General features: G+C 42.0%; 2 protein-coding genes across 7 annotated transcripts; both read left to right on the plus strand.

Annotated features, from left to right (window-relative positions):
* Positions 1-9,126: 9,126 nt before the first annotated feature.
* MBNL2 (muscleblind like splicing regulator 2) lies at positions 9,127-163,522 on the plus strand. Of its 6 annotated transcripts, none has more exons than XM_074962739.1 (11): positions 9,127-9,513; positions 67,252-68,059; positions 112,928-113,092; positions 118,971-119,171; positions 119,844-120,107; positions 134,780-134,833; positions 135,471-135,624; positions 139,221-139,256; positions 140,791-140,885; positions 152,678-152,762; positions 160,639-163,522. In XM_074962739.1, exons 2-11 carry the CDS (start codon positions 67,886-67,888, stop codon positions 160,764-160,766), a joined length of 1,356 nt encoding a protein of 451 aa, XP_074818840.1. In that variant the 5' UTR covers positions 9,127-9,513; positions 67,252-67,885; the 3' UTR covers positions 160,767-163,522. The 6 variants fall into 6 exon arrangements, with proteins under 6 accessions (XP_074818840.1, XP_074818865.1, XP_074818876.1 ...); XM_074962732.1 differs by lacking the exon at positions 9,127-9,513 and adding an exon at positions 28,412-28,642; XM_074962748.1 differs by lacking the exons at positions 9,127-9,513; positions 134,780-134,833 and adding an exon at positions 28,412-28,642.
* Positions 163,523-190,422: 26,900 nt separating this feature from the next.
* RAP2A (RAP2A, member of RAS oncogene family) lies at positions 190,423-225,920 on the plus strand. The gene is made up of 2 exons (XM_074962825.1): positions 190,423-190,736; positions 221,806-225,920. Exons 1-2 carry the CDS (start codon positions 190,423-190,425, stop codon positions 222,041-222,043), a joined length of 552 nt encoding a protein of 183 aa, XP_074818926.1. The 3' UTR covers positions 222,044-225,920.
* Positions 225,921-288,358: the final 62,438 nt, after the last annotated feature.

Genomic DNA, 288,358 nt, shown 5'->3' on the forward strand with positions numbered 1-288,358 from the left:
CACATTGCTTTCATCATTTGGGGTGAAGACATAAATCTAATAGATCACCAGTCAAGTGAGTATAAAAGGAGGGGAAGAACACTAGAACCCATATAAGTTATGTTCTTTAGCAATATCCTAATCCAAAGTGCTTAGAAGCAACAGTTGGTCCCTTATGCAAATTAACTGGTGACTGCAAAGGTCTTTTAAGATTACTACAGTGACTAAAAGAATGACCTAAATATACCTTTTTAAAGGATTTTAAACATGAGTAATGTTGTGTATATAGTATTAAATAATCATTAACTGCTCTAGCCATGTCAAATACACCAGGAAACAATTCAAAGAATGCCCTGGTAAAAGACTTTCAGCTTCCTGTTTCTCTTGAGGAATTTCCATATTTTAAAAGTGACGTGTCCTAATTTATTGTCCCAGGGTGCTTCTACAGCTACCTAGTGTGCCTCACTATCTAGTCTGTTTCTATGGTGGATTCTCCATCAGTGGCAATTTTAGTAAGATATCCAGTCTTGATTTAAAAAGATACAATCTAGGATTTTTGGGGGGAAACTCTATGGTCTGTTAGACAAGTGGTCAGACTAGATGATCTTAAGGGTCCCTTCTGGCTTTGGAATCTATGCTCTGATGGTCCCCTCTGGCCTTAATTCTATGACTGACTATGAATCTATGAAAACGTCTCCAAAAACAGCACCCTCATAAGAGACCAAAAAGCTGCTAAAGAGGAAGGAGGGAGTGTGAGACGTGTATGCCCACTGTTTCCAATGCCAGTGAGCAATAACTTGCCAAAAATTTGGTGGAGAAAATATTCAATCGAAGAAGAAATTACTGTTCATCTTCTACAGGCCACCATTGACCACCAAAGAAAACATAACCGTCTAGTTGCCCTGCTACCTGAATAGCAAATATAGCAAAACACTTATCAGAAGTTCCTGAAGAACTATATAGAAAACAGCTTTATGATCTAGAAAGTAGAAAAGAAGACATCCATGATCTACTTCTTGCTAAGAGGGAAGAAATGATTGAGACTATATGAAAGCTTGGAGCCAGTGACCATGAACTGCTTGAAGTCAGCATGGTAAGGAATGCGTTCACAAAAATGTAGCAGATTTTGGAAAAGCAAATGTTGGATAATTCAGAAATCTACCAAGTAAGGTACTGTCACAGTTACAGGGCTGATTGCACCTCTGTCCCCTTTCTGGTCTCTGAGAGCACCCTTCAGGTGTTTGAGCTTGTTCCCTTATCTGTCTTGGTGTGGAATCTCTCAGTTCTCGCACTCTTAGACCAGGATCTGGGCACAACACCCCTTCTGTGTTGACCCCTATTTCTGTGCAGGTTTAACTGGACACCTGCCTCTCTTCCCTTTAGAAGCCTGAGACTAATGCTATACAGTGATGAACATTTTTCTTAAAATGAGTATATTAGCAAATCAGAAAAAGCATTAGAGAAAATGATTTCAAAACAAGCAGCCCACGTGCACGTTACATCTTATTTAGTTTTATGCTTCACTACAAGATAAGTTAGATGGGCTTCCCTCATGAGTTACAGGAACAGAACAGGCCCACTGTATGTCCTTTTAGGAAGCCAAAAAGCAATTAGGACCCAGTCTTTTCTGTCTTCCTTCCACAGAGGGTGTCCCCCATACTCCTCTTGCTTTTCAGGGAAGCTAGTTATTCTCAATCCCATCTTTCCCTCCACTTTCCCTGTGCTCTCTGGCCTCAATTGCTTTAGTGCTCAGTCATCTTTGTTACAGGACCTAGGTGTGAAGTCTTCATTTCTTCTAGACAGCCATCGAAGAGAGAGTCCCTGGGAAGGTTGCTCCATTGTTTGGAATTTCTATTCAATCAGCATTAGTCTTATGTCTGTAGGGATGTGTGCTGTCATAAATATAAAGGGAAGGGTAAACCCCTTTAAAATCCCTCCTGGCCAGAGGAAATCTCCTCTCACCTGTAAAGGGTTAAGAAGCTAAAGGTAACCTTGCTGGCACCTGACCAAAATGACCAATGAGGAGACAAGATACTTTCAAAAGCTGGGAGGAGGGAGAGAAACAAAGGGTATGTGTGTCTGTCTATATTTTGTCTTTGCCGGGGATAGACCAGGAATGAAGCCTTAGAACTTTTAGTAAGTAATCTAGCTAGGTACATGTTAGATTATGATTTCTTTAAATGGCTGAGAAAAGAATTGTGCTGAATAGAATAACTATTTCTGTCTGTGTATCTTTTTTGTAACTTAAGGTTTTTGCCTAGAAGGGTTCTCTATGTTTTGAATCTAATTACCCTGTAAGGTATCTACCATCCTGATTTTATAGGGGGGATTTTTTTTTACTTCTATTTCTATTAAAAGTCTTTTTGTAAGAAAACTGAATGCTTTTTCATTGTTCTCAGATCCAAGGGTTTGGGTCTGTGGTCACCTATGCAAATTGGTGAGGCTTTTTATCCAACATTTCCCTGGAAAGGGGGGGGGGTGCAAGTGTTGGGAGGATTGTTCATTGTTCTTAAGATCCAAGGGTCTGGGTCTGTAGTCACCTAGGCAAATTGGTGAGGCTTTTTACCAAACCTTGTCCAGGAAGTGGGGTGCAAGGTTTTGGGAAGTATTTTGGGGGGAAAGACGTGTCCAAACAGCTCTTCCCCAGTAACCAGTATTTGTTTGGTGGTGGTAGCGGCCAATCCAAGGACAAAAAGGGTGGAATATTTTGTACCTTGGGGAAGTTTTGACCTAAGCTGGTAAAGATAAGCTTAGGAGGTTTTTCATGCAGGTCCCCACATCCGTACCCTAGAGTTCAGAGTGGGGGAGGAACCTTGACATGTGCTGAAACTGTTTTTTTTTTCCCTTGACATTCCAATCTGCCATCTCAGGAATCCTATACATGTTTTGAGGTACAGATCAATATTCACCAGTGAGCTCCCCTACATTTGTCATAGCTACCTTAAAAAAATATTAAAATTTACCAGTAAAAGCAAGGCTAGGGAATCTAAAAGACACCAGTATTAAGGGACAAAAAAACTATAAAGCTGTGACTGATTGGCATTATTTGGTTAAGAAGAAATAAGGAAGGATTCATATTTTCCTCATAATAAGAGGTACAGTGAGCTAGACTTACATTGCTACTTTGTGATGGGGGGGGGGTGCACAAACCCCATGCTGGATGTCAGCCAGGAAGAGGTTAATGGAGAGAAGAAGACTTCAGGGTGGGGGTGGTAGGACCTGTAGGGGTAGGCTGAGAACAAAGCTTAGACTATTTTAATTTAAGAGGTCAATAATGCAAAGTAAGGAAATCCATAGTTATGTAATTTTTAACTTGATAGCATCCCTTTATCCTTAATCTATTAAATATTGCTCAAACATATTGAATTCTTAGCACTCATGTAGCACTCTGCATCTTTGAAGTGCTGTGAAGTATTGAATAAACAGCAAAGAGCTGTTGTTGAATATTTAAAGAGACTTGTGGTAGTACATGGGTTTTGTCGGAGGCAGACGTTTGTCAGTTTTTCACTTGTTTTTGGTAGTGAGAAACTGAAACCCAAAACTAAGACACCAATAAGTTCCATTACTCAGTCTAATCATTTGTCAATTTATTATAAAAATTCATTGGCGGAAATAGTTCTGCTATCCCTCCTCCTGCCTTATACACAATACATTTTCTTCATTACTCAGTGTTTCTGTAAACTCTCTGCATGAATCATCCTTTACACCTTACCATGCCTATTTTGTAATAATCTGTTGTATTCAACATAAAATGAGACCTCACCTGGCTAGCATTAAATATACTATTGCTAGTTTAATGGTAAGGGCATAATAAGAGATCGAGGGCCAAATCCTAAAGACCTTTGTCCTAACTTATAAATTAGCTTCATTGGGAGTTTGCCTGAGTAAGAACTGCAGATTTGGGCTAAAGAAATAACAGGAAACACATACATTCTTTAGAGACTTGTTCAAATGGTTTAGCAGATTGTGCAGATATACCTAAAAAGGGTTTGTGTTCTCAATCGACTGCAGTGTGCCAAAGCAGATTTGAAAGAACCAAATACTGACGCTTACAAACTCATTGTGGTGATGCATGGTAGTCACAGAAATGTGATAGTTTATAATGTTTTGTTAAATAACAGAACTATGTAATACTATACATTCATGTGACAACATAATGGTCCAGGGACTTTCCAGGTGCAACTCCCACTGAAATTACACCTGGGATGAATTTGACCCAATTCATCAGATACAGCAATTTTCTTTACATTTCTTATTTCCATAGCTTTGTGGATGAGACTTGTGATTTGATTTTACGACAAGAAAGGTAAATCAGAGAGAAGCATATGTATTTTCTTTCATGGGTGATAACGTTCGTTAAGTCAGGAGATGCTCTTTGTGCAGCTGGAAGGAAATGTCCTTTATAACAACCTTCTTAAGACAGTCTTCATCTAGCTGAAAATTTCTAGCTCAATAAATTTTCCCTTAGCAAAAATGTGTTGCCACAGTTCTCTCAACTTCAGTTACTGTATGTCAGTCTGATGCAGTCAGGGTCACTTTCATAATCGCAATTTGCTAGTCAGCCTCAGGACAAGATTTAATTAGGTAAGTCTCTTCTCCCTTTCTGCAAATGTTGAAAATTGAATTCTTGGGGACTTGATTTCCCACCACCCTCATTATTACAGTTTGAAAGAGGCACCATTTCCAAGCACACCCTCATCCATCCACTTTTGCAATGACTTATTCAGTTTGAAAGGAGTCAGAATTCAAACAATGTTAATGTTATAAATCATAAGTTTAAATCCATTAACACCAGCAGTGAACATAATTCATCCCTGATCTTCCCATTGGCCATTTTTATATAAGAATGATCCACATGCATAGAAAATCTTGTAAAGTGATGTCAAGAATTTTAGATCCAGATAATAATATACTAACTCCCATTTTTTAGTCATCACTTAGATCCACAAAACTCCCCCTCAGCTGTTGCGTAACCCTGTAGGGACCTAGATTTACTTGGGATTTACACTTTTGTCTCTGGGCATGTGCAATGCAGCCTCACTTTAGGGGTTTGGGTGCACATCTCCTGCCTAAGCCCCAAAGTGAATCTCTAACAGGGAAAGATAGGCACCCAAACACCTAAATCACATGTGGGTGCCTGACCCAGTAAGTATGCTCAGAGGCTGCTACCCAGATCAGGCCCCTCAGCTGAGTTCAATCCAAACAGCTGGGATTGTATGGGGGAAGAAGACCTCCCTTATAACCTTCAGCCTACTGGTTAGGGTACTCGCCCACCATATGAAAACTCACTGGTTCTAGTCCCCTCTCCTACTGAATGGGAAAAAGGATTTGAACAGGGATTGGCTACCTCTCAGGTTATTGCTCTACCCACTGAACCATGCATGGGATTATCTGATGAGGGGTTTCTTCAGTCTCTCCTGAAGAGAGACTTCAGTTGTTCCACTTTAATTTAATAATTAATTGGGCCACTGAAAGAGAGAGAATGACTATAGGTTAGGGCATTCACCTGAAAAGGGAGTCCCCTTTCAAATTCCTTCTCATCAGGCAAGGGAGGGACTTGAAGTGGGGATGAGTACGGTAGCCACTAGACTAACAATTACAAAGGAGGTTCTTCCTTCCCAACCCCAGTTGTTTTGTGGAGTTAGGAATGCTTAAAGGCCATCTACCTGAATCCTCTCCTCCCTCCCCCGCATGAAACTGAGGCAGCTGAATGCCTATCTTCTCTCAGTTTGTGGATCACATGCAGAGAGATCAGTGTCTACCTGCAGTTCAGACTTAGGCGCTTATCTCCATGCAAGGAGGAGGCTTAGCACACATTCCCTCTGGTTGGCATCCGTCTCCTATTGGCTAGCTTAGAGCTCCCTGCCTAGTGTACTGACTTTATGTAAGTGTGGTCACAAATTAAAAGTTAGAGAAACAGGAAAATGACAGCTGTCTTTCCAGATCAGGTTTAAAACCAGCATAAACAAAAACACATCTGAATTCTAAACAATGCCCAGGTTTTTTTATGTCATAGTAAAGTAAATGGCCCAGTCTACAAATTAAAAAAATATATACAAAATCCCCAAACTGAAGTAAATTTCAAAATTCCAAACCCCTAGAAACTAGCATTACGCAGTGTACAAAGAGGCCTGGAGAATCCTAAAAGACATTTGGCCCTTGGTACTATTAGTTAGGTAAATGGATATTATCATAAAGTGTACAGAGAGGCATATTATTGTACATGCCACTTTATAATAATCCATAATCTTTAGAAAAACTTATAGTGAAAGCCATGGTTGGAAGCTGATGCTAGACAAATTCCGATTAGAACTATGATGTAAATTAAGTGTTAGTAATTAACCATTGGATCAAATTACCTAGAGAAATAGTGGATTCTTCAATACTTGAAGTCTTCAAATCAAAACTGGATCTTTCTAAAATATATCCTATGGCTCAATCAGACATAATGGGATTGATGTTTCATGGGTGAGGTCCTTTTGCCTTTAAAATCAGATTTATCTATTAATCAAAATGCAAGAAACAGATTTCTCTATTTGTTAAATGATGAATGTCAAATCTAGTTTTGTTATGAAAAATGCTTATACCAAAATTCAAGAATTCAGTCACTCCCAATAATTTTTTTCAAATATATTTCTAGAATTTATTGCCAGAAATGCATGTAGAACAGATGGGTTGGACCTCACCCTCCTACGTTTGGCTTGTAAGCAAGTTTAATGCTTCATGCATATAACTTATGAAAAATGGCATCTCAGAAACATGGACAAAAGGAGCGTGCAGTCTTGTTTCCTAGTTCTGTGATCTTCCACAGAATTATCAGCAGTTGACAGTTTGCTAAGCTTTTATTCTTCCAGCCTTATATTCAGTTCCACGTGGGTTTTTTTCCTGAAGAAAGAAATTAGTAAAATTATTAATAGTACTTGCTGGTCATGAAAACTAAATGGAGTCCAATATAATCTTCTGTGTGCAGAGGCTCATAAATTTCTGGAAGAATCTCATTCTGAGCTGAAGCTTTCCATGCTTGCTTTAAGAAAAATCCCTTCAATCAAGTTATCTGATAGCCTGGTCAACCCTAGTATGTTGAAAATGGCAGTTACACCTCAACTGTGTAAATCTGCATGGCTCCTCTGACTTCAGTGGGTCTGTGCTGACTTATAGCAACTTGCCTCTAGCATGTAAATAAATAGCTCTTAATGAGGAAGGTTCACTTTATTTCTTTTGGGGGAGTAAGAGATTGCATGCCTGCACTAACATAGACCTTGTTGTGACCTGGGATATGATGCTGAGGAGACTGCAAGGGCTGTGGCAGCTGGCCTTCTGCCAACATCTTTTTGTGGTGAAGGTGTGATCTACTGGTCTAGGTACATCTTATGCCCAAGTTACTAAAATCAGTACAACCCTCTTATATGGAACACGTAAAGTTATTTTTAAGAGTGTCCACACAAGAGGATTTGGTTGCATGGTGCACAAACTGTGGAGGAACTGTGGATGCATAGTGCATCCGATGAAGTGAGCTGTAGCTCACGAAAGCTCATGCTCAAATAAACTGGTTAGTCTCTAAGGTGCCACAAGTACTCCTTTTCTTTTTTCTTTTTTCTTCTTCTTTTTACGAATACAGACTAACACGGCTGTTACGCTGAAAACTGTGGAGGATATCAGTATGGTGTCTCATACAAATCCTTCAAAACTGGTGCCTTCAAAACAGCTTTCTACCACTAGGTAAAATATTGACACTAGTAGCAGTCCCCATTCTAAGTACCTGGTCTTAGTGGTAGCAATCTGATTAAACAAATAAAGAGTAAAAGTATTTCATATTTGCCCTGTTTTCTCAAATTTACTATGTACAATTTTTCAGTGGAAGAATATTTTGCACAAAACTGCTTTAAAGAAAGTTGTGTTATTTTAAGAAAGCAAGAGGCAAAATTAATGAGCCATTCTCTAGTAGCAATAAGTCTTATGACAATGTGCATTAACAGCCTATTGGCGCATTTCAGAGGCGGCAGAACCTGCATGCCAAAACCTTACTGACCTATACCCTGTAGCGGCTTATTGCTATTTTAACCGTAAATTGCTTTTTGCAGTGACTTCACTTCCCCCCCCCCCCCTTTTAGAGAAGAATAAAAGGGTGTCCTTGGGTGGATTTTACAGTCTTGCTTGGTCTCAATCCTGGTAAAAAGAAAAGGAGTCCTTGTGGCACCTTAGCTTTCCTGAGCTACAAATACATTTGTTAGTCTCTAAGGTGCCATAAGCCCTCCTTTTCTTTTTGCGGATACAGACTAACGACAGCTCCTCTCAATCCTGGTACTTACTACCTACCGGGGAGTACTTCCCACTTCCTGCTCATCTTGGCCCCCATACTGCCACCGCTCCCGGTTTCAGTGGGACTACTCAGGATAGTGAAGGTAAGCACGTGTGTGTTCCCAGGCCCAGGGCCCAAGTGGGGACGGGTGTGCTTGGGTGCTGTCGGCACAGGATGGGGGGGGGGGCGAGGGAGGTGGGGACAACAGCCCCAGGGAAGAGCGCAGGTGAGAAACAGTCGAAGGGGGCTGTGTGGGGTGGTCCTACTCCCCCCCCCCCCCGGCCCAGGTTTGGGTCAGGTTGGGTGGGCGCTCGACACCAGGGGATGCAGGGGCGGTGGCAGGGCGCTGGGCAGCGCCCCCTGGGGGCGGGGTGGGGGTGAGGGGGAAGCACGTCCTGGGGCGGCGGCGCCAGGGCAGGGCGCGGGGCGGTGGCTGGATGCAGCCTGGGGGGCCGGTTTGCAGGCGGTAACGCCGGGGCTGCTTGAGGGGTGCAGGGCAGGAGCTGCGGTGTCGCCCGGGGGGGGGCGGAGTCAGCGGGGAAGCTGCCCCCCCGCGCACGGGGCGGGGTGGCCAGGCCCGGCCCGGCCCAGCCTGGAGGCGCGTCGCTGGCGTGTGTGGAGCCGCCCCCGCCCGTGCAGCGAGCCGCGGCGGGAGGGAGGCGACAGCTCGCTCCGCGGTCGCCGGGCGGACACAGCCCGGGCCCCGCCGGCCGCTGAGGGGCCGGCGCCAGCAGGTCAGAGGCGGGCGGGCGGGCTGCATTCGCGGGGCATGGCCAGGGGGTGCCGTGCGCGGGGGCTGCGCGGCGCCCAGGGGCGGGGGCACCGGCAGACGGGCTTGCAGCGCGCCGCGGGGCTGCACTGGCCCCTGGGTGCCGGGGGCGGCTTTCTGTGCGCTTCGTGTCGGTGCCTGCGCTTGTTTGTCGCTCTGGCTCTGACGAGGCGCTGGGGCTGAGGGAGCGCTGCGAGAGCCCACCCGCGCCAGCCTGCGCTTTGCCGGCTGCGGCTCCCCCGCTCCAGACAGGGAGACGTTATCGGGCTTGTGAATGACAAGCGGGTGTCAGCTCTGCACCTGTGCAGGAAACTCGTGTCGGGAGGGAAGTTGACCCAGGGCCCTTCTCCAGCTCTTCCGCACGCCAGGAAGGAGTTGCGGCTGAAGAGCGCTGCGTCGCCCTGCTTTGTTGACATGGCCAAGTAATTTATCGTTGACCTGGACAAGTATTTATCCTTAAACTTTGGTGTGTTCCCCGCTTCTGTTCTAAGAACTTGGGCTGCCCCGGGGTGGTGACCATTGAGACTGGAAGTTCTGTTTTAGTTGGGCAGGAGCTTCATGCTCTTCCTCTGAATGTGGAGAACTCTGCTTACTCCCTATTAGATGTGGTTCAGTGGCAATTGATAATTTTGTTAACTCAGCATTTGGCACACTGGGCTTGGTAGAAAGTAGCAGTGAGCAGAACTAATGTTTTTGTTACTTCTGGAAGAGAAGAATCTCTGATTAAGGCCTTGTTTACATTAGCATTTCTCTTCAAATTTCTCACCATTGCAGTTCTGCTGCTGGCAGTAGTGGCTAGGTGGGCTTATGCAGATATTTTTCCAGAAGCCACTGGTGCTGCTTAACTCATCTAGACTTGCTGTAATTAGTAGGGTGACCAGATGTCCTGATTTTATAGGGAAGGTCCTGACATTTGGGGCTTTGTCTTATATAGGTGCCAGTTACCCCACCCCCCACCCCATCCCGATTTTTCACCCTTGCTATCTGGTCACCCTAGTAATTAGGGTTAGACAATACTGTGGCTAAAACATCAGTGGCCTGTCTGCACCAGCTCTTCCTTTACGGCTACCTCTCGTAGAACTGTGGTGGTGGGAGTGTAACAGTGGGAAGTTTGAATAAAAATGCTAGTTTGTAGACACACCCTAAGAAACAGTGGGGAAAACATTTAAGTACCCCCCTCTTTTGCCAATTACATGCAGAGAGCCTGTAGATAGGTAATGTTTATTAGAAGGTGCCTTTTCATTTTTTAAAAAAATTCTTTATTTCAGTCAGTTTCTGTTTTGAGATGTTTTAGACCTGTTCTATTCCTGACCACAAGTACAAATAAGATCAATACTAATGCATATATATTTGAAACAGCATGACCTACCTTGAGATATACTTTGTTTAACTGTAGTGTGAAACCATGCAGGGATAATATAACTAGTGAGAATGTTTATGGTACTGTGGTTGTTTCAAATTGCTGTATTTTGAAAGTAATACAGAATTATAATTAGGAGCAGAATGTAGTTTTTTTTTCTTAAATATATGACTCAGCTTGTAACTTTAAAACACTGTTCATAACCTGGTGTGTGGATTAAAAATCCTTTTGATCCTCATTACCCACGGTTCTTGCATTAGGTTTTCTGACACTCAGTGTGTATTTGAACACTAAAGTGTCATCTAGGGGATACTACCCTTGAAGAATGGTCTCTAGCATTGCTGTGCCAGGCTGGTAGAAAACTTCTTTTACACTTGCTCTTAAAATGTGTTGACACTGGAGAGAAAAAAAAGTTCAGTATCAACACTGCCAGTTTTGGAAACTATAGTGTAGACTGGGCATCCGGCACGGTGGTAAAAATATCTGCACACAGTCTGCAGTTCAGTTCGCACGTGCTGGCACTGGTGCTTGAAAAACTCGGTTTTTCTTAGTATTGTTCAGTGCCAGGTTGGCATGTGTTTGAAGGATAAGAGAGCACCTAGTGGGACAAGAACCATTCTCTTCCTCTCCGACAATAAGGCTTTTTGAACACGGATTGTCACCTTGTTCCCCTTTGCATGCTGCTCTTCTCCCAGATTACCATGAATGCCTTGGTTTGCTTCTACTATTCCAGGCTACTGGTATACAAGACTATTGTGCGTCAGCCACTGGCACTCACTACTTCTTATGTAGACCCTGATCCTGTATGTAGCTATAGGTGGCCTGACCCCTTGATTTCAGTGCGGCTCTGCAAAGGTGCACGGGTCTGCCTGTGTTGAGCAGCTTGCAGCTTCAGGGCCACAGAATGGTGTGTTTGCTCTGGCAGCCTGCTTGGTTTGCTATATTAGCATTGGTCTCCTTATGAGTGGAATGATTGCCATCTGCAGACACACAGGTTGTATGTTTGTAAGCCAAGCTGTGCTATTATATGTGTAGTCTCATAGTTTTCCTTCTGAAGTTTAATTCCTCTCTTCGTCATCACAGCCTTTCCTTCGTGAAGAAAGGGCCTATTTTTAAAGTCAAGCAGACAATTGGAACAATCTGTCACAATCTCAAATCTTTGGAAATAGTATTTTTGGGATTAAGGTGCTAGAAGCTGCAGATGATTTATTACCTTCTTAACGTTTGGCTTTTATAGAATGAAGCCTGTAATGCTGAGATGGTTTAAAAAATAGTCTACTCACTGGTAAATCTTAGACAAAATTCTTGTCTACAATTACATCCACCCTTTTTCTACAGCTTTTTTTTACTTCTCTGCTGATTGGATAGTCTCTAGAATGGAGTTGTGTGGGCTGTAAGTAGATAAGAATCCTTATATTACACATAATATAAACTATTAGCCTTCCTCTTTCTCAGGGTAGAGGCTGAACAGGAGGAGTATAAAGAAATTCCCACTAACAACGTACGGAGGTAAGGAATGTCAGGTAAATAAAGTAGGCTGGGATTTTCAAAGTTGTCTGGAGGACATGGATGCCCAATTCCTATTAATTCCAGGTTGTCCAGGCAGCTTTGGAAAGCTCAGCCATAGTGCATAATTACCATATTACATATACTTACTCTAGGCTGCGAAGTATAGATGACAAGCTGTCCTACAGTGACTCAAGAGCATGAATACCAGCCTGTTTGGAAACAGGGCAAAAACTCCAAATTGATTGTGAGATCTATTTAGATTTCACCAACCAGTAATCAAGTGTGAACTCCTCAGGCACTGTAACAGCCTTAACATGGAGTCACAGGCCGTCCTCTTGGGTATTCTGATCTGTCTTGCCACTCAGGTAAGGTTATCTTTGTGATAGATGGTCCCTTACACCAAGGGTCACAGCAATATTCAGGTTTCTTCCAGTCTCAAAGGACCTGTCACTTACTCCAGGTCAGTCACAAGGACGGAGGGTCCCAGGCTCCAGCATGAGCCCAAACATCTACAACCTCAATAAAACAGCTCCATAGCCTGAGCCCTGTGAGCTCGCATCAGCCGATAGGGACCAGCTATGGGTGTTTAATTGCAGTATAGAGATTCCCCTGTACTTCCTTTAGGGCTAACCCTGGCTAAGCATTGGGGATCTTTTGATTATGCCTAGTAATCCTTGCCTCCCAGAGTTCAAGCAGCATAACGATACAGTTCCTCCTTGTTAGGGGTTTTTAAGCCTCCTTCGGGGTGGATTTGATTTAAATCATGATTTAAATCAATAGTCAGGCAGACTCGATTTAATCATGGATTTCTACATAAAAGTGCATTCTTGTTGGTTGTTATAACCTTAATACGTATTCTTCACAACTCAGAGATAGATGTAGGTTTCATTTTTAGAAGGTACATATTATACATTTTTAAAGTGATTTATTCTGAAAACTTTTCAGATTAGTTTTACAGCTCTATCAGAAAATGAATGGTTGTTTGGTTATTTCATTTACCAAAGGTAATTGAAGCAGATAGTTCAGAATGACTTCATAAATATCTCCAATTCAACAGGTTAATCATTAATATTTGGAGGATTTTCTTGCCATGCTGTATTAGGAGGAGAATGTCACCAGACAGACATTTAAATGGTTTTATTTATCTAAAACAACGTTATGTATTCTGGATTTTTTTCTTCAGCAGCAAACATATTATAATTTAACAAAACAAGCATATGCATTTTTGAATTTAGTTAAACTTTCAAGTTTTTTAAAATCAGGTTTGTTTTTGTTAAAATTGTTTTTAACTAAAATAGTTAAATGAAATATTTAAAAAAAACAACAAAAATTAAATCGACTGGGTCAGCCAGGTCAACAAGAGAAACTTAAAATATTGGCTTCTGCAGCTAACTCAGTCGTCTTCACCTTCATTTTCCTGTTTGTTCATAACATGGAAAAGAAAAACAAGCTTTCCTGCTTTTTCAGGTCCCAAACCATTTCTCAACTTGGAATGAATTAGTTCAAAGGAAGACAATATTCTTTCTACACCGGCAGAAGAAGGTACTGCTGTTTAAAAGTGAGATTATCACTTCAACAGTCTCTGAATTCAAGAGCTTAAGTGACTTTCACCAGTTCACTTGTGTGACTTTCTTTAAAACATCATCAGCAAATGTATATTTCTTGAATGGTTCATCCTTAGTTCTGAAGTTTATATTCCACCCCCAACACTCTTCTATTCACTGAACTTTCTGAAACTTTGCACTTTTAGAGAGAAGTAAGGGATTGACTGTGTGTACACAGATTTGCAGAGGGACAATAGGGCTGTCTTATTTCTCACCTCTACACATTTATTTATTTATTTATTTATTTATTTGAAAACATTTTTGCTGTTAAGCAAGTTATCGCTGGAGACACAAATCCACAGTTTGAGAACTGCAAAACTAAGCATCTCTGATGGTATCTTCTAGACTGAGCACTGAGTCCCATTGGGTAGATAGAATGATTAACCTAAATAATCTATACAGAAGCTCCTGGAACCCTATAAGATTGGGTCCCTAATCCATGAACTATTGGAACTCCTTTACAAAACTTCTCTTAAACATTATATGACTATATCGTCTCATACTATAGAATTAGAATTTATAATCCCTATTCCTTGATAGTTTTAATTAAGATACATTATAGCTCAAAGCTATCTTTAGGTAGGTTTTTTCCTCTCAAAAAGCATTTTATCAAAGTCTGATTTAAATAAAAAAAAAACTGATTTTTTTTTTTTAAATAATTGATTTGAATCCACCTGAGCCTCCCTGTCCACTTTCTGCTTAGTGCTGCACTCTCAGCTGATGGGAGGAATTCATTTCTAAGACTCACCTTCTTTGGAGGGGGAGAGTAAACAACAAAGTGTATTGTCTTCTTTCATGTTCCACTCTAGTACATCTGGTGTCAATGCCCCTTCCTGGTGGGGCAGCACATAACACCTTCTGTTGGAGATCAGCATTTCACAATAGTTAATGTCTCTTTCCTGCCTGGTGATTTATAGTTACTGGGGCTCACAATGCAAACGCTCAAATATTACCTTATAATATGGGATACAGACGTTAGAAGTGAGATTAATGCATGCAGCAATTTACAAGCATTCCATAAAGTCTAAGCATTAAATGCATTCTTATAGTTAAAATAGGCATTAGAATTATACCAAGACACAGATAAGGCAGATTGGTTCCAACTACATATTTGTCAGTGTTCAGTGGAGACACGAGGACCTTGGCATGAGCTGTCATGTGGTCTGCCAGCATCACATGTACAGTGTAATTTTATTTTAGGTTTGACATGTTCCCTCATTAACTGTCACCATGGCCTCATGCATTATTACCTAGATTGTGTATATTAACTATTTCTAAGCCAGACCTCTCTGCTCACTGAGGAAAGTCTCTCGGTGCCTGTTAGAAGACTGCTAGAGTGTTTCAGAATCAAGAGACCTTGCAGCAGAATTTGGGTCCAAACTAACCTGCTTAGAAAAACTCAGAGCCTTGCACATAGGTACTAAATCTGTAAGGTATCTTATCAGAATAGAACCCCACTTAAATCTTTCTTCAAATGATTCCTATAACCCCATAATAATTTTTAATGCTCTTCTCTGAATTGTTTCCAGTTCGTTGATAGCTTTTTGATGCTGAAGTGCTCAGAAGATGTCAATGCAGTAGTCAATAACAGAGATTAAAATAGCTTAGAAGCTGTTTTTTCAACACTGGTAGACCCCCAACTAGGCCTACTCCCCCCTGCCCCCGATATCTGTTTAAACTGTGCTTGTGCATATATTTTTTTCTAGAGTATATAAAAATAGAGCTTTTGCACTCTTCTTGTTAGCTACTTTTACAATAGCTTTTTCACAAGAGCATCATGTAGTATCTTAGTGAAACCATTTAGATAAGTGTGTAATTTTTACATGCTTCCAGTTGTAAGTCAGAGGTCTGATTCTGGTCTGTTGATGTTAGATATTGTGAAGTGCACCCTAGAAACACCTAAGCATCACATACATGTGATCAAGATAAAGCTGTGAACTTTGTCTCTCCCAACTTTAGCAGCTTTTTGTTTGCTATGGTTCTTTGGTGTATGTGCGCATGTAATCCTTCATCTTTCCTTATTGGAGAAAAGCTTTTGCAAAATGGAGAGTCTTGTAGTGTACTCTGAAAACTGTCATGCTTAGACTCTGCCTTATTCACTTCAGTAGATTTTCCATGGTTGAGTGTTCCTGACCCAGCATGTCTTATTTGTGTCCTTCAAGAGCTTTCCCTGTGGCAGCAGGATTGTCCCAGAGGAGTACAGCTCAGTAGATAGGTGGTTTCTCATGTAAACTGGTCCCAGCATATTGACTGTTGTAAACATTAAGACAGGCTGGTACTAGAAGTGATTTAGGAGTTGGTTAAGAGTGCACAGCATCAGTGTGATATGTTCTTTAGAGCTTTTCAGCTAAGGAGGTGGGTGGTTGCATTCTAAACAAGTTAGATTTCCTGTGTAGCCTTCACTTTCATCCCAATACATTGGGTTACAATAGTTAGTGTCTTGATTAGCTTCTTGGTGTTGCTCTTCTCACTAGCAACACTTAATATTTGTTTTCAAGTTGAGCTAACAACTCTTTCTTGAGAGGTTTTCTCTGGTAAGCACTCTAATAACCTTGTGACTTTTCTGCTGAGACGATACAAAGGTTAGTATTTTCAGAATGTTCTTGTCAATGGCGTCTGTTGCATCTCAGCTTTACTGTTCTGTATCACTATCTTCTTGTATCACACTCATCACCATAGTATCTGAATGCCTTCCACTAGTGCATTAAACAACATGACTAACATCCGCCACATGTTTCTTCTCTCCTCCTCTTCCTAGGGGAGAAGTGTGTGCAGTGGAGTGTCTTGTTTTGGTAGGTATTTAAGAAAATAATAAAAACATGTATATGTTGCTGTGTATTTATATTAGAGAAGGCAAGGTCAAGAAAATGCACCTTGCACTTGGAGCAGAAGCTGGTGTGGTTTGTGATGGTCCTTAATTCCTGGGGTAGTCCTAGGCAGGGGGCTGTAATGAGGTAATGGTCTGTCAGTGTCCAAGGGAGGGGGTGGGTTTTAGTGTTCTCAGTATTGACATCTACACTGAAGATCTGGTCCAGGGTATGACCTGTTAAAGTCCCTGTATCTTATAACTATCAAAGTGCTTTTTTCTCAGAGGTAGCTATCAGGTTGCTAGAAGGGGATATCCAAATTAGTGGCCCCGGCCATTGATGAGGAATTCTATTTAATTAATTAAATTTATTTTTAGGGAGAGTGGAAGAAGCAGAAAATATAAAGGAGGTAGAGCACATGATGTAGGGAAGAAAAGGGTTAGGAAATAGAGCCCATCCATTTGGAGAACTCCGTTGATGGGGATAAATCTCTCTTTTGTAATCCTAACATGGAATGAATGAATGAATGAAGTATTGTATGAACTTTGACTCTAAGATATAATTTTTCATAATATACATTTGGTAGTGTGGAATTAAATCTTAGGCCACATCTACACTGCTACTTATGAAAAAAAACACCTCCCTCAGCGACATAAGTTTCACTGGCATGAGTGGTAGTGTGCACAGTGCTATGTCAGCGGGACATAGCTACTGCCGCTTGTTGGAGGGGTGGTCTCTTTCCTGTTGGCATAGAGTGGCTACACGAGAGCCCTTACAGCGGGACCCCTGCATTGGTACAGTTATCTCACTGTAGGGTCTCTAGTATAGACATAGCCTTAGTGTAAACTATGTATACTGTCACCACAGATTAGACTCTGGGGTGTAGCTGTCCCAGGTCTGCTGCTTGTACTGCTGACATATTATATACTTCCTTGGTCTTTGTAGCTTTTACTTTACTACTTTGGTGCAAAACGTTCCTGTTATTTATGCAGAGTCATCTCTTATCTATTGGTAGGCCTGCGCTTATGACAGTGTAGAATACCAGTGTTGCAAACCCAGCCAGCATGGGTATAAATAGCAGCATAGACGGTGAGGCGCTGCTTAGCTTAATAGTGCCCTAAATGCCAGAACCCTGGGGTGTACCCCCTACTCTGCTCTCTACATGCCCAGGCAGTTCTGCTCAGGTCTACACTGCTATTTTTAGCAATGTCCTGCTGCTGAAGCCCTTCCCTGCTGCAGTGAAAGGCTCTGGTGGGGGGAGCTGCCAGAGCCTTTCCTCACTGCCTCCCTCCCATAAAAGCCTTTCATTGCCACAGGTAGCTACACACTACAGTAAGGGGGGATGCAGCCTGCCTTTTGCTAAGGTGTGTTACTAACGTACCCAACATGCCACTGCAAGTGTAGACAAGGTATATATTTCCATCGACCTAAGGTGGTAACAGGAACAGATGAAGGTAGATGATTGTGCATGTGGCTGTTACTCTGTAGAGTAATTACGCAAGAGATCATAGGTAATTTAATATATGAAAGACGCTATACAAAGTACTCTGGTACTTCACAGCAGTCAGTCAAGCAAGCTAAATCAAAAGGGCATTTTTTGAGATGAGAATTAGTTTGGTGCAAAACCAAACAATAGTGATTTATTTAAATGCATATAAAACTAGCATGACAGAAAAATTTGCTTAAGTGTACCCAAACTGGTAAACTGCCCTGAGCAGCCTGTTAACCAGATGTCTCTTTGCTGGTTAGAAGTCCTAGCTTTCTCCTACCCTCACCTCTGAAAAAGAAAGAAAACTTTGTATTTAAATATCCTATGCCTGACCTCCCTGCTAAGATAACCTGTTAATCACCTTGGGTTCTCCCATCTCGTAAGTACAGGCTGCCAGTCACTGTAAAGGCCCAGGAGTCCACCCCTCCATATCTCACTTTCAAAAAAACAAAACTAGCCAGTTGACTCTCATTTTCTGTTGCGTGATAGCTGTTCCCTCTGCTGACAGAACAAACTGGGGAGGCTGCTGGCTCTGTCCAGTGTACATCCCTGAGCAGCTAACCTGGGTGCAACACAGCAGGCCCAGACTGATATGTTCAGTGGCAGTTTATAAGAACATAGTGCCTACCTGCAGAAATGACACACGCCGATATGTATCTGTATAAATTTTATATTTTAAATCTACATCCCAAGAGTGCATGAAAACAATAGTTTTTAAAATGAGTTGAATCAGTTTGCTAAAGTGAGTCAATATTTTTCTTACTAAATGAAGGAGGAAGTTTTAAAATATGGTTGGTTAGGTGTCATCTTTTTTCTTTTTGGATTTGGAGCTGAATAAATACTTAGAACTTGCTTTTAGATTTAATGGGTTATTCGATAATCGTCCACTAGACCTCTAGCCTAAGATTCATGCTGACTATTGACATTGCTTAAAGTTCATGCTGAATTTGCAGTGGATAAGAGGTGGACAGCTGAAGCCTCACAGAAGATACAAGCACATCTTTTGAAGGTAAAACTAAGTAATGGAAACACTTCAGAATTAACATCCAGTTTAGTAAAATGAAGGTAATTCATAACCTCGATTGCAGGCAAATCCTGCTCTCACTGCATAGCCTTGGGGGCCATCGTGTGGAATCAACACGATTTTTGCTTCCCAAGATCTGGAGCTGGAATTGGGGAGCACATGCAGCAGGAGCACATGCTCTGAAAACTAAAGCGATCTTATTGTGTACAGCTAAGGGGATTTTAGGGGTGGGAGCCAGCAGATCCTCCTATTAGATGGATTCATCAGATTTTTTTCTTCTTGTATCTGGTTTGAACAGAAGCAGAGAGCTGAGGCGAAGGTGATCTTTCAGGAAGAACCTCTCACTATACATCTCTGTTGTTCAGTAGGGTAAAGATCCGGAATATGGACAGTTCACCCCTTTGTGTTGTTTCCAGTTGTCCGTCTGTCGACCTGTTGTGGAACAGGGTAACACTCACAATAAGCTCAGATTCAGCTGAGGCAACATCAGGCTTATTCCGAGAACACAACACAGCACCTAATGGGTAAGGAGCAGCCTTTGTGTTGAGCAGACACTGAGTGGCACTAGCTGAGTTCTTACATAGCAGGTATGGAATGGCCTCTGGTGGGCAACACCCAATATGGGGTGAGCTATACCAGTTCAATTACAAACCCTGCACTGGCTGTGTGAGTTCCCTACAGGACCCATAGGAACACTATGGGCTTCTCTATACGGAGGATTTAGTTTGCACTGAGTTGGGGCACAGTAGTTGGTACACAATATGTAGGCATGCTAAAAGGGTGTACACAGGAAAGCTGTACTCTCTTTCAGTTTGCATCATTGTGTACACACAGTAGGGGTTTGGTCTACACTAAGCATGCAGCATTTCAGGAGGGTATCCCCAAAATGCTTTACTTTGCCACTGAGCTATGTGCATTCTGGGTTTTTTCTCACTGCGTGTTGTGGGATAATGTAGTGGAGGCCAATGGATCTCTGGGATTTGGGGTCAAACTCCAAAAAATCCACTTTCTGTCCCATACTTCCTGCCTTTTTGGGTGGGCTAGTGCCATTTTTGAATTGCTGTCATGGAGAAATAGATGACTTGGGCTGTTGTCATGCAGGTGTGTGCTGCCATGCAGAAGGTACTGTTTCACTGGATTATGAAGTTTGGTAATGCACATGAGATTTACTGCTTTTCATGGATGGAGTTCCCAAATTGTATTGGGGCAATTGATGAGACACGTGTGTGCCTATCATTTGCCCCCACATTCGGCTTCGAAGTTTAGAACCTGAAAGAGGTATTTCTCCATGGTGCTCCAAGGTCTGGCTGACCACTGCGGCAGGTTTACAAACCTAAATGTAGGGTAGTTTGCGAAGGTCCACGATGCTAGGATCTTTCAGAACCCATGCTTGTTTACCTTAATGCATAATGGATAGTTTGCTCCCAGGATCACTATGGATATTAATGGTGTGGAGATTGCTCTGGTTATCTGGGGAGACCAATTTATCCTCTGCTTTTGTAGCTAATGAAGTAATGTACAGACCACATGGACAGACAGCAATAACGACTGCGTGCATAGTTGCAGAATGACAGTAGAGTGGGCATTTGGCCATCTGAAAGCAAGGCAGTGCTGTCTTATGGCTAGACATAAATTTATGGCAGAACAAAGTTTTCCTAGGGTTATATCTCTGTGTTGTATTTTTGCACAGTATTTGTGAGAGGAAGGAGGAGAGTCTTAACAATGGGTGGGAGGCTGAGGTGCGGAGACTTGATTGGCAGTATGAGCAGCCATCAAGGTTTCCGCCAGAAAGCATAAACCACTAGACCAATTCTGTTAGGGGTGCCTTGTTCTTTCTTTTTCAGGCCCCAGGCTCAAATGTGGAAATGTATGTCCAGCACTTATCCCAGTTGGGGGGGGGGGGGTGGTGCTGCGAGCAGTGTTGGATTGTGAGCATTGGAGTTGCTTTCATGGGTCGCAGAAGTAGCATGTTGTTGCACTGTGTGTCTTGTGTCTGTGCTTTTGTACTTCTGTAAAAACGTATGAGTTTCGAACATTTGTTTCTTGTTTCATGCCCTGCAGAGTCTTTGTGACTTTTTAATGTTTTTATTGCACAAGTTATGCCAGTACATAACAGCCAAAATAATACTTGGAAAATGTTACAAATTTTGCTCATAGTGATTGTAACAACATGAAACACAGCTTTAACATGAAGTCTGAAATTGAAATCAGAATGGTGGAGGGGGGCAGCACACAACAATGGGTGGGAGGCACACTCCTTTTCTCAGGTGAGTAAGCGTCTTTCTTTTGCTGCTGCTTGTTTTTCTGGAGTTGAGAGTTGGGACTCAGAGTGCCAAGTACAGCTGTGGGGCTACAGCAGGGAACATCTTCTGGTGTTCCCAATACCCTGTATTATCCAGGGGCTTCAGAACATGGCTCAGTCCTTGTTGAGGGCACTGCATTGACTGAGGGCCTAAGAGCAGCATGTGTTCTAGCAGAACAGTGAGCCTGTGCATTGCCTCCGGTAATTACTTTTTTTATGCCCGTCTTTCTACATGATATTTCCGGTTATGGCAGCGCTGTCCCAAGCCACTTAATTTCCGTCTCTGGATAGTTGCCCGTCTTTCTCCCACTCAGATTTCAAAAACGCCATCCAGCTCTCTGTAGTTCTGTGTTTTTTCTTTCTTTCTTTTTTTGTGAGCCTGTAAGGAGGGCTCCAAACATCTCACTCTTCGACTTCTATTTCTTCCCCTTCAGGTTGGACAGCTGCTGATAAAGGCCCTGTCCTGGAGGGTGTTGCTGCTGGAGGTGCTGGGGGAGTAGAGAAAAAAACAAGCAGTTATTATTCATATTACAACTATATTCATAGACGTAATCCTAGCATTTTTTTAGTGCTCTGTTTCTGAATTCCATTCCCTTAGTTCATCCCGGACTTGGGAAACCTCAGACGGTACGTGACGTGTGCATGAGGGCAAAATTGAGATGTTCCTGGTTAGGGTCTCCAGTTACTATATGGGGTCTGAGAGGTTAGTGGGGGCAGGATAGTAGTCCCCTCTGTATCTCTGTTAGGCTGTCCTGACTCCTGATGACAGAGAGGCAGGTGACTAAGAGGCAGAGAATGGTCTTATTCAGAAAGGTAAAAAGGGCAGACCAGTGAGAGATGCTGTGAAGTTACCTAGATGGTTCCCCTGTAAAGCTGCAGGAGCAGGAGGAGTTGTGAGCTATGTCAAGGACGGTGCAGCTGTCCCACAGAATGTCTGGATTAAAGTCGAGCAATTTCTCAGTCTTATATTCTGTTTAATGTCCCCTGCAGACATGCAGAAAGTGCAGAGAAAATAGCCTGGGGTCTGTACTGATTATTTGAAACCTTTACTGCTCCCAGTCCTCCCCCCCGCCCCCATGAAATGTGTAACCTGATGAAAAGCCATTAAGAGCTACCTGGGTATGTTACTCCTAACCTCAATGTCTTTTCTTATACAAATCCGTGAAACAGGTTGTTTGTGCCTGAGCAGGGAGCAGTAGCCCGAATGCCCACGCCTAGGTATACCTCATGTAAGCTGTGAATACTTACTAAACTTTTTTTCCTGTAACAGCTGTCTCAATAAACATTTGAATTTCTCACAACTAAATAGTATCATTATTGAATGTTCTGTGGGAAGGCAGTGGCACGGAAGTAGAGGTTGTCTGTGCCTGCACCTTGCAAGTTTCGAGCATGTGAATGGAGTTAGGAGTGTGGGGATGGGATGCAGCATTTGCCAGGAAGGAGTGATGTGGAGAGGGAGAAAGAAAGTAATAGGTGGGAGTGGATGGGTTTGAAAACAGATAATGGACAGGGCTTCAGCACAAGATAGAAGCTGATTACCCGGCTGGTCCAGCCACCATTTTGAAATTGTGTTGCGGGAGGGGTTGGGGCAGTATGAAGGCGAACAGCGTTGGGGGAGGAAGGGGAATGGAGACTTGGGAAGGTTTCCAGCTCACATTTATCAGTTATGGCAGCGGCTGCGAGGCACCTGATACTGAAGTTAACACAGCAGTATAGCATAATAATAAATTGAAGATAGGTATGTGGATCTTCAATATTCACATACCTATATAGGATCTTCCTCCTGTGCCCTGGGCTGGTTTTGGGGCTGGGAATTTGGCAGCTGTGAGTTCCGAAGAGAGCTTGGCTGTTCGGGGAGATCTCTTCACTGTCCCACTCATTGTCTGCAGGGGCCCTAGTGTCCTCGGTGGTGGAAGTGGCGGAGTACCACTGTCCACAAGGGTCCAGGGTTCTGTTGAGGTGTTCCAGCAAAAACTCCTGCCCAATTGTCCATAACATGGACTGGACACAAGCAGGCCACTAGGCTTTTTTGTTATCCGTTATGGTTTTTTGGTCCGTTCACTCTTTATACTGCACTGATAGGCATCCTAGCTGTGACCCTTCTCAGGCATCAGCTTTGAGAACCCCACAAAATGTTTCTTATTGCGGCGGTTGGTCACAAGAGTTGCGTGCACAGTTGCTTGTTCTCAGATAGCGAGGAGATTCAGGATCTCACCATGGCTCCAGAAGACTGCTCGAGGCATGTTGTAAGACTGCTGGAGTAATATCACTATAAGCTGTTGTTCTGACATATTTGAATCCCAGAGCAAATGGGCCGATTCTGGTCCCATGCCAGTTTTTATACATCTGGTCAACTTGACCCTGGAGTAGTGGAGGCTACACAGATAAACAAGTCAGTCACGGACACCCACAAAAGCAGTGTAGGAAAGCAGTTGGAGTACTGCCAAAGTCGTGAGGAAGAAGCATTATGTGCACATGAAAAGTAAGTGTGCACTAACTCAATTCACATCAAATTTAGTATAGTTTGAAAGAAGACTCCAGAATTTACACCGAGTAGGGAGTTAGTGCACTTTAAGGGTTTGCATTGTGTGTATGCAGGCATTTTCAATCCGCACTAACTCAAATTAGTGTGGACTAAACTCTCTCTGTAGACAAGTGCTACATTGATTAATTTACATTCAGTTCACATTTGAAAGGTTTTCTTCACAACCTTACAGGCTACAAACATGGGGTTTTTTTTGTTTATTTTTAAGAAAGTTTTGGTTGTGCATTATTTGTCTTAAGATTAGCACTCATAATCCTCAACCAGATTGTTCCTCATTGTGCAGAGTACTATACAAACATTGGGATAATGTGCCAGCTAACGAGGGAACTTTTGTACTTACCATTGGTAAATGCATTTGTCAAGCCCTGGCTCACTGACTTACTGTTTACATGGCTGTCTTAAGTAGTATTTGTACTTTTGTGTGATTCATTGTGAGTCATAAAACTGTGTTGCTGCATAATGTGCAACAGCTGAAGCTAGCTAAGAATTTTTGTTTCACATTTAATTAGATGGCATGGCACTAAAGGAAACAGGACTATAGTTGGAAGGCTCTGTTCTGAAATGGATAAAGAAACACAATTCATGTTTGTTCTCAATTTTAATAACTCTTGAGGATTGATTTTCAGACTGATGTTTTATTGAATTATAAACAGCATTTTCAGTTGTCTCAAAGAAAACAAGAATTGTTCTCCAAATCACAGATCTCGTATAAATCTATTAATAGTCCCGACATTCGTTATTTTAAAGGGTTTGTTATATATTATCTATCTTACATTAACTGCTTCAATAAGAAATTAGTTGGCCTGCAAAAATTCTCCTTTTACAGTTAATTTTGTAGCAAACCAGAGAGTTGTTGAGCAGCTTGGAAGATAAGAGAGTGTGCGCAAATACAGTGACTAAGTTTTAGTCAGTTATGTTGAATATGCATTTCTATACTTAAAGGAACACTCACAGTTTAATAATCATGAGCAAGATTCTCAGCTGAAGTAAATGGACAAAAATCTATATTTCAAAAATATGGGGCCAGATCCCAACCTGGTATAAATTGATAGTAGAACTATACCAATTTACATCAGCTAAGAATCTAATCCCATATTTTAAAAATATAGGTGTTTTTATCAACATTATTATAATTTCAGTTATTAAGTGAAACTTCAGAACACAAGTTTGTTTTTCACTGTGATGTCTCTTCACATTTTGCATTATCTGTCAGCATGGAGAATCTCTCATAATGGAAATAAAGTAGTCTGTTTCACTGGCTCTCCTGCAGGAAAAATATTGCCATGTTTGGATGATAAACACTGTAGAGGAAATCTTTTGTTAACAAGGAGACTTCAGCTGGAATTAAGAAAAAAAGTTGTATAAAACCTAAGTTTTTGTCCAAGTAAGATGTGACAGTGTCTCTTCAATTAGATGGTCGTTCCCCCAGACCACTGTCTGACTTGGGACCTTATCTATATTAAAAAACTCTTCCTACATTTTTAAACTATTACTACTAGCAGTTCAGCTCCTCCGGTGTTACAGTTAGAGCTTACATAAACAAGGACCTGGTGGCCACTGTATTGTGCATACCTGCATAAAGTAAACTTAGGTAACACTGGGTTTAAAATGCCAGCAGCAGCCTGGAGTCCTGTCTATGTCCACACTCCCACCATTGCTTCCAAGGATGAGATGCTCCTTTAGTAGTAGCAGTGGGGAAATTTTAGAGGAAAAAGTCCCCTACTGACACAAAGTAGTCTTGGGCACTTAAAAGCCACTACAGAACATAGTAAAATGCATGGTCAGGTAGGCGTGCAATTGCCATAGTATATGCATGCAACATAGGTACCTAAAAACAAATGACTCTTAGCCCTAGATGATATTATATCAGGAGCTTTATAGTACCTTTAACAGAAGTGTTACCAGAGAATAAGAGTGCAAAACAATTCCGTATTTTATTCATGCGCCTGAGAGCTGTCAGAGGAACATATGTAACTCTTGATTTAAATTGAGGCCTGGTCTGCTTCTATAACTTAGATCAACTTAGCTACATCATTCAGGGATGTGAATTACACCTCACAGAGACACAGTCAAGTCAGCATGAGACCTGGTGTAAACACCACTAGATAGATGGAAGAATTCTTCCATTGACTTCCTTATTGCTCCTTGAAGGGGTGGATTTACTACAGTAAAGGAAAAGCCCCTCTCACTGCTGTAGCAAGTGTCTACACTACAAGAGCTACAGTGGCACAGAGCGCCCCGCCCCTGCAGGATCTCAGTTCTTCCCCTCCATCTTTCTTTTCCCAGTCCTCAGTCTCCCTCTCCCCCACCCTGCCCGTGGCTGCTTGGCCCACTTAACTCCTTCACTCCACCACATCTGCTTTGGCTCTTGTTCCCTCAGTATTCACAGGCACCTTCCTCCTTCACATTGCCTAGGCGCCAGCGGGAGAGTCAATGAGAATACAGAAGAGTCTCTTCACCCTAGCCCTGAAGAGCAATTGCAGGGAAAGTTCTGAGCACCTGTATCCCCAGACTGGAACATGCTGAATTGAGCTATGGAGATGGCATGTGTGCAGTACAGTCACATACAGGAGAAGGAGCATGCTCAGCATGGATGGAATCTTTGGAGATTTTAGCAGGGAAGCTCTGACCTGTGAAAACTGAATTTGTCCAAAGGTCTATAACTTGGCCAAATTTGGGCAGGTGTTCATTGGAACAGCAAAAGATACATCCTTGGTACAAAGACCAGTTGCCTGCCAAATTTAAAGGTCCTTGTCCAGAGTATAGGGGTGCTAGACCTCAAAAAAAAATGGCTATAAGGATTTTTTTAACATGGCAAAACATGTGTTCTCCTAAGCTTGTTCTTAGAAATAACTGACCCATTTTGGCTGAAACATTTCAAAAAACAAACAAAACCAAACAAATGAGGTGGAACCAACCCACTGCAACTTGAGGCAGATGCTCAGGATGGAGAAGTTCAACCCAACTGATTAAAGTTTGGCACTGTTACAAGAATCTGAAAACATGGTCATATAATAGGCGGTGCTGCTAGCTCCACCTATAACATAGGCTATCTCCAGTAACTCCACAAACTTGTTGGATTCAACTGGTTGCAGAGGTGGGTCTCAAGGAGGTACCTAGATGTGGAGAGAATATATGGCCTGTGAACCAGTTTGGGAAGGATGTGCTTGTTGCAGGGATTATTGTGAAAGAACATGGGGAGATGCATATGGGGAAAGAGAATAAATAGGACTTTAAAGCTTTCATCTTTGATAGAATGTAAGGGCTGTTTCAGAAAAGAGGCCAGGGTGGACAGATAGGAAAGGGAGCAGAGATATGCCAGAAGGCTGGGATAAGAAGTTTGGACTTGATGCACTTGTGGAGGGGAAGCCAGTGTAGGGATACAAAGGGAAGAAGGGGTGGAGTTGTGGTCAGATTGGTAGGCAAAGAAGATAGTCACAGCAGCTTTGATGGGCAAGGGTAGGGCAATTTGCATTTTATGGAAGGCAGAAAGGAGAAGATTGCAGTAATTAAGAGGAGAGGTGATGAGGCCTGAAGAAAGTTTTAACTGTAGGGATAGAAGAAGAATGGATTTTAGAAATGCTTCATTTCAGATATGCAAAACAGTCAATAATAAACAAAGGGGCCTTGGGTTGCAACTTTTAAATGAACGAGAGCTTTGTTTTTTGCCTAGTCTATTCGTATATTTAGTCTTTTTATACAGTTTTATATATATTTGGCTTAATGTATTTTTCTAAAATGGATACACTTTTGTCTATAGTGCAGCACTACTGTAGAGTTCTTATATTTTCACGTTTAGCTTTTAATTGAGTTGAAAATTCATGTTCCTTATTTTAAAACAGAACCCTTCATTCACTGTCCTCTTTTGCTGCTGTTTTCTGTTTCAGTATAACGTAATGGCATTCTAGCAGCATTTGTGTTTCAAAGTGAGGAAGCTGGTACATGATTTAGCACCTCTATTGCTTCATGTAGAAGGTCCAGCAATCAAAGTATTAAAATTTTGACTTAAGATGATTGCTATAAGAGTCTTTATAAATGACATGCTTGAACCTCACTACAAATGGACAGCACTTGCATTCTAATCAAACTGAACATAGTTCGGGGACTGCTGACCTTGACCTTATGCCTGCCAAGTATATTAAAATGATAATATATTATTGATTGCATTTTTATTGTAAGTGTTCCATAACTGTACACAAAAGTCTGATATCTTGTGAAAGATACCATATATATATCACAAACACAAACAGTAAAGTTATACAGTATTGAGATGTAAACATATTTATGTTTCAGCACAGATGTTTTTTGGTTGTATTTTTAAAAAAAAAACTTGAAGGCTAAATTATTTGGAATACAGTGCATGAATAAATCTCAGTAACAAAACAGATGAATCATTGCTTCATTTATACAATTCTGTTTATTTTCTATAATACATTTTCGTGTTAATACAAGCTTTTTCAAACCATACCATAGCAAATGTTGATTGCAGGTATGGTGGTGGTGGTGGTTTGTTTCATATAGGTGTCACTTTATCTCCTTGGTAACACTGCTTTCCTGTGAGAGGGAAATTTCTTGTTCATCAGTATGGATGCATTTGTTTTTACACTTTAGAAGTGCTGTGTTGCCTTGTCAATCATCCTGTTACAACCAGTTTAAGACCAGTAGAACTGACGAACTTGTGTGTGATTGGGTACCATATGCTGGGAGGGATTTGCTAGAAGGAAGGGCTGCAGTCTTTCAGCAACAGAGTTCAGGCTGTGTCTTTGCTTCATCATCTGAGAGAAAATTCCCAGATAAGGCATAAGGCTTTCAGAGTACAAAAAAATAGGGTGATAATTATTTTACATGAAAACTACTCATCAGCATAGTGCAATGGAAAAGATGTGGCCATTTGATCATATCACATATGTTTCCGTTCACATTGTAAATGTGTCGAATAGACAGAGCTAAACAAGGTAAGAGGATCATTGTCTTTTATTGAATGTTTAAAGAGTTTGCTGCAGTATGCTGCATACCATATGTGTTGCTTGGGGGAGTCAAGGAAACAAGGTTTCTCCAGGCATATATAGTCCTTGGAGGTGAAATGTGAATTTTATATGATCTTGTATGAGTGAATTAAATTTTAAAATGTAAATTGTTCTCTTGAGAAATAGAACACAAGTATATGTATGTTTCATTCAAAATAACACCATTTGAAAAAGGAAATGGGTTGGTATGTTTCAAAAAATACTGTTAGCCTAATTGGATTCTTAGCTGGGTTTTCATCTGTTAGTGGTTGCTTGTTCTGATAAAAGCAATTGGTTAACCTAAAAATCAATAAAGTTTACAATACATATGTTTGAAGATTCAGATGGAATTGGAACATGTCTCTTCTAAGCAACTGCCAGTATAAGGTCTGAACTGAAAATACGATTGTCTGTAAGATTGGAAACAGCTTTACAATGAGATTGATACTTCATTCCACTATGACTTGTATGAAGGACTATAAGTATTTTTTCAATACACAGTGATTCCCTGTGTTCTTAAGGCAAGCTTCTAAAGAGTTTTAGATGTTGTTGTTTAGTTGAACATTTTCCCTGCCATTTCCAGGTCTTTGTTTTAGGTTTAAAAGTAGAACCTTGATCTAAAACAGGAAAATCAAGGTTAACAATACTTACTGCAATTATCTGATCTTTATACATTTTTAATGAGGACACACAGCCAGCAGAATAATTTAATGAGCAGACTGGCTTTTAAAGCAGTGCTTTCACTATGCTGAACAATATCAACTTTCTTGCTGAGAACTAGCAGGAGGAAGCAATGGAGAAGATTTATGTTAAATGTTCTTGACAATGAGAAGGAAAGGAGGTATTTGGGACAGAAGTCTATTACGTTTTACATGGAACGCGGAGTTTGTACCATATTGTTAGACCATGAAAGCAAGAGTTTATCGTAAATTTTACTAGAACATTGCAAGAAAGGTATGCACATATAGGGTCTGCTCCTGTGAGGTGCAAAGCCTCTTTGACTTCAGTGGGTGCTGATGTTACTCAATACCTCCCATGATCAAACCCATAGATAGTAACAGGAATTAAAACTCGATCTTCAATAACATAGCAGTACTGCAGCATTTACTGTGTATACAAATGTAGTATAATTTTAAAAGAACAAGCAAAAAATAATTTTAATGACTTTAGGTAAAGCAGTGAGAATTTCTCTTATTTTTATGCCTGTTATTGTATTATCTAAGCATTACTACTCAAAGCACTGTTACCCACAGATGTGGAATAATTAAGACTGAGTTGATGAACAGTAAATATCAATGTGTTTAAAGAAGAAAACTAATTTAAAAACATTCTTACTGCCTATAAACATTAGCAATAGTGTAATTTTCAGAAGAGGTTTTGAATAATTGCACTAGTAATAGTTTAAACTATTTTTAAAGGGCAACATTATATAGATTCTTATAGACCTACCATTTGTACCTTAAAGGAGAAGTACATGACACTAGCTCAAAACTTCTGATGTCCTCTCCCAATTCTTCATGATCCACTTATACTTTTTTTTTTTTTTGGTGGGCCAGAGTTGGTTCATGTCGGAAAATACCCGACTAAATGCTGGGTAAAGCAGTTGACACTAGTTTTGGATTGTATTACGTTCTAAACTTGTAACTTTTATATGCTTAACGCATCTGAGTTAATGTAACAGTGTTTTGTTAAATAATTTTAACAACTGTATTATTAAATATAAAAGGATAGAGAGTCATTAAGACATCTGCTAATGTCACTGATTGGCATTATGTCAACAATATTTCCAATTGCTGCCTAAATTTTAAATGTAGTATTTTTGTGTACATACATGGAGTATGCATCAAGCAACCTAGAGGAAAACTATCTATGAAAAATTAAATAAATAGTTCCATCTCTTCTAAACTACAAAATATAATTTAAGCTTCACGAACAGGATTTTTCTTCACATAAAGAGTTTGCTTTTGTGTGTGTTTAAAAAAACAAACAATTCTCCTCAAGGATACATGCACGAACCTTCCCTTTTAGGTCCTTCCCACACAAAACGGACCTGTTATACTTTTAGGTGGGCTTTTAGTATTATGGTATAGCCGGGAGAAAAAATGTGAAATTATTTGTAATGAACATGTAAATACTTGATATTAAATTTATTTGGGGCTAGATTCTAATAGCCTTTCTCGTGTTTAGTAGCACATTTCTCCATGAGTAGCCCCATGGATTTTAGTGGGACTACTTGTGGAGTAACTTATTACTTGGTATGGGTAAGGATGGCAAAATCTGGCCCTTAGAAATAGTATGTAGTCACTTTTTTATTTACCATTGCTATGGTGAAACCAAGTTTAGTCAAGTTTTTTTCAGTAAGGTAAAGTTGTATTTACTTATGGATGTCTACTCTTGTGTGAGCTTATGCAGTGTTTGTTTTGATTGAAAATCAAATTATTAATTTTTAGGGAACTTAGTTTTAGGATACATATAGTATATATGCTTCTTGTTAATAAGAGTATCTCACAATAAAAGTAGCAGATAATGTTGTATGCACTGTTAGATATACAAGCCTGATTAGTCCATCATATCTCCAACTGAATGTTCTGGTGTGTAGCTCCTAAGTATTTCAGGAATAATCTGAGCTGAGTTCCAGGTCATTTGTGAAAAGCTCTGCTTCTAACCACAATTTTTTTTACAGTATTCACAGACTTAAGTAGGGCTCTTAAAGGTGAAATGTATTCCTGATGAATAAATACAAAAATAGTTTTAATTTCCTAAATCCATTATCTAAATATATACGTAAACTCAAATGATACATTTTTGAAGTCATTTGCTCTTACTTTCCAGGGTCTGTGCTTAGGATTCTTGAATTATCCTGCAAAGAAGAAGAAGCCCCATGTTTTGGAAGGGTTTCCTTGTGACTCAAAACCCCAGAATTAATTGCAAAATTTGTGCAGAATCCATTCCTTGCCACAGGATTTGGCTGTACAATATAAGTTTTCATTTAAAAATATAATTTCTAGTCCTTATGGTTGTGAAACTAACCTTCCAAGTGTGAACCAATGCAGTGCTGACTTGTCTGCAAACAGTGTGAAATAATAGCCTTAGAGAAATAAATTGCTGCCATTCACCTTAAAGGGAAGTACCAACCCTGAAACCTAATTTAAAAAATCTGCCCAGTTAATTATTTAACTGCTGATCATTTTAGTAGAAACATTAATCTGAAAAAACACAAGAACAACAAAAGTTTTAACGACGAAAAGCTTGATTCAGTGCTTCATTGGCGGAAGCCATGTTCCCACTGATGAAGCTACCGCCCCTCATGCGGGGTGGTTTTATTTTGTCAGAAGACTCTCTACTGGCGATAAAGAGCGGCTACACAGCACCCTTTACAATGGCGCAGCTGCAATGGCACATTGTAAGGTGCGTGGTGTAGACATAATGAGGGCTACCTCAAATCCAACTGTCACAACCTCCAACTCTCCCTTTGACAGCATGTCCCTACAATGCAGTTCCATGCTTGTGCTGTCAGTGCACAATTTCATGGCACACTAAAAAATGAAAACTTTAGGGCAGTGTAAAATTGAAATAAAATCCCAAAATTAGATTACATTTAAAATCAAAATAACCAACACAAGGAATACTGTGCCCACATTATTTTTCATATTCAATTCAATAAAATGCTGTGTTTTATATTTAATTAAAGCTTCTGTAGAAATTTCAGCATGCTGCAGCAATAGCATAGTGCTGTGCAGAAATCAGGTGTGCTTCCTGTACATGTGGATCCATCTTTTCCCAGATTACACAGGGCCTGGTATGTTTGTGATATCATCAACTGTTAGAGGAGAAAAACAGCTGAGCTCCAGTCCTAGAGATAAAAGGAAAACAATCAGATAGTTTTGTTTTTAAATGTATCTCTCTTTATTCTTATTATTTTGAAATACAAAGCTGGCAATTAATTTCAGATATACCCTCTACTTTCTACTGTTTCTTCTGTAACAAGAAAGTAGATATGCATGACACTGCAAAATTCAAATGAGGTAATACTTCCAGAAGTACATCTCAGTCTTTACTTACCTACATCCTGGAACAATAAATTAAGCATCCAAAAAAGAAACAGCATTCAGCAAGGAAGTAGGAAGTAAGGGAATAGTCTGTCCACTGTTTGAATGAGTAATTGTAAATAAGTGAGGGGAAGCAAGATGTGTTTATGTCAGATAGGAAAGAAGACAGAAAAGTTATAACAGTGTAGTTCCTACACAGAAAGCAGAGTAGGATATAGGGACAGATGGTTCCTCATCAGATTCTGTGTTAGTTTCCTTTTTTCATCCATAATTTTTAGACATATCTGTGTGGAAGACACATCCTGAAAGAGAAAGGGCTTGTTATATATTACGTTGCTCATAAATGGAGACAAGATAGATGCAGAGGTCTATATGTTAATTAAACTTTCTATACTGTCAAGGTTCCGTCCCCACTCGGTACTCTAGGGTACAGATGTGGGGACCTGCATGAAAAACCCCCCTAAGCTTATTTTTACCAGCTTAGGTTAAAACTTCCCCAAGGTACAAACTATTTTACCTTTTGTCCCTGGACTTTTTTGCTGCCACCACCAAGCGTCTAACAAATATAACAGGGAGAGAGCCCGCTTGGAAACGTCTTTCCCGCCAACTATCCCCCCAAGCCCTACACCCCCTTTCCTGGGGAAGGCTTGATAAAAATCCTCAGCAATTTGCATAGGTGAACACAGACCCAAACCCTTGGATCTTAAGAACAATGAAAAAGCAATCAGGTTCTTAGAAGAAGAATTTTAATTAAAAAAAAAAAAAAAAAAGGTAAAAGAATCACCTCTGTAAAATCAGGATGGTAAATACCTTACAGGGTAATCAGATTCAAAACATAGAGAATCCCTCTAGGCTAAACCTTAAGTTACAAAAAGACACAAAAACAGGAATGTACATTCCATTCAGCACAACTTATTTTATCAGCCATTTAAACAAAACAGAATCTAACGCATATCTAACTAGATTGCTTACTGACTTTTTACAGGAGTTCTGACCTGCATTCCTGCTCTGGTCCCGGCAAAAAAAAACACAGACAGAGAGAACCCTTTGTTTCCCCCTTCCAGCTTTGAAAGTATCTTGTCTCCTCATTTGTCATTTTGGTCAGGTGCCAGCAAGGTTATCTTAGCTTCTTAACCCTTTACAGGTGAAAGGATTTTTCCTCTGGCCAGGAGGGATTTAAAGGTGTTTACCCTTCCCTTTATATTTATGAGATATACTGTAGTCAGTATTTCTGTTACAGGAACGATATCTGGAAAAAATTAAAGAGTTTACTCTCTTTAAAAAGTTTTACAGGATGCAGCTAGGCTTCTCTCCATCTTTCAGGATTCAGTGAGAATGACAATTACAGAACTTTGGGTAGCAAATTTATTTTTATTTTTTGTAGATTCTGATTACTACTATTAACAGACAGTATACAAGATCATCCTGAATATCTAGACCCAGCAAAGAATGGATTTTATTTTCTCCAGTGTTTCTTCCTAGGTGTGCAAAATATTTCCCTCTGGGATTCTGAGGGTTTTGAGATTTTTCAGGTACTTGCTTCATGAGTTATTGTATATGCCGAGGGGCCCACAGTCTTTTTTTCACAAGTGTCTAATTTTCTGAGTCTCTGTTATTTTGTCTCTCTTTTTTTGTACTTGTCGAATACAGTTTTCTGGGCTCTGCAGTTTGTCAGCTGTCGAGAGCTTAAGTGATGGCTTCCTGGTGGCTTCCACTTTATTATCAGAATTTGCTTTCCAAAGTGGAGTTCATTTTATTTGTTTTCTGGTTTAAACTTTCCAGCAGATCTCTATTAGAGAGCTCTCCTGATGCTGAGGTGGGGACGATATGGCAGATCTGGAGGTAGCTGCTCTGTGAAGAGTCAGTGGGACACACAAGCTTAGTTTTTAATGCTTTGTGATAGTCATATAACTTAAATAGTTTACAGCATTATTATTAGCTGTTTATAACAAATATATAAATATTTAACACTAAGTGCCATAGTTCGTAAACAAACGGCTTGTAACTCTGCATTTCTGGATTCTCTGAGTGTCAGTCCTTGCCCCCTTTTGTAACTTAAGTGTATACGTGTGTTCTGTTAATGATTTAGGATTTCAACACTAGTTTGTATTTTATTTATGTGAAAGGTTGAAAGAGTTATCCTGGGATTTCTTTGACAGCAGCACTCATTGCTAGCTTTCACAGTGTTCAGTAAGGCCTGTGAGGATGGTGATCCTATTGCTTCTATCCTAGCCAGCCTACTTGTCCATAGCCCTCTTCCCATGAATGAGGTTGGGGACATCCCCCAGTCTCCAGTCATCAGGGCAAGACCTGCATGCTGTGCCTCAAATGTGTGTGTCTGTGGGTTAGGTTTACGGTGGCCAGACAGCAAGTGTGAAAAATCGGGGCGGGATGGGGGGTAATAGGTGCCTATATAAGAAAACCTCCCAAATATCGGGACTGTCCCTATAAAATAGGGACATCTGGTCATCCTAGTTAGGTTGGGGTGACATCCACACCCCATTTCCTCAAATAAAATAGAAAACAAGTTATTTGCTGGATTAGCAGGGTACAGAACTGCAGTATCAACTAGTGTGGTCGCAACCACAGCACTATTGGGCAGACTCAAGAGGTCTTTACATGAAAAGGCAGGAAATGTGCATGCAAGGGAGTAAGGAGGTGGTTTTGTGTGGATTGGCTGTGCTGCAGTACTGCTTTTCTAATGGATGCGCTGAGCACGCATGGAGTTTTGTTCTAGAAGCAATGTGTGCTACTGTCTCCCAGGGCTGTATGCTACTTCAAATTAAAAAGGTATTTCAGTTCACATTTAATTTTTCCAGTTCTTTTTGTGTTTTTAAGGTCCCTGTGCTGCTACTTGGCACTTTCTGAACCCAGACTGTTCTTTGCAGAACACTTTCATTGCCATGGTGGCTCCGTTCTGTGCCGGCAGTGGGAAGCCTCTGAAAGGGCTGTGTCTATGCTGCAGAATCTGGGTAGCCAGCATTTAAAAAAACAAACCAAAAACCTAATATAATGCTCACTACTCTGACTGTGCAGTGAGTGTCCACAGTAGCCCCAATTTGAAGTGGCAACAGCACCATCAAGTCAAGCAGGCAGCTTAATATTGGGCATAATCAATCCTAAAGAGGCAAGGAGCAACAGCATACATCTTAAAGGGTATGTCAACACTGCAGTGTATACCCATGTCCTGGCTCATGTGCATGCAGGCATATGCTTGCCAACCACAACTCTGAATGTCTATAGTGCCAGCCTCACACTATCCTTACCTGTTTACCAAGGCCATGCAGGTTCTGCAGTTACATGGGTTTGGGGATAGGATTCTGGCGTCATATCCTAGGGTTGCTGGAGCCACTCTAGGAATTGTTTTACAGTGGTGTTGGAGGAGAACTTGTTGGGCCTCTGCATGGAAAGTGGTTTTAGCCCACTAACAAATTTATTTGTTAGTGATTTAACAAATCTTGCATCCGACGAAGTGGGTGTTTACCCACGAAAGCTCATGCTCCAATACGTCTGTTAGTCTACAAGGTGCCACAAAACTCTCTGCCACTTTAACAAATTTAGGCTCTTCGTGCTCCATCTTGGGCCTTGGCATGAATCCAGCACTATTGGATGAGCTGTTCCTGCTTGTGACTGAACTGTTTGAGGCACGGTAGATTTTCTACAAGACAGTGGCTGACATTTCAGCAGCAGTTTTTGACTCTTGGAAGACAGCAGTGGGTCTCAGAGGGGAAGTATATTCATGACAGCCTACACACAACTCTAGCTGCCTTTGCTGTGGATTCCCTGTGTGCAGACTTACATTTCTGGTGCAAAATAACTAGAACAACATGGTGGGAATAAGTTGTCATGGAGACCTGGGATGAACAGCAATGGTCCAGAACTTCTGCATGATGAAGTAGACCTTCATGGAGTTCTGTGAGGAATTCACCCCTCTCCGTCTGATCCTCTGGCCCCAGGACACACAAAATAGGGATAACATGTAAGAACAAATCATGCCAAACCAACCTAATTTTCATCTTTGACAGGGTTACTGGCCTATTGGTTGAGAGGAAGGTGTAGATGTGATATATCTTGATTTTAGTAAGGCTTTCGATAGTCTCACTTGACATTCTCATAAGCAAACTAGGGAAATGTGGTCTAGATGAAATTACTATCAAGTGAGTGCACAACTGGTTGAAAGGCCATACTCAAAGAGTAGTTATCAGCAGTTTGCTGTAAAATTGGAGGGGGTGGAATATCCTGCCAGGGGTCAGTCCTGGGTCTGATGATATTCACTATTTTCATTTATGACTTGGATAACGGAGTGGAGAGCATGGTTATAACATTTGCAGATGACACCAAGATGGGAGGAGTTGCAAGCACTTTGAAGGATAGTGTTAGAATTCAAAATGACCTTGACAAATTGGAGAATTGGTCTGAATTCAACAAGATGAAATTCAATAAAGACAAGTGCAAAATACTTCACTTAGAAAGGAAAAATCAAACTCACAGCTACAAAATGGGGGATAACTGGCTAGGTGGTATTACTGCTGTAAAGGATCTGAGGTTGATAGTGGATCAGCAACTGAATGAGTCAACAGTGTGATGCAGATGTGAGAAATGCTGATATCATTCTGGGATATATTAATAGGAGTGTCATATGTAAGAGATGGGAGGTAATTATTCCACTCTACTTGATACATGTGAGGTCCAGCCTCTTGACAAACTGGAGAGAGAGCCCAGAGGAAAGCACCACAAATGATAAAAGGTTTAGAAAACCTGCCCTCTGAGGAAAGTTAAAAAAACAAACTGGGCATGTTTATTCATGAGAAATGAAAACTGAGGGGGGACCTGATAACAGTCTCCAAATGTGTTGAGGGATGCTATAAAGAGTGCTCTGGTTAATTGTTCTCTCTGTCCACTGAAGGTAGCACAAGAAGTAATGGGCTTAATCTGCAGCAAGGGAGATTTAGAACTCCAGGGGAGGTTGTGGAATCCCCGTCACTGAAGGCTTTAAAAAACCTATTTAGACAAACACTTGTCAGGGATGGTTTAGGTTTACTTGGACCTGCCACCGCACAGGTAGCTGGACTTGAAGACTTCTTAAGGTCCCTTCCTGCTCTCCATTTCTATGGTTCTATACCAGTGCCAAAGTAGGTTGCTGTTGCTATCTGGAAGCTGGCTACCACTGACTATTACAGGTCTGTCACAAACCAGTTTGGTGTTGGCAAGTCTGCTCCCAGTACTATAGTGGTGGTGGCCTATCCATAGGTGATGGACACAGCCAATGTGCCTGAAATAATAGCTGGCTTTGAGAGAAGCTGAACTGGGGCTATTGATGGCACTCTCATGTTCGTGCTTTGGCCTGCCTCAAGGAGGAGAGGAATACATCAGCTGCAAAAAGCACTTGTCAGTTGTTCTGTAGGCATTGGTCAACTACAGACAGGTTCATAAACACCAACATGGGATGGACTGGCAAGATGCATGATGGCAGAGTGCTGAGAAGATGTGATATTTACATGCGTGGACAAGCAGGGACTGTATTACCGCTACATGGTATGGCTATCAGTGTGTCTGTACTCACTGTTGTTTTAGGGGTCCCTATCTACCCTCTACTGCTGTGGGTCATGAAACTGTACCCAGATCTCAGAGCATCTGGCAGAAAGTTTAATTACACACTGAGTCGTTGTGGAGTGCACATTTGATTGGCTGAAGACAAAATGGCACTATATGCCAACTCATTTGGATGCCAGTGTGGCCAGTGCTGTACGGTATGCTGTGTCCTGTACAATGTCTGTGAGGCTAATTGTGAGAGTTCTTATGTGGAGTGGGCTCAAAACACTGCTGGTTTGCAGTCCTGATACAGGCCACCAGTAAGTGCATCTGTCATTGTTGGGACTGGGTCCAGGAGAGCAAGGGAAATAAGGGATGCCTTGTGCACCCACATCCTTGTATTGCCAGGTGCAGTGGATATGGAAATGCGATGCTGTCATGGGGGACTGTAATGCTGTGTATTAAGTATATATATCAATATGTTTGGTAACTTCTGAGTTGTTGGTTTTATGTGATTATAAGAGTTTTAAACTTGTATTAAAAGCTTTGAATACAATTTCCTGATTTTTCCCTTCTTTTTCCAAGCACTCATGCACCAAAGTATTGTACAACCAGACTAATTTATTAACAAAACCAAAGGTATTAAAATATCCAGAAAACCATTGCAGGCATACCAGCTGCCTGTCCACAATAACTATTTACAAGTGTGCCAAGTGAAATAAAGTATAACTGTGTTCAAAACATTGCCAGTTAACTGAAGGCCAAGCTCCACAGTCTCGCTGGTAGTGGACTGGATGTCAGAACTGTGCCACCTGTTCTTCCTCCTCCTGGTTGAATGTGTTGACTTTTGTATGCTATTTTACAGGGCTGTAGTGCACAGGGTATATCAGATCGTTCCAGTTCACTGACTTGTTAATAGCCCACCCAGCCCCTGAGTTTTTAGTGACTGCATTGGCTGTAGGATATGGTAACATGGAAGAGAATCCCATGGTCACTGGAGTTGGTACAGGGACGTGGTGGCTGTCGGAGAGATCAGCTGCTTTAACAGTGCCCCAGCCTGATCCCTGTTCCTTTGGTCATGTTTGAGGAAATTGGCAACCATTCTGTCCTCTCCCTTCCTATCCTGCTCCTCCCCTCCTTCCTGGTACTCCAGGTGTTTGAGACTTGTATGCCATGTCATATAACCTGTCATCTCTGGGCCTCTCTTCCCCATACTGGTTCAGGGTCCTGCCTCCAAGATTCCAGAGTGGCTGTGTTGGTGCAGCTGAGGGAGAAATCTTTTCCAAGATCATGAATGTATTTTTTTCATGGCAAGGAAAGAGAGTTTTCGACTTTACATTCTGCATCTGGACAAGGCAACAGATTGATACTTTTGTCAAAGTGATGTGTTTTCATTCTGTATTTATACCTTGGCCTATTCAGAAGCTATGTCTAGCAACATACCTTGACCAAAGAGACACCATAGTAAGAATTTCAGATTGAATTTTTTTTTAAAAGTGTGTGTGGAGGGGAGAGTTGGTAGAACTCTCATGGGGGGCTAGGGCAATCCAGTTAGAGTCCTGTTGTCAGTTTCAAATGGTATAGGTATTCCTGTTCTACAAATCCCAGAGTGGGAGAAGGAGTAGCTTTTTCCAGGCTACTGGTGAAATCCCATCTATCTGTGAAAAGGACATTTGCTTTTTTGTTTTGTTTTTGGTTTATTTTTGTCACCTGATGACAGAACAGCTTATATAAGAATGGAGAGGCCTGGAAAGCTATCGAGGTAGCTGTTGGAAATTTTCCATACTGAGGAATCTCACAGACCATATCGTGTTTCTCTAAAGCATCACCGGCTACCATTCTAAAGCATCACCTGTTAGGACTGGAGGAAAATTGAACTTTAACAGGATGCTGAACTAGGGTGCAAAGGCTTGCCAACGGCTGAGCAAATACCCACCCACCAACCCAGACAACATGTCATGAACAGGCAAAACCAGAGAACCGAGCACTGTGGTCCACAAAGGACTTTTCCACTGAATACAGCTATTGAGATGTGTAATCCATACTGTCTAGGACAATGGTTTAATGCTAGCAACAGTATAAGTCTGTCATTCTACTGGTGTGACAGAGCTATGAAGACAGCACTATACACAGACACGTGCTCATGCTTGCTAAGCCTGTAATCCTGAATCATTTTTTAATAGTAAGTGCAAAGATAAAAAATGAACCACCAGTTGCACACTTAAAAGGTTTTTTCCCTACTTGGAATCCATATTGGATTGCACATGATGGAGGGGGGAGGAAGAAGAGAGAGGAAAGGGGATGGGTTAGGGAAATGTATGGCTTCTACCCTCAACTGAAGCTAAACCCCATTCCCATTGCACTGTATATCCTCCAAAACAATAATTCTTCAAGTAGTGTCCCTATGGCTGTTCTATCACCAGGGAGGCTTGCCTTCCTTGTAAGGACATGCTCGTCTCACTGGGGTTCAAACATTGCCTCACTTGTCCTAATTGGAATGGCCACTCAAAGTGAGTTTGCTGCCTTAGAGAGTCACACATCCCCCAGAAGTGTAACATTTGTCTAGCCCTTAAATCCAGTGTGAAGAAGAACCGGGAGATTAAGTTGCATTCCCTTTGCCCTGCTTCTGAGCCAATTCAGGAGAAACTCCCCCCATATACCAGTCTCTAGGCAGATCCAGTGCCCCTTTGACCTTGGCTTAGCTCTATCCTAGAAAGAGGAAGATTCCAGAGATGTCCTCAAAGGGTCCCAGGAAGAGGAGCTCTGACCAGGGTGGATAAAAATCAATGATTTAAAAAAAAAATCAGATTTTTTTATTTAAATTGGATTTTATTGATAAAATGCTTTTTGAGGAAAAAACCTATCTAAAGATAATCATAATTAAGATACATTATAGCTCAAAGATATCTTATCCTGGAATAGGGATTATAAATTTTAATTCTATAGTATGAAACAATATCTCCATGTAATGGTTAAGAAAAGTTTTGTAAATGAGTTCCAATAGTTCATGGATTGGGGACCCAATCTTATGGGGTTTCAGGGGCTTTTGTGTAGATTATTTAGGTAATCTTTCTATCTACCCAGTGGGACTCAGTGCTCAGTCTAGAAGATACCATCAGAGATGCTTAGTTTTGCAGTTCTCAAACTGTGGATTTGTGTCTCCAGAGACAACATGCATGTTAACAGCAAAAATGTTTTAAAACAAATACATAATATATAGAGGTGACAAATAACAGACCTCAATCCTATTGTCCCTCTGCAAATTTGTGTACACAGAGTCAATCCCTTACTTCTCTCTAAAAGTGCAAAGTTTCAAAAAGTTCAATGAATAGAAGATTATTGGGGGTGGAATAGATCTGGACGAGGAGAAGAAGTCTGGAGATAAATGTGAGAAGGGAGGGACAGGCAGTAGAAACAAAAGTGAAACTGTTGGAGCAGCATATTCCAGAAGACTTGAGGTCTTTCTAAGTGTAGTCTTCATTGATTTGAGATCTACCATACCATCCTCTCACTAGAAGGGAAAGCCTGTAACAGCAGCAGGCCATAAAAGAGACTAGGGTGACCAGACAGCAAGTGTGAAAAATCGGGATGGGGTTTGGGGGTAATAGGCTCCTATATAAGACAAAGCCCCAAATATCAGGGCTGTCCCTATAAAATCGGGACATCTGGTTACCTTAAAAGTTACCCTGTTTGGGAATAAGAGCCATTCAAGAAATATATGTTTGCTGATGGTGTTTTAAAGAAAGTCACACCAGTGAACTAGTGGAAGTCGCTTTAGCACTTGAATTCAGAGACTGTTGAAGTGATAATCTCACTTTGAACAGCAGTAGCTTCTTCTGCCGGTGTAGAAAGAATATTTTCTTCCTCTGGACTAATTCATTCCAAACTGAGAAATCGTTTGGGACCTGAAAAAGCAGGAAAGCCCCCCCCCCCCTTTTTTCCTTTCAGGTTATGAACAAACAGGAAAATGAGGGTGACAATGACTGAGTTAGCTGCAGAAGCCAATATTTTAAGTTTCCCATGTTGACCTGGCTGACACAGTCGATTTATTTTTTGTTTCTTTTAAAAAAAAATCATTTAACTATTTTAGTTAAAAACAATTTTAATAAAAACCTGATTTTAAAAAACTTGAATGTTTAAATTCAAAAATTCATATGCGTGTTTTGTTAAAATATCATGTTTGCTGTTGAAGAAAAAAATCCAGAATACATAACGTTGTTTTAGTTAAATAAAACAGTTCAAATGTCTGTCTGGTGATGTTCTCCTCCTAATCTAGCATGGCAAGAAAATCCTCCAAATACTAATGATTAACCTGTTGAATTGGAGATAGTTCACCTCCCAATGACTTCATAAATATCTGCTTCACTTACCTTTGGTAAATGAAATAACCAAACAATCATTCATTTTCTGATAGAGCTGTAAAACTAATCTGAAAAGTTTTCAAAATAAATCACTTTAAAAATGTGTAGTGTGTACCTTCTAAAAATGAAACCCACATCTATCTCTGAGCTGTGAAGAATATGTATTAAGGTTATAACAACCAACAAGAATGCACTTTTATGTAGAAATCCATGATTAAATAGAGTCTTCCTGACTAGTGGTTTAAATCATAATTTAAATCAATTTGATTTAAATCAAATCCACCCGGGCTTTGACTCCCTTCCTAAATAACCTGTCTCCCAGTTAGTTGACTGTCTCAGAATGACCTCTTGGCTCCGTACCAGAGAGGCTAAGGACTCCTGCAGTGCTGGTAGAGCTAGAAAGTCGCAGAGCTTTTCCAAGAGCAAACATAGCTCCTACCGAGCTTTGGTACTGTCCAGATGTGACAAAGAGGGCAAAGAGAAACATTGTTCCAGGCCGATACTGTCAGATGCAGCTTTACCACTGGTACTTCCCCTGTTTGGTTTCTCTGTACTGTGCAAGCCTAAGTGTCTGACTCTGTTGGCCCCCAACTTTTCAGAGTAGAATGACTTTTTAGAGTAGCCTGGATAAGCAGTTATGTCCCGTTGCCCTCAACTGGTACCATCTTTACTGCTGTCTGAAGCCTTGAGCAGATGGATTACTTGATGAATATAAAGGCTTTTAAATGAGTCTTTGGGATTTCTAGAAACTGCTCATCATGGTGGTGAGGGTAATAAAGTAGGTTTTTCTGTTAGAACCAAATATTGTAAACATGGGCATAATTTGGCCTGCAGAAACTTTAATCCTGGGAATGATGTGTGAAGTGGAAAGAACCCAGGTTGACTGAGATAGCTTTGTGTGTGTGGGGTGGGGGGCTGGCAGATAGAAAAGATATAATCTTTTTACTTGCAAACTAAGCAAATTTTATATGTAAATCAGTGAGACACAATTAATACAAAAACCCACAATACCATTTTAACTAAGTCACTTTTCAGGGTAGAACCATACTTAAGCATAATCACAGCAGTCACATCTCTTCGCTTTCTGATATTTAAAAATTGACAGAACATATTATCCCTGATTGACTTTTTTAGTATTCATTTTTAGACATGAATTTTACCATACAATGCATCTGCCTGAAAGAAATAAGACCTTGAAGCACAAAACCTGTTTGAAGGAAAGAAGTGCTCGGAACAGCTTAATACTTTGCCTTAAAAATAGTGTGTGGTGCGTCACGGTGAGATTTGTGCGTGGTCAAATTTATTTTTTAGATTAGAGTTTAGTACAGGAATTAGGAGAGGTAAATAAGAATTGTCCAATATAAATTTTAATATAATATAGATTAGGGACCTATGTAGGACTAAAGCAGTAAGCAAGTTTAGTTTTTCTTTGAATAAACAACACAACTGTAAGTATTCTCCTATTTTTTTAAATTCTGATTTTTTATTAAAATATGACTGGCAACTCTGCTTGCCCAAAGCCATCTTTTGATTTGCTAGTTCAGCATTTTTGGTGTCGGACTCATGCATAAACTCCTAAAGGGGCCCAGCTGTGCCCTTATCTGCAGAAGCAGAGTTGAATCTCTATGATCATTATTAGAGTTGGTCAAAAATTTGTTGCTGGAAAATCGAAACATTTTACAGGAATGTATCAGTTTTGTCAAAACTTTTGCCAAAAACTCATTGGAGTACTTTGTTTTGATAAGATTGAAGTGGTTCATTTTGACATTTATAATTTATGATATAGAAGTCCTATTTATATTATAATATATAAGTCAAAACAAACTGAATCAATAAGGAAGTTTTGATATGTCCAAAATAAAATGCTTCTGAGATTTCAAAATTGACTCTTCATTCTGATTCAGGATGAAAGGAAATTTCAAAATGTCGATACTTCCTGAGGAACAGATGGCCTTGAGTTTTGACCAGCTCTAGTCACTATGTGAAAAGGGTAATGAAAAAAGCTAGAGAGGAACAGTTTTGTACTCATTGTCTCCATTCACTATGGTTTAACTCAGTGGATGTCAGATGGGAGGGATTTCTATTTATTTAAAACGTTACGTGACTTGAAAGCCTGTTGACTTGAAGGAGCATCACACCTGATTTAAGAGCTTGTAAAATATTTAAAAATTCCATGACCAAAATAGTCTTAATGTACTTCATTTCAGTTTTTTTGTTTTCTGAGTCTATTCTCTCTCAATATTTTACTCTAACAAAAATAAAATTGAAGATTTAGTACATTAATCACTTTTACAGTATCATTTTTGTTTTGAAATCTAAAAGGGCAATATCTTGCCTGTTTTTAATTTTGTTTCTGCAAGTCCTCTTCTACCATCGGAGGCTATGTCTACACTTCGAGCTGGTAGTGTAATTCTGTGGTCGTAGATCTGTGCTAGCTCTGTTGGAGTTAGCATGTTAAAAATAGATGGTAGCCGTGACAGCATGAGTGGAGGGACGGACTAGCAGCCCTGAATACATGCCTAGGATCTTGCAAATGGGGACAGAAAATAAAATCTGTGCTATTTTGACATCGTTACTATAAACTGAATAAATTGTTAGGGTTTAATTGTGCAAACTACTAAGTGTCCTCTGCTCCCATTGTGATAAATGACACTGTCAGAAGTACAAAAAATTACTTTTCTGAAAAGAAAAAGGGGATTGAAACAGAATTTCCATACAGCCCCAACTCCTCCAACACAACAAAACAAAGGTGACCTATCTAGACTGGCACAGATGTATTTGAAAAATCAAATGAACAAGTAAGAAATGAGCCATCTCCTGTGCCACCTTGTATCAGTTCAAACATGCGGGAAGTTCAGTAGTGGTGTTCCACATCACGATAAAAGGTTCATTACCTAAAAATCTGAGAGAACTAAATGTGCACTAAATGACTTTAGAAGTTATCATCTGCAGGGACTGCAGTAGCACATTTATAACTTGGCCAAAATCTCTGTCTTGCATAGTTGTTGAAGGGAAGCATTTTCTCTCTGAGCTTCAGATAGATGGCTATCTGTGAAATGGGATTTGACTAAATGCTACCAGATTACTGTGGTGGAATCCAAACCTCTGGATCTCAAGGTCTCAGTGGGCTGTAGCATTTTTTTCCTCTATTGGTATCTCTGGCACATTTCCTGGGCATCAACTGTCAGTCTGCTGCTCTTTCACAGAAATGGAGCCCCAGAGCCTACCTGCCTTTGGCCTCCAGGACCAGTGCTGACCCTCCCAGCCACCCAGTAGCTTAAACACACCTTCTCAGAGAACATCCCCCGAAGGTGTGAGCCATCGGGTTAACTCTTCAAGGGACCAAGTGATAAGTGTAGCATGTAACTTTATTTAACTCCGTATTCTAGCACATTATTGCTCTTTACTTAATCATGTGAGACTTACAGAGATTTGTACAAACATAGTAAACGCTACACACATTTCCCTTACCCTAGTTCACCCTTTCCTTGGGGGGGATCATCTGTGTTCAGGTAGGCAGGGTCTCCACTCCCCTGCCTCTTTTGCCTCATCTGGCTCTAGCAGCAGCTTCCCTCTTAAACTGGTGCAAAATGGTCAGAGGGAAAGCAAACAGAGAAGCTTCTGCCCTTTGTGACCGTCCAGACCCTCTGTTGGATAACTCCCTGTTTCACCTGAACAGGTGACCACAGAGTCCTACCCGGTGACTTTGTTGCTAGGTGACCTCTCCCCTGACAGACCAGTTCTCCGGGCTGGGAGCCAGTCTTTTGTCTAGACTGATTACCTTTCAGTAGTCAGGTGCTTAAGTCAATAACCCTGTTTTGCCACTCACTTTTCCAATTCTGGTCCAACATGGTAACAGGACAATAAAGAAGATCGAGAACCACACAGTCAAAAAAGAGGCTGCAGTCTGGTAAAGAGAGATACAGAGTTCATAAACACAGAACATGGACAGAATTCACCAACTGTACAGACAAATTCCCCAAATTATCGGAGTGACAGCATCTGTTCCCAGGGTTAACAGGTCCTGGAACCTGAAGTAAGAAAATCTACTTCTATCTTTGCCTGGGGGGTCATCTGTAGTGATCTGAGGGGGAGAGCATGGGACTTGTGTTACACATCTGTGATAACTCACCAAGAAAGTTGTGAACCATGGTGTTATGCCAACTTTATTGTGTGACGGTGAAATGTGCGCATTGAGAGAGGCTGAAGAGTGGAGGATTCAGTTTTTGTGGTCACCATCAACTGTTCCTTATTAAGTGCACGACAAGATCAGAAATGAGCAGTTTTGGGCACCACACTTTAAGAAAGATGTGAACAAATTGGAGCAAGTCCAGAGGACAGCAACAAAAATTACAAGTGATTTAGAAAACATGATATACGAGGAAAGATGGAAAGAACTGGACACATTAAATTTAGAAAAGAGATGGCAGAGGGGGAATATAGGTTTTCAAATATGTAAAAGATTATTTTAAAGATGTTATCAATTTTTTTTCTACATCTACCAATGGTAGGGCAAGAAGTAATCAGTTTAGTTTACAGTCAAGGAGCTTTAGTTGAATATTATGAAAAGCTTAACTGTAAGGATGGTTAAGCACTGGAACATGTTACCAAGGGATGTTGTGGAATCCCTGTTGTTGAAGGTTTTTAAGAACAGCTTAGACAGACACCTGTCAGAGATAGTCTAGATGTACTGATGCCTGCCTAAGCACAGGGGGATGGACTGGATGACCTCTTGAGACCCCTGGCAGCCCTACATTTTTAAGATCCAGTATTTTGTGGCTGAACCCAGCAACCATCTCCATTGTGCTGGTTTTGTTTTGACAGCTTTCTTGGTACAGATGTATTATTAGGATGGAAGACTAGCGAATTACAAGCCATGTTTACTAGGGAGTTGGTCAGTGATCAGTTGGTTGCCAAAAGCTTCAGTGATGTGATTGCCAGTGAAGGACATAGGTAGATCATCCAGCTAGGATAAAGATCTGGGTGGAGCTTGATATAAATGGAAGCTATATCCCTCTAGGATTTGCCTTGAAATCATGATGATGAATAGGAAGATGGACTGGTATAGATCCCATTTTGGGGTTTGAATCAACACCAGCTCATCTGTTCTGCATCCGTGTGAATGGACAAAGTGGAGAGTTGCATGTGTGCTCTATATGGTCTTGCAAAGAGGCAGGGTGAGGGGCTGGGGAATCTATTGATTAGTTTTTTCTAATTAAAACAAAAATTATTCCTCATAACCAAAAGCAAGAAGGGGATGATATAACTTGGCCCAGTCCGCCTTCCAGAAGGTCACCAGTCCATGTTGTAAGTGGACCCAGCTGCTGGATCCCATGTGCTTCTAAATCAGCAGGGTCTGGACTGAATCTAGTCCCTGTTGCTAACTCTAGGTCTCCAGACTCCAAGGTTCAGACCTCTTGTCTGAGCCCTTCCTCAGGATTTAGGACTCTGAAATCCAGCCTCCTCAGACCCACCATCCCCTATTGCTTACACACAGGCCTTCAGGGTTCCATCTAGCTGTGGGTGCTCCAACTTCTAGTCTGACACCTTTTGGGACAACATGAGAGGCAAGCAGGAAACACAGGCTTAGTAAAGAAATTAACCACAGTAATTTTACTCTTAAAAAGTACTAGAGAGTTATGTAACTTTGCAAAAGAACAAAAGTCCTGAGATGCACCCTCTGCTAACTTAATCTCATCCCTTATGTACGTCTCAGGTCTTGTTAGTGTTTCAGGCTAGGCAGAGGCCATTCTGCCATCTCTCTCTCCAGCCCGGTCTTCTTGTATGTGGTGGTGAATGGCCCCCTTCACAGAGAAGCAACTCATTGTTAAATATAGTCTGTCCCTTTTTGCTATGTGCTCCACTGATATGCTGGTCTCTTCCTCCTGCCCCAGGCTCTGGGGAGAGAGTCCATTGTTCCATGGGATGGGCCAGTAGTTGATTGACAGAGTCAGTGGCCCTAGATTGTTGGCTTGATGGCTTCTCTGGGATCATCTTTCAGTGAAGTATCTATCACCTTTCCTGGGTAGGTGAGCCTGCTGGAATACATCATAATAACCTTGCATTGGCTAAGATTAGACATGAGTTCAGCACATTACACAAAATGAATGTCATAAACTAAAAATGGATGTTACCATACAAAATGGAATTCACAGTTTACCCCACTCTCTCTTAGGGAGGTGACATCATTTGGCATACAAATCTATTGGACTAGATTCTCCATTGTTCCAGTCCTACACTCAGCATAGAATTGGAGCAGGAGGCAGGTCCTTGATGAAACTTAGAGCCATCTAAGGACTGTTCTACATTGTACCATCTTGTAACAGCTCCCTAGGGGACATTATTCTGAGTAAGAATAGCTAGAGAGCAATGCATTCTAGTTATACCTCAACCCTCCCTAGAGAACCCACTATAGTGAGGGCTGAACTGGGGAGGCAGCATAGAGCTGTTGCAGCAGTTCCATTCTTGCCCAGGGAAAATGCTTTTGTTGGGGTCATCTTGGGGCTGCTTTCACCTCTGCTGTAGGTCATCTATGCTAGGCTGGTGGTATAAAAGGGTCAGAGCATATTCCAGAATCTGGCTGATCAGGAACACTTCTCTAGAAATGTTTGTACGTTCCTGAAAAATATAAAGTATGTTGTTAGTATAGCAGAATGACCAACTTCTGTAATTTGACATGCGTGGGCCCTCCTAACATACCTTCCTTTGGGAATTTGATTTTATAAATACCTGTTACTCAAGGCAGTCTGCCAAAAGCAAAGCATTGGTGTCCAAGAGAGGTCCAAGGATAAGTTATCTCTGGCAAGGATGATTAACCATTGTCCACAACTCTTCTGCTGGATTTTACAGATGAAATCTCCACATAATGACTGAAAAGTCAGGTTTCCTTTAACTTACAAAAAAAAAAATGGTGAAGTGATAAAGAGGAATGATACAAAATCAGAAACGGGGTAAAAGATATAGTGGTGTATGAGGGAAATTGCTGTAAATATAAAAAATATTTGAAGGAAACAGTAAAGACAATTGTCTGGTGTTGCATTGAATTGTAGCTAAAATGGAACAAGTATGAGTCCATTTCAGCAACAATACTTGTAAAGACATCAGTGCTGCAAAATATCTTTGTGGCTCCAAGTCAGCTGTGCAGACTCTTGAAATGTTTTCTGAAGCTTAGTTACACATAGTCCTTTAGCAAAGAAATACAATGAAGTGCTTGAAAATTTGTGCGTACATTCATCTGAATGATGCCAATGTATTATCATAAGCCTAGTTATTTCACAGTTGGTGGGATACGTTCTTTCCTCTTTCCCGAAAGGGCATCGGGCATCAATGTTGTTATACTGTAAAGCCAGCTTTAAAGTATAAACCCAATAGATTTTCTTAATAAGCTCATTGCTCTCCTGTAAATAGCTTGGGGCATAGTAAAAAACCTGAACCTTAATTATAGTAGCAAAAGGGTCAACATATCAGATTAGTAATCTTGGCAAGGAAGATATGACTCATTTAAGGAAACTGATATTTGTAGGTTACATTGATAAATACAAGTGTGAACCATTCAACCCAGGGACTTTATTCTAGTGAAATTAAAATAAAGATTTAACTTTTTAAAAATTTCTTATTTTAGTGGTAATTTATATAATAATGAACGTCTTCAGGTTGAATAACAGACATTAAACTAATTTTATAATGCCTTTCTAGGAGAGGTACTGTAAATAATAATTATTACCATTTTGCAGATGAGGAAACTGATAGAGGGGTTAAGTGATTTGACTAAGGCATAAGGCAAGGCAAATTAGCAAAAGAACTGGGATTAGATTTAAGGAATTTATGGCTCCCAGCCATTTACTCATACCACTGTACTACCCCTCTTACAGGTGGATTATCATTTTCTTTCTCTTTGAACAGCTCACTCAGATTTATTCAGGCACAATCTCAAGGCTGATTATATGCTAACAAAACTAGCTGAAAGAAGAAATAGATTTTAGTTTTAATTTGTGGAAGAAAGTAATCTGTGATTGTTTTCTATTATTTATATTTGATGTATTTCTAAAAATATTGCAGTGGCAGTCGAGCAGTATTCCATTCTTATTTTCCATCAAATAGCTGGTGGGACTTTATGAAAGGCTTTGTTGTTGTTTTTTTTTAAACAGTTCAGCTGCATTTTTTTATGTCTCATACGTTTTTAGCAAGATCAATCACAGTAGCATAAGGTGTTTTTACGTTTTTCTTTTCTTTCACAGTTCATCTGCCCATTAGTACTTATTCCACACCTGAAGTCATTATTTTTATAATTGCATAATGACTTAAACAGCAATCCGTTATAATGCCACCTAGTCTAGTTTTTAATTGTCCAGTCATACAAAAATGTTTATATTAACCTACTATACATTATCTCTTTTACAAATACCAGAAAGTGTGGGATACATCCCATAGATGTTAGAGATTGGTTCTATAGGAAGACACAAAATCAACATTTCATTTGTTTGGCTTTGTTAGGACAATACCCCAGGTTCATAGACTCATAGACTTTTGAGGCCAGAACGGACCATCATGATCATGTAGTCTGACCTCCTGCACTTTGCAGGCCACAGAACCTCACCCATCCACTCCTGTAACAGACCCCTAACCTCTGACCGAGTTACTGAACCTCACATTATGATTTAAAGACTTCAAGTTACAGGGAATCCACCATTTACACTGACCCACAGAATTCATTGTTTAGTTTTCTGATCTTCATGTTCTAACACAATGTTAAGGTGTTCGAGTTGTTTAACTCAAGCGAAACACTGTTCTTCGATGTTTTATATTTGTAAAAAGCATAATACAACGAAACAGGTAACTAACAAGTGTTCCAATGACCATGATTATTTATTTTTATAATCTGTTCATGTATTTTGGGCTGCAAATTTCTGAGACAGGGACACTGTTTTAATGCAAAGAGCCTTGCACAATGGGGCCTATCACAGGGTGGGCTGACCTTTTATAGGGGCTTGAGGGTCAGCTGCACATAGTCCTAGGACCTAGGCTCAGGCCACCTGCTCAGGTGAAGGGAATAAGTCCTGGGATCACAGGGTATAAAGGTGAGATTCTGAACCAGGCCCGCTGGGATAGAAAGAACAGCCTGAGTTCAGGGAAAGGAACAGGGAGATTCTTTCTTCTTAGCTCCTGAGCAGAGTTCCTGGGAAGGGAGCTCCATAAAGAGTAGGGGAGGACCTGGTTTGTATGTGGAGCTTATGTTGAATTGTTTTATGTTTTGAGAAATGAAACTCAACCCTGCAGGAAAAAGAATGAATCTTGATGTCATAGGGAGGGTGGTGGGTATTTATTTTTTATGCACTGGTTTAGAGAGCCCCATTCTGGTTAGTCCTGCGAATGTTACCATAATGTAAATGATAAAGAATAATGAAGTTTTAAACATAAAATTCAGGAAAGCAGTTTAGATTTTGTTAAACTTCAAAGACAAACCAAACAACAAAACAAAACTACACTACCTTTTGGGTCTAAGCTACCCAATAGTATTCCTTTACCCCTAGTGATATCCTGAAGGGTTTGAAATGAAAATTAGCCATGCCGCTACAAACAAAAATCTAATGATCACCAAGAAAAAGTGTCCTTTTAAGTTTCCTTTAAAAATTAAATCCATTGTTGTATAGGCTCTACTTATTTGTGAGAGGTCACACCCAATAGTTTTGTTTCTCTGTTCAGATTTACTTCAGGGATTCCAGCTAGGCATATCAGATTTATTTAGGGAATCTGTCTGGCAAGTTACAACTGTAAATATAGCAAACAATCCCTCTGTCATATTCTGCCTGTTGTGTACACAAGCAAGCATAAGAACGGCCATACTAGATGAGACCAATGGTCCATCTGGCCCTAGTATCCTGTCTTCCAGCAGTGGTCACTGCCAGTTGCTTCAGAGGGAGTGAACAGAACAGTGATTTTGCAATGATCCATCCCATGTTGTCCAATCCCAGCTTCTGGCAGTTGAAGGTTTAGAGACGCTTGGAGCATGGGCTTACGTCTGTGACCATCTTGGCTAACAGCTAGTGATTGATCCTCCATGAATTTATCTAATTCTTTTTTGAACCCTTCACAACAAGTTCCACAGGTTAACTGTGCATTATGTGAAGAAGTATTTCTTTGTTTTAAACCTACATGCAAATCCATCTAGATGTCTTCCAGTTCAGCCACTCCGGTCTCAAGAGCCTGTACTGTCTCTCTGAGGGTAATGGGCTGCTTGCACTGTATGCACACATACACTACCTGCCACAAGGATTCAATGAAATAAGCTGGATAGTCTCCACTCTGTTGCTGGACTTCTGCCTGCATTATTTTTACTCTGTTTTTTATTTTGTTTTGGGTGGGAGTGTGGGGATGGGAGGCTTTTAGCCTAAGTTTGGAGTATGTTGATTAGAGAGGAAGTGCAAGAGGCAGATATGCCTAAACTCCATTGTAAAAATCCCCTGTTCGCTAGCTCCTCTCATTGCTTAGGAGCTGGCTTTTTAAACCCCTATTCTCCCTGAGTTAGCTTCTGCTCCTTCTCCAGGGATCCTAAAGGGATTGTGGATCGAAGGATAGCAGGCTAGAGCCTCATTAGTAAGCTCTCAGCCTAGCCTAGCAGGCTGCTTGGCTCAGCATGCAGCCCCCACAACCTAGAGCTTCTATCTCAGAGGTGAGCAAACTACAGCCCGTAGACCACATCTGGCCCATCCTGCCCGGCCCTTGAGCTCCTGGCAGGGGAGGCTAGCCCCTGGCCCCTACCCTGCTATTCCCCTCCCGTGCAGCCTCAGGACTGGGCGGCAGCGTGGCTGCGAGAGCCGCCAGCCTGCCCTGATGCTCTAGACTGCATGGCTGGCTCTGGCCAGGCGGTGTGGCTGCCAACCCTGGTGCTCTGAGTGGCATGGTAAGGGGGCAGGGAGCAGGGGGATTGGATAAGGGGCAGAGGGTCCCGGGGGGCAGTCAGGGGACAGGGAGTGGGGGGATTGGATAGGGGGTGGGGTCCTGGGGGGGTGGTTAGGGGCAGGGAGTCCCAGGAGGAGGCGGTCAGGGGACAAGGAGCAGGGGGGGTTGGATAGGTTGGGGGTTCTGAGGTGGGCAGGAAGTGGGAGTGGGCGGATAGGGGGTGGGGGCCAGGCTGTTTGGGGAGGCACAGCCTTCCCTAACCAGCCCTCCATACAGTTTTGGAACCCCGATGTGGCCCTCAGGCCAAAAAGTTTGCCCACCCCTGTTCTCTCTTCTTATTTTATTAGTGCTTTTATTATATGACATTAGCGCTTCTGTTATAGATGTAAGTGTTGTTTTACAGAGTAATCGTAAACAGGATACCTCTCGTAATAGAAGCATGTTGGAAAAAGTGTACAGCCCGTGTGTATTCTGAAACATTACTGTGTTGCTGCTATATGTGTTTTAGCCATAATAGTGGCTTTGGACGGATCACGGTATCAAACCTTTTATTTCTGTACTAGCTTTTCATCATCCCCACTAATCCTTTTTCTGCACACATCCTTACCAATCTACCTCTCTCGAAACAACCTACTACACCACCAAATGGCCACAACTACTTGTGGCGAGGGGAAAACTATTTGGTAAAAGTGTGCGTGCAGAAGTGTGAAAGGGGTGCAGAGTTATGCTTGCAGTGCCTGGTTTGTACTGTGCAGGGGTTATGGTAAAGTGTTGCTTGTGAGTGGAGGAGTAGAGGGCATGTACTATTAAGGGGCTTAACTTTTCATGTTTTGTTTTTTTGGGTCGGATATATTTATAGGTAACATCCCTAGCTGTTTCACAACTGAGGTTTTTGTGTGTGTGTTAATATGTAACTGATAATATACCACCAGTGATTCAAGGTAAAAGCCTCCACTTTATTTTCCTAAAAGAGTTGAGCTTGGGATCTCTTACTTGAAACAGGGTGTGCAGAATTAGAGGCTGAATGAAACAAGATTCCTCCCTAAAGACCAAATCCCAGTAGTAATGCTGTGAAAAAGGGTTCAGGAAGGACCATGCAACATAAAATTTCCCAATATTTAGACTACTGTTCAGTGGTCTGGGGAGGCACCTGTAGGAATTAGCTAGAGACTCAACATGTCGGAGTCTCTAGGGTTATCCTGGGACTTCTGAGAGAGATTGTATTCCTTCTCATGCTGCCTATATTTGTCCTGTTATCTCTAGCAGGAGCCGCTGCTTCAGCAAATTACTCTTAACCGTAGATTGAAGGGAATGTCAAATTTAAGAGTAATGTACCTTTCCCTAAGCAAGCCCCTAGAGCTCAGTGAACATCGAGGCTCACAACAACCTGGGATCTTAAGTTTTCATCTGTTTGTTTGTTCTGGTTGTAAGCTGTTCAGGGCAGGGGTGCTGTCGTGTTGTCAGATTTGTAGGCAGTGCTATTAGGTGATGCCTATAGTTAGGGTTGCCTAAAACTTTCTATTATAAGACCTTGTTTTCAGTTATAGCTTTGATAAACTTTAAACTATTTGGTCTAAAACTTTCCATTAAAAGTTCCAGTAAAAATGGTTTCTAGCACCTTCAAGTTTGAAATTTGGCAAGAGGGACACCCTGGCGTCAGATGCATGCTTTTTGTTGTCCCCGTGAAAATCCACCTACATTTGGTAGATGTTATTAGCCTCTGAAAATCACCTTTCAGAATTTGCTGAGGTTTGTTAGTTTGACAGCTAAGTTCTCCAAAGATGCTGCCTGCATTGGGTATGCTGCTGCCCAGGGCTGCAAGTTCTGAGTAGGACTTTCCCTGCAATCGCTGCTCCTTGATGCTAGGGATTGATGTGGCACCAACACAGGAACTGTGAGTGGGAATAGTCTCTCCTTTGCTCTTACTGCTCCGACTGATGTTGCCCAGGCAACAGGGAAGAGTAAGAAGTTATCTTCCCTGATGCAGAGGGGTATAGAAGCTGGCCGAGGGATGGGAAGATATGCTAGGAGAAGAAAGGTTTTTAACAATAATGCACACTCACCTCCAGATCCTCAATTCCTGAGATCCAGAAGGATGATTAGATCATTATTCTGACCTCTTGTGTATCACAGGCTATTAAATTTCATCCAGTCTAGTAAATGGCAGGGAAACCCTTTGCCAAAGTTTGCATCTCCTCCCCCTCTAATGACTAGTACACTTAGAGAGTAACTATTACTACCAGTTAGTCTGTTAATTCAAGTTGCAGAGGTCTGTGCTGTGGGTCTATAGGTTCCAACCCTGCAAATGACCCATGCAGGGATCAGTACTATTCCATATGATAGAATTTGCTTTTTCAGTTTGCTTTTTTAAAAACGGAGGAAATTACATACAAAAAAACTACATTAAAAGAACTTAATGATCGCAAAGTCAAAAGCACTCAAAAATAAGCAAATGTGGCAGGATCCCCATGGAAAAAATAATTTAACCATGTTGTTAAAATTGTATCATAATGTATATATTATGCACAAGGGGGCTGAATTAAGGTTGCTTGGGCAACCCTACTGTAGAGGCACATCCCTCTCTTGAGTGAGTGGATTTAAAAAACTCTTCCATCACTGTACTGTCTATATGACAATGCTACACATAGTATTTGTAGTGCAGGCATGCTTTTATAAGGTTGCATGGGCAACCTTAATTCTGGCATTTCCTAACATTTGAATACTTTACTTTGCAACCTAATGGTTTTTTAAATATTTTTTTGTGTATGTAATATGTTTGTAAAACACCTAGGACACTAAGATCTCAGTGCTGATGTGGGCCTTTGGGACTTCAATATAAATATTAAATAAATGAATCTGCGGTTGTTTAGAATGGGCATTTCTTTCTAGTGGAAAAGAACATGCAAGTGCAGACAGGAATGGTAAGGTTCTTGCTGGGCATGTATTTTGTAGCCATTCATTCATTCATTCATTCATTCATTCATTCATTCCAGTTGGAATTAGATTTAGGGCCTTTATCTCCCCTGCCTTTCACCTTGTGTAGTCATTTACATCTGTGCAAAATGGATGTAAAATGCTATCGTAGCACCACTTTGCTCAGTTGTAAATGACTACCAAGGTACAAGGTAGTTGTGAATCAAGCCCTGTTGTTGACATTTGGTATGGAACAGTTCAGGTATGGTTATAATACTTAGGGCTGGGTGGGATAGAACTACCTAATGCTTTTTTATTTCTTAGTGCTCTAAGTATAACTGGAAAATTGTTTTAATTTTGAAACCACTGTTTCCATTGATGTCCTGTGCTGGGACTATGGGATCCTCCTGTGCTGGGGGCTATTAATTGTGCATATCAGTTTGAAGGATCAGGTCCTTAGTTCATAACCAGGCCAGCAGAAAGTACTCATGACCACCGCCACTGAAGCACAAGCAAGGCATATCCATGAAACCTCAGCTTTTTCGTTACTCAGGGCTGTCACTGTGATACAGCAAAGCTGTTGGGCCAAAGAAGCTCATATTTTATATTTAGCTTGACAGTGTAAATAGAGAAGTGCTTTAAAAAGCCTGTACATTCCAGCTAGGAGCTCTACCAAGGCCTGTTAATCCACAAGTGTAAGGCTTGAGCCTGTGATGTGTTGAATGCCTGCAACTCATTGAGTTCAGTTGCTCAGCACTTCTCATAGTTAGAACTTTTGGGGGGTTACTAATTAAACGTCTCTGCTTTTTTTATTTAAAAAGTTTGTTTGTTTGTTTTAAAAGTTAAAGGGGAAATCCTAAATTAAATACATTATCAAAAAGGAATAATATGATACCTAACTTGAGGAGGGAGGGAAGGTCTTGAGGTTTAAAACATAGCACTGGGGAGTTAGGATATCTGGGATCTAGTCCAAGCTCTGCCACAGACTTCCTGTGTAATCTTGGGCAAGACATTTATCTCCTCTGTGCCTCAGTTTTTCCATCTGCCCAATGGGAATAACATTCCAAGGCTAAATTATTTAGAGTCTACAAATAAACTTGTATGGGTTTATTTCATTACACTGTGACAGCCTATGTTCATGGGCATATTTTGGTTGTATGGTTGTATCTTCAATCCCAGAAAACCCAAAGGCATGAGATGGACCCAAAATGAAGTAAACAACAATAAAAGCAGGATGAACCTTGAAATAATGTGGATTCCTTATCTTTATCATGTCTAAATTTTTCTACAACTTCACTGCCAAGATTTCATATTTTGAATGTCAATGAATGGGTATTATTGTTTGTTTAACTTTTATATTACGGGGTGTGTGTATGTGTTTGGTGTGTTACAAGTAGAGGATACAGTAATTTTAATAGAAATTGCAGGCAGTGAAGTAATTTTGCCCACAAAGTTGGGAAGAAACAAAGACCCTCCCCAACAAAACCACAGTATCCCAGCCCCATGGGGTTCTCTATTGGTGATGGTTGTACTACTTTGGTTAGCTTCCTTCCTGTGTCTGGCTACTCAAGGTCACCTGTGAGCATTGCAACTGGGGAATAGCCAGTGTGCAGGAGTGCCCCAGCCATGTACCTTCTGCCACCCTCAACACACTAATAATAGTCCCCGAACTGGGAGTTCTTCTGGGGGTTTCAGAGGCCACACTTCACCTGTTGGGAGAACCCCTTCACAGGGGGTATAGTCTGAGGAAGAAACTTGTGGCTGTAGCTCACCTGTGAATTCTCCAATCTGTCATCTTTATCCCATTCCATACATCCTTTGTTTCTTTCCCCTCACTCACTTCTGCCTCTCCACTAAACCCCCTGGATTTCCCTACCTCTCCCACAGTCTTTTCACTCTGTCCTCCCTTCCTGCCAAAATTCTCTCTCTCTCTCAGTTCTCCCCATATGCTCACTTCTCTCCTATCTTTCCTCCAAATCCTCTCCTTCTCCCTTCCTTTCCTTTAAGTCTCCTTTGTTCTTCCTCCACAATCTCTCCTCTCATTCCCTATCCAATTCCTGCCTCCCAAAGCTGTCTGACTTTCTTCCCTTCCCTCAAATACCCCAGGCTCCGTTTACACAGGTCGATGTAATGTTGCTTATGTTAACCAAATTATATCAGTGCACACACTACAGCCTTGTCCCGCCTATGTAAGTGCCCTACGACACCGACATAATAACTCCACCTCCACAAGAGGCATAGGGCTTATGTCAGTATAGTGCATGTCTGTGCACAAATGTCAGTATAGTTAGTAGATACTGTGTAGGCAATGCAGTGTCTGTGTAGGTACTGTGTTACTTATATTGGCTGTTAGCTCTCTTGTGAATTACACAGTTCCCCAGGACAAGAAAGCTAGACATCTAGGGCCCAGCTGCTCCCTGCTCCTCTGAAGAGCTGGGTGGTTGGACCCCGCTCCCAACTGGGAGCCAAGGCAAGAAGCCTGGGTGGCTGGTCCCGGTTCCCAGCTGGCACTTGGAGTGAGAAGCCCAGGCAGCTGTATCCTGCTCCCCACTGGGAGCCCGGGAGAGAAGCCCGGGTGGCTGGACTATGCTCCTGGTGGGGAACAGGAAGGCAAGAAGCCCTGGGTGGCTTCCCTCCCGCTCCTGGAAGGGAACGGGGAGATGGGGCAGGGAAAGCCCGTCGGGAACCTCTGGGGCAGCTGGGCTTCCAGCAGGGAGCTGCCAGCAGAGCTGAGAGACCAGGCTCTCAGCTCCCCTCACTCCCCTCTTAGGTGGGTGGAAGCACTCTTGGTGAGGACGCATGCCATCAACCTGAGGAGGGTAATGTGGACGTACACCACCGCAGTAATTACTGTGGTGACTGTAAGTCAACCTAATATAGGTCGACTTAAGTTTTTAGTGTAGACATACGCCCAGTCTGGCCTACCTCTCCCAAACTACTTAAACTCTTCTCTTCCTCAAGTCTTTAATTGCCTATACACCAATGATAGGAGCCTGGGTTACAAACGAGGATTTGGAATTGCGAATTTATAAGCATAAATTTAATCTAGTTGATATTACTGAAACCTGGTGGGATGATTCCCATGATTTGAATTTTAAAATCAGTGCTTATAACCTATTACGGAAGGATTGAATGGGCAAAAGAGGAGGGGGAATGGCACTGTATGTCAAAAATGGCATTACCTGTTTCTGAGTCACTGATAACTCAGAAGAAAAGGAGGACTTGTGGCACCTTGGAGACTAACATTTATTTGAGCATAAGCTTTCGTGAGCTACAGCTCACTTCATCGGTCAGAAGTACTCCTTTTCGCGAATACTGACTAACACGGCTGCTACTCTGAAACCTGTCAGAAGAAAATGATTCTGAATGTTTATGGATCAATGTCCTAACAGATAAAGCACAAGATGGGATACTAGTTGATGTCTGCTAGAGACCATCAAATCTCATTGGACCTATTTATAATGTATAGGGGAAAAAGCTGTGTGATCTTGGACAGTGTGACAGTGACATATACTGGAGGTCTCATGCTGCCAGGACTAAAACATCCTTGGAATTTCAAAAATTATAGATGACTATTTCCTACCTGCATCGAACCCCGGAGAATTCTATGTTAGTCTTAATAGAATCCTAGAATCGTAGGACTGGACGGGATCTCGAGAGTTCATCTAGTTCAATCCCCTGCACTCCTGGCAGGACTAAGGATTATCTAGATTCTAGACCATCCCTCACAGGTGTTTGTCTAATCTGCTGTTAAAAATCTCTAATGATGGAGTTCCGCAACCTGTCTGGGCAATTTATTTCAGTACTTAACCACCCTGACAGTTAGGAAGTTTTTCTTAATGTCCAACCTAAACTGCCCTTGCTGCAATTTAAGCCCATTGCTTCTTGTATCCTCAAAGGTTAAGGAGAATAATTTTTCTCCCTCCTCCTTATAACAACCTTTTATGTACTTGAAAACTGTTATCATGTCCCCTCTCAGTCTTCTCTTCTCCAGACTAAACAAACCCAGTTTTTTTTCAATCTTCCCTCATAGGACATGTTTTCTAGACCTTTAATTTTTGTTGTTGTTGCTCTTTTCTGGACTTACTCCGATTTGTCCACATAAGACTCCAGTTGAGGCCTAATCAGCACAGAGTAGAGTGGAAGAATTACTTCTCATGTCTTGCTTACAACACTCCTGCTAATACGTCCCAGAATGATGATGATGTTTTTTGCAACAGTATTACACTGTTGACCCATATTTAGCTTGTGATCCACTATGACCCCCAGATCCCTTTCTGCAGAACTTCTTCCTAGGCAGTCATTTCCCATTTTATATGTGTGCAACTGATTGTTCCTTCCTAAGTGGAGTACTTTGCATTTGTCCTTACTGAATTTCATTCTGGTTACTTCAGAGCATTTCTCCAGTTTGTTCAGATCATTTTGAATTTTAATCCTACCCTCCAAAGCACTTGTAACTCCTCCCAGCTTGGTATTGTCCTCAAACTTTGTAAGTGTACTCTGTATGCCATTATCTAAATCACTGATGAAGATGTTGAATAGAACTAGACCCAGAACTGATCCTTGCAGGACTCCACTCTATATGCCCTTCCAGCTTGACTGTGAACCACTGATGGGAACAGTTTTCCAACCAGTTATGCACCCACCTTGTAGTAGCTCCATCTAGGTTGTATTTCCCTAGTTTGTTTATGAGAAGATCATGTGAGACAGTATCAAAAGCCTTACTAAAGTCAAGATATATCACATCTACTTCTCCCCCCCCCCCATCTACATCTTTACCCTGTCAAAGAAAGCTATATTAGGTTGGTTTGACACGATTTGTTCTTGACAAATCCAAATCTGATTGTTACTTATCACCTTATTATCGTCTCTGTGTTTGCAAATTGATTGCTTAATTATTTGCTCCATTATCTTTTCGGGTACTAAAGTTAAGCTGACTGGTCTGTAATTCACCGGATGTCCTTATTTCCCTTTTTACAGAGGGGCACTGTATTTGCCCTTTTCCAGTCCTCTGGAATCTCTCCCTTCTTCCAGAACTTTTCTGATAATTGCTAATGGCTCAGATATCTCCTCAATCAGCTCCTTGAGTATTCTAGGATGTACTTCATCAGGCCCTGGTGACTTGAAGACATCTATCGTTTCTAAGTAATTTTTAACTTATTCTTTCTCTATTTTAGCCTCTGATCCTACCTTATTTTCACTGGCATTCACTATGTTACAATCCAATTGCTAACCTTTTTGGTGAAAAACTAAAACAAAAAAATTATTTAAACACTTCTACCATTTCCACATCTTCTGTTAGTTATTGTTTCATCTTGACAGGAACTGATCATAGAAGTAAAAGGAACTGATCATAGAAGTAAAAATTAATGGTAACTTAGGTACACATCATGACTTGATTACATTTATAGTGTGCAAATTGAATAAAATCCAGATCAGTGATATATATACTTAATGCTTTAAAAGGGCTATTTTCAAAAAGCTGAAAACAATCTTGATCCAGATCAGCTGTCAGGAAGAATTTAATCAGAAAAAATTGTGAATGATAGTTGGAAATTGTTTAAGAATACTTTATTAGAAACCCAAGGCCATACTGACTAAAAAAGTAACCTGATTTAGAGGGGAAGTGAAGGCAGCTGTTAAATAAATAAATATCTAACAAATGGAAGAATGGGAAGTTGAGAGTTATGAATATAAATCAGAATGTATGAATTATAGAAAATTGATAGGGGAAGCAAAGACACACAAGGAGAACTCTATGGCTAGCAGAATTAAGGAAAATAAGGAGGTTTTTAAAAGTATATTAGGAACAAAAAGAATCCTAACAATGGTGTTAGTTCATTACTATGTGGAAATGGTAGCATTATCAATAGTAATGCAGAAAAGGCAGAAGTGTTCAATAAATATTTTTGTTCTGTGTTTGGGGAAAAAAACAGATGACATAGTCATGTCATACATGATAACACTCTGTCCATTCCACCAGCATCTCAGGAGAATGTTAAAAAAGTAGCTACTAAAGTTAGGTATTTTCAAATCAGCAGGTTCTGATAACTTGTATCCAAGAGTTTTTAAAAGAGGTGGCTGAGGAGCTTGGTGGACCATTAAGGCTGATTTTTAATAAGTTTTGGAGCACTGGGAAATTTCCAGAAGACCATAAGAAAGTTAATGTTATGCCACTATTTTAAAAGGGTAAACCGGGTTACTGGTGCAATTATAGGCCTGTCAGACTGACATCGATCCCGGTCAAGATAATAGAAAGACTGAATTAAAGGAAGGTGATATAAGTAATGTCAATCAACCTGGGTTAATGGAAAATACATCCTGTCAAACTAACCTTATGTCTTTTTTTAAGTTGACAGGTTTGGTTGATGAAGCTAATAGTGTTGATGAAATATACTTAGACTTCTGTAAGGCATTTTACTTGATAACACATGACAGTTTGATTAAAAATCTAGAATGATATAATGTTAACATGGCACACATTAAATGGATTAAAAGCTGGCTAACTGATAGGTCTTCAAATGTAATTATAAATGAGGAATAATCATCAAGTGGGTATGTTTTCTGTGGAGTTCCATGGGGATTGGTTCTTGGCCCTATGCTTTTTAAAATTTTTATCAGTGACCCGAAAGAAAATATAAAATCATCACTGATAAAGTTTGCAGATGACCCAAAAATTGGGGAAGTGGTAAATAATGAAGAATACAGATCACTGATTCACAGAGATCTGGATCGCTTGGTAAACTGAGCACAAGCAAACAGTAAGCATTTTAATATGGCTAAGTGTAAATGTATACATCTGGGAACAAAGAATGTAGGCCACACTTACAGAATGGGGAACTCTCTTCTGAGAAGCAGTGACTCTGAAAGAGATTTGGCAGTTGTGGTGATTAATCAGCTGAAAGTGAGCTCCCAATGTGATGCTGTGGCCAAAAGAGCTACTGTGATCCTAGGTTTCAGAGTAGCAGCCGTGTTAGTCTATATCCGCAAAAAGAAAAGGAGTACTTGTGGCACCTTAGAGACTAACAGATTTATTTGAGCATAAGCTTTCGTGAGCTACAGCTCACTTCATCGGATGTATACAGTGGAAATACTATATGCATCCGATGAAGTGAGCTGTAGCTCATGAAAGCTTATGCTCAAATAAATTTACTGTATGCATCCGATGAAGTGATTTGTAGCTCACGAAAGCTTATGCTCAAATAAATTTGTTAGTCTCTAAGGTGCCACAAGTACTTCTTTTCTTCTTACTGTGATCCTAGGATGCGTAAAATAAATTAATCTTGAGTAGGAATAGAGAGATTATTTTACCTCTGTATGTGGTGCTGGTGTGACTGGTGCTCGTGTGACCGCTGTTGGAATACGATTTCTAGTTCTGGTGCCACAGTTCAAGAAGAAAGTTGATATATTGCAGAGGGTTCAGAGAAGAGCCACAACAAAATGGTTAAAGGATTAGAAAACCTGCCTTATAGTGATAGACTCAAACAGCTCGTTCTGTTTAGCTTAACAAAGAGAAAATTAAAGGATGACTTGATTACATGAGGAACAGATATGTAATAATGGGCTTTTCAATCTAGCAGAGAAAGGTATAACAGGATCTAATGGCTGGAATTTGAAGCTAGACAAATTTAGACTGGAAATATGGTGTAATTTTTCGACAGTGAGGGTAATTAACCATTGGAACAATTTACCAAGGGTTATGGTACATTCTCCATCACTGGCTATTTTTAAATCAAGATGAGATGTTTTTCTAAAAGATCTGCTCTAGGAATATTTGGGGGAAGTTCTATGGCCTGTGTTATATAGGAAGTCAAACTGGATGATCACAATGGTGCCCTCTGGCCTTGGAATGTATCCGTTTATGAATCTTCCTCTGTTCTTCCTCTCTTTCACTCCCCCCACAGCTTCCAAAACAACTCTTCACCTGTCCTCCTTACAAAGGGCAGTTTCTCCTCTAAATACCCACTCACCAAGTTGTTTCACTTTCTAAGTCCCACCTGAGTCTGTGTCAGTGGGAGCTGCTTGGATGCTCCGTACTTCTGAAAATCAGGCCACTTACTTAATTGCCTAAATATGGTTTTGGAAGCCAAACTTTAGACATTTTTGAAAATTTTGGTCAGTATTGGTTAGGCACTCAAAGTCAGGAAATACCAAAGTTAAGTTTGCATGTGTAACCTTAACTGTGCCCCCTTGTACATAAGCACTGTAATGCTGTCTTTAATTACATTATAATATACACTATTAAATATTGTCATATAATACACAGGTTTCAGAGTGGTAGTCGTGTTAGTCTGTAGCAGCAAAAAAAAATGAGGAGTACTTGTGGCTTAGAGACTAAAAATGTATTTGGGCATAAGCTTTCATGGGCTAAAACCCACTTAATTGGATGCATGCAGTGGAAAATACAATTGGAAGATATATATATATACACACAGAGAACATGAAAAAATGGGTGTTGCCATACCAACTGTAACGAGACCAATTAATTAAGGTGGGCTATTATCAACAGGAGAATAAAAACCTTTTGTAGTGATAATCAGGATGGCCCATTTCAAACAGTTGACAAGAAGATGTGAGTAACAGTAGGGGGAAAACAATTGGCATGGGGAAATAGTTTTTACTTTGTGCAATGACCCATCCACTCCCAGTCTTTATTCAAGCCTAACTGAATGGTGTCCAGTATGCAAATTAATTCCAGTTCTGCAGTTTCTTGTTGGAGTCTGTTTTTGAAGTTTTTTTGTTGGAGAATTGCGACTTTTAGGTCTGAAATTGAGTGACCAGGGAGGTTGAAGTGTTCTCGGACTGGTTTTTGAATGTTATAATTCTTGATGGCTGATTTGTGTCCATTTATTCTTTTGCGTAGAGAGTGTCTGATTTGGCCAATGTACATGGCAGAGGGGCATTGCTGGCACATGATGGCACATGTCACATTAGTAGATGTGCAGGTGAACGAGCCTCTTATGGTGTGGCTGAATTGATTAGCTCCTATGATGGTGTCCCTTGAATAGATTTGTGGACAGAGTTGGCAACAGGCTTTGTTGCAAGGATAGGTTCCTGCATTAGTGTTTTTGTTGTATGGTATGTGGTTGCTGGTGAGTATTTGCTTCAGGTTGGGGGGCCGTCTGTAAGCGGGGACTGGCCTGTCTCCTAAGATCTGTGAGAGTGAGGGATCGTCTTTCAGGATAGGTTGTAGATCCTTGATGATGAGTTGGAGAGGTTTTAGTTGGGGGATGAAGGTGATGGCTAATGGCGTTCTGTTACTTTCTTTGTTGGGCCTGTCCTGGAATAGGTGACTTCTGGGTATTCTTCTGGCTATGTCAATCTGTCAATTCTCCAACAAAAAAACTTCAAAAACAGACTCCAATGAGAAACTGCAGAATTGGAATTAATTTGCAAACTGGACACCATTAAATTAAGCTTGAATAAAGACTGGGAGTGGATGGGTCATTGCACAAAGTAAAAACTATTTCCCCATGCCAATTGTTTTCCCCCTACAGTTACTCAAATCTTCTTGTCAACTGTTTGAAATGGGCCATCCTGATTATCACTACAAAAGGTTTTTATTCTCCTGCTGATAATAGCCCACCTTAATTAATTGGTCTCGTTACAGTTGGTATGGCAACACCCATTTTTTCATGTTCTCTGTGTATATATATCTTCCTACTGTATTTTCCACTGCATGCATCTGATGAAGTGGGTTTTAGCCCACGAAAGCTTATGCCCAAATAAATTTGTTAGTCTCCAAGGTGCCACAAGTACTCCTCATTTTTATATAATACACAGTTTTTCTAAAAGTATGGATGGAGCTTCTTATAGAACTATGTACTACAAAATATGATTTTTTTTCTTCTCAATGTATTTTTAATAGAAAATGACCTTGTGGATTCTACTTAGCATACAAAATAGCTTCATTATTCTAAAAAAGTAATCACTTCTTTGGTCTGGTAGAATCTGTATAAAACACTTAGTTATTCAACCAAGTTTGTATGTTTTTAAAGCAGAGTTAGAGCAGAAATCATGTCTACAGTCATCTTGTCTACAGATAAAGTTTATTTTTGTAGTAATGTATTGTTATTTACATTTGTCAAATGCATTGGCCTTCAATTATACTTTATTAAAAAAAAGAACCACGAATATCATTTTAATTAAGAAAAAATTTAGGTTCACAATAAAAGTAAATGCTGAAAGAACATTTAAACAATTAGAAGCTTACTGCAGCCTTACATGAAACCTTTTAGAAATGGTCTGTAGTTTTAAAAAATCCAATTAACATTCTTTCTGTTAGAAACAGGGCTTTTACCTGTTATAAAGACACCCCCCCTTTTTTTTCAAGAGACAAGAAGTTCATACAAAATTCTACCGTCTTCATTTTTTATAAACAGAACAAATAATAAGTAGTTGTTTACAACACTCAATAATGCAATCTAAAGGACTAACTGATAAATTAATTGGAAACTGTGGCTCTAATACATTATTTTGGAATTTAAGCACATGAGATTGAATTGTTTCTGAAGCAGCATGCCTAATTATTGTATCTTCTACATTCATCTGTTTAAGTCATTCCCAATTTTTCGATTGTTGCCTAGAATATTGCTGCAATACCTGTTTCAATTGTTTATTCCCTTGTCGTGAATAACTTCATGAAAGGGGCTGATTTTTAATATTTTGTTTAATTTAAGTATGCACTAGTTTACTGCAGTAACTGCACATTTTCAGTGTCCATGATAAAAAGGTGGTGATTGTTTTTCAAAATGTTGCTTTTTAAAAGGTTGAATATAAACTGATATTTTATTTGTTTTGTCAGGTCAATTATTAAAAAGTGCCTTTGTGAAGTCACTTTTACAAGAGAAGACTGCGACGCCTGAATGTGTTTTCAAAATATTATCTCTGCCAGCTAGACATCGCCCTGACCTTCTATGTCACAGAAGACACCTCAACTGTCTTGGTTTGCCAATTGCTTGATGTGAAACTAGCTTCCATATTAAAAAAGCTGAAGAAAGAATTACTGCCAGGACGTGAATAAGCTGACTACATTGCTTTTCTTGTGTAATCGATACCAGCAAGCAGCCTGCAAAGAATTAATATTATCTCAAGGAGTGCTATTGCACTGAAGTAACTTTATTTAAAACGGTTGCCAGCGATCCAATCAAGAGACTCAGATATTTTACAGCCAGAGATGCTACTGAGCATGATTTTTTTGCAGCCAAAAGTCTACAAGTGGGACATATTGATTGATGAGTGACTGCTTGCTGATAAATTGTCTTTCCTCATTCTGCTTGGTGTGTATTGGGCTCCATTAAGCAATTTATTACTTCATTGCCGATAGGAAAAAAAGCACAGAGCTTCTCTCTCTCAACTATAGCTTTTGGAATTGTTGTAGATTGGCTTGGCATAATTCACTTAATAGTCATTCACAAAACCTAAATCAGTTTTTCATCATGGCTTTGAATGTTGCTCCTGTAAGAGATACAAAATGGCTGACATTAGAAGTGTGTCGACAGTTTCAGAGAGGAACTTGTTCACGCTCTGATGAGGAATGCAAATTTGCACATCCCCCCAAAAGTTGCCAGATTGAAAATGGAAGAGTTATTGCCTGCTTTGATTCCCTAAAGGTAAGGAAGAAAGTTGCATGTGCTAATGCTAATGCTAAAATACAAATAATTTACAAATACTTTACATCAAAAATATAAACAATAATTTCATCTTAACGTTCATACATTCGAAACAATTTGTTCTAGGAGTACTGCATGTGTTGCAGATTTTGTTTGTCTTAAGTTTTGTTTATGCAAGCTTTAAAAGAATTTGTGTTTGAGTGTTTTCCTGTCAGATGTAAATGTCTGTTGTTTACACATCCAAACTGTATAAGACTATGGAATGCACGATTATTGACATTTAATTTGACCATTGTGTTCACATGAGTACCTTTCATGCTTTATCACTGTTCCATGTCAAATGTCTGGTTTAAAACGTAGGCCATTGTGCCATTGATAATAAAGCAAATTACAATAAATTAAAGGGTTATTTTAGATCCACAGAAGAACAGATATGTGGACAGAGTTGGCAACAGGCTTTGTTGCAAGGATAGGTTCCTGGGTTAGTGTTTTTGTTCAACTTTAACTCGCCCTATCATGCTTACTCTAGGTATTGGCAGGTCTAAGCTGAGTCCATAGCATTACTAGTCGTATGTACTGCTGTTTCAACTGTATAGACTATGGAGTAAGTTAAGAATAGAGTGGAAGCTTACAAGTACACTCTTATGAGTTAACATTGGTAGCCAATCATATTTCCTAACTTCTCATATCTTAAAACATTAGCCTTTTTAAACAAACAGACAAGGCATAAACTTACAGGACTTTTGAGACAAAAGCTTTTTATGTTTAAGTATATATGCATATTTTTAGCATGAGAAACAACAATCAGTTTGACAGGAGGGAGAAATACAACTTGAATGATAGGCATGTTCAGGGTACTCCTAAGGTGCCAGAAGCTGGTCCAGGTTTCTCTTTAATGACAGGTTGGTGCTGGAGAGGTGGCCTGTGAGGACATCTGAGGCTTTCTGGTGATGAAGACAACGGTCATTTAAAGAATAATGAAAGTGTAGAGTTTATCAAAAATGTGAGTTTGGATACAGGAAAAAATAAGTGAAATGTGGTGGGAAAGAACGTTGTGGTGAGCAGGCAATGGGGGTACTTACTGTTTTCTCTGTTTTTAGTTGGCTGAGATTTTGCCAGTTTTATCCATTAGCTACAGCATGAATTTACACCACTCAAAGACAGGGCTGGTGCAACACCCTGACCCATATCTGGCTGTAGTGGGAGTGAAAATGATTGAGGGAAAGAGGACAAACAATTGTTGCTGCTACCACCAAAGCAAGAGATCGGCTCACTGGGCTTGCCATGAGAGGGAGGCCTGTCTAGGTTTTGTGTGACCAGGTAATTGGCTTTGTTGAGCAAGGCTGTGCAGCGTTGGATTTTCCCCATCTGAAGTCAGTTATTGTGGACTTTGACTTCACTGCAGTGCTCAAGGAACTGGCTGCACCACTCGCATTCTCTGTTTTCCACTAGCTTGGGGTTACTAGTTATTTGGTGAGGTCAGCTGTTCTTCGGCAGGAGCAAGACACCTGGTTAATTTCATTTCAAACCTCTCTGCAAAAGAAGACAGCATTTCCTTGTCTGGGTCAAGCCTTCTGGGGAGGGATTTTCCCTGGCAATTTTGCGGAGATAGGTCTGAGGCTCCACGGGTCTTAAACCTGGGTGCACAGGTCTCTAAGAAACCCACATATCCTAGCCACTATCTAGCAGTTTGCTGGGCTGAGTGGCTCACGGAACCCTAGCCCCACCAGAGGCACCACCCACAGGAATCTTGATTGGAAGAGTGTTTGGACCCACCAATTGGTCTGGCTGTACTACTTAAGCCAGAAGGAGGCAACTGGGAGAGGCCCTGACTGGCTGCTACATTGCCTTCTTGCCTGAGTCGTGCTTTACTGCTTTGTTCGTGATCCCTGCCGCTGTCCTACGACACTGACTCTGACCATTGGTTGGAGTCACTGATTCTGATTCCAACTCTGACCTTTGGCCCTGGCATTCGGCCTCTGACTCTGATTCTGACCTTTGGCTCCGAATCTCAAGAAAGAGATCTTGGAGTCACTGTGGATAGTTCTCTGAAAACATCCATTCAATGTGCATTGGCAGTCAAAGAAGCAAATAGAATGTTGGGAATCATTAAGAAATGGATAGATAATAAAACAGAAAATATAATAATGTTTCTATATAAACCCACATCTTGAATACTGCATGTGGTCGCCCCATCTCAAAAAAGATATATTGGAATGGGAAGAGGTTCAGAAAATGGCAACAAAATGATTAGGGGTATGGAATGGCTGCCATATGAGGAGTGATTAATAAGACTGGGACTTTTCAGCTTGGAAAAGAGATGACTAAGGGGGGGATATGATAGAGGTCTATAAAATCATGACTGGTGTGAAGAAAGTAAATAAAGTGTTGTTTACTCCTTCTCATAACACAAGAACTAGGGGTCACCAAATGAAATTAATAGGCAACAGGTTTAAGAGAAACAAAAGGAAGTATTTCTTCACAAAACCTGTGGAACTTTTTACCAGAGGAAGTTGTGACGGGCAAGTCTATAACAGGGATCAAAAAAGAACTAAATAAGTTCATGGAGGATGGGTCCATCAGTGGCTATTACCCAGGATGGACAGGGATGGTGTCCCTAGCCTCTGTTTGCCAGAAGCTGGGAATGGGTGACAGGGGAAGGATCATTTGATGATTACCTGTTCTGTTCATTCCCTCTGGGACACCTGGCATTGGCCACTGTTTGAAGACAGGATACTGGGGTAGATGGACCTTTGGTCTGACCCAGTATGGCCATTCTCATCTGGCTTGACCCTTAGTTTTGGCATCTAGCCTCTGACTCTGGTTCTGACCTTTTGGCTCTGTTTTCTGGTACATGACTCGTGTTCTGACCACTAGGAATGACTGTCCATGTCCCAGTTCCTAAAACTAGCTGCCTCATGATCCTGGCAAGGGTGCTGACCAAAGAGATGATTGTTTGGGGTTTTTTTCTGAATGGAACCAATGTCAGTCCAAAATGCTATGGGTGGTGATTGGATGAAGGAAGGTGGTAGAGAACCTTTCCCTCCAACCCCCAGCTCAGACCCATTGGTTACAGGAGTTGGCCTTCCTCTGAAGGGCTGTCAAGATAGTGTGAGGACATAATATTTCATCCCTCATCTTCTATCAACTCAGGTTCATTTTCTCTAGGGCTGGATGGAACATGTCATTGGAAGTCCTGGCTCACTGAAGCTGTCTGTCCTTGGCTGGATGTTTTAGTGCCAAGGAACAGAAAGTACTATCCAAATCAAACTGACACTCTTCAGAGAGTAACTTTGCACATACCAATAGACTGCCACTTAACAGTCTGACTGTGTCCTTGATTGGGGTGAAGGGAGGTGGGAGTGACTTGAACCTTTTTTCTGGGTTTTGGGGAGTATGATAGCATCAGAAAGCGTAAAGTGCTTGGGGTTTAGCTGGGCCAGTTGGAGGAGGTGGATGGTAGTGCTGAAAAGTAAAAGTTAAACTGCATATGTGCTGAAGAAGACTTGGCTAAATAATGCTTTCTGGGTACTCTTTCATGGCGTGGCTACTTCGACCCGTCAAGACTCCTGCAGGCAGTGGTGCCCAACCTTATTACACAGGAGGGCCATATAAACCTAAGCACAACCTTGTGTGGGCCAAACAGATTCTACACATTTTAGTTAATTACTTTTACTGATTTATGTTTTATGTTCAGCTTGTTTTGTATGTATTTAGATAGGTTATTTCTAAGTATAGTACTGTCTGTTTGCACACTTGTGTAAACTAAAATGATGTAAACATGATGACAAAACGCTAATGAATCGGCTGTTACTATATTATGTTGAAGCAGGCCACAGGCCTTATGAAATGATCTGCTGGGTCGTAGGTTGGGCATCCCTGCCCTAAGCCAAATGCAGCCTCTTGTATTTTCATTTTCATTTCCCCCCATCGCTGCCCTGAGTATTCTCTCCAACCTCTGCTTAGTCAGCTTATTCTTATTTTTTTTTGGTGCAGAGTCCTCCATTTCTTTATTTTCCAGCCTCTCCCACAGAATAGACTGTCCCCAAAGAAGAAAGTTTCCTTTTCCATGGTAAGTGCCACCAACAAATATTTGGGCTTGTGTACATGCAGGATTGTGCCGATTTAACTAAAGGTGTGATTTAAAAAGGACTCAGTTAAAACTGGTGTGTGGACTCTCTTCAACCAATGTAAACCTGGTTTACTTTGACTTATCTTAAGTTGATTAGGAACAGGTGTAAACTAAATCAAAATAAGCTACCCTTAAACTGACGTGAGTGTGTCTAAACAGGGTTTTGCACTGGTTTAAGTAAATGTTTAAAAACTGGTTTAAGTTGAACTTATGCAATTTCAGTGTGTAGACAAAGCCTTGGTCTCTTTTGTGAACAATTTCTACCTGACTGGCTGCTGCAGCATTACCGCTGAGAGCATATGAGTCCACACTGTCTGCTGTTGGCACCCACTTCAAGTGCCAGAGAGCTGTCAGATTTTAAAACTTTGGGCACTGTGACAAAGTTCCTCCTCTACCTAGGTGGGTCTTGCACTTATTGGCGGATTTGCTCGCCTTGGAGCTTCACAGCAGCCCTCCGTTTGGCCATTTTTGTGAACGCACAGTCCAGGTCAACTCCTCCTGTGTCTGACCAGAAGTTGGGAGGTTTGGGGGAAACCCGGGCCCTCCCTCTACTCTGGGTTCTAGCCCAGGGCCCTGTGGAATGCAGCTGTCGAGAGTGCCTCCTGGAACAGCTGTGCGACAGCTACAACTCCCTGGGCTACTTCCCCATGGCCTCCTCCCAACAGCTTCTTTATCATCACCATAGGACCTTCCTCCTGGTGTCTGATAATGCTTGTACTCCTCAGTCCTCCAACAGTATGTGTTCTCACTCTCAGCTCCTAGCACCTCTTGCTCCCAGCTCCTCACATGCACCACAAACTGAAGTGAGCTCCTTTTTAAACCCAGGTGCCCTGATTAGCCTTCCTTAATTGATTCTAGCAGCTTCTTGATTGGCTGCAGGTGTTCTAATCAGCCTGTCTTAATTGTCTCCAGAAGGTTCCTGATTGTTCTGGAACCTTCCCTGTTATGTTACCCAGGGAAAAGGGACTTACTTAACCTGGGGCTAATATATCTGCCTTCAGTTACTCTCCTATAGCCATCTGGCCCAGCCCTGTCACAGCACCTTACTTTGACTTGGATGTTAATTATCCATTATGTGTGGTAATGTGACAAGCTGGTGATGTGCGAGCTATAGCCAAGATTGAAAGACATGACTGATGAATTTAGGTGCCCCCATTTTTGAGTGAGCAACCAGAGACACTTTGAAGGGGCCTTTATTTTTCAGAGGATAGGTTGTCAGCACTTTCTGAAAATTGCCTTAAAGAGGTCTCAAGTCAGACACTTGAAAATTGAGATGCACGGAATCAGCTGTTGCTTTTGAAAACCTTTAGCCAATCAGGCACTGATGTTGAGCAATCACCCTATCAGCAGAGTATATATAAGCAGACTGCCAAGTGTCACACATCTCGCATGGCAGTCATGAAATTGGCAGGCCTCTCAGACCTGCCTGCATCTCAGTTGTTCACCCTCACACATCTGGCTGAGACATCAGGCATTTGTCTGCAGTTCCCCCTTCTTGCTGCCAGAGTCTGCTGTGGAGACTGCTGAGCAAACACTCTGGCATGTCCTCCCTTGCTGCTCCCTCAGCTAAACTGGGGCTAGGAAGGAGCAGCCAAGAAGTGGCAGTGACTGGAGGGAAAGTAGGGTTGCCAACCCTCCAGGATTGGCCTGGAGTTTCCCGGAATTGGCATTGATCTCCTGGTGACTATTGAAAGTAATTGAGGATATTTTAAGAAAATGAAATTACGTCATACGGGTGGGGGACTCCCAGAATAGCTTCAGTAAGAGTTAGTAACCCTAAGGGGAAGGTGGTAGCGGGCCGTACATGGTGACGGGGGGAGGGATAGCTCAGTGGTTTGAGCATTGGCCTGCTAAACCCAGCGTTGTGAGTTCAATCCTTGAGGGGGCCATTTAGGGATCTGGGGCAAAAATTGGGGATTGGTCCTGCTTTGAGCAGGGGGTTGGACTAGATAACCTCCTGAGGTCCCTTCCAACCCTGGTATTCTATGACTTCTGTGACAGCAGTGCAAGGGGAGGAGCCCACTACCAGCCCCATGCTTCTTTCCCACCTCAGTCAACTACCAGGCTGTCCCCGGGAGCCCTAGCATCCTCTACCTCCCAGTAGATCCCTGAAATCCAGCACCTCCTGCCCCAGGAATCATCAGAAATGCTAGCACTGTAGGAACCCTGTACTTCCAGGAGCCTCAGCAGCCACCCACCCAGTTATTCCCAGCTTCCTCTCATACTCCCAACCCAGCAAGATTCCCAGATAACCTCAAGGACCTGTCTGCCCCAGCCAGAGTCAGCAAGGATTGTGCAACTCCATGTCCTACACCTGCTACTGCTGGGGACAGGGACTGTTACCATATGCTTCAGTTTATGGCTATATTAAAATTATTTGCAGATATGCAAAATACCTCATTACATTTGCATAAAAGGTCATACGAAGGAGCACAGAACTTGGCAGCTCTGCATCAGGTTACATGCATTGTGGGCCTCCTGCATGCCCAGTTCCTTAGCATTCCTTAGCATTTGTTGCTGCACCAGCCAGGGCTTCCTTAATTTTGCTACAACAAATATGTGGGAACAGTGTAGGCAAAAATCAATCAGATTCTCTGACTCATTTCACTACTAGCTTTTTGAACACCTGATCAATTGCCTGCTGCTCACTCCTCCCCCACACTCCCTGCCTCCTCAGGTCACTTATTGTTCCTACAGGCTCTCTCTCTCCATTTCTTCACTCCAGCCTTACTTTTCCAACAGGCACTCTCTCCCCCTTTCTCTTGGCCTGTGGGGGTGTGTGTCTGCCTGGGCTGTCAAGCAGCAGCCCTTCTACTTTAACTGCTACTAACAAAGCTATGTCTTTCAATGCAACAAAAAAAGCTATCCTGATGTAAAAGCTTAATGGAGACAAGACACAGGTTGTTCTTACCCAGGTAGTTAGTTGAGGTCATCCAGAGGTTGAGGGATATGGGATTGACTTTCCCTAGCTACAGCAAGGTAAAATCTATCTGTGCCTTGTCTCCACTAGGATATTTAGTGAATTAGTGATCTCAGTGTAAAAACCTAGCCCTTGTTTTTAAAGGAAGCAGTGTGTAGTGGAAAGCCATTCCAGAAAGAGGAAAAGGAGTTGTTAATTGGCTTGAAGGCTCTGGGATGCAGCACTGAAGACCCCAGGCTGTTAGGTGCCAGTAACAGAGCAGGAATTCAAGGAGAAGTACAGTTATATTTTACTTTTGGCTTCCATGTGTCTGCTGACCAGTGGTGTCCAGTGCCATACGGAATAGATTCATGCATGGTCACATGCAACAAGGGAAAAGCCCTCATCCTCTTTCCTTGTCCAGCTCTCAAAATGGGCATTGTTCCACAGTTAACCTAGGTTCAGCACGGCAAAGTGAGCAGAGTTAAAAAATGTTAGCAAACCCTCAAAAGGTAATTGGCCCCCATGCAACATTGTCTTAGGAGGCTTTCAGTCTGGCACATTGCTAAAGCAGTGTGGGATGAGGGGACAGAGAGGACAATAGGAAAAAAGTGGTGAACAGAAATGCTACAGAGAGGAGTGCACTGCAGGGATATATTTTAAAATTTCATTAATTCTAGCTCTGATCTTCCAGTCATTGGGAGTAAGACTAATTTCTCATACCCCTTTTTCTAGAGCACTGAAGAAGTTTGTAGGGGACCCCTGCCAGTTATATGGAACAGCCCCTCTCTAAATTTTAAATAATTTCTGCATGTAACATTTGCTTAAATCCAGGGCAAACTTCCCAGGTTACCTACTACAATAGTGCATAGCTGAATATGAGTGTCAGGAGAAATTTCTGCAGAGTTGTGGCTGGCAGTTGATTTGCATGGATGTTCTTGGCAGCTTTAGTATGGGGTGTGAGAAAGAAATTGTGTGAGGGCTGCCCTATGTTTCTCCATCGTCTTCCAAGAACCTCTTCCCAGCGAATGAATTAAGAACATCATCAAATATTGTGAGATTTATGGCAAAGCCTCTGCCCCTAAATTCACGTGATTACGTGAAAATCTCAGCTTTCATTAAAAAACAAAATTAGCTTCTGGCCCTCATGGTTGTGGAGAAAAGCTTGAAAATGTGAACCATTAAGATTAAAAAACCAGAAGGCAAATAAAAAGTCCCAGAATGTCTTTATTTTTAATCCAGTGAGATTTTAAATAAAATCTCATGATATTTGGAGGGCCTGACTCATTTAGTTTAAATGCTTGGGCTTGCCAATACTGCTTCGGTTACACTCTTTCCAGGAAACCTGGAAGGCAGAAAGCATGCATGATAGTGCACAACAACAAAACTGTACTCTATGATAAGCATGATGGGGCAGAGAGGCCTAGTATATAGCTCATCTGGGAGACAAATAAGTGTGTCCATAGTGAGGGGAATTTTTTTTTTTAAATTCCAGCCCAATGAAACTTATCTCCAAATCCATCCCTAACTTTGCAGTATTTTAGTTGCAAATTATTATTATTTGTTACAGTAGCACTGAGTCCCCCGTCAGAATCTGGGCCTTGCTGTCCTCTATACAAATCCATATTAGGGTGCTCACTGCCTCATAGAATGTACAATGTAAATTAATAACCAGCTTGTTAATAAGCGCTGCCTAGCAGCTTTGTTAAGGCTCCTGATTCTGTTGCAGAAGGACAAAAAGGAAGGTCGCACTAACAGACTCTGAGAGGACAGGTGAATGGATACCACACAGGAGCACTTTGGAAAATCCTTGTACTGTGCACACTGGAAAACCCCTAAGCAGTCAGCCTTTGCCTGCTCATCAAACTGGCTTTTCAAATGAGAGATGTGCCTGTTTTGTTTACTTATTACATCTACAGCTGTAAATGTGCATACATCTGGGCTGATAAAATCCGACTTAGGCTACCGCTTAGGAGGATTTGAAAATTCTGGTCACGTGTCTAAAATCAGGCATCCCAAATTAGAGGCCACCTTTGAAATTTTAGCCGTATATAATTTTCTCAGGGTCCTGCCAAAGATGTGCGATAAAGCCTAACAAAGCCCTCAAATCTCCTGGTCTATCCTTTAATCATAAGATTATCCTACAAAGAGTTGTGTACCGTAACTCAAGAAAATTCTTTTTTGATATAGTAATACCTAAAGGTCAAATAGAAGTTAGCCTGTGTCTTTGGGATTGAGTTACATGTAATAAGGGATGACCTGTCAAAGTTCAGTGATGACTCTAACATCATTAGAGGAAACAAGCTTATCCATTATACAAGCTACATATTGACATGGGGGCGGGGGGAGAGAAGAGGGAGGATTCTTTCCACAGAACATAATTCACATAGAATTTGTAGCAAAATTTTCCTACAGGTTCTGTCAGGCAGTTGTAGTTTAAACTTCCATTCTATTTGTTGTTCTTCTGAACAGTTTAATTCTGTGATGTGGCTTAATTCTGAAAACTGACTGTGTAAATCATCTCATATTACCCTTTGTATATTCAAAGTCAGATTGTCTCTCTGCAATGATAAAAAAAAAGATTTTACATTCTTTACTGCTAATAGCTGTGCTGCTTCTACAGAACTAAGAGTGGGTATATCTACACAGCAACCAGACACCTATGGCTGATGCATGCCAGCTGATGCCGGGTTGTGGGGCATGGGCTGTGGGGCTGTGTCATTGCTGTGTAGACTTCTGGGCACGGACTGGAGCCTGGGCTCTAGAACCCTGCAAGGTGGGAGGGTCCCAGAGCCTCTGCTACAGCCCGAGCCTGGAAGTCTACACAGCAATGAAACAGCCCCGCAACGTGAGCCCAAGTCAGCTGGCAGAGGCCAACTGTGGGTGTCTAGTTGCAGTGTAGACATACCTGCTATGTCTTAATTGAAGGGTTAACTTGAGTTATATCTGCACTTGAATTAACTCCTCTCAAGTTAGCCTAGCTTGAGTGAGAGCAACCATGCTGCGAAATAGGACACAACTGGCACAGAGTGCTTGTATTAGCAGCAGAGAGTGGTTGCGTTAGCTGAGGAATTGTGTTCACTCAAGCTGTAGCCTATACCTTCTGATGAGCCTGCCAACTTAAGTTAAAACCACCAACATGCTCAAATTAAGGGGTTTTGTGTGTGGATGAGATTTGCGTTAGCTCTGCAGTGAAGACAAACCTTGAGTAAAGGGTGCATATTCCTTCTTGTGCATCATCAAAAGAACTGCTTACTTAGTTCCAATCCGTGAAAGCTGTGAACACGTGGTTGGCAAGAGGAATTGCACAGGTACAGTTGAACTAATTTAACATGTGGAATCTTAATTACTGGTAAGGAGCATGAAGGAAAATCCAGTTTCTCTGTCAGAGATCACATTGAGTTTGAAAGACTGGCAGACAAATAACAGTCTTGAAAACCGAGTACAATTCATATGGAAATTATTGAGACACGGTAAACATGGAACTCCTTGATATTTTTACAATTACTTTTCGGAGCAGAACAGCACTTTAAAATAGACGCACATTATGTTTAATCTGATCTGACACTTCTCTCTGTGTGTGATGGGGTGTACAAACTCCATGCTGGGAAGGAGGAAGGTTAAAGAGTTGTTCTGGGCCCAGCCGCCCTGCCCCACTGCACCTGCAAAGTCTGCATGGGTTGGGAGAGGAGCTTAAAAAGGGAAGCAGCTAGCTCAGTGGCAGACCGACAGTGGAGATAAGCTGATCTGCACTCTGAACTCCTGGGGTGGAGCTCATGCTGCCTGAAGCCTGGCAATAGTGACCTGACCAAGACTATGAAGAAGGGACCTGTGAGTCTCTGAAGGTCAGAGACTTTATCTTTGTGTTTAGTTCTTTACCTTGGGGACTGGTAGGAAGTGATCCAGGGAGGCAACTGCACAAGCACCCCGGAGTGTAAGACTTAGCTGCCCACCATTGGGCCCTGTAGTGGAGACCAATGGGGATGGTGGGCCCCAGCTCCCCTACCAACTCCTAAAGAGGGACAACTACAGAGGCCTTATCACTGATCCGGGGAATCAAGTTGGGCAGTACAGACCCTGAAGATAGACGGGTCAGAGCTATGAGATATTGACCCAAGAAGGGGGAGTCCTGAGGTCTCCGACTTAATCCTGAAAGTTCTCCCTTTGTTGGACCTGCCTAGAGGGCAGAGTCACTGATAGGACAAACCACTGTATGGTGGAGTGCTAGTAAGGAAGTGGGACAGCTGAGAAGAAGACAACCTGCCACACCCCCACCCAACCACTCAGCAGCACTGATGGTGAGTGTCCCACTTCAGAGTGAGATGATACCATCCGTCGTCATAACTGGAGGTGTATAACTGTGATGCACCTCTCCTTAATTCTGGAAGAAGATGGAGAATATGTGTATTAATTGCCAAAGGTGATTGTCTGAGAGAAGATGTGGGTTACAGAATTAACCCTCAAGACGTTGCCATACTACAGCCTATGGGTTGCCTGGGCATAGAACAAGATGGCAACAGCAGTTTCAGTCTTGTCATTTTTTTATTTTATTTTTACTGTTCACTATTAACAATACCAACAGTGTGTGGTTGCTGGTGAGTATTTTCTTCAGGTTGGGGGGCTGTCTGTAAGCGAGGACTGGCCTGTCTCCCAAGATCTGTGAGAGTGATGGGTCATCCTTCAAGGTTGTAGATCCTTGATGATGAGTTGGAGAGGTTTTAGTTGGGGGCTGAAGGTGATGGCTAGTGGCGTTCTGTTCTTTTCTTTGTTGGGCCTGTCCTGTAGTAAGTGACTTCTGGGTACTCTTCTGGCTCTGTCAGTCTGTTTCTTCACTTCAGCAGGTGGGTATTGTAGTTGTAAGAAAGCTTGATAGAGATCTTGTTGGCGTTTGTCTCTGTCTGAAGGGCTGGAGCAAATGCGGTTGCATCGTAGAGCTTGGCTGTAGACAATGGATCGTGTGGTGTGGTCTGGATGAAAGCTGGAGGCATGTAGGTAAGTATAGCTGTCAGTAGGTTTCCGGTATAGGGTGGTGTTTACATGACCATCACTTATAAGCACTGTAGTGTCCAGGAAATGGATCTCTTGTGTGGACTGGTCCAGGCTGAGGTTGATGGTGGGATGGAAATTGTTGACATCATGGTGGAATTCCTTAAGGGCTTCTTTTCTGTGGGTCCAGATGATGAAGATGTCATCAATGTAGCGCAAGTAGAGTAGGGGCATTAGGGGACAAGAGCTGAGGAAGCGTTGTTCTAAGTCGGCCATAAAAATGTTGGCGTAAATGTGGGGCCATGCGGGTACCCATAGCAGTGCTGCTGATTTGAAGGTATACATTGTCCCTAAATGTGAAATAGTTATGGGTGAGGACAAAGTCACAAAGTTCAGCCACCAGGTTTGCCGTGACATTATCGGGGATACTGTTCCTGACGGCTTGTAGTCCATCTTTGTGTGGAATGTTGGTGGAGAGGGCTTCTACATCCGTAGTGGCCAGGATGGTGCTTTCAGAAAGATCACCTATGGATTGTAGTTAAATTAGGCTTGAATAAAGACTGGGAGTGGATGTGTCATTACACAAAGTAAAACTACTTTCCCATGTTTATTCCCCCCCCCCCCACTGTTCCTCACACGTTCTTGTCAACTGCTGGAAATGGGCCACCTTGATTATCGCTACAAAAGGTTTTTTTTCCTCTCCTCCTGGTAATAGCTCACCTTACCTGATCACTCTCGTTACAGTGTGTATGGTAACACCCATTGTTTCATGTTCTCTGTGTGTATAAAATCTCCCCACTGTATTTTCCACTGAATGCATCCGATGAAGTGAGCTGTAGCTCACAAAAGCTTATGCTCAAATAAATGTGTTAGTCTCTAACGTGCCACAAGTCCTCCTTTTCTTTTTGAAAGAAGTCTATAATTTTCAATGGACTACTGAATCATTTATCAGGAGGAGTGATTTTCCCCCATCCCTGCAGCACAGGTGGTGGTTGTGGTTTACTCTTGAGAATATAAAGACAAATTCAGTGGAGCATGACAGCTCATTTTAGTAATTACAGAAGTGTTTCAAATTGCAACCTTCTGCTGAGCACAGAGAGTCTGTAATCTTGTATTACAATGAAGTAAGTATGCAACTTGCAATAAATCTGGGTATTTTAGGAGAACTACAGAATATAAGTAATGTCACTCGGGGTTCAACAAGAATTGATTTTTTTTGTTTTTGTCTGTATTTATCAAATGGCTTACTGAACATTCAGATCAGCAAAACTTTACCAGTTTTCCTATAGCCCTTTATATGTATAGTTGGGATCAATGCCCAGGAAGTTTGGACAGATAGTGAAAAGGCCCAAGCACAATTTACACCCGTAACATTTTCACATGAGGTTTGCATCTGCAAGTCAAAATCAGACTATTTGTGCATTTACCTATCTAATTATGGACACAATACTCTTACCATTTTTCATGTACAAATCCTTTTCACTTTTTTTTTTGCAATTTAATTTTCCTACGTATTGTCGGTTCTTAAACCCTCCCTGTCTTTTTATAAACCATGGTATGGCAAGAAGGCAGGGCACTTTGAAAATTTCATCCTTAAATTAGGTCAAATATTTAAATATGACGTGTCTGGAACACTTGCGAATTTCAAGGTTTGTTTAAACAGTATAGCTACACCAGTGAAGCTTCACTGATATAAAAAGTGACTATAACATCTGCGTAACTATATTGGTGCCAAAATTCCCAGTGTGTACAAGCCCTTAGCAAAGTTTCTTTGAGGATTGTAGATTTGCATAGCAGCATTGTTAGGTATATTTCTTAAGTATCCGTCACCATAGCATCTGGCCACTTCTTAGTAGCTAAAGCTTATGATTGTTAATAATTCCACTTCAGCAGAGCGTGTGACCAAATTGTATGATCCTTTATCAAGCGGAACTTGCAAACAAGCAGAACTTGGCTCTATTAGTTGTGGAAATACAACCTCTTTTCCAACTGCCCCCGCCCTCTCCTAATTTCTGTGATTACGAAATCCCTCAGCTAGGAATTCATATCTGACAACTTGTCAGGCCTGAGACATCATAAATAAAATCAGACCTTGGTGCAAATTAAGGATCTGCACAAGTCCAGCTTCAGCATTTGGACATATATTAGGCCTTGTCTACTTGGAATTCAGGAGATATTTGGAACAGCTGAATATCCTTCCTAAATCCCTGTTAATTGTAGTACTTGCTGCTGATCCTTCTCCCCATGGAAGCTGGCAACTTTTTTGGCTTCACTGGGACCTGGGGGCCTTTATTGTATGTGAAAGCTTGATTGTATTTTTATTTCATCTTCAAACACAGAAAATTCCCATTTATTAGTATGCTGACTTGTGATTTTTCTTAATAGTAGGAGAGACCAGGAGAGTTAGGAATAATAGCATTGTTATCTCTCCTATTAAGGAACACAGGACCAAAGAATTGAGATGGTTTCAGTTTTGTGCATAAGTTCCCCAGTTATTTAATGTCCTGAAGATAGTCAGATGCTTAGGTGGAGGCAGTATAAGTGCCTATATACAGTAATAGATACTTCCCCCCAAGATCCTCATATTTGTTGTGGAGGTTTTTAGAATGTTGATAAAAAGTTGTAGACATTGGATTTCCTTCATCTCGGGATTATCCTCTCAGCTACTGTGAGAGAGTTGAAAACCATTTCAGAATACAGCAAAGGGCTAGCTTTTTTTTCTGGCATTCCTATCAAGCAGATCTGAAGTGTTAGAGAAATATTTTCGCTATTTGATAATGCTGTAGTAATATCAGAACAGATCTTTTCAAAGAATATCAGGTATGCTGGCAAATGGTTGATTGCATCTATATAGTTTCTCGGGCACTAGGTCATTTTAAATAGTCTATCTGGGGTCCAGCATGACTTATGTTGTATTCTGTTTTACTAAAACTTTAATCTTAAAGGCAAAGAATTAGTGTAATCCATTCCTGATTGTTCTCATTTAATTTGATAATAGCATATTGAATATTGGGGAATTCAGTAACTGAAATTGTTTAGTTTTACCCTGAAAATTGATCAATTCATCATCAATCCTAATATTCCTAGTCCCCTTCCTTTCCCATATATCAGTTTTAAACACATCTAGAAAAGAAAACCCTGCTAGGCATGGATCTCCATGTATTTATTTATTTTCTTTCTTTCTTCTTTCATTATGTGTTGACATACAGCATAGGGAAAACTGATAACGTGTGGCTTAGAATATGGCAGACAGCTGCACACTATAAAGGAGCTTCTACTGAAGTGCCTAAAATAGCTAAAAATTGCTAGTTTCTCCACTCCATGTGGAGTCGCATTTAAAACTAATTAGAAATTTTTCATCCACTGAAATATTGAGACCTGTGACTGATGTTAATATCAAGAAGTTTGATGAACACTGATTTACGGAAGGTAGTGTTGTCTAGTGGATAGAGCACTGGCCAGGGACTCGGGAGTCCTGGGTTCAGTTCCCTGCAGTGCCACTGGCCTGCGTGACCTTGAACAAGTCACCTCACCTTCTGTGCTTTAGTTCCTCCATTTGTTAAATGGGGATAATGATACAGACCTCTTTTGTACAGCGCTTTGAAATGTGCTGATGCAAGGTGCTATATAAGAGCCAGATATTATCAATTCATGAAGAACTGTGAAATCAACATTAGGTAGGAGTTCAAAATAATCTGGCTGCTTTATGATCATTGTATAATCAAACTCTGTTGGGATAGTTCTTGGTATGCCAAGAAATCAACTATAGTAATCATTGTGCACTAAATACTGATGAAAGCTATCGTGTGTGTGGTGTGTGGAATCTCAAATGGTCCATTAGTATTAAAATATAAAGAATTCTTTTCAATTAAAGAGGAATTGCACTACTGTTTGAATTCCCCACTGATGAGTAAAGGACTTGGTTAAACCCCACTCAAATGCTGGTTGGTGACAGTATATTATGAATGTTCCTTCTGATGAATGGTGCTCATCCATCACAATTTTCCTAAGGCACACTGATGCAAAATCTGCAAGAGGAAAAGACAGATTTGCCCACGTAAATAATTTTTTTAGAATAGCTGTAATTTCAAAAACATTATGAAAAATTATAGTCTTGAATATTTTAATGATTGACAGTTTAAACTACATTATATTTTTAACCTGAGTGCCCTTCAGATAAAATCACTTTTAAAGTATTGTGGTAATTCTAATCACTGATGATGTACATGTCAGACAAGTAGAAGATGGAAACAAATATTTCACACTTTGTTGTTCAAAGAGAACTACCCCTGTGAGGACTCTAATCATTAATTTTTTTTCTTCAACAAAACTTTCTCTTGCCTTCCAAACTTAGAATTTTTGGAGGGGTTTTCAGCCTACACTAGCACATAAAGAAAGTTTTCAGCTGAAGTTCTTTGTGATCTTTTAGTAGCTGCATAAATACTGTTTTCTTCTCTTCCCCAGCCTAAAAAAGGAAAAGTATAGAGGCAATATCATTCAAGCTCCACCTGTTAAGAAACTAGTCAGCAAAAAGTTCTTTCAATCACAGGTGATGTTATTAGCCCCTTCCATCAGATTGTGTTTTGTTTTTGTTTTTTGCCTCCTCTGCCTAAGTGGGAGCAATGGGGTCATCGCCTTAATCCTCTGCTTCCCCTTGCTTCTTAGCATCCAAAAGAAAAAGATAATGAGAAAATGAAAGAGAGGAAGGAATGAGGTGTGGGAGAGCTAAGAAGAGAACCTCAGAATAAGAAAAGTATGGCTGTTGATGTCACTGCTCAAATTCAGGTTAAGGTAGCAGTCTGTGCTCCTTATGCCATCTCTACCCCTCTTTCCATTCAAGGTAGTCAATGACTTCTATATACAGATGTATGAGAATGGAATTGGGTAATGGGTGCAGCTGCAGCACAGTACTCATCGGGCGTTCTTGGACCCGCTCTTCTGTTCTGGCACCGTAGGGTGCTTTTCTCCTTTCCCTAAGTGGCTTTCACCCTGTTTCTTCCATCACTAGTGGGGTTGCTTCACGCTGACAGGTTGCAGAAGGCACAGATCTCATGCCTGTGGGGAATTTTCATCTTGGGGCTGATGCACAAGTTTGTCCTGTGTCAGTGAAAACACCTTCACTCTTGGAAGAGTTCTTCCTTGCCCATGGCAATAAAACCATGACTTGGTGGTCCCATGACTCTGGTCTGCATTGTATTATTTTAGACACCTTAATAAATCTGTCATGTCTTCATACCCTCTAAGTCTCCATACCCTGGCACCAAGAGCTGTCAGCTTGTCACCACACGGATGCAGTTGTGCCTGTAGGCATGACCCCTTGTCTCCCACCTATCTAACTTAAGGGTAAAAACAGAGCTCAAGTGGATGAGATCAGCCACAGAGTGGTGTGAGGATTTTTGGAGATTTGTCTGTACAGTTTATGGATTCTGGCTGAATTTGTGAAGCTGTTGCTGTACAAATTGCTGTATCGTGAATGCCTCTCTGTATGGGTGTCCTCCATGGGCTACCGGGCTGTGTCAGTCTTCTCCAGAAGAGGGACAGTGGGTAATACTTGACTTTTAATGACCAGTCAATAGTTATGCTAGAGTAACTGCATCCTAGAGGAAACCAGTTTTACCTTATTCCTCTGAGGGAAGGGGAGAAATGGAGAGTAGAAAGTTACCAAACAGTGCAAATAAGCAGAGGTGTTGGTAGGGAAATATATGAACAGATTCACAGGGGAGCTTCCAGTGCAACACACAGGAAGTGTGTGCAGGATGAAAGAAGAGCACAGACCAAGATCAGAGGAGGTCAATTAGGAAAGAAGACTCCATGTTTTAGAGCCCAAACCATGCTTTGCAGCAGAAGGACCTGGAAAGCCCAAACAATGCTCTGGAGTGATAAAGAAATTGAGGGAGGGAAATGCATGTAGGATTTATTATTCTGTGTGGATCTGCATATTTTTCATGCTGTTAAAGAGCAATAATGTGTTACATGCACACTTTACTCAGAAATGTATAATATTCTACACTTACCACCTGCCTCCTGGGAGAGTTAAAAGTGTAACACAGAAGGCTCACATCTTCAGTGGGATTCTGGGATAGGGTGTATTTAAACTAAGGGGGTATCGTGGGTGTCAGCACTGGTCCTGAGGGCTTAAGGGAGGTGGGCTGAGGGGTTCCACTTCTGTGAAGTGGTATCACATGGAGGGTCAGTGCCCAGAAAATATGACAGAGAGGCCAAGGGAAGAAACAGTGCCGCAGCCTACTGAGACCCAGGGAAGCTTAAAACTTCCAGTGGCTGAGTTCCCTTACTGCATCTAATAAGTGGCCATGATGGGGCACTTGACTCTGTCCATGACAAGTAGCTTTCACAGGATAGTGGGAACTGGACCAAGAAGCTTTTCTGCAAATACGTCATCAGTGAGGGAGTCCTTCAAGGGACTGGCGAATTTCCAAGCTGATGGAAAAATTACTCAATTCTGCAGCAGTCCATTGACACCCTGGAACCAGGAACTGGTGTCTTTTCTACAGCTTTAGAGTTGGGGTACAAGTATTTATGCCTTGGCTTCCTCCTCATTTCCAAAATTCTGAACAAAACAGATCACACAGAGAAGAATCCGTTGTTAAGCGAGGTGATCCTGATTTACTGACTGCCTGAATCTATCAATCTTTAAATAGTAGTGCCTGTTAAACAGAGCAGGTGTGACCCATGTCCTCATGCCCCCCTCCCCTCCAGGCATCTATACACTGTCCCTAAGTTCCCTCTTACTGCCCATGGAAGCGAGGTGAAACCAGTAGTGTTTGCCTGCTACTACTTAGTGGGATTTACTTCTACTATAATGTTAGCCAGAGTTAAAATTCCCTTCATTCTTCGCTTCATGCTTCCCCATTATTATTTTTGCTTATTAGGTTGTACCTAAAAAATTAAAACAAAATTTATTTTCTCACTGGGCACCATCTGCACCAAAATGACAGATTCATTGTCCTTGGGCTTCAAACCCTGCCTGTCCTGCAACAGTGTAATTCCTCTCACTGGTGGCCACAGCAGCTATCTGTTCTGCCTTGGCAGGAGCAAAGTACCAGACTGATGCTCTGTGTGTCGGTCCTTCTCAGCAAGGACAAGGAAGTCCAGAGATGTTCATCTGAAAATGAACCTCCTTGAACAGCCCACGACAGTACCCATGCCTACAAATACTGCTAAGAAGCCAGCACTGGCTCTGGTAACAGCATGAACTTCAACACTGGTACTATCCATTCAATCAATAGAATCCCTGGCAGTGTCTGCTGATTCTTTGCTGGAGGAGACAGTCATGCCATCAGAACTGAGTCCACTATGGCACAGGTGCATATCCATGACATCTAAGTACTGAGAGACCCTCAAAGGTAACACCACCTCTCTGTGAGGTCTAGTCATCATTGCTGTCATAGAGGCACAATTTGTCCCCTAAATCTAGCAGGGAGCTTTCTCTCCTTAGATTTCATAGGCTGGGAGAAGAACCCACCCCTTTGAATGGTCAGCAGTGTCAGTTGTGGCCATGCACGGGCTCCCTAAGTGTCCTTGTGCCCTTCACTGACTGGCCACAACAGACAGCAGCAGCCTTTCCGTTTTTCTCACCACCTCCTGGCTTCGAGATGGAGCTTCTCTCTGTGCATTACTCAAATGAACTGCTGGCCCTTTTTTTTTTAAATTTATTTATTTATTGGTAAATTGTATGGTTAATAGTTGTATGGTTAGGGTTAATATATGTATGGTTAATATGGGTTTCATTTTTACCAGGAACCCATCTTTTTCCTTCCTGGAACTGGGATGGTTTCTTCTTAAATCTGGGGTACTTGGTATTTCTCCTCATTCAAAGGTGCTATGCCCATTAATGATGGGCACTTAACGTGTTTGGTTTTTTGTCTGGGAAAACTGCATATTCCCAGAAAATGGGTGATTTGCAAGTCCTTCACTTCTAGGGCTTACAAATCTATAAAATCCAGCTTTCAAATTTACTTGACAGACAAATCAATGAGGCTGGCTTTGGACCCTGGGCCACTTGACACCATCCACCCCTCTATGTGATCTGAAAGTCCCTAAGAGTGCTAGCACTGGATCTGGAGTTTCCTGAGCCCTGTCAGTAACATCTCCTGCTTGAAAATCTAGCAGGATGGGTAGGCAGCTGTCTACAAGAAAGGTGTAGGGACAAAGGACTGTAGAGACAGGTCTCTAAGGTCTCCTCAAAGAGAAAGTTGGCTTCCCCACACCGTTCTGTCTCTAGAGAGACTTTGCGGCCTGGCAGGATTACTGCTAAAGCTCATCCTCACCTCAGTCCCAAGGCCATAGCACTGAAGAGCTTGCTAAAGACCACCTCAGCCTTCCTCTGATCCTCATAGCTCAGTACCATCTACTTCTTGGTGAGCTGTGTTGATATTCTCTGCATCTCTGGTGCCAGCACCACAGCCTTTGGTCAGCGACCCCAGCTCCCCCTTGCATTGTATTGCACCGACTGCATACACAATACCCACAGATCTTAAGAATCTCCCAGGAGCTGGAATCACTCTTACCCTCTATATTGGAGACTCTGGAAGTAGCAGGTCCATCTCTCCCTGTGGTACATGGTACTTCTCCTATATCTACTGTCCTCCCAATGGCCTTAGAAGCCAATGAAGATGGAGAGGAACACTGATGACAGTGTGGAACACTCACATGTTCCCCAAATTATGTCTTCCTGTGTCATCTGCCTCACACGGAGAGTCCGGAGACAACTCCCAGGACATACTTTATGGAGACCATTGCTCTATGGAACCAGAGTGTGGTTCCCTATACCATGGCTGCCATGTTCTTACCTAACTATGTCCATGTGGCCTTTGTGGAGGCTGAGGGCCTCTTGTGGATGCAAGAGTTCTCCTGACAGGCCTCAGATCCATAAGGCTCCTTCTGTATGGCATCAGCTACCCAGGTTGTGCCTGAACAACTCACACAGCTGTCTTTTCAGCCTGAGGAGGTCCCAGCCCATTGCGTGGATTTGTTGAGTCCCTCAGTTGTTTCCCCATCCCTCCTTGAGGAGACCATGATCCCATCTAGTAAACCCCAACTGGATACTTTAAGGGGTTTCAAGACCTGCTTAAGAGAGTCTCGGTCTTTGTATATTTCCTTGGAAAAGTCCAGGATCCTACCCATGGTTTGACATCTTGCAAATGGCTGCATCTGGTAAAAAAGCTCTTTCTGCTAACGAGGCTGTTATGGACCCATGAAAGGGTTATTTGGCAAACCCTGGCCACAGTAGCCTGCACCTTCTGGAAGACCAACAAGAAATATCACCAAGGTTCTGTAAAAGGGAGCTGTTGGGTGAGAAACGAGATCCACTCCAATTTAGGTTTAAACAGGGACATAACCCTATGCTCTGGGTGTCCGTAAACCTCTGACTGCCAGAAGTTGGGACTGGATGACAGTGAATGGATCATTCAATAAATTGCCCTGTTCTGTTCATTCCCTCTGAAGCATCTGGCACCAGCCACTGTTGACAGACCTGATACTGGGCTAGATGGATCATTAGCCTGACCCAGTATCACCATTCTCATGTTAATAGAATCATAGAGTTTAAGGTCAGAAGGGACCATTACGATAGTCTAGTCTGACCTTCTGCACAACGCAGGCCACAGAGTCTCACCCACCCACTGCTGTAACAAACCCCTAACCTACGTCTGAGCTACTGAAGTCCTCAAATCGTGGTTTAAAGACTTCAAGGTGCAGAGAATCCTCCAGCAAGTGACCCATGCCCCACGCTGCAGAGGAAGGCGAAAAACCCCCAGGGCCTCTGCCAATCTGTCCTGGAGGAAAATTCCTTCACGACCCCAAATATGGCGATCAGCTAAACCCTGAGCATGTGGGCAAGACTCACTAGCCAGACACCCAGGAAAGAATTATCTGTAGTAACTCAGATCCCACCCCATCTAACATCCCATCACAGGCCATTGGGCATATCTACCGCTAATAGTTGAAGATCAATTAATTGCCAAAAGTCAGTTATCCCATCATATCATATCCCTTCCATAAACTTATCAAGCTTAGTCTTGAAGCCAGAACTTCACTTCTCTGATGGTTATAAACCTTTGTCTAATTTCAAGTCTCAGCTTCCTGGTGGCCAGTTTATATCCATTTGTTCTTGTGTCCACATTGGTATTGAGCTTAAATAATTCTTCTCCGTCCGTGGTATTTATCCCTCTAATATATTTATAGAGAGCAATCATATCTCCTCTCAGCCTTCTTTTGGTTAGGCTAAACAAGTCTAGCTAATGCAGTCTTGGGATGCATCAGGTGAGGTATTTCCAGTAGAGATAAGGAGGTGTTAGTACCGTTATACAAGGCACTGGTGAGACCTCATCTGGAATATTGTGTGCAGTTAGGCTAATCAAGCCAAGCTCATTGAGTCTCCTTTCATAAGACAGGTTTTCCATTCCTCGGATCATCCTAGTAGCCCTTCTCTGTACCTGTTCCAGTTTGAATTCATCTTTCTTAAACATGGGAGAACCAGAACTGCACACAATATTCCAGATGAGGTCTCACCAGTGCCTTGTATAACGGTACTAACACCTCCTTATCTGTTGGATCATATTAAAGAAGTTCTGTATTAAAATCACAAATGAGTTTGATTCCCCATAGTTTAAATTCCAGGGTATTACTAATTAAGAGGTCTCTTGGTTTTTGGTACTGTTTCTCTCCCTCTATGTGTGAAACTTGCAAGCTGCTAATTGTGTTAGTACATTCTAAGACAGAGTCTGTTCTCAAAGCAATTCACAGAGAGAGAGACTCAAAGCAATACTCTAACAACAGAAACAGCACCCAGAGACTCCTCGCCCTTTTGTTGTATTAACAATTGTGATTAAAATAGAGATAGAGGATGTATGTGGATGGATGCTTGGTGTGGATAATAACTGAATGATCAGGGAGGTGCCAGCCTAAGAATCCAGTGTCCATCGGCTGAAAAAGGCGTCAAGTGGAAATAACCAGAGGACCCCCGGGGGGCAGACTGGAATCCACCCAACAGCCTCAAGAATGGGAGAACCAAAGAACAAGATAACATCTAGCAGCACGGAGCTGTCAGGAATGTGCTATCTGCTGATTGATTCAGCAACAGCATGATGAAGCAATTCCCATAGGCTGGCATAGGAAGAAATTCCTATAAAAATAGACTCTAAAAAGTGAGAACTTTGGGGTCTGATTCTGCAAACCAACTTCCAGGAGCATCAGATGAGCATCTGACAAGGCCCTGCTCCCTCCTCATGTCCAGGCCACCTGGCCAGTGGCTTGGCATGAGCAACTCTAAGGCTGGTAACTATGATAACAACCTTGCAGAACCTGTGTGTGTGTGTTTGTATGAATGAATGTGTGAATAAATATGAGATTGAATGGAATGTTATAGCTATAACTAACTGCTTGCTATGATTCTTTCTGTATTCACAATAAATGTGGTATTTTGCCTTTTTCCCTTTAATAAGATGCTGCTGGTTTTTATTTTATTGGTATAACATCTCTACTGGAAATACCTTGCCTGATGCATCCCAAGACCGCATTAGCTTTTTTCACGGCCATATCACATTGGCGGCTCATAGTTATCCTGTGATCAACCAATACTCCAAGGTCCTTCTCCTCCTCTGTTACTTCCAAGTGATGCGTCCCCAGTTTATAACAAAAATTCTTGTTATTAATCCCTAAATGCATGATCTTGCACTTTTCACTATTAAATGTCATCCTATTACTATTACTCCAGTTTACAAGTCATCCAGATCTTCCTGTATGATATCCCGGTCCTTCTCTGTATTGGCAATACCTCCCAGCTTTGTGTCGTCCACAAACTTTATTAGCACACTCCCGCTTTTTATGCCAGGGTCAGTAATAAAAAGATTAAATAAGATTGGTCCCAAAACCGATCCCTGAGGAACTCCACTAGTAACCTCTTTCCAGCCTGACAGTTCAGCTTTCAGTGTGACCCATTGTAGTCTCCCCTTTAACCAGTTCCTTATCCACCTTTCAGTTTTCATATTGATCCCCATCTTTTCCAATTTAGCTAATAATTCCCCATGTGGAACCGTATCAAATCCCTTACTGAAATCGAGGTAAGTTAGATCCACTGTGTTTCCTTTGTCTAAAAAACATGTTACTTTCTCAAAGAAGGAGATCAGGTTGGTTTGACACGATCTACCTTTTGTAAAACCATGTTGTATTTTGTCCCAATTACCATTGACCTCAATGTCCTTAACTATTTTCTCCTTCAAAATTTTTTCCAAGACCTTGCACACTACAGATGTCAAACTAACAGGCCTGTAGTTACCCGGATCACTTTTCTTCCCTTTCTTAAAAATAGGAACTGTGTTAGCAATTCTCCAGTCATACGGTACAACCCCTGAGTTTATAGATTCATTAAAAAATTTTGCTAATGGGCTTGCAATTTCATGTGCCAATTCCTTTAATATTCTTGGATAAAGATTATCTGGGCCCCCCGATTTAGTTCCATTAAGCTGTTCGAGTTTGCTTTCTACCTCGGATGTGGTAATATCTACCTCCATATCCTCATTCCTATTTGTCGTCCTACCATTATCCCTAAACTCCTCATTAACCTCATTAAAGACTGAGGCAAAGTATTTGTTTAGATATTGGACCATGCCTAGATTATCCTTAACCTCCACCCCATCCTTAGTGTTTAGCGGTCCCACTTCTTTCTTCGTTATTTTCTTATTTATATGGCTATAGAACCTTTTACTATTGGTTTTAATTCCCTTTGCAAGGTCCAACTCTACATGGCTTTTGGCCTTTCTCACTTTATCCCTACATCTTCTGAACTCAATAAGGTAGCTTTCCTTGCTAATCCCTCCCATCTTCCACTCCTTGTAGGCTTTCTGCTTTTTCTTAATCACCTCTCTGAGATGCTTGCTCATCCAGCTTGGTCTACATCATCTGCCTATGAATTTTTTCCTCTTTCTTGGGATGCAGGCTTCTAATAATTTCTGCAACTTTGACTTGAAGTAATTCCAGGCCTCCTCCGCCTTTAGATCCATAAGTTCTTCAGTCCAATCCACTTCCCTAACTCATATCCTTAATTTTTTAAAGTTAGCCATTTCTAGACTGTGACAGGGTGACCTCTCTGCTCCTGCCTTTGCCTACACACACAACCCACTTGGAGACTCTCTTCCCTTGTAAACACTATGTGTGGGGGTTTATTTACAGTGTTCCCCAGTCACTTTTACAGTATTGTATAGCACCTTATCTACAATTCCTCGGCCCCTTAGACCAAATATAGGTGAGGGAGAAGATCTCACCTTCCAAGACCTCTCAAAGCCAGCTTCACCGTGACTCACTCTTCCCCAATGGTTCCCTTCTGTGCCTTTTCTATTTTCTGGGATAATTAGTTAATTACCGCTGTAGCTCTCTCTGTCTCATCCCCAGTCTATCAATTTGGCATAGCTATCATAGTCAGATTTATTCCCAGACAACTAATTGGAGTTGTAGTGATCAGAGAACTAGTTCTGCTGCTGTTGACAAACACTCTAGCAGGGCCGTTGTGATAGAAGCTTCAACACTATACCAGGAGATAATTCTTGTGACATCAGCTTGCACCCAAGCCTTGCATCTTTTGGAAAATGAAAGGGACTTCTTCATAGTGAAAGGTTTGGGTTTGTTACATCTGATTATAACTAGTAGTTTTCTGTGGGCTACCACTTGAATCCATGGGTACCATATCCCCAAAAGTGTTACTTCGGAAGCATTTAACGGTCTATAGGGTAGGGTAGTTGAGAGACGTAGTTGATAATATTCATTTGCTTAAAATTATTTTTGGACAGAATTATTTTTTGCCTTTACTTTTCATTTTTAAAAGCTTTTACTGAATATAATGTTTACCATCATTGTGTTTTTAACTTTGTTTATTCCTAAATCAATTAATTGAACACAGATAGTGATTCAATTTTGGTTGGGTATATTGACTATGTGGACTACAGATACAATGTATTCTTACAGACCGAGCTGGTAGGACCACCTGTATTTGAGGTTGCCCAACACTTTCCATTATAAAATCCAATGTTCAATTGCTTAAAACTTTGCTAAACTTTAACTGTTTATAAATGTTAAGTACTCTGGAAAATCATGCCCTAGGTGCCTCAAATTGGACAGTTAAAATTGGTGGATAGTTTTGACAGTTGTGGCCTTAATCTCTTTGTGACTCAGTTTCCCACCTGTAAAATTGGGATAATATCACCTACTCTCACAGGAGTTTTGAGAAGATAAATACATTAAGGCCTGTGAGTGTGAATTAAGGCCTCAGATGCTATGGTCAGAGCACCATAGAGAAAATACCCATGAGGAAATGAATAATGTGTTCGCTGCAGGATTTGGATGGTGTGTGTTAAAGGCCTGGGACCACACATTGAACAATAAAAAGAAATATTGAATAACTACCCATTCTCTGACTCAGGCAGGGGTGGTTTGGAAAAAATAGTATGTATTATAATGCATAGACACAATGGGGTCAAATTGAGGTTGCACAGGCAACCTGAACTCTGACATTTCTTAATTTTTTGAGTACTTGACTTTACAACCTTAAAATTCTTTTAACGTAGTTGTTATTATGGAATTTATTTGACAGCTTACTACTAGTAGTAATTATTTATAGAATGTTTGTGCAGTGCGTGTTATAGTAAATATGATAGTTATATGTCTTGAAAAACCTAATAGAATATTTTAAAATGAGGGAAGCTATAGAATTTTACTTTGTACTCACTGTGACAGCGTCAGGCCAGATGGCTATAGGAGAGTAATAGAAGGCAGATATATTAGCCCCAGGCTAAGTAGGTCCCTTTTTCCTGGGTAAGGTAACAAGGAAGGTTCCACAACAATCAGGAACCTTCTGGAGACAATTAAGACAGGCTGATTAGAACACCTGCAGTCAATCAAGAAGCTGCTAGAATTAATTAAGGCAGGCTAATCAGGGCACCTGGGTTTAAAAAGGAGCTCACTTCAGTTTGTGGTGTGCGTGTGAGGAGCTGGAATAAAGAGGCACTAGGAGCTGAGAGTGAGAACGCAGACTGTTGGAGGACTGAGGTGTACAAGCATTATCAGACACCAGGAGGAAGGTCCTATGGTGAGGATAAAGAAGCTGTTGGGAGGAGGCCATGGGGAAGTAGCCCAGGGAGTTGTAGCTGTCGCACAGCTGTTCTAGGAGGCACTCTAGACAGCTGCATTCCACAGGGCCCTGGGCTGGAACCCGGAGTAGAGGGCAGGCCCAGGTTCCCCCCAAATCCTCCCAACTCCTGGTCAGACACAGGAGGAGTTGACCTGGACTGTGAATTCAGAAAAACGGCCAAGCTGAGGGCTGCCATGAAGCTCCAAGGCAAGCAAATCCGCCAATAAGCGCAAGACCCACCAAGGTAGAGCAGGAACTTTGTCACATCACCAAGACGGTTAGAAAGAAAGGCCTACTAGCCTGCTCCTCTGACAGGCTTGAGAAGGACAGGAGAGCTTGCAGGAGCATAATCACATGCTATGTTAGTCTGGATCTGTCCTCTTTCTTGTAACCAAGCTTTTGCTGACCTGTTCTATGAGCTGCCACTTAAGATAAACATATCTCCTTTAAATTATACTGCTTGCTACTTCTGCCAGCTGTTCTAGAATTTTCCTATTGTAGGATGGAGAAAGATGTTCAACAAGAAAAAAGTTCCTAATAAATGAGTTTGTTATACTTCTTCCTTCCCTCCCCCCACCCCTGATTCCCATATCCAGCCCTTGTTTCCCTTAGATTTTCTTTTGTAGCTGAGGGTGGATTGGCTGATGGGTTCATTTATTCTGGGTAACCCTGAAGCAGTGCCCACCCTATTATCACTGTGTTTTGCTGACTTAGGGTATGTTTACACTGCAATACTAGGTGTGATTGCAGCTCAGGTAGACATACCTATGCTGGCATTGCTAAAAGTAACAGTGTAGATGTGCTGGCAGAACTGTGCAAGTAAGCTAGGGAGAGGAGTACCTACTTATGTTGCTGAAGCATCTGACTGTGATTTTTAAGCCATGCTAGAATGGATGTAGCTAGCACAGGTATGTCACACTTGGATTGCAGTGTAGACATACACCAGACCCTCGCTAGAATGCGGGATTTGGGATCCGTGCGCGGTACTGCGTTAACACAAGGTCCACATTAAAATGAATTGCAATTAAAGTAATTAAATTTGGGATCCATGGCCGCAACCGCGTTAAATGCGAATTCGTTCTATATAGACACGCGTTCTAGTGAGGGTACCTTCAGAGGATGGTGACTTGTTAATCCACTTGGACATAAAGGATTCTTTATTTGGGGACATGTTGGGATTCTTTCTCTGGGAACCAGGATCTAGTGTGTGGACGAGCAGACCTGAGGAAGGTACTCTAGGATTAGCCATGCCTGAACAGAAGATGTGAGCTGAACTTTATCAACTTGTTGATTTCTTTATTAACAAAGTCAAATCTTAGGAAGAGGGTGAGTTTGTATTCTACATAGCATCACAGAAGATTAGGGTTGGAAGAGACCTCAGGAAGTCATCTAGTCCAACTCCCTGCTCAAGGCAGGACCAACACCAACTAAATCATCCCAGCCAGGGCTGTGTCAAGCCTGACCTTAAAAACCTCTACGGATGGAGATTCCACCACCTCCCGATATAACCCATTCCAGTGCTTCACCACCCTCCTAGTGAAATAGTGTTTCCTAATATCCAACCTAGACCTCCCACACTGCAACTTGAGACCATTGCTCCTTGTTCTGTCATTTGCCACTACTGAGGACAGCCGAGCTCCATCCTCTTTGGAACCCTCCTTCAGGTAGTTGAAGGCTGCTATGTTATCCCCCCTGACTCTTCTCTTCTGCAGACTAAACAAGTCCAGTTCCCTCAGCCTCTCCTCGTAAGTCATGTGCCCCAGCTCCCTGATCATTTTTGTTGCCCTCCGCTGGACTGTCTCCAATTTGTCCACATCCTTTCTGTAGTGTGGGGCCCAAAACTGGACGCAGTACTCCAGATGTGGCCTCACCAGTGCCGAATAGAGGGGAATAATCACTTCCCTCGATCTGCTGGCAATGCTCCTACTAATACAGCCCAATATGCTGTTAGCCGTCTTGGCAACAAGGTCACACTGCTGACTCATACCCAGCTTCTCGTCCACTGTAATCCCCAGGGCTTTTTCTGCAGAACTGCTGCTTAGCCAGTTGGTCCCCAGCCTGTAGCGGTGCATGGGATTCTTCTGTCCTAAGTGCAGGACTCTGCACTTGTCCTTGTTGAACCTCATCAGATTTCTTTTGGCCCAATCCTCCAATTTGTCTAGGTCACTCTGGACCCTATCCTTACCCTCCAGTGTATCTACCTCTCCCCCCAGCTTAGTGTTATCTGCGAATTTGCTGAGGGTGCAATCCATCCCATCATCCAGATCATTAATAACATGTTAATAACATGTGAGCTGTGTTTGTAGGGCGGGTTGAGAAAGATCCCTGCTCGTGTTTACTTTTAATATAAGCTACATTAGTTGGAAAGTTATATCATTTGCTAAATTCACATTTTATGTTCTATATAGATGACATAATGGTATAACTGTCTATTGTTTTAATAGCCTTGTTCACTGTTGCTTGTGTAATTATGGAGAGTAAAAGAGACTCTATATATCAATCTTTTCTAGAGGTACAATTACATTTCTTTCGGCTATGTTTTCAGTCTCCACTTGATTAGTGTTTTATTACTGGTCTGACACATGTAAGTCCTTTAATACTTTAAGAAATTTCTATGCATTTTTCATCACCTTTCCAGCCCGAATTGGGAATTCATATCAGACTCCACTCGCACTGGCAAGCTCCCTGGGCTAAACCCATGATTTATTAATAACACAGCTGTAGCTTCAGCACTTTCATAAAGAACAGGTAAACACTCTTCATTTTGTAAGGAGACAAGATAATATACTTTTAACCTCTACAATTATGTAACTTCTCCTAGACTATCTATTAAAATATTGGACTAGGATATTGCTTTTTCCTTTTGTTAGTAGAGTAACCTTGTGCTTGGCTAATAAAGGATGAAAACTGCAAAGCCTTTGCATCTGTTATCATTTGTGTTATGATAGGGCATAAAGGCCCCAGCTGGCAGCCGTGTTCTAGTGCGCAAGACAGCGTACATACGCCTATAGTAAGAGACAGTCCCTGCTTCAGAGTTTACAGTTTAAACCCTGGTCTACACTGGTGGGGGGGATCGATCTAAGTTACGCAACTTCAGCTACGTGAATAACGTAGCTGAAGTCAACGTACTTAGATCTACTAGTGTCTTCACTACGGTGAGTCGACTGCTGCCACTCCCCCGTCGACTGTGCCTGCGCCTCTCACGGCAGTGGAGTACAGGATTCGACAGGAGAGCGCTCGGGGATCGATTTATCTCGTCTAGACTAGATGCAATAAATCGACCCCCGCTGGATCGATCGCTGCCCACCAATCTGGCAGGTAGTGTAGACGTACCCTAAGTAGACAAGACTGGCAAAGACAGGAGGGAAAACGGGCTCAGAGCTGGGATCGGTGACTTGCCGAAGGTTATACAGAACCATAGTGGCAGAGTCAGAAATAGAACCCAGGTCCCCTGACTACCAGTTCAGTCCACTGGCCTGCATTGCCCCTGCACTTTGATACATATAGCTGCTATGTAGCATGTTTTAGAATTTGATACTGTAAATATTTGTTCCATAGGCCTCCACATGATATATCATGAGTTTGTTGACATCCTCTGTAATACACTAGCATAGTCTATTGATATCTTGCAGATTTACCAAATCATATTCATAAGCTTTTCCTAAATGGAAGTATTTCTTTTTGATTAAACATTGGTCCCAATTTAAATGTAGTCTCAAGTTCACTTAAAGAGGGTAACATTTTCAATAAGACTTCGTTAATGTTAAAATTTACAGCATTTTCTTCCTTTTTTGTTTTGAACAAATCAAAGTCAGTCATCTCATTACCAAAATATATCTCCTAACCCTTTGATGTCATCTGATTAGTTTTATAGCTGTTTGTGAAATGGATTCCAGTTTCTGCTGCATTCTTGAGAGAATTCTCATTTGCTAGAGTGTCAACCAAGTTGTTTCCTCATTTATCCGGTCAGAATTTTTATAAAATGATTCTTTTCTGTTACGCTGTCTCGCTGTGTTTCTTTGCCAACCAATTTGCAATTGACAACTACAGCTGTCTTCACTGGCCTCCCTTCTTTCTGATTGATTTTTAGATAGGTAGAAAAGTTAAAGAAAACTCTGCCATTACCAAAATTTGTACCTCTTACTGTGTCTGACTGTATTTCAGTGCAGACTATAATAATCTTAGTGACTGAGTATATTGGTTGTCACTAAAAAATTAGCATATACCATGAGTTACCAATCAGTACTATCTGAGATGATCACAATTCTATCCTCTATTTAAAATAAATATTTTTGATAAGAGTTAATATTTACTTATAAGTAGCTTTGAATGTAAATTTCTGTAGTGCTCTCTGTTAGTGTTAGTGAAGTACTTTAAAGATACTTAGACCTGTTTGCTGTAGTGTATGCATGAATCTGCAAGTTATCTACTCCAAAAGAGAACAGAAAAAAGAAGTTGGAGACTAACCAGTTTTTTTTACAAACAGCACTCCATTCTGCCAGCCTTCATGTGTCACTTAGCATCTTAGATTTCAGGAAAGGGACCGTGTCTTTCTGTATGTTTGTACAGTGCCTAGCACAATGAGACTTTGCTTCTGATTAAGGCCACTAGATGCTATTGTGGTAGAAATAAAAAATTTTAGTAACTTGTTTTTTTCATGCCTCCCATCTTCTGACTTTGTCAGTTTTACAAAAGCTGGACTGCTAGTATACTTGAGGTGCTCCAGTGTGGTTGCCCTTGTGGTCCATGAAGTCCCATAAGTACCTTAGAGTGTAAAATTTAGTCCACTTTTTCCAGAGCTGTAAAAATTCCTGCCAAGGCTTTGCTGATGCTGGTAAGCAAACAAGGAGGTAAACTAAATAGAACTATTCTATTTTCTGGAAACATTAGAAATGAAGGGAATAAATTAATGTTGACCAGATGGAAAAAGATCAGATCATTAGGGAAAGACATGTTTATTTTTAAGGTTCTCAAACTATAATTGAGTCAATGATTATATAAGAAGCTGACGGTGTCATTTTAAACCGTTTTAATGATTATATAAGAAGCTGACTGTTTTTAGTTTGTTTAGTTTTTCTTTGCCTTCCGAGTATACACACTTATATCTGTGAAAGTAATCTCAAGGTTGTTCATCAGATTTATTTGCAATTTCATATGCATCTTTTTTGGAATCTGAAGTATTTACTACAGTTTTTTTCCTTCAGAGCAACCTTAGGCTTTGTCTGCACTGGAACCTGAACGACAAAATTTGGTCGTTCAGAGATGTGAAAAAAACACACACCCCTGAACAACAAAAGTTTTGCCGACAAAAAGCACCGGTGTGAACAGCGTTTTGTCGGCAGGAAACAAAGCTACCGCCGCTCATTGGGAGTGGAAGTTTTTTTGTCAGCGGGAGAGCTCTCTCCTGCCGACAAACAGGGGCTACACTGCGCGGCTTTTAGCACCATGGCTGTAGCAGCACAGCCATGTCGCTAAAAAGTGCATAGTGTAGACGTAGCCTTAATATCATGTATGCTTCCGTTGATATTAAGGCAAATTGTCAACCCATTCTCTGTACTCACTGTGAAACGCATCCCAATATTTTTGTTTGAAAAAGCATCTTGAGAGAGACAAAAGCTCCTTATCTGTATTACAAATGTATTCTTCAGTCAAACATTTTGTTTTTCTATTTCAATAAATAACTCCTGTTAGGTCTTTCATGTTAAATATCTTCTAACATTTAGACATGATAGTTTCCTTTTTATGGGATTTTCATTTTTCTTCATTATTCTATAGTTTTGTCTGTCACTATGTTCACAGAAAGCTCTCTTTCCCGGACTTTATGAATACATTAAACTATTTTTGTTATGCCAATTTTCAGTAATTTTAGCATATTATCCAAAATCAACAGACGAGTAGCTGATGGTTTTTCCTCCCTCTTTAGTAACTGAAACAATCTAGATTAATTTGAGCATTTTACCTTCATTTCCTTTTTCACCATAGAGTAAGAAGGTGGATATATGTCCTTGATGTTTTCTTGCAATGAAAATGTGAGAGCGAAGGCACATACACTCATATTAGTGGGTGAACTTGAGGAATTGTTATGGTCCTGTAGATAAGGAATTAATTTGTTTCCCCAATTTTCCAAGTTTTAATAGTAATTTATGTGTATTACATTTGAAATAGTTTAGTTGTTTAACGTGTTTTTTCCTTATGCTTTGTTTGTGCTAGTGGCAATCCACTGACAGGAACTGAATGCAAGCTGAGACAATCCAACTCTTTGAATCAAAGGATTAGCATCTGTCGTTTTAGTATAATCTTATTGGTCATTATTTAATTGAATTTAACCTCATGTAATTCTGGGGTCTCTCTTTCATTTTCTTTAAAGGCATTGAGTCCAATTCTGTTCTCAGATCAATATAAATCAGGCATAATTCTATTGAGATTAATCCAGTTATATTTTCACAAAGATAAACAAAGATACTCCAGACACACAAGCATATAAAATTCAGGTCTTCTTTTTATGACATAAAGAAGCAAAATATGGCACAAGTCAAATTTGTAAAAAATCTTTTGGAAGTCACCTTGAAGCTTGAAGTCCGGGAACATTTACACGTGTACTTAACTTCCAGAATAGTATTCAGAAGTAATTATAAGGTAATTTTTTTGGGGAGGGGTGAGAGGAGGCTGGGGAATTTAGGTCTTATTCATCTGGCTAGAATGGCTGTGGTTTTGTTTACTATCTTTGCTTGGAGAGCTGGGGATAGGCGAGCTTGCTAGAGGGTATGAGACAGACAGATCTGCACATAAAAATTAAACCCTCAAATTGTGATTTTGGGAGGAAAGATCTTTTTAGTTTGACCAACTTAAACTTTAACATTTCATCCAGATTTTGTTAATCAGAAATGCTGTTCCAAGTTCAGTTGCTGAATACCAAAATGTAAACGGGAGAAAGTGATAAGTATTTTTCTGCTTGGAAACAGTCCCTCTGTTTCCATAGCTGAATGAATGTATGATTTGTCCTTTCCTGTGATTTCAGTTCCAGCTTTCTGCCTCACAGGATCAAAAATCATGAATTGGACCCCCACCGCACCAAAAATGCTGAGGTTGTCCCAATAATCATGAGATTTTTTTTTTTAAATATTGTTCTGTGTTTTCAGTCTGTCTTTTGGTTATTGAACTATCGCTGCCCATTGTGTGTGTGCGCGTGTGTGCGTGTGTGCGAGCATGATAATTAGTGTTGCCTGTTCTCCCAAATAAACTGGGTAACATGATGGTGGCTCCTGCTGCAGGGGGTCTTATCCCCACATCTGCCCACCCCCTGCCCAGCAATTAATACTGTCCCCCATTTCCCCACTCAGTTTAGCTCCACCCCCCTCACTTTATTGCCACCCTCCCACCCCAGTTCAGTCCCCAGCCTCACCTCTGCTCCTCCTAAGGCTCCTCCCTTTCCCAGACCTGGAGAGCTGCAGCCAGGATCTCCTTACTCTCTTCCCAGGCTTGGGGGGAAGGCAGCGTCAGGGGCACTTGACCACCCTCCACCCTTTCCCAGGCTGAGTGCTGCGGTGAGGAGGGAAAGGAGCGGAGCAGATGTGCCATCCTGTCCTGTTTCTCACAGGAGGGGGAGGAGGAGGTAGTGGAGCTGCGCTGGGCTGCTGGGCCCTGTGCTTCCTCCTCCTATCTCCCTTGCTGTGAGAACAGCGAGCAGAGGGGAGGTACTCTGCCGGCTTCCGGCAGGGCTGAACTTCGGGGGGGGGATGGAGTTTCTTGCATCATTGCGAGACGAGCTCCAGAGCCCACCAAAATCTCGTTGCTTTTGAAAAAATTGTCAATACTGTGGTAGCACTGCATTTCTTAAGTTATTTTTGGGTTGAAACATTTTAGGATAATGGAGGTGTAATACCTGTGGACTGGCCTGGAAACCTCAGATGTCACAAAGCACCTAAGGACCTGTTGACTGACTGATTTGGGGATATTATTTTGATCCATGGATTTTCCTAGCTCAGAATTACTGGAAAGGAGAAGTTCTTCATTTGACAAAAGGTGGCCTAATCGGACCCCACTGGGTAATGCCAGAAGGCGAGTGCCCCATTCTGATTTACCTAGGAACTCTGGGGGGTTCAGTGTCAAGGGGGAGGAAACAGGCTACCAGCTTCAAAAACTGAAGGAAAGGCTTGTGGGCCTTCACTTCTAGCTTGTTAGCCTGTTTGGCTCATTTGCCTGCAAAGGCTGCTGTCATTGCTGCTACTGTGGCTGTTGGCCACTGGCCATGTGATGTCACCCACCGTTCTTGACAAAGAGGCCTCTATGCTTTCTCCACCGCGCTGACTGGCCAGTGAAGAATGGGAGTCCAACAACGTGCCATATCTAGGATTCAACATTTATAAGCAAGTAGCCTCTAATCAACCAGCAAGTCCATTGCCATTAAAATATCTGAGCTGATTAGGGTTGTCAACCCTCCAGGATTGGCCTGGAGTCTCCAGAAATTAAAGATTAATCTTTAATTAAAGATTGTCATGTGATGAAATCTCCAGGAATACATCCAACCAAAACTGGCAACCCTAGAGCTGATAAGAGCACGAGCTGAGCTTTTCAGTCCATGTACAGTAAAAGATTTTTTATCCGGCACGCTGTGGGAATGGGGTGTGCCAGTAAGTGAAAAATTCCAGTTAACTAAGAGGGAGGGAGTTTGGGTGCAGGAGGGGGTGTGGGGCTCGGGGCACGGGAGTGGGTGTGGGGCATGGATCTTGGGATGGAGTTTGGGTGCAGAAAGGGGATCGGCGCAGGGGATTGGGGCACAGGAGGGATTTGGGGGTGGTTAGGTGGCTCTGCGCACTGCCTCTGCCCACAGGCAGTGCCCCCACAGCTCTCATTGGCCGCGGTTCCCAGCCAGTGGGAGCTGTGGAGCCAGCACGTGGGGCAGGGGCTGCGCACAGAGCCGCCTAACCACACCTCCGCCAAGGAACAGCAGGGCCAGGTTGCCACTTTTGGGGAGCCACACAGAGCCAGGTATGGAGCCTGCCGTCCCCACATCAACCGAACTATAAACCGGACTTTCTATGAAGATTAGAAATGCCAGTCTATAGAGCCTTTTGGTTGGTACAGGGCCGGATAACACAGCTTCCTAAGTACCAGCTTCCTGAGGCTGAATGACGCCACAAGAGTCACAATCACCATCAACATTTTTTGTTTCTAGATGGATGCCTCTGCCCTGGCATTCTCAACTTGTTTTTAACTCCAGCAGGTAGCTGGTTGTGAACATGTGTGAATGGGGGGGGGTGTGACTAGACCCCACAGGAGGTATGGCACTGTTGAACAAGTCCTCAAATACCTAAAACACCGCTAGGTTAAACAGCCTTGCTGTCTGAAGGTATGTCTGCATTGCAGTTAGACACTTGCAGCTGGCCCGTACCAGGTGACTCTGGCTCTTGGGGCTTAGGCTAAGGGGCTGTTGAACTGCAGTATAGATGTTCGGGCTTGGGCTGCAACCTGAACTCTGGGACCCTCCCATCTCATAGGATCCTAGAGCCCAGGCTCCAGCCTGAGCCCGAATGTCTGCGGCCATAATGAAACAGGCCCTTCGCCTGAGTCCCATGAGATGGAGTCAGCTGGCATGGGCCAGCCATGGGTTTTTAATTGCAGTCTAGACATACCTGAAGAGATCTCACACACATCTCATAGGTTAGGAGTTGTATGTTTAATCCTGTGAAATAATATTTATTTTCACCTAAATTTGTCATTTGAGTGTTAAATATAACAAGCTGTTTCATATAGAATTGCACTGGAATATTTCATGTAATCCTGTGATTGGCGGGGAAGAGACTGGCTAATCACCCAGCCATCAATAATTTGAGGGAAACTACTTTAATTGGCATCAGAGCTGTGATCTCAACATTACCTTCAGCCATGGAGTGATTTGACCCTCCCTGTAGCAGCTCTTTGACTGGAACATAAATATATTGATGAGCAGTGTTAATTCCCTGTTACTTTGGAGACTTATAGTTAAACAAGATTGCTGCCTTCCCAAATTTTACGTAATGCAGGAATGCAAAAGAGTGCACATATGTGGATTTTAAATCTTACTGTACACAGCTATAGAATTTTTTTAATTTCTGCACTAGTTTCACTTAGAATTATTACTTTAAAATAGGTTAAGCATTTACATAGTACCCTACATTTAAAAAGCATTGTACAAACACTGGGCTGTCTTGTGCCATTGATTTTTAGGCAAACTACCAATTGTTCTTATTGTGGAAATCTGCTTAAAACCAGTGGCATGATATGGCTGAATAAGGGATCTATTGTGGTTGGTAAACCGCAGCCTACAGTAGGTGAAGTGTGGGAAGACACCACTCTGGTGACAGTTATCAAAAGCATTGTCTGGGAGTTCTGAGAGCCTTTCTTTGTCCAGGCGTTCCACTAACTACCAGTTCTGAAATTTCCTTTGAAATTTTCCTACTGGTGTCCTCATCTATCCTTTACAGTTAACTAGTTCAGTACTGCTGGGATTGCTGACAGCATGCATTTATTCCTTTAAACCTACAGTGCGCCCAGATATTATTTGATGACATCTCCAATACCTGTAGTAGCAGTAGTAGTAATAATTAGCTATTTATATAAAATTTTGTTTGGAAAGAATAAGGAATTTTAAACTCTTGGGACAGAATTTTCAAAGGGACACATTGACCTGGCTTCCATTTGAATGCATGCAGTTTTAGTGCACTAACGTTATCCTGTGTAAGTGATCAAATCTATACCTGCAGAACGCATTTGTGCTCAGATTTCAACTGAAGTTTGTGCATGTAAATTCTCTTCATGCACATGAGTGATAGGATGCAAAATTTGCATGGACCACATTTTAAAAAGGAGGCCTTTGCAGTACTGTTTGTGATCTGGAAAGGGAAAAGTAAATTAGGTAGTGTAATTTCTAAGACCATCATTTGAAGCCCTACACAGCTGTGTGTTACTCTCACCCTGCTTCAGAGGCACCTCATTCAAAAGCCTTTTATATTTCTATGATAGATTTGGTCAAGAAAGTTTTTTTTCTGGGAGGGAGAAGGGGTCAGTTTTTTCAAATCTGTAAGGAAATGTTCAGAACAATACTGTTTTATTTAAAGTACCCGAGACTTTTTAAAAATTTTGAAAGGGACTCTTGAGAGTGGAAGCTGAGACAGAAGTAAAGTCTATGAGTAAGGGACACAGTAAGCCGAGAATCAGTGTCTAGCCCAGGTAGGAGGAAGGCAGTAGTGTCTCAGAGCTTGAATAGCATGCAAAGGTCTAGTGTTAATACTGACTTTCCAAGATTCCACAAGTATCAAGGGTTTTAGAGAGAGGTAAGTGGCTAAAAATGTGTTCTTTCATGGGGATCTTAATGAGCTTATCTAGGCCCTGAAGGATATTCCTGTGGCTATTATTTATTCCCTGTGGTGATTTTTGATGGTGAACTCCACTAATGTTCCTTCTTTAACTCTGTATTTTTTAATGAATTTTTCCAGCCGTGTATGTCTCTGGGGAAGAATCATAAGGACCTTATAACTGAGCAATGGAAAGTTCTGTTTTTTTCCTAATTTCTCAATTTAAAAACTCATCTACAGGTAAAAACAAAGAGGAATCCTTGTGGCTCCTTAGAGATTAACACCTTTATTTGGGCATAAACTTCCGTGGGCTATAACCCACTTCATCAGATGCATGGAGTGGAAAATACAGTAGGCAGGTATAAATACACAGCACATGAAAAGATGGGCGTTGCCTTATTGAGTATGGGGTCAGTGCTAACAAGGCCAGTTCAGTTAGGGTGGATGTGGTGTAATAATCGTTCTGTTATGAGCTCGGTGAAATCTTATTCTGGGTTGAGTTAAAACCCCATTTAGAATGATAGGTGTAAACTCATCTCAGTTAACATAACTGTATGCGTAAGCCCCCACCTATTAACTATTATTAACAATTATTAACTATTGTTTTAGGTAGGTGTGTATGTATGGAGGGAAGGCAGAAGAGAGGAAAAAACTGAGGCCATGTCTATGCTACAAAATTAAGTCAACCTAACTTACATCAGCATACAGCCGCCTCAGTAATTACATCACTTGTGTGTGTCTACATTTTGCTCCTTGTGTCAGCGGGGCGTGTCCTCATCAGGAGCACTTGTATCAATTGTATTGTCAGTGTGAGGCATTGTGGGGTGGCTCCTGAAAGCCGGTAACAGTTGACATAAGCAACGCAGGGTCACCACTGACACTGCATCAACATAACTATATCGACCTTGACTCTATGCCCCTTGGGGAAGGTGGAGTTACAGAGGTGAAAGTAAGTCAGTACGCCCCTGGCAAGCAGCAGAGGCAAGTTATATGGGCTTGTGGCTCCGGCAATATTGAGGGCCCGGGGGCTCGGCTCCACCAATGTTCAGGGCTGGGTCTCCCCCCGGTCCCACCTCCTGCCCCCCCACGCCTACCCCAAGTGTCCCCTGCCCCTTCCCCCCCCTTGCTGCCCCCGCACGCCTCCCTGGGTCTCCCCTACAGCTCCATGCTGCCTCCCTGCATCAACTGCCGCAGCAGGGTCCCAGTGCCCCCCATCCACTACTGCCAGGGCAGGCTGCCCTTACTCTGCCCTTCCCTCTCAGACTCTTTCATTTTCCGACGGGACCCTCCACCAGTACAGCCACCCCCACTGCCTGCAGTCACTGCTCCTGCCCCACTCTGGGCAAGGGCAGCCTCATCCCCCACCCCCAGTGAGGCTACAGTGAGGGGCAGCAGCAGGGGACGAGATGTATATCTGATGGCAGACACCCCCCCGCCCGATGGCACCCACCACAGGGGAGGCGAGGGAGATTCCTGGACCTGAGAGGGGCCCCAGGAGCACATGCAGTGACAGTGGTGGGGGTGAGTGTGCTGCCGGGGGGGACGGGGGCCCCTACCGCAGAGCTCGCTGCTGCCGGTGGGGAGAGGTCTGGGGCGAGTCCTCCTCTCTGGCTCCAGTCCCAGGGCAGCCTACCTGCACCCCAAACTCATCCCCAGCCCTGCCCCACCCCAGAGCCCATACCCCCAGTCAGAGCCCTCATCCCCCCATACCCCAACCCTCTGCCCTAGCCGCAGGGCCGGTGCAAGGATATTTTGCGCCCTAGGCGAAACTTCCACCTTGCGCCCCCCTCCCCTCCCCCTGGAGCATCGCTTATTATAAACTTTCAAAAATGAATACTGCATAATGTGGCATTGCTCATTAGAATTAATACACGTTCGGCTTGAAAATTTATTAATTTCATTATTTAGTCTACATATTTAATGAAAATAAATGAATAACATGACAGTGTTGACATTGCTATTGTTTTCACTTTGCACAACATAGCATGGATCTTAAAATAAATCACATACATTATGCACAATACACTATCACAGAGTAACACGTTATAATTTAGAATTTATTTTTCCGCGCTGTCAGTTTAGCAAATTTAGAAACAAGTTCCTCCAAGTCAATGCTGCAAGCAATGTCACGTTCTGTTGACAAAGGAGATAGTCCAACAAGTCTTTGTTGCAACACTGATGTTCGCATGTATGTTTTTATCAACTTGAGCTTCGAGAAGCTTCGCTCACCACTGGCCACAGAAACTGGAAGAGTCAAGAGGATGCGAAGAGCAATAACTGTGTTGGGGGCACTATCTATCAGCTTATTTTTCCGTATTAAGTTCAATACATCTTGCGGTGATGCATTCTTTTGGGCTCGTCTTGCAATAGCTTGCAATTCATTGCACAAGTCAAAGGAATCAATATCTTTGGATTCACCATGTGCAAAGCTTGCTCCAGATTCAAGTAATGTTCCATAATTTGCTTCGGTATTGTATTTTGCAGACTGTAAACATCATATAGGAAGCCAAATACTAAACTAATATGCTGCATCAATGTGCATCTTTCTTCAACCGAATGTATTGCTGTGTCGATGGCTGCAAAGTAAAAGTTCACTTTGAATTTTTCTTTCGGATTATAAATAGGTTCGTCATCTGCTTCATATGTGAACTGCTTCCTCTTTTTTCTAATATGGATTGGATCTGGTTCAAAAAGTGTCGGTACATCCAACTCCCCCACAAGTTCACCTGCATCTACCAATGTTTTCTCAAAGTCTGCGTCACTTCTGCGGCCCACAAGAAACTTCTTGATTTCTCCAAGTTGATTAATGGCTTCACGTATGTCGAATTCTTTCTCCTGAAGTTGTTTGCTCATCATGTTGATCTCAAACAATATGTCATACCACACAACAAGAGAAACAAGAAACTTGAAACTAGAAATGGCTTTTGCAAGATCCTTTGCTTCAACTCGTGACGTATTGCCAGATGATCCTGTTAGAGTAGTGTCATCATAGATCCCTGTCAGAGCATCATAGATGTCACCAAGCTGATAGCAAAGAGGTTTCAAGGCATCAATTTGATTTTCCCATCTTGTTTCACTCCATGGTTTAACTGTGAGATTAGGTACGTGGTGTGCTAGAACTTCCCAGCCACATGTAGAAGCTAAGAAATACACATAAACATGTTGAACTAAATGAAAGAAGGCTGTTGCCTCCAAGCAACACTTTGCTACATCATTAACAACCAAATTCAGTGTGTCTGTATTCGGACTGTCAGTCTTGGCAAGACCATCCTGGGATGGATGGAGAGACTCAGCTAGGAAGTACTGCAGGTCCCTGCTTGCCCTACACTCCTCGCCCTCTCCAATACCGCATAGTTGGAGCCAATCAATCGCTATTTGCATTTGAAGCCATTAGTGCTGCTCTACATTTCCCTTTAGCCATGATCTCTCTTTGGGGCACAGTGTCTCTCTGGCTTTGTTCCTCTCTCCCCGCCTGAGTCCCGGTTTGCAGAAAGCCCCAGCCCAGGGCTCCGACTGTTCCCCCGCTGACAAAGGCTGGGGCAGGGGGAGGGGCACCGGGGCAGCTCAGCTCTGTGGGCTGCCGTCCTCTCCAGCTGCCCGCGCACTAGGGGAGTGTGGACCAGCAGGTGCCTGAGCTGTGGGGAAGCGCTTACCTTGGCCAACGCACCAGCGTCCTCTTCCTCCATCAGGTCCCTGCGCGAGGGTCTTTTGTTCTTGGGCGGCGGGTGGGGGGGTGAGTGAACGCGCTCTCCGTGCCCCCCGCTGCGGCTGAGCATGGAGGCTGAGCCAAGGCAGCCGCCCGTTTCCTTGCCAAGCCCCGCTGCTGCCTGGCTCGCTTTTTGGCAACCCCAAATCTTGGCACCCTAGGCAGCCGCCTAGTTCACCTAGTGGTTACACTGGCCCTGCCTAGCCCTGAGCCTCTCCAACACCCCAAACCCCCCATCTCCAGCCCCAGCCAGAGCCCTCATCCCCCCCCACATCGTAACCCACTGCCTCAGCCCTGAGCCTCCTCCCACCCCAAATCCCTCATCCCCAGCCACACCCCAAACCCCTCATCCCGAGCCTCACCCCACAGCTCTCACCCCTGCACCCCCTCCCTCCACACCCTTTCCCATCCCCAAACTCCCTCCCAGAGCCTGCACCCTGCACCCCTCTTGCACCCCAATCCCCTACCCCAGCCCAGGGCCTGCACCCCAGACCTCCTCCCCAACCCAAACTCCCTCCCAGAGCCTTGGGCAGGTGGGGGATGGAGTTTGGGGGGGGGCAGAGTTTGAGCAGGGGCACGTTCTGGGCACCACCAAATTTTTACAAACCTGCCACCCCTGCTGGCAAGAGCCAGTGTGCTGTACTGGGACGGACCAGCTTCTCCAGACTGTAATTTAAAGGGTCTGGGGCTCCCAGCAGTGGCTGGAGCCCCGGGCCCTTTAAATTGCCACCAGAGCCCCACTGCTGGAGCCCTGGGGTAGGGGCGGCAGGGCTCAGATGGCAGTTTAAAGGGCCCAGGCTCCTGTCGCTGCTACAGCTCCGGGCCCTTTAAATCACAGCTGTAGCCCCACTGCCACTACCCCAGGGCTCCGGGGCCGATTTAAAGGGCCTGGGGCAGTAGAGGCAGTGGGAGCCCCGGGCCCTTTAAATAGCCCCTGGAGCCTGCCGGAGTCCTGAGGTAGTGGCAGCAGGTCTCTGGCGGCTGTTTAAAGGGTCCAGGGCTCCCACTGCCTCTACCACCCCGGGCCCTTTAAATAGCCGCCAGAGCCCCAGGCTCCAGCAGCACCGCTTCGGGGACGATTTAAAGGGCTGTGGACGGTAGCGGCAGCCGGAGCCCTGGGCCCTGCTGCTGGACCCCCAGGGCTCCCAGCCACCTCTGCAGCTGAGAGCTCAGGGTGTGATTTAAAGGGCCCGGGGCTCCCAGCTGCTGCTACCACCCCTCTAGCTCCACGCCTTTAAATCCTGATTTAAAGGTCCTGGGGATTTAAAGGCCCCGCCCCTTCTGGTTGAGGCCCCACCCCCTCCTCAGGACTCCAGAGTCCTGGCAAGTCCTTTAAGTTACTTTCACCCCTGTGGAGTTAAGTCGGCGTAGCAGGGCAGTTACAATGGCAGGAGCGAAATTTAAGTGTAGACACTTCCATGGTTATGTCAACTTAAGCTGCTTTGCGTCAACCAGATCTGAGAGAGACAACCTGAAAGCACTGTGTTAGCTGGGTTAGCTGAAAGCACTGTGGCTGACACCGGAAAAAACCTGGGAAGAGGTTTTAGGGTTGGGTTTCAGGCTGAAAAGTGTGTTCTTGGTTCTGTGAGTAGGCTTGGCAGAATTTTTTTTTTTAAATAATTTTGAAGGATAATATCGGTTTAGTTTAAAGCATTTTTTTTTTACTTGATTTTAAATTTTCACAGTTGTACAAAGATATGGGGGAGTTGGACAATAATTATTTAATGACAGTCAGCATTGAGATTCAAAAAGTTAAAGCTTTAAAACCATTAAAACATGAATTATCAACATTACATGTCAAAATATACAAAATAAATATCCTGAAATCAAACTCTAATAAGGTCTCAAGCAGAATTTTTCTTTGACTATCTGTAAATTTCTATGATGATCTGTGGAAATATTTTTTTCATATTTGTATATGTATGGTGAAATTGATGTGTATTGACATTTACCTATAAAAATCTCATCATTCCCATCCTAATTGTGAAGAAAAAAAATCAGTTTCCTGATATTGTTTCCTCCTGTATTCAGAGACACAGGACTTTGTACATTCTTCGTAAAGAAATAAAACTGCATCAAAGTAATACATATCCCCAATTTCTACATCCAACTAGAACCCCCCCAGAACCCCCAAATTTGACAAGCTGTTCAAGTCGAAAAGGGGCAACAATACAGTGGAGTGGAAGCACAAAGAAAATTACTAATATTAATACTTGTAGTTCTGCAAACATACATTTAATATCCAGTGTTTAAAAGCTATATTTTGTTTCAAATTAAAATGTTAAATCTATTAATAATATTAATTATTAACATTTATATTGTGGTAACAACAGAGGCCATGATCAGGATATCTTGAGAGGAAATTCAAGCAGTCTGGCTAATATTCAGGGCATTAATTCTGTAGCAATGTCCTGTATTTACCAATTAACATACCATCAATCATTTTCTAAAATTAGCCTATTTTTAAAAAAATTTTCAGTTGAAAACATAAGTGACCAACTCGGGTTACTGGCCTGAGGCACAACCGTAAACTGTCATCTCTTCCTAGCTAGTCAATTCCAAGGAAATGCTTTGCAACTCAATTTTTGTTCCTTAATTGATGGTGTAATATTTTGCCTTGAGAAACCAAACCGCCATTAAAAGCTATAAAGTAACTGATGTAATTTTTTGCAGGGTCGTTGTACAAGAGAGAACTGCAAGTATCTTCATCCACCAACACATTTAAAAACTCAACTAGAAATTAATGGCAGGAACAACTTAATCCAACAGAAAACTGCAGCAGCAATGCTTGCCCAGCAGATGCAGTTCATGTTTCCAGGATCACCAATTCAGCCAATGGTAAGTATCCTTTTTCAAATGATGTGGTGGGTAACTAAAGCTCAGTTGTGAGATTGGGTTGACCTGAAAATGGCCTCTAAACACCTTACTACTTTCTTTGTCAATGAAAATAAATTGCTATTTAGAGGCTGTGTGAAGTACAGAAATGCTGGAAAACATGCACAAATTTAAATGTGTGTGCTGAGGTGTCATCATAGATGTGGCACATCCCCCATTCCCTATCTCAGCCTCTCCTCCCTCCCTCTCCCTCCTCCCCTCCCTTCCCCCCCCCCCCCACTTTCTCTCTCAGGTTTTGAGACCCAGCTACCTTGGGTTAGCTTTGCAAGGGCTTTGTGCAAGATCCCCGCTTGAGTGGAAAGAGTTAAAAGAACAATAACCATTTGAGTAGGATTGCAGTGTCTTCTTTCCCAGCTTCTATGAGCTGAATAATTTTTAATAAATCTTTCATCTCAGATTGTTTCTTTATTCCCTTCCAGAACGGAACAAGTGATCATGTGTTCATGGGTTGTGCTTGCTTCCGAGCTTGAAGTCTGAAGTGCCCCAGAATGACATAGACAAAGAGAAAAGATGATATGGGACTTCACAAGCTTCAAAAGTTCCATCTTTTGAAATCATACGTAAAACAGTTTGGGGCATTTCCTGCAAATCCAGATACAAAGCAAGCATCTTGCAGCCATGAACACCAGCTTGGTATAAATGATATGGGTATATGTATAATTGATCAGTCCTATTGTACTGTTCAAACAGGTCAGGGCCACCTTTGTAACAAACAATAAAGATTAGAAGTGAGTGGGCACTACTCCTTTATCTCAAGTGCATTGTGACCCAGTGGGAACACTTAGGGTCAAAGCCAGCTTTCATTGACTTCATATGGGAGTTGGATCAGACGTGTGTGTGTTTATGTATCATGCACGTGCGAGAGAGAAGACAATATGAGGGGAGCAGGGAAAGTGGACAGCAGGGAGGGTCACTGAGGGGACAGGGAAATGTAATAGGACAGGCAGAGAGATTTTGTGGTGCAAGAAAATGAAGCCTTGTTTATATTAGTATGTTTGGTTTTCCCAGTAGACCAGTCACTTATGTCCAGTCAGTTGCATCCTAGATCTCTCACCAAAGACAATGCTTGTAGCCAATCCTATAATAAACTGTCTAAGGATTTATTAGCTAGGAAAAAGAAATGAGTTATTTATAAGGTTAAAGCAGGTAAACGTGCACACACAAACTAGTTACAGTCTTATGTTCCGAAAGGGTAATAGAAGCTGCTGTAATATGCAAGGTGTATATATATATATGTACTTTAGGGCTAACCCAGGCCAAGGCCAGGGGAACTCTTGCTTATGCTTAGAAATCTTCGCCCCTTACAGTTCAAGCAGCTTAGAGGTGCAGTTCTTTCTTATCAGTGATTTTTATTCCCTTCCCCCCAGAGTTCAAGTTGATGGAACAAGTCCACCTGCACGTCTTCTCTACATGGGTGTTGGGAGGAGCAATCGACAGAGTTCTTGTTCTTCGATGTTTCACAATGGCTCATTTAGTTTCAGTGGGCCTTCTTGCTGGGCCAGACCTAACACCTTCTGTAGGAAGCCAGCATTTCTACATTAATTAATGTTCCTTTCCTGTTTGATGACTTACACAATTACAGAGGATTACCATGCAAACACCTACTATAACCTTGTACAGTAAAAGCTGTTTTATCTGGCATGTTGGAGAATGGGGGGTGCTGGTAAGTGAAAAATGCCGATTAACTAAGAGAGAGGGAGGTTGGGTGCGGGAGGGGGTTCGGGGCTGGGGCAAGGGAGGAGTTGCAGGGCGCAGGCTCTGGGATGGAGTTTGGGTGTGGGAGAGGGGTTGGGGCAGTGGGTTGGAGCGCGGGAGGGGGCTCGGGGTGCCGGATCCAGGGGCGTTCACCTCGGGCGGTTCCCTGCAAGTGGCAATCTGTCCTGGCTGCTCCTAGGCTGAGGCGTGGGTAGGCCACTCTGCGTGCTGCCTCCGCCCGCAGGTACTGCCCCCGCAGCTCCCATTGGCATCCCAAGCCCCTTCCCGTACCCAAACTCCCTCCCAGTGCCCACGCTCCGTACCCTCTCCCGTGCCCCAACCCCCTGCCAGACATGCGCCAACCGGACTATAAACTGGAATTTCAATGAAGATCAGAAATGCAGTTTGTAGAGCTTTCCAGTTGGTGAAGTGCCAGATAAAACAGCTTTTACTGTAACATGGGGTACAGATGTTAAAAGTGAGATGAATATACAAAGCATCCTACAAGTATTCCATCTAGTCTAAACACAATCTTATAAATCTAATACCTATTTTAACAATACTAACCCACAGATGAGCCAGTTTGGTTTCCAGCTATGCATTTGTCAGTGTTCAGTGAGTGCTAGGGATCTGGACGTGAGCTGGCACCTGCTCTGCCAGCATCACAGTAACAATATAAAAATGCTAAGTATTCTGAAAAATCAGGCCCTAAGTCTGTCAGGGTAGGCACCCAAAATTAGTTGATTCTTCTGCACATTATGGTTTTAATTTCTCCATGCTCAATCTGTAAAATGGGGATAATAATAATTTTCTGTCTCACAGAAGAGGTCTGAAGATATATTCATTAATATTAGTGGGGTGCCCAAATATTGCAAGAGATGAGCACCATTAAAAAGTCCATGAATCAATTAACAATTCTTTATTTCAGTGCATGGTTTGGACGGTGCGTAGTAAATAAGGCCTAGGGGCTACACACGGAGTGATGAGGAAATTTTGAACAGCTACCTCATTCCTGAGCACTGTCCATCCTGTGCCTTGAATGAGGCAGGGGTAATATGGTAGAAATAGTATGTGATTGTATAATTAAAGTATGTATCATACTGCATATGCACTAGGCAGAATAAACAATCTTAATTGACATTTCCTAACTGTTTTGTGTTTGACTTTGCAACTTTAATGTTCTTTTAAATTAGTGGGGATTTTGTATGTAATAGGATGATGGTTAAACTTGTCACTACTGTGAGCAAAGAAATCCCCTAAATTTCACATAGATGTTTCTTTCCTTTTCTCCACCCTATCAATACAATCATCATTCAAACTTTATTATTTCACCTACCAACAGGGAGTAAAAAGCAAGTTCTTTTTCTCTATCTCAAACTGCTAGTGGGCTGTGGTAGATTATCACTGACGTAGCAGAATAAAAAGTATAAAAGAAATACCTAAACATTCAATGAAGCTTGTAGGGTTCTTCTTGAAATTATATCTAGTGCAAAGATTTTATTTTTTCTATTAAACATTGCGCTGCAATAGCATGTTTATAATAGCTATTGTGTGAAAAAACTGAGCATAGACCTGTTATAGCAAGAATCCTTTTTTTTCCTTATAATTATTTCCTTATTTTGATTTACAGTTTATGGATAGTATTTAGCAAGGGTATGAGCACATTTTTTGATGGGCAGTGGAAAAAAAATTTTTTTAAGTGTTAACTCTTTGCATGAGTGATAACTAGATGATCTTTTCCTGCAGCTGGGTACACTGGTTGGTTCTGCTGCTGCTCTCAGCATCTTCTTGGGGACTACGCTGGACTCATTCTTGACGAGCAACTTTCTCCAAAACCCCTTTGAGTCCTACTCTTTCCCCTAAGGCTGTTTCATAAGTGTTGATGGCTAGCTTCCCCTTCTAATAGAGCCTATAGAGGCCAACATGAAGAGAAAGAGATGTCTGCCTCTTTACATTTTCTAAATGTCTCTTCAGAGCTCTGCTACATCTTGGCATTTTCTAGCTGCCAGCTTATTTTGGAGCTTTACTTTTAGTCCTACATAACAGACCCTGCATTTCTGACCTGGCAAGTGTTGCATAGCGTGGTTCAGGAACCTGACAGAGTCCAATAGTGAGTGCAGGTACAAACTATATCTCTGCAACTGCTCCAGTAGCATTAGTCCAGAGTCTACACTAGTCTGAGACGTGCTACATTTCCAGGCACATTCTTTTCACATTATAATTATAGTTTGCCTCTAGCAAACATCGACACTGCAGGCCTACAAAAGACCTTTCCAGTCCTGACCATGGGACTGCATTGACTCCCCACCCTATGGAATATGTGTTGGCAAATCTGCTATCCTGCTTCATCTGAACTGGATTTCTGCATCACAGAATTGCTTCTTCCTCTTGATACAGCTTCATTGCATTACATTGCTTTAAATGGTTGTGAAACATAATTTCAGACCCATATCATTCCCATCCCTCAAAGGATTTTGATTGGCTAAGCTTAGAGAGACCAATCTCTCTACCACAGCCTGAAAAGATCACGACCTAAATATTGGGCCCAATAATAAATGTTCCATTTGCCACAGGTGGCAGTTGAATATAACATAAACATTGCACAGGCCAGTTTTTACATGTCATAGGCATACAGGGGTGAAAGTGAGCCGGTACCGCATACCGGTAAGAACCCGCACCAGCCCATGCCCAGCCCACATTAAAGCGCTGCCATGGCAGCACTTTAATGTCCCTGCCCCTTTTGCCTCCCCTGTCAGCGGCCCTGCTGGTAGGGTTCGTACCAGCAGGGCCGCCGACAGGGTGGGGGGCGGTGGGGCAGCAACGTTAAAGTGCTGCTGCAGCAAAGGACCCTGCAGCACTTTAACGACTCTGCCCCTTTTGCCCGCCCTGGCTGCCGACAGGTGTGGGGGTGGGAGGGCGGCAAAGGGAGCAGCTGCCCTGGGGCCGGCGATTTAAAAGGGCCCGGGGCTCCAGATGCCGCTACCGCAGCAGCGGTGTCCGGAGCCCCGGGCCCTTTAAATCAACACGGGAGCCCCGGGCAGTGCAGGCCAGGTGGCATGGAAGGGCTGGCTGGGGGATGCTGACCCCCCAGCCCCGCCCCTTCTGCCAGAGGCCTCACCCCTTCCAGGGGCCGGAGCTGCCCCCATACTGGTACGTGTCCTCAGTTACTTTCACCCCTGTTGGCACAGTAACTTAAATTATATAGAAATACAAAATACGGCATGCAAGGTGGTAGATGTAACATGTGAAAGAGCTTATATAATGTATACTATTATTACAAAGATGGATTCAATATACTGAATAACATTTTACCTATAAAATTCAGTTTTACCAGGGAAGCAGATAGAAAGAGAAAGCAGTAGAAATAAGATGCACTTTATCTGAGATGTATAAATAAATTTGAAATGTAATATGAACTGTAATCTCGGTAGATATCCAGATTCAAATTATAGCTGACGTGTAGATGCACTGAGAACTCCTTTTCTCATAATATGGCTGCAAAATGCTGTTCCTATCCTTCACTGGAATGTATTACATCAGCGATTCTCAAACTTTAGCAACCCAAGAACCCCCATTTTGATTTTAAAAATTTTGCGGGCCCCCCCCAAATGGCTTCTAATTTTCCCCGGGGATGCTCAACCCCCACTCATCCTCAGGCCCTGCCCCCACTCCACCCCTTCCTCAAAGGCCCCGTTCCCACCCCACCTCTTCCCTCTCCAGCCCTGCCCCTCCTCTTCCCCACCTCTTTCTGCTCCCTCCCCTGAGCGTGCCCTGTCCTCGCTCCTCCCTCTCCCTCCCAGTGCCTCCTGCACGCCACCGAACAGCTGTTCCATGGTGTGCAGGAGGCACTGGGAGGGAGAGGGAGGAATTGATCAGTGGAGCCAGCAGCCCTGGACATGACTTGGGTCCGCAGACCCCAGTTCTAGAACCGCTGTATTCCATGTTTAAGAGAAGAAAATATGCAGTGTAATGTTGTCAACTCTTTTAAATTCTGATTAAGAAAATGAATCAAAACCAGGGAAAATGTACAAAAGACATCAAATAAGATCTGCGAACTTTTTAAAAAAATAGTTTCAATGTAAGGTTACCTATTTATTTTTCATCTCGCTATGTTTTCATTTTGCAGCCCACATTTCCAGTAGGTCCAACAATAGGAACGAACACAGCTATTAGCTTTGCTCCTTACTTAACACCTGTAACCCCTGGAGTTGGGTTAGTTCCTACTGAAATCCTACCCACACCGCCTGTCATTGTTCCTGGAAGTCCCCCTGTCACAGTTCCTGGTTCGACTGCTACTCAGAAACTCTTGAGGACTGATAAACTGGAGGTACTACAGACACCATTGTGACTAGAAATGTAATTTTCTGCTAATTTATACGTGAAAGCTTTGAAAAACTTTGTTGTCCTTAGAAGCGCTCTCTAATATAGCGTAATCTTTAGTTATTAAAATATAGATCTCATAAGTACTCTTGTAGGATTTACGCTTGTACTCGGTGGAAATGTTACCATTGTTTTAGTGTCGTCATTTTTTTTAATATGGTTTGGATAAAAATTCAGTGAATGTGTTCTAGAGTTGATTGCTCAAATTTAATATGCCTAATCAACATCAAAGGTAACAAAAGGGGTTGAGTTTTAAAATACAGCTCTGTCATTATGAGTTTCTTCATAGAGAAAGTAACTGGGGCCACAGGAGCATTTAATTGACAACACTGAGTAATATTCGTAAGGGTTTTATGTTGGTGAACAAGAATAGATTTTTTGAAATGACACAGTTCTATGTAAGTTCAACTTATTATCAAACAACACAGCTATACTAACTGCAACTTAATTAAGGGCAGGCAAACATATTTAACAAACATGTAAAGGACTGTTGCAAACACTTTGGGACAAGTCTAAAACACAATAAAGAATGAGCTGTGTATGTGGTTTTTTGTTTTGTTTTTCCCAGTTAAGATTGCTGTGGGTCCATCAGCTGTAATTAGTATTGTTTTGCACATAGGTATGCAGGGAGTTCCAGCGAGGAAACTGCGCGCGGGGAGAGACTGACTGCCGCTTTGCACATCCTGCAGATAGCACAATGATTGACACAAATGACAACACTGTAACCGTTTGTATGGATTACATAAAGGGGCGTTGCATGAGGGAGAAATGCAAATATTTTCACCCTCCTGCACATTTGCAGGCCAAAATCAAAGCTGCTCAACATCAAGCCAACCAGGCTGCAGTGGCAGCTCAAGCAGCTGCTGCAGCTGCTACAGTGATGGTAAGTGCAAGACTATATGGTTAAATTTTTCATAAACTTATCAACTATTGTTTTTCTCCAATTAGAAGTGTTGTTTAAATTGTTGATTTTCACACATTCATCATAAAAGCTAGGAATTCTAAAAAGTATTACTTTCTTTAGGGCAGTGGTTCCCAAACTTGTTCCTCCGCTTGTGCAGGGAAACCGGCTCGGCCCACCAGGGGCTTTCCCTGCAGAAGCAGGGGACAAGTTTGGGAACCACTGCTTTAGGGAAAAATACTTTCTCCCTCCCTCAGTTATTTCAGCATAATAGGTTCCTCTTCTGAATAGAGTGAAGCAGTTAGACACTTTGTACTGTCTTTGCTCTCTGCTCCATGATGATATACCAAATTTGCCTCCTAATATTTCTTGATGAGAAATAAAACTGGTAGAACTTAGTGGTCAATGGGAAGTATGTACACATATGCTATATTATTTCTTTGATGGCAGAAATATAATCTGAAAAATTAGGAAACAAGGAACAAAGGAAGAAGTGGTTTTGTTTCCAAGACACGGGGCACAGATGAGAGATCTGGTATTTCCCACTGACTTACAGTAATATCCTGAGCAGGCCATTTTTAATTGCCCTGTGACTCAGTTTCCCCATTAGTAAAATGGAAATAAGGCACTTAATTGTGAAGCTTAATTCATTAATGTTTTCAGACATTCAGCTTGTATATCTGTGAATGCCATAATAATGCCTATAAATAAAATTAATAAAAATGTATCTAGTAAGGTCAAACAAAAGAAGTTAAAGGATCTTATTTGTTTTCAGAAGTTTTATACTATTACTGAAATATATTTAGAGATGTCTTTCCCTCAGTGTCCTCTTGCAGAATGGTTAATACTGTTACTAGCAACAGTTCTACACCAGTATTGATAGAGTTGAACAAATAAAGCATGCAGGGTTTTATTCAGGGGACAGCAGTACAGTCAGCCCACAGATCAAAGCAGCATTGTCCTAATTCCTGGCACTGAAAGAATAATTATACAGATGTGACTTGTGGGTAGTGCATACAATAGATGTAGACAGTACAGTTACTCTTAGAGTAAGAAGCCTACCAGAAACACAATACAGTACAGTATATAACTATCACAGGGTATTGTATTTAGCAAATAAATAGAGACCAGACATTTAGGGGACAAAGAGTGAGTTTCTTTCAAATGTGGCAACCGTGAAATAATTTAAATATCTGAAAAGAACAGAGGAGAATTTCCCCTAATTCAGTATTTTCTCCTACAGTATTTCCAGTCTCTATTTAAAATATAGGAATTTTAGCTAAACCTTCTCTGTGCTCACAGAAACTGAGGACCGATCTGGAAATAAGAGTGAATATCTGAGATTTTTGCTGTAACAATTAGAGCAGGGCAGATGACTGATTTTTGGGGTGGTGGGGGGAATGCAGAATGCCCAGCAAACCGAAAAATCAGAAAAAATATTAGATTTGAGTCCAAAAAATTCAGTTCCCTCCTCTGAATCAGGCAGAGAGAAGATTTGCATCCATGTCTTTTATCTCCCAGGTAAGTGCCTTAATCACCGGACTATAGAGTCAAGTTCAGTATCTCACTTTGGCCCACTGAAAATGTAAGTATTTATACAAAGTGGAACAGCTTCAACAGGAGAGATTGAGAGCAACCCATCCACAATAGTCTAAAGCCCGGTGGTTAGAGAACTCACTTGGCAGGGGAGGAGACTTGTGTAGAAATCCCTGCTCCAGAATGGCAATTCAAATCTTGGTCTCCCACCTGCCTTGTGTAGAAATCCCTGCTCCAGAATGGCAATTCAAATCTTGGTCTCCCACCTGCCTTGCAAATGCCCTAAATTTGGATTAAATGGACTAAAGGTCGTGAGGGACACATGGACAAACACATGCACTCTTTCTGAAACTGGCCCTGTAATCTTTTTCACAGCCAAAATGAACCAGGTCAAATTCATGAATAGTTTCAGGTTGATCCAAACTGCATTTTTGGCTAATAAATTAAAATACATTTCATCCAGATGCAGTACCAGTCCTTCAGTCATGCAAAATTCATTACTTCTAGATATAAAAACGAGGCTTGTCAATTAAGAGCAGATATCTCACGCGATTAACTCAAAAAAATTAATCGTGATTAAAAAAAGTAATCGTGATTAATTGCAGTTTTAATCGCACTGTTAAAACAATAGAATACCAATAGAAATTTATTAAATATTTGGGATGTTTTCCTACATTTTCATATATTTTGTATTCTGTGTTGTAATTGAAATTAAAATGTGAATTATTTTTATTACAAATATTTGCACTGTAAAAATGATTTTAAAAAAATAGTATTTTTCAATTCACCTCATACAAGTTGTGTAGTGCAATCTCTTTGTCGTGAAAGTGCAGCTTACAAATTTAGGGTTTTTTTGTTACTTAACTGCACTCAAAACCAAAACAATGTAAAACTTCAGAGCCTATAAGTCCACTCAGTCCTACTTCTTGTTCAGTTTGTTTACATTTACAAGAAATAATCCTGCCCTCTTCTTATTTACAGTGTCACCAGATAGTGAGAACAGGTGTTCGCGTGGCACTTTTGTAGGTGGCATTGCAATGTATTTACATGCCAGATATGCTAAACATCCATATGCCCCTTCATGCTTCGGCCACCATTCCAGATGACATGCTTCCATGCTGATGACACTTGTTAAATTCAATTAACGCATTTTTTTTTTGTGATTGAATTCCTTGGGGGAGAATTGTATGTCCCCTGCTCTGTTTTACCTGCATTCTGCCATATAGTCCCGGATGATGACCCAGCACATGTTGTTCATTTTAAGAACGCTTTCACTGCAGATTTCACAGAACGCAAAGAAGGTACCAATGTGAGATTTCTAAAGATAGCTACAGCACTCAACCCAAGGTTTAAAAATCTGAAGTGCCTTCCAAAATCTGAGAGGGACGAGGTGTGGAGCATGCTTTCTGAAGTCTGAGAAGAGCTACACTCTGGTGAGGAAACTACAAAACCCAAACCACCAAAAAAGAAAATCAACCTTCTGCTGGTGGCATCTGACTCAGAAAATGAAAATGAACATGCGTCAGTCCGCACTGCTTTGGATTGTTATCGAGCAGAACCAGTCATCAGCATGGACCCATGTCCCCTGGAATGGTGACTGAAGCATGAAGGGATATGTTAATCTTTTGCACATCTGGCGCATAAATATCTTGCGACACCAGCTACAACAGTACCATGAGAAAGCCTGTTCTCACTTTCAGGTGACGACGTAAACGAGAAGCAGGTAGCATTATCTCCTGCAAATGTAAACAAAGTTGTTTGTCTGAGCAATTGGCTGAACAAGAAGTAGGACTGAGTGGACTTGCAGACTCTAAAACTTTACATTGTTTTATTTTTGAATGAAGGTTTTTTTGCACATAATTCTACATTTGTAAGTTCAGCTTTCATGATAAAGTGATTGCACTACAGTACTTGTATTAGGTGAATTGAAAAATACTATTTTGTTTTTTTACAGTGCAAATACTTGTAATAAAAAATAAATATAAAGTGAGCACTGTACAGTTTGTATTTTGTGTTGTAATTTAAATCAATATATTTGAAAATGTAGAAAACATCAAAAAAAATTAAATAAATGGTATTCTGTTATTGTTTAGCAGTGTGATTAATTGCAATTAATTTTTTAAATTGCTTGACAGCCCTAATAAAAAAATAAGCAAAGTATTTTTCTGAGCCAAACTAGTTCTAAGATATGCCTCCTTTTATTGAAATAAGCCACATTCAAGACAGAGACCAAGAGGAAGAGTCTTTTGAAATACAAGTTTGAATTACTAGCATTATACCACCAAAGGAGAAGAAGGCTGAAAGCCAGATGATGGTATATTATTCCTGTGGAAAATTTTATAGATGGCCTTTAATTGGATATTTAAACTCGGAAGAGTTATAATGTAGACAAAAGAAGCTTTTTTTCATCCCACTTATTTTTATTTAATACAAATCCAAAACAAAGGGAAACCAGGGGTCAAAATAAATAAATGGAGTCAATTCTCCATTGGGACAAATAATATGGGAGAGTATGGGGAAAAGTGGTTGCTGATACAATATATATATAGGCGAGGCCCCCCCAAAATGGTCAAGAATTATTCAGTCAAAATACTGTCTGACCTAAAAATAATAATAATTCTGGTGGATCTCCATTGGAAGGAACAATCAAGGATCCTTAACCAACAGTTCCTGCTTCCAGATGGGTCCTGAGTTGAAATTATGGTCTCACAGCAGACATACCCTAATACTTGTTGGGCAGGAATATGGATCAAAAGGCTTGAGTACTTAAAGCCTAGATTATGCAGGGTTCTATAGACTAATACTAAGAGAAGGGGTTAATTTACACACTTCATAAATGTTCGAACAGCACATATTTTTGCTGTAGAACATGTTAACATATATCTTCACCCATGTTGGAACTCTTTTACCTTTATAAAAACACTAATTAAACAGCCTTGAAGCAAAATTTACAACCATGTATAATAGCCAGTGCTACACGGTAGTCAACACAGAAGATAATTCCCCCATCAGTTAGTCAAAAATTCCAAAATCAACAGTTTCCTAACTGTACTCTGTAGGTCACTGATGGTGTGTGGAGCACTTTATTTTCCACTTTAAGTAATTGCCGTAGTTGCCCAGGGAAGTTGTGTGATAGTGAAGGTGAGGGGAGGTGTCATTATGAAAGGAAGGGAGATCGTCCATGGCACTAGTGAGATGTGGTCCACATTATGGCAAATGTGAGAACTCCATTCTTGAACCCTCTCAAAAAACATTATCAAAAAACAAGCAAAGATTCTTGGCTTGTGTGGGCTATTTAGCAGCATAAAAGTAGCTCTAGGGCAGTGGTCTCCAACCTTTTTATGCCTAAGATCACTTTTTGAATTTAAGGACAACCCAGGAAGTTCGGAAGTGGGTGCAGGCTCTGGGCTGGGGCTGAGGGGTTCGCAGTGTGGGAGGGAGCTCTGGGAGGAGCCTGGGGCAGGGGGTTGGGATACAGGAAGGGGTGAACGGTGCAAGCTCTGGGAGAAAATTTGGGTGCGGGGGGGGAGGAGGGCGCTCCGGCCTAAGGCAGAGTGTTGGGGTGCAGGAGCGGGTGCGGGATGCTGGCTCTCTGCGGGGGTCAGGTCTAGGGCAGGGGATTGGGGTCCACAAGAGGGTTTGGGGTGCTCACCCTGGGAGGAGGCTCAGGGCTGGGTATGGGGTCCTGGCTCCAGGAGGGGGTTGGGGTGTGGCCTCTCACCGGCTGGCACTTGCCTCAGGTGGCTCCCAGTTGGTGGCACAGCGAGGATGAGGCAGGCTCTCTGCCTGCCCTGTCCCCACACTACTCCTGGAAGGGGACAACGTGTCCCTGAGGAGGGGGGTGGAGGGCACATGGCTCTGTGCGCTGCCCCTTTCTGCCGTCATGGCCCCTACAGCTCCCATTGGCCACAGTTCTCTGTTCCCAGCCAATGGGAGCTGCAGGGGTGTTGCTTTCAGACAGGAGCAGCATGCCAAGACCTCTGTCCGCCCCCTCCTCCCTACCCCTGTGGGGGCGTGCTGGCCACTTCCGGGAGCAGCGTGGGGCCGCAGCAGCAGGGAGCCTGCCGTAGCGGCAGTCCAGCAATACCCTCGGAGATCGTGATCAACTGGGAGATCCCCAGGATCAACCAGTCGATCGCGATCGACTGGTTGGTGACTACTGCTCTAGGGCCACCATAAAATAGAGTTAAGATGAGATAAAGTCACCTTTGTCCCCACTCCCTCAGGGTACATCTTCGGTGTTGTGCCTCCAGGAAAGAATCCCAGCCAGACCAAGGGGTCAGTGAATTCCAGAGTTCAAGACCCCTTTAGGAATACCCTACCTCTAGCCCCTGACATTTAAACCTAGTAACTTTTCCTTAAATGCCTTAGCTCGAGGGTGGGCAAACTTTTTGGCCCGAGGGCCACATCTGGGTATGGAAATTGTATGGTGGGCCATGAATGCTCACAAAATTGGGGTTGGGGTGCAGGAGGGCATGATGGCTCTGTCTGGGGGTGCAGGCTCTGGAGTGGGGCCAGAAATGAGACGTTCAGGGTATGGGAGGGGGCTCCAGGCTGGGGCAGGGGTTGGGGTGTGGGGGAGAGGGATCAGGGCTGGGGCAGGGGACTGGAGCACGGGAGGGGGTCAGGAGTGCAGGTTCCGGGCGGCGCTTTCTTCAAGCAGCTCCTGGAAGCAGTGGCATGTCCCCACTCTGGCTCCTATGTGGAGGTGCGGCCAGGCGGCTCTGTGAGCTGCCCTGTCCGCAGGCGCCGCCCCGCAGCTCCCATTAGCCACAGTTCCCGGCCAGTGGGAGCTGAGGGGGTGGCACTTGGGGCGGGAGCAGCGCGCAGAGCCCCCTGGCTGCCCCTAAACGTAGGAGCTGGAGGGGGAATGTGCTGCTGCTTCCAGGAGCCTCAGCACGCACATGCGAAGTGGCCTCCTACCCCACTTCCCAGCTGGGGCGCGGGAGCAGGGCAAGCCCCAGGCCCCGTTCCCCAGCGGGAGCTCCAGGGCCAGATTAAATTGTCTGGAGGGCCAGATGTGGCCCGTGGGCCGTAGTTTGCCCACCCCTGCCTTAGCTGATCTCAGCTTTTGAGGTAAAAGCAAGGAGATGGGCAGTCTGTGAAATAGCCAGAGCTCAGACTACTTATAGCTGAAAACCAGTGTTTTGGTATTTTTGTGCTTTAAGTGAATTTGAAGACAGTGTGATCCATTAGTATAATCATTACATTATTTATGGAGCACTAAAAGTGTGTTCAGTGCAGTAAGAAACATGAAAGAAGACATTAAGAAAAACACAAAATCTAAATTAAATTAAATATTCACCATACCTTAAACACACCTCATAATAGTATACATAAAGTATATGTGGTAGATAAAATATAGAGACTTCATGCGGCTAGTTAATTTTATTTGTTTTCTTTCTCCCACCTCTCTCCTTCTGTTCCTCTCCAGTGGTTGGTTATCATGGAAAGGGCTGGTGGAAGAAATAGTTTTATAGAGGGGTTTGATTGGTGAGAGGGAGGTTCTTTGGTGAACAAGGCTTCAAGCGTAGGGGTGAAAGGGAAGAAGGTTGTAAAGATATGAGGAAGAAGTGGACAGTCAAGCGAAAGGCATGGCGGGCAAGGGAGACAAGGAGGAAACAAGCTGCCTTATAGGTAGAGACATTGCTACTATAGAACCTTGAAATTGAGCACTAGGACCTTGACTTGATCTGGAAGGCAAGGGAAAAGCCTGCAAAAGGATTCAAAGAAGGGAGTTTGCAATGGAGCAAACAGGTTGAGATGTATGCAAGACCAATGCAAAGTTGTGAATCAGCTCAGTGTGAGCTTCCAGTGTGACACTGTGGCCAAAATGGCTGTTGCAATCCTTGGTTGTGTTACCTTTGTATTGGGCACTGGTGCGTCTGCTGTTAGAATATTATGTCCAGTTTTGGTGTCCACAATTCAAAAACAATGTTGATAATTGGAGATAATTGGAGGTTCAGAGAGCCACGAGAACAATTAAAAGAACAGCCTTATGGTGAAAGACTCAGGGACCTCAATCTATTCGGTTTAACAAAGAAGGTTGAGGGGTGATTTGATCATCTATAAGTACTTAAATTGGGTAGAGAAATTTGATAGTAGAGGGCTCTTCAGTCTAGCACAGTGGTCTCCAAAGTTTTTGGATCGCGCACCCCCACAGTGCAGCCGAAGAAAGGAGGAGGGAAGACCTGTCGCAGGCGTGCCGCCGGAGGGGAAGTCCTGCTGCAGGTGTGCAGAGCTGCCGCCAAAGAAAAAAAATGGCGGAGTGCCGTCCAGCGGCACTCCTCCAGCTGCGCACCCCCTGAGATTCTCTGGCGCACCCCGTGGGGTGCACTCACCCCACTTTGGAGACCACTGATCTAGCAGACTAACCCCTGGTTTACACTACGGCGTTAGGTCGAATTTAAAATGAATGCATCTACACAAGCAACCCCATTCCGTCAACCTAAAGGGCTCTTAAAATCGACTTCTGTACTCCTCCGCGGCGAGGGGAGTAGCACTGAAATCGACCTTGCTGGATCGAATTTGGGGCAATTTGATGGTATTGGCCTCCGGGAACTATTCCAGAGTGCTCCAATGTGATCGCTCTGGACCGCACTTTCAACTCTGATGCACTAGCCAGGTACACAGGAAAAGCCCTAGAAAATTTTGAATTTCATTTCCTGTTTGGTCAGCGTGGCGAGCTCACGTGACCATGCAGTCCCCCCAGAATCACAAACAAGCTCCAGCATGAACCAAAAGGGAGACACTGGATCTGATTGCTGTATGGGGAGAAGAATCTGTGCAGGCCGAACTCCGATCAAAAAGAAGAAATGATAATATATATGCCAAAATCGCACAGGACATGGTGGAGAGAGGCTACAACAGGGACACACAGTAGTGCCGCGTGAAAGTTAAGGAGCTCAGGCAAGCCTACCAAAAGACAAAGGAGGCAAATGGTCGCTCTGGGTCAGAGCCCCAGACATGCCGCTTCTATGATCAGCTGCATGGCATTCTAGGGGGGAACCCTACCACTATCCCACCACTGTCCGTGGACACCTGCAAGGGGGGAGTCTCATGCAACAGGGAGGAGGATTTTGTGGATGAGAAGGAGGAGAATGCGCAGCAGGCAAGTGGTGAATCCATCTCCCCGGCAGCCAGTACCTTTTCATCACCCTGGAGAAATACCCTCCGAAGGCGGGTTCCCGGACCCTGAAGCCGGAGAAGGCACCTCTGGTGAGTGCACATTTGTAACTACAGTACAGGGTTTAAAAGTAATAGCGTTTGATTTGCCCTGAAGAATTGGGAAGCATTTGCGGGCAGTACAGCTACTGGAAAAGTCTGTTAATGTGTCTGGGGATGGAGCAGGAATCCTCCAGGGACATCTCCATGAAGCTCTCCTGGAGGTACTCTGTAAGCCTTTGCAGAAGGTTTCTGGGGAGGGTTGCCTCATTTCATCCTCCATGGTAGGATACTTTACCACGCCAATCCAGTAGCAAGTAGTCTGGAATCATTGCAGCACAAAGCATGGCAGCGAATGGTCCTGGGTTTTGGTCGCATTCAAGCAACATTCGGGCTATAACTTTCTGTGTTAGCCTCAGGAGAGTGATATCATTCATGGTCACTTGGTTGGAATAGGGGAATTTTTGTAAGGGAACAGTAAAAGGACCCCATTCACGCTGGGTTGCTTGCGCTTGGCTAAAAGGGATCAACCCGGAGAATAGCCATGCAGTGGGGTAGGGGGAGGTGTGTGCTGCACATCCCCCCAAAAACCGCAGCCCCTCCTTTTAAATGTGAAACCCAACCGGCATTGCCTGCTATGGGAAAGGATGGCTCTGCAGTTTGAAACCATTCCCACATGTTATGAAGGCGGAGAAAGGCAACCCTGCATACCAAAAGGCTTACCATGGCTGCCTGGAAACCAAATTCTGTTGCCCAGCCATGTGTGATGTGTCACCATACCGGCAGGCGCTCAATATAAAAAGGCAAAATGCGACCTTGTACCGAAAGCACATGTGCTGTCTGCTGTGAATTGCTTGATTCACTGTGAAAGATTCTCCCTTTTGTTCTCAGAAATGTATCATCTTAAATTTTACTCTCCCTTTTTATCTCCCCCCAGATGCAAATGTTTCTGTGCTCCCCCTATCATCTCCGTCCCTGAGGTCATCGCAGATTAGAAGGAGAAAAAAACACACTTGCGATGACAAGTTTTCCGAGCTCATGCAGTCCTCCCGCACTGATAAGGCACAGCTTAATGCATGGAGGCATTCATTGGCAGAGGCCAGGAAAGCATTAAGTGAGCGCAAAGATCAGAGGCAGGAGGCGATGCTGAGGCTAATGGGGGAGCTAACGGACATGATGAAGCGTCTGTTGGAGCTGCAGGAAAGCCAACAAGAGCACAGACCCCTGCTGCATCCATTGTATAACTGCCTGCCCTCCTCCCCAGGTTCCATATCCTCCTCACCCAGATGCCCAAAAACGCACAGTGGGGAGGCTCCAGGCACCCAGCCACTCCACTCCAGAGGATGGCCCAAGCAACAGAAAGCTGTCATTCAAACAGTTTTGATTTGTAGTGTGGCTACAATAAGCAATATGGCCTTGTCCTTCCCTCCTTCCCCCACCCCGCCCCGCCCCACCCCACCCGGGCTACCTTGTCAGTTATCTCACTTTTTTTTTTAATTAATAAAGAAAGAATGCATGGTTTCAAAACAACAGTTACTTTATTTCCTTTGCCAGCTGTGATTGAAGGGGGGAGGGTGGTTGTCTTACAGGAATTAAAATCAACAAAGGGGGCGGGTTTGCATTAAGGAGGAACACACACAACTGTCACACTGTAGCCTGGCCAGTTATGAAACTGATTTTCGAAGCCTCTCTGATGCGCAGCGAGCCTCGCTGTGCTCTTCTAATCACCCTGGTGTCTGGCTGCTCAAAATCAGCCGCCAAATGATTTGCCTCAACCTCCCATCCCGCCATAAATGTCTTCCCCTTACTCTCACAGATATTATGGAGCACACAGCAAGCAGCAATAACAATGGGAATGTTGGTTGCGCTGAGGTCTAACCTAGTCAGCAAACAGCGCCAGCAGGCTTTTAAACGTCGAAAGGCACATTCTACCACCATTGCGCACTTGCTCAGCCTATAGTTGAACAGCTCCTTACTACTGTCCAGGTTGCCTGTGTACGGCTTCGTGAGCCATGGGATCAAGGGGTAGGCGGGGTCCCCAAGGATAACTATTGGCATTTCAACATCCCCAATGGTAATTTTCTGGTCTGGGAAGTAAGTCCCTTCTTGCAACTGCTCGAACAGCCTGGAGTTCCTAAAGATGCGATCGTCATGCACCTTTCCTGGCCATCCCACGTTGATGTCAATGAAACGTCCCTTGTGATCCACCAGTGCTTGCAGCACCATTGAGAAGTACCCCTTGCGGTTTATGTACTGGTTGGCAAGGTGATCAGGTGCCAAGATAGGGATATGCGTTCCGTCTATCGTCCCACCACAGTCAGGGAACTGCATTGCAGCAAAGCCATCCGCTATGACCTGCACATTTCGCAGAGTCACTACCCTTGATAACAGAATGTCAGCGATTGCATTGGCTACTTGGATCACAGCAGTCCCCACAGTAGACTAGCCCACTCCAAATTGATTCCCGACTGACCGGTAGCAGTCAGATGTTGCAAGCTTCCACAGGGCTATCACTACTCGCTTCTCAACTGTCAGGGCAGCTCTCATCTTGGTATTCCTGTGCTTCAGGGCGGGGGAAAGCAACTCACAAAATTCCAGGAAAGTGGCCTTACGCATGTGAAAGTTTTGCAGCCACTGTGACTCATCCCATACCTGCAACACTATGCGGTCCCACCAGTCTGTGCTTGTTTGCCGGGACCAGAATCGGCGTTCTACTGTATCAACCAGCCCCACTTCTACCATGATGTCCCAATTGCCACAGCCTGAGCTTTCAGGAATGTCTGTGTCCATGTCCTCATCACAATCGTCCTCGTGCTGGCGTCTCTTCAACTGGTTCTACATATACTCCAGGATAATGCGCGAGGTGTTTACAATACTCACAACAGCAGCGGTGAGCTGAGCGGGCTCCATGCTTGTTGTGGTATGGCGTCTGCACAGGTAACCCAGGAAAAAGGACACGAAACGATTGTCTGCCATTGCTTTCACTGAGGGAGGGGCGACTGAGGACATATACCCCAAACCACCCGTGACAATGTTTTTGCCCCATCAGGCATTGGGAGCTTAACCCAGAATTCCAATGGGCAGCGGAGACTGCGGGAACTGTGGGGTAGCTACCCACAGTGCACCACTCCGTAAGTCAATGCTAGCCACGGTATTGAGGACGCATTCCTCTGACTTAATGCGCTTAGTGGGGATATACACAATCGACTGTATACAATCGATTTCTAAAAATCGACTTCTACAAAATCGATCTAATTTTTAGTGTAGACATACCCTAAGATATAACAAGTGGAAGTTGATGCTAGACAAATTCAAACTAGAAATAAGGTGATAATTTTTAACAGTGAGGGTAATTAACAATTGGAACAATTTACCAAGAGTTGGGGTAAATTCTCCATCAATGGCAATTTTTAAATCAAAATTAGATGTTTTCCTAAAATGTATTCTCTAGTTCAAAAGGAATTAATTCAGAGAAGTCCTATGCCCTGTGTATACAGGACCCCAGACTAGATTATCACAATGGTCCCTTTTGGCTTACTGTGTGGATCTAAGTCTAAACTGAGGGAAGAGGATAAGGAGTGCAGATTTTGGAATCATAAATATAGAGATAATAGGGGAAGTTGTGAGAGTGGATGAGATCTGTGTTTTGGATGATAATAGTAATGGGTTGAGCACCTTCAACGCCCATTGAGTTAAATGAGAGTTTACAGCGTTCATCGCCTTCCATAATTGAATCCAGCCATAATATTTCAAACTCATATAGTTTTTTGTCCCTAGTGATCTCAGAATACTGTGCAAAGATGGATGGGCATTGTTAGATATTTTACAGAAGGGAGAGAGGAGGGAGTGATCAGCTTTTTCAAAGATAGCAGGTCAAGGTGGAGGAAAATAAACAGAAAACCCTTAGATCCGGCCTATCTATCTTACTATTGTACGTATACGGTCCCCATTACTATAGTATCTGAGTGCCTCACAAACTTGTCAACATATTTATCCTCACAACCGTGCTGTGAGTTAGGAAGTGCTATTATCTCTATTTTACAGTTGGGGAAGTGAGGCACAGAAGATTAAGGGTTCATTTGCATCGTGTGTTAGTCCTCACCAGTGCGGTGTAAATTCTAGTCTGCACCAGTGTGTTGTGCACTAACAGGTCAGGGTGGACACTATTTGTGCACGCTAAAAGTTTTTTGGTGTGTGTTAACACAGTCCTGTTTCAAATGGTGCTACATTTACACGCACTAGGGAACATTTAGTGCCCACCAGCAGGCTCCACACAGGCCAGTTAGTGCATGACATGCTAGTGCAGACTAGACCTTACATCCCACTGGTGAGGACTACCGCAGCATGTGGATGAGCCCTAAGTGACTTGCCCAAGGTCACAAAGGAAGTTTGTGGTAGATCAGAAATTGAATCTGGGTCTCCCACAGCCCAGGCTAGTGCTCTGACCACTGGACCCTCCTTTCCTGATCATTAATGACCTTGATAGAGCAGATCTCATAGAGTGGAGGGTGTAGAATCTAGGAAGAAGCTAGAGGAGAAGTTGTCAAGACATCAGGAATAGAGGACATGCTTAAGGACTTTGGATGCAAAGATATAAGGAAAGATACAAGGTGATAGTCGGAGAGACAGAAACGTGGATTTTGAAAGATGTTTTAAGGATTAGTGAAGCAAGGGCTATCCTGCAAAATGTTCATGTTGTCATTGGCCTAAGTTCTGTGACCCTAAGGTGTCTTAGACATGGTGCTCTCAGTACCTTGTCCTCCCTTTTTAATTATTGTTCTACTTTTCTATATCTGAAGCTAAGGATAGAAACAGTCTGAATATTCATTTCTCCTATGGACTTTGAGGAGCTACCTATTGTGAGTGTAAAAACCAGATTTCTGATTCATGAGGAAACCCTCCTTTCCATATGTTTTCATTAAACTCTTTTAAAATTCCCATTTAAAAAGAGTTATAGATGAAAAAGATCAACTAAATTTTTCTGCTGGAATGTAGTCAAATTAGCCCTCATCTTTTATCTCTTAATGCAAATATAGGTAATAAAATTTATGCTCATGTTAAGCATTGTTTTACATTTAAATATTTTTAAATGATGCTATATTAGCACCATAATTCCTGTTCTAATCATACATTACATGCTCTTGACAAATAGTATTGTTTTCTATCACCGATTCCTAAAGCTAGTAAAGATTTTCCTGAATGACATCTGAGAAAATATTTGCTTTAAAATCTTGGGCTTTTTCTCAGTGTAATATGGTAAATTAAAAAGGATAATCCAAGTTACTGTCCCAGCTATAGTAAAAAATATTAAACTGATAAATTAGTGATTAGACATAACATGAATTTGTTATATATTGGAAATAGGAAAACTGTTTATATTTTGACTTCAAAGTCTATTGAAATGTACATTTTATTAACTAAGGCCCTGATCCAACAAACATACACGTGAGTAATTCTATTAAAGCATTAAAACTCTCATTAGTGCTTTATATTTTAAATGTTAGTGTTGAAAATTTATTTTATGCTTTTTAACTTGACATAACTAACTTGTCAGAAATTCTTGTAAGAAAATCCTAAGAACCAATGTGTTTCTGTGAAGTATTATAATATGCTTAATGGTGTCTGCAAGCTGCTGTTTTAATTAACTTTCCTAAATTTCAAACATCTATATTTTACTCTCTTATATGCTTTTAACTAAGGTATAGTAGATGCATTATTGCTTCAGTACTAATTCAAGGTGTAATATTCATTTCTTTAGAAAACATTTTTGTTGTTGTGCATGCCTAGTGTTTTGTATGTTGTATACTGCATTCAGAATATTTTTTTCCTTCTCACCTATCCACAATGCAATGCCGTTCCCATGATGCACCTCTGCTTGCTGTTTACCTGTATGTTAATTCGCTTGAATCCCATTGGCCCACTGCCATCATGTGCTCGCTGCCTGTTATTAAAAGACTCAGTCGACTGCCAAAGCAATGAAGCGGCCTCTCGAAGCAACTGTAGACCTGGTACTTTGACCTTTCACCTTTTGCTTTGCATGTAGCTTTTCAGAGAAGCAACTAATGAAATTTGTATTGCTTTTTTTTTTAACATCAACTGAAAACTATCATATATTATTAATTTAGAAAAAATTCAGTATTATATTTATCCATCTCATTCTCATATGCAATAAATGCAAACAATTTAGTTTTTTTCCTAACATGATTTCATTTTAAAATACCTTTTCGTAGAAGTTAAAATTAAATATAACTGCTTTTGTAATTGAAAATACTATAATCCCTCACTGTATTTAATAATAGGAAAAATATTTAACTAAAAAAGAATACTTGGTAATGAAACAAGTGGTTTTTTCTTCCTAGAATATTTTAAGCCCAAATTTAAAGGAAATGCCACTTTTGTTGCTTTAAAGGCCTTCCTTTTCAGTAGTTGTGGTGCTACAGTTTTATGTTAATAGGACCATGCTTTTGCGATCAACAACAAAATTTCACTCATTGTACATTGCTATTATTTGAGTTAAGGTGCATGGCAAGGCATCTTTAACAGCTTTTTTAAAAAGTATATTACAATATTTTATTCATATATATTAGAAAATATGTATATCTTTTGAAAAATCTGCCAATTTAATTAATTTCTCTTTTTCTACAGGCTTTTCCTCCCGGCGTTCTTCACCCTTTACCAAAGAGACAAGCGCTTGAAAAAAGCAATGGTGCCAGTGCCATTTTTAGTCCCAGTGTCTTGCACTATCAACAGGCTCTTGCCAATGCACAGTTGCAACAACATGCAGCATTTATCCCAACAGGTATGTTGTATTTGCACTAAACAGAATCATATTTAAGCATTCTCCCCATAAGATAGTGCTTATCACATTGAATATACTTTTAACTGTGTAATCCATTCTCTACACATTCATGACAAGTATGCACAAATATTTTAATACACTATTTTAATTCCCTCTGCAGAATATTAGGATTCAGGAGGTAATTTCATCGTGTCATTAAGTAGCTTTAGTATTTTCTGTTATTGTCCTTATTTTGCATTTGTCAGAGTACTTTATATCTGTGTTAAATGGGTCGCTTGTTGGGTCCATCAATGAGCGCTGTGTTTGGTGGTGGGGAGGAGGAATGTCATTAACTTGATGGGGAAGGCATAATGTTTCTGCGATACAAGGGGAAGTGTGAAAAGTATTGGTAATAGCTGTCCCTGTTCTTCGGGTGTATTTTGTTCTTCCACCGCTACTGTTCGGCAGCCATGGACATACTCCTGCTACACAGTACCCTTTGCCCTCTAGAACTGCAGCGCTAAATTATTGCTAATTCCTGCACAGATGCACTATGGGGATAAAACACTCCCCATCTGCACAGAAGTGTTTTATGTGGGAAACTTGCTTTGTTGTCTTCATAATGGAATATTTTATAATCCAAAATTCTCCCCAGTTTTTGCAGTTAATAGCTGGTGTTGTAATTCTTAATATAAGTGATTTAACTACAGTGGAATTTTAGTAACATGAATATTCCATTGTTGTTCAGAGCTGTAGAAAACTAGACCATGTCATTTGGAAAAATCCACAACCCCATCAGGCCTAACATCTTGAGCTCATACATGTGGTGTGGAGACTTTCTTTTAACACTGTGAAAGAAGGGAGAATATTCCACTTAAATGTCTGATTTATGAATGAAGTGAACAGTTGCAATAAAATCCTCTATATTATTCAAAAAGAGAAGTATCTAAAAGTAAATACCCTGTATAGTGCATTAAAGAGTGCAATTTCAGTATTAGTATGTATATCAACCATGATTTTTTAGGCTGATTTAAAACACTTTTCTGTAGTAAATATATTTTCTATTTTTGAATATATTTGTTTATCTTTTATCATAGTCTTTAACCATCTAATAGTAGTATGAATTAAACAAGTAAAAGAATTCAAGATGCTGTAATTTCTTATAGCTTTGCAATAATCTTTTAAAAACAAAAATCATACGAACTCAGTGGAAGTTTGCCTGAATAAGAAGTATGTTAAAACTTAGTAAAGATCTCAGGCTTTGGTGCTATATTTGTTAAAATATGTTCTAAACATTTACTTTATGCACTTGTTTTACTCATTTTAATTTTGAAAATATCCCAAAATCTTGTGTAATTTCCAGTGAGATCCCATGACCATTTTGTAACTTGCTACTATAATGGAAATGTGCAGGAAAATATGCTAACGTCCGTGGGAAGGTTTGAAGGAATTTGAGAAATGAAAGAGCATCCAGTTCTTACAAATGTCCAAGAGTCCCCCTGCAAATGTACTTCACATCACAGCCATAAGAACTTGTGGTGGGGTGTACATTGTTCCTCCTCATAGGCACTGCCTTTCAGAGCTTTTCACTATAGGATATAATTAGAGTAAAATGCATTAAAATAACCCTGAAAAATAAGCTTGTTTGAAAATACTTCAGTAAGATAGCACTCAGATATTTTCCAAACTTAGAATGCTTATCTTTCCTCAAGTACTTTATTCCACGTGCTGTTTCTTTTCAATTCACATTTTTGGTTAACCCTGGAGTCGTCATAACCAGCGGTACAAAATTAGCTCAAAATTGAGTGGCAGTTTATTATAAATTCATGATGTAAAAGGATGTGGGCCTTTTTGCCAAACTCTTGAGGGGCTAGATTGTCATCCAGTCTCAGCACAGGTGCACAAAAAAGGGAAAAGGTGCAAAGAGTCTCTCATCTCCAGGAGACCCGGCACATGAGCTAGGGCAGAATGGGAGACGTTCTCATAGCAAGCAGGAGAACTCAGAAGATCTGGCATCACTAATATCTGTACAGAGGGGTGGGGGATGAGGACGTGAGCTATGGCGCACACCCTTTCCACTGGCCGGTAGAATGGCCCTTTCACAGAAGACAGTGCATGTTGCTCCTACAGTTATTGCACTTCTCAGGGAGTCCAGGAGGAACTGTGTGTTCTGGAACTTGGCTCTAAGTACATCTATACCTTCCCATTGTGGGACTGTGGCTATAAATATCGCACACCCTATGAAGCATGAAATTAATTCTTTAGTTTAAAATGGTAAACCAATATTTCCTGAACTAGTATCAGTTTTAAATACGTCCTACATGTTTGGTAGAAATGTTACAGCTAGAACCAGGTTTTGCTTATAAAATATATGGAAAACTGATATGTTGTTTTATATAATTTCCCTGCCTTTCCTAACCAATGACTCCCTAATTAATGTTTTGGGGCTTCGTAACACTGCTTATCTTAGATATTTTTGTACTGTAGTTCTCTTTTAATACAAAACACACACCAAGTTAGTATGACTACTTCATCTGCACTTTCTATTGTTTGGTGAATGGTTATTTGTGATCTGAAAAGCAAGGAGGGTAGTGTTTTCCTTCAGATGCTGTTTATTAGAACTGTTATGATCGCCGGAAGAGGGGAAAGTGTATGAGGGTTATTCTTCATGATAAGGTCATTCATAGTTACTTTTGCTGTTAAATAAATAAATACATAAAAGGTTGTTACCATCACCAAACAGGAGTTCTGCAAACTTAATCTACTTTATGCTACTACTACATATTCAGCACATAATGTGTTGTGTACATGCCACTTTGTTTCTCTTCCTCTCTACCGTTCACCTTCTCCCCACTACACACTGTACTCACCATCCTAAAAAGCCCTATCTATTTTCATTCGCTTTAGCAGAAAGGATAACAGTTGAATGAGCACAAAAACTGAACTCATATCACTTAGCTGTGCAGAGGCCTCCTCACCCCCGACTACTTTTGCAGCACATTCGCAGGACATCATGTGGAATGTTGCACAGTCACTAGCCACGCTGCATTGGTTCAGTTTCCAGTGCTGCCATTTTAGCATTTTTGTTAATAAAAGTAACATTAGTAATTTGTTGTTAAAAATGTGTGTGTTAATATTTAAACACAGATAACAAAATCTCCACTGAATAATAAGAATTTCTATTGAATTAAATGTTTTCCTCTGCTGTGTATCAGCAAAATTAATAAACATTAATCTGTGTAGCTAACATAATGCTGTCTGAATTGTTGAATGGATTTAAGCAGCCATTAGATAATCCAATATTCAATCAAAAATTGTTTTTAAAAATCATTATTTCTACAAAAAATATATGAAAGATGTTTATGAAATCTGGTCCATCTTAAATACACACACAGATGTACAAAATATGTCTTGGTATACTGTAATAGTATTTTAGGATAACATTATTTAAAGTCACTCTTGTAACACAAAAACTATGAATGACCTTAAGATTGTGTTCAGCTAACTTCTACTTATCCTTGGTTATGCTTGAATCTCAGTTTGAATGTTAACTCTAAACAGCTAACCTGTTTCTTCCCTTTATTCACTTTTTCCACCTATCATTGCATGACATGCAGGGTCAGTTTTGTGCATGACACCCGCTACCAGTATTGGTAGGTTCTAAATTTCTTTATTGATCTCTTTTATATTGTATACTGTACTTTCAGTTGTTTGCAAATCTTAAACATGACTTGATTACTAGATTTAAAGGTTCATTTGGCTTTTTGATTGACTTTGTAGGATCTTAGATTTGTTTGTAGGTTAAAATTGCAGTTTAGATGTGACATCACCTGCTATAACAACCACACTGCAAATGCATAAAATCATGGATTCCAATCTGCTTTTCAGTTTTCAAAATTGTATTTCTCTCAATATATTTTATAGTATTTCTAAAATCATAAAATATTGGTAAAGCAAGCTAATTTCATCAGTGTTTTGAAGTTTCATAGTTGTGTGCCTATTTCTCCTTTTTGCTGTGTGTTAAAAAGTTTTATCAGAGTTTCCCAGAAGCATTTATTTTAATACTTGTAACTGAAAGTACTTTGAGACCTAAGGTCTGAATCGTATTCCCTCTTAATTAAATCAAATCCACTTTAAAATTTGAAGCAGTTGAATGCACATATTTTATGGTTGCAAAATTAGCAACAGACCCTTACTCATGTGAGTAATGCTTATTCAAGTGAGTAGTCCCATTGATTTTAATGGGGCTACTCACTTGAGTTTCAGCTACACACATGAGTGAATTTTGCACATATTGATAAATTTGTCCTTAAATTAAAACTGAACAAAAAATAAATTTTCACAATCTGCTTTGCTCTTTTAGATCAAACAAATTAGTATTTAAATCAGGAAAATAATTATAACACTGATGTTTGCCTCAAAGCAGATAGTAATTTAACTCAAATAAAATCCAACAGTTATGGGGAGGTAACAGAACATAAATCCAGAAACAAAAATATAAAAATTGTATGTATGTTTAAAGCAAGGCTGCAAATATACTTTTAACCTATAATACTGGTAAATGAAAATAAATTATTTTTAATATGTACAGAAATAATAAACTATTTCTTTCCTTTCCAATACTAAAAATGAAAGATTTCACTTCTTAAGGAATGGTGTTTTAATGTGTTTTAGCTACTTAAAAATAGTCTTTCAGTTGATTGAACAATTCTTACTTAAAGTAATAAGCTGTTTTGGTAGATGCCCAATTTAAAACAGGTTTCAGAGTAGCAGCCGTGTTAGTCTGTATCCGCAAAAAGAACAGGAGGACTTGTGGCACCTTAGAGACTAAAAAATTTATTTGAGCATAAGCTTTCGTGAGCTACAGCTCACTTCATTGGATGCATTCAGTGGAAAAAATAATTTGTCAAATTCTTAAATATAATGCCAGCAATCATAAGTTATTTTGCTTTTTCTGGGAATCACTGATTGTGTTGACAAACTTCCTTTAATTGTACTTGTAATAAGCTATTTTCCCTTTTTTATTTCTCTGCCACGCTTTCTTGCTTTGCATTGTGATTGCATGCCATCTGCTGGTTTAACCCATGATGGCTTGCTGCTCTGATATTCACCATGCCAAAATACCACTTCTATTACCATAATGCTACACCCTCCTGTTCATTGCTTCCATGGTTCCCCTCCTGAAAGTACCCATGATGCACAGCGCTACGTCCGCCACTGTCTCTGCAGCAGCAACTCCTGCAACAAGTGTCCCCTTCGCCGCAACAGCCACAGCCAATCAGGTTTGCTCCTTTTAAAGCTTTCTTTCACAAATCCCAAACTCTAACTGAGTGCTGATATTTTTTTTAAAAAAATTCTCATGGAGAATTTTTTTTTCATGTTTACCCATCAAATTTTATTTTTAAATAGTTTATAGCAAGTGTTTATGGACAGGTTGCACTTATTTAGAGTTAACATTTATTGCAAATAATGATGTAGCTATGTTTTGTGTTGCAGTGTTTGTTTCTTGTATCTAATATTGTGTAATTAACCCAGCTGAGTGAGAATCATTTTAGTAGTGGACTGCTTGTTAAGATTTACAACTAACTTTGGATGCCAAAAGGAAAAAATATTACAGCAGTTTTCAAATGTTCATATATGTTAATATCCTTTTCTCCATACAGTATGTGTAAATGACTAGCTCATTGTGTTCGTGAAAACTGACTAAAACCACAAGTGGGCAAAGTCAGCTGAAGAGAAGTCCGTGAAAAGGAAAAAGTAAACATTTTCTAAAAAATGCCAGTAACATAAGGAATAACTCACATTTGCATTCTTCATATTTACATGGAAAGTTGGACTCCTCTGTCCACTCTAGATTTTAAGGGACACTGCCAACTTGAAAATTACATTTCCTTCTGAAAATATTATACCTACTGTTGTTATGAGTGACCCCTAAGATGCAAGAGAAAGAGATTAGAGGAAGTAATATTTTTTCTTTTCTTTTTTCAGTTTGCTGATGTAACTGTGTGTTACCTTTCCCCTCTGTGCCCGATCTACTGAGGATATGAGTCTCTTGTAGCTCTCTATATGCAAGCTGGGCTTTTTAGCTTGATCTGTAGAGATTCATGCTTTCAGTTTTGGGGGTCCTCAGTTCAATCCCCAGTGTGCCAGCCTGCACACCCCTTTGTGCATTGGTCACTTTTACTGTTTTATTGATAGCCAGGTGCATCACTGTCATGCACTGCTCAGGGAAAGCTTAAAGGTATACTCGTCCCCAAATTTTGCAAAAGGGTGTTTACCAGTAACAGCAGCAGTAAGATGAAACTGAAGAGGTAGTAGGCAGATTTGCTCACAAAGAGAAAAGGAAGAAGCAGTGGCCTTCATCATAGTTATCTTGTTGCCCTCCACCCCACCCAGCACCACAGGCCTAGCAGAGGAGCAGAATCACATGCCAACTTTTTTTTGTTTTTTGTTTTTTTAAGAATTTTAAAAAATATTCGGAATGGATTATTTATAGGTGTTCTACCAGTAAACTGAACTCAATTTAAAAGCAATTCAAGTTTGGTAATATAAGTTACCATGACCACTGATGTATGGCATTCTAGGGGAGATATACTACCTCTGAAATACACAGTGCTTTCTTAAAGAAACATAAACAAACGTCTTCCTTGGTTTTCGGAGGGCTTACATTTTCCAGTGTGATAATGTATTCATGGCTTTATCCTTTTGTTTTGCACAGTATTCTTTTGTACATCCCTTTCTGAAAGCTAACTCATTTTAATCAGGAAAATGCTGAAGGATGATGTTTGGGAATAGAAGACAAAAAGTTTTATTCTGGAAAACACAGGCAACTGGTGTGCTTAAAATTCAGCTGTTTTCTATTCTTCTCGTTTTTGTTTTGAAGGTATGGTAAGGTAATGAATAACATCATGGTACTACCCTGAAGAGTAGGTTGATGATCCTGTAGGTTTGCTGGATTTCAGGTTCTCAAATCATGTAGTTAACATTGCACATCAGAGTCTCTGCAACAGAAATTGGTTAAAAAGCGCTTAGTGAAGTCTTGTGAAGCATGGTGATCAAAAACAGAGACACAAACAAGTGGAAATACAGATGGCAGGGGAATAAATAAAACAAACAAAGGATATGTCTACATTGCAGTTGGGACCAGGCTCCCTGCTCCGGGTAGATAGACACGTGCTAGCTCTGCGTGACAAAGCTTATTGAAAATAGCAGTGTAGCTGGGGTAGCACAGGTGGTGGATTGGGCGAGCTGCCCAAGAACATACCCAGAGGATCCAGCTGTATTCAGATGGCCAGCCCAAGCTGTCGCCCATGCTATCCCAGCTATGCTGCAATTTTTAATGTGCTAGGACAAGCAGCGCTAGCACATGTCTATCTACCTGTGCTGGGAAGAATGCTCCAAGCTGCAGTGTAGGCACATCCAAAGATTCCAGTCAGTAGCAATGTTTTCCACATGGATTTCCATAGGGGCTTCCTCCACCTGAGTAACTTAACTCATGCTGGCTGGAAAGACAGAATCATCATACATAACTTCTCATCTCTGCCCCTTTTTTCCACAAGCAAAACAGCAGCCATCTGTCCCCCTGCAAGAGAATACCCTGGTTTCCCCTGAATTTGGCAACGCTGGTTTCCTTTTCCATTTATGATGGAAGAAGGGAACACTTAAATTTAATGAGAGTCTTGTTTAAAAATGTAAAAAGGGAATTGCTAGGGCGTTTCTTCCCCTTGATATCAATGGGAACCATTGTTTTCATCAGTAGGCTTTTCACTTCCTCCTTTGCATTAGTCCTTGGAAACACCCAGAAGCTGCAGTAGGAGATTGCTGGCTCTAGGTGCTTTCACCCAGATGGAGTGTGATACCAGACTTGATTCTGAAGAGGAAGTAGTAGCAGTGCTTAATCATCAGGGTGAATATTTTGAACTCCTCTTGGGAAAAATTTGCTGACCTGCTCAGGAATCCTGGAACTGCCACTAGGAATAGGTGCCAACATCAGCTGACAGTCACAGCCACTGAGTATCAGCTGACAGTTTTTTAAAAATCCTCGGTCGGGCACAGAAATTGAATTAGCATGTGTTGATGGTCATATTTTGTGTCAATGACATACTGCATGAAAATCGTACATGAACCCTATCTGCTAGCCAATTGTTTGCTTTCTTTTTGAAAATAACATGAGTAAATGGGACCCAAAGCATAGACTACACAAACCTTCTGTGCTGTTCACCATGCAGAGTCAGACAGCTCTGGTGGCTGAGTTGTCCCCTTGTGCAGTCAACCTGTGCCCTGAATGAGGCCTGTGGAAAAAATAGTATGTGATCACATAATTGCAGGGAGGAAGCCCAGGCCCCCTGGCTGGAGCCAAGGTTCTAAGGGCTTCTCTGCTCTGTGGCGGGGGACTCCCTGGGCTGCCCCTAGTGTAGAGGGCAGCTAGTTGCTTTGTTCTGTTGTGGAAAACTCAAATGGAAATGTTTAGAATTTTCCAGAATAAAAAGTTTTTGGAATTTTCATGGGAAATTTTTAGTTTTTGTTCTGACTTGGAAAGGAAACTTTTTTGAAATGTCAGAATTTTCTATGGAATGGAAATTTCAAGTTTTGACCAGCTCTAGTCAGGAGCCTTCAAATGGAACATAACCCCTAAGTTTATTTCCACATAGAGAATTCTGCTTGCTTAGTCTCCTACAGCTTCCACCACAGTGGTCCTTTTTCTCTTCAATGTTAGAGATAGCAAGAGTAAAGAAATCATGTACAGTTCCAAGATTTCATCATTTTCCTTCTGTTTTTACTTGAGAACATTGCATTACATATGTTTCTATATTGGTGTAATTTATCTCAACTAATATTCCAGCTGCACTGTAGTGAAGTAGGAACCCATGGAATGTCTGTCCAGTTCTTGATGGTTATAAAAAAAAAAAACCTAGGTGAAAGCCTGTACTGTCATACAGGTGTAATTCATAAAGTGTATTTAAAAAAAAAAGGCCAAAAATTGCTGAGAACTTAAAAACTGGACTGTAATATGATGGCTGAACCTGGTGATATTCTCAACACAAAGAGCTCTCAACCATCTTGTAGCTGTTTCCATTGCTTCATGCTGACTCAACAGACATTTTAGGCTTCAGGGCAACACACAGAGTGACAATCTAGAAATCTTATTATATGAATTATAGAACTCGAAATGCTTTTAGGCCATGTCTACACTACCCATCGGATCGGCGAGTAGTGATCGATCTAACGGGGATCGATTTATCGCATCTAGTGTAGACGCGATAAATCGATCCCCGATCACTCTGCCATTGACTCCGGAACTCCTCCACGGTGAGAGGCAGAAGCGGAGTTGACGGGGGAGCGGCGTCCGTTGATCCCACGCCGCGAGGACGCGAAGTAAGTGATTCTAAATCGATCTAAGATAAGTCGACTTCAGCTACACTATTCTCGTAGCTGAAGTTGCGAATCTTAGATCGATCTCCCCCGCCCCCAGTGTAGACCAGGCCTTAGACAATAGCCTTGCTCATATCAATTCACTTCAATACAATATGTCTTTATTTTGTGTAGCATCTTTTATACAAAATTGTATTCTAAAATGCTTCACAGAACAAATAGAAATATAGAATATACATTACAGAAAAGCTGTGTCATAATTTCTCTTCCTTTGTTTATGGCCTTAAGAGGCATATACAACAGAGAAAAGATCCATTTTCAGATTACATTTGGAAAGAGATCATCAACATGTCTAACAAGGCCAAGGCTTCTGAATTATCCAACACCATCATAATCTGACCTAAATTATGCATCAGTTTCTGAGGCAAATTGGAAATTACGCATCTGTATTAATTCTGAAATCATTCAATAACCTTCATTTTTATTGAAATAATTGTAAAATTAAAATAATAGTGAAAATAAAAATAGTCACATTACATTCAAATTCAAAAAACAAATTAAAGTAGTTGCCACAGAATTTAGTTGGGAATAATTTTTTAAACAATTAATTAAGCCACATGCTTAATCAGGCAGTTTTGGAGTTGAGGAGTTTGGGAAGGCAGCTGCCTATCCTTCCTTCATGGTTTGTAACACAGGAGATTGGGAACAAGCAGTGACAACTGTCTTGGAAAAGGGGAGGTGGACGCTTGCAAGACAAGGCATTCAGTAAACCTAAATTCTGTTAGACTGAAGAATCACGTGGCAGCCCCCTTGCTCAGCTGTGCAGCTGCTAAGGCCCACATGAGTGAATCTATTGTGTGTAGCTCAGGAGCAGCACATGGCAGCTGCTGTCCTCTGTAAACCTCCCGTGCTCCCTAAGAAAATGCTTAAGTTCATTCTGTGCACTACCTCTGAGAGAAGGTTTGGCAAGGCAGGTAGCTCTCACCCTTGTTGCTGTGCTGAATTAGAGAGGGCTCTTGATGCTTCCCGCTCTGTCTCTTAAGGAAATCCGTTAAACTCCCAGATATGTCGAAAATGTTGGGCAGATAGGAGAAAAATGGCCCTTTTTGTGGATTAAAGTAACATCTTGGAGTGAAAAATAATTTTTATGTGGCCTTTAGTGTGGATACATAACCACGGGGTCCTGCATAAGACTAACATTATTAAATTTGATAGCTGTCTTATGGAGATAGTCTTATCGATGCTGAAATAATTCATATCCACTTTATAAAATGACTGCATTTTAAAAAATGTAGTTTTATTAACCTTTTCCTCATTAGCATCATTTATTGTATTTTTCTCCTGCCTTTCGTGTCTGACATTCCAACTGTGGGTTTTCCCTTCTCCTAGTGATGAGAACCAGGCTTGTCTCTAAGATGCTCCCTTTTGGGCAGTCTCAGGTGCTCCAATCCCCAGATTAAACCGTTTTTGTTCTTTTTGTCTCATGGCCCCGGAAGCAAATGGAAATATCAAAGCACTGAGCCCAGTCCCGAAAGGAAAAAAGAATTCACCCAATCAGTCTCCCTTCCTCATAAAAGGAAAGAAGGAAGGAATGTCCCTGCTTCATCTAGTTAATCTTCCTCTGTTCTGTTCCTGTTTTATCTAGGTGATGGTATAGATAACGTTTGCACTGGTCCTGAAAAATAGTAAGAGAGTAGAGTAGAGGTGCTTTCAGAGTCACACGTGGACAGTTCAGACAAAGAGACAGAACAGACCCCCTCCTTCCAGAACTGTTTAAGACAATGCTGAGAACTATGGCTATCCAATCTGGTGACACTGACTTTCAAAAAAAAAAACCAGAACAAATTTAGTAACAGTCCTAGAATAGGCTCTGTCACAGTTGACAGCAACTGCACCTCTGTTCCCCTCTGTGATCCACCAAGGACAACCACTCTAGGCCTCTGGCTCCCTAGCTGATGCCTTTCTTGAGTGGAGACACACGTCTCTCTCCCTTCTGACTGGGATATTTCCAGGCAGTATAGTTCCCTGACTATACTGTGACCTCCCCAGCAAAAGACTACCTAAAGTATGTGGATAACAGCAAGTAGCCTGTGTCTGACACACATGTATCTTGTCTTAAAGGCTCAAAAATTACAGGGTCATGGCCTGTTTCATGATAGACAAGCAAGACCCAAGAGCATGAACATTATCAAATGAAATCTTCAGAGAAGTTGATTTACATGTAAGGAATTTTCACTTTCAAAAATAAGGATTGGAAAACTTTGCAAACACAAGGGGGCAAAGTCAAAAGCAAAACTCACATTGACTTCAGACCGTCACACACTCATTTTTAGACATGTTGACACTATCCAGTATGTGTGAAAAACATTATTTTTTATTAATTAACAGAAACTGTATAAGTAGCTCTGTTTCTCAGTGTAGATTTGGTTAAACAAAAAGAAATGATCATAATGCTAAATACACTTAAAATGTCTTCACTATATCTATTTTTACTAACATTATTTTGTGGAACTCTTTCTGCTCAACTGTCACCCCACAAAAGTCATTACAGATGACAGTTAATTTTAGCAATCTGATTGTGTACAAATCTTTGGTATGGGTTTTAACAATGTATAAAATATTATCAATTTGGAAGGGATGTGAGAGAAGTCATCTTTTGCAAAAGACTGAAAATTGACTTTTTCTGCCATAAACTAGCTAGATGGCAGTATCTTCACATAGGCTGAGAAATGTGCAAAGAAAAGCATTCTTTTTATTTCTTTTTTATGTCAGAAGTCTAGGCATCCTTCCCTTTCCTTCTATTCTATTTTTTAACTTTGGAATGTTTTTCTGCACTTAACTGTTCCATAAAATATGACATTGCAGTGGATACAGTATACATATATTTGAGGAGGCAGTTTTCTTATATTTCCTGCTTTTGTATAATTTTCCAAACAAATGTATCTTTAAGATGAAATTTCTCAAGTTTGTGCCATGCCAAAAGTGATATTTTTGGCAAGTATGGTAAAATTCCATTGGGTGTGTTTTTAATTATTGGAACATGGGCAAAGTTTTCCGAGATCAAGTGATTTCATAAGTTTTGGGGGAAAAAAGTTTAGATATAACAGTTGCCAGTTCTTGAAATTCACCCACAGTTCATATCAGCTATGTGTTTTTCCTTTAAAATTTTAGCCAAGTACTGCAGTCCAGAGCTCCAGATGTATTTGTTTGGAATTGGAAAGAATTTCAGTTGACTGTTTCAAGAATTCACCCTGGAAATAAACTTAGATAACTTTTTTATATGTACATGATCCATTCTATGAAGCATTCCCCCAACAATAATGCATTTATCATTTTTGGTACTGATCTTGCAGGGGTCTCCCTGTGCAGATTCAGTTGGAGATTTTATTTCAAATAAACCCAGGTTTATACATTAATTTGAATATAAAGCTGTTCACAGTTCATAACTTCACTTTTTTCTTGTTTAAGTGAAAGAAAAGACATGACAATTTAAATGAATAAAAGTCAGGACATTCATGGATAAATTTCCCTCAGAGACTATGATCGGTCCATTCTAAATATGTGCAGTAAGTTTATAAAACTAACCATAAGTACAGTAATACAAAATACTACTCCAATATGTGTAAGGTGGCTGAATTGTGTGGGAAATATAATTTGGATTTTCTTGATACCTTTGTGAATTTATGGTCTGACCCATAACATTGCATTAGAGAGCTTTTGCATTGGAGAGGAACTTAATTTGAAGCCTGTTTTTTGTTGTTGTTGTTTTTAATCTTCGAGACAACTAGTGTTTGTTCTTCCTGTGGAGCATAGAGAAATGTTACCTGTGCCCTTTGTGATGAGGCAGCACTCTCTATTAACGGTGTGAAATTGTGAAATTCTCATTCTGAATGTTTTCAGCACACATGAAATACAAGAAGGAAACAAAATAGAAACAGGACTTACATAAAAAGAATGGGTGAGCTCAGGAATGGTGTGTTGAAGTAGCACTCAGGATATATAGAAATATAGACTCTGCCATGATGAATAATCTCACACTTGCCCTTCACATCTTTGGTCCCTCTGCACATCTGGGTAAACCTATCACAGCAATTTAGAAAATGAAAGCAGAGAAAAGAAAATGCCCTAAAAAATAGCAGATGGAAAATGTAATCTACGATAGTAGATCAAACCTGCTGAAAGTTAATATTGAGTTGGACATAAAAATAGTCATCACATGGGTGCTTCTAAACTAGCTACAATAATGGCTTTCCCCTTTCTGTGTAGTCTGTTTATTACCAGTCTCATTAACAGAAATTAGAATGTTCTTGTGTGTAGTACGATAAACTTTACAGCAGTGGTTTCAAACTTTTTGAGCTGAGGCCCCCCCCCCTTCCCCTTTGAGGTCCCAACCAACACAAAAATAGACACATGCAAAAAGTACACTTGATAGCCTGCTCATAAGCCTAACAGAGACCTTTAACACAACTTTAATTAAATTATCTATACCTGTAAGTTTCAAATACACAGATACTTTGATGTGAAGGATGTGCCTGTTTCTCTGCGGACAGTTATGTGGAGAGATTTTTTTTAAACTGACACTCTGAGGTTGTCCTCTACTTCCAGTCTCAAATGGTACTTGTCTTTAGCACAGCCAGCGAAGAGAATCCGATCTCACACAAATAAGATGAACCAAACGGTAAAAGAGCTTTGATCACACACTTCGACAAAACTGAATATTCTGAGCCAACTTTCAACCAAAAATCCCCCAAAGACTGTTTTGTAAATTGAATGTCCAGTATCCTATCACTCTGAAGTTCAATCAGATTCTCCTGAGTGTCATCTGAGAGCTGGGACAAGGTCACTGCCTCAGCTACAAAAGGTTCGATAATCCAGTCTTTCAGGGGTGCATTTCCTTTGGTAAAATATTTATCCAAACTGACTCTGAGAGTAGTCAAGTGATTCTTGGTTGGCTCCACAACATTCAATAGTTCGGATTGTGTTTCGTCGATAGCGTCAGTTAACAGGAGTGGAATGCTTAAACCACTTTCGATCTTTGGTTTCCGTAGAGCTAGCTTTCTCTTGAATGTCAATATCTTGTTGTGCAGGTCAAAAATAGTACTTTCCACTCCTTGCAATGAGACGTTTAGATAATTCAGTTTGTCAAAAATATCAGCAAGGTAAGCCAAAAGCACAAGCCAGCAGGGATCACACAGTGTCTCTGTGTTGCTGAAATTCAAATCCACTAGAAAAAGTCTAACTTAGTTTCTCAGTTCAAAAATGCGTTGCAGCACTTTCCCCCTGGATCGCCACCTGACTTCCATGTGAAACAAAAAAGGATTGTGCTCGTCTACGATTTCTGTAAAAAGGATTACAAAGAGATGTGCCTCAGTGGGCTGGATCTTAATAAAGTTCATGATTTTGATTGCAGAACTCAGAACATTAGTAAGTTCCTGATCCATGTTTCGAGTTGCAAGGGCTTCGCAGTGTATCGTACAATGAGTCCATGATATACGTGGAGCAATTTCAAATACTTTGGCTTTCAAGCCTGCCCTACCTCCAGTCATAAAAGGGGCTCTATCCATGTCGATGCCGACTCAGGCTTCCCACTTCAACTCATGAGAAGTTAAGAAGTCGTTTAAAATGTTAAATATTCAGATCCAGTTGCATGCATCTTAACTGGCGTGCAGAACAGAAAATCTTCCAATATTGATGTTTTGTGACTGTACCTAATGTAAGCAATTAAATTGGCTTCTTTTGATATATCTGTTGCTTCATCCAACTGGATTGCAAATAAAATGGATTGTAATCGAGAGATCAGCTGTGCATTGATATTTTCTGACATGTCAGAGATTCGGCGGCTCACCGTGTTGTCTGACAGCAGGATCATTTTTAACTTCTCTGCCTTCCTGTCACCAAGCATTGTCCTGCAAATGTCAATTGCAGCTGGGATAATCAGTTTTCCCCCAGTTGCATAAGACTTTTTGTTCTTGGCAATGTGGTTGATATGACTGTATCAGCTGTTTCAGCTTCTGCCTTTCATTTCAGAACATTACTATCTTTTGGCAATAAATACTGATCCCTTTTCCACCACATAATATGAAAAAATATCAAACTCACCAGTGGAATAAGCACTGCACAACTGCTTGTTGTAAGGACAGGATATGATACACTAAACCAGAAGGTGGGAAAGGTAGTTGTTGCTATAGAAATGATCATGGCTGCTGCAATTTGTCAGCTGGACAGCTGACAGCGAGAGCCCCAGCCGACAACTGACAGGGGCTGACAGCGGGATCCCCGGCTGTCAGCCTTGAGCAGCCCCACAGTTTGAAAACCTCTGCTTTAAAGGGACTGCATTATTCACTATTCATATGAAGAGTGAACAAGGTTGGCTAGTCCTAGAATGTAGCTACTCTTGTTTATTTGAAGTGAATAAATACTCGTTAATATAATAAACATGAACATAATGATGAGACGACAGCTTTAGCTGTCTCAGATTCTCTCTTTAGTGGCTTCATAGAAATATTAAATAGGAAGAATGACAAGACTGAGTCTTGTGGGATCCCTCTGGGACCACTGTGAAGAAGTGAATCCAGAGAAGAGCAACTTCCATCCATTCCATGAGATCTCTACTGTGAGTCGTCAACAACCTGTGGTTAATGGAATCAAAGGATGCTAGTAATAGCAGAAGCACGGAGACCTGACCCTTTTCCATTGCTAGAAGTATATCTGCCTCTGATATTAAATGATTTCAGATACTCAAGTCTTTTATCCAAATGATAAAAGGGGGAGAGAATGGAATCCACGTTTAGCTAAAAACTGGTCTTTGTCACCTCAATATGTTTCCTAAAAAGGCAAGAATACTAAAGACATTTATTATATTCCATCAAAAAAGTAACATTGTGGTTGCAGGCTTTTATGAGTGCCTACTTCTCGAATTATACTGTATATGATATCAGACATGTTTTCATCAACCTTATATACATGTATACAGTCTGGGAAAAGTCCTGTTGCCTAAGACTAATTGGCTTATTGACTTTAGGGCTAGAAGGGGCCATTGTGATCATTCAGTCTGACCTCCTGCACACCGCAGGTCACAGAACCTCACATGCCCCGTCCTGTAATAGACGCATAACCTCTGGCTGAGTTACGGAAATCCTCAAATCATGATTTAAAGACTTCAAGTTACAGAGACTCTGCCATTTACTCTGGTTTAAATCAGCAAGTGGCCCGTGCCCCATGCTTCAGAGGCAGGTGAAAAATCCCACGGTCTCTGCCAATCTGACCTGGTGGGGAATTCCTCCCCAACACCAAATATGGTGATCAATTCAACCCTGAGTATGTCAACAATACCAACCAGACAGACACCTGGGAAAGCAGTCTCTGTAGTAACTGAGAGCCTTCCCCATCTAGTGCCCCATCTCCATCCACTGGGGATTTTTGCTACTAGTAGTTGCAGATTGGGTACATGCTGTAGTAGGCAATCTCATCATACCATCCCCTCCATAAACTAATCAAACTCATTCTTGAAAGAAGTTGGCTGTTTTGCTCCCACTGTTCCCCTTGGACTGTCCCCCCAGAACTTCACTCCTCTGATGGTCAGAAACCTTTGTCTAATTTCAAGCCTAAACTTGTCGATGGCCAGTTTATAACCATTTATTCTTGTGTCAACATTGGCGCTTTACTTAAATAACTCCTCTTCCTCCATGGTATTTCCCCTCAGATGTCTTTAGAGAGAGCAGTCAAATCTCTCAACCTTCGCTTGGTTAGGCTAAACAAGCCAAGCTCCTGGATTTTCCTCTCAAAAGGTAGGTGTTCCATTCCTCTGATCATCCTAGTAGCTCTTCTCTCTACCTGCATTTCCTTTATCTAAAAAATTAGTTATCTTCTCAAAGAAAGAGATCAGGTTGGTCTGGCATGATCTACCTTTTGTAAAACCATGTTGTGTTTTATCCCAATTACCATTTACCGCTATGTTCTTAACTTCTTTCTCTTTCCAAATTTGTTCCAAGACCTTGCATACAATAGAGGTCAGACTAACAAGCCTGTTGTTTCCCGGATCACCATTTCTCCCTTTCCTAAAAATAGGTATTATATTAGCAGTTCTCCATTCATAGGGTACGACCCCTGAGTTTACGGATTCATTGAGAGTATCATGTTTCCTGCCCGCTTAGCAAAGACAATGGGACAGACATTAGGCACAGCAGCACTGAGCTGCCAAGCAAAGGGGTTGGTGGTCAGAGGACAGAGTGGAATTGGAGCAGAGAGAACTGAGCTGACTCAGAGACAGGAGAGGAGAAGGGACTGAGCAGAGCAATAGACATGAGATGCCAGACATGAGATGCCCATCCACCCATCAGGTGGATGGGCCTGATTGATGTCAGCCAAACAAATAATGCCTTGGGAAAACAGTGTAAAGCCAGGAGGAAATGCAGTGCTGAGCATGCCTCAGGCTGAGCTTCATTTTGAAAGTGTGTGTCTGTTAATGCTCTAATTAATCAGATGTGCGTGGTGACTAGGGAGGAAAGAGATTAGATATGAGCTTTTCATCTATAGTGGGGTTCAAAGGTAATGTTCAAGCCAGTCCAGAGTAAGATGTGTAATAATTGTCATAACCTTGCAAACATAGAAGCATCTGCTGGTGAAAGGCAGTTTCAGCTAATTTTAAGAGGAAAATAAAGCTTGCAAACTTAAGGCTGCAGTCAGGTAGTTCAAAGGCAGTTATTTTTGTCTGAAAGGCAACAGCTATTGTAGTCTGCCAACTAAGCCAGAGTAGGCTTTAAAATAAACTACACTTTAATTTTATTTGCTGCAACTGCTAAACAACAGCTTTACCGGATTTGAGGAATGAGATTACCTTTCTGTAATACTTTGTTACAGTTTTTTTGTAATTGCAAATTTATTGACTGCTGCCAAGGGTAGACTGCTTAATATGCTAATCAGTTCAAGACTTACACACTGTATAAACACTATTTATATTTATTTATATGACACTAGCACCTAGGAACCTCAGACAAAGACCAGGGCCCAATTGTGCTGTGCACTATACAGACAAATAACAAGACAGTCGCTAACATGGAGAGCTCACAGTTTTTATGTCTGAAGCAATGCAGCAGACAGACAAAACAGGCAAACCATGTGGGGGTGGTAACAACAAAATGAACAGGCATGAGTAGCAAACAGAAGTCATAGCTCACTGCTTGTCTAATCAGGCACACAGGAGTGATGGGTAGCAATCAAGGCAAGAGTAAGTTTAAAGGAGAGATTTAAAAGGAATATGAATTTTGATGAGCTGGTTTCCCCAAGCATAGGGGGTGACGTTGTGGAAAGTGCAGAGATCTTTGAGAGAGAAATGGACAAATGAGTGATCACGTTTGGTATCACTGGCAAAGCAAAAGCGGGATTTAGTCGCTCAGTAAGACAGATTTTACAGACTGCATGGAACTAAGGAGGTTGTGTTTGATATGATGTAGGAAGGGGAGCCAAAGGAGGGATGCAAAGAGGGGGTCTGATGTGGTCAGAACTGTGACCCAGGAAGATTATCCTCGTAACAGGTTTTGCCTGGATTTCAGATGGGGTGTATAACTGGTGTCAAGGCCAGGAAAGAGATTACAGTACCGAAGACATGAGACACTGAGAGCCTGATCTAGAGTGTTGGCAGTCTAGACAGACAGAAGAGGCAGATTCTTTAACATGTTACGTTGGTAGGCACAGCAAGACTTGGATATGGCATGACTGTCTGAATGTAGAGAGAGGGCAGAGTTCAAGTTTATGCCCAGATTATATATTTGAGTGACTAGGATGATGATGATGTTTATTCATGGTAACAGATAAATTGGGATTGGGGAGGAAGGTTTCAAGGAGCAGATCAAAACCTGAGTTTTGGCCACACTGGTCTGGAGTTGTTGGCTAGACATCAAAAAGGGTATCAGAAAGACAAAACAAGATGTGGGACTGTTTAAAAATTAAATAATCACAGATTTGATTTCGATTTTATTTAAAAAAAACAATGTCTGGAACACATCTACTCACCCTTTTGGACTTCAGGGGTAAAAATAATAATAATTAAAAAAATCAGCCTGAAGCAGGAGAGGGGTAAGTATAAAGGACATAGCATATGGGATAGGAATATGAGAAACTTCAATGTAGATGCATTTTCCAGAACTCATGGAAAGCTATAAATCCCCATGGTTTGTGTGTCAAAAAAATGAAATGTTTCATGTAATTTTCAGAAAATGTGATAAGCTTTCTGATAAGGGCAGTCCTCTTGTAAGTGTCTGTAAGACCTTTAGAATGTATTACCTACATGCACGTGACTGCTCTTCTGCTCATGTGAAATACATAAAATGTCATTTTGTCTACAAGAAGTTCCTTTTCCTAGATAGCTCTGGAGTGTGCAACGGGGGAGAGCCAAATGTTTGCCACCTTGTTAACACCACTTACACAGTCACGAAACATGAGTTCAGTTTTCGAGATATGGCCTTAATCTTGGCTCAAGGTATATTCGCATCTGTGGAATGAAAGACTTTGGAGACGTAATCTCAGTCTCTTTAAGGGAGTGTCTCAAATGCCTACAAAAAGCAATGCAGCATGGGAAATCTTGTACTCTCTTTGCTGTGTACCAGCATTGGATATTCAGACAGTTGATGTCACACAGTTGTAAGGATCAAGGCAGCAGACCTCAAATCAAAACTGATTGGCCAGAATTTGTAAGGTACAGCTGTGAATATCGGCTGTTTAAATGATGTGCATTTCAAGTTCAGAGAAGATGCTCTTTATCTTGTTGTGAACTGTCTCAATGAAAGCCATGAACTTGCTATTCTAGATCTCAAGAAAGGTTCTCTGAGGTTTAAAAAGTTGGAATTTATTTTGAAAGACACGTTCAAATTTTACTGTTTCATCTCAAAATTCACCAGCAAGTTCAAACTTTTACTAATTCTTTTGAGGCAACCATGAGCTACTTTGGAGTTATCTACCCGGTATGCTAGTTGCTAGTCTGCAAGGGAACTGAAGACAGTGATTAAAAAAATTTCCCACCTGGCTGTCACTCCTTTGACACACGTTGCAGAAACTGACTCAGGATCAGTCATAGCCCAAGTTATGTTCATTCTTAAAAAGATAAACACGTATTACACAATAGACTTCACCACCATTATGATACCTTGGAGGATCCCTTATTCTTGAGGCTTAGTAAAAACTAGAAAGTGCTGTGCTGGAACTCATAGCAATGAAAGCTAATCTTGGCCTTTGTGTTCCAAAAATTATTTTTAGGGATAGAAGATTTGAAGGGGTAAATATTTCTGGATATGTAGAGGCAAATCTGCAGAGAAGTCCAGCATGCTTGAAACCGCCATTGATGCTTGGGTAATAGCAACCGTCATTCACATGATTTTAGTGCTTTGAATCTACACAATGGCCTAGTGATACAAACAATCTGGCTCTTTATGGCAAATCTATTAGACACAGATATTGAAAGAGGAGGAAAAAGGAGAGTGTCCTGTCAGTGGTTGCCTCTAAAATCATACGTAAATACCATTAAATCCACTACAATCACACATAAATATTTAAGAAGGCTTTTAACCACTTGGCCATCAGACTGTCAGGATATATTGCTCTTGTTAGAAATGCTATTGTACCACTGCAGTGGCAGAATGTGCATTTTCTGCAATGAATTTAGAACAAGCCCACTCACACATAGACAGAAAAGCACATTCCTAGGCTTGCTATAGATATGAATGAATTGGCTATATGTAGACACTTTCTCCTATCAGGCTCTTACTGTATCTATTATCTTGAAAAGGGACCAGGAACAAAACACATTAGTGAACATAGTCACAGTGAATACATAATTGCAGTATTAGGCAAAAGTGGGAGAGCAGATAAGTGCTATTCTATGTGATTAGACCTAGGTTACAAAATAGATGGACATATCTCATTGGATTATTTAGGAGTTAGAATTTACATTTGAACTTGAAATAAATGATTATTAGGGCTGTCAAGTGATTAAAGAAATTAATGGTGATTAATCGTGCTGTTAAACAAAATAGAATACCATTTATTTAAATATTTTTGGATTTTTTTACATTTTCAAATATATTGATTTCAGTTATAACACAGAATACAAAGTGTACAGTGCTCACTTTATATTTATTTTTATTACAAATATTTGCACTGTAAAAAATGAAAGAAATAGTATTTTTCAGTTCACATAATACAAGAACTGTAGTACAATCGCTTTATCATGAAAGTTGAACTTAGAAATGTAGACGTATGTACACAAATTGTTTTATTTTTGAATGCAGCTAATGTAAAACTTTAGAAGCTACAAGTCACTCAGTCCTACTTCTTTTTCAGCCAGTTGCTAAGACAAAGAAGTTTGTTTACATTTTCAGGAGATAATGCTGCCTGCTTCTTGTTTACAGTGTCACCTAAAAGTGAAAACAGGGATCCGCATGGCTACTGTTGTAGCCAGCGTTTTAAGATATTTACGTGCCAGATGTGCTAAATATTCATATGTCCCTTCATGCTTCGACCACCATTCAGCCACCATTCCAGAGGACATGAGTCCATGCTGTTGACATTATTTTTTAACGAGTGTCATCAGCATGGAAGCATGTCCCCTGGAATGGTGGCCAAAGCATGAAGGGGCGTATGAATGTTTAGTATATCTGGCACGTATATACCTTGCAATGCCAGCTACAAAAGTGCCATGTGAACGCCTATTATCACTTTCAGGTGACGTAAATAAGAAGCGGGCAGCATTATCTCCTGCAAATGTAAACAAACTTTTTTGTCTTAGCGATTGGCTGAAAAAGAAGTAGGACAATGACTTGTAGGCTCACCACCGCTCATTGAAAGGACTAAGTCATTCTGCAAGTCAACGCAATTGTTCGTCGCTGTGGCCAACAGGATGAAAGGTCATCCAGGGTCCGCTCAAAGGTCATCTTGGATCACTGCCTGCATTCGCTGCTGTTATGATCAGGCAAAGGTGCCACCTCCGGCAATAGTAGCTGCCCACTCAACCAGGGCGTAAGCGTCTTCGGCAGCTTTCCTAGTCCAAGTGCCTATCCAGGACATCTGTAGGGTGGCCACCTGGTCGTCCGTCCACATGTTCAAGTCCCATTACGCACTTACCCAGCAAGCTCGGGATGAAGCTGGCTTCAGTAGAGCAGTATTGCAAGCTGCTAGGCTGCGAACTCTGAGCCCACCTCCGAGGATACTGCTTGTGAGTCACCTAGAATGGAATCAACATGAGTAAGCACTCAAAGAAGAAAAATAGTTACCTATCTTTTGTAACTGTTGTTCTTCGAGATGTGTTGCTCGTGTCCATTCCATTGCCCGCCCTCCTGCCCCTCCATCGGAGTTGCCAGCGAAAAGGAACTGAAGAACTGGCGTAGGGTCGGCAGCACCTAATATACCCATACATGTGCACATCTACAAATACCTTCACCCTTTTCCCCATGCTGCCACTTGGGTGGGGAAAGACTCCCTGTCAAAATTCGTAAAGCCACCCCCTTATTCTCCTTCAGGTTCCTCCTTAAAACTGTGATGTATACAGAAAACTGCCATCTGAGAATGGCGAAGCAGGTGGGAAATTGCGATTAATGCTACGAACTGGCTAAAAATTGTTCAAACAGTTAATCCATGTTAAAACATCAACCATGAGCAGAGACTGTCAGTTACTCTGTGCAGTGTCTAGCACAATGGGGCCCCAACCCTGGCTTGTCTCTGGGCACTACCACAATTCAAATGTTTAATAATCATCATATCTTTGTTCCCTCATCCTCCCCTACGCCCTCCCCAACTCATTTGTTTATTTCATCCATGCATTGGGTCTTGTCTTTTTTAGATTTTAAGTCTTTTGGGGTGGCAGATACATGTTTGTGGTTGAAGCTTCTAGATCCTACCAAAATATAAATGATAATAAAGACACAAAAGATGGCATGCCAATAAGTTCAAAGCTTATAGGTGCATGCAGATTCCAGCGGTTCATACAGAGCATTCCTTTCCTCTCAAAGAAGCACTGGTTTGTTTTTTTTTGGTTTTTTTTACAATCCAGGCTTGAAGTAGATCATTCATTAACATTAGTGGGAGCTGCTATTCCAGCCTTCTAGAACAGACGGCTTGAACAGAATGACCAAACTGTAGGTGCCTTGAAAACAACAATTCAGTATCTGATCCACCTCCAGACCATAACACTTCCTGAGCTCCTACCTGGAAAATGGTGCAACTTGTACATGCATGACAACACTGATGTCACTCCTGGAAATACAGTCATCTTTCTTTGAGAAATGGAAAAACTTGGTGTTCATTGTCACCACACATGTGAGCCGAGGTTTCCGGGAAGTTGGTTGTAATAGTTAAACCATTTTGATTGCATACTGCACCTACAGCAGCAAACTGCTAGAGACGTAGACATGCTCCAACCAGCTCTTGCAGCGCTCCTCATCAGAAATCATGTATGTGGCTGGAATAAAGGGCTGTCCATGATGAGCTAGTATGTTTCTTTTTGGTGATCTGTATGTCAGAGGTAGTATGTTGCTGGGTTTATTTTCAAAGCATCTTATTTTTTCAGATAAATTCACAATATACAATGGCACAAGCCTACAATACATAAATGGGCAGAGTACTATTTAATGCTATGTTATATACGGCCTACAAATATGGCTTGAAAATGTGTTGAGTGCCCAAATGAACAGGAAAAAAGGGGCAATTCAGCACATGTCCTGTGCTTACCAGCCTTTCACTTTTAGCTCTGAAGTAGGGGCTTGGTGATGGTGAGATACTGCAGCATGTCTCCAGGTGGTGATGTTACACCCGGTAGGAAAGGGCATTGTAGCTGGCCTAGCTAGCATATTTGGGTGATGGAAATCTGGTTTGTTTTCCAGTACTGTACAGCAGGGGTGTTTGAAGTATCTTAAACGGGGTATAAAATAATACTGTTAACCTTTGTTGTATGGGAAATAAAATGATTGACCTGTAGAAAACAGGTTCCAGCACTCTTGGGCTCTAGCATACTGAAATGTCACACTAGCAAGATTAGTCATTACATGGGAAAGGTGCTTCACTTCATTGACCTGCCAAAAAAAAGTTAGTAAGAATTAGAAAAGTGTTGCTATGTGTCTGATCTTGTTTGAGTCATCCAGCCCAACAACTTTGATGGCTCGATTCTGTTCCTGTGGAAGTCAATGGAAAGCACCCTGTTCCCATCATTGACTTTAATGGGAGAAGGATTTGAACCTTAAAATTGTAGTAGATAATTATTCCTGTCCTCTGAGGTCCTGAGCCCCTCCTGCAAGGTGCAGAGTACCCTCAACTCCCATAGATTTCAAGGAGTATTTAGGTCGCTCAGCACTTCTAAGGATTGGCCCAATAATTGCTGGAGCTTTTCACTTTGACATTTTTCTGTCTTGCTTTTTTACTGGAAAAATAGGGGAAATGTATCTGGTATTTTCAAGTGTAATATCCCTTTTGTCTGATTGCATGCTCTTGAGGGTCTGTAATTGAAAGAAAAAGGACAAGTTTGTGAAATGCAAAAGCCTAAACCCAACGTAGATCGATGGTGAAAATCTTGTGTAATCTGTGTCTTAATTTTAAATAGACCAAAGCCTAAATTGTAGTGTAGTCTTCTTTTAAAAGGATAAAATCATCAAAAAGTCCAATAATATTTTCATTTCTTTATAGATAATCCTGAAATAATCAGCAGAAATGGAATGGAATGTCAAGAGACCTCATTGAGAATCGCAAAACATTGTTATTGTACATACTATCCTGTTTCCTCCTCTCTAGAATTGCCACAAACTGCATGCTAAGTAAAGATTTTGTTCTTATGGACAGATCAGAAATTCTAAAAAGCTAGTGCGGTTGTATTATATATGAATATTACATATGGTATGCTTAATATATTCCAACCTAAAATAGTTAACTACCTGATACCAGCTGTGATGTTTCAAGACATAAAGGGTAACATTTTACTTTTAAAGATTTTATAAACACCGTTTACTTCATAGGAATATTTATTATCTCCATAACTATAGCTAATGCAAATGGCCCCATTAATTTAGTATTATAAGATTCACAATTTTTTGACAGGTTTCAGAGTAACAGCCGTGTTAGTCTGTATGAATCTTTCAAGTTTAGCAATAATTAATTTACATTGGCTAAAATATATCCCAGTTTCAGGTATGATTTTAACCCTAATTATTGTTATTGTAACCAAGCAGAAAAACTCGAAATCCTATGTTTACTACCCTAGTCAGCTGACTCCAATACAAAGAAAGGAAGTGAAACAAAACCCAGTACCCCTGCTCATTACCCTGTAAGTCTAAAATTTTAAATAGTAAATCCAACGTAAAGCACAAATTCTTTAGATACACATAAGCTGATATTTGACTTGTAGAGAGAAGCTGCATTGAATCATGGGACAGCAGAAAAAAAATTAAAACTTTGCACGGTATGAACTTCATACCCCCAAACAACAGAGTCTTGAAAATATTATTTTACGAGTATATTTATAACGTTTTTAAAAGAGACTTTGCAGAAGTGCCTAAATTTTGCCACATCAGACTTGAAGGAAGTGAGGCTGATGCCAACAGTCTAACCCACAATAAGTGACTAATCTTTTAAACTCTCAGTCAGGTTACCTAAAAGAACCAAGTTGCTGTTGAGGTAACTTCTATCAAGAGCAACAACAACAAAAAGGCTGTAGGTGAGGAGATTTGTAAGATATTCTAATTTAACTAAAACTGAATTCAGTCACTGAAAACCTGATAAGTGACTTTAATCTAGATTATTAACTAAACATTAAAAATGGAGGGAGAGTTTCAGTTGAATAAATCATTACTGTTCTTGCATTTTTTAAAATTGGATGAAAGGGTTGTAACCGGATTACAGCATGGAGGGGGGAAAAAACTAGTTCTTTTAACCTTTTTCTTTTAAAACATATTTTATGTCACAGAAATATGAAGATATCTTTAATACAACTATATACATATTATATATATACATACATACATATATATGGATTAAACAGATTTTAATGTTTACTTTTTTAAATACATTGTTGTTTTACAAGGTAATTATATATGTACAATTAAAATTTCATTTAGGTTTGGTTTAAGATTTGTTTCCAGCACTGCTGTACCAAATATTTCATATTTTACATTTTGTATGTTGAACACGTCACAAATACGTAGCTTTTAAATTATTGTTTAAAAATGAAAACAGCTGTTATAAGTGAATATTATGTATAATTGTTGACAACATCAGTTTTCTATGTGGACATTGTTGGTGATTGCAGTATTTTAACTTAACCTTTTCAGATTGATTGTAAACTATTTTAAACTTTGGCAGCACTGCCTTTTCTGAAAGGCACTAATGGTATGATTATTTGTCTAGGAAATTATTTTCCGTTCTAAATTTTGTTTGTCAAATGTCTAATTACTATCTATTTATATTAAAGCTGTAGATCTGATCACCCGAAAGAGAGAAAAAAATCACAATCTGATTGTAAAATTAACATAGTGGTTGTAATGTTGCATTTGTTTTATTTTGTGGGAAAAAAAATGTATCTTAACTTCCATTACTTTAGCAGTTAAGGTCTCACCATTATGTACTATTCAAACACTAATATTTGTAGACTTTCTCAGTCATTATAACTAGGTAGTTGACATTGCAACTTGCCTATATCTGTCAAAGTTGTGTTTATTTGTTTTTAATAATAGTTCATTTAGGTAGCTTATTGTACAAGACTAAATCGTAAATTATCCACATTGTTTCAATATTTTATGTAGAGGACTGTTTAAAACATTGTTTTGTGCAAACTTTTTATGTTTCATGATGATTATTCTATTGTTTTTTACAATTACTTCAGTTCTACTATTTTTTGCCCATTCGTGACAAAGCTTCAGATACATCAGGTCTTGCATTCAGACAAACCTACAAACGAGAAAATGTATTTTTAATATGAGATCCACTTTCCAACTTTATAACTTTGTGATATTCCTAGAAACTGAACAAGTACAGATCTGTGCTAACAATAAGGAGGCAATTACACAGATGTGCAGATAAATGTACAACAGATTCTGCATTTTATTTATTAACAAATAATTTTTAGAACAATTACAAATTTGGAAAGATCTAAAACTATTTTTCTGTATAAATATTATTTGCCAAAACTTTTTGTATATTTTAAAAAGAAACTATAATGATGATGAGTAAACCTTAAATGCTTTATTTACTTAAAATAAATAAATAACCTCCCCAGAACGAACCATGAGATGGGCCAACATTGAGATAGTAAATACTATAGCTGAGACGTGATTTCAAGTTACTTGAGATGTCTCAGTATTTATTTTCTATAGATGAAACAGCACTTCACCAAATACCTTATCATTTGCCTCTTTCATACAAAATGTAATTGACTGCACTTATGCTGAATATTTCAATAATAGTTAAAGAAATCCCTTCTTTCATGCCTTTCACTGTAACCATTAGCAATCTGTTAAATATCCATTATGTTTTTGTTGTAACATTAAGTTCATTCACCCAATGTGCAACCGCTCAAATAAAAAGAAGCATTTTAAAATGATTGCAGCAGCACAGCATTCTTTCATTGTCGTGACATCATGCTGAGGAGAGCAACTGGCGCAACCACAGAAATCAAAAGAAGGTGAGTATGGTATTTTTTAAAACCATTGTTTGCTTGTGGCAGGTAACAGAGATGAAGTATCGTAAAACGAAATGATCTGGCTCAGGAGGAGCAAACATGCTTTGCAGGGGGATGGCGTTCTCCTTTTTTTTCTCCTTCCCCCTAGTCAGCAGGAGCTATTAGAGCAGCATCCACAACTGCTGTGCACATCATCTCTAGGAGGGAATTTGCATAATGTATGTATGTAGTTGCAGATCTACTAGCCTTGCCCCAATCCTGAGACTGCCTCTCTCTGCCAGGTGTGGGTTCCCTACACATCAGTTCCGCTGCACTGAGGCTTGGATCCACAAAGGTATTTGAGCACCTAACCCCCCAGATTTAGGCACCGAAGTCACATTTTAGGCATCACTGCATTCCATAAAACCCCATCTGGCTCGACTGCCACATAACTGTAGGTGCAAAAACGCACTCCTAAGGTTTTGCATTAGAAGTTGGTTAGGTGCTCTGTTTCTGCCTCTGGGCACGCACACTGCTGCCTCCCTCTAAGCCCCGGAGCGATTCACAAAGCAGGGGAGGATAGATGTTCACCTGACTATCTTGCCTATGGGACGCAATCCAACAAGTGTGCTCAGAGGCCACCCAACTCCACACACAAAATAGCTGGGGGTGGGGGAGATAACCTCCTTTATAACCTTTAGCCCAGAGGTTAAGGTAATAACTTGGTTTGTGGGAGACCCTGGATCAAGACCTTCCTCCACCTGATGAGGAGAAGGGATTTGAATAGGGGTCTGCTGCCTCTCAGGTGGTGGTTGTAACCACTCAGCTATGGATTACATCCCATTCTCTCACTGGCCTAATTAATATTTAATTATTCTATTATTTAATTGAAGTGGAACAACGTCAACAGGAACGACAGCAGGCGCTCCACATCAGAATATTCCACAGCCCAGTGATTAGAGCAGTCAGCTGAGAGGTGGTAGATTCCTGTGCAAATCTCATCTTGTCAGGCAGAGGGGGCACCCACATCCCAGGTGAGTACCCTATCCACTGGGATAAAGGCTATAAGGGACCTCCTCCTCTCCCCAACCACTGAGCTACGTGTTATGAAGGAGGTCCTTCCCAACACCCACTTCCCTGCTGCTTTGGGTGGAGTTAGGTGTTTGTCTAGCTCATTCTCACCAGAAACAACTTAGCCATCTAAGTCACCTGACTCCAGGAGAGGGGTTCCTGTCTGTGGATCACCAGTAGAGATAGCGCCTCCCTGCCACCTGGAGTTAGGTGCCTATCTCCAAGAGGGGCGCAGTTTAGGACACACCCTTTTTTTTTGCATAGCCCATTGGCTATCTTAGGCAGCTCCCCACCTAGCACGCTGGCTTTGTGGATTGTGTTCTAAGGTGCCTGTCTTTCCCCATTCATTGTACAGGAGCCGAGGGGCCTAGCTCAGGCTTTGTGGATTACATTGTTGCAGTGATTTTCTAGGTTCCTAAAAGGTATGTACTGCACCACCTAAGTCCCTTTGTGGATCTGGACTTGAGGGCCTTCCATGGATTTACCTCTACCAGAACATTTACTTTATGCCACTTCTGTCAGTATACACACTATTGTGTACAATGACACAATTGTCATCTGTGCAGTGTAGTTCACAGATGTGTTGGAAAAAATGATAGTTACACATTATATCGCTTTTTTCCTGCATAGCTCTCTCAGCCTTTTATAAAAGTGAGTAAACATGAGTGTATCTGCATTTTCCCAATGGGGGAAGCAGAGGCTCATAGAGATTGTTATTTGCCCAAGGCCTGGGATTACACAGCAAACCAATGACAGAGCAGGGATTAAAATTCCTGGTTCACAGTCCCATGATCTGTTCACAAGACCATGCTGACATTTGAATCTTCAGTAGCAGGGCAGAACCCATTGCACTCAGTGTAGAGAGAAACAGAAACTTGATGTAACATTGTTTAGGGGACAGGTTTCTCCTTCATTCAAAAAGAGCAGAAATAAATAAAGGGCTGTCACACCTTTTGTCAGAATCCAAGGATTGGCATGAAGGCTCCTCACCCCCTAGAATGGTCACTCCTGGTCAGGACGAATGAGGAGTCCTGGCCAAGCAGTGTGAGGAAGCGAACGCAGCAAGTGCAGTGGCAGTTCCATTGCAAATAGGACTTTGTTCTCTAGGGTTGTCAATTTTACACATTTGTGAACACTGCATTCACTTGTTAAATGGCTATCAAAAGAAGTAAAACCCCTCAGGGCAAGGAGCGTTTATACCATCACCAATGACAGCTAGTTAGAGAGGAACCCGATGTCTCAGTGATTGTGGAAAAACACCAGGCGAGCCTGTCCAATGGCAGGTGTCTCAAGCTCAATGCTTGTCAAGGAAGAGTATGTTTGGGTGAGGGGAGGAATGGAAGGTTAGAGGCCTGCTAGGGACATAGTACAGAGGAAGGCATGAAGATGATTTCAGAATGTTTAGTTAATTGAATTACTAAAACCTCAGCTTCACCTGGTTCTGTTTACACTTTGTCACATGAAGCCCCATCCTGCTGTAAGTATTTGGAAAGCCGACTGCTGCCAAGAAGGCTCAGGAAATGTTGGCATTCATTTTAATTTTTTAAAATCCCTTATTTTCATAGTTTCATATTTCAGTATTTATGCCGGTATCTGTAATTTTCACTCCACGCATCTGAAGAAATGGGGTTTTTACCCATGAAAGCTTATGCCCAAATAAATCTGTTAGTCTTTAAGGTGCCACCGGACTCCTTGTTGTTTTTGTGGATACAGACTAACACGGCTTGGCACCTTATTTTCATGTCAGTTAAGAAGCGCTTCTCACAACCACCCCTTCTGAACTTCCTCTCTTGTGCTGAGCTTAACTCTATAGCCAAGTTCTGTGTTTTGACTAGTAAACCTACCTTACCTCAGGTAATTGAGGGGTTTCAAAAATGAAACAAAGCACTTTAAAGAGATGAGGATTCATAATTATTAGGTTTTTCCACCAAGTTTTACTCAAGGCAGAAGGTAACTCGGTGTTGTTTATGACCACTGTAGTGTGCAGAGAGTTGAATGAGTCTTCTGCTGAAGATATTTCCTCGTTTAAACTCAATGGATTTTTGAAAATGCCTTGAATTGCCTCGCTGACTCCATCTTTTTGGTATCAGGTCATTTGCATAGCATGCTCCTTGTTTCCTTTGAAAAGCCTCTTTTCTGGGTCCTTGATTTCCTTTTCGAATGCTATGTAAAGATTACATTTTTGGCTGTGACTTTTTTTTAGTAGTTCAAGATTATTTTTATTGCTTTTGCTAGAAGGTACATTCAGGAATGCACTAGCAAAGTGATTAAAATTTCTGGTAAACAGAGTGGGGGGAACAGCTGATAAAGATTAACATAAAATTCATATCTGTGTTATCTTTCAGTGGATGCTAACATTAATTTGAAATGTTATAAGAAAATGTTTCCTACAGCAAAGAAAAGAGAAATAAAAATGTTTTGAAATATGAAAGGAAGATGAGTGGCATGAAACTGAGAAAGGGAAGGTTAAAAGCAAGAAAGGACTGTCTGTGCCATGTTGTGTAATTGTGATGTTTCCACAAATGGTGCTTGAAGAATTATGTAGATACTGGTGAATACATTATTTTGTAAAAATGAACATAGTGGAGTTACAATGGCCTTTAACCTCTGAAGATCTGAGTTCAAATCCTAGTTTCAGGTGGAAATAAATTTAGTGAGCCTTTTCCTAGTCTTCGTCCACATCACAAACCAGTACAGTTTCGCCTGAATGGTAATAGAGTCACAGGATCAAAATAGCACAAGGTCACCAGATTCCCTTGTGATGTAAGGGTGATATAGATAGGTCAGGATTCACATATATTTGAGGAACTAGGTGGGGGGATGGTGGGTTAGCTTCATGCCTAGGCTGAACTTGAGCCAAGCCAAAGATAGTTCTGTACTTTCATTAGCAATACGTTTGCTTACTTTCCATGTAAGGGTGTGGCAGGGAAGCAGAGGTGTTTTTTTGTTCTTCTTTGTCTGAAAACAGTTACTTATCTGAGAGCAAATGGACTTTTCTATAGACATTAGAATCAGTGAGCCTGGAGTTAGCAGCTAACAGTGCTATTCAGAACTAATAGATACCACTTTTCAGCTTGAGGCAAATACAGATGTTTTTTCTCATGAAGAAATTGTTTTGATTTGTAGCACTGTCAGCCACAAGTAACCAGCAATAAAACCAGAAATTATGATGAATTTTACAGTTTTCCCAACCCCAAACATTCAAAAATCTTGAGTTAACACCCCAAACATCATCAGATTAGCTTAAAAACCTCACGATTTTTAAAAAAATCATAAATGTTGAGTTCTGTTTATTCAACATCTGTTTTTTGAATGTTTAGAATACACTCAGGTCACATTTTTAAAGCTTTTCTACCAAATATGAGGGCCCAAAAACTTACTTACAAAACAGAAATCCCCATGCATTCATATGACTCCAAGAGATGGGCCTTGAGAAAAATACTGTATATCATGACACTCATGATAAAATATAAGAGTTGGCAACACTGACAATTTTATAAGGTTTGTTTTCTTTGGGATATTATTTCTCGTTCTGACACAGATGGGAAATGCACAGGTGAAGAGGGGACATCAGTAAGTCTTTGTCAGATAGCACCACCATGGGGTCTCTCAGGCCTGGTCTTCACACAGTTTTTGTACTGTTATAACTGTGTTTGTTAGTGGTGTGATTTTTTTTACCGATACAGTTTGTCAACAGGACCCCTAGTGTTGATGCATTTATACAAGTATAGCTTATTCCCTATTCTACATGGGAGTAAGCATGGGTGATGCATGAGTCCCCCCTTCAGGGAGGCTAGCCACCCGGCCCCAGCCCTTCCGCCGGAGCCCCCACCCACTGCCTGCCGGAGCCCGGCTCAACTTCCCCCCAGCCCATGGGAGCCCCGAGGAGCACTGGCCGAACAGCTCCAGGCCGCCCTCCGGCCCCAACCACCTGCTGGCCTCCGGTGGGAGCTGAGGTGCCGCTGGCTTGGAGGAAAGGGCGCAGTGTAGGTGGGATGAGGGCTTGGCTTAGGCCTTGGCCTACTACACCCACTGCCCATGGGAGTAAGCTATACTGGCACACACACACATTTATACCAGTATTACTGCATCCACACATCCATGCTACTGAATAGTAATAAACTTCCATTCTGTGCTTCCATCTTTCTCCAGGGGCCCAGTCCAACTCCCATTGAAGTCAGTGGGACTCGTTCTATTGGCTTTAATGGAAGTTGGATCAGACGAGTACTATTCACATCCTACTTAGTCTAACTTTCAGTTGCTGTGTTCTTCTGGGGACGTGTGTGCTATGGAAAGCCCATCCTGATTCTCAGCTCTTTTTTTTTGTTTAATGTTTTCATTGGATGGTGCAGTTTTATTGCTTTTATGCTCCAGAAGCATATTTCAACCCTTTCCCCATCACGGGTGTTATTTAAAGTATGCCTGCCCATTTAGTCCTATACTGTTTGTACTCGGGCAAACACACTCCGCTCACCGCATAAAGGACCTGGACCTCATTTGCAAGCAAACTATTCTGAAGTCACTAAAACTGCATTCCTTTCAGATTAAAAGAAATCCTTTATTAATTGGAAAAACAGAGGAAGAAAAATCATCCTCTCAACCTGTAAGAAACACCATCTGATCCCATTGTAAGCAGCCTCCAAATATTCTTTCAGGCCTCATATTCCCAGCCACACCTTTGCTGGCAGTATTTAAGGGATTCATCAGTTCCACACTATGAGCCAGGCCTTTCTTGCAGTAACCTTCTTATAGGCCTATACTGGCCGATCTGAGGGGTCACTTCGTCTAAGGCTATCCAGACTATCTGCAGCTTCACAACAACAAAAATACAGCACCTTTCGGCATTTCCATATAGATTAGTTAGAAATACGACCTTGCATTGCTCATTCACACTTGCACGCGAATTGTGGGATGGGGTGGGAATATGGTTTGGGCATTTTAAATAAAATGTTACTTCAACATAGCTCCCTTCTGGGGGTTCATGTGTTCTTACAAAAGGCAACAAGTTCAAGCAGCTGCTGGACAGGCTGCTGTGGGCAGTATTTTGTGAACCTGGACAAGGGGAACGTACCAGGTGAAAGTCTGTGTCAGACTGCCTGAAGAGTCCTGTTTCAAAGTAGCAGCCGTGTTAGTCTGTATCCGCAAAAAGAACAGGAGGACTTATGGCACCTTAGAGTCTAACCCATTTATTAGTGCATAAATGGACGCAAATCTGACATCAGGAATCATAACATCCAAAAACCGGTAGGAGAACACTTCAGCCTCTCTGGCCACTCAGTAAAAGGTTTAAGGGTGGCAATTTTGCAACAGAAAAGCTTCAAAAACAAGACTCCAGTGAGAAACTGCAGCGTTTGAATTAATATGCAACCTAGATACCATTAACTTGGGTTTGAATAGAGACTGGGAGTGGTTGGGTCATTACACATATTGAATCTATTTCCCTGTGTTAAGTATCCTCACACCTTCTTGTCAACTGTCTAAATGGGCCATCTTGATTATCGCTACAGAAGTTTTTTTCTCCTGCTGATAATAGCTCATCTTAATTAATTAGCCTCTTACAGTTTGTATGGCAACTTCCACCTTCTCTGTATGTATATAGATATCTTCTTACTATATGTTCCATTCTATGCATCCGATGAAGTGGGCTGTAGCCCACGAAAGCTTATGCTCTAATAAATTTGTTAGTCTCTAAGGGGCCACAAGTCCTCCTGTTCTTTTTTTAAAGATTCATGGTGGTCAAATAATGGAAACACATATCTGCATATAATTATTTAGTGAAAAAGTTGACAACTTTCACAGTGAATATTATTCATAACAAATTGTTCAGTTACATCTCTTTTGGATCATGGGAAGGCTGAAGAGAGAAGATTGCAGAGTGGGCCAGAGACCATCAAACAGGGGCTAATGATGAAACCTAAGAGAATGACATATTGATTCTCTTCTGGGTTTCCTCCCACCCTCTGCATCTCATCTTTACCCTTGTATGACTAGTCTGTTTCCTACTGGTAAGAAGAATTATTTTCTGTGTGAGAGGCACAAAACAAAAGCCACCACATTGTGTTTTGTGCTAAAATATGAACTATCTTCCAGCGATCTGAGATAGGTCCAAGAACAAAAATTTTGTGACCTGCCTACAAGCTGTGGTGAAGGCAGCAGATGTGTTTCTTTTTTCAGAATAATTATCAGTGGAACTGCTTTCAAATCCAAGTTTCCTGTGGAATATAATTATTCCTGTTTAAATAAAGGACTCTGTCAGAGCTATTTAGCAGCACCTCTTTGTACAAAGCAAGAGCTGTTTCTTCTTAACACGGCACTCTTTCTACCCTTCCCAGAACATTACTCTTTTAGTATCAAATATTGTGCAGCCAAAATGTCTAAAATCAAAGATCATTTTACATTCAATTGAATTCTTGAAATTTGAAAATGTTGCAATGAAGGGAATGTACTTTACTTTTTTATTATTGTTACTATTGCATGCATCACAAATTCTTCAAGGGGAGCAGCCAGTTCTTCCTTCCTTCCTTCCTCCCTATTTTAAGAGGCTTCCTTATAGGTAGTGGGGACTGGATTGTTGCTCCAGGAGTACAGTGTTGGGGCCAGTTTGGCATATGACTGGTAGGGGAGTGGCCAAAGAAAAAAATGGGCTTTATACTATGATGTGATGTTTGCAGAATTTGGGCTCTGCCAGATCAGTGATGGAACATGTTTCATCTTTGGGAGACCTCAACCAAGAATACCCTGACACTGGCTCTCTTAAGGTTGAACCTTGAGTCCATCCTTCATAATATTCACATGGAACAGAACTGCTGCAGAGAAAGACAGAGGCTGGCAGTCTTTGAGATGACCAGGATCGTGACCTTTCTCTAGGACTGGACTGGCAGCTAGAGTACATTGTAGGTGTTCTGTGTTCTCAGTTTTCTTCACTTAGTGGTCACGTTACTGTATGTTGAACCAGTTGTTGTTTTTGACTGGTCTGGGTAGAACGATTTGCAGTAATCAAGCTTTGAGGTGATAAAAGCATAGATTATTGTATCTAAGGTGAAAGGAATGGACATAGTCTCCGGACCAGTCAAAGATGGAGCCACTGCTTTTATCTGATCATCTACAAATTAGGAAGGAGATTTTTTTTCAGGACCCTGAAATTGCAGACCACCAAGTCAGATGGTGGGAAACACCCCCAGCAGAGGATGAGGTAATGTAGTGGGGGGCGGGGGGGGACGGATAGCTCAGTGGTTTGAGCATTGGCCTGCTAAACCCAGGGTTGTGAGTTCTATCCTTGAGGGGGTCATTTAGGAATCTGGGGCAAAAATTGGGGATTGATCCTGCTTTGAGCGGGGGGTTGGACAAGATGATCTCCTGAGGTCCCCTCCAACCCTGATATTCTATGATTCTATGAATGTTTCCTGCTAGTTCCTCCGTTGCTTATCTCTTCCCTTCACCATCACCTTTGTCCTAGCTAGACTGAGTATGAGCCAGCTGTTTCTCATCCAGAGCCATATTTTCCTCCTTGGGACAGCAGGTTTGGGTTGAGGGTGGCCTCTGATGTCTAAACCTTCAGAAGTGATAGTAGCTTATTCATAGATGGATGCCATCTCACAACTAACCAATTTACTAAACAAATTGGTTCCAGTAGAGGTTTCCTAGGGGAATTGGGAACAACAGAAGGAGTCCAAAAGAGAGGTTTTGGTCTCTAGGAGGCAAAACTGGGGAGATACTCTTTTCCCAACTGGCCCAGCCAATCCCCAAGGCAGAAACCAAGAAAGGTGAGGCTTGGGGAAGCAGGGGCAAGTTAAGAACTGCCACAGTGCCCAGAGCCAGTCTCTGCAGGGAGACAGGGAACATGCAGCTCTTGGCCTGCTCAAAGGGGCAGAAACTGTGGTGGAGTTTAGCAGGTGTGTGTGTGTGAGAGAGAGAGAGAAGCAGGGAACAGGAGCAAGGAAGGAGATACAGCTCTGGCTGTGGGGCAAATGTTACGGAGTGCACTAAAAGGGTCTGGAACACAGAAGCTGGCTTTTAGAGGTTCACTATACTCTAATGGTTAAGTCATTTTCTGCTCTAGGTTATATGTAGGCTCTAAGCCAGTTAGTACAAAAGGCCTATTTTTTAAAAGAAGGATTTTCATGAATTCAAGTGTTTTAATCCTTGATCTTTTTCATTGTTCACAATCATAACTGCTGTCAAACAGCAAAGACTCTTTATAAGATTTCAAAAAAAAAAAAAGAAAGAAAATTCAAGACCTCCTAATGATCTAGAACAATGTATTCAGAAGTTATTTAAAGTATACATTAGTCATGTCCCTTGAATTCCACAGCACTTCCATGCAAGAACATTGTCTGGCCAATTTTAACATATTTTGCAGCTGTGATAATGTGTTTGGGCCTGCAGTTCTGAACCTGCAAAATACACTTATGCTGAAAATTTCTCAGAGCCTTGCTGTTCTGCAGAATCTGTCATTAACAAAAACCAGAAGGGTTAGCCTAAGTACTGCCTGCCCACCTGCCTCTCCAAACTTAGTGAATACAGAAACACACACAAGTGGAAAATGTCTGTCCCTCTCTTAGAAGGCTATATTTTCATTAATGCAAACATCACTTTTAATATCCACTTTCACAACGTTGTAATCGTTATGAGTGCACTATGTACAGAATTTAGTGATGAGAAATGAGAAGTAGACTATGTGATGTTAGGTCATATAGTTCACCTCCCTGTCAATACAGGTTCGTGCTATAGTCTTCCTTAAGTAGTAAATGAACTAACATCAGTGGCTTGACGTATTTTTTTTAACCTCTGATGTCACAGTGCCCTCAACAATCATCCTTCACGTGCTTTTCCCCAGGTAAAATACCTTTTGTTAAAATTCAAGCCCCATCGTTCCCCTCTTGTTTTGCATGAGGAAAATAGCCTGAGCCCATGAATTGAAGCGGGGACAGGAGCAGGGTAGCAAAAGGGGAGAGTGTGGTCTCCACAGTATGCTACCCCTTCTTCTGACTACATGGAATTCTTTTTGCCGAGGTTCTGTATGGTTTTAGGTCCACCAGTTTGGAGAGGGCAGGAGCCATTCACATTCTGCCATATTCTCCTTACAAAACTGTGGGACAAAGCACTGCAGATAAGAGCCAGCAGAGGTTTATACTGCTGCTTCTTCCACACTTGGAAACCCACTTGCATGGGATATGGGCACAGCTGGCAGATGGGGGAGCCCTTAGTAGCATAGCACCTGCAGGAGACAAGCTGCCCAAAGACAGGTAGGAACCGGTGGGGACAGCCACCTGGACAGAGGCCAGAGGTCTCTGAGAGGATCATATACATGAATCACTCCCACGTGCACTTCTTTCTAAGTCCTTGCACTGATTCATAGACGTTAAGGCCAGAAGGGATCATCATGATCATCTAGTTCAGTGATATTCAGACCTCAGTGGTTCAGGAGGCAAATTAGTGATCAACATTATCCAAAAGAGCCACAGTAGTGTGAGTTTATTGTTACATTTACTACAGTGTTATATAGTCATATTTAAACAGTATGACGGGGAAATATTTAGTTTGTGTTTATATATATATATATAAACACAAACTATATATATATATATATATATAAACACAAACTATATATATATATACATACTCACAGCAAAATGATTGACCAAGTATTATTATTTTTTCAACTACGATTGGTTAATAACATAGAGAAAGCATCCTGATTGGTTAATAGCTTAGAGTGGTTAATAATTAGATCACAGTGTTTTAATATCATGTACTGCAAAGAGCCACAGGAGACACATTGAAGAGCCACTTGCAACTCATAAGCCTCAGGCTGAGTATCACTGATCTAGTCTGACCTCCTGCACATTGCAGGCCACACAACCTCACCCCCATCACTCCTGTAATAGACCCCTAACCTCTGGCTGAGTTACTGAAGTCCTCACATCATGATTTAAAGCATATCTAATCTTCCTTTGCTAGTGCAGTTATTGGGAAATACCTTTCACTCTTAGTCATGGGTTGGGTTGCAGTCTGTCCTTAGCTTGTTCTTTGTCTGTTCATGCTCTTCATCTACCCTCTGCAAAAGGCAGAATATCTAGTGTTGGTAATTAGGCTGCAAGTTTCCATAGATTTTTACCCTCTTCTGTTTTTCCCCATTGCCACACTCCATCTCTTTTCTTGTTCCTCCATATTTATCTTGTCTGTTGTTTCAGTTCGCAGTCTCTGGCTGTTTCTGCCATAGGGCACTCTTCCAGAGTGACTACAATGAAATCTTTTGCTTCAGGTCTTCAGCCAGTCACCTGCAGGGGTAAGGAAGGAATTTTTTCGTGCAGTGCACAATTGGCCAGACGTATCCTGGGGGGGATTTCATCTGAAGCATCAGAGACTGGCCTCAGCTGAAAACACGATACTGGATGGGGCAGTGTCATGTTCTGGGGTGCAGTTCAGACCAGTGAGAGAGTGTGTCACTGCCTGTCCCATATCCCTGAGTGCCTCAAAACACTCTGCTACTGGAGCTCCCTTGTCTGGACACTCCCAGCCAGCATACGAGCATGCACTGCGTCTCTGTGGGATAAGCAGATCTGACTCAATACATCTCATTCCGGCAGCCTGCTTGTTACACCAGAGCCACACTCTGGCCTCCTGACAAGATGACCCCCAACAATCCTCCATCCCCAAACCGTGTACCCTGCAATGTCCTGCCCTCTCCTGGACCACTCAGTGAGATCTTAAGGTTTGTTTGTTCCTTTGCAGATACAGTACCCAGCAGCTTGCCACGTTAACTGGAGTTACCATTCACTTTAAATCAAACACAGCACTGAGCTGGTTTAGATTAAAAGTAAAACAAGTTTATGAACAAAATGAGATTAGATTTGAAGTGAGTTCAAGTATAAAGGATAGGGTTAGAAATGATTACAACAAATAAAAGTGAAAAAGACCTTCTAGAGGCTAAGAATGAAAACAAGCTACAGCCTTTGTTCAAGGTAGTTTCCTTACCAATCTCCTTTCCAGCAAGATGCTGACCACCTCCTTGGTCAGGCTCTCCTACAAAGTCCAAAGCGCTTGGTTTCTTTGTTGTCTTAAGTGACAGGTAACTTGGAGTTCTTTGCCCCTCTCTTTTATCGCCCACTGCACCATTGAAAAGGATCCTTCTGAAGAGTACCCCCCAAAGTTCATTCAAGCTGTGAGGAAGGTGACATGGAGTGGTTATCTACTCCCCTTTTATGTAAATTGCATTCCCATTGTCTCTTCATGTACCCTGGAAATACTTCAAGGTGGCAGAATCACATTCCTTTGTCGAGGGTGGGTAACTTTAGCTCTACCTGCACACACACACATTGAAAACATAATTTCCAATAAATTTATAATTTTGAATTTGTCCTCCATGTATACATCACATTATACTATTAATAATCAGTATGGTATTGGCTTTCTATTGCTATCTCACATTACACCTTTGAGATACAGGTTATGACCACAGTGAGTTGGGGTACATTGAACTGGTCAAGCCAGCTGAAACTTACTATCAGATATCAGTGAGCCTCTTCCATTGGGATACTGTTAGGTCACATTGGACCAGTGCTCTGCGATGGTATAGAGAATCTTCTATCTCTGGCTGGTGTGTTCAGTTACATGCTCAAGGTCAAACTGATCACCTGACTGGGTCTGAGAAGGGATTTTCCCCTGGTCAGACTGGCACAGACCTTGGGAGTTTTTGCCTTCCTCTGCAGCATGGGGTATGGATTGCCTGCTGGAAGCATCTGTGAAAATCTCACCTAATCAATTCCTTGCCATTCCTTGGGCACTTGGGGGCACCCCAGTCTCTCTCCTGTTCTCTACCAGTGACATACAACATTTAGTCTCCTGAGTAATGAAATGCTTTAATTTAATGCAACACGGGAATATCTGAGTGAAATGTAATGGCCTATGATATACAGAAGGTCTGGCAAGATGACCTAATGGTTTCTTCTGGCCTTAAAATACATGAAACTTCATTTTAATTGCTCCATTGGTTTCAGAGCCTTTAGCTGTTGCTCAAGCCCCTGGATCTTTCACTTCAGAAGGGGGAAAGGCTGCAGACTTGATACCAATATGGCCCTTCTGGATTTCGTTCTGGAAAACAAACATTGAGAAGGTTCCACATTGGCTCACCTTGGTTCTTTCATTATCCATTCTATATCCCAGCTGTGTTATTTCTTCATAGGAGTCTCTTCACTTGCTGGGACTTGTCAGTGTCAACCCACTTCAGTCTCTTCCTCCCAGAATTCCCTCTGTCGTCTGATCTTCCCTGGTCTTGGCTCACTGTGTTTCCCAAGTCATAGGTCTTTATGTCTGCTTCAGCTCCACGCACTCATTATTATCAACACTGTCTCACTGCTTCAGCTATTCATTCAGCCTCCACACAGAGCTTTCAGTTACATTACAGCCATGAAATACATTTCTTTTCTTTTAAGTGTTAGGAAAAGCTCCTGATGGCTTTTATAACATTTCATCCATTTAGAGCTGTACTTTGTATTTGTTTCTAAATAAGCCTTAAAGAAAAAAAAGGCTGATGGGTTTTTTTTCTTTTTTGGTGATTAGTACTGCCTCCAGCTCTGCCTGTACAGCTATTAAATCTATCCAGGTCGTCTTGAAGAGGAATTGCTTTGTATTCCAGTTCCACTGCTGCGCACTTTCCATACAGTGTCTGATTTCCACTTGCACTAAGCCTTTTCCCTTTGAAAATTTCTTATTATTCAACCTCTTGGCACCATTTCTATCCCATCCCAAGCAATGTTTGGGTTCATCATTTATATCCTTGAACTTTTCAGTTACTCAGTCATTTGTGTTACATTTTGCCTTTCAGTTGGAATATGTTTGAATTCCAGTTTTTCCTCCCGTCACTCCCACCCAAGGCAACCACCTCATTGGGTAATTGGGTAATAATGGTCTGATATCAGAAGAATCTTTGATTCCTGCTTTCCCCAGCAAATGTTTTGAAATAAAGAAAAAAATCTCTGTGCGGTACCCAAGAGTTTTCATGCTTTGGTGATGATAAGAACAAACTCTCCTCTTACTGGTTTTAACTTTTTAAGGAACCATCATTTTTCTTCCTGTCGCTCCCCTCTTTTTTCATCTTTCCATCTCAGTGTTCCAAACCAGATTAAACTCTTCAATGGACTGTTTTGGAAAAACACTCTGAAACTTCTCAACTATCCTCAGTAGGGATGGGGGTGTGTGTGTGGGGGGTCATCTCTTACTTCAGACCCAAAATTGTCTCTGCTCCACCATCATCTTAAGGGCTCTTTATTTTCATTACCGTTAATTATTGACATTGGGAATTTGATGCTTAGAGATCTTGTTGTTTATGCTAAATTTGTCCCACATCATTTAAAGCTTACTTTCTAAGTAATAACTGGACTATCAGTTATTTTGTATTTTTTTGTTCTGAACGATTGTTTCACACTTAGGGAGGCAGCATCATTCAGTGGATAGACACAGGATTATAAATCTGAAGAGCTGGGTTCCGTTCTCTGATCTACCACTGACTCACTTGACCTTGAGTAAATCACTTAACATTGCTGCGGCTCAGTTTCGCCATCTGAAAATGAAGCTAATGAATGTTAAAGTACTTTTATGAAGCATTTTGAGCTATACAGTAGTTACAGATCAATGTAAAAGCTGACTACAATCTTCTCTCATTTACTTCATGGAACACACTTTAAATCAAGGAGTGGCAGATGTGTAAACGAGCGCAGAAATGGACCGTTATTATTATTTATTTGAACATGACAGGTTGAAGTGTACACAGACACACACACACACGTTTGTACAGTTGACGCACAAATCCCCAAGGCGAGACCCTCGGCTGATATAAACTGACGTAGATTCACTGAAGATAGAAGAGCTATGCCAATTTATACCTGCTGAGGTGCTGGCCCCAGGACTTCCTGTTTGGGGGAAATACTACAACTAAGGACATCTTGGGCCTTTTATTCCCCTCCCCCCCGCGAAAAAAAATCACATGGTTAAATATAGAATATTTACCCTTCATTAAATGCATGTGTTTGTGTATAGACACACATGCACGGGGGGGAAGCACCAACAGCGCTGCTAAGATAAAGACTTGAACTGAGGAGATTGGTCCCAGGCTTAAAGGGAATGCCTATGTATTAAGGACTGTAACCTACCTGTAGTATCCAGTGGGATAAGGAAAATTGCTTGATCCAAATACCGCAGTCTAATAAGGTTTAAGATTGAGATTGGTTCTTACCTTTTATTTTCTTTCATTTTCTGTCTCTGACCTTTTGTGTCTATAATCACTTAAAATCTATCTTTCTGTGGTTAATAAACCTGTTTTATATTTTACCTAAAACAGTGGGTTTTGATTAAAGTGCTTGGGAAATCTCAGCTCAGTTTACAAAGGCTGGTACATGTTCTCTCCATACTGAGGAAGGGGCAGAGTAGGTAATGAATTTACACTGGTCAGGCTTCTGACCAGGGCAAGACGGTATAGTTGGGGGGGGGGGGTGCAGGGCTAAGGAGCTTGTGGGGGAAGAGCAGGGAATTGGCTGGTGCCTTTCTCTGTGTGATTTGTGAGTGGCTCAGGAAGCATTCATGCAATCTAGCTGGGTGTGGGGCTCCACATGCTGTTGTACTAAGTGATAACAACACCTGGAGTGGTTTGCTGCTTGTCTCTAGCAAAACATTGTGGGAGACAGCCCAGGCTGGAGAGTTAAGCAGGCACAGTGGTACCCAGTCCCAGCTTGTATCTCAGGGATCCTGTCACAAATTGGACTACAGCGTCCCATATTCCAGGAAGAGTTGCTAGATAAAGGCTCTGCACCCAGAAAGTGTGCATAGAAGCCCAGAGTTTGATACAGTGAGTGGATTCCATCTAGTTCCAGATTGCCTAAGGGCACACTGGTCCCCAGGTTTGGTCTGTTACAGCAGCTTGATGAGCATCACAAGGGGAGCTCATTCATGGTTGTAACAGTGTGAATCAAAATTAATTTAACTATTTCAGTTCAAGTCTGTAGGCAGAGACTATTATTTTGGAATAAAGTGGTTAAAGATCAATTGGCAAATTGATGCTAGCCACTTTTATTCCAAAAGAACCCATTTTCACAAATAGACTTGTCCTGAAATAACTAAATCAGTTTTAGGAAAAAAATTAAATATATGCAAGTTTGTCTGTAGACCATGTCTGAGAAATGAGGACAACTAGCTGTTTATTGAGAAAAAAACCACTCTATTTTAAAAGCTAATTCAAACTGTGGCTATCTTAGCTCACTTTCCCCAGAACATAGCTACTCCAGTCTTTAGAGATTTCACTGCATTAAAACTAAATAATAAAAAAACTGATTGAGGGAAGGGAAATAGGTGCAGTAACTGTGATCTTCTGTTGGCACCGCTTACAAATCCAATTGTAATGAAATGTACGACACTGCTGCTGATTATCTTGTTCTATAAAATAAGGAGTTAAACATTTCCTTTTAAGTCTGACTCAAAAAAATTAGCAGTATGACTTGTGGTGACTATTCAGACTCTGGCACCCTAACGAAACCAGACTATTCATTGTCTCACTTCCTCATAAATCTTGTGTTGAATTGATTTCTTTTGAACGTCCGAAGCAAAAAAAAGCCATGAAGTAACAAAGTAGCCATTTTCAGTTTATTTTTTTACGTATCTTTATATACTTTGAAACTGACTTCTTCAGTCCTGAAGGTGCATCTGAATATCAGACTATGACACTGAGCCAGAGAGGGTTAAGCAACCAGCAGGCTGGTTGACTTGAAAATAACCCGTAAGGACACATTAGAAGAGTATTGACATGGTAAACAGGGCCATTCCTTATAGATAGTTAGCAAAGCCATGTTATATAAACTAGAATAATTGAAATGTAGGGCCTGTATTGTTAGAGAATCAGAAATAGATACTAACTGTATTTGTCTGTTTACCTATACCTTGTTAGAAGTTTAACAATGTGATCTAATTAGCTTGTAGATGCTAAACTTTTGTTCCTGTCTATAATATTTCATCTATAGTCTATTGATTCAGAGATCAAAAAGGGATATTTACATTTAGAACTTGTGGTGTAATAATATCACTGTCTTTATTTCTCTTTGAAGTTTTTTAAACTACCTGTGAACTGTTTGAATGGTTAGTTGTCATATGCTAATCAATGGAACTAGTTATCAGTGTATGCCTAGGAAATAGAGATTTATCGCAAAGCAACAACATACATTGCCTATTCTTCATCCAAGGAATGCCTGCTGTGGTCATTTGCTGCCAAGAGGCTTATCATCTGCACTTCAACTACAAAGGATCTTTTGGGTCTGATCTCAGAACTGCTTAAACTTTGTCAGGGAAAAGTCTATGTTGCAAGACTGAAGTCTCCAGGTCTATTCTGGATTATCCCTACAAATTCTCATGGAAGAATTTGATCAGACTCTGCACAATGGGCTGCCTATTGGACTATAACCTATTGACCTAATTCTAGAAGGACTTTTACAAATCAGCAGCCTCACCATCTCTGCTATGAAACCAACCTGAGAACTTTGTGTCTGTATGTGCAATGATCTTTTAACCTCACTATCTCTTTCTTTTCTAATAAATCTTAGATTTCGTTAATAAGGATTGGATGTAAGCGTGTATTTAGGTAAGATCTGAAATATTCACTGTCCTGGTAGGTAATGTGTTTGATCTCTTGTGATTGGTAGAACTTTATATACGGTGAATAAGGTTTTAAGTAACCCTTGCTATATTAGACTTGGCTGGGAAATTTAATTACAGAATAAACCACCCATTTGGCGGATCATCTGCCCTATTTGCAGTTCGCCCTGGTTGAGCAGTCTCAGGATAGCCCCCACAGTGACCACGGTCATGCGGACATTTAACCTAACTTCATTGGCAGATAGATATGTATTTCTCAGATCAATTAGATATGCAGTGGAAGCTTTTCATTAAAACTATTAACATGATTGAAGGTTCTTTCTTGCTTGTATGGGAAACAAAACTTTGTTGAAAGCACCATACTATATCAGCAAGAGCTTCTGAAAAACCACTAAAACAACAAAATCAAGTCACTGGCTAATCCACTGTATTTTTATCTATACTTTACCAGAGCTTTGAGAAATGGTATTATCAAATGTTCCTGTGCAGCTTAAAAAAAAGGGTAATTTCTTTTTTAAATTTAACTGAGGGCTTCAATTAAATATGACCTTATCACCTGACACAGATGGGTATTTGACTGGATCAAGTGTTCATATTTTTTTCAAACCATTGTAGTTATCTGAGCTCTGTGATTCCATCCATTACTTGGATATTCTGTAAATTCAAGAGTAAGCATTAATTAGGTGATAATAGAAAGCTTTGCTGATTTGCAACAGTACTAATCTTGTCACCATGTGAAATAAATGATAGGATTAATTCTGCATAGTTTATTCTGACAAAAACCCTAAATGATTGCTGAGGGAAAAGTTTAATGTGCCTGCTACTGCTTTTATGCTGCACATATTTCAAATTGTACATCTAAATAATTGTTTAAAAGTTATGTACTTATTGAATCAGATAAATAGTAAAACAAATGAAGGAGTCAGGATTGTGGTGCGGTGCAAGTCTTTACTGGTGACAGGTTTAAGCTTCACTCTCTAGAGGGTCCTCTGAGAACCAGTGAGGAACATCGTACTCCAACCACACACTCTCCTCACTCCTTCCCCCACTGCTAACATACCCATGGCACACCCACTATGCCAGGACCATAGAGATCAAAAAGGATATTGAAGAACAGGAGGGAGTCAGAGAAAGGAGCTGCGAATGATTAAGGGCATGGAAAAACTCTCACATGAAGAGACTGAAAAGATGTGGATTGCTTACATGAGACAGGAGGTGTCTAAGACATGATAAAAATATATAAAATTAGGAATAGTATAAACCCTTTAACACAATATGTACATTGACTGAAATGCAACGCCACTAGATGCCACTGCAGGCAAGAGCGTTGCAAGACTCAAAAAGGGACTGGACGTTTTTATGGTTAGTAAGAATATCCAAAGTTCTAACAGTTAATACTAAAAAAGGGTATGGGGTGGGGAGAGAGAGAAAAACCTTATGCTCAAGGCTTACACCAATCTTTAATAGGAGTTAGGCACATTATCCCATCCACATCTGCTTACTAAAGGGTTCGTACACCTTTGTGTGATGTATCTGGTGCTGGCCTCTCCTGGAGACAGCTTACTGAACTAGATGAACCACGGGCATGGATTTGATTTTGTCATGGTAAAATTAGGCAAAATTCACAGAACAGGCATGGGAAAAATGTACAAAATCAGGGTATAGTCATAGCAACAACAAAAATGTGTACCAATTGAACAATAAAGTATTACAATGCAGAGGCATTGACACTGGCCTGCAGGCTGGGTGGCCCACTGAAGTGAGGCAGGGAGTGAAGGTGGGACTCTCCCCAAGCCCTGCCCCTGGGGCTGAAGCCCAAACTCACGGACCTCTCTTAAAATCACAGAATCTGTGACCTCATCGTAGCCCTAACCATGGGCCTGATCCAGTCTGGCATTTCCTATGTCCCGTTTTACCATTTAGCTGGCTTTTTTTTTTTTTCACCTTAAATTCTCTAAAATTAGGATTTACTAATGAAAAACATCAGATTTAGATTTCCTGTGAGTGATATTTTAGGAAACTTAGAAATAAATAAACTCACTTTGCTTAAAGTAAAACTATCTTAAATCTTAGATTATAAAACAGAGTTTACCAAATCAGACAGTAAACCAATGAATGCATGGTCATGATTAAAGATCATGACATGGAGTCGGGAGACCTGGGTTCTTTTCCTGTCACTGCTCTAACAAGCAAGCCATAGAGTCACTAAATTTTTCTGGCCTATTTCAGATTTATTCATTCATTCATTCATTTAAAGTGAAACAACTTCAATAGAAGAGATTGAGGAAGACTCATATCAGAATGTTTCATAGTCCAGTGGTTAGAGCACTCACTAGGAGGTGGCAGATCCCTTTTCAAACCTCTACTCATCAGCAGACATAGGGAGAACTTAAACTGGGAGTCTTCCATATCCTGGGTGAGTACCGTACCCACTAGGCTAACGGTTATAAGGGAGAACATCCTCCTCCCCCGCTTCATGTGTTTAATGTGAACTCACCTGAGGGGCCTGATCCAGTAGGTGGCTTTTGAGAATCCCTACCAGCATGAAACCTGGCATGCAATTCAGGCAGCTGAATGGTATACTTTCCCTTGGTTTGTGAATTGCAAATACAAATGGGAACCTCCCTGCACGCCAGACTTAGGCACCTATCTCTGCGAGAGTGTGGGGTTTAGCACACACCTTTCTGCTCAGCAGCTTCCATGCTCTAATTTAGGCGGCTCACAGTCTATTGTGCTGGCTTTGCAGATCACATTCCCAGGTGCTTCTCTCCCCATTCATTATATAGGAGCCTAGATTCCTAACTCAGGCTTTTTGGATTGCAGGGTTATTCCTGTGATTTTTCTGGACATTGTGACACTCAACATCCAAGTCCTTTTGTGGATCTGGGCCTTAACCTTTCTGTGCCTCAATTTACCCGACAGTAAAATGGGCATACTTATCGATTGCAAAGGATGTTATGAGGCTTAATTCATTACTGTTTAAAAAGTCCTTTGACATCTGCCTGTGCAAGTGCTAACAATTACATTCCTTCATTGCAAATTCGGACCATGATTCTGCCATAAAGTCAGGGTGGCTGGACTCATCTGCATGCATGAAGCCCCGTTTACTTCGAAGGGGCTCTGCATAGATGCCAGGGTCTACTCACCCGGAACTCATTGTAGCCTTAGGCAGCATAAAACAAAGTAGAATCGTGCCCTAATGCGTTCATAAAAACAACTGTCTTGTGCTCTTCCTTTTAAAAAATGTGTGTGTAAGAGGGAAAAAAACCAGGCATCTTTTCTTCCAGCAGCCAGCGCCTTATCCTGTGGATTAACCATTTTTTTTTTATCTAATGAAATATGCTTATGAGAAGTGAATATGATGTAACTGGAATATGCTTTATGCAAAAGGTCTCTTGTAAGGTATCATTACAAAGGTTATAACCTACTGAATATATTCCTCCTGTTTCTAGGCATGTATCTGTGACGGGTTGGGTCACAGAGGCCCCTTTGGGACTGTCACCTGATATGCTAAGATTACCTCTGAGCCCATTTTCCCTGCCTGCTTGGGACTCCAGAACCCTGCCTTGTTGAGCCAGACATGCTAGCCTGCTGCAACACAGACCCAGGTCTGGTCCACGACCCCAAAGCTGCAGACTTTAACTAAAAACAGCTCAGCAGGTTTCCTATCTCCAGCACCCAGACATAGAAATAATACATGCAAACAAATAGGATGAACACACTCAATAGATTATAAGATTTGTAATACCTTACAAGTTTCAGAGTAACAGCCGTGTTAGTCTGTATTCGCAAAAAGGAGTACTTGTGGCACCCTAGAGACTAACCAATTTATTTGAGCATAAGCTTTCGTGAGCTACAGCTCACTTCATCGGATGCATACTGTGGAAAATACAGAAGATGTTTTTATACACACAAATCATGAAAAAATGGGTGTTAATCACTACAAAAGGTTTTCTCTCCCCTCACCCCTGCTGGTAATAGCTTATGTAAAGTGATCACTCTCCTTACAATGTGTATGATAATCAAGGTGGGCCATTTCCAGCACAAATCCAGGTTTTCTCCCCCCCTGCCACAAACCCACTCTCCTGTTGGTAATAGCTTATCTAAAGTGAGAGTGATCACTTTAGATAAGCTATTACCAACAGGAGAGTGGGAGGGGAGAGGGAGAAAACCTGGATTTGTGCTGATAACCTTGATTATCATACACATTGTAAGGAGAGTGATCACTTTACATAAGCTATTACCAGCAGGAGAGTGTGGTGGAGGGAGAGAAAACCTTTTGTAGTGATTAACACCCATTTTTTCATGATTTCTGTGTATAAAAACATCTTCTGTATTTTCCACAGTATGCATCCGATGAAGTGAGCTGTACCTCACGAAAGCTTATGCTCAAATAAATTGGTTAGTCTCTAAGGTGCCACAAGTACTCCTTTTCTTTTTGCAAATACCTTACAAGAGACCTTTTGCATAAAGCATATTTCAGTTACATCATATTCACATTTATAAGCATATTTTCCTAAAGCATATGGAGTGCAACATCACAGTATCATTCTTGTATCTGAAGCTATAAATACGAAGTATAACTCTGAGGTCCTATTTTAATTTTGCAAAGTGTGGGCCATTAATGGTGGTTTAGAATCTTGATGGCTCCCATTGACCCAGACAATTGGTTGTAAATGGTTTATTTACCTGCAAACCTTCCTATATGTGTGGGCCAACCCAGGAAGAATGCAGACTAGGGGGTCTTACAGTGGCATGTCACCATGTCACATGATGCTGGAATCCATCTTAATTCTTGTACTTTTCCATTGATGAGGCGGGGGTGGGGACAAGCACAGGCAAAAGATTCCCGCCTTGTGCCAAAGCTATAAAAGGGGGTGGAGCAGAACAAAAGGGGCTGCCAGTCATGAGAAAACCCCTGCTTACCAGCTGAGATGTCTGCTGGATCTAACAAAGACTGTACTGGGGAAAGGATTCGGCCCAGACTAGGAAGGAGTCTAGTCTGTGAAAGAAGCTTTACTGGAACATCTCTTAGGGTGAGATATTACCTGTAGGCAGTTTCTTAATGTATTAGGCTTAGACTTGTGTGTTTTTGCTCTATTCTGCTTGGTGACTTACTATTTTCTGTCTGTTATTACTTGAAACCACTTAAATCCTACTTTTTATACTTTTATTAATAAACCCAGAGTAAGTGATTAATATCTGGGGGAGCAAACAGCTGTGCATACCTTTATCAGTGTTACAGAGGGCGAACAATTTATGAATTTACCCTGTATAAGCTTTATACAGAGTAAAACGGATTTATTTGGGGTTTGGATCCCATTGGGGGCTGGGTATTTGGGTGCTGGTGACAAGTAACCTGCTGAGCTGTTTTTAGTTAAAGTTTACAGCTTTGGGGGCGTGGCCCAGACCCTGGGTCTGTGTTGCAGCAGGCTAGCATATCTGGCTCAACAAGGCAGGGTTCTGGAGTCCCAAGCTGGCAAGGAAAACGGGCTCAGAGGTAATTTCAGCACATCAGGTGATAGTCGCAATGGGATCTCTGTGACCGAACCCGTCACACCCCTCACCCAGAACTCATTGTAGCCTTAAGTAGTATAAAACAAAGTAGAATCGTGCCCTAATGCGTTCATAAAAACAACTATCTTGTGCTCTTCTGGCTTGAAGTGTGACACTACAAACGTAAACCATAAAAGAGAAAAATAAATTGTGAGACAGACTTTAAAACTGCCCCATATAAGTCCTCACAAATGTTTTTAGCCCTTTGGAAACTAGCCAAATCCCAACGAGATGGCACCTGGGGATTAAATATCTTCCAGCAAGTTGGAGGGGCCAATAGGGATGCTATGCTGAGGAAGAGGGAGCCTTTCTGCCTTTATGGATGTGTGGCTGAGATTTCCGCCAAAAGTCCTGACTGGTGCCGCTTCCTCTCTGCCAGGAAAAGTCTCTCCCCCCTCAAATTGACCCAAATTTCCCTTGTTGCTGGTTGCCAACTACTCCCTGAATAAAAAGGGTGCAGGTAATATGCATGACCAGCTGAGTCTGGTAGAACTGGCACAGAGCCCAAGAGGCTCTATATTTATTTATTTCTATAAAGGGAGAGAGAACAGAGTCCAGCTAGGGTAAGGAGAGGCTGAAGACCTAAGAACAGATATACTCTTCATTCCCCACCTGCAGAACACCAACGAGAATACTTGTTCTTGCTGAGAAGACATTATGCAAATAACTCTGAACACTGCATGGCTAGCAACAAGTTGTAACAACTGTCTTTGTTTCCCTCTCTTCTAGGGTATGCTACATGACACGTCCTCCTTCCATTTGTACTAACAGTGGATTTTTTGAGGGGGCCAAATAGAAAAGGGTTTCAGTGCTACTACTTTCCTAACACTTCCTGGTGGGGGGCTCAGCACTTTTGAAAATGAGGCCATTAAAGTGCAGTCTTTTTATGCTGCCATATTGCAGTGCAAACCCAGTGGTGCTCTGATATCTGATCTCCGTTAGTACATTGGAGCTCCAGCTCAACAGGCCATTGGCATCAATGCCTCATTCAGTCACTGCTAGCATAAAGGCACCAAGGCTGTTTGGAGCCACCCTCAAAATACTAGCCAGACTTGTCTACACCATTCAAGAATCAGTCGGGAAATGACAGCCAAAATTGTTAAGTACAGTTTTAGCACTACAAGTGCCGACACTTGTAGAAGTGCCACTGCCCCTCAAAGAATACTTAAACCTTTTGCCAAAGTGTGGCTTATACCTCCTGTGCCAAATTCTGTTGAGATACCATTCAGAGGTTCTCTGCTACCTTGCTTGAGACAGATTACGACTCCGCTAGCTCTGAAAGATTTGTCCCTTTGAAGCAGAGTAGTTCGGTCCACTTTGAGACAATGTATCATTGTGGAGCAACAAGCGGAGAGCTCACTAAGTGTAAAGGATGGCCAAACAATACGTTTCTGGTCTGAAGAGACCAACAGAAACAAAAAAATCAGCATCACTGAAAATGTTACACTAGTCAATACTGATCTGACTGGAAGCCATAACCTGAGCACTCTGACATCTGCTCATGTCCAATTCCCAGGCAGAAGATGCACTGAACATTCTCATTAGCTAGAGATCATCAGTTAGATATCCTTTTGCCACATGAACATCATTAGATGCATATGAGCAGTCTTCCTCCTGACTGAGAGATTGCAGTATGACAACCTCCTAAAACACAAAATGAGATCCTTGAAGCAAAAAGCTTCAAAGTTCAAAACTGAAGCCACGGAAGAAAGAAGGTGTGAGAAAAAAAGGAATCAAAGTGCTAAAGCAAAACATTGAGATGAAGCACCAGACGCGTAGACATTGAAAGTACAAGAACACAAGGCAAGGGTTCTCCAAGGTCCCCAGAGACCAAAGACTCCCTGCTTAGCATCAACCACAAGGCCTAAAAATAAAATTAACGAGGAAACAAAATTGGATGTCTGAAAAGTAGAGAGACAAAAGGGTACTCAAAGCTGACTAAAAGCTAGACAGGATGAAAAGCAGAGCTGCACCTAAAGTGAGTGCATTTGCTGACTGCGGTCAAAAAGGCACTAACCAGAAGACTCCTCAGGTCAGTGCTTAAACGCCTAAGTCACAAGTGGAGGGGGAGGCTTGTGCACACTGCTTAATTCGTAATGAAAGAGGTGCTGGGGTTCAAGAAATTTTTTTACATTCATAACTGATGCAGTAGCCCAGAGCTGCTAGGGCTACAAATTACCAAGCCTCGAGGTGCCAGCACAAATTAAGCACTGCTTGCTTACCACCTCCAACCAATACTGCTGACCTTGCAGATCAACAATTTTAGAGATTGGGGAGTTCTACTTGTCTTGTGTAAGAGCAAACAAAACCCAGGAGTGAGAATCTTGCCAGAATGTTCAAGGCAAGTCTTCTTCCTTTCCACGTATCGCCTTCATTCGTTCTTCTCTGGTTATCTCTCTTCCTCCCAATGTGCGCATCTGTATTTAGCCCAAGGGCCAAGTGGGATTTAGCCCTAAACTGTCATTAGAAACAAAGGCAAAGAAACGCATTCTACACCTATGACCCCCAAGCCTGCAAACACTTACACAGCTGAGTAGCCCCACTGCAGTACAGGCGGCTGCTCACGCACAAGCCTGCAAGAGCCAGGCCAGGATTGTTGTTGGCAGCTGCTTGTTAGATAACACGGAGCACAGATTCCAGAGTCCCTGCCATGTTACTCTGTATCCGCAAAAAGAACAGGAGCACTTGTGGCACCTTAGAGACTAACACATTTATTTGAGCATGAGCTTTCGTGAGCGACAGCTCACTTCATCGGAGAAGCGCTGCACTGCGGCGGGGCGGGCAGTGCCTCTGGCTGGCTAGCGTCCCACGCCTTCGCAAGCCAGCCCCGGCTGCTACGGCCGCCCGCAGAGCCCGGGTCAGGCGCAGGCAGCAGCGGGAGGCTGGAGCCCCACAGGGCTGCTACAGCGGCAGCAGCCGCGCCTCCCCGACACCGGCAAACCCGCCTGGCGCGCTGAGCTGCGCCTGCCGCGCTACCAGCGCTAAGGAGCAGCCGCCGCCCGCGCGCAGCGTAAGGAGCTCCCGTCGCGAACACCGCCGCCGCGCTTCGTGCCAGCGACCCTCTCCTGCCCTTCTCCGATTGGCTCACTCAGCCGTGCGCGTGACAAACGCGTGGCCTCCGGTTGGCCGCTGGGGAAGCTCATGTCCGAAGGAGGGTTGGAGGCGGGTCGCTGTTTCCTAAGCTACAGCGGAAGAGGAGGAAGCTGGTGGTGGCAGCCGCATGTGGGACGCGCTCTTGCCCTGCGATTGGCGGGGCAACTTTGCTCCGGGTCACGTGGCGGCTTGGCTCGCGCTGGCTGGCTGGCGGGTTGTTGCCTTGGCGACAGAGGAATAAGGGGCGGGGTCTCCGCCTCGCTGCGCCGCCGCCTGTGAGCGCGCGGACCCGCCACCGGCAGCGCCGCCCAGGAGGAGCTGTCGCGGCAGGAGCGTCCACCGCCCGGGCGAGCGCGGGGCGGGGGCAGAGCGGGGGCGCGCCCATGGCGGGGGGGTGAGCGCGGGCGGGGCGAGCGGCTCGCGCTGGCGGCGGCGGCGGCGGCGGCGGGCGGGCGCCGGGCGGGAGGATGCGCGAGTACAAGGTGGTGGTGCTGGGCTCGGGCGGGGTGGGGAAGTCGGCGCTCACGGTGCAGTTCGTCACCGGCACCTTTATCGAGAAGTACGACCCCACCATCGAGGATTTCTACCGCAAGGAGATCGAGGTGGACGCGTCGCCCTCGGTGCTGGAGATCCTGGACACGGCCGGCACCGAGCAGTTCGCCTCCATGCGGGACCTCTACATCAAGAACGGCCAGGGCTTCATCCTGGTCTACAGCCTCGTCAACCAGCAGAGCTTCCAGGACATCCGCCCCATGCGCGACCAGATCATCCGCGTCAAGAGGTGACATCCCCCGCCCCCCCCGCCTGGGAGCCGCCCTGCCCCGTGCCCCCGCCCGGCCCGGCTCGCCGCCCCGCCCTGCAGCCGCCGCCGCCAGCCCGGCTTCCCCGCCCCACCCAGCCCTCCGCCCGCAGGCGGGGGCCGCCGCTGCCTGGCCGGGCTGCGCCCACCACCCCCGCCCCCGCGGCTGCCCGCGGCCTGGTGGGACGGGGGTGTTAAGCGGTGTCTCGCTCGTTAGCCGGGCGGGGGGTTTCTCGCCGCTCTTCCCGGTCTCCTGGAAACTCATCTGCGGTAGCGGGGCCTCCAGACCCAGCCGCTTGCCCTGGCCGTGGGCTGAAGCTTGGCTTGGTCCCGAGGGCGGAGGATGGGAGCGGGGCCGGCAGGAGATGCTGATTCTCCTGGGGACTTTGTGGCACAGACAAGTTAGCGATTTGCCTGTCTGAAATGTGCCAGGCTGCTAATCCCAGTGCAGGCGGGGGACTGCCCTTAGTATAACCCGGTGGCTGTGAGGGAGGTAGCTGGTACTTGGATGTCACCCACAAAATCCTTTCTTAAAAGTACTTTACTAATCAATTATTTGGCCAAGAGGAATCCTACAGTGTGTGTGCACTACATACATATTTAACTGAATACAAAATATACCTCAACAGATGACTGCATAGATTTTACTTATCCTCCCACACCACTTCAAGGTACCAGCGCACAAACCCCTTCCTTAGTACAAAAACTCTGTATTTAAGGAACGCTGTGATGCTTAGGCCTCATCTACACTCTGATTTCTCTTACATTTTCCCTGCCTGTATTGCTACCGTTGTAGCTTTTGTCATAATAGCAGTGGTTGGTGAATTATGGTATATGGGCCATCTGTTTTTAACCACTGTATCATTGAGTTATGGTCTGAGAATGGTTGGGTGACACTGATTGAAATATAAGTGACCAGTGTGCTTTAATGCTACCACTAGTTGAGCTGCACTAATGGCAGTACAACTAACTGAAATTTTTGAGCTGTCCATGTCGCTGAGAGCAACAAGGAGTCCGGTGGCACCTTAAAGGCTAACAGATTTATTTGAGCATAAGCTGTCGTGGGTAAAATCCCCATTTCTTCAGATGTGGGTGAGGACGTACCTGTAGCTGGGTTTATTCCTGCCTGTGTAGACAGAAGTAACTGTCAAAGAACCATGTTTAAGCCTAAGTACCAACCAAGGTTAAATCATGGTTCTCCAACACGGACACTTGTTTTCTCCATATATATGGAAGAAAATCCCTTGTAGTGTAATATAGTATGGCCACAACTGTGTTCCCGTCTTTCTTAATGTAGTCAGGGCTTAGAGCAACAACATTTAATCATGTAAGTATGCTCATTACATTATCCATGTAAGCTGCCATTTGAGTTTCTAAGGTAGAGGTAAATATTATAATGGGTGGGGGGAGATCAAAATTCTCATTTCAAGGAAGATTTCTGAGTTCCTGGGTAAATAATTCCCTGTACAAGTGTTTTATAACTTATCATAGAAGATTTTTTTCTCTTCATTTCATTTGATATAGTAGGGAAATTTAAAGATGGAGGTGGAATTTTCACATGGGCCAAAATGATTTAAGAGCACAAGCCTGATTGAAAGTCAGTTAAACTTTATCTGTATTATGCCATTCACTGTTTCCCCACTTAAGGATTTTTTTATTTATTTAAATAATTAGCTGTTATGAGCTTTCACGTTTATTAAATTCCTATCAGATTTGCTGAGCTAATCAGTCAAAAACTGATCTTCCCGTCAGATCCCAACTGAATTTGGGATTGGAAAATTTAAAATAGCTGCAAAAGTGGCATACATCATAACCAGTAACAGAGATTCTGCAATCAGACCTAAATGTACAATTTGTAGATAGCTGAAGCAGAACAGAATCCAGCTTGAACATCCTTAGTTGACTTCAGTCAGCACTGCTACCAGTAGATCCACACACGCCTCTCCTTTTTTTTCTGTTGCCGTCTACTCTTACATCTTTTATTATTGTAACTCTTTCACATTTGTAATTGGTGCACTGTGGGATAGTTGTATGAGCAAGATGTCTTAATACTACAGTGCTTCATAGAAATTAAAACTAATGCAGGTCTGCAGCTGCTGATGGAAATACTTCCCCAATCATGCAACTTTAAATGGGGACTTGAGCTGTGGTTAAGAAGGGGGCACACCAACTTTAAACAAAGGCATTTTTTAAAAAAAATGCTAGCTACGTCATTTTGGGTTCTAATGTACTGACCATTAGCCTCCATGCCAACTTCTGCAGTTTTATGATTCCTTTTTAATTTTTCAGTTAAGTATTTCAACCTTTTTAGTTTTAGTAAACTTAAGTATTGACTTGTAACCATAGGAAGTTTTAAAAAAAAAAAAATCAGATGTCATTAAATTGAATGTTGAAAGTGACATAAGCTAAACCAAAAAAGACACTGGAATAAGTGTGTAGACACAGAGATTATAGTGATATAATTATACTGGTATAGTTGTGATGGTGAATTTCCCCATGTACACAAGCCCATAAACTCAGTCCTATTTATGAGGGTAAGGGTTTTATGTCCTGATCCTGCAAACACTTACACATGTGCTGAATGATTGGAAACTTTGAGTGTGCAAGAAATATTGGACTTTGTGTAGACACAGCTTCCAATGGCCCTTGATGGATTCTGTGTTAGTGGGCAAAAAGAAGCAAATGCTATCTTTTTGCCATTGAGTAGGAGATACAAAAATGTTAAGAATGCTTAGATTATACTATTGCACTGAGATTTTCCCCCCACAAAAATGGGTGGGCAAACTTGGAAACATAATTAACTGTGTGATGTTTACATTACGCAAATAATCCACTTAATTTCAGAAGGAGCTGGATTGTTGTCTGAAGAAATTTACTTGTTTGGACAAGGCTAAGCTGCTAGACCAGTGCTTCCGAGAGTCAGCAGTGAGGTAAAAGCACAGCAGTTTTCAATGAAACAAAGATTGAAAGTGACACACCCCAATAGGTTTTCAAGAAAATAAACTAGGTTAGCGAGAAAGAGCTAGTGAGTGCACTGGCTAAGAAATGTTCCTTTTGTTGAGAGGGATTAGATAAATTCTAACAGTAGGTGAAATATCACTTACATGATTCAAAAGCATTTACAGAGAAAGTGTTAAAATGCAGCTCTCACCTTTTATATATATGTTCCTATACTGCAGTGTGTACCCATGTTCTGGCTTGCATGTATGTGGGCACATTCTAGCCAAGCCTGCCTCTGAGTGTCCACAGTGCACAGCCTCACACAACCCTTGCCCTATAGCAGTGTTCACACAGACGCTGCAGTTATGTGGGTTTGATGCTATGGTTTCTGGAAACGTATTCCAGTTTTCTTAACGTCTCACTATTTGGAGCCACTCTAGGAATCAGTTTGTGTGATATATTGTCTGTCCTTCCTGGGCCTGTGTGGAGAAGTGATTTCAGCCCACCAACTTATTTAGCTGAAGCACTTCCACCTCTACATGCTTCTCACTTCTGTCTGTTCCAGCTGAGGCTATGTCATGGATCCAGTCAGGGTGGATTTAATTTAAATCATGATTTAAATCACGAGTCAGGAAGACTTGATTTAATCAAGAATTTCTACATAGAAGTGCATTCTTGTTGTTGGTTATAACCTTAATACATATTCTTCACAACTCAGAGATAGCTGTAGGTTTCATTTTTGGAAGGTACACACTATACATTTTTAAAGTGATTTATTTTGAAAACTTTTTGGATTAGTTTTACAGCTCTATCAGAAAATGAATGGTTGTTTGGTTATTTCATTTACCAAAGGTAATGGAAGCAGATAGTTCACCTCCCAATGACTTCATAAATATCTCCAATTCAACAAGTTAATCATTAATATTTGGAGGATTTCCTTGCCGTGCTGTATTAGGAGGAGAACATCACAAGACAGACATTTAATTTGTTTTATTTAACTAAAACAACACTGTTCTGTATTGTGGATTTTTTTCTTCAACAGCAAACATGTAATATTTTAACAAAACAAGCATATGCATTTTTGAATTTAGTTAAAAACATTCAAGTTTTTAAAAATCAGGTTTGTTTATATTAAAATTGGTTTTAACTAAAATAGTTAAATGAAATTTTTTTTAATAAAAACAAAGTAAATTGACGATGCCAGCAAGGTCAACAAGAGAAACTTAAAATATTGGGCTTCTGCAGCTAACTCGGTCGCCTTCACCTTCATTTTCCTGTTTGTTCATAATCTGGAAAAGAAAAACAAGCTTTCCTGCTTTTTCAGGTCCCAAACCATTTCTCAATTTGGAAAGAATTAGTCCAAAGGAAGAAAATATTCTTTCTACATGGGCAGAAGAAGCTACTGCTGTTAAAAGTGAGATTATCACTTCAACAGTCTCTGAATCCAAGTGCTTAAGTGACTCCCACCAGTTCACTGGTGTGACTCTCTTTAAAACATCATCAGCAAACAAATATTTCTTCAGTGTTTCACCCTTAGCTGTGAAGTTTATTATAGTTGGCATTATGGAGGGATGATTGCTGGATGTCCATGTCATAGCCAGTTCCTCTTCTTCAGCAGTTAAGGTTTGACCCTGGTACCAAGTAGTGAGAATATTTTCAAGAAAATGACCTGGAGATAGTGCTTGAGATAGTGCTTGTCGCATTTGGTTTTTTTAATGCTTATAATTTAACTCAGTCATTGCATATTTCTCTTTTTAAGAGCTCACTCAGTTCCTTCCAAATTTCAACAGCATCAGCAGTAAAACAGCTATTTCCCTGCATTTTGTTCAAGGCTACAGAAATAAGCTTCAGGGTACTCTGCATGTGTTCAACATTTCTCTTAAGCCCAATGTTAAGAACTTTGGCTGTGACAGTGCCATCTATTTTTTCACGATTTTGTTCACAAACTGTCATCAGATTAGGGCAGTTCTTGATATAGTGCTCAAAACAGTCCAATACTGAGTTGCATCGCACGTCTTGTGGGAAGAGTTAGCTTGGTTCCTCCCACTTTTTTCAGAACAGCTGCTGCAAAGTAGTTGTTACGGAAGTATTTTTCAATTTCAATAACATTAGCCTTTATTTATGGAACACTGAAGTCTTTTACCCTCTAGACCTTTTGCACACTGCTCAATTTCTCTTTCATACACTTTATCCAGCAATTTGCCTGTGACATGTGCTCTGTTGGGTGGGCTGTATCCTGGTCTTAATGACTGACCCATGTTAATGAAGTGTGGGTTCTCAGTCATATGGAAAGGAGAGTTATTTGCATAAACAAACAGGGCAATTTTTTCATCCGTTACCTCTTTTTGTAATCTGCTGGCTCTTTTTTCTTTTTGCGTACTGTGGCTATGACATATATGATATGACTGAAACACTATCATTGTCAATAACTCTGAAACTGTAAAAAAAAAAAAAAAAATGATGGTGATCTTGAGGGTGGATAGTCTTCAGAACCCTGTATGTTGAGGATGCATTCTCCTAAACAGAATAAGTCAGTGAAGTTATTTAATTATTATTACCATACTGCTCATTTAGTATTACTCATTGTGTTCACTGACACTCAATACTACTTGAAAGGTGAAATTGTAAAAGGAAGATCTGCCCATTTCATCTATTTAGTTTTTACCACAACTGCATCTGAAGTGATAGTACCATAGAGTAACAACTATATTTTTTGCTCAAATATGAGAATTCAAGAATAGTCCATAAGGAAGACAGGCAGTCCTTAAGAAAGAAGTATGAATTTAAAAAGTTTACCAACCTGTCTGAGCATCCTGCATGTTCAGACATGTTCCTTTCATCATCTTCAACGCAGCTTCCTCCTGAGAAGGAGCACTTCTCATCATGATGTTTCATTTGGGCAACCAGGTCTTACATTTCTTTATTGTACTGTTTGCATTTTGTGCGCATGCCTGTCCTACCCACAGGTAGAGGAACTTGATTAAAATATTCCCAAACTGTCTCTCTTTTGCGGCCTGCTGCCATTATAGGTTTTCCCTTTTAGTGAGAGAATGGTATGATAGATCTCAAATCAGTGAAGGCTACACTCAGAAAGACCTCAAGACTTCTGGAATATGCTGCTCAAAACAGTTTCAGTTTTGTTTCTACTGCCTGTCCCTCCCTTCTCCCATTTATCTCCAGACTTCTCCTTGTCCAGATCTATTCCGCCCCCAACAATCTTCTATTCATTGAACTTTTTGAAATTTTGCACTTTTAGAGAGAGGTAAGGGATTGACTTTGTGTACACAAATTTGCAGAGGGACAATAGGGTTGAGGTCTGTTATTTCTCACCTCTATATATTATTTATTTATTTGTTTGTTTAAAAACATTTTTGCTGTTAACAAGCATGTTGTCTCTGGAGACACAAATCCACAGTTTGAGAACTGCAAAACTAAGCATCTCTGTTGGAATCTTCTAGACTGAGCACTGAGTCCCGCTGGATAGATAGATTAACCTAAATAATCTATACAGAAGCCCCTGGAACCCCATAAAATTGGGACCCTTATCCATGAACTACTGGAACCCATTTACAAAACTTTTCTTAAACATTACATGAATATATTGTCTCATGCTATAGAATTTGAATTTATAATCCCTATTCCATGGTGAGCTTTCTTTGAGCAATAGTGTAGTTTTAATTAAGATACCTTTAGATTGGATTTTTTTTATTAAAATGCTTTTTTGGTGGTGGAGGGAAGCAATTTTTTTTTAAATCATTGCCCCCCCCCCTTTTTTTTTTTTTAAATCCACCCTGGATCCAGTGTTGGTAGAAGAGCTGCCCCTACTTGTGGCTGAGCTGGGTAGAGGTTCTACCAAATGCAGCAGGGTAGAGGTTCTACCAAATGATAGATGGCATTTCAAGAGCAGTTTCTGAACTGTGGAGGACACAGGACATGGAGGGGAGCTCATTCATGGCAGTCTGGAGACACCTGTCCCTTGCTGCGATCGCTGCAGATTCCTAATGTGTAGACGGATCCTTTTGGTACAAGACAATTAGCATAGCATGGTGGGATCACATCATCGTGCAGACCTGAGACAACCAGCAGTGGCTTCAGAACTTTGGCATGTGGAAGCAGACCTTCTTAGAACCATATAGAGAGCTTGGCCTGACCCTTCAGTGCCAGGACATGCAAATGAGGGAGGTCATGCCTGGGACTTCATCCCCTTAATCCATCCCTGTTCAGAAGCATGTTGTGCAAGGCTGTGGACTCTGCCCTGTGCTTGGGGCAGTGATCAACACCCATTTGAACTCCTTGTAATAAGGACAGATAGAGGGCGAGTTGCTGGACCTGCGGGCGCCACCCTTAGCCTTGCGGTAGAGGGTCTTAAGGTGTTTTGATGTGCTCCCTGCAGTGCACACTAGTCCAGTTGATCCCTCTCCTCTACCAGCGTCTCTGAGAGGATCTCAAAGAATTGCAGATTTTGGGTGCCTCTCACAAAATCGTGCTCCTTGCTGTACTTAAATGTTAAGAACCACCCTGGAGTGCATCTCTGGATAACTAGCAGTACGCTGAGTATGAATCTTGTAATGCTGTTTGGCAGAGCTGTGTGGAAAATAGAACAGGCTGTGTTTGATTAAGGGTTAAGTGCAGAACAGGGGAATATTGACTGACAGGTAGCTTTTGGTGCAGGGGGGTGAGCGGGAAGTAAGTAGATAGGACTGGGGCAAAGGAGGTGAGTGGGAAGTGAGCAAGTAGAAGGATTGGAACAAACAGGCCCCAGGAATTGTGGGATATAGCTCTGTGGGACTTTGTATCCGTGTGGAAGTGATACTTAACCACATGCTCTTTTGCAGTTGTATTGTCTTAAATGTCTTTGGGTTTGTCTGTAGACACACAAATTGCACTGGTTTAACTAAATTATTCTTTACAACATTTCAGTTAAATCCGTGCAAATCCAATGTGGACACTCTTAAATCAGTGTCCACCTGGCTTATGCAGACTAACTTAAAACAACATAAGTCAGATGCACACCAATTTAAAAGTGCCCTCATTAGGAATTTACATCCGTTAACCTCAAATCAGTTTTTTGAATGATTTCGTTAACAACGGTACAACTTCTATGTGAAGACAAGGCCTCAGTCAGTTCAATTGTCGTAATAGTTGGAGTTAAAATATTATCAGCTAATAAGATTTTAAATGTGTAATTGTGCACCTTAAAGACATGCTCACAGAACTGGTTACTTGGTGGTATAGTATGTTGTGATAAAAGATGAATTGGTTAACCTCTCCATAGAGCCAAAAGGGATATGACATAATACTCTTTTTCTCACCCTTAAAAAAAAAATATAACTAAAGATGTGCTGAATTGCCTTGGTATAAATAGTAATTCATGCAGGGATGGTGTCAATATACTTAAGATTTCTGGAAAGAAATCTGTACTCTAGGAACTTTTTCCAGAGTGCTGGAACTGAATTACACTGCTATGAGGGCAAGCATCTCAATGGAGCATTGTCCCTCTGCAAAGTTTTTGTTAACCATGTGGGAGATTTTTTTTAAATAACTTGAAGGATGTTAAGCTTTGTTCTGTGATGACTTAAGGTAACACAAGACTCTCTGGATATGTCTACACTCCAGCTGGGAGTGAGCCTCCCCGCCTGGGTGGTCAGACTCACGCTAGCTGGACTCGAGCAAGTATGCTAGAAGGGTGGATATTACAACTTTGGCAGAGAGAGAGACTAGCCACGCAAGCTCGGACATGGGGTGTCAGATGGGCTTGAGAACCCCAGCCCGAGCTACAATGTCTGCGCTGCTATTTTTCGTATGCCAGCTCAAGCCCTCCTAGCATGAGTCTGTCTGCCTGGGCTGGGAGGCTCACTCTGAGCTGCAGTGTACGCATAGCTGCTACTACTTTAGACAAGAAGCTCTTCCTTTTCTGCCAAGGCATAAAAAACAAATGATATGCCTCCAGACTCCTTCATGGATGTTGGTGGAGAGCAAAACTTCTGCAAGCTTGAATGACTCTTAACCCATTATTTTTAATTTTTTTTTTCAGATTTTAGGTGGCCTAAAGCTAGTGGCATTGCAAAGGGGCTGATTCTTTAAAAAAAAATAAATAAATAAAAAGCAAAAGCAACCCCTGAAATGCAGTACTTTCTCTATATAGCATCTGGTTCTGCAATCCAGCAAGTGGCCACCAGATTCATAGATATTAAGGTCAGAAGGGACCATTATGATTATCTAGTCTGACTTCCTGCATAATGCAGGCCACAGAATCTCTCTCACCCACCCACTCCTGCGAAAAAGCTCTCACCTATGTCTGAGCTATTGAAGTCCTCAAATCGTGGTTTAAAGACTTCAAGGAGCAGAGAATCCTCCAGCAAGTGACCCGTGCCCCATGCTACAGAGGAAGGCGAAAAACCTCCAGGGCCTCTTCCAACCTTCTTCTAATTTCAAGTCTAAACTTCCCAGTGACCAGTTTATATCCATTTGTTCTTGTGTCCACATTGGTACTGAGCTTAAATAATTCCTATCCCTCTGATATATTTACAGAGAGCAATCATATCTCCCCTCAGCCTTCTTTTAGTTAGGCTAAACAAGCCAAGCTCCTTGAGTCTCCTTTTATAAGACAGATTTTCCATTCCTCAGATCATCCTAGTAGCCCTTCTCTGTACCTATTCCAGTTTGAATTCATCCTTCTTAAACATGGGAGACCAAAACTGCACACGGTATTCCAGGTGAGGTCTCACCAGTGCCTTGTATAACGGTACTAACACCTGATCTCTACTGGAAATACCTCGCCTGATGCATCCCAAGACCGCATTAGCTTTTTTCACGGCCATATCACATTGGCGGCTCATAGTCATCCGATCAACCAATACTCCAACGTCCTTCTTCTCCTCCGTTACTTCTAATTGATGCTTCCCCAGCTTATAACTAAAATTCTTGTTGTTAATCCCTAAATGCATAACCTTACACTTCTCACTATTAAATTTCATCCTGTTACTATTACTCCAGTTTACAAGGTCATCCAAATCTTCCTGTATGATATCCTGGTCTATCTCTAAATTGGCAGTACCTCCCAGCTTTGTATCATCTGCAAACTTTTATTAGCGCACTCCCACTTTTTCTGCCGAAGTCAGTAATAAAAAGATTAAATAAGATTGGTCCCAAAACCGATCTCTAAGGAACTCCACTGGTAACCTCCCTCCAGCCTGACAGTTCACCTTTCAGTAGGACCCACTGTAGTCTCCCTGTTAACCATTTCCATATCCACCTTTCAGTGTTCATATTGATCCCCATCTTTTCCAATTTAACTAATTCCCCATGTGGCATGGTATCAAACGCCTTACTGAAATCTAGGTAAATTAGATCCACTGCGTTTCCTTTGTCTAAAAATATCTGTTATTTTCTCAAAGAAGGAGATCAGGTTGCTTTGGCACAATCTACCTTTTGTAAAACCATGTTGTATTTTGTCCCATTTACCATTGACCTCAATGTCCTTAACTACTTTCTCCTTCAAAATTTTTTCCAAGACCTTGCATACTACAGATGTCAAACTAACAGGCCTGTAGTTACCCAGGTCACTTTTTTTTTCCTTTCTTATGTAAGCAGAGTCAGAAAAATAGGAACTATGTTAGCAATTCTCCAATCATACAGTACAACCCCTGAGTTTACAGGTTCATTAAAAATTCTTGCTAATGGGCTTGCAATTCCCAAGGGTGGACATGGTAACTCAGGCTTGCATATATTTGTGAGGGAATCTGTGGAAATACTCTTAGGAGCAGAGATACTTGCCTACTAAAAAAGGAGAAATGTCATCTCCATGTTGAAAAGAACCTGAATTCTCTTATTCTGAATAGTTCTATTTTAATGATGTGACACTGCAGTTCCTAAATTATAATCCTTTATAAGACAGGTGTTGCTGGTAAGTAGGTTTTGAATTAATGGTCGGGTCTGTGCTTAAAGATTGTAAAGTGTAATTTTAATGAGCTAGAGAAAATCCTATTAGAACAGTTTTAAGAGTTTTGTAGTGGGAGTGACTCTTTCAGTGCGTATTACTTGGTTAAAGGAGCATGAGAACATTTTCACTTTGAAGTTTGAAATGGTCTTACAATACAGTCTGCTGGTCTTTCATGTAATTGCTTTTTATACAAGCTTATGCATTTGAATATTTGTTTCGAGAGAACACTTTTCTATTTTGCATATTAACCAATATTTTTCCTTTTAGTTTATTATTTTTATGGCTTGAATAAACTGGGATAAAGACAAAAATAGTTGTTAAATTAAGCATTGAGCTTTAGTTAATTCAGTTAAATTTGGCCAGTTCACACCACTGTGTGGAAGGGACTCCTGTCCAGGAGTGTGGGAGCCACTTACACACACTAGTGCAACCAGGGACAGATACCAGTGAGCCTGATGCCCACCCTAGTGGGTAGGGCTGGGGGCGGTACAGCCACGCTGGAGGAGCTACTTGGGCTGGGCGCTGGCTCCTGTGAGCGGCGGCCCACCATGTTGCTGATTTTGCTGCTGCAGTTCCTGGTAGATCCCTGCAGCTCCATGGATATCCACTTTATATCCAAGGATAACTGCATCCCTGGATATAAATTTTGCATCCGTGGAGGCCTCTATTTATGACATGTTTTTCTGCTATTAGTTGTGTAATTATGATTAACTGCTGAACAAACTAATGTAAACCGAGAATTTACCACTCTAGTGACAACTATGTAGCATTTGTTTTTAAATTCATTTAATAGAACTAAGGCTTGATATTGTAACAAATTTCCAAATGTACAGCTAATGCTATTCGCCTGTCAAAGACCTTCTCCTGCCTCCACTACAGCTTGACATCACACATCCAAAACTGGAATAGCATACAAGCCTGTGTGGTTATCTTTCTCCTTCCACTGTCACCAATGAGCCTTGGTCTTGGTCTTGCCTTGCCTTGGATGCCTTTGAAATAGTGCATCCAAAAACTTGTGTGTTAAAGGTGGTGTTTTTGAAGTAGATTTCTTGTAATGTGAAAGAGGTCTCTCAAATAATACCACATATACCACTCGGGTGGGCATGGTATTTAATACGGAGATAGTGGGAAATGCATAGCAGGGCCACTCTGTCACAGTTGTATTGGATGCTGCATTGAAGCATTGCACTGAAACAAAGTAGTCAAGCATGATTCATAGACTTGTAGATGAAGAATGTGTAAGGAAGATTAAACTAAATTGCTTTATAAAAGTATCTAAAAACACTGTTCTTTCCAAAATTTTGAGTTCATGTAGGGTGAAATGCCCAAAATGCATACGAAGCCAGAATAGTTGTGCTTTGTGATGGCCTGCTAAAGGGATTATGGGTAGGGAAGAGGAGGAAGAAATACTTCCTCAGCCTAAAGATAGGCTTTGCAAACATTAAGGGGCCTTACAGCTGCCACTCCAGCCTCAGCAGCTGGACTGAAGTAGTATGACTCTTTTTTGCCCCATGTTGTTCTTTGCTCTTGGATTAACACCAGCACTAATCCAGTGGTTTCCCCCAATCCTAGTTCTCCCCTTCATGCTGGCAAATGTGATATTGGTGTGTAGCCCACAGCTGCGTGCAGCTGCTTTGTGTAAAGAAGTTTATAAAAGAAACCTGAAGGATGGTAGCAGCTCACAGCCTCTGCTGAGGGTGGTTCTGATTTAACATTTGGTTTCCCTTCTATGACTAAAGCCCACTTGACAAGGTTCTCTGGGCTATCTGTCTATACTGTGGCATTGGAGTACGTTGCAACACTTCTGTGAGATAAGGAAGTACTATAATCCCTGTTTTACGGATGGGGAAACTGAAGCACAGACAGTGCAGTACCCTCTATCAGAACCCAGCCATGTTCTGCAGCCCCTGGATAATACAGTGTACTGGGAAATATCATCACGTGTTCCCTGCTGTAGCCCTCTGGCTGTGCTCCTTAAGACCGTTCCCTAGCCCCACCATAGGGTGGTAGCACCACCATGTTGGAGCCCAGCATAATCGAACCATCCAGTGCACTTGGCAACTTCCTGACACTCAACCACAAAAGGACAAGAAGTAAAGAAAAGGCATTCACTCTCCTGTGTATAGGAGCCGCCCCCCGTTCTTGTGTGCTAACCACCCTCTCCACTGTGCTGTGGTGAATTTCAGATCGCTTCAGTTTTTCAGGTTTTTACAATCCCTGCTAGGTTTACTTTTGGCTGTTATGTACTGGCATAACTTGAGCAATAAAAGCCATTAGTCATAAAGAAACTGCAGTGCATGTGTGGTACACGCAAACACATTTTCATAGGTTGTCAGTTCTTACAAAAGTATGAAGGCACAGACAAGATAGAGTGCAACAACTTGGCACTTCTGTCGCGCATAAAGCAATTCCAGTATTCACAATACAAAGACACACACCAACGCAGTTAACCACTGCACATTTTCAGACCCCAGACTCAAAGAAAGAACAAAAAGGAATTCTCACAGCATTGGTCTGGTGGCTTAGTTTCTGGTGGACACCTTAATGGCTGCTCAGACTGAGCAAGTCTCTGTACCTCATCCTCCCGCCCATTCTCAAAATTTCCTCCCTGACTCTCATCAGTATTGTACAAAATACAACACACACCTATTATCCAAGGCCAGTTTTGTTCTAGACATAAGACAACACTGTTTAGTTTTGAGATGCTCAAATACATGCTTCACTGTCGTTCTGCAACTATGGAGGAAATAGTTAAACAGTTTCCTTCTTCATCCAAGTACCCTGTAAATGGCTTCATTAGCTGGGGAAGCAGAGGGTAAGCTGGGTCTTCCAGGATGATCAGAGCAGTCTCTACACCATTGATGTCCGTAGCGATCCTGGGGGCAAACTCTCCATTATTCATGAAGGTAAGCAGGTGTGAATTCCGAATGATCCAGGCATGATGGACCTTTCCAGACCACCCAACATTTATGTTTGTAAATCTACCTCAGTGGTCAACCAGACCAAGGAGCACCCTGGAGAAATACCCATTTGTGTTTGTAAACTGCAAGGCCTGATGAGAGGGGCAATTGATAGGCGCACATGGATCCTATCAGTTGCCCCAGTACTGTTCAGGATCCCTCTACATCCCACACCATCAATAATCTGATGAGCATTACCAAGCTTATAACCGAGTTCACCAGTACCTTGGTTCACTTTCACCAGTATGGCAACACAGAGCTGCATGACAGTGGTCCCCACAGTCAGTCTCCACATACTGAATTGGTTGGCAGTGGGTTGGAAACAGTTGTGGGTGGTCAGCTTCCAAATAGCAATGATGAACTGCTTCTCAGTGGTTATGGGACATTGCATGCTGGTGTACTGTCACTGCAGCTTCAGGGTCAGTTCAGCACAAATCTCAAAGAAAGCTGCCTTTGCCATCCTGAAAGTCTGTCGCAACTGCTGGTCTGTGGAGATCTGCAGAACGATCCCCTCGCATCAATCAATTCTGGTTCCCTGAGCCCACAAACAATTCTGCATTATGTGAAATGACCAGGGAAGAGTATAAAAATATTGCTCAGGCATGCAGGAGTGAAATCAGGAAGGCCAAATAACACCTGGAGTTGCAGCTAGCAAGAGATGTTAAAGAGTAACAAGAAGGGTTTCTTCAGGTATGTTAGCAACAAGAAGAAAGTCAAGGAAAGTGTGGGCCTCTTACTGAATGAGGGAGGCAACCTAGTGACAGAGGATGTGGAAAAAGCTAATGTACTCAATGTTCTTTTTGCCTCTGTCTTCACGAACAAGGTCAGCTCCCAGACTGCTGCACTGGACAGCACAGCATGGGGAGGAGGTGACCAGCCCTCTGTGGAGAAGGAAATGGTTCAGGACTATTTAGAAAAGCTGGACGTGCACAAGTCCATGGGGCGGATGCGCTGCATCCGAGAGTGCTAAAGGAGTTGGCGGGTGTGATTGCAGAGCCACTGGCCATTATCTTTGAAAACTCATAGCCATCGGGGGAAGTCCCGGACGACTGGAAAAAGGCTAATGTAGTGCCCATCTTTAAAAAAGGGAAGGACAACGATCCTGGGAACTACAGGCCAGTCAGCCTCACCTCAGTCCCTGGAAAAATCATGGAGCAGGTCCTCAAGGAATCAATTCTGAAGCACTTAGAGGAGAGGAAAGTGATCAGGAACAGTCAGCATGGATTCACCAAGGGAAAGTCATGCCTGACTAATCTAATTGCCTGCTATGATGAGATAACTGGCTCTGTGGATGAGGGCAAAGCAGTGGACGTGTTGTTCCTTGACTTTAGCAAAGCTTTTGACACGGTCTCCCACAGTATTCTTGCCAGCAAGTTAAAGAAGTATGGGCTGGATGAATGGACTATATAAGGTGGATAGAAAGCTGGCTAGATTGTCGGGCTCAATGGGTAGTGATCAATGGCTCCATGTCTAGTTGGCAGCCGGTATCAAGTGGAGTGCCCCAAGGGTTGGTCCTCAGGTCGGTTTTGTTCAATATCTTCATAAATGATCTGGAGGGTGGTGTGGATTGCACCCTCAGCAAGTTTGCAGATGACACTAAACTGGGAGGAGAGGTAGATATGCTGGAGGGTAGGGATAGGATACAGAGGGTCTTAAACAAATTAGAGGATTGGGCCAAAAGAAATCTGATGAGGTTCAACAAGGACAAGTGCAGAGTCCTGCCCTTAGGAAGAAAGAATCCCATGCACCGCTACAGACTAGGGACTGAATGGCTTGGCAGCAGTTCTGCAGAAAAGGCCCGAGGGGTTACAGTGGATGAGAAGCTGGATATGAGTCAACAGTGTGCCCTTGTTGCCAAGAAGGCCAATGGCATTTTGGGGTGTATATGTAGGGGTATTGCCAGCAGATCAAGGGACGTGATCGTTCCCCTCTATTCTACATTGAGGCCTCATCTGGAGTACTGTATCCAGTTTTGGGCCCCACACTACAAGAAGGATGTGGAAAAATTGGAAAATGTCCAGCGGAGGGCAACAAAAATGATTAGGGGACTGGAACACATGAGTTATGAGGAGAGGCTGAGGGAACTGGGATTGTTTAGTCTGCGGAAGAGAAGAATGAGGGGGGATTTGATAGCTGCTTTCAACTACCTGAAAGGGGGTTCCAAAGAGGATGGATCTAGACTGTTCTCAGTGGTAGCTGATGACAGAACAAGGAGTAATGGTCTCAAGTTGCATTGGGGGAGGTTTAGGTTGGATATTAGGAAAAACTTTCTCACTAGGAGGGCGGTGAAACACTGGAATGCGTTACCTAGGGAGGTGGTGGAATCTCCTTCCTTAGAAGTTTTTAAGGTCAGGCTTGACAAAGCCCTGTCTGGGATGATTTAGTTGGGGATTGGTCCTGCTTTGAGCAGGGGGTTGGACTAGATGACCTCCTGAGGTCCCTTCCAACCCTGATAGTCTATGATTCTATGAAGCTGCTTCAAGAAGATCTTACATTGTAACAATTCTTTGATGGTGGTGTACTCCTCTATCTGCTGCTGCTGGAGAAGCCACTGTTGTAGCCACATCTGCTTGCTGCAGCAGTTAGTCTGAAACAGAAGCCACTCAATGCTGAGAGCTCTTATAAAGCACAAATATCCTGTATATCTGTAGCTGCTAGCATGGGGTGCGTAGTAGTCTTGTATCCATGCTGGCCAATAGCAATTCAAAAATGGTGCTAGCCCACCCAGAAATAGAGGAAGGATGGGATAGAGAGGTAGTGGAATCTTGGGATTTTTTTGTTGATGGTGGTGTTTGACACCCTTCCCCTCCAATCCCAGAATTCCCCTGGCTTCTGCCACAATACTCCATTGAGAAAAATCACAGAATGCACATAGCAAAGCAAAGGATCATGGAATACCCACCTGTTACGCTTAATGTTTAGTGCACTCCAAGCTCCCACTGTATGTACGCAATGATGCAAATGGAAAGAGGATACTGCTGTCCCATCTGCATGCTCTTAGTGTGGCTTACATACTGCATATCAACTCGGTGTGAGCTAAGGCTCCCATTTAGACAAGCCCTGAGTGACTTGCTGTAGGTCACACAAGAAGGCTGGGGCAAAGCAGGGAATCAAATCTAGATCTCCAGTGTCCTCGATTAATACCCTATTAATTGGACCACCCTTCCTCTCTTGTGGGTTCTGTGCTCTCGTGAGGTTATGGGCTAACATTTGAGCCTAAGTGAGCATGACTATAAAAATTAAAAGGAATTTGAAAAATGTACTTATGAGACTTCTTAAAAAATGTAAGTAAAAAAGAAATGCTGACTTTTTAGGTGGTCTTCTGCAGCTTGTAAATTTGGTAGGCAGCGACTAGCTTTGCAGCTATTCTTTATTGTGCAATCAACTAAGTGTACAAAACTGTATTAATGTGACATTAAAATTGCCCAGTTAACATTTTTAAATGTTTGCATTGTTTCCTGATCTTTAAGACCTAATTTTTAAACCTGGGTCCCAAAGTTAGGCATTTAAAAGAGTAGCCTAATTTTTCAGAGGTGCTGAGCCTCCCTGCTTTCAGCAGCATTTATTGGTGTTCAGCAACTACAAAAATCAAGATACTTATTTTGGTGCCTAACTCTAGACACCCAAGTTTGAAACATTCTATAGCAATAAAACCACATTGCGCACACAACTTCTGTTCATGCTTTTCTTTGTAAATGTGTCTTTTGATAGACTACTTGTAAAATATATATAAGTAAAGTTTATTCAGTATGAAGAGTGGCTAAATTTGTTGTTAGACAATTGAATGTTAGAGGTCAAAGGAGGTGTTAGCAATTCATTAGTAAGTGTCTAGGTATTCCCTGCTCTCTTACTATCTAAGAAGGACAGCAATTTGTCTCTTGTGGTGACTTTAATTCCAGTCAGTGCTTCTATGACGTGTATGAACGAGGTTGAATTTTTGGAAGGAAGGTGATGTTTCTGGTTCTGTGCTTGGCTTGTTTTTGGTGGCACATGAGATCATCCCAGATGTGGGTGATTTTCTCAAAAATGAGAAATTTTAGGGAGGTGAGTTCAGTCCTGAGGTAACCGGAAATAATCTCAGATTATGCAATTCATAGTCTTTGAAAGTTCTGCAAGGGGTAACTTTACTACTTTTTGTTACTGAAGACATGTATGAGCTCTTTGCTGCCATTACACAATAACTAATTTTGTAGTAATTCCTTGTTTGAGGCTGTGTGTCGAATCCTCTCCTCCACCAATGCCATTTGAATTTTTTTCCTTTCCATATTTTCTGTTGTAGACTGTCCAAAAACATGGTGACTTAAGAGTGCTTATAGCAGCAGTTGGGGAGTGACTGTAATGCATCACTACATTTTCTGTTCCATTGCCTCTTGGTTGGAAGAGTTCCTGTAGTGTTGACTTTCCATGCCTTTGCACTGTATTTATGATGCACTTGCCAACAGCGTGCATTCAAAATTGTAGCTAGTTCTGGCATTGCTTATACTAGGCCCAGCAACCCAATTGAAATAAATCTATTGACCATAATCAACCCTGTTTTAGTATAAAATAATTAAAACTGAATTTGTCCTATTATATTTAATTTAGGACCACACACAATTAGTTGGCTGTATATGCTGACTATTGCAAAAAGATTTATAGTAGTCTGTCACAGTTCTTGAGATAACTGCACTTGGGAGCCCCACATAGGTTTCTGGTAGGATCCTGCAACCCTTTCTCTCCAGACTTAAGCTGGACTTCACAGTAATTGCAGCAGATCTGACCTCAGCTCAGCACCTGCTGTCCTATTTTCAGCAGAGTAGTGACAGGTTTAACCAGTGACGAGCCAACTTGCATAAAGCAAAGTACTATTTATTCAGAATAAAAGCATTACAGAGAACATATCTGAAAACAATAAACAGCTGACTTACAGGTCAAGCTTACCTGATGGCGGTGGTCCGTCTTCCAGATGGGGACCCGGGCAGGCTCCAAAGTACTTTGGGCCTTTTCATAGTTTCATGGCAGTTTGTGGATTGGGTGAGGGTGACTTATGACAGAGTTGTCACTTTATGTAGTTTCTTTGTTTACTAGGCCTCTTGAACCAGGCCAAGCCAGTATATGCACTTCCCGGGGGAAGGGAGAGAAAATTCTCTAGACTAGCTACTTTCCTTCAGGATTTGCATTAATTTCCCTGTGACTTTAGTTCTTGCAGGAATCCTATAGTTTCCCCATTGAGTCAATACAATCACTAGCCTATAATGTTTATCACTTATAAAATTGCTACAATAGTCTGAGTATTCCATGTCTATAGCATCTGTTGGTCTGTTCTTACAAGAGCGTGGTGTATTCATCACTTAATACGTGTATAGTGTTTTTATTCTTTAGATTTGCTTTGCATATGTTAAATATTCAACATCCTGTGAAGTCGGTAAGTACTATTAGCCTCTCTTTACAGATGGGTAAACTGAGGTCCATAAAGAATATGACGTTCCTAAGGCTACATAAGGAATTCATTTTAGAGCCTGGATTAAAATGCAAGGAATGGTTTTGTCCCCAATCCCTTGCTTGGAGCATGCTTCACTCCCTAGAGCGGGGACTCCAGAATTTTCTTCATAACTCTGCCATTGAGTTGCTGTGGGATTCTGGGTAAGCTACTTAACCACTCCAGGCCTTGTTTTACTCCTGGGGGAATTCTGCACCAAAAGTTAAAAATTCTGCTCACAATATTCTAAAATTCTGCATATTTTATTTGTCAGAATAACACAATATGAAACCTGACAATATAATAAGCCGGTTTTAATTATTTTGGTAATGTGTTTAAACTACAATACAATGGATGGAGAATGGTAGTGGGGAGCATTGGAGGAAATCTCCAAATCTCCTTTGTGTAATAGTAATGTAGCTAGGCTTGATCCTTCATTTCTAGTTTAGTCAACAAATACATGCAGCCATATGCTCAATATTGCATCATAGGCAAATAACGAGCAAGTGGGGACTGGGGTATCAAACTCACAATTTATATTGGCTACTGACTATCTCCAGAAATGTCAGTAGCAAACAGTTCATGGAGCACATTTTGATAAGAAGTTTTTTCAGTCCAAAAACAGACCAGTTCTCACTAAAGTACCATAAGCATTTATAACGCCCTACTGTCATTTACAATAAAGCTCCTTTACAGTTATGTCATTCTTGCAGTGTAAAGGAGCCTTAAAAATTTTCTACCTGTTTTATGCTCCTGGGGGAATTGACTAAGAACGGGAACAATTCACTAACAATGAAAACTAAGCAGGCAGGCTGCTACGTTATGTTCTGTCTGAGGGGCAGAGCCTGCCTCATGCCAAACACCCCAAAGCCCTGCCCCTCCACACTTAGTGTGCCACAATAGCAGGCCAGAGGGACAGTTTCTCTCTCGTTCTCTTGCTCGCATGCCCGCCCTCCTCTCCCCCTGCGCTGATTTACATCTCTGCCGGCTGCTCTGGGCTGCTGGGGAGGGGCAAGTGACCACTTCTGGGGCTTCCCTTTGCTTCCCCTCAGAAGTCATTTTTCTGTGGGGAAGCAAAGAAATCTGTGGACAACATGAATTCTGCACCTACACAGTGGTGCAGAATTCCCCCACAACTTTGTTTTACCCACCTATAGAATGGCTTTAAAAATTCCTTTATTACACCCATGTGAGGATTGCTTAATGAATCGTTGCTTCATTCTTAGGCAATCTAACAGCTTCCAAGACTGTTGAAAATTAAATGCACCTGATTGGTAAACTGGAATGAATTACTAGCATCATAATGTCTTTTTACAACTGTTCTTTATGGAGTTACCTGAGTAGCTAGAATAACTTCTGTGGTTTGGGCAACTAAGACACTTAAAAGCTATGCAGGAATCTAGGTGTTTTAAAAATGTGGAGACATCTTCAGTTGGTATAACACTGTATAGCTAAGTGGAACATAATGGAACTATGCTGATTTACATGCAATGAGGATCTAGCCCATAATGTTAAAATTGCGACACTAACAAAATACAAAAAATTTTAAGTTGGGGGAATATGTTTTCTTTGCCTAAGTTCCCAAAGTGATAGGGGTATGGATGCATTCAGCTAGTTTATAGATTCCAAAGCCAGAAGGGCCGATTGTGATCAATATCTACTCTGACCTCCTGTCCATCACAGGCCATAGAATTTCCCAAAAATAATTCTTAGTGCATATCTCTTAGAAAATTATTCCAGTCTTGATTTAAAAGTTGCTGTGATGAAGAGTCCACCACGACCCATGGTAAGTTGTTGCTATGATTAATTACTCTCGCTGTTAAATATATATATATATACCTTCTTTTTGGTCTGAACTCATTTGAAGAATTCTGTGGGACAAATAGGCTAGGGCACACAGTGCTCTCCATCTTGAGGATTTTACATTTTAAAGCCTTCCACAGAATGCTAGAAATGAATATAAGGAAAATTTTGCTGGATTTAAAAGTAGAGTATCTTGCTTTTATGGATGTCTACTGTCATATTCAAGCTATGGCAAAGTTCACCTCAGTCAAGACAGGGGCACAGGCTAAATTACTAAATTGCATTCTAAGCGGCATAATTTATAATGAACTACTCTGTTTGGGTTTGGCAGACTTAACTTACCATTTTTTTTAATCGCTTAAGATATCTTATCTCATGTAATGTAGTTTACTTAGTTAGGCTTTGATAGGATTCTTGCCACTAAAGTTGCAGAAATCTAAAATGGAGATACTTTCCCTAACCAAGATCTATCTGCAGACCTTATTTATAGTATCAGTGTCTCTGCTAATATCTGTAGTCCTTTATAGCTCCTGGTAAAAGTACAGGGAACACATAGTAACGGGAGGAAAGAATAAACTTGAGTCTGAAATAAGCTAAAGAAGGATTACAAATACAAAACTTTGCTGATTATCATGGACACTACAGTCATTGATCTAAAAGTGATATGTGAATTATTATTTATGAATAGTGATACAGGGCACCCTCAGATGTTAACTAACCATACATTTTTCTTTAAATCCAAAGGCCAAATGGTAATTATTCAGTTGCTTTAAATGTGCCTAAATAATAAGCAGTTGACTACATCCAGTAGAGTAGCACACATCCATAAGCATATGATCAGTTATACTCACAGAGGTACCAGAGAATAGTCCTCTCATCCTGGTTTGCTCCAGCATGATGGGACCGGATCTGAGAGAGAGACTTCAGATTCATGGCTCTCTTTATACCCTTCAGTTAATCTGTTCGCTCTAGAAAAAGCTAGCCTGAAGCGTTTTATCCTTGATATTTTCCTTCTCCCAAGACCTTCTTTTCTTATCTTCTCTCCCTCCACTGTTGCTTCTCAGCAGAACAGTGAAAAGGTTTGTGCTTGTTTCTTTTAAGACAGTTTTTCTTTGCCTTATTGGTTACTTTTAAGGCATCCAGCCTTCCTACACTATTTCTGGTCTTAGCTTATTCTCAGTCTTACTTTATTCGCTAATTAGGGCTTTTGCCTACTGACTAGCAAATATATTATTTTCTTAAGCAAACTGATGCTAACTTTAGTTTTTTTTAATTTCATAACTGTCCCTACAGGGGATTAATTCCAGTGGACCCAGGATTTAGCGCTAAATAAAAGGGCAGACCCCACACTGAACCAGGGCTGGGAGTAGAACAATGCAGTAGAACTTCAGAGTTATGAACTGATCAGTCAAACACACACCTCACTTGAAACCAGAAATACACAATCAGGCAGCATCAGAGACCAAAAAAATGGGGCAAAGTACAGTACTGTGTTTAAATGTAAACTACTTAAAAGTTTTAATTTTTTTTGTCAAAGTAAGGAAACTGTTTTTGTGCTTGTTTCATTTAAATTAAGATGGTTAAAAGCAGCATTTTTCTTCTGCATAGTAAAGTTTCAAAGCTGTATTAACTCAATGTTCAGTTGTAAACTTTTGAAAGAACAACCATAATGTTTTGTTCAGTTACGAACAACCTCCATTCCTGAAGTGTTTGTAACTCTGAGGTTCTACTGTACTGGGATGTTCCCAGTGGAGGAATAGTTTAAAAGGACACTTCTAGCTGAGGAAAAGGGGGGAATGAGTTGTATATGGCACCAGAAAGTCAGGCTGATGCTGAGAGCTATGTCAAGAGTGGCAGTGGTTTTGTGAAGACTGCTCTAGTACCATGGACTTGGATTCCCCCCACATCCAATCCCCCATGCTCTTTAGGAGATTGATTGAGCAGGACTAAGGGTACGGTTGCAGCTGCCCAAGTCAGCAGGCTCAGTCTCACAGGGCTTGGGCTGTGGTGTGTAAAATTGCTGTGTAGACATTCCGGCTTGGGCTGGAGCCCAGGCTGAGGGACCCTGCGAGCATGAGCCCAAGTCAGCTGACCTGGGCTCGGAGACTTGGTGCTGTGGGTTTTTTATTACCTTGTAGACATACTCAGAAACTCTTGGCCCTTCTCTCATGGGATATGCACACTATCAGTTTTCCTCCTAGGTGAAGGATTCAGTATGTCTTTGCACTCCAAGATATACCAGACAAATCCTTTGTCTTTATTCATGAACAGGACATCCCCATCCTGTTTTTCTTCCTGTAAATTTCCTCCCTTGTAGTTTTCGCAGTCTCTCAATTGCAGCTGGCCCAGTATTCAAATAGGCATACAGTGTGGGGCATACAATACACAAATGGCCAGACAGGGAGATAGGTGTCAGTTACCTCCTGCTTGAAAGGAACATCTCTGAGGTATGTCACCTCCTGGCAACCTGCCTTAATTTCCAGTATAGATACATATCTCCTTATCTGTACACACGTTTCACAATGATTCTGACGACCAGGGGAATACTCGCTCTCAGGAGAGACCTCACATGCTACACTTTGAACTATTATGCAACTATCTGAGCAGGGGATCCCTATGCACCCCCTGTGCCCTCTGCCAAGGACACCCCCCTGTGTCCAACTCCCATCAATGCTAATTTAGGGCCCTATAAGTTCATAGATCGGGTTGAACTTTTATGCAGAATTTTTTTTCTGCATAGCTAGTTGGATGTATTTGGCTCTGTTTTGAATCATAGGACTGGAAGGGACCTCGAGAGGTCATCTAGTCCATATTTTTTGAAATATGGACAAAAATGAATTCTAGAAAAGCTGAAAGATTTGTCTGCAATGAATGACAGAACATAAAATTAAGTCAACTCTGTAACAGTTTTTTTGTGATTGATTGGTACTGGGTATTTTCAGAGTTTAAAAAAAAATTGATCTCTTTACTATCAGGCTTGCTGTATGTCACTCTTATCTCCTTCTGTGAAGAAATTTCACTTCATGTCATCTTTTGACAAGCCAGTTATGTCTGTGACCCAAAGTCTGAGAAGTAGCTGGATAAAAATTTTCAAACATGGTTTCAGTCATTGGGCAGTGTTTTCTATCTCTGGATGTACCTTTTAGGTTCAGGGGGAAAAACATAGGCAAGCAGCAGCCACCACCAATTTAGTCAATTTAGTGGACCCTCTCTATACACGCACCTGATAAATTATTTGAAATCTTATTTCTACTTCAAGATGAGGTAGAATGTGGAGCAGTCAAGTGGTACCATTACCATAGCAATGGGGATAAACTGATACAATTCACACATTAAAATGCCCACTTTGAAATATTTGCATTCATTTCTCTTGAACTAATACAGAGAGCCATTAAATTAAGACACCGAATTGGATTTCTTTGTGACCTCAAAGCATCACAACAACAATCTACAGGGTAAAACAAAATACGATAATAAATGTGTACAGGTATCATTGAAATGTAATACCACTGGTGATATTTCTAGTCAATATCATTATCTTGTTCATCATTATGATCTCTGTCAAAAGTGCATGAGTTACCAGACTTCATTACCTTGGCAAGCAGAGTTATGTGCAGGGATGTTTGTTTTGACTACAGGCATAATTTTTCTCAAGTTCTTAATGGTGAGTCCGTTCTGTATGTGTTCTAGGTTTTTTCTAATGCTGCACGCTGATTGCTCAGGGAGAGTAGTGACTTTTTTTTTCCAATTTGTCAGTGATTATTTCTTGTGATGCTGGACTGTCTGCAGACTCTGCTAGAGTGGTTGTTCAAGCCATTGAATGGAAGGTATTCTTTCCATCCATGGTCTCTGCGTTGATGTCCATCTTATCAGCTCCTTCATGGATGAGATTTCCACCAGCATGTGTGGTTCAGTTCCATTTGGAATGAACACACCTCCCTGGAGTCTTTCTGCTTTATTTTTTTGCAGCACTAGTGATGAATTTCTTCAGCTCATCATAATTGTTGCAGAATCCATGAAGGTGTGTGATATGTCAATTAAACTGTGAGATCCAAATTCATGGTATAGCAAGGTATATGTGTAGCGGTGTGATAATTTTGGGACTGTTAAATATTGTGCACTCCACAATTGAGTCACCTTCTTTGAATGTCTTCTAAAGGATGATACTCATTGCTGACTGAATTAGATGCCTCTTTATTAACCAAAAGACAAACTTCTGTACCAACTGGGGCAGAAAAGCAGCTGACCTCTGTAAAGTTCCATCACCTGGCTTTGGATAATATTCTGAGGCTCTCCTTTGGCTATTTCAGACCAAAGGATTGAAGCGGCATTACACAAAACCACTTGTTCATTTCAAAGCTGGCTCACTTGCCAGAAGAACATCGACAAAACATTTGGATGACTTAAGTTCCTGCTTCAAATTACTAGCAGCTTGGATAACATCAGCTAATGTTGTTGTGCTGCGTAGAACAATGGTAGATTTGCCTTGTCCTTGCTGTGCATGGAATGAAATTGCAGATCCATAATTTATTTTTCTAATCTTGATTGTAATTTGCTCCTGGAATATCTTTCAGTTTCTACATCTGAGGGAAATAGGGTTTTATATCTTTGTAGCAGGTTGGACAGGAGCAGAGCCGCCTTGTTATACATAAGATCATTGTCTCTTCAGTCAGCTGATAAAATGCAGTGTCATAAGGTGACTGTATTGTTACATTGTATCTAGATGGTTTTGCCTTAAGATTTCATTTTACTCAAGTAGGAAGAAAGGCATGTTGAGTGATAAACTGCATCCTTAGCAATCAAGTCTTCCACAGATGTTCTGCACAACATGTCATGTCAGTTCCTCTGAAGTGTCACCTCCCTTAGATTGGTTGCTCTCTCAAATGTTTCTCTCTTATGAAGTTTCTCCTTTTGTGTGTGTTTTCTCAAGCAAACAAGGCAAATGGACCAGTTGCTGGAGGACGTGCGTGCTATAGATGCAGGTGAACATGATGCTCTCTGATCAGATTAAGAGTCTGTGTTCTTTCTTGGGTTCTCTACAACTCTGATATGTGCCAAATTCTGCTTGCTTGTGTATTTCTGAAAATAGCTCCTGTGACAGAGTATTGGTGACACATCATCTAAAGTAGAAAATTAATCCAGTGGCCACTAGTACCAATTCATCTCTCCTGGCTCCTGCTGCGAGCATCACAGAAGTCTCTCCAGCACTGGTGTCTGTTGACAGTTTTTTGCATTCTTTTGATTTTCATGACAATGCATTTTTCAAAACTTGTGGAGCGTCTTTTTCTCTTTGATGTAAGCTTTAAGGGGCTCATATCCTCCATGTTTTCATAAACTCTAACTTCCCTTTAGAGGTAAAATTCCCACAGAATATTGTTAGCATTACCACTGCCACTACCACCATTTTTTCATTGTCCAAGTATACAGACTTGTACTAAATTAGGTCTATGTTTGTATCAAACTTGACAGTTTTGTTTAGTGAGCACTTTGATTGAAGCCTGCTGTGTATTGTCCTTTCCAGTACTAATACTGATCTGTGCATAAATGTCACTAAATTAAAAGGCTAGCTTTCAGAATATTTCAAAGGCTAGTACTGCATGCATAGGTAAGGCTACGATTTAGTCATTGGTATTCTTCATAAAAGTCCTGGACAGATCACGGGAAGTAAACAAAAATTCACAGCCCTTGACCTGTCCATGACTAACACTGTGACTTACTCACAGAAGTCATGGAGTCTGTGACTTCCAAAGGCCTCCATGACTTCAGCCAACTCCAGCTGGGAGCTGCAGGAAATCCTCGCCGCTCCCTGCCCCCTTGGACGGCAGGGGAAATCCCTGGAGCTCCCAGTGCTCCCTCCTCCTCCTCCTCCTCCTCCTCCTCCCAGCTGCCCAGGCTACCCATTTTGTCATGGGTATTTTTAGTAAAAGTCAAGGACAGGTCACGGGGCTTCCGTGAATTTTTTGTTGCCTGTGACCTGTCTGTGACTTTTACTAAAAATACCTGTGAGAAAAACTTAGCCTTATCCATGACTTATACTATAAATACCCTTTCCTAAAGCTTGGGGGGGTGCTGCTGGGGGGGTCTCAGGCGGTCTCCAGGGCCAGCCACACCGGCCGCTGCTCTGGGGAGCCGCGGGGCCACTCGAGTGGCCAGCCAGTGTGGCTGGCTCCAGAGCCAGCTGCTTGGGTGGCCCTGGGATCAGCCACGCTGGCTGCTACAGGAGTCACAGAGGTCATGGAAAGTTACAGAATCCGTGACTTCCACGACCTCCATGACAGGCACGGAGCACTATGCATAGGCAATTACAAACTCAAACCTTCTACCAGGCAGGCTAGGTGCTACATTGTATGTACAAAAGCTTACAAACGGAAAGCTTTACATTAGGAATTCACATACATTTATATCTACCTATTATGTGGTACAATCTATGGGCACACAGTCTACTGCTACTGGTGCACAGCCTTCAGAGTGAGACTGATCTGGTCAGGAAATTTCAATTGAAAATACAGCAAACTAATATAACAACTTGCAAGATATAGTAATAATTAAGAATATGCAATGTGAAAACATCTCATATTAATGTATTTGTAAAATGTTGATATTTGGCATTTTTGCCACATGCTAAACAGCTTCATTTCTGGAAAAGAATATTGCCCACGCAAAACCAATACAAATATTTTTAACATTGTTGTTTGATAGCTTTGACCAATTAAGCTTTGACCAATTCAACACCACATTAAGGTGTTGAAATTAAATTAAAGAGCAAAAACTGTTGTCATAGTCATGTTTTTGTGTTTCTGGAACTGTGCAAAAAATGATGTGCAACAATGAGAATGTCACCTACAGGCTTGTGGCACCACTTGACAGCGCCACCTCATACCTCATCTAAACTTACATAAAATAAGCTTTCAAATGATGTGGATGTGTGTATGATGGGTACATGAAACTCCAAAAAACAGGGTCCTTTCTGGAGAATTGCCACACACCTAATAAGCTCACATTGATACATTTTAGACAATATTTTTCATCTTGAAGGATCCTAAAATGTCTTTAAAATTCAGTGAACTGGTATTTAAACTATAAACTGAGATCACTTCATGCAAAACTGAAATGCAGTCATATGTGAGGTAACAACTGTTCCACAGTGCACGGAAGTGTTACCCAACAATGAAGAACAGGAAGTCAAGAACACTTCTTTCATTTGGAACTACAGAAGGAATTTATATAGAACTTAATTGCCCAAGCTGGAATTCTGTAATGCGTTATTACTTCCTAATACATGTTAGTTTGGTTTGTAGTACAAAGCAATGTCCATAGAACAGATTAGTGTTTTGCTGTCTTAGATGAGTGTGGGAATGTAACTGGACAGGAGTAAAAGTCCACATAGGGTGAAAATTGAATCAGTGTCAATGTCTCTGTTGATTTGGCTACAAAGAGCCTGATCATGTAACATCTGTAGGAGTTGTCAGTACCTCTCAAGATCAAGATAGAGAGTACACCCATTTTGAGACAGGCTTTAGCATATCGTTCTGCAAAGACTTCGCCATGTACATAGCTGCTTCTGTAAAATCCTTGGTCGTGAAGTTAATCTAGTAAAGCAAGGCTCTATCTTTGTGCCTTTATCAAGTTATACTGTAAATGTTTGCCCTTAAAATATGCATTTCAGTGCATCGTTATTATAGAGGGAACTGGCAGCAACACCTATATTAGTGCTTCTCTAACAGTTTCCATTGTAAAAGATTCTTGCAACCTTATTTTAAGACCCCCTCAAATATTTGCCTCAGGCTTTAGAAATTTGACAGGGGAAAGGGGCTGTCACCAGGGATGTGCCTCTTGCTTCTCCCATCAAATTCGTTTCAATTTTGGCTGAGTTATAAGATATGGAAAATCACCATTTCCCATTTCTGGCTTAGGTCACACTGAATCATTTTGGTAACATGCCAAAATCTGAATATTCTAAGGTTAAACCCCCTGCTGTAGCAGCAGCATGCACAGTACTCGGGACCCTTGGGAGCAGTTGGAGCCTGCCTGCTACTAGAGCTGCTGTGGTGGAGATGGGGAGAGTTTGACCAGGCTCATCCCCCAGACTCGACTTAAGCAAACCCATCCACCTGCCAGGAACACCACATAGGGCAGAAGCCCCTTACGCACAAGAGGGTGAGGAAGAGAGCCGGACTAGGCTCCTTCCAATCACCCCCAGATACTGCATACGGTTCTAGATGTCCATTCCCCTCTTGAGGCAGGAACACCCTCTCCTCCTCCCAATCTTGAAGAACACGCATGTATCCCTGGGGAGGGAGAACAGGATTGTGCTACCCCTGACCATTTCCTGGGCCCAGCACGTGGCCAAAGCTGTTAGTTGCACATAATACAATTGTTCCTTTTTTTTTAGTACGTAACTTCACAATTTGAAAAAAAAAATTGTTGCACTGAAAAACGGTCCTCAAAAGTTAAGTAATGCCAGAATTTACTTTGCATAGGCAACCTGAATTCAGCCCCATGGTGCCTATGCATTATGATAGTCTCATCACATTTGTTTTTCTGCAGGACCCAACCTTGTTCAGATTACATGATGGCCTGTGCTCAGGGATTTGTGTATAAGACTGATATCTGTAAGATCTCTGTTATACAGTATAGAGTCTAGTAATGGGAAGGTATGTAGTAAATGAAGCTGGGGAATGTAGGAAGTAAAAGGATGGCCTAGTTAATGTAGGTAAACGCAACACAGGAGAACTAGATTCTGTTCCTACCTTTGTTACAGAGTTTGTGTGATGCTGAGCAAATCAATTAAACCAGACTTTTCATAGCCACCAATTGCGTTTCTTTTCTCAGCCCCCATGAGGCCCCAGCTGTCTTGACTTTCAGAAGTGCCAGGCACTCATAATTAAGTCATTGGGAGCTATAGATGTTCAGTACCTCTGGCAGTAAGGCAGTGTCATCTGAAGAATGAGTGCAGGGTTGGGAATCAGGATGTTCTTTGTCGAATTCTGACTCTCAATGAATCATTGTATGGCCTCAGGTAAATTGCTCTGAATGTGTTTGCTCATCTGTAAAATAAGGCTAATACTCATCACCCAAGGAGTTGTGAAGATAAATTCACTTATGTTTATGAGGCAACTAAAGATAACAAAAGATGACAAAGAAATGGGTAATGCTGTATTCAGAGCAGGGTTTGGGTGCTGTACAGCAAATAAACCATGGGCCCCACATTGAATCATGAGGGTAAAAAACACTGAATAGCTGTCTTTCATTGAGCCCATCCATTCAGTCCACTGAGTGTAGAGGTCCCATGGAAAAAATAATTTGCAATTGTGTAGTTAGACTGTATCACAATGCATTCACACCATGGGGCTGAATTTAAAGTAGTCTGTGCAACCTTATTCTTGCACTTCCTAACTTTTGAGTGTTTGACTTTGCAGCTTAAATAACACGTTCACAGTGTGTTCTTTGTTTTGTCTGAACTCGGGTGACTAGCTTGAGTCTGCTCTGGAGCCGTAATGTCCACACTGCTATTTTTACCATGCTAGCTTGAACTCAGCTAGTGTGAGTCTGTCTTCCTGGACTGGAAGGCTTGCTGTGTAGACATAAAGTGTAGACCTAAATAAATTAAAGTTGGAAGGAGGCTTGAACCTCCAGCCGATCCCAAATCCTAATCTGGACCGTGCTGGAGTGGGAAGAAATTTTGTTCCACACCGAAAGAGCTAGGGTTGTAAGTGTTCCTGACTGGAGAGAAAATTAAGAGGAAGAAGCATTCATTAGAAAACTCTGAAGGGAGGTGCTGTAATAAACTAGCATGAGAAAAAAGCAAAAGCTTGTGTAGCGTTTCGAACTATAAAGTAGGTTTTGATGAATGACAGAATTATTTCTCATGGTATGCACTGTTTGTATGTGAGAAAAATCATAATCTATTTTAAGGAAACTTAATTCTCTTTTTGTTTTGAATTATAGGTATGAGAAGGTGCCAGTAATTTTGGTTGGTAATAAAGTGGACCTGGAGAGTGAGAGGGAAGTATCTTCAAATGAAGGCAGAGCTCTGGCTGAAGAATGGGGCTGTCCTTTTATGGAGACCTCTGCTAAAAGTAAAACAATGGTGGATGAGCTCTTTGCAGAAATCGTTAGACAAATGAACTATGCAGCTCAGCCAGACAAAGATGATCCATGCTGTTCTGCATGTAATATTCAATAGCATTAAAAATGACCTAACCTGGACTTAATCTGCAGAATTTTTGTGAAGTGGTAAAACTGTTTGCCTCATTTCCTGGTTTGTGGGTCACTTGGAATAAATCATAAGTGAAGTAACAACTTTAAATCGGAGCTGAGCATTGAAAGTCAGTCGCTGTCTCTGAACATAATGGGGTTAAACAACTACAGTTTCTCACCCAATACGCCCTTGTGCACCTACAATTTCATCATAGACATTTGATCTACGGGGTGATCTCAGTGAACTATATGTATTTGCATTATGTCAGACAGCAGCAGCTATTTCATAAATTAGAAAATTCCTGGTGGTGAAAATTGAAATCGCTAGAGGGAAGACCTGGAAAGATTACTTGCAATTAGCGTATTCTGTACTGATAAACGCAAAAGGAGAGGAAAGCCTTTCAGTTTCGATATACTGAATTTCAGGAGTTGTACTTTTGCCTGTGGCCAAGTTTACACAAACAAGTATGCTGTTTTCATCTGAACTTCTGACAGTTTTAGAGACAGATATGATCTACAAGACCTAAATAGTTCTTTTTTCCCAAAATTGATGCAGTTTCTACACTTTATCCCATCTTGTGAACTAGAAAGCACTGCATCAGTACTTGAAAGAAGAGAGAAGATCTGAAAAACTAAAAGCTAGTGAAAAAACACGATATGGCATTGGAATGTTTTAAATCTTCCACTTTGCTGCTCAAGAATGGAGGATCACTTCAGATTTTGGTCAGACAAAAAGCCAAACAAACCCTCTGTTTACAAAGCAGGAAACATCTTTATCACTTTACTGAACCAGGAGGAAGCAACTGTGATGAAAAAAATTGCTTAGCCTTACTAACAAGGAACACTTTAATAGATTAACTAGTACCATCTTGTAAGGAAAACAAAGCCATGTTGCATCCAGATGTTCCCTTTTGCAGAAACCTCATGGGGCAGTATGAACATCCTGCATTTTTAAGTTTGCTAAAGAAGATAATTTCTTTCTTGCCTTTAAGGGCTAAGTTTTTTTTTTTTTTCGTGTGATCCCTAACTAACCTTTGGAAATCAAGTTTGCTATTTCATAGCTTTAATGTTGGCAACTTTGTTAATTGAATAACCATATGAAATCATTTCGGCTCACAGGAGGAATATAGGTTATGGTTATACTGTAGGTGAGAAAGGAAAAAGCTTTTGTGTAATTGCCTGACACTATTCAAAGATTGCCCTGATTATTAGGGTATCAAATAGTGGGAGCAAATATTTTGTTTTGCAAGGGTGCTCAAGCTCTGACATTCTAGTTTTCCTAGCAGTGAAGTATTTATCATTTGCATGACTAATGGCACAGAAATATCTATTCTGAAGTCTTACAATCAAGTATAGAAAAGATTTCAATCAAAATGTTTAAGTTTTATATGTTGGAACAATTGTCTTGAGCTGGACCTTTATAGATAAAATTTGGTCATCCAAAATGCAATATCACTGAGCCTGTGGTCTAAATACCACCATGCATTTTATTAGTTTCTCAGTCTTGTGCAGTAACAGTGTAGTTCCTTGTGTGTAAATGAGTGAAAACAGGGGTGCATGTGTTGGGTGTGTGTGTGTGTGTATGTATCCCTTAGAAATGCTTTAATTGGAGTTTGGACAGATTTACCTCCATCAGCAGAACTGCTTTAAAAATGCTCTTAATCTTTGAAATGAAAAACTCAAGTATAAAACAGCTTCCCAAAATTTCTTTTTAATATAGTAACATTTTTAACCTTGTTCAGTGGGTGACAGCTAATGGAAATATTAGTGATGGAAAAGAACTGGCCACCACTGCCCTTAGACCTTGAAAAGCTTTTCGAGGAAGCAAGGATGTTAAGTCTGATAAATGTGCGGCCCTACTAGTCAGATTTTTCTAAATCCTTGTAATGTAGGTTTTTCCTACCAGCAGATTTCCACAAGTTTGGATGTTGGTGCACCTTTTTCACCTAATATTAACCATGTGTGTGTGCGTAAGCAAAATTTGAGACTTGAATCAATGGTATCTTCACTTCCTAAAATATTTAAATGGAGGAGGGGTCTAATGAAACTATACAATCTAATAATAAAATAGGCAGCTTGTCAATTTGAGACCTAGTGCCTGAGTGCTCAGAAACATTATCAAATTTGATACCAATTTACAGTTTGGAGTGCATGTTGAGCAATATTATACACACACTGCTAAGATCTTATATAAAAAATGGCTGTGCCACCAATAAACTGGTATAAATAATACGTATGAAAGGCCTAAGTTGTAACATAAAACAGATGGGCTTTTAATTTAGGAAAAACTGCACAAGTAAAATTCTAAACAGAAAATTTTAGTAAAAAAGATACTTCCAAGACATGTTTTTCTTACCATTTTACATTTGTAATGACTAAGCAACACACATCAACACACAACATTCCGGGGTGTCGGGCGGGGGGAAATGTAAATGTTCTTCTCTTTATTGTATAATTCTAAGGAGGTAGTTGTGCACTATTTGTGTTTCCACTGATGTGAATATAGTGGAGCTTGAATCAATGACAGTTGCATTTGGCTAAGATATTTTTGAAAGCATAAGGATAGCAAGAGGGTAGTTAAATGAGCCACATTCAAGATAGGTGGCCACCTGGAGAAAGTCAGTGGTCTTGGGTCATCTCTTTCTTTGTACCCTGATCAGACTACCAATTATAGTATGTGAAAGTTTTTTATAACATGCCTTAAAATATTATGGTTTGATCCAAAGACCCATGTTTTCTTTAGCTGTTCTTGTAGAGTTTTGTACTTTTCTACAAAGACAGCATTTTTAAAGTTTTATTGGTTTGGGGCGGGTTTTTTTGGGTTTTTTTTGGGTTTTTTAAACGTTGCAGCTTTCATTTTTTTTCGGCTGTGATAGTGGTAGTAACTGTTTTCTCCCATTTTTTAAAAGTAGGCAAAATAAATAAACCAGCATCAGATCAAAAGTATTTACACATGGGGTTTTTTATTAGAGCATCAAAAGCAACTTTTGATGACTTTCTGTTCTGGTTTGGCCAACAAGTAACTAGCCTCTCTCTAACCCCAGTGCTACAGTTGCCATCACTTTTCTGTGGGAAAACTACTGGTATTTGCTTTCCTGTATAAAGAATGTTGCCTAAAGATGTCAGCCATTTGGCTGGGGGTGGGTTGTGCATGTTTGGTTTTTCTTTTTACCAGTGTAGAATCAAAGTACTGCTTAGGCTTTAATGGTGAAACTCTGACAAAGCAAATGTTTGACAACAGCAGGAGGCTTTTATCTGCATTGTTGTGCATCAGGTCTCAAGAATGGTTGCAGGGGGGTTTTGGAACCAGGCTTAACGGTATTGATTTGGGGTTTCCCAGAGGTGACTAAATATATTTCACAGTTAATTGTTGAGCTCTAGTACAACTGGCAACCTATAGATAGGGCAACAATTTATTGTTTTGTAACAATGTCAGTTGTTAAACCTTGATGTTTCAAATAAAACAAGAATTGTACATAGAACTCAATGCAAACTCAGCAGTTGTATTTGGAGTTAAATTATTTTAACAAATAAATTTATTTAATGAAACCTGCCTTGGATTTCCTTGTATCATCCAGTTTGATTTTGTCAAATAGCTCACCCAAACCTAATTAGAACTACCTACTTGTAAACAGCACTAAACAGACCTATTTAGAGTTCAGGAGAGGTTCTCCTGTCGAAATATTCTGTTGATATAAATTGAATGGATGCAAGCAAATACTATTGTTTTCATTTTTACATATGCACATTTACTGTAGCCTCACACATACTGCTGCTGGATAAAATGTGCTCCAGGAAAAAGGCCAGTGGATTGGAAGCTTAAGGTACATATCTAATTCTGAAAGGTTGAATAAAGATTGCTGTAAAGTGTACTAAAATGATGTAATGAGCTGAACTTGGTCAACCATGAAGATGTAATATCCAATAATGCAGTTACTTTTATGGTATTAACATTTCAATGGATTAACATAAGGATTGATCATCACGTCAACTGTTCTATTGGTGGCTGGGCCTTTATTTTGGTTTTTTAGTCTTGCATTGCTCTACAAAATACATCGTGTTAGCAAGAATTTCATTATGCATCTCTGCAATGATAGCAATATTTGAACAGTCACGATGCTAATGTTAACAGGATTGTTCTAGATGATGTTGATTAGCAGTTACATCTTGGTGCTACTGACATGACTATAATGTATTATTGTGTTTTGACCATGATGGGTACTGGGGACTGTGTGTCTTTTGTTTACAGGTCATGTGGGTTTTAAGGTGCCAAAAGTTGGAGGCTGGTGCTCTGTAAGAACTCTTTATTCTGTGGACAACACTGTGAAGAGTGACAAATTATGTTAATTTACGCAGCCTTCAGCTGCTCTAGTCACTGATAACTGGCCCATTCATTCTGTAAACCAATTTCCAGTGTATCTTTGGCTAAAACTGGACAACCCCTGGCAACGTTCCATTAATTTAGTAGAATTCTTGGGTGGGAGGGGAGTTGTATAAGAGAATAGCCACATGGGATTACTGACATTTATTGCACTGTTTTGAATAGCTAAAAAATACAACATGCTATAGCACGGTGTTTTGTTTTGTTTTTGTGGAATGCGGGAACAATACTGGAATGTGGGAACACTTGCTTAGATCATGTTGAATTTTTTTCCTTGTTTCCTTTTTTTAAATACTTACAGCTGCAATGTTCTGCTGGTTCCTTCTAGGAAAACTTTACACTGTTTGTTTTTCAATTTTAAAAAAATCTGTCACGGTTTTGTTATCCAGAGATACTCACTGGATAAGCACCTTGCTTCCATCACTTAGGTCATGTAGTGACTGCTTGTTCATCTTCAGAGTGCTGAACTATTCTAAAAATGGCCCTTAGGAATATCTCTTATTCTTTAGGTGCTATGCTGCTTTGTGTCCTCTCTGTTGAAAGATCAGTCCCTTTCTGACTACATGTAAAGGAGAAATTCTCAGGGTACTAACAGGGCTTTGTGGGCTGCGTGGCTCACAATGACACCCTAGAACATAGTAATACCTTGTCATCCCTCTCTCCAACTTGTTTGAGTCTGTTTTAATAAACATACTATTTAAGTTTCTCATGAGAGACGTCATTCTATTATGCACCCAAAGCATCAACCAGTCACTGTTCTGGGAGGAAATGAATTTGCAGATATGTTGAGCTGTTGGGCTCTCTAGCCCCCGTTGATCATGCTGAAGTCATGTGACACCTTATGTTGTCAACACATCTAGATTTTGAGCCTCATTGCTCCTCAGTTGAGTTTCTCCTTTTGTTCTGCATGCATTTGGTGCCACAGTTGTTTTTCTTCTCTTCCAGGAATTGAGGAATGAAGACACCACTGGCAGCTTCAAGAAGTGCCAGGATTGTAGTCTTATTTTCTTTTTGTTTCATCTCGGTTTTCATCAGTATGGTCTGAATATCTTTCAAGTATAGTTTACTCTGAAAAGTGGCTACATAATTATCGTATTCAATAAGCCTGTTGCCTGTCTATTCAGAATTATACCTGTATGTGTTTTGCTTGGTTTTTACTGCTCTTAGTCCTGGAGAACCAACATAGCTCAGAAATAGGCGCTGGTTTCTATTCTGGCTTAATGTTGCAAACCTAAGTGAGACAGAACCCAGCTTGACATTGAGTTGCTAAGACGTGTTTGTGAATATGGCAGTTATGAAAAAATATTCTTTACTTGTAAACTGAGAATATTGTGATACCGAAATAGGTGATACAGTGAACCCTAATCCCACTTTTACAAAGCAGACCTCTTAAGCAGAGACCTCCTTGCTTTGTCTTAAAACTGAACTAAAGAATTAGATTAGTTCTCATAGTCTGCCCCAGCTGTTGCGTTGGTGAAAGTGAAGAACATAGAGCAAACCCTAAAGTACTGGGTGTACACCCATGTGGCACCCTGCAAGACCCATCTGTCCTGAGCACAGACTCTTCATTGCATAAGGAATGACTTCTGAAGTGCCATGTTTGGCCAGCAGCAGAAAGGGATCAGGTGTTGCCAAAATTAGTGATGAGCAAGAGAAGGGGGGGCTGAGCTCTTGTGTACAGATATGAAAATGTAAACTATTTGCAAAGCTAGAAAGGGAGATTCAGCTGGGCTCCATTTCTGCAGCAAGCAAAGGGAACCTGAAGATGCTTCCCTCTTGCCTTCCCCTGTACTCTCGTTATGTGAAATGAAATCATTTTGCTCAACCTTCTCACAGTTCTTAGGCTGGCTGTGTGTATTGATGTTACCCATGGATGGAAGTCAAATTCTGTAATCCCCCTGCACACACACCCTAAAAGAAATCCACATGCTAAGGTTGGCTTTATTTATTACCATTTTAACCCTCTCCAAGGGTACCAACTATAGCCACAACTATGGTGACTATTGCACAGAGAGTTGTCTTCTTGCATTTCCTCACCAGTGTGCACATGGGGCACACTATATACTCTTCTAGGGTTAGCTGCTTCAGCAGCCCGTGAGCTATGGCCAAAATGCTGTTGCACTGAAAGAGAATCCTATAGCCACTGCGGTCTGCCCCTCTTTCTGCTTATCTGTGCCTGCCCAGCCGTTGAGTCAGAAAAGCTGGTGTTGGAAGAAAGTATGGAGCTCTATTACCTATATACCAGTCTGGGCAGACAACTCCACCTATCTAAGGGGAGGGATACCTGCAGATCTCAATAACCAAAGTGGGCCTATCCACAAATAGCCCACCATCAGAAAAGACCCCTTTTTTATTTTGTTTTGTTTTTTACTTGACCAGCTGTTCCACAGCTGGAGACTGCAGGATGACTCTCCCGTCATCACTGATACCAGCAAAATTTGCAAGATGACCTGCCTGTCCCTGCTCCTGCTGTGAGGAACAGCTACAAGGCAGGAGAGTCACTTGAGCCTGTGCGATGCACTTGGAAGTGGGAAGCTCTTGGTCCATGGAGAAGTGCTGGGCCGAGGGAAGGGGGGAGCTGTGGATTTTGCGGAGAAGTGAGAACATGGAACTAAAGTCTGTGCATAAACCTATTTTAAAATCCAGAACAACCTCAACCCTGAGATACCTCACTTGTCAAATTATGAGAGGTTGTTTTTTGGTTAACGCATTCATTCTATAACTTGTCATATAGTTTATATTATAATTGCCTTGCAAATTATGTAAACAATTCACTAAGGTCCTTTCCAATATTATAGGTGGTGACTTTCAGTTATAAAACCATCATTGTTTTAGGAGCGTCTAGCTTTGGCAAACTTTAACTGGGCTGAAATTCTCCATGGTGGGTGTCTGGTCAGCTGGTGTCTCTCTTTTTTTAGTTTAATTTAAAACGGTTAATCTGTTTGTCAGAATGTGGTAAGGGAAAAATATATTATTTAACATGGGTAAAACTCTTATGACCATTTTGTTGAGAACCTCTAGCAGTTTCATGCTTTGGAGCAGGGACTTGAAATTTTGAGGCTAGCCTGTGTGTCAGGGATGTGGCTCTTACTATCTCCATCAAATTCAGCTAAGGTACAAACCTTTGAAAAATCTCGGATTGCACATGCTTAGTAGAAACTTGCTAGATTAGCAGCTACATTCTTCCGATCCTGTCTGCACCAAGCATGCTCCAGCCCCCTCTCAGCTCCTATGTGCCAATTGGACTGCACATGTGTCATCCCCCAGAGCGACTGACACACTCTGTCAAGGGACTTCAGCAGCTGAACAGGACTTTTCCCTGCAATTGCTTCTCCTGGGGGCTGCTGTAGCAGTGGTCGCCACAGTTGAGAGTTGGGAGTCTCCTGCGTGCTCAATACACCTGCTGCTGGCATCCAGACTGCATGGAGGAAAAGGAGGCAGCTGTCTGAGTTGAAGGCAGAGGGTGGGAGGCACATTAGTAGGACTGAAGGGACAAGGGCAGCAGCAGTGGGGAGAAAAAGATGGGGGAGATTAGGGGAGAGGGAGGGATGGAAGCAGAGATAGGTGAGCTGGGGTGGGGGAAAATTTGTGGGATAATAGGAGGGAGGGGACAGGAGCTGGGGATGGGAGACATGAGAGCAAAGTGAGTCAGGGACAGGCTGAGGTCATAGGGGCAGGAGGATATATAACCACTAGAAACCCTGCCCTACAGAACCTGGATCTGAACCCAAGAATCCTGAGTAAACGTATTCCTTTGCTGTCTAGGAAATAGCAGTGAAACCCACTGAGAGTGTTTCTCCATACACCTTTTGTGGCAGGTCCATGTAGAAGATCGCCTTCTACAACTACCAGTTCATTCTTTAGCTCAAATGAGAGAAGCCTACGCTATGGATCTAAAGATCCCATCTGTGCTGATGACCCACTTGGGGGTGAATGGTTCCACAGGATGTGATGTGTTTTTTGAATTTTAAAGTTTTTAAAAAAACTTAAGAAATTAAAGTTGCCTGTGCAACCTTAATTCAGCCCCCTTGTGCTGATGGATTATGATAGTCTCTAATCACATACTGTTCTTCGAGTGCTTGCTCGTGTTCATTCCATGCTACGTGTTTGCGTGCTGTGTGCACAGTTGCCAGAGATTTTTCCTTCAGTGTTATCCGTAGGACCAGTTCTAGCACCCCCTGGAGCCACGTGCATATGCGCCTGTAAAAGGGGCGCCGCTGTTCCTCTCTGTTCCTCTTTGCACCCTCTCTGTTCCTTCATGCCAGCCGTGACTTGCTTGGAACGATCCTTCTTGCTCTTGAAAAGCTTCTTTCCCAGTGGTTTGGACTTTTGTAGTATATTGTATAGTTATTTTAGTTAGTGTCTCTTGTTCTTAGTGTTAGTGTATAGAGTAGTGTGAATAGTTGTCCATGTCACTGGGGGACTTTTGCTCCAGAGATGGCATGCCCCGGTCCCTGGACATCAAGTTGTGTCACTCCTGCGGCAAGCCCATGCCAGTGAGTGACCCACTCTCCAACTGTCTAAAGTGCCCCTCCTCCAGTGCAGGCCTCTTCCTCGTCATCCTCGGACAAGGCGGTCTCAGGCTTTAGTAACCCACTTCTGTGAGATGACATGAGGGCCCATCAAGAGCTCCTGAAATAGATCACAGCAAACTTGGGGCTGGAAGCTGAGGAACTGAAGGAGTCTACGCACAGCTTAATTGATATCCTGGCTGCAGCTGCTCCTTCAGAATGGCCCTGCCAGTTAATGAGGTGGAGATGGGACCTGTCGGGTGCTATGGCAGACCCCTTTGTCTCTGCCCCCTACCGCAAAAAGGGTGGAGAAGTACTACTATGTACCAGCCAGTGGGTTTGAGTACCTGTGCTTGCATCCCCCACCCCCCCGCCGAGTCCCTGGTGCTGTTGGCCGCAAATGAGCAGGACAGGTGGGCAGTCAAGCGCTACCCCTGGAAAATAAAGAGGCTAAGAGACTGGACATGTTTAGATGCAAGGTTTATTCGATGAGTAGCCTCCAGTTACATATCTCTAACCACCTGGCTCGTCTGGGGAAGTATGATTTTTAAGATGTGGAACTTGATGGCTAAATTTAAGGACTCCCTGCCACAGGAGACAAGGCGGGCGTTCGCAGCAATTCTAGAGGAAAGCAAGACAGTGGCTAGGACCTTCCTCCAGGCAGCTCTGGATGTGGCCAAATCCGCAGCCAGGGCTATGGCCTCAGCAGTCTCATCAGCAATGTATGGAGTCGACTTAATCCCTCAAATAGAGTTTAAATGGTTCACAGTGCAGATCCTTTGCATAGGGATGATTTTCTCTATTAATGACCAAAACTTTACTATCAAATAAGATGCTTATACAACCCCCTCTGACTGAAATTTTCCTTTCTTTCAAAAAAATTAGGGTTACCAGTCTGAGATCCAAGAATTCCTGGTTCAGACTCCACCTTGAATGGATTCTGACAACTCCACAAAATAATGAAACATTAATTTCACTTATGTTTCCTGTAAACGTCTGTAAATGTGTGTAAGTGAAACTTTGGAAAGCATAGATCCTGAAAAAAACAGATGGCTACAGCTCACTGTGCGTTTGAGCCAGCATCAGTTTTATATTCAGCCTTTCTTGGGTCTTGTCTACACAGTGCCACATCTGGACTTTCGGGGTGTGAACTGTAGAGGCCTTTAAAGTGTTGTGCTCTAACTGCCCATGTAGACCCTGCTGGAGCTAATTAAAAGGTACCTAGTTCATGTTAACATGTTAACTCCCTGTTTAAAAGGGGAGTGCATATATCTGTTTCTTCTTCTCTGCTCCCCACGTTCAAATCTCATTACCTTTATGTATTCTCTCTACCTTCTCCTTCTGGTCAGGAGTAAGGAGAAGGCTGGGTAGCCAGCCATCTTCCTAAAATGGGTCAGTAAATGGAGAATATTGATCCCAAGCTCCATATTAAATATGTTTATTAAAAAAAAGCTAACCTGAAATAAACCATTGTTAAACTGAATTTAGTGTGTCTACACACAAACTTGCACCAATTTAACTAAGCCAGTTTAAAAAACACACCTTTTAGTTAAACTGGTGCAAGTCTCTGTGTGGACAAGATCTTTGGCCTCTATTTTGAAGTTTGTTCTGCACAGGCAGACCCCTATGCCTGTTGAAGTTTTGCTTTTTACAATAGTCTAGAATTAAAAAAGCATTGAAATCAGAGGGCTCTGCCTGGGGGCAGTGCCTGCCTGTACAAAACAAACTACAGGATTAGGTTCTTAATTTGTAATTTTAATCAGTTACACAAGCAAAATATAGTCCTTGAATAACTTAATTAGAACTTGATTTAGCTCCCAAAATACCTTATTTTGAGAACTCCTTACTTATACATTTAATATCAGAGGTGACATCCGGTAAAAGTCGCTATTAAGATCTGCAAATAGAAGTGTACACACACATTAGCAACATTTCCCTTGAAAAGGGTTTAACTAGGGGAAGAAGGATCACATCTGTTACATTTTGCGGGTACTGAACCAATATGACAAGTGCCTCAAGTGGCCCTTGCTAAAACACAACACTCAAACAGTTTGCCACTCACCAAGTTTGAATGTTCTCATTAAACCTTTTTTCGGTTTTTGGAAATACCATCTGACTGAGCTTTGCTTTTATAACTCTTGCTGTTACACTGAAACAATGTTTCATTTTTGAAGCCATGTGCGCTTTTGCCTTGTCTACACTGGGGATTTGCCTTAATTACAGCCATCAATGAGCAGTCACTAGGATAGTTATTTGTATTAGGAAAGCTTCCCCCTCTTTTAAATAGAAGTAATCTGCACCAGTGCAAATAGTGACCTTGCATGTCTGCACTGGGTGTTTTGAACCAGTAAAGCTACGTCCACTACAGCTGCAACAGGAGCAAATCCCCAACATAAACAAGGCCTATGCAGATAAAGACAGAATACTAGTTAGGAAAAAAAAAAGTTCAGGCAAGGAAAACTCAAAGAACCAACATCAAAATTATGAGATCAGAGTTCAAAACAAAAAAAGCAAATCCAAGATATTAAACTCAATGAATAGTTTGAATTGACTTAAACAGGGCATAAAGGGTGATAGTAAAATGCAAAACTCTACTTTTTATTTGGAGAAGTGACACACGGAGGTGTATTTTTAACAGTAGGAGAGGAATTTGTCTGAAGAAATGATATATGTACCATACTGCAAGGTATATTATATTAGAAAGATAGTGTAAAGGGTTTACCATAAGTTAAAAGAATTATTTGATCATGTAACGGAAATTGCAGTGCAGGATCTTGTGAAAACAGGCCAGGTAAGGTTTATGTAATAGACAGAAATGATATAAAATCTAAAACACTCACTGTGGGAGATTTTAGTGCATCTAATGCTGATTAAAGTAACTACTTCCTGTAATTTCAGAGTGTAGTACCAGATGTTTTTTCTGTAGTTAACTGAGTAACTAATACGACTAGAGAGTTTTATGGAACGCTTACAAAATGAAACCAATCAGAATCCTAGGGGAACAAACACTGGGAGACTTCTTTGATCTAGTGATTGCTGTGTGATTGTTCCAGTGCTCTGCTCGGGGGACTGTGCGACAAATGGCAAACAAAGGCTTTTGAAGGCATGTATAAAAGTCAGTAGGAATAAAATACCTTGGAAACGTCTATTGGATATTATTGAAAGTTAGTAGCAGATCCATAGTTCAGGCTTTTAACATGAAGTTGTTTCAACCTTTTTTTTTTTTTCCAAACCTCTCCCCTCCCACAACACAAGTGGTCCAAAAAGAAGCCACTCTTCCCAGAAGTGCGAAGCACTCACCTTTTTGAAAATCAGGTGACAAATTCAGGACACCTGAATTGAGCACCTCAAATTGCTCGTCACTAGGGCTGTTGATTAATCGTAATTAACTCGTGCGATTAACTCAAAAAAATTAATTGTGATTAATCACTGTTTCTATCACACTGTTAAGCAATAGAATACCAAGTGAAATATATTCATTATTTTTGGATGTTTTTCTACATTTTCAAATATATTGATTTCAATTACAACACGGAATACAAAGTGCTCACTTTATATTATTTTTTATTACAAATATTTGCACTCCAAAAATGATAAACAAAAGTAGTATTTTTCAATTCACCTCACACAAGTACTGTAGTGCAATCTTTTTATTGTGAAAGTGCAATTTCCAAATGTAGATTTTTTTTACATAACTGCACTTTTGTTACATAATTGCACTCGAAAGCAAAACAACGTAAAACTTTAGAGCCTACGAGTCCACTCAGTCCTACTTCTTGTTCAGCCAATCGTGAAGACAAACAAGTATGTTTACATTTACATTTATGGGACATAATGCCGCCCGCTTCTTATTGACAGTGTCACCTGAAATTGAGAACAGGCGTTCGCATGGCACTTTCGTAGCCGGCATTGCAAGGTATTTACATGCCAGATATGCTAAACATTCATATGCCCCTTTATGCTTCTGCCACCATTCCAGAGGACATGCTTCCATGCTGATGATGCTCATTAAAAAAATGTGTTAAATAAATTTGTGACTGAACTCCTGGGGGGAGAATTGTATGTCTCCTGCTCTGTGTTTTACCTGCATTCTGCCATATATTTCATGTTATAGCAGTCTCGGATGATGACCCAGCACATGTTGTTCGATTTAAGAACACTTTCAGTGCAGATTTGACCAAAAGCAATGAAGGTAACCATGTAAGATTTCTAAAGATGGTTACAGCACTCAACCCAAGGTCTAAGAATCTGAAGTGCCTTCCAAAATCTGAGCAGGATGAGGTGTCGAGCATGCTTTCAGAAGTCTTAAAAGCGCTATATTCCGATGTGGAAACTACAGACCTGAACCACAAAAAAAAGAAAATCAACTTTCTGATGGTGGCATCTGACTCGGGTGATGTAAATGAACATGCGTTGGTCCGCACTGTTTTGGATCTTATCAAGCAGAACCCGTCATCCACATGGATGCATGTCCACTGGAATGGTGGTTGAAGCATAAAAGGACATATGAATCTTTACGTCATTTGGCACATTAATACCTTGTGACACCGGCTACAACAGTGCCATGCAAATGCCTGTTCTCACTTTCAGGAAGTAGGACTGAGTGGATTTGTAGAATCTAAAGTTTTACATTGTTTTGCTTTTGAGTGCAGGTTTTTTTACATAATTGTACATTTGTAAATTCAACTTTCATGATAGAGATTGCACTACAGTACTTGCATTGGGGGAATTGAAGAATACTATTTCTTTTGTTTTTTACAGTGCAAATATTTGTAATAAAAATAATATAAAGTGAGCACTGTAGACTTTGTGTTCTGTGTTGTAATTGAAATCAATATATTTGAAAATGTAGAAAACATCCAAAAAAGTAAATAAATGGTATTTTATTATTATTTTAACAGCACGATTAATCACAATTAATTTTTTTAATTGCTTGACAGCCCTCCTAGTCATGTATGGCCTTTTCTGCTAAGAGTAGAGTGGGGTGAATGATTGGAGTTAGGCAGGAGGGAGTTTGGCAGCCAAACCAAAAGATCTGAAAATTTCATTTCAGGGTTGACAAGCTTTTGGTGTTTCTCACTGAAACAAAAAACTGAAAAAATTCATTTTTGGGTGGAACAAAATGTTTTGTTCCACCCAAAATGAAATATTTCATTTCATTTTCATGTGGTTTTTTTAACCTTTTTTTTTATTTTTAGTTAAATCCAGCTACATTTTTAAACGAAAAGTTGACACCTTTTTTCTTGAAAATGTCCAAAGCCACACTTCAAATCTTTTGGAGTTTCTTTTCCCATTTTTTTTTTTTAAGGCAAAACTATTTTGTCTGCAAATTTGGCTATGTTGGTTGACCCAAAACTGCATTTTTTGTTTTTTTATTTGGTGAATAAACTATTCACTGAACATTTTTTACCCGGTTCTAGTTAGGAGGACTCTGAGGCATCTTTCTAATCGTCTTATGCTCAAACACCCTTTAAGGGAATGGCCTTCCCCCAAGACACTCAGTAGAATTGGTCACGGACCTTTGTAAGCAGACTATGTCATAACAGCCCATGGATAACAAGGCGTTGAAGGAAAGTAAACTGGAAAAAAAATACTTTAAAGCCTACTGTTGCTACTACACTGCATTAATATAATGCTTTGAGGCAAAAATCTCCAAACACTTGATAAAAGTGGGTAAATATTGTTCTCCCCCTTTTACAGATGTGGAAACTGAGTCATAGAAAGGTGGTTATTTTCCCAAAGTTGTATACAAACTTAGTGGCAGAATGGAGAACCAAATCTAGGTCTCCTGACTCCTATCACCCTCCTCTAACCACCAGACTGCTATCGCCCTATTTCAATAACAAAAAATGAGGAAAGCTTTCCTTAAATCTTAGAAACCAAAGAAATGTGAAAAACCAATGTCCTGTCCAGTGGTTCTAAGATCAATTAACATGTGGGAAAAATAAGCACCAATGGAGGCGATAAGAGAGAATGTTATAAACCACTTTTGTATTTGTTTGTTATGACTTGTGGCCTAAACTATTTTTTCTTGTTTACAAATTTTTATGAACTAAAAAGTAGCTTTCATAAATCTTGTACTTAAAAACAAAGGGTCTAGAGCAGCACAGAAATTCTACGCCAATTAATTTGGTGTTCTTTGTGGAGAAAGATGCAGAAAGTATTTTAAATGGCCAAATGGGGAATCTCTGGGAAAGTTTGAGTAGAGCCAGCTACTATGGTTCCAGGAAAATGAGAAGGTCAGGCTTAATAAATTTGCAAGAATTATTCAAGAAAAGTACTATTGTGAGAGGCAAAGAGAATGCTGTGGAAATAATCCATGTGTTAAATGGTACTCTTCTCCTCGCAATGGTAATGAATCAAGTAACAATGCTGCTTGTGGGAGAAGACCCTGATTTTTTTTTTCTGGTTGGTAAACCATGAAGTAGAGAAGCAAGCAGGGAACAAGGTTCTCTTTTTCTGTATATTCATTTTACCATTTTTGGATTTATGAGATCTGAACAGTGAAAGGGTGATGGGGGTGGGGAGGGGGGAATTCAAAAATGAGCCATCGCTTTCAGACTGCAACAGTTGAGGTTACAAACACATAGGGAAGGTATCCAGCCTGACAAGTATAGTGAACAAATGGAAAGAGAACCAACTAGGCTCTTTACAGATTTTTGTTCACAGAGGCACATCCTCTTCAGGCCATTAAAAAGTTACACTATAAGTACAAGGCACTCTGAGCTCAACAGTACAGAGAATACCATGAATGCTGTAGGGCTGAGAGCTATAAATTAATGTAAAATCTAGAAAAACTTGCAGGAGAGACAGGTCTGTAATTACTTTATTGATAGAGAAATTTCGATGGAAGGCTTACAGCATAGACCAGCCAGTTCATGAGCTTGCCCTGCAGAAACACCACCACCCCCACCAAAAAAAACCAATCAAACAAAAATACAACCCCCAAACCACACACTAAAGATAAAAGGTGAGGAAATAATCTAAATCCTGATTCACACTATCCAAATTGCCTGATTCTTGAGAGTTTTCATGAGTGGTTCTTGAGAACTGTTTCAAGTGTATAGCTTTACTGATGTGCATGGATAGGTAAGTGCTGCTTACAGTTGCTGAAAATTGTTTTCAAAAAGCTTTTCTGTGCTGAGGCCAGCTGACACTTGCTAGTGAAATCATCTTAATTGAAATGGACCCAGTTTTCAAAATAATTTCAGGATTGGGTGTCTTTGGTCAGGAGCTACAGGTTTAATTAGAAAGCCAGAGTTTCCAGTACTGCATTAAGGCTTTGCTCTCATCAGAACTTTCTGTGCAGGTTCTTGAAATGGCATACTTTTCTTAAGGTTGTTATTCTCCATCCACCCTTTGAAGGAATCCATTTAATATAAATGAAGAAACAGCTGGCTGTGAAAAGAGAAATAATTTCAGAAAACTTCTCATGCTTTCAACACACAAAAAAAGTTGTGGGTCACATACAGGGCTTTGTTATGGATAAAGGGACGTTTATATTTATTGCAGCTTTCTCAAAAGGGCTCTCTTGGGACTTTCCAAAAGTTAAGATTAGCTTTGAGGAATCCTTAGCCAGAATAACTTCCTTCCAATAGTTTTGATCAGAGTTAGATTTTCCCACACTTTTGTGAACAGTTAAATTGGAAATGCTGGACATGAAAATATATTTCTACTGCTTGGATAAATTGCATAAATTGCAATTCTACAATTTGTAGATGTTTATTTTAATGTGAGGCTCACAAAAGGAGCAGAATTAATTGGTACTGGAGACTGACATCTCTTTAGCGATAGACTGGGCATAACAAAATAAAGCTCTGGTCGTGCAAGCTACCTTCCATTGTATGGCCTATTTGCCTCAATCTGAACTTGAAGGGACCAATTTCTCCCTCCTATGAATGAAAGAACAATGAGTCATGCTTCTGCAATCCTTGTCTCCTCTGCTGAAACTTAAAAGGGGAATTCAGCTTCCCACGCCAGCATGCACTTTGCTTGGTCATTTTGCATTGTACATACATGCATGTTGTATTTAAGGGAATCATCGCTCCTCAAATTATCAGTTTACTGTAACTGTTTGAATTAAAGGCTGTGTTTGGTAAGGATAATACTTGTGTTTTCACAGAGTGTTATCTGGTCAGTTTGCATCACATTTAAGTACATCTCTCTTTTTCATAGAATCATAGAAAGGTAGGGCTGGAAGGAACCTCAAAAGGTCAAGTTCAGCCCCCTGCACTGGGTAGGACCAAGTAAACCTAGACCACCCCTAGCAGCTGTTTGTCCAACCTGCTCTTAAAAACCTCCAATTACTAGGAGTCTGCAACCTCTCTTGGAAGCCTATTCCAGAGCTTATCTACCCTTATAGTTAGCAAGGTTTCCCTAATAGCTAACCTAGATATCCCTTGCTGCAGATTAAGCCCATTACTTCTTGTTCTACCTTCAGTGGACATGGAGAACAATTGATCCCCATTGTCTTTATAACAAACCTTAACATTCTGCAAATATGTTATCAAGTTCCCCCCTCAGTTGTTTTTTCTGAAGACTAAATGTGCCCAGGTTTTTTTTTTTTTTAACCTTTCTTCATAGGTCAGGTTTTCTAAACCTTTTATCATTTTTGTGCTCTCCTCTGGACTCTCTCCAATGTATTTACGTCTTTCCTCAAATGTGGCACCCAAACTGTGGTGAGCAGAATGGGACAGTTATCTCCTGTGTCTTACATATGACACTCCTGTTAATACAACTCAGCATGATGTTAGCCTTTTTTGTAATTGCATCTTATTGTTGACTGGTATTCAGTTTGTGGTTCACTATAACTCCCAAATCCTTTGAAGCAGTATTGCCACCTAAGCAAGTTGTAGTTATGCATTTAACATTTTCATTCCTAAGAGTAGTACTTTACATTTATTTTTATTGAATTTCATCTTGTTGAATTCAGACCAATTTTCCAATTCTGAAGGTCGTTTTGAATTCTAATCCTGTCCTCCAAAGTGCTTGTAACTCCTCCCAGCTTGGTGTCAGGTGCACATTTTATAATCATGCTCTCCACTTCATTTCCAAGTCATTTAATAAAAATATTGAATGGTATCGCACCCAAGACTGACCCCTGCAGGACCTCACTAGATATACCCTCCTGGTTTAACAGTAAACTACTCTGAGTACTGTCTTTCAACCAGTTGTGCACCCACCTTATAGTAATTTCATCTAGATCACATTTCCCTAGTTTGTTTATGAGAATATCATGTGAGACTATCAAAAGCCTTACTAAAATCAAGATACATCACAACTGCTGTTTCTCTTCTATCCACTAGGCCAGTAACACTGTCAAAGAAGGAAATTAGGTTGGTTTGGCATTGTTTGTTTGTTTTTTGACAAATCCTTGCTGGCTATTCCTTATAATCCTATTATCCTCTAGGTTCTTACAAATTGATTCTTTAACAATTTGTTCTTGTATCTTTCCAGGCACTGAAATTAGGCTGACTGGTCTATAATTCCCCCTATCCTCTTTGTTTCCCTTTTTAAAGATAGGTACTATGTTTCACATCTCCAGTCCTCCTCCAAACCTCACCCATCCTTCATGATTTCTCAAAGATATTTCCTAATTGTTCCAAGATTGTTTCAGTTAGTTCTTTAAGAACCCTAGGATGAATTTTGTCAGGCCCTGCCTACTTGAATTTATCTAACTTGTCTAAATATTCTTTAACCTGTCATTTCCCTATTTTAGCTTGCATTCCTATCACCTTGTTAATATTAATTGTATTGACCATCTGGTCACTATCAGTCTTTCTTGTGAAGACTGAAGCAAAATAGGCATTAAAACCTCAGACAACTTGATATCATCAGTTAATAGCTCTCCTTCTCCACTACGTAGTAGACCTACACTTTCCTTCATCTTTCTCTTGCTCCTAGTGTATTCAAAGAACATTCCTGTATTGCCTTTCATGTCCCTTGCGAGGTATAACTCATTTTGTGCCTTAGCCTTTCTGATATTTTTGCTACATACTTGTGCTATTCCTTTGTACTTGTCCTTTGCAATTCATTCATGTTTCCACTTTTTGTAGGATTCCTTTCTGATTTCTCAGGTCACTAAGGTCTCTGTCTTCCCTTTTAGTGAAGAGGGATCTTAACTATTTTTAGGTGAGAGATTATACATCATCGCCTCCTATAAAATGGGCAGAGCCAAGGCTTGCCAAGCAGCGCTCAGGTACTGGTGGACAGAAACTGGGAGCAGGCAGAAACTAGACTCTAGACATAAGTATCTGGCTATATGCTCAGCTGTGCTACAGTCAATAGAGAATTCCTGAAAATGGGTTCTTATATTGTCCACATCACCATAGCATCTGAGTGCCTTCTAGTAGTGCATTGAGTGATCTAAGTAACATCTGTTACATGGAGTATGCTAAGGAGTCATGAACACAATTGAGCAAACACATTTAAAATTACTACCACCTATTAATAGATAACTGTTGCGCTATTTGCCCAAGCTGTAGTTGTGGTCAACAACAGTAATATTCTGAAAGTGTGAATGAATGCAAGTACCCGAGATGCATGCCTTATTTTTCATACTACAGAAACCTGTTTGGTGAGAAATCTAATTCCTTCCAAAAAACCCTGGGGAATTGGACTAAATGATCTGTTATGGCCTCTTTGACTCCAACAATTCTATGACTTTGTCAGCACAACAACAAAAAAACAAAAACCCACCAGGCAAAAAATCTAGTTAGCACTGTCAAATAACAATCTGAGACGCATGGTAGGTGAGGTAATATCTTTTATTGCAGCATCTTCTGTTGGTGCAAGAGAGGAGCTTTCTAGATCCTCAGAGCTCTTCTCTCTCATGTCCTGAGGCCACCATGGCTATAACAACACTGCAATCAATCAATCAAATGTCTGCAGCAGGCAAAAGATAATTCTGATTATCAACTAAAACAGGCAGGAGAGACGCTGAAAACAAAGTAGGAAAATATTGATAAATTTTATTATAGCTAAAAGTTAACAATGGAGTGAGTAGTTATTCCGAACTGGGATCAGTGATTAGTATGCTCATTAATGATCTGAGAAGGGAAAAAACAACATGGTGACAAAACCTGCTGCTAACACTGTCTATTTTGTCAATACTGGGGAAGATTGTGAGTAGCAGGTACTTATAAAAGTTACTGCATGGTAAATTAATTATAATCACTTAGGGAAAGGTTCTATAATCACTATTAATTATAATCACTTAGGGAAAGGTATGTCTGTACTACCCGCCGGCTTGGTCGATCCAGCGGGGGTCAATTTATCGCGTCTGGCGCTCTCCTGTCGGCTCCTGTACTCTACCCCCACGAGAGGCGCAGGCAGAGTCGATGGGAGAGTGGCAGCAGTCGACTCACCGTAGTGAAGATACCGCGGTGAGTAGGTCTAAGTACGTCAACTTCAGCTACGTTATTCACGTAGCTGAAGTTGCATAACTTAGATGGATTCCCTCCCCCCCCCCCCCCCAGTGTAGACCAGGGCAAGGTGTCATTATGAAGGGACTAAGAAAGTGAACAGAGTTAGTGTGTAAGTAATAGTATGTAAAAGACACAAAATATCAAGCTATTATATAAATTATTCCTCACTGCCTTGGGATTTACTGTTGTTATTCAACAGTTGTGTTGCCAATGGCTTGCGATGGGACAGTAGATGAGGAGAGCTCTGAGTTACTAAAAAAAAAATTCTTTCCCATGTGTGTGCCTGGTAGGTCTTGCCCACATGCTCAGGGTCTAACTGATCACCATATTAGGGGTTGGGATGGAATTTTTCCCCCAGGTCACATTGGCAGAGTCCCTGGGTCGGGAGTAGGGGATTGCCTGCCTCTGCAGCCTGGGGCACGGGTCACTTGCAGGTTTAAACTAGTGTAAATGGTGGAGTCTCTGTAAACCGAAGTCTTTAAACCATGATTTAAGGCCTTCGGTAACTCAGCCAGAGGCTGGAATTCTATCACAGGAGTGGGTGGATGAGGTTCTGCAACCTGCAATGTGCAGGAAGTCAGACTAGATGATCATGATGGTCCCTTCTGGCCTTAAACTTTGAATCTATGAGGTGGTTGTCATCAGAGGTAAAGTGATCTGGAGAAGCACCCACCGCAGCTCTGCATCCCCCATATCTGCTATCTTGTCCTATGTGAAGCCAGGCAGAACAATTTGATACTCCCAGGCTCAAAGCAACACACTGCATCCTGCTGAGCAAGAACTTGGACCAGCCTGACTCCAGAGGAGACAGTATCTATATCCTGTCCTTTTACTGGGGCACCAGGGGTAATTGATTTGCCTAACAAACTGGGATTGGTCAGCTATCGATCCAGATCTCCTGCCTCCATTTCTGTTAATGGTTATGGGGTTAGTTTTATAGATTTTTGTGGCTCAGGGGGAGAAGTGGTTGCTGCCTCACTACCTTACTCATAGTGTTTTTAAGAACAGCACACCAACTAGTAATGTATTTAGTTTAAATTGTGGGTGGTTATACTGAGTGACATGCCCAGGGAGGAGGGCCATATTTCAGTTCTTGTGGGCCTTTAAATAGCTGGCTGTCAAAGGGCCATACATTGGGATTTTGGACCCACTTGGTTAAAGGAGATGGTGGAGTTTCCTATCCCTCATTGTTTTCCAGCAGATCCCCAAGTACATATGTTGTGTAGGATTCTAACTTTCAATGCATAGTTATGTGTGTATGTTAGCACAGAAACTCTATTTAAAATGTACTCAGGGATGTTCACCCTCCTCCCTTCTTATCCTTGCCTTATGGGAGAGGAGGAGTTTTGGGAATATTCATGTATTTTGCATTCAATGTAAGGCAGAAGGAATGTTTGTTCAGGCTGCCCCTCTCTAACCTCCTGATATTTTTTCCCTGGCACTATGACTCAGATGCACTGCTCTCTCATGCCTTTGTCTTTTCTTACAGCCCCCCGTCCTCTTCCTCCGAACAATTTCTTAGTCACTTATCCTCTATCTTCTCTTCTCCCCCATCTCCAACTAAACTCCTTACAATTCCCCTAGATACCCTTCATCCTGAACTCCTCACCCAACACATCCTCCTGTGTCTTGGCAGGTACTGCATCATATGCACAGTGGGATGGGTCCCCCAGTGAGCACCTATGGCTAACCCGCTTACCTGTATTTCTTTGGAACAAAAAATGAATTGATAACCCTATAAAAAGGTGAAAAAAATCTCACTTAAAGTTGAAATTCATATAATCTTCCTCTAGGAAATCCAGCTTATGGAGTGTGAGGCTGAAAAGCTTTAAAGTTTTTAGTAGTTACTCAGCCAAGTCTATGGGGATATCAGTCCTGTTCAGTAAAAAACTGACCACACAAATCCTATCGGCTCATTTAAAAAAAAAAAAAACACCCCAAGGAAGACTTCTAACTGTACAGTTCCTGTCTCTGATGTACATACACACTTTTTAGCCTCTGTGCCCCCAGCAAAGATGATCCCATTCAATCAATTATTTTCAAGGTTGACTCATTTGAAAATTTGATTATAACGGGGGACTTCAACAAAGTGTTAGACCCACTTTTAGATAGACTGAGAACATGCCAGCATTCCCGATCCTCTGCTAGGCAGATCGTTATTGGCCAGATGGAGGAAGTGGGTTTAAAGGACAGAGGGAGGCTGCAGTACCCTACAGCTAGAAACTATATCTTTGTCTTAGCTCCACATTCCACGTACTCCCAGATCAATTGTTTTTTGATATTTGGTGGCTTGGGGAGGTCTGTTATTAACAATGAAATAAAAGTGATTATGATCTCTGATCAGGCACCTCTGGTATTGCAGCTCTAATAGCCTAAAAAACTAGGCACTACCAGAAGATGGAGGTTAAACTCCTCTTTATTACTAGACATGCAATTGAAAAAGTTAGTGGAGGAAGAAATAAAGGTAGAAATAAAGGTAGGAGCTGCCTACCTTTGCTTGGGCTTCACAGGCATGAACCCTCTCCTGGAGTTAGGTGCAAAAAAACCACTGGTGCTGCATCCTTCTTTGTATGCAGTAGCCAAGTATTTAGAGCACTCACCCAGGATGTGGGAGACCTGGGTTCAAATCCCTGTTCTTGTTGATTCAGCACAGAGACTTGAGCCTGGCTCTTCTGCTTACCAGGTGAGTGCCCTGACCACTGGGCTGTACAGTGTTCTGGATGGGGCTCTCTCATGCTGAAGGTGTTCCAGTTTGTATGAAATATCTAAATACTCATTGGAGCAGGGACTGGAACCTGGGTCTCTGAAGAGAGTGTGCTAACCACTGGGATATAGTCATTCTTACTATCTCTGGTCCAATTAATATTTAAATATGATAGGATCAGGAAAAAGATACAGCTGTCAACCAGTTATTGTCCACTACAGTGTTTCTTGCAGCGTCCTCTGAAATAGCTGATGCGAGCTACTGCTGAAGACAGGATAGCGGACCAGGTGGACCCCAAATCTGATCCACTAAGACTATGTCTATGTAGAGTTAAAGGGGAATCCATTTTATATATTGCTGCCAGAACCAGCAGCTGACTCTTATATCTACCTTCTGTCTTACAATACCGTATATTTAGTCAAACTAGAGAAGATGGGGAGTAATACGAGAATCAAAAGGTGGGTAAGAACTGGTTAAAGGGGAGACTTCAGTGGGTCATACTGTAGAGTGAAATATCAGGCTGGAGGATGACACAAAGTTGGGAGGTATTGCCAATACAGAGGAGGATTGGAATATCTTACATGAAGATCTGGCTGACCTTGAAAACTGAAGTAATAGAAATAGGGTGAAATTTAACAGTGCAAAATCCAGGGTCAGGCAATTAGGGACTAACAAGCTGGGGATTTATCCGTTGGAACCAACAGAGGAGGAGAAAGACCTGGGTGTATTGGTTGACCCCAGGATGACAATGAGCCACCAATGTGATGCAGCCATGAAAAAGGCAAATGCAATCCTAGGATGCATCAGTAACCAGTAGAGATAGGGAAGTGTTGTTACCATTATACAAGGCACTGGTGAGCCCTCATCTGGAATACTGTGTGCAGTTTGGTCTCCCATCTTTAGAAAGATGAATTCAAACTGGAACAAGTGCAGAGAAGGACTACTGGGATGATCAGAGGTATCGGAGGAATACCTACCTTACATGAAGAGACGTAAGGAGCATGTCTTGTGTAGCCTAAGAAAACAAAGGCTGGGGGAAGATATGATTGCTCCCCATAAATACATCAGAGGGTTAAACACCAGGGAGGGGGAGGAGTTATTTAAGATAAGGATCAATGTTAGCACAAGAACAAATGGTTATAAACTGGCCATCAACTAGTTTAGGCTTGAAATTAGACAAAGGTTTCTAACCATCAGAGGAGTGAAGTTCTAGAACAGCCTTCTAAGGGGAGTAGGGGGAGCAGAAAACACTAATCTGTTTCAAGACTGAGCTTGGTAAGTGTATGGAGGGGATGGTATGATGTGGTTGCCTACAATGGCATATGGCCCATCTATGACTGTTATTACCAAATATCTCCAGTGGCTGGAGATGGGACACTAGATGGGGAAGGCTTTGAGTTACTACAAGGGAATTCCTTCTCAGGTGTCTGGCTGGTGCATCTTGCCAACGTACTCAGGGTCTAACTGGCTACCATATTTGAGCTCAGGAAGGAATTTCCCCAAGGTCAGATTGGGAAAGACCCTGGAGAGGTTTTGCCTTCCGCTGCAGTGCGGGGCATGGGTCACTTGCTGGTTTGAACTAGAGTAAATGGTGGCTTCTCTGTAACTTGAAGTCTTTAAAGATTTGAGGACTTCAGTAACTCAGCCAGTGGTTATGGCCTACTGCAGGAGTGGGTTTGTGAGGTTCTGTGGCCTGCAGGAGGTCAGGTGATGAACATGATGGTCCCATCTGGCTTTAAAGTCTGTAAATTCAGGTATTATCTGAAAATAACAGTGTTCAGCAAGTATGTGAGGGCTAACATCTTTCTGGAAAAATACTATATAAAAGCTAGGTCATTTGGAGCCTTTAGAAAGTCTGTGAGCTCAGTTCAAAGATAGCAAGCTTGAGAGGGCTGACTAGTTCAAGAGGAATGATCAATGCCTTGAATTTGGTCTGCTGATTAGCTATTATCAAAATATATTACCATCAGGCAGTTATTTGGCAACCCATGTAAAATCAATGGGATAAAATTCTATCCAGTTCCCACTGCATAGCTTTCCAGTGAGAACTGGAGCCACACCCTTCTTGCTAATCTCTGTAGAGGAGCCAAATAGTGAATGGACATGAGTAATGTATACCCGTTAGAGTGAAAAGTTCATTACTCCAGATCAAGTTTGTGGCACATTTACTGAATAGTTCTATTTGATCTATACTGGTCCTGTATATAAACAGAAGGCTTGGATTCCCAGGACTATCAATTTAATACTTCTCTAATGATTCATTCAAATCACTATTTGTTTTATACAATTGAGTCAGATGTTTTTAATACAGTATGTTTCTATCATTCCTTATGCTGGAATTCTCTTTATGCATTGGCTGGCAATTGCAGGCTATAAAGTAGCACAGTGAAAGCTCTGGCATTTGGTTTGAGTGTTTTTGGGGCGAGTGGAATTATGGAGTGTGGAGCACACAACAGAAAAAAAGCCATTTAAAAATGGTGGCAATGTTAAATTACAGAAGATGACAAAGAAATTACGTATGGTTTAATAAAAGAAAATGCCACTTCATTTGAACCATGGAAAGAAACAGTCAATAGATTATGGTATGCTGAAAATTTGACAGGTTTTTCCTGAGGACAGATGTTCTGCTTGTGCACTGAGGTCAATGGGAGATGCACAATGGGATAAAGCACTAGAGGGAGAAAGTAACCTAAAAAAATACATTTTAAGCATCTTTTCTAGACTTGCTGATAGCAAATTCCATAAATCAAATCTGAAACAGCCTCCAAATGCATCTGCTTTTTAAAAAACAGCTTCATGGCGTAGAGGCAATCTGTCTGACTGGTGCTAGTAACACATGCTGAATGCAAAAACCAAGACTGACATGGAAACGACCAGAAAGGGCCTGTTTCCACCATCCCATGATCTTGCCCTTAACAGCAAATAAAGACGATTTTCACTGGCTAGTTACTACTTGCTGTCACCACCCAGTACTGGAGTAGATTCTCTAAGTCGATGCATATACAGTGTGATTCAAAATGCATTAGTTCTGCAATATCTAGCAAGCACTGAATAAACATCATCCTTGGTAAAAGTGAGATGAGGACACAAAACTCCTCCTGAGAGAGAGTGCTGAACAATTTTGCTGAGTCATTTAGGCCCCGATTCTAGCACCCTTACTCACAACTGTGTCATGCCTTGCTCGATGTAGCCCAATTTATTTCAGTGGGAGTTGGGACCACTAACAGCATAAGGTGAATCAGCGTGAATCAGGGTGGCAGAGCCAGGCCATCTGTTGGAGGTCCTGGGCACGGGGGCCAAAGCCAGAAGGACTTCAGCCCAGGCAGGGGGCCTGTAACCTTAGCCCCACTGCTCAGGGCTGAAGCCCTCAGGATTCGGCTTTGGCCCTGGGCGGTGAGGCTTGGACTTCGGCCCCAGGCGGTGGGGCTTGGGTTTTGGCTTTGGCCCCAGACCCAAGTCCCAGCAAGTCTAAGCCCGCCCTGGCGTCCTCATTAAAATGGGATCCTGACCCACTTTGGGATCTCGACCCACAGTTTGAGAACCACTGCTGTGGACAGATATCTAGACTTCTGTTTTGGCGGAAACTGAAAGCTTTTGGGTGAATGTCTAACATCTCTAATTGAACTGCCACCATTCCAAGGGAAATTCACTTGGAAGATATTTGGGGAGGTTTATATTAGGCAAGTGTACAATTTATGACTATTGGCTGCTACAGGCTCAAATGTGATGCAGCCCAAAGGGTGAATCAGAGTCTGATGCTGACTTCATTTTGATCAACAAGCTGTATCCGTGATTCAGTACACTTGGTCAGCCAAGCTTAAAGGGGCACCAGCAACTCAAATTCACTAATTTTAAAATGTGTACCTAGAATCTTTGTCCTGGGCCCCAGTTCTCCCTTTTTAAAAATAAAATATTATTTCACAGACACAGTGATACATATAGCAAGTATCTAGAACTTTAACGCATCAGGCATTGAGAAGATGACATAGCAGGACAGCATCATAGTAAGACTAAATTTTCAGAACTGAAATTTGTTTTTTTAACTCCCCCACCATCTTCCACTTTTAAATCTAAAATAAATGCTACATTAAAAACACACTCACCACGTGACATTATAAAGGGTTGCAATGGCATTCATGCATCCTCTGGTGCATTGCATTTGGCCTCTGCGTTAAACTGATGAAAGTTGCATTATTGACCAAATAAGGAGTCTTGCAGAACTGATTTACTGAATGTATTGATAATGAACAGAACAAGGTTTACCACACAGGCTCTGACCCCCACATCTACAAGTTAAGTAAAAACTTTATGGAGAGGCCACTGACTAGACTGTTTTAATGACTTGTTTAGCACCTTTCAAGAACAGTTCATTAACTTGGAATCAAAAATAAAAATTTCATTAGAACTTCTGACGTTCAGGCACAACCGGGCAAATTAGCCAATGTTAAGATAATTCGTACTTAAAAACAAAAATCTAATTCTAGTTCTTTGACCTCTAATTGATTTGGCCTGTCTGAATAGACAAAACCAGTCATTTTGGTTGAATTTTGCAACTGTCAGAACTTTTGTTCCATGGAAAAAAGTGTGACTGGCAGCACCCACAGAATCCTCATCCTCTTTTTTATTACAACATCCGTGTTTGTTTTCACTTCCCCCTTTGTTAACGTTTTAGACAACTAAAATGAAGTCTTAACCATAGAGCCAGCCTTTGTACCAGTAATGGCACAAATTACATTGTTCTCAAGGGCCTGGAACACCCAGCTATTAAATCTAACTACATGAGCTTGGCAAATCTTTTCATAAGCAAGACAGCTGTTTCCTTGTTACTCTCCCGCCTCCCCTTCTCTTTCTTGTTTGTGTGATGTACACAAACGTAACTAGGGAGATATAATACATCTAAAACATTCCAATCTAAGGTGTCCGACAGGGGTGCTGGAACAATTTGTGTAGTGGGGGTGCTCAGAGCCATTGAACCAAACTATAAACCCTGCATGTAATGGAAACCACTTCAAGCCAGGGGGTGCAGCAACATCCCAGGTACCCCTAGTTCCAGCACCTATGGTGTCTGGGTTGGAGAGGTATTGAATTTTTTTTTTTTGCTTTAAATACACTGCAATTAAATTGGAGATTGACCCAACCTGCTCTCCCCCCCACCCCCCCCAGCTCTATGGGTGTCACAGTGTCAGACCCCCTCTTGTTAAATCCCCAGCTCTGAATAACCATAAAGACAGGTGTGTGTTGCAATTGGAATCTGGATCTGAAGTTTGTGACTCAAGCCCCTCCTAAACCCAATGAATCAGGCTTCCGGTGTCTCCTTGTTAAAAACCATCTTAATGATTCATTTCTTCCCTCAGGCCCACTTCAGTTTCTGTTGCAGTAACAGAAAATAACTCATTATGCAAAAAGCATCATTGTTCATATTTAAGGCCACTACAGAAAGCCAATAAAAAATCCTAAGCAAAAACAGCTACAGGGCTCTCCTTACCAGGGAAGAGTATAAAAATATTGCTCGGGCATGTAGGAAAGATATAAGGAGGGCCAAATCGCACCTGGAGCTGCAGCTAGCAAGAGATGTCAAGAGTAACAAGAAGGGTTTCTTCAGGTATGTTGGCAACAAGAAGAAAGCCAAGGAAAGTGTGGGCCCCTTACTGAATGAGGGAGGCAACCTAGTGACAGAGGATGTGGAAAAAGCTAATGTACTCAATGCTTTTTTTGCCTCTGTTTTCACTAACAAGGTCAGCTCCCAGACTGCTGCGCTGGGCATCAGAGAATGGGGAAGAGATGGCCAGCCCTCTGTGGAGATAGAGGTGGTTAGGGACTATTTAGAAAAGCTGGACGTGCACAAGTCCATGGGGCCGGACGAGTTACATCCGAGAGTGCTGAAGGAATTGGCGGCTGTGATTGCAGAGCCCTTGGCCATTATCTTTGAAAACTCGTGGCGAACGGGGGAAGTCCCGGATGACTGGAAAAAGGCTAATGTAGTGCCAATCTTTAAAAAAGGGAAGAAGGAGGATCCTGGGAACTACAGGCCGGTCAGCCTCACCTCAGTCCCTGGAAAAATCATGGAGCAGGTCCTCAAAGAATCAATCCTGAAGCACTTACATGAGAGGAAAGTGATCAGGAACAGTCAGCATGGATTCACCAAGGGAAGGTCATGCCTGACTAATCTAATCGCCTTTTATGATGAGATTACTGGTTCTGTGGATGAAGGGAAAGCAGTGGATGTATTGTTTCTTGACTTTAGCAAAGCTTTTGACACGGTCTCCCACAGTATTCTTGTCAGCAAGTTAAAGAAGTATGGGCTGGATGAATGCACTATAAGGTGGGTAGAAAGCTGGCTAGATTGTCGGGCTCAACGGGTAGTGATAAATGGCTCCATGTCTAGTTGGCAGCCGGTGTCAAGTGGAGTGCCCCAGGGGTCGGTCCTGGGGCCGGTTTTGTTCAATATCTTCATAAATGATCTGGAGGATGGTGTGGATTGCACTCTCAGCAAATTTGCAGATGATACTAAACTGGGAGGAGTGGTAGATACGCTGGAGGTGAGGGATAGGATACAGAAGGACCTAGACAAATTGGAGGATTGGGCCAAAAGAAATCTGATGAGGTTCAATAAGGATAAGTGCAGGGTCCTGCACTTAGGATGGAAGAATCCAATGCACCGCTACAGACTAGGGACCGAATGGCTAGGCAGCAGTTCTGCGGAAAAGGACCTAGGGGTGACAGTGGACGAGAAGCTGGATATGAGTCAACAGTGTGCCCTTGTTGCCAAGAAGGCCAATGGCATTTTGGGATGTATAAGTAGGGGCATAGCCAGCAGATCGAGGGATGTGATCGTTCCCCTCTATTCGACACTGGTGAGGCCTCATCTGGAGTACTGTGTCCAGTTTTGGGCCCCACACTACAAGAAGGATGTGGATAAATTGGAGAGAGTCCAGCGAAGGGCAACAAAAATGATTAGGGGTCTAGAGCACATGACTTATGAGGAGAGGCTGAGGGAGCTGGGATTGTTTAGTCTGCAGAAGAGAAGAATGAGGGGGGATTTGATAGCTGCTTTCAACTACCTGAAAGGGGGTTCCAAAGAGGATGGCTCTAGACTGTTCTCAATGGTAGCAGATGACAGAACGAGGAGTAATGGTCTCAAGTTGCAATGGGGGAGGTTTAGATTGGATATTAGGAAAAACTTTTTCACTAAGAGGGTGGTGAAACACTGGAATGCGTTACCTAGGGAGGTGGTAGAATCTCCTTCCTTAGAGGTTTTTAAGGTCAGGCTTGACAAAGCCCTGGCTGGGGTGATTTAACTGGGAATTGGTCCTGCTTCGAGCAGGGGGTTGGACTAGATGACCTTCTGGGGTCCCTTCCAACCCTGATATTCTATGATTCTATGATTCTATGATTCTACTCCCTTCTATTGTGGCTGAGTAAATGTCTTCTCCATGGTGCCAAAGTAAATCAGGAGCAAATCCAGGGAAGTAAATGGAGTTTACTCTGGCATAAAACTGGTATGACAAGAGAATCACATCCATTATATCTAAATTCTGTACTAGTTCACCGCCTTGCACAGGGAAAATAAAACTGGCAAGAGTAGGGGGAAGCAAACGCTGAGGTCCACTTTTCCCCTGATAAATTATTTTCTTTTACTGCTACAATAACTGCAATGAAAAGGACAGATCTTAAGACAGTTCGTTAAAAAATAAACCAAAGTTAAATGGGTTCATTTTTTTAAAGATTCAGATGAACCAGTGTATTTAATTTCTGCTGGTGAATAAAAGTTTAGAATGGTAAAGTCTTGATAACTATTTGTGTGTTAAACATACCTTCTGGGTCTGCAATATGGACATACAGGGCTGGTTGTAACTCTTCTTCCAGAAGAAATGAGCAAAAGTACTCGCTCGCCGCTCAAAAGGGGTGGGGAGAGTGGAGTGGTGTTGTGACTGGTAGGAAGCTGGGCCTTGAGAAGACTTCAGTGCAGTGGTAATAAGGAAGGGATAGCAATGCCTTTCTGCGTTACCTGGGGCTCAGGGACGAATAGAAGAGTCAGCCTGCTACTACAAATGGAAGATGAGTCAGGATCATAAAATTACAAAGTATCCTGAATAAAAAAATGCTGCTGTGATACACACCAGTAAAAGAAAGGAAATCATGAGTAATTCACAGCCACTGTGTCCTTAGCTCAACTTCTTGTGTCTACCTGTGTGTACTGTAGCAGTGTGTATGGCATGTGAGATCATCGCTGCTCTGTTCTGAAATCCCCAATGTGCTGCCTGTCTGGGTTTGATGCAATAACCCTGATAGGCAGGGGAAGGGAAATGGAGGGTCACACCTAGCCCCCAGCATGGTGGGGGAAGGGGTGAATTGAGGATTCTGGTATGGCGGGAGAGGAGCACACCTGTCAGCTTTGACCAGGACTGAGACTCATGGCTGCCATTAACACCTTCCAGCATAACAACACAAGCTGAACTATTGACATAGTGTTTTTCTGTCACAACACTTTCACATCATCATCGCAATTAATTTGACTCTCCTCCAGCTCTCCGTGGAGCATTCCTGTCCCTGCCTGACTTCTCTTCAACCAACCAGGAGGGGTAAGCTTCAGTGGGCTCCTGACGAGTGTCTATTGTCTCTTTGCAGTCTGTTAGCTGGGAAAATTTTGCGCTTTCTGCTAAATGGGGATATCATTACTGTAACAGCTCTTCCAACCTCCGCTACAGGCTCAGTTTCTGGGGCCAGCCAAGCTGTGACTCTCCACACTGGATACCTTCTCAGACAATCCTTAAACCTGAAAAGTCATGTGCACTGTAACAGTTGGATAACACACAGCACTTGGCCTACATGAGTGACAGAGTGTGTGACCCTCTTGTTTATTAACTCGACTAAATAACGAAGCAAAAGGATCAAATATGTGTAAACAAATCAAATTAAAAGTAAGGGCATTATTATGGCATCCCCAAATTAATGTAATTATTGAGGTGACTAAATCCCATCAATAAACCAATAGTTCCTTATAAGATCCATGTAATAATTTGGGAAGGCAGCAGTCTTGTTTAGCTATTAGCCCGTAACAGTAACAGGGCATTATCAGTCTCAATGCTGATTGCTATGCTTAGGTTCCAGCCAAATAGCTGATACAGGGAGCATCAAATCACTCCCGAGTTGAAACCAATGTGGAGACTACAGCTCTGGTGCCAATTAAGGCAGCTTGCCCAAATGATTGGTGGTTAGGTAATAGCCAATCTCCTCTCGCCACGCCAACCTAATCATCATAGAGTTACAATGAAGCATTCCAATACAATGCAAGATGATTTACATTTAATATTACAATGTCAAATGCAGGTGAAAATAACATGATTTCCCAGATTAAACATACAACTCCTAAACCATCAAATGTTTGTGGGGTCTATTGTCCAGCAGGCTGTTTAACTAGTGCTGTTTTAGGTAGGTGAGACACTATTGCAGAGGTGCCATTCTCAAGTACATTCTGTGGGTTCTGGCCCCATGCCCTCCTGTGCGTGCTCACACATGCTCGCCTGCTGGAGTTAAAACAAGTGCAAAAATGCTGAGCTAGAGATGTCCTGTCACTAATAAAGATTAGAATACAAAACCAAAACGTTGATACTTGTGCAGGATGATTGTTGCAACTCTCTTGTGGCTTCAGTCAGCTTCAGGAAGCTGGTATATGGTTGAAAAGATCACCAGTGGTCTTGTTGGCCCTGAGGTGCCTCACTGACAGATTTGCCAGCTGGCTAGAGATTACTTGGAGGTGTTAAATTGAGATTTTGTATGTTGTTGGGCTTGTACCCTGCAGTGGCCAATCAGGAGGGTGGAGGAAGCACAGGTCTCTTTGGCAGGCATGGGGCCATTGCATAGCCAGAGACCAGCAACCAATTACTGCACCAGCAGCCATGTCAGCAGCTTTTGCAGGCAAACAAACCAGCAGCAAGTTCTCTTCTTTTCATTCAGTCTTTGAAGATGATGACCTGGCTGGTTCTTCCCCTTGGAACTTTCTCAGGGAGCTTTAGGGTGAATCAGAGTGAGGCACTTGTCTTCTGAGGTCACTGGCATCACCGAACGAGGGTCCAGTTACATCACCTTTATGCAGACAAAGAACATCCCTATTCCAGTAGCTTCAGGCTTGGAAAGCCCCTGGATCCTAAAATATACCCAGTCAGTCAGTCAGCAGGACAGTAGGTCTTTTGAGACATTTGAAGTTATGGGTCAGTCCACAGGTATAATTTCAACCAGCCTAAAAAGTGCTGACTCAACAATAATTTGAAAAATGCAGAGCTACCAAAAAGTCAGTACTGAGGCATAGGAAAACACCAATCATACAGTCTTGGCCATATTCCTGTTCTACAGACAGACACTTATAATTTCCCCTTTATTTTCTGGTACTCAGCAGGTCATCTTTGAACCGTATTGTTGACACGCAAAACCTGTTGAAAGGTTACCGTTTAACGCTGTCAGAGTAAAAAGCCTTTTCCTTCTAAAAATAGCAATTTGGGGGTTCAATTTATATGCATGCCCGTCTGCTTCGCACCACCTTTATCAAAAACATTCTCCCTTGCCTACTGAGGGCTCTCCTCCCTCCCCACCACAGGGGAAATCCCAGCAGGCGACTTGCTGAAGGAGTTCCCTGCCTTTGCGCCACCTGCGTGACATAAAGGGAGCTGACCAGGGCAGAGAATATGTCCCAAAGTACTGCTTATGGCCCTGCTACCTTTTTGAACTACCTTGTTCAGCAGAGACTGCTCAAGACAATCTGCTGCCCTAGGCAAAACTTCAGAGTGCCGCCTCCCCGCCTACGCTGCCTGCCTGCCTCAGCCCCGCAGCTCAGCCACTGCAGTCTCCCTGCCCACTGCAGATTAGCAGATTCCATTGCCACATTGCCCTGGAAGAGAGAGGTGTGTAATGGAACCCCGCCCCCCCACCCAAGAGCCCGCTGGAATCTGGGCAGTTCATTACCAATCCAGCCTGCAGGTCCCAGCAGGGAAGGGCCTCTCCTGTGCTCTGAAGTGTATAGCCCAGCCTACCAGCACGAGAGAACGTAATTCTGAGTAGAGTTATATAATTTCTCAGCAGGGCGCATTCTGCAGGCTGCTCCCAGTGAGACCAATCACCGCCTGCACAGGAGCGCAGGCCAGGGAGTCAGTCAGCTCCACTCTCAGCTCTGCCCAGGGCTGGAGCTAGGACTGAGAAGAGCCCAGAGAGAGCAGAATTTGGGGGTTTTCCCAAATGACAGTGAAGTTGAAGACTCTGAGTTAGACTGACCCCCTTACAGCCTGCTCCCGGGACCAGGTCACCAGTGGGGATCTCACACATTCCACCCGACCCCCCCTCAATCCTTCCGTTCCCCTGGCAAACCTTGGTCTTTCCCTTACAGCTCATCAGATGGGCTGCTGGGTCGATGGGAGTTTTTACTCATGGGGGAATTCTGCACCACTGCACAATGCAGAATTTTGCAAAAATTAACGTGCGTGCAGAATTTCCTTCCTCCCCCCCACCGCCCACAGCTGTGGGCTGCAGTGCTGCTGGCTGCCTCTAGGGGCTTCTGGACCCAGCAGAGTCGAGCACGCACATAGAAGACAATGCTTGGGGGGCAGGGGAGGGAGCTAGAGGGTTCCTGGCAGCTGCAGTTCCCCACACACCCCCAGGGAAGGAGGCAGTGGCACACAGGAAACTCCATACAAGGCCAGGATCCAGCATGAGGCTGTTTCTCCCTCTAGATCCCTGGGCTCTGAGGGGTGGGGGGTTCAGGTGTATTGGCTGGGGGGGGCATGGCTGGGGCAAAAGGGAGCAAAGAAACAGGAACTGGGTTGTGATAGGGGTTTCTTGAACTCTCTACTCCTGGGGAAGGGGGGTGGGATTTTTGTGTATCTGTTTGTTACAGACAAAGTTGTGACAGGTATTTTGAAATAAATTTCCAAAATAACTGAAACTGGTGTAATTATGTCGTATTATTTTGATAAATAAAATCTGCAGAATTTTGCAGAATTTTAAAATATCGTGCGCAGAATTTTTAATTTTTGGCACAAAATTTTCCAAGGAGTAAGCTTTGCCCTGGCCTTGATTTCTGGGTGTGGTATACCCCCTCTGTACTGGGGGAGGGGGTCCTGGAGACTGACTGTGCCTGCTCAGCCACCCACCCCAGTCAGCTCAGCTGGGCTCCAGCTCAGTTCGGGGCCCAGGGCAGAAGCAGACCAATGCTCAGCACATTACTGGCATTTACACATACTCTAGGGCTTAGGTGCCCTACAGCCTTATATTTCAGCTTGTTCCGCTGGCATCCTGTGCTCTACATGCTGGAAACATCTGCCTGCCTGGTTTGTAACATGTTCACTTCCAGGAGACATGATGTGCTGCATGGGGCCCTTCCCCACTGCACTGTGGGAGAGCACCAGTCACCAGGGGTGAATGGGAAAGCAAGGAACAGCTGCAGGCTGAGGGGGAGCAGAGAGCAGGGTGGGGAGGGAAGAAGGGGTGGAGGTGGCAGGGAAGGAAGGGAGGTATGGGGAAGCCACAGGGGGGAAGGAATTGGTGGGAAGGTTGAAGAGGGAGCTGGGATTGGTGGTGGTGGGGCCCCTCAGGTTGCACAGTTGCTCTGAACTGTGACATATATGGTGGCAGCATGCCTGTGCTCTGTGACAGGGTGAATTGCCATAAGTGCCAACAGCAGTGAAAACAAGTATTGTAGCCGGTAAAAACAAAAGAGAAAAAACAGGGTCTTCTAGTCTTTTTGGGAAACAGAACAGTGAAAAGAGAGACGGGGAAATGAATGATGAACAGCTGAAGACAACTCGGCTGGTTGAGCTATGTAAAGAAAGGCAGCTCAACACAGAGGACCAGACAAGGGGTGAAGCTAATTGACTTGGTGTATTCTGACAATCAGAAGAGACATGACAGTCCAGGTTTGCAGAGAACATCCAGCTGGCAGAGGGTCCAGCAGGCAGGGGATATCTTGGAGCCAACTTTCTGAAGGGAATCAGGGAAGAGGCTGACTGAGGCAGCAACCATGTTCTGTCCAGACCAAATGCATCACTGCAGCAGGGATCATGGACAGATCCACAGGTGGACCAAGAAAGAATAGAGCTGGAGAGGGGCATAGAGCATCTGGAACCCCAGCAGCTTGCAGACTGGGAGTCACAGCACCAGCATGAGGAGACCAGCCTCAGTACAAGTGAGAAAAGAAGGAGAACTAGCAGCAGCATCAGGAGAGAAATTGAAGGACGAGGAGTGTCAATACCAGCTCAAGATGGAGAGACTGCATCGGCCCAACTGTAGACTGGTAGGTGAAACCAGACCCCAGATACCAGTCCTGGGGAGCGGCAGAGACTCCAAGTGTTGTTATCCTTGTTGTGTGAATCAAGGGCAGCAGAACTGTACTTGTCATACCCTGATTGAGGGACTCACCCTCAACTAAACAGCACTCACTAGGCAGGGGACATGGGTTCCAAAGTCCTGTGAGTTGAGAGAGGGAGGGGATAGAAACTTGTACCTGGTGGTGTGGGCCCTGCCTAAGAACACGAGACACTATTTAACCCTTCCTCTCTCCATTGTGTAATAAAAGAGCTGATTAAGACCAGTGTTCCCTCTAATTTTTCCCACACATGTGAGAATGAATTTTGTTATGTGCACCAATATGGAGGGTATCACATCACCTCATATGGGTGCACATAACAAAATTCATGTGACAGGGATCGGGCTGAGGGGTTAGGAGCGTGGGAACCCTCACGCTCCGGCTCAGGCTCAGGGCTGGGACAGTGGGTTGGGGCATGGAGGGTGAGGGATCTAGATAGGGTGCAGGCTGCCCCAGGGCTACAGCAGAGAGTGAGGACTCCCTCCAGATCTCTCTCCCTGCAGCAGCACTTGGGATGGGGGGAGGGGTGCCTCTCCACCAGCTGTGGCAGGTCCAGGGCTGGGCTGGACTGGAGCCGGGGGAGGGGTGCTTCTCGCCGCAGCAGGTCCAGGGCTGGGCTGGGCTAGGTCTGGGAGAGGGGCGCCTCTCCCAGCTGTGGCAGGTCCGGGGCTGAGCTGGGTTGGGGCCAGGGGAGGGTGTCTCTCCACCGACCGCGGCAGGTCCAGGAGGTGGGGAAGAGGAATCTCTCCCCACCACAGTCCTGAGCGCCTGCGTGGCACTTAATAGTCTGCTGTATGGCCACACAGCCACACAGCTTAGAGGGAACTTAGATTAAGACTCAGTTGAGAGTCTTGTTATGCACCACAGAGCTGAAATCACTGATACCTAGGTGTGACCAGGATCCCAGTGGGGGCCAGCTGAGGTCACTCAGGGTGAACTGCAAAGAATGGGGCAGACAATCCCCAAAGATCAGACACATTTTCTCCTAGGTTAATGAATATTCCAGATATTACCCAAATACACACAGCCAATTCTTATTAACGAAACTAAAATGTATTTAAAAAAGAAAATAGAGTATGGTTAAAAGATCAATATACATATAGACATGAGTTCAATTCTTGAGGTTCAGATACATAGCAGAAATGGTGAGCTTTGTAGTTCCAAAGAGTTCGTTTAGAATTTAGTCCATAGGTTATAGTCCAATGTCCAATACCATATTCAGGGTGTTTCCAGCTAAACTGGGACATCAATCTTGTGACTCAACCTTCCCTGATGAGGCTTAAGCAGATCTGAGATTTAAAGGGATTAGTACCCAAGGATCTTTTATACAATTTCAAGCCTTCTTTGGCAAGTTGGAGTCCCTTGGGGAACAATAGATAATTAGGGCTACTTTGAAATAGGTCCATCATCAATACTTAGCTATACGAATTATCATAAGGCAATTGCCTATTCCTCCACCATTCACAGATGATTTACTATACATTTCAAAGAGATGAATACAGAGATAGTCTATGTTTACAATTCATTTAAACTAGGATGTTCTTTTGATCTCTAAATTATCAGAATACAGCATAGACAGGGATTGTTGATTACATTGTTGACCACTATCCATAAATATGTAAATACACAAAGACACAAACATTATCTCCCCATATGTCTTTAAGGGTTGAATTTGAGTCATTCATCTGGCAGGATGTTTAACCCTTTCTGGTCATGCATCACACTAGGTCTAAGTATTAGACTTGCTCTGGGACAGTATCTCTGATCCTTTGGGACAGTGTGCACCAGCAGTGAGGCTCCCCCATTAACTGCTGAAATCACTGAGAGCTGTGTTAAATGGTGGGACCTGAAGACATCCTGGCGGCTGGCAGGACGCCTGGTGGATCGGTGAGCAGCTGGCAGATCAGCAAGCAGCCAGTAGGGCAGCTGGCGAAGAGGCAAGCAGCTGGCAGGGTGGTCGGTGGAGAGGAACAGTGAGCGAGTGCCTGGACAACAGAGCAAGCAAGGAGCCTTCTTACCGCTCTCTCCACCTAGGGTGGGAGGTGAACTCTGCGGATATACCTCTGAACTCTGGGCCTACACTGACTCAGGACAACAACTCTGGGTGGTGTGCAGAGAAGGGATGGGCAAGTTAAAGGGACTTTTGGTTGCTGGACTTAAGAACCTCAGGGAAAAGGATACTGCCCAATTACTCGGGTGAGGGGGGAACGGATCTTTTTCTCATGGTTTATGTTTATAAACCCCGTTTGCGGCGTTTTCCCGAATTAACGTCAGGTTACTTCCCTCCTTTTATTAAAAGTTTCTTTGCTATACTCAGACTCTGTGCCTGCGAGAGGGGAAGTATTGCCTCCTAGAGGTGCCCAGGGGTGGTATCTGATTGTCCCAGGTCAATGGGTGTGGGGCTCAAGCCAGTTTTGTGGTATATTGTTGAAAAGGAACCCCTAGATACTGAACCTGGCCTTTGTTGCTGCCAACTCTGACGGGCAGAAGGGTTACACACACTAGCAGTGCAGCTTCGGGAAGGGTTTGCAATGACTCATGGGGCAAGTACAGTGTCACATGATGCAGGTTTCTCAATCCCATTATTCCATGGGCATCCTACTAAATTGCCAGCCGCTTTTCAACTGAAGTGGGAGGGCGAGGAGGGAAGAGTGTGTGACAGGGAGTGGCAGGGGGAGGAGAGACAGAGTGTGTGTTGCGGGAGAGTGAGTATGTTGGCATGCTGTCTTGTAAAATCAGCCAAGCTGCCGAAAGCAACCAGTGCACAGCTCAGCAGCTAAGTTCCCTCTAAGCTGCGCAGCCGCGCAGCAGCCTATTAAGCTCTGCACAGGTGCTCAGGGCTGCGATGGGGACAGATGCCTCTCCCCAGCCCCGGACCTGCCACGGCGCCCCTCCCCTGGCCCCTCCCCAACCCTGCCCAGTGCTCCATTTCACTTGTGGCTCCTTTCTGGACCCTCCCCTGTGCTCCTCTGTGCCCCCTCGGTCCTCTCATCCAGTCAGCTGAGGGCTGCTCTCTCCTCCCCTCGACACTGGCAGGCCGGCGGGGGTCCAGAAAGGAGTCCCATCTGCTGCCGCTCCTCTGGGCTGCCAGTGAGGGACGGTCCACCGCTTGGGGCTCCCCCGGGGCCCGGAGACCTAAGCGGCAGACCGCCATTCGCGGTCTGGACTGCGGACAGACCTGCCACGGCCCGGGGAGAGGCATCCCAGCCCCAGCCCAGCCCCCTGACCTACTGTGGACGGGGGAGAGGCCCCCTCCCAGGACCTGCTGTGGACAGAGGAGATGAGCCCTGGCCCCAGCCCCACCCCACCCCCGGACTTGTTGTGGATGGGCGAGAGGCACCCCAACCCCAGCCCAGCCCCCTAGACCTGCGGCAGATGGGGGAGGGCAACCCTCTCCTGGCCCCGATCCAGCCCAGCCCCCCCAGACCTGCCAAGGATGGGGAAGAGGTGCCTGTCCCATGGCCACAGCCCCAGAGCTGCCGCAATGGAGAGAGGCACTTCTCCCCTACCAAGACCAGGTGGAGAGAGAGCTAGGGGGAGTCCTCTCTCCCCACTGAGCCCCAGGGCAGCCTGCACCCCAATCCCATCACCCCAGCCTGCACCCCCAGCTGGAGCCCTCAACCCCCTCCCTCAGCCCCTTCTGCACCCCAAACCCCTCATCCCCACCCCCACCCCAGAGTCCGCATCCCCAGCCGGAGTCATCACTCCCCTGCACCACAACCCTCTGCTCCAGCCCTGAGCCCCCTCCCACACTCCAAATCCCTCGGCCCCGCCTCATGAATTTTGTTTTATGTGCACCAATATGGAGATGATGTGTGACACATCACCTCCATATTGGTGCACATAAAATTCTTTCCACACGTGTGGGAAAAATTCGAGGAAACACTCCTCAGCAGTCTCTCTCTCTCACACACACCCATCCACCCTGCCTGCCTCTGTTCCTAGTGTGGGCGAGAACAGGAACATGCCACATTAATGATTTGCTCTTTGTTGCCCGGAGCAGAGCAACACGCTCAGCTGTCAGAACAGAGCTTTGAAAGGGGAGGGGTGCACGCCCGCAGGGCGGCTGAGTTCAAAACAGTGAGCAGAATGGGCACTACAGGCATTGTGGGATATTGGGGGAGGCCAGTCCTGGAAATATAACGAACGGCAGCAGCTACAATGACACTGTGTCATTTTAACTTTGACACAAAAAGCTTTACGCCTCTCGTCGAGGTGGTTTTATTTTGTCGTTGAAACCAAGGAGTTTTGTCGACAGAAGTGGCATTGCAGAGTGTACACCTCCACTGTTTTGTCGCTGTAATGGGGCGGGACTCACCACCGCAGCGCTTCCTCCTGGCTGTCCTGGGAATTAGCTCTCAGCCCTTCCAGGCCGCCTTCAGCTAGTGGTGTCACGCCTGCCGTCTCCACTCTTTGGACCCGTGTCGATCCCCCAACTGCAGCGTCCTCTTCTGGGCACAACCCTCCAGCTGTGCCCCCACTCCGCTTTTAACCCCCTCTTAAGCCGCCCCACCACAGTTGCCAAAAGCTGCCTTTTAGCAACAAAAGTCTGCAGTGTAGACAAGGTCTAAATACTTTTGAAATGGAGTGCACCCTTGTTGGAATTGGGGGGGGGAGGGTGATCTCTGGTAAGCATATTAGCATGCGTGTAGGTTCTTTACTATGTTTTCTCTGTAGTGCTTGCACTTGTAGAGAAATGTGGTTGCTTAGAAAGAGCTTTGTATTAACTTGTAACTGCGGGCTATTACATTGTTCATAGTCTTTGAAGAGAAAGCAAAGCATGGATGCTGGCCTATTTTGGCTGTCTGGCTTGCTGGGAATATCACAGTGCAGGCTGGGAATAGTGCAGCCTGGGGAAACCCAGGATATATTATATGCAGGTCTCTGCCTGAAAGAGATGAAGGCTGAGGAGCTGGATGCCTCGAGCTGATACCCTTGAAGGACCATGGAGAGAAAATACAAATGTAGTACATCTGTCTCACAGTTCAGGGAACTGCACCTGTATTTACACACGTTAGAGAGAAAACATATTAAAAACATAAAAGAACCTACTCAAATGCTAACAAACTTACCAGAGATCATCCCCCAACACCAACAAGGGCTCTGGTAGGTGTTAGTCCATCAAATCGCACCAAGGGGTTTTCCCATGGTTACAAGTTCATAACAGCTTTAGCTCAGAACAAGCACAACCATGAATAGTTCAGTCTTTCCTTTATGCCACTTAGGTGTTTGATCTTCAGATTCCAGGAACAGGTGACAACAGCAGACAACGGTCTTCTCCTCAGAGTGTAGCTTCCAAAAGCTGGGCTTTTGCGTAACTGTAGGTGGGAAATTTTCATTCACCTCCCCCTAGATATGCTCAGGCAAACCACCAGACACTGTGTTTTCCCTGAAGGTCCATTCTTGTCTGGCACCATGTTCAGTGTAGTGCTTTGAAGTTCATAACACTTCCCAGGGTTCCCATCCCATCTCCCCACTAGAGAAGTTAGATAAAATCCTGGCCCACAATAATACATAAGCTTTGCGTTTAATACAAAGGACTCCAAATGTACTTAAACTTAATAAGGTTTTTTCCAAGGATTTTGCAGAAAATTGCTATATCTGTCACATGTGGGGCGGGAGTCCCCGGCCCTGCCCGGCAGGCCCTGTCTCATGCAGCATTCAATGCAATATATGTCTATAATTGTTCTAGGTTTGTCGTGTTTGGTATCATTGTGTCCATGGGAGAAAGGACTTTCAAGTGATACCCATCTCGACCCATTTCTGACATTGTATTATCAAAATTTCCAACAACCGGAGGTCTGGAAACTGGGGGGGGCAGCGAGTGGCCCTGCCACACCACAGAGGGTGACACCACTGACATTCTGATTCAGTAGATTTGTATGAATCAAAGGGCACCTCCCAAACCTTTCAATCATTAACTTGCCCAGGAACAACACATGGAATGACTCCCAGACAGTATAGGTCATATGATACAGTTAGTGTCTGCCCAACAGCCTGTAACTTCCCTGGGGGATTAATCAGCCAGTCCAATCAGCTGTTTAGAAACATAATTGGATACATGCTGATCAAGCAGAGAATATTGATTTATGAAAGTATTGGTGTTGTCAGTCTTTATGGAAAATATGCCAGCTTCCTTCATCTTTTTTAGTGGCTAGTACATAGCATCCATCATACTAAGATTTCAGATGCATCTACTGCTATGCAGCTGTTGCCATGCCTTTGTCACACATATATTTATGTAATTGCCTATTATCTTTTAAGTGACTAGCCAGACTTTTAAGGGAACAGTTATGCTCAATGTGCACACCCCTAACTCCCACTGCGCATATCCGAGCTTGGGTTTGCACTGTGACACAAAACTGTGTCTTTAAAACTCATGTTTCTTGTATTCAATCAGCCATTCCTTTGCTTTGTCAAGTAAGTAAATAGCAGTCAGTGCTGATTTGAATAGCAGCCTCCAAGTAAGTCGTGAGTGTTTCTGCATTCTTTGAACATTTCAAGAGTAAGAAAGTGATTCAGTCATCACTGAAAGAGTTTGTTCTGCTGATATTGAGCGAGGACTGTCTTATATTCCCTAATACTGTAGCCAAATTCTCTCCTGGTACAAACTGCTGCAGTTTCATTAAAGTCATACAACATGTAATAATATTAAGTCAAAGGAAGTGTACCACACATGTAAATTGAAATCAGTGGAGCTGCACCAAATTACATGGGCAAAGAATTTGGCCTCCAGACTGTATATATAATATTGACTAGAATGGAGGCTTGTCATAGCAAACCAATGCTGCAAGGACTGAGAAAATGGCTTACTAGTGGGCTTTGAACATTATAGGCTGGATGTTATTTTTTCCAAAGAGACAATCATTTCCCCTATAAATTAAAATCTAGTCTCAGTGGGCTAGATTCTGATTTCAATTACCCTGCTGCCTAAAGGAGAGTCTGTCCAACTCCGGGGACCAGGATGAATCCTACAACCAGCTCACTGGTGAGCTGTCAACAGTGGTGCTGGAACTATTTTTATAGTGGAGGTGCTGAAGGTGGAAACCCTGTATTTGGGTTGTTATTACTCCTTCAAGCCAGGAGGTGAGGCAGGACCCCCAGCACCCCGAGTTCCAGCACCTATGCCTTTCAATGGACTCAGTGGGGAAGCAGTAGCATCTGCTTAGCAGCAAAGTGCACGGTGCAGCTCAAGATGTGACGAAGTGGGACTGTTCTTCATGTTTCCTCTGAATACTGTAGGGTTGCCTCAGTTTCCCCTATGCATTTCTTAAGTCTCTAGGTGGTGGGATAAGGGGGTGTAATTGTTGCAGAGCAAAGGGCCAGTGTACATAAATGGCCGACACTCTGTCTCCTGGCAACTGATGGCCTGGGCCCTTCCCCCTGCAAGGTGATAGCTAAAGGGATGGAGAACAAAGGAATCAGGTGACTCCTGGCCCAGGAAAGGGACAAAGCCCAGAGGACGAGAGGCTGGAGGGTGAGTCAGTTTGGGGCTGGCTGGGGACATGGAGTGAAGTGCAGACGTGGTTGTCTGGCTCACTGCCCCCCAAAATGGACCCGGCTGAGGGGTCCTGTTCTCTGAACCTACATGCTCTGTTTTGGACCATGTTCCTGTCATCTAATAAACCTCTGTTTTACTGGCTGGCTAAGAGTCACATCTGACTGCGAAGTTGGGGTGCAGGACCCCCTGGCTTCCCCAGGACCCCGCCTGGGCGGACTCACTGTGGGAAGCGCACAGAGGGGCAGAGGATGCTGAATGCTCCGAGGTCAGACCCAGGAAGGTGGAAGCTGTGTGAGCTTTTTGCCCTGCAGACAGTCCGCTCACAGAGAGGAGACTTCACCAGAGTCCTGCCTGGCTTCATAGGAAGCAGTTTCAGAGCATCGCCCGGGGACTCCGTGACAACTGGTGGCAGAGGTGGGATGTACTGCACCCCGCAGATGGCACTTCCTGCAGTAAGTGGCTGGGGAGCAGTAAAACGAAGGGGGATTGACGAGGACCAGGTGTGCTGAAGGCTCAGAGGGGAGCAGTTTCGGAGGGCGGAGGAGCTACACTTAACCCCTGGGAGTGTGTGACCAGCAAGAAGGACTGTGCAGTAATGAGGTCCCCCTGGGGATTGCGGTGAGCAATCTCAGGGGCGGAGGAGCCTGCGAGAGAGAGAAGGACTTTTGCCCTGGGAGAGAGAAGGACTTTTGCAGTAACAGGGTTCCCCTGGGGATTGCAGTGAGTGGTCCCAGGGGTGGAGGAGTCTGCAGCTCGACCCTGGCAAAGAGGTGGTGACCTCAAGAAGGGTTGGCACACTAGGGGTTCTCCCTAGAAACCGTGGGAAGCTGAGAGCACACAGGACTGTGAGTCCACAACAACTTGGGAACAGCGAAGTGATGGCCTATCACCATCTCCTTAAGAAGGACATTGTAACCCTGTGCAAAAAGAGAGGGAAAGTTCACCAAAGCACAGTTAATCGTGCAGCTGGAGGAGGATGACCACTCTAAGGAACAGATTCCTGACCCAAATGGGGCTACAGCAGTATCTGGGAGCAGCTGGAGTGGTAGCCAGGCATGTCCAAGATTCCTGTCCCCGACCAGATGGGGGTCTTCACAATTGGGTTCCCCATCAGGGGATCGGAGACGGACAGGATTGGAGCTGAGTCTGAGAGAGCAAGAGGACTGTGAGAGACAGTGAGAGCTCAAGAAAGAGCTGCAGAAGCAGCAGCAGCATGAACTGGCGATGGTGGAGCAGAGAGGCACATAGGACCTCCCAGGGGTGAGTGGGGATAGACCCCGGGGTGCCAGTTCCGCAGGGAACCTCGATACTAAATTGCTGCTCCTGGTTAGGGGGGGGGATGTCGATGCCCATCTCACTGCCTTTGGGCAGGCTGGCGATTTGAACCAGGGGGACCCTGCGGAAAAGCCCTGGTGTCTAACTCCCTTGTTGGGTCCCAAGGCCATAGACTCCGTCAGCCAGATGGGTGGGGAAGTGGACAGGCTCCCACTCCTGACGCCAACCTATACGTCTGTGTGGAGTTTCCTGGGGTCAGGCCCCTCGGACCCCCAGTGGGAGCGGAAGGTGGTGGTCAATGGGGAGACGTTCCTGGGGTGGCGAGACCCTGGGACAGGGAGAACTGTTGTCAGGCCCTGGGTGGTGCACCCCCACCAGATGCTGAGGGGCTGTGTGACCTGGGTGAAGGTCCTAGGGATGAAGCCCTTTGCCCTGCCTATGGCCCAGATCCCTGTGCAGACACAGGAGGGGTCGGGCTGGCTGGTGTTGGGGTTCTCCAGGATATCGGCTGTGAGACCCTGTTTGGGGGTGACTGTCTCTTTGGGACAGGATCCAGGCCCTGCTCCTGTAACGGCCAAGGGTTTGAATTTGAATCCAGGGAACCAATTGGCTGAGAGGGAAATGGTCAGTGAAAATGCAGATGACCTGGCTGGCAGAGGGGAGGAGCTGCTAGGCTTAGGCTACCTGCCTGTAACCAGACCCCTGGGGCTGGGTGGGGCAAAGAGATGTTCCCTGCCCCCCTGCGCATGGGAGACGGGGCTCACGCTTGCTGGGACAGCAAGAGCAGCGCTGAGCAAGGGGGGGAGATAAGACCCCAGCTGAGTGGGGGGACCCACAGGCAGGGCAGGACAACTGCCAACCAGGTTTGTCTTGTCCAGAGGTGCTGCTGGGAAGTGATCCCACGGCAGGGAGGGAGCAACCAGGAAGAGGGCTCAGCGGGGCTGTGACCCCAGGCCTAGCCCGCAAGAGGGAACAGTCCCACTTCATCACACACCCCTAGTTCCAGCATCTGTGCCTTTCAATGGACTCAGTGGGGAAGGAGTAGCATCTGCTTAGCAGCAAAGTGCAGGGTACAGCTCAGCTGAGTCTTTGGTCTTCAGCTGCCCAGATTTGCCCTGGGGACAGGGCAGGGAACCACCATGAGGTAGGTGCTTCTCAGCCATCTTCAGACATGGCAACGCAGGCCAGGACACTTCCCTTCCTCATCCCTTCTCTGCCCCCAGTACCCATTTTCCTCCCGCTGCCTTTCCAGATCCACCCATGGCTATAGCTCTGGGACAAAGAGGAAGACAACTCTTCCCCATGGAGCAGCAGGGAAATTTGGTTTCCTGGACTTGACCTGGGACAGGTCATTCCCCATCCATTATAACTTGCACTTCACGCTACGTCCCTGTTCTTTCTAAACACTATCAAAGCTACACTTCTAGTAGAAGCAGCCAGTGTGCCTTTTCAGATAAATTTAAGTGAAAATGTTTCTCAATTTTTACAGTTTCTGTTCCCCACATTCATTCTGAAATTATGTTTCTGTTTAAAATGCTTTTGGGTGAACCTCCTGGTGCCCCTAGACTATATTAAACATTTTTAATTTTCATTCCATTTTGGTTTTATTGTTTTCCAGAAGGTTTATTTTTCCTACAGTCCAGCTGAAAAGCTTGAAAGGTAACAAAAGAGCAAGGAAATATTCCCCAAATGGAGCATTCAGTCAATGTTACATATACAGTGTCTTTTGGCAATAAATGGGCTGCACCTTCAGTTACTCTACTGAGGCCTCTGTTTTAGTCACATGGAAGAAAAAAAAACTATTGACCAGCGAGAAGGGAGATTGCACAGAACTATTATAGATTGTCTCAGAACAATTGCAATTTGTTTTACACTCCACAGCACTTATATTAGTACTGTGCTGAAGTCCAAACTCACGAGAAATCCAGTGGGTTCAGGAATTGTTAAATTTTATGACTTCAATCCTGCAAAGACTTACACCCATGCTTAAATTTATGTGCGAAATAATCCTATTAACTTCAATGGGACTACGGACAGTATGTAAAATTAAGCATGGGCATAACTCTTTGCAGGAGCAAAGTTTAAAGCATCTTTGGTCCAAAGCTATGGAGAAAGGGGACAAAAGATACAGCAATAAAAGCACAGATAACAAACACTAATTTACAGGGTATTTCCAAGAACTACAGAATATGGAGAGACACCATGAGGAAGTGAAGTGACATCAACTCATTAGAAGAAGTAGCATTAAAAGAAGGAAAAGACAGTGGCTTTGAGAGCAGTTTCAAAATGAAGAGTCGGGGGGGGGGGGGGGGGGAAGATGGATGGGAAGAGAGTTCCAAAGAGCTAGAACTAGAAGAGAATAGAGACAATATTTAGAAACACCAGTAAAAGAATGCATCACATTAGGAAGATTGTGAGATGACGATCAAAGGACATGAAGAGAAAAGGAGGGGGTAGATAAAGAAAAAAGGAAGGAAAGGCCAGTTAGGGATACAGCTTTAAATGTCTGATTGAGAATTTTAAAGCACTGCCCTTGGATTGGAAGCGGAGTTGTGAGGTGAAGGGAAAAGAAGGAAGAGATGTGAGTAGCGAAGCAAAACAGAATTTGAGCATGATGCATAGCATTGATCTAATAGAAGTGACTGAAAAGAGGGTTGTGGAGCCCAGCATAGGTAGCATTGCTGAAATTTAGGAGTAAGATCACAAGTGAATCTGAAATTTTGCTGTGGGTATCAAGCATGCTAGCCAATCTCCCAAACTATCAATACAGCCCATAACCTTCCACAGAGCTGACCTGTGGACAACATTGTGTCTCACCATCCCCAGGAGCCAAGATCTCTAACAGTAATTTCATTCTTGGAGCCTGGGGAAGGGGGCTGACCAATAACCCACCTGCTGCATCCTGGGGTCTCACTCCCGCACTGTGCCAAAAGATAGGGCCACTGCCCTCTAAGCTTTCAAAAGGTGGCCTAGGAAGATAGAAGGTACCTGCCCTTCCCTACGGACAACAGGACCAGAGAAAATGCTCCTGCTGCAGCTGAGGATGCACTAAGGCCTGGTCTACACTGCAGAGTTAGGTTGACACAAGGAAGCTTATGTAAAACCTAACTCTGTAAGCATCTACATACTGTTCCTGCCAATGTAAGTCGCCCTCTACACCAACCTAACCACCTCCACAAGACACGTAGCACTTAAGAAGATGCAGTTAGGTTGATGCAGTGGCTGTGTTGATACTGCATTGCTTACATCGCCTGTTGCTGCCTTTGACAGCCCAAGGTGTCAACCTCGCCGCCCCGGGGCTGACCGCCGGAGCCCCACCACCCCAGGCTAACTGCCACAGCCCCACCACCATGGGCTGACAGCAGGGCTCCAGAAGTCAGCCCAGGGCAGTGGGGCTTCAGTGATCAGCTCCCCACAATGCCCCACTTAAACTGGTGGAAGTGCTCCGCCCGCAGAAGGAGGGTAGCGTGGACATGAACCACCGATTTAATTACTATGGTGGCTGTAGGTCAACCTAACTTAAGGTGCCTTAATTTTGTAGTGTAGACATGCCCTAAGAGGCAGGGACATAGTAATGCCTAAAAGGTTAGCATGGTATGTAGGGAACCCACTGGGGTTTTACAGAACCCAGACACCCAAGCAAACCTGCAGGAGTTTGGACTCTGAGAATGGACTCTGCATGCTAAGGACTGAGTAGCTTGCAGGAACAGGAACCCTGCCAAGGTAGCTCAATCTCCACTTTATAGAATGTAAAACAGAAATAATTTCTGTCAGTTAATTCTTGCAGTTTACATGTATTTGAAAAGGGCAGGAAAATAAAGAGAATTAAATAGATTTTCACAACTTCCCAGCAGGGGCTGGTCAATGGGGTTCCCAGGGACAGCACAAGCACATGTCCACCAGCTACCAGCAAGTGTGAGCTTTCCCTAAGAGCAGGCATGCACGAGTGCTCATGCTAGCCCAGGAAACCTTTTTCTAGAAATAGTCTGGGATCATAGAAATCTAGGACTGAAAGGAACCTTGGTAAATCATCTAATCCAGTCCCCTGCATGGATCAGCATACACGTCACACTCCCCGTCAGTACCCAGTCCAAGGCGGGGGAACTAATGATCCAACCAGCTGACCAAATTTGGTGATGAATCCTGGTCACGTGACATCTGAGGCACATTGTGCATATGCTAAGAAGAAGATCCAGTCCCCTGCACTGAGGCAGGACTAAGTATTATCTAGACCATCCCTGACAGGTGCTTGTCTAACCTGTTCTCAAAAACCTCCAATGACGGAGATTCAACAAACCTCCCTAAGTAATTTGTTCCAGGGCTTAACTATCCTTACAGTTAGGAAGTTTTTCCTAATGTCTAACCTCAATCTCCCTTGCTGCAATTTAAGCTCATTGCTTCTTATCCTACCCACAGTGGTTAAGGAGAACAATTTATCACCCTCCTCTTTATAACAACCTTTTACATACTGGAAGACTGTTATCATGTTCACACTCAGTCTTCTCTTCTCCAGACTAAACAAACCCAATTTTTCCAAATAGGTCAGTTTGTAAGGCCCTACCGTCTGGAACCTAGACCTATAGAGCTAGCTGCCCTCTCCATGCTGCCACCCCGTAGCAACTGTAACCAGTCTGAACTCCACTGCCCACCACCCGTTGTGGACACAGACCATGGGCAGTCCCACCTGACAGGCAGCAGCCTCGTGACTCCTGATTGACTCCTTGCCCTATATAAATCTAAGGGGCGTTCCAGAAAGTATCCAGGCAATAGTGTGGATCTTCTGTAGTTGCTATGACTAATCCTGCTACTTGCTCCTGAACTCCTGGCTTTCCTGACTCTGACCCCTGGTATTGACCCTGACCTAGAACCTGACTATGAACTTCTCTGCTGCTCGCAGCCTCAGGTTTGCCCCTGCTCTGGCCCATGGTCCTGACTACCCTTGTTGGGATCGCAACAATGTTTTCTCGGCCTTTAATCAGTTTTGTTGCTCTCCTCTGAACTTTCTGCAATTTCTCCACATCTTTCCTGAAGTGTGGTGCCCAGAACTGACTGCAACACTCCAGCTGAGGCCTTATCAGTGCTGTGTACAGTGGAATAATTACTTCATGTGTCTTGATTATAACACTCCCAGAATTATGTGGGAGTTTTTTTAAATGTGTTTGTTTGTTTGTTTTTTGCAACAGTATTACATTGTTGACCCATATTTACTTTGTGATTCACTGTAACCCCCAGATCCCTTTCTGCAGTACTCCTTCCTAGGCAGTCATTTCCTATTTTTGAATTTATGCAATTGATTACTCCTCCCTAAGTGTACTACTTTGCATTTGTCCTTATTGAATTTTATCGTAATTATTTCAGACCATTTCTCAATTACATGTGCTCAGTTAACTCTTGCAATCTTCAGGCATTTGAAAAGGGCATGAAAATAAAAAGAATTATTTATAATAATTACTTATTATATTTAAGTATAAGTGTAATTCTGTGGCCGAGTTAATGATAGAAAGGTAAGGGAGGTGTCATTTTATTTATAAAAGTCTACAGAATCATAATTTCAATGGTGTTGCCATCTGCAGTGCGGCGGGGGGATTTGTTCCCTGCCTCCCCCACCCGCCAACCAGGCTCCCAGCTCCAGGCCCTTTGTTGGGTGGAAATTTTGATAATAGAGTGTCATTGGAATGGATTGAGTTGGGTATCATTCAAAAGCCCTTTCTTCCATGAATGTAGTGGCACCAGACATGACAAACCTAGAACAACTATGTAGATAAATAATTGAGAAAATATTTAAAAATCCACTTTTTAAATTACATTTCAACACAGGCATGTCAAACATGCAGCCCTCACAAAGTTGAATTTGCCCTTGACTGACAGTACAGTGTTATCGGTTAATCTGCAGAACATGGTACACTAACCCGGTAGTGTTACAGATTACTATAAATGGAAGGAGTGCTTCAAGTTGATTTGCCATTATTGGCAAAAAAGAAGAGGATCAGTAGTATTGATTATCAGGTTTGTTTATTATGCCAAAAGAGTTACAATGAGGCACTGATTAAGGTGGCAAAAAGGAAATTGGGTTGTTAAAAGGTCACCAGTTCCCATCTGTGCATTTGGTTCAGATGAAGCCATAGAACATGAAAACAGAGCAATGAAAGTTGTCAGGGGGGTGCTGGGCCTAACACAGCATCCAAATACTCTTTTTCAATTTTTCCTGTCAACCCTAGAACTCCATCAAACTTTTGAACAAAACATTAAGCTTGGCTGGGATGACTTCCCAAAAAGTAATCAAGCACCATCTAAACTCGTTAGGTGCTGTTAAAGGCCAAGAAGGGGCAATTTTAAAGCTACAGGATGAGTTTACTCCTATTAGCAACCCATTTGCATATGATGGACAGGGGCTCATTAATATCATGACAACAAAGAAATATCCAAGTCTCTGTCAATCTATGGGTTCCAATCGAGAAGAATAGATTAAAGCTGTGCTCAGATGCAATGAGTGAAGGTGGCAGGACTATTACTATTACAGAGCTAACCACAGACAGATCATTGTTTTATCAGCTCCTGGTCATGTCCAGATCTCAGCATGTTGTTGAACTACGTGAGATTTTAGGAAACTATGGGTTCTTTGTGGTACCAAAATTGATGTTTGAATGAGATAGAACAAGGTATATGTGCCAGGCAAAAAGCAAACTAATGCACATCTTGCGTGGTCTTCCTAAACCCACACCTACTGACAACGTGACTGGTACCTTACGCCAGCATAGCAATCATACATGGTCTGGCTGAGGTACAAGATCTCGACAAACCAGAAACTAACAACACTTGACAAGATTTGGCTGAACACTTCATTATGAAGCTACAGAGAAAACACTGGATCTATGATGAAATCCACCTTATGTTTGATATGTATGCAAAGGAATCCTCTAAAAATATTTCCAGAAAGAAGAGATTCTATGGTAGTGCACCTCTCCAATACAAAACCATTGACTCCACAAACATCTCCAATGTCACAATGAAGAAGCTAATGCCTTGTATTTGTATGAAGGAAGAGTTAACTGCAGACCTTGCAGGAAAAATGCTCCAGCATGAGAAGAATTGCTCAACGAATTTCATAGTTGCACAGCATTAAGAAGCTGCTGCCTCGCACTGTTCAGTGGAATTTCTTTGTAGTTCCTTTGAGGATGCTGGCATGCAAGATAATTGTAGTGTCATTAATTCCACAGAGATTGGTGCTACTAAGCTCCAGATTTTTGCACAAGACACAGATGTTCTAGTGATCACTGTGAGATGCTATCCAAGACTTGCGCAAGATTCTGTTTCTGTACCAGCTGCTGGGAAACAGAATTGCTGTATATCCCTCAGACCGGTATTCCTATCTCTCGAACCATTTAGAGCCAGTACATTGCCAGGTTTCCATGCCCTTCCAGGACATGAAGATTGGCTAAAAAGACTAAATTATCTTCCTGGAAGGCATTTGATTCAGCCTCCAAAGACTGTCCTTTCCCTGAAGGCGCTCAGAATGGCTGAGGCAGTCACTGGGGTCATAAATGCTCTGTAAGTATTCATATGCCGCGTTTACCCTTTGGAGACCAACATTGTGACACTTTCAGAGCTACATTGGTGAATATTTTCCAGAAAGCAGACTAATGGAGAAAAATACCTGCTATGAAAAGGGCAAATTAGCAAGCAATGGAATGGCTCTGGGATGACTGAGCAGATCCAAAACTAGCCTCCCCTACTGGGCATGGGTGGCTCTTGGAGGATGGACTGATCAGTTATGTCTGAAATACCATGCACTCCTGACTCAATCCTTCAGCTAATCAAATGCTCATGTAGAAAGACCATCCTGCAAATGTTTGGCCTGCCTAGTACAAAGCTGTGCGAGTGTGGCACAGATGAGGATCTGCATGACAACATGTTTAACAGTGGTGCTCTAGATGGAGATGACACTGATGATGATTTTGATGAATAAATGTTTTCAAATCTACAAGTCGAGGGTAACTTCCCTAGGATTACCAAAGATCAGTGTTGTGGGATTTTTTATTTTGTTTTTTATGTAAGCAATGCATCCCTGTGTTAAAGTTTAACTTTAAAAAATGTTGGCTTTTTAAACATTTTTCTTGGCTGTATATCTACATAACTGATCTAGTTTTGTCATGTTTGGTACTAATGTGTTTGTGTGAGAAAGGGCTTTCAAATGATACCCAACTGGACGCATTTCTGATACACTGTATTATCAACAATGTCACCAACTGGAGGACCTGGAGCTGGGAGCCAGCCACACAGCAGAGTGTGACAATTGAAATTATGATTTTGTAGATTTTTATGAATCATTAACTTGCTCATGGAATGAGATTTACTCCATTACGCTCCTGTTTCTGCCCAGGCGCATTCTACAGCAAGAGAAATTAAGGCCGCGGCTTGCACTGCTCCTGGGAAGCCCATTGTTATGCATCATGAGTGCTCCCCAGTATGTGTATGTGTGCTGCCACTCACATTACCCATTGCTAGGCAATGCAAGCACTTCTCAGTGTCAGACGGCATGATTCTGATTTCATTTGTTTGAAAATTAATGTCCATGAATCTAGTTCACGCAGAAATAAAACAATTACTTCCTTTTGTAGCTTCTTCTGTAAGAGTTCCTCTGAATATACGCACTTGTGTGATGCGCCCTGGCACTGCAGAACTACAGGAGCCTTCTGGAAAGCTGTGCTCATTAGGACACCAGAAACACCCTCTCATGATAGTGACTGTTCAGAGCTCAGATTATAAAAGCGTCGTGTGGCTCTAACCGCCTCAGTTCCTTCTACAAAAGCCAAGAGCCCAGGAATAGAACCCTAAGGATTGCAGAACTGTTCTCTCAAACCAAGCATCAGCTCCATATGCTAAGACCAGAGAGTAGTGTGGAGTAAATCTGCAAAGAGAACTCCATGTAGCAGACCTGCGGGTTTCTAGGATGGAAACTTTCAGAATGCAAACCAGGGATGCTGCCTTAGCACTGGTAGAGTGAGTTTTAAGATCCTGAAGTACTGACACAGTAGCTATAACATATACCATAACACGTCTCAATGTACAGCCTAGTCCACTTGGACAACCACTGAATGGAAGTGGCATTCTCGTTATACTGATCCCCAAAGGCTTCCACATTTAGGAAGAAAAATTTAAAACCTGCTTTTCCCAGCTGAGGATAATATTTTGGGAAGAACATTGGGAGAACTCAGATACTACTTTGATGTAAAACTTGAGATGAGGCCACAGGTCAACTTTGCGCCTGTAAAGTCCAGTGAAAGGATTCAGTCTTCTTGCAGGAATAACTGTGATTTTAAATGCTGCCTTTACTAAGAGATGTAAATAAAGAGCACTTGTCTTAAGGGATCCGCCAGTGAGTCCATCAGTCCATCAGTCCATCAGCCTTGTCAATACGCAGTTATGATTCTGTGCTATGGGACTGTGATGCTGTATGACTGAAATAGGACCATGAATATCACGAATATTGCCACTGTTAGACAATTGCAACAAATCTTGTACAAAGTATGTCATGTAAGGTGTCAATGGAAAAGTTATCATTTGCTAAATAAGATTATCCTGTTTATATGAATGTATCATTTTTATGTCTGAAGTTATGAATATTGCTATGCACTGATACCTTACTTATGTTCTGTATTCCTGGGAAACACCTACCAGATAAGACAAGACAGCTTTGTTTGATGGCCCATCAAAGACAATAGCTCTCACAATGGGCCATAGCAGAAACTCATTCTGCCCAGATATCTCTTCCTGCTAATGCCTTAGCCCCCAAGGGACCAATGGCTACCCCCTGTTAGTCAGCAAGCCATGTAAGGACATGGGAAATGGACTCCATCTTGTTCCAGTAATTTTCCATCAAAAGACTCTGGCTGTGAGCTGTGTTTTGAACTAGTAAATTTCCAGGCACATGGCCAAGGGTATAAAAGACCCCTGGAATGACACCATTTTGCCTCTTTCCTGCTCTGATTCTCTGGACTGTGAATTTACAACTAAAAGGAACGTACTGGACTATGGACTGAGGACTTTTCAATCTTTTGGAAGTTATCAGAGACTTTACAAGCCAGCAGTCTCTATAACATCACTGCTACAAACCTGATATAAGAACATTGCCATTATTGTATGTATATGATCTGTTAACTATTTTTAACTCTTTTTTCTTTTCTTTTATTAATAAACCTTTAGATTTTACTCGCTAATGAATTGACAGCAGCATGATTATTGGGTAAGATCCGAGTTATATATTGACCTGGCTGTCTGGCTGATCTCCTTAGATCAGAAGAATCCTTTGTTTGATTAAATTGGTTTTCAGTAACTACTCACGATAGTCTCGTGTCTGGGAAGGGAAATAAGGGCTAAAATGCCTAACGCGATTGCACTTTTGGCTTCTTTTTAACCGATGTAGTGAGACAGATGTTTACTTTTGTTATTGGCTTGGTATAATCTAATGACAGAATAACCACCATTGCGGGGTGAGTCTGCCCTAGTTCTCAGCAGTTTGTCCTGAGTCTGATATTCTCAGCCGTGACCCACTGAGGCACAGTGACAGGGACCAGTGGGGAACTTTCAGCACACATAATTATTGCTTGAGCAACTACCTTAGCTGGCAGCAGTAGAATGCTGCTATCTTCCATGCACTAACCACTAGAGGGAGTCTTGACACATTTCACCAGCTTGTCACTTATTCCTCTCATCCTGATAAGGGAATGTCATCTGTGGTCTTCAAGAGTTTCAGAATACTTGGATGCTAATTTTGTCACAACTCCCACAGAGATCATCGGCAGTATTTTAATTTGTTACCATCAGTGCACAAACCTCTACTACTTGAATTAAAGTAATTCTGTTTAGCTAAAAAGCTGCTACCCTTTAGAAGGGCTAGCCATTAAAGGGGGATGCAATACTCATTTTAAGTATGTTACATCCACAAAAGATTGCTCAGAGCTGAGCACAACTGTCATAACCATACAGCTAAGGGTAGCCTTGAATTCCTCCTAATCTGTAAGGGGTTAAGAAGCTCAAATAACCTGGTTGGCACCTGACCAAAAGGACCAATGGGGAAAGAAGATACTTTCAAATCTGGGGAGGGGAAGGCTTTGTATGTGCTCTTTGTTTTTGTGTGTTCTCTAGGAAAGCAGAGAAGCATCAGGTCAGAAAACTCCTTCTCCTAAAATCATTCTAAAATGAGTCTCAATATTGCAAAAAGAGTAAGTAAATAAGGCAAGGCACGTTAGATTATCTTTTGTTTTTAGCTTGTGAATTTTCCTTGTGTTAAGAGGGAGGTTTATCCTTGTTTTTTTGTAACTTTAAAGTTTTGCCTAGAGGGAAATGCTCTGTGTTTTGAATCTGATTACCCTGTAAAGTTACCCTCCATCCTGATTTTACAGAGGTGCTTCTTTTACTTTTTTTTCTTATAATAAAGTTCTGTTTTTTAAGAATCTGGTTTACCTATTTGGTTGGTAGATTATTCTCAAGCCTCCCCAGGAAAGGGGGTGAAGGGTCTTGGGGAATATTTTAGGGAAACAGGAACTCCAAGTGGTTCTTTTCCTAAATCTTTGTCTAACTCACTTGGTGGTGGCAGCAGTACCCATCCAAGGACAAGGAAGGATTTGTGCCTTGGGGAAGTTTTTAACCTAAGCTGGTAGAAACAAGCTTAGGGGGTCTTTCATGTGGGTCCCAACATCTGTACCCTAGAGTTCAGAGTGGGGAGGGAACCCTGACAACAACATTCTTCTAATAGCTGGCTATCAGTGAAAATTTCAATGTGGCTTTTCATTTATTTTTCAAGCTTCACTGGTTGGATTTTATCCCACTACTAAAGTCACAGGTTAATTCTTTAAGATTCCTGACTGACTGAATTTACCCCATGTGTGCAGAGGAACCAGCAGAAGCTACTTTGGCTTAATTTCTCAATCCAGTGTGGGAGTTGAGGAGGTATGCTAGCTGATAATAGCAGGTCATCAGTACTGTTCTTTTCCTGATGAAAAGAAAGCCAGGTAAGGGGAGAGTTAGTCCACATAGACTCTGAAAGCAGAGGTGGGGTGGAGAGAATAGGTGGCTGTGGGACCACTTGGGTAGTTCAGATAAGCGTGCAGGCTTTTGGAAGCTTGTCTGAAACCTTCAAAATTTCCATATTCTTATTTGAACAGTTATCTTCCCTTTGAGGAAAGTGGTTGGTTTACTGCATGCTTTTTGACATCTAGGGAGGTTGGTTTATGTGTAGTTCTTGCTATGGCAATGCTGAGATTTTTATTTTTTAAAAATTTTGCTTTTGTGGCTCTAGAAACAGGGCAAGAACTATTTCAGTTTGGAAATTACAGCTGGGTAGGGCAAATCTGGAAGGTGTCAAACTGTTTTCAAAAACCTCTTTGCATTGTAACAACTTCATTTTTCAGTTGTGCCTTTATATATAATTTTATTATTACACATCTGGTTTGTCACTTTGTTTTCTAGTGGCATTCTGCTATGGCATTCTGCTGTGGAATGGCCAGCTTCGCTGCTGCTGTATCTTCCTCAGGAGTTAACAAGTGCCTTTGTCTGTACTGCTGGTGCACCTTGCCACTGTTTTGTTACATTTTTACCATCCATAGTTCTCTGTGTTTTTGGTGTAGTGCACCTTCTGCACCAGTCAGATTCAGTGTTGCATTAGATCCAGATTGAAAGCACTGGGAACGGATTGTGGTTGGGGGACCAGTAAGAGATCTGTCTGACTTCTCATCTGTCTGACTTCTCCTGCTTTCTCTCCCAGAGCCTAGATTTATTAACCTTCTTGATGTCATGAAAAGCTTCTCTTTTCTCTCCGCTGTCTGGGTAGGGGGTAAGTTGAATCCCTGTCAATAGAGCTGTAGAGGTAGGGTATGCAGATCTAGAGGAATTATGACTGATGGCAATAAATTCTGCAGTATATGGCACTTCATTTCAATGTGATGTTGGTTATATTTTTTTTAAACATAGTGAAAAGTGCCCAGACTTATTTTGTTCAGTGCTTTGCTTTGTTGTGTATAAAATAAGCATTTTAAAATACTAATGACAAGGCACTGTACTGTGGTCCTGAGTGCGACTGTACTAAGGCCTAACACTGGAGCCAAGCTTTAGTAGTTTCACATAATAGAATGTGGCAGAGGGAATAGAAACAGTTTTTTGTTTTGTTGGGACTTTTTATGGATAATACATTGTTGAAGGTGTTTTGGTTTGGTTTTTGGAGTAAAGAAATCATTGTTATGCCATGGCAACCAGAATTCGGAGGTGGCTTGCTGCAAGTGGGTCTGACGAAAATATCGCTGAAACCAGCCAGATTGATTAAACATCCTAAAAGTAAACATGATAGTCATTAGCATAGCATGTTATACGTATTCTACAATCTAGACACATGAATCATTTCAGTTATGGCTGTTTGTCAAATTCTTTGACTGTGAGAGAAGAGCTGAAAAAAGTCTGATGCTGGCAAAATGATTAACACAGTTCACAAGTTTGCAAAACTACTCAATTTGATTGTTTAAAAGCACATTTTAAAAATACAAATTTTTTAAATATAAAGGAATTAGGTCTTATCTGAAAGAAGCAATAAAATCTCATAATGGTAAATGTCCAAACAGTTACAAATACTGAGCTGAAGTTCTCAATAAAGCAACTGAACACAAAGCACTGAACTGAGACCACCGCATTTACAAGCTATTCCCACCGGGCTACCTCCACCAGGCAGAACTCCACAACTTGAATGGGACTCCATGCAGGTGCAGAGATGTGCCCATGTGAAGCCAGTGGCAGGATCTAGCCTTTCCTTTCTTCCTTCTGCCTGGTGTTAATTATTCTACCCTCTAACGGCTGACAGCGGCAGCACAGGAGAGGTGTTGCTCGAGCAGCCTTACAGGCAACTTACTTCTTACTAAACTATTTAAATGCAGTGAGCCAGATTTTAGGTGCACTGGAAGATATCCCTACCAACTCAACTGAACCCCACAGAGCGACTTGGGATTTCCAGTGGAATAACTGAGATAGAAACACCAACTAATTAATCCATTTAGTCCAAGATCCTGTCTCTGGCGGTATCTAGAAGCAAGGTTCAAGAAACTACACACAGTAGACAACCATGGAATAATCTTGTCAATAGGGATAGTTTCTTCCTAAACCTACAAGTGCGTGGACCATTCCCTGACACATGAGGATTTATATCCCTTCTTACATTAGATAGCATAGAAACAATTTAACCGTCCATATAAATGTCTGTTCCTTTTCTGAATCCTGCTTCACTGATGTCTTATGGCAGTGAGTTCCACAATGTAATTATTCCTTGTGTAAAAATGTCTTGATGCTAAACTTGTTGCCTTTCGGCTCCATTGAATGTTCCCTTGTTCCTGTTTTGATGACGGGGTAAATAGGAGCACCCAATTTACCTTCTCTGTCCAGTGTAGATGCTTATATGCCTTCCATTATAACTCTCAATCTTCGAAGTATTTTATTTTCACAACATTCCTGTGACAAGGAAGTACTACTAGAGATTGGGGAACTGAGCCACAGAGAGCCTATATCTACACTTTGAGCTGCATGTACAATATTATTCTTGAGGAAACGGACGAGTATTTGCATGCTCAAAATAGTAGTGTAGCAAGAAACAGCAGCATCGGTTACATGCCCGAAGTTCAATCCCGTCTGAAACGATAGGTACATCCTCAGATGGCTAGCCCATCATTCTACCATTGTTTAGCATGGTGCCTGTGCAAGGTCTGATCAGGGTGTGACTCCTCCAGCTGGAATTTCCATTTCCGACATAGAGTCTCAGTGCTTTGCCCAGGAAGGCTGTAGCAGAGCAGGAACTTGAAGCAGGGTCTCTGGAGTGCCAGAACAATGCTCTAACCATTGGACAGCCCTTCCTCTCTGCCTCTATTTTGTATTCACTACCTCTCGTGCTCTCAATTATTATTTTCTCTAAACTAAGCAGTCTCAATCTTAATTTCTCTAAATACAGAAGTTTCTTGGTACCCCTTACCCACTTTCTTCACCCATTTCTGAACCCTTCTTCTTACTGATGTTGGGTGAACAGAACTCAATAGAGTATTTCAGGCAAGATTTATATAACGACAATATAATATTGTCAGTATTTCCTATCCCTAGCTTTATACGTATTAACTTTGTTTGTCTTTTAACGTCCACTGCACCCGGAGAGAGGTTTTCATTGAGCTGTCCATGAAGACGCCATGGTCTCTACTGAGGGGTTAGAGTTAATTTAGAACCCAACAATAGGTATGAATAGTTCAATTTTTTCTTCCCCTTGCTTTGGTCAACAGTGAAACTCATCTGCTATCAATATGGCCTCCCCTTAACTAACCCTGTCAGTTTTCTGTGCCAGCAGTTTGGTTCTACTCTTGGTAGAGCCCATCCCTTTTGGTTTAGGTTCGTTCTTCCTCCAAAATATTCCTCAGTTTCTAATAAACTTAAATCCCTCCTTTTTTTTTCCCCTCTCATCTTCTCATCCATGTTTTGGGACTGTAAAAGGCTTCCTTTCTAGCTGACCCTGACCATGGAAATGGATGCATTTCAGAGAAAGCTACACTAAAGGACCTTGGACTTAAGTTTTCTTTCCTAGTAACCTAAAACGTAATCTCTATAATGTTTAGATCTACCTAAATGCTATTTGCTAAATACTGTATTTGATTAATATTACCAAGATTCATAGACTATTTTATTCTACAAGTTTTTTCTGTACTTAACCAGTTTTGTAGCTGGCCAAATAAGTCATCAAATATATTATTTGATTTAATAATGCCATAACTTTTTTAAAATTAAAAAATCTCAAAACAGGATTCTTCACAGGCAGGCAAAGGGGTTGAGCATGTCTCCTCCAGAACAGGCCTTGAACATGGGAGCAATGTGCTTCTTATATCTTCCTAGTCTTACTCTTTATGCACAAGAAGTGTGAGAAATGAGTACTGATTTGGTTCATCCTTGTTCTTACTTATCTGCAGTCGGTGAGTTGCTTTTATGGAGTCTGATGCCAGAAAGCACTGCTAATGAGTTACCAGATTATAAACTCTCTTTCACTCAGTAGACATTTGCAAAAGCTGAAAAAAATGAGGAACACGAGGATTGAAGTAATATAAGCTAGTGCAAAAATTCCATAGACACCTAGATTTATTATAATAAATGTCTTTGCTGCTTGAAAATGTGCTTGGCACTTTATAATAGGACATGGTCCACGGCCTAACGAGGTAACAAGCTAATGGTCCTGATCCAGTAACTGGCTTCAGGTGAGCTGCTCCCTGCAGCTGCGTGGAGTTGGTTGAAACACTGTGCACTCCCAGAAACAATCCCTGATATCAGTGGGACAACTGATGGTAATATCTGAAGGATAGGACCCTAAATTTAGACATGATGCTTTGAGAGTGGGTAACGAACAGTAGCCTGGATGGTGCAAGGGTTACTAAAATAATTATTCACTTTAATCATGTGCATTTCTTGATGGTAAAATCATGGGGGGGGGCGGGTAATTATGAATAGGTTGACTCACTACTTGAGGGCCTCACAGACAGTAGTTTGGAACTATTTGGATTGCAGTCAGAATTAACTTAAAAACATGTCCACAAAAATAGAGACTTTAACTGGAAACACAAAGAATAGTCGTCTGCCTTCTAAACTTGTCTAGACCTTGCGCAGCAATGATGCAAAATAAGCCGTCTGCTCCTATATGGAGTGCTATAGGCAAAGCCAGTACATACGAAAACCAAATTAAAATTGTGATGATGATGATCCGCTCACTGGTAAAAACGAAACCCCTCGTAAAATACTGTGTTGAGTTTTGTTCCCCACGTAGTAACAAACAGCACTGCAGCACTTTACAAAGCTGTAGAGTGAAGCAGCAAGGTGACTTCAAGGACTACAAGGCATGAGCTGTCATATGCAGAAACTGAAACACCTCAGCCTACAGAATATGGCTTCACTCATAAGGTAAAGATTCGAGTCCATCTTCAGTTATCTAGGCTATGCAGCCAGTTGAGACTCAGGATATTCTGTTTGTTTCAATTACTTTTCTCTCGAGTGTGTAAATGATATGGTGAATTGGTAATGACCAATGTTGGGGGAATAACTGTGATAAGCAAAATGCAATGCGGTCTGAGATTGTCATTTCTATTCAGGGAAAAAATATTCTAATTATAATGTGGCCCCATTTAAAAGTGTTTCATCAAGTATTTTCAAATCCATCAGCATAAGGGCACAGTCTGACAGGCTTATCGTTATACATTTACAAATTTTGACAATCCTGTACGTCAGGACATATTCTTCTCACCTCCTGTGATTGGCACCACTGTAAATAGCTTGTTGCTCTAGATTAATCGCCTTGTCCGCAAAACATATTGATCCTCCTACCTACATTCAGGCAGCCGGTACAGTGTCCTGGATTCGTGTTAGCATGCAGAACACCCTGTGACCGACTGTCAAAGTCTCCATAGCTCTCTACACATATATGTAACTGCAGCACTAGAGTATATGCACTTCTTGAATTTAAGAGTCATATGGACACTGAGGGCTCAATCCTGTGAAGTGCTGAACACCCTTCACTCCTGTGGCAGTTAAGGGTGCCCAGCATCTTGCAGGATTGAGTCCTTATTAATTACTGTTATTTGTTAAATGCATAATTTCTGTATAAAATAGACCTCTTGCTTTGTACTATACAGAAAAATCGTGTTTTTTGCAAAAAACATTGTGCACAATAAAATGGATGTTGACATAATTTTAACATTCATTTTTCAAAGATAGACATGCATAGTAACTTTTTTACTTGATAACTTCTAATCGTCTTTCACGCTTCATGTATATAACAGCAGCAGCTCAAGGCTTTAGCAGCTTTGAGATCTTGGATGGAAGGGACTACAAGTGCAAAGTATTATTAAAAAAATAAAGCATCAGTTTGTAAATGCCTTACAGTTTCGTACTAGCCTGTCCTAGAGATTCCTTGCTGGTAGGCATGAATGTACTATACAAGATCTATTTGAAATGAAAAATGTCATGAAGGCCCCAGTTTTCAGATCTCCTGTTTTCAATTGGAAAAGGAACTTTTTTTTTAATTTCCTGAAACCTTAAAACAATCTCTTTTTTAAAAAAATGGGCAAGTACATGGCAGCAAAGTGAACCAATTAAAATGTTATTATATAGTTCAACCTGGAGGAACCCAAAATGCTTTGCAAATACAGCAATCACTTTCTCCACCATTGAAAAGCAGCCACCAGTGGAGTGCCACTGTTTAAATGTGTGAAAGTCACATAGCAGACATCTCGGGCAGGAAATGAAGAATACTATCCCATAACCAGAATGCAGTTACTGATTTTGGGGTTTGGCTGGGAGACCAGCACTAGCACTCTATGGAGCAGAAAGTGCCATTGGTTCTTTCTAATCACAAGCAGTCAAGATCTCAGTTTTGTACGTATCTCTAACAGGAAATGGGGCACCTGCAGTAGTAGAGAGTAGAGTTGGGTGGGAAACGGTCCTTCCATGCTGTGAGAATTTTTCAAGATTTCTGCTCTCTCACCTCCTGAGAGAGCCAGTCTCTCTCACAGAATAGTTAATTATTTTTACAAGGTGGGACAGCTTCCCCAAGAGAGACACAGAAACCTGTCATGGGTTCACAGGGTCTGGTCTACAGCCGGGCCTCTAACCTGTCTCCTGGGAGTACCACTTATGTGCTGCACCCTAAGGATCCCCACATTTCCACAGAGGCAGGCCTGTGGCCTTTATGGCTTTTAGCTGGGCCTTCAATACTTTAATATTGTGTTACTTTCTGACAAAAGATCAGGTTGCACTTGTTATAAATGTTTTGCTATGTACTCATGGTTCCTTGATGTTTTGTTTTTGGTTTTTAATTGAGATACCTTTTAGCAAAATTCACAATTTCATTGTGATTATAATTCATTAATGACTCTTGGTTAATGGTGTGGAGAGTGTGCTTTTAAAATCTGTGGTTGATGCCAAACTGGGAAAGATTGCAAGCACTTTGGAGGACAGGTTTAGAATTCAAAATTTGACAAATTGGAAAACTGTTCTGAGATCAACAAGATGAAATTCAGTAAAGGCAAGAGCAAAGTACTACACCTAGGAATAAAAAATCAGTGGCCAGGTGATAGTATTGTTGTAAAGGATCTCGGGGTTATAGTGGATAACAAATTAAATGAGTCAACAGTGTGATGCAGTTCCGAAAAAGACGATTGTAATTTTGGAAAGTATTGACAGGGAGGTTGTATGCATAACACAGGAGGTAGTTGTTCTGCTCTGCTTGGTACTGGTGAGGCTTCAGCTGAAGAACTGTGTGCCAGCATCAGGCACCATGCTTTAAGAAAGATCTGGACAAACTGGAGATAGTCCAGAAGAGGGAAACAAAAGCTATAAAAGGTTTACAAAACCTGAGCTGTGAGGAAAGGGTTAAAAAAAACTGGGCATGTTTAGTCTCGAGAAAGGAAGACTGAGGAGGGACCTGACCACAATCTTCAAATACGTTAAGGGCTGTTAGAAAGAGGACGGTGATCAGTTGTTCTCCATGTCCACTGAAGGTAGGACAAGGAGTAATGGGCTTAATCTTCAGCAAAGAAGATTTTAGGTTAGATATTAGGAAACTTTCTAACTATAAGGATAGTTCAGTGCTGGAAAAGGCTTCCAAGGGAGGCAATCCCTATTTGAGGTTTTTAAGTATAGGTTAGACAAACACCTGTCAGGGATGGCCTGGTATATTTGGTCCTGCCTCCGCTCAGGGGGCTGGACTAGATGACCCTCGAGGTCCCTTCAGTTCTACGATCCTATTTAGCTATGACTTTAAAACAAGTAGTGAACTTGACATCAGAATCAGCTGTGGGGTTTTTTGTTTTGTTTTTTAAACAAAGCCAACTCTCTGTTACCTTGCGTCTTTGGCATAATTGCCAACACCACAAAATACCTGCACGTGCTGCATCACATTCACTAACTATAGAACTTAGTAAGCAAAAGGAGGGAACATGACATCCTGTCATAAAGAAAATTATTCCCCCCAATTTTTTTTGAGCTATACCAATGTGAACATAATCTCCCGGGTGCATGCTCTTGTTTCCTTACAAAAGATCTGAAAGAGATGGAGTGAAAAGAAAATCAAAAGGCTAGTATTTACCAGTCTCAGTCTTCCAGGTACTCGGCAGAATTATCATCTTCTAGCCTGAAATATAAAGGAGCTCAGAGACAGACCACTGATGGTAATTAACAACTGCACTTTGTAGGCTTTCAGTCTAATGAATACATAAATGAAAAATCAATGAAGGAGGCTTCCAAAAAAAGAACACCACACCAGTCTTAATGATATTCAAGCTGGCTAAAATAGTTTCCAACCTACTAGAAATCTCTTCTGTTGAACAGGGCACCTGCTGCTGGCAATGCTATAAAATGCTATCCTGTTCATTTATATTACTTTATTATACAGTTTATCATCTGAGGAAGTCACTAATCCTTTTATTGATAAGGCAAACAAGTATATTGATTTTTTTAATTTGAAAAACATTAAAATAACTACATCTCCAAAGCTTTTAGTTCAAAAAGATAAGAAATCAAATCCTTCAATGCATAACATTTTTCTGCATCATTTGAGGAGATTTGGAAAATCTCCTCAAAATGAAGCAGATGTTCTAAATAACCCTTTAAAGGGGATGGATTAAGCTCTGTACACCACTAGGCTTAGCTGAAGCTGCAATTCAACATTATAAATTGACAACTTCATCTCCCTTTAGCTGAAGAAATACAGTATACGTTTTGTCCTTGTTACAAAGAGTTTCTGCAATCTCAGTTTGAATACTCAGTAGGATATAACAATGGATAGTCACATCCCAAGGGGATCAGAGACACAAGACTTCACTAAGTGTCTAATATTTAATGATGTGATCACCTTTTTGGCCATCATGCACGATATATTGCCTAAGCTGACGGTTCTGTGTTAAAGTAGATCTCTACACTGCTGGAACTGTTGTGACTTCTTTACAGTGTCTGATAGCAGCAGAATTTGAACTTGTATAGCAATTAAGTTCAAAGGGCCAGAGCCTCATGAGTTACACTGATCAAACATCTCTGCAACCAAGGTCTTGCATTGGTGTGTAACTGGAAAGCTTGGCCCAAGGTACCTAAAAGATCTTTTGCCA

Source organism: Natator depressus, chromosome 1 (genome assembly GCF_965152275.1).
Source record: "Natator depressus isolate rNatDep1 chromosome 1, rNatDep2.hap1, whole genome shotgun sequence".
Lineage (NCBI taxonomy): Eukaryota > Metazoa > Chordata > Testudines > Cheloniidae > Natator > Natator depressus.

What these genes read in the sequence shown, in the direction of transcription:
- MBNL2 (XM_074962739.1), top strand. Translation starts at nt 67,886, where the DNA reads ATGGCTTTGAATGTTGCTCCTGTAAGAGATACAAAATGGCTGACATTA. An exon ending in CCTGCTTTGATTCCCTAAAG is followed by an intron (nt 68,060 to 112,927) that starts GTAAGGAAGAAA and finishes AATTTTTTGCAG; the next exon opens with GGTCGTTGTACAAGAGAGAA. An exon ending in CAACAGCCACAGCCAATCAG is followed by an intron (nt 140,886 to 152,677) that starts GTTTGCTCCTTT and finishes ATTTCCCCTCAG; the next exon opens with ATGTCTTTAGAGAGAGCAGT.
- RAP2A (XM_074962825.1), top strand. Translation starts at nt 190,423, where the DNA reads ATGCGCGAGTACAAGGTGGTGGTGCTGGGCTCGGGCGGGGTGGGGAAG. An exon ending in CAGATCATCCGCGTCAAGAG is followed by an intron (nt 190,737 to 221,805) that starts GTGACATCCCCC and finishes TTTGAATTATAG; the next exon opens with GTATGAGAAGGTGCCAGTAA.